This window comes from Cervus elaphus, chromosome 9, assembly GCF_910594005.1.
Source record: "Cervus elaphus chromosome 9, mCerEla1.1, whole genome shotgun sequence".
Taxonomy (NCBI): domain Eukaryota; kingdom Metazoa; phylum Chordata; class Mammalia; order Artiodactyla; family Cervidae; genus Cervus; species Cervus elaphus.
The window spans coordinates 101,630,212-101,918,569 of NC_057823.1; the positions used below are offsets into that span (position 1 = coordinate 101,630,212).

At 38.1% G+C, this 288,358-nt stretch overlaps 1 protein-coding gene, 1 long non-coding RNA gene and 1 other non-coding gene across 6 annotated transcripts; 1 reads left to right on the forward strand and 2 right to left on the reverse strand.

The window, feature by feature from the left end:
- Nucleotides 1-5,353: 5,353 nt before the first annotated feature.
- On the reverse strand, nt 5,354-20,270 carry NUDT12 (nudix hydrolase 12). Of its 4 annotated transcripts, none has more exons than XM_043913740.1 (7): nt 20,109-20,270; nt 17,201-17,412; nt 16,067-16,656; nt 12,077-12,244; nt 10,698-10,811; nt 8,369-8,568; nt 5,354-7,414 (listed from the first exon to the last, which is right to left on the reverse strand). In XM_043913740.1, the coding sequence occupies exons 2-7, from the start codon at nt 17,404-17,406 to the stop codon at nt 7,304-7,306; spliced, it is 1,389 nt and encodes a 462-aa protein (XP_043769675.1). In that variant the 5' UTR covers nt 17,407-17,412; nt 20,109-20,270; the 3' UTR covers nt 5,354-7,303. The 4 variants fall into 4 exon arrangements, with proteins under 4 accessions (XP_043769675.1, XP_043769676.1, XP_043769678.1 ...); XM_043913741.1 differs by having other exon boundaries at nt 20,160-20,268; XM_043913743.1 differs by having other exon boundaries at nt 20,027-20,237.
- Nucleotides 20,271-20,320: 50 nt separating this feature from the next.
- Nucleotides 20,321-138,694, forward strand: LOC122700670. Its single transcript, XR_006342859.1, has 3 exons — nt 20,321-20,408; nt 100,326-100,378; nt 138,634-138,694. It is a non-coding gene; the product is annotated as an uncharacterized LOC122700670 (long non-coding RNA).
- Nucleotides 138,695-262,826: 124,132 nt separating this feature from the next.
- On the reverse strand, nt 262,827-262,933 carry LOC122701142. The gene has a single exon (XR_006342987.1). It is a non-coding gene; the product is annotated as a U6 spliceosomal RNA (small nuclear RNA).
- Between the last annotated feature and the right edge of the window lie 25,425 nt (nt 262,934-288,358).

A 288,358-nucleotide genomic window follows, 5' to 3' on the forward strand; every position in this document is an offset into this window, starting at 1 on the left:
TTGAGTATACAATTAATTAGGAAAAATTCTTATAAGCAAACTGGATGAGAAAATCAAGTTTGGTGATTAGTAAACTTAATGCTGCAAATGAAACAAAGCAGAATATAGGAATTCAAAACAAGAACTGCTGCTTTGAAATTAAACTGACCCTCACTGAATTCAGAAAGAATTTCAACTATGTTGAGCAGCCTAGCTTCTCAATTACATTTTCCTTGCTTTCCAAATGTACAATTTATTTCAAATAACCAAATTAGGATATAGATGGTGGCTATTCAAATATACATGTGATATCTTTCTCTGCATAAATACAAGAAGCCTAAACAAATTGACTATTCAGAATTTTTTTTGGCGGGGGTGGGCTGGGATATATCCATCCTATTTGGTAACAAAGCAGGTTAAGAACAGCTGTTGGATTTTTTGTGACTGGCAAGAAATACATTGTTAAATTATCTTCATATATAACACTCAAACAATTTTCCTTTTGCTTTAACCTTTTGCTAAATAACTAATTTAGGACAGCAAGAATTAAAATAGGGTATAGTTCATTCAAAATGGCATAAAAAAAAAAGAAAAAGAAAAAAGTAAAGGAACATATAATCAGCTCACCTGGGTAAAGCCTTCATAAGTTCCTCAGCTTTAAAGGAGGCATGGATAAATGCAAATGTGTGTTTTCAAAGGCAAGAAAATGAAGCAAAGATTTGAGTACCTTGTCTTGTTCTACTTGGGATTTATCTGGGTTGTCTAAATCCAAAATCTGATTAGCATCTTAATCTTATGCAGTGTCAGGAATGATCTACCATCCTTTAATCATTCTATTATTATCTGTCTTAACCATTCCTAACAGTCTGTTTATTTTCAGATATGCTTTTAGTAAACAGTGCTGCACTGCATGCCTTTGTGGCTCAGGAGCTTGGATGGGGCGTGTATGGAACACAGTGTGATGTTATGTGGTGCAGATGAAGTGGCAGAAACCCAAACAAAAAAGAAAATTTAAATGCTCTAGTTGGGCTCTTGGATGGTGATTTATTTATCTTCATGTGGTAGATTCAGAAGCAGAAGCAGTATGGTGTATGGTATGGTGGAGGTTGTAGACTTTGATTGATAATATTTAAATTTGAGTCCCATTTTCATAACCTATGTTGACCTCGGGTAAGTATCTGACTTCTCCTGGACTCACTGCACTCATCTGTAAAACTAGGATAAATAATAGATAGACCCTGATTTAGAATTTCTGAAATCCTGTATCAATGAAAACATCTTTAAATAAATGAAATATATCTATTTAAGCTAGTGTTGTATGATATTGATCATAATTATTCAGGTGACCCTTAATGAATGTTGTTAATGCCTAATAAAAATTTAGAAGATGTGTCTTGTGGCTTTCGTAGGAACATGCATTATGGTATATGAGGGGTTGGAAGAAAGGGAAGTGATGAAAGTTTAAACTGCAGAGATTAATTATTATGCTAAGAAAATAGGACTTTATTCTTTGTCCAAAGGGAAATCGTTTCAAGAACTTTAAGTAAGGGGAAGACTAGAAAAGACAGCCCGTTATCAATATCTCCTTTGACTGTCATGTGAAGACTGGATTGGGAATAAAACCTGAAGTAGTGGGAGAAGTGAAAGGGATAGAATTTGGCGGCTGTTTGCTGTAGGAAAAGGGCAGGGCGAGGGATAAAGTAGGCAAATTAAGGATAACAATACCCCAAGTTCCATGTTGAGTCATTGCAAGACTATTAAAATAGGGCTATAGAAGCAGGGACATACTTGAGAGCAAAGATAATTTTAAAACATGTAATATTTAGGAGGCTCTGAGATATCCAAGCAGGTATGTCTGACAGACAGCTGGAGACAGAAATCTGGATGCCAAGAGGCAAAGATCTTGCAGAAATATGCAGAATAACAAGGGTAGAAGGCCTAACCTGAAAAATAACTGAACTTTAAAGGACTGAAAAAGGAAATCAAGACTGGATGTACTTTTGTGAAGGCAGCATTATTAAGAAAATTTTTTAAGATAGCTCTGGTAAGTGGAAAAATTTTGTAAGATAGCTCTGGTAGACTGGAATACTTGGATTCAAATGTGGGCTCTCCTATTTATTAACAGTGTGAATGAGAAATTTAATGCCTCTAAGCCAAATGTAAAATAGGGATAATGATATTAATATTCATTTGATAGGGTTAAGGATAAAATGAAATAATTGTTACTATTCTCTATGTAAAGCCTATGTAAACATTATTAGTATTAGGAGAAGCTAATTAGAGTTGTTTTCTTAGAAGCTTTTTCAAAAAAGGGGATCCATAGTAATTCTTAGAAATATACTAGAACAGGAAAAAATAACCTTTACAAAGTCCAGAAAACTGGATTTAAATTGAACTTATAATTTATTAATATTGATGTCAGATACACTGAACAAAGAGACTTATGTGCCCTTTTAATGATATGAAGTGAAGTGAAAGTCGCTCAGTCGTGTCCAACAGTCCATGGAATTCTCTAGGCCAGAATACTGGAGTGGGTAGCCTTTCCCTTCTCCAGGGTATCTTCCTAACCCAGGGATCGAACCCAGGTTTCCCACCTTGCAGGTGGATTCTTTACCAGCTGAGCCACGAGGGAAGCCCAAAAACAAAATAAAGCATTTATGTGATGAATATATCATCCTAACAGAATGAAAAATATGCGTATTACTCATAAGGAAGTATAAAATGGCTGGGAAAATAAAAAGGTCAGGATGACAAGCCTAGTAATTTGTACAACGTAAGAGTATTTTTCAAAAACAATAATAATTAGATACCTCTACACAGGTCTGTGTTTTCTCTTGTTACCCCAGAACACACAGTGTTCCGACTGGCTTCCCCCTCCTGGTGAGATTCCCACTGAAGCCCTCACTATGACAATGCAGAGCAGATGATGGTCTGGACCAGCACGGCTCCTGAGATTTGAGTTTGCACATTGTTGGGGCATCTTTTCTCTGGAGTTCCAAGTCCTCCAAACTATTTGGCACTGGAGTATTTAAGCTTGTTTTATAAACACAAGTAAACCAAGCAAAAAAGCAAAGTAACTCTTAGCAGCAAAGCTGTTGGATAAATGGCATTTTAAATCGTTTTTACCCCATTGATGGAGATGACTTCAGCTCACTGCTATCTGAAAGCAGTAATAAATATTTATAAGGTACTATACTGAGGTGTTCAAAACATCACACTGCTCTAAATAGAGTGTAATTTCAGGCTAGAGTAAAATGGGCAGGATAAAAAGTAAACAAAAATAAGCTTCAGACTGGATCACTTGTCTACTTCTCTGTTCTAAAATAGATATGAGTACTATTTTCCATTTCTACTGCTGGGTCTAATTTCCACATTACTAAAAATGAAACTACTTCCCGAATTAAGTGGTTAGGAGAATGTTCTTAATCCATCAGGGTTAAGACAAGGAGTTCCCATGAGCCCAGGAGTGAAAGTCAGGACACTCGTTTCATCCTCTCTGTGGTGGTTTGTCTCTTATCAGACTTCCTCAGAAAAGTGTATCCATTAGCAAAAACTTAAGATTTGTTTTAAAAGCATCATTATAATGGAAATCATGAAAAGGAGAAATATCTGTTGTCCAATGTATGATGTTATCTGCTTAGCAGTAAGTGACATGCATTCTTGAAGGAATAAAGACGAGTTACAACTGCTACTTCCACCAATGAGTACAATTATATTAATATGTGGGTATCTTTCAGTGAAAACAGTATTTGCCTGGTACGCCAACCAACATTACCAAGATTTTTACTTTATAGTTGAAAACGCTTTTCCCATATAAAAGAATTCAGGCTGCTGATGACCCGTTTTTCTCATGCTATCTCATTACTCACGTAACTTTCCTTGCGACCATTTCTACGTTGGGCAAATAAATGGAATTACTTGGAAACTCTGTTGGATAGAATATAAATTGCACACCGCGTTTCAGAAGCTGTTTTGAATTCTACCCAAGTGTCCGGGGAAGAAAAAGGACAAGGTATAGTGTAGGGAAAAAAAAAATCCTTTTCGGTACCGTTTATTTTCACAAGTAACTCCTTTACAGTTCTCTCCTGACTGAAGAGGTTCTCTTTAAAGATGCATGTTCTTAGCAACGTTATTATTCCGGTCTCCTCAAAGCGCACGGTGGCTCTGGGCCTCTCTTGGCCCCTGGGGTGTCAGCGCTCCCAAGCGCGTGGCCCCCTGACTGAGCGGCCCTCACCTCTGCACTGACGTCAGACTCTTCCGCCCTCCCTTTCCAACCGCTTTGCAAGGACTTCTGTTTTGCCTCGAGACTCAGATCTTTCACATCTGAAGACAGAAGCTCCTAATTTTGCCCTTTGGATTACTTTGTCCTAGATACTTTTTCTGCTAAGAGAAAACTGGCTGTTTTAAGCCCAGCACATAAATTTTACTCATCACCTCCAGCTTGCGAGCATCAGTGCAATTCAGTTCAGTTGCTCAGTTGTGTCTTGACTCTTTGCGACCCCATGGACTGCAGCACGCCAGGCCTCCCTGTCCATCACCAACTCCCGGAGTTTACTCAAACTCATGTCCATCATGTCAGTGATGCCATCCAACCATCTCACCCTCTTGAGAGCGTGAGCCTGCACAAACACACTGACACGCGCACACGCGTACACATTTAGAACCTAGTAACTGGTTCTCATCCCTAATTAAATTTGCATTGTGGGAATTTTATTGTAAATAATTAATAGATTTGCTTTATAGTACAGTCTCACCTAGTATTTTGCTATATACGCATTAGCAACACAGTTCTAGGATTAGCTGTCTACTGTTGTTTATAAGATTTTAATTGAATTTATTTTTCTTATTAAAACTTATACTTTCTCCTTCCATCTCATGGTCTCACCCTCTGTTGCTTCATTCTTTTCTATCTTAATCCATGTCCCTAACCTTATTTTTGAAAAAGTTACTTAATCATTTTTCCAACCAAATGAAAAATTAAAAATGCCAAGACTGGTAATGTTAGACGAGTAATATAAATAGACAGACTAGATATGTAACTTTAAATCTGAAGATAAAATTTACTGGATGTGTACATGTGTATATGTTAAGTTTCTGTGTGTGTGTATATATATATATACAATATATATATATAAAATGTATTATATATGTATACAAATACATGTGACAGTTGTAAGATTAAAAAGATTAAATACATTTAAATTATAAAAAATTAAGCCTTCCAAATATGGCAACTTTGTAAAAGGCTTTTGTACTTTTTGTTTACAAGCTACTAATTCTAAACAGAGGAAGGTGACTAAAATTTGGCTTTTTCCATTTTTCAAAAAACACTTATCAAAACATATTTAAAAAACCACACATGACACACAAAACAGAAAATAAACAAATATTTTAATGTATTGTTACCTTCCTTTTCATTAGGACACAATCACGGTACTTGAGTCTCTAGTATTTCTTTGCTAGTCCTTCTATTTATGTGTAACTATCCACCTCTCAGAGGTTAGCAATTTAAGAATAATTATTAAAACAATAATTTACTTAGATATTGATTCTCCCTGAGTATAGGATTAAATATCAAAAACTAAACTTATATTTTATTGATACTTTATATTTTACTTGGCTATCCTAACATTATGAAAATCTAGAATTTTATGATGTAATCTTAGAATCTATAAGTATTAAAATTACATTTGGGATAAAACAGAACTTGGAGTCATTATATTTCATAATAATCAAGGCACGTCATTTTCTATATACTTATGTAGTTCAAATCTTATTATGTATCTAAATGTCTTATATAAGTTTGAATTTTGTCTCAAGTCCTAATATCAATATCTTCATCAACTACTAAGAAAATCATTGTTCATTAGTAAAATGAAGTTTTGTTTAGAAAAGTTAACTTATTTAAATGAACTTTAGTGCCTAAAATTTTAATTAACAGTATTTGGTAAATTAAATTTAGTCTTATCATCCTCTATTTTATTACATATTTACTTTCAGTAATAGTTTTTGCTTCCTATTAGAGTGAGAATCCTGCATTGTGCAGTATAGACTGTTGTATCAATAATTAAGTTACTTAATTGTGATTATAATTAATTGTATTAACAATTAAAGCTAGTAATTGTGTAACTGTCATCAATTAATTAATCAATTCACCTTTAATGGATAAATTAATTAAGTTCACTTTTCAGGATTTCCTTATCTATAAAAAAAGGGCAGTGAACTACATATATCGTTTTTAAGTTCTCTTTCAGTTCTACCATAGAATAGTAAAGAGTCAAATTATATATACATTTATAAAAGACCTTTTAAAACAATTTCAAAATAGCCTTGTGAAATATAACAGTTCTATGTTACAAAACTGTGAACTACTACAATTTACTTTCTTTAAAATCTTACTGATTCAGTTCTAAAATATAGTTACTGTATATATAGTTACTGTATAAATGCTTCTTAGAATGTTGAAATAAGGCTAAAATCAAGATGCTGTATTTGAGTTTAATAAACATTATTAATAATTATTATATAATTTTCTCCTAGTGAAGATACATTCCCTTATCACAAAAGGACATAAGCCATTTTATTTAATATATAAATCTACCTGAGATATTATTTAATATCTGACTTTGGAAAGAATTCCTTTCAAATACGTTTAATTTTAGGGAGAAAAAAAAGAGACTCCTAATTTGTCTTAAAAAACAACTTTGAGTGTAGTTAACAAATAGATATGTTAATTAATTTTATGTTTAAGAAGGGGATCCCAGATACAATGATATCTCTTAAATTCTCCTTCCCTGAAGGTGTGGTATACTGATCACTAATAGAGTTGTTAAAATAGGGAATTCTTAACACTGATCAAAACAGACTAGTAGCAACACAGTAACAGTGTCACTGACAGAACAATAGAACCAGGAGAAAAAAGTAGGTCACAATGGTAAAGTGAGCAAAAATGAGCCAATGACAACCAAAAGGACCTTCATAATAATGAAAACATTAAAAATTAACCTTAAAATTCATTAAAAATATTTTGCCTCATTTTTCATAAAAGAACTTTAGTGAATAGTTAATGCTTATAAGAGGCAATGGAATTTAGGTTTATTTACATTTTAGAATCTACTTCTTTATAACATGATTTCTCTTATTAGAGATACAGTTTTGTGAGATAAAAACTGTTGAGCACAACCCCCTCAAAAAAGTTCAGAGAATGCTGACTCAGATTTAACAAAATCTGACATTCTAAAGAGCATTAAACATTTCTAATCTCACTTGAGGAATAAGTAGGATTAGAAATCAATTAGACATAGTCAAAGTTTAGTTGTTTGATTTAGAGATTGGGGTTCATTCCGATCCAGTGTTTGATTAACTGATGTGCAATAGCTCGGCTCGGTGGGACGAAGAATGCCTGCTGCTTGCCTTTGGTCAGAACATCCACAACCTAAAAATACACCACAATAACATTTATTAGGATTTCAAAACTATCACACTTAAATACTATTTCTATGCTTAAACAACTCAACTGAAATGTAGTGACTTTCACAGTGAATAACAAAAGGAGAAAGTAATAACATCCATATTCAACATGCAAAATTCAGTACAGTATTTTTAGCTGCTTCATTGAGTTAGTGATTCAATTTTAAAAATATTTCAGAAAGGCATTTTTCCTGATGAAAATAAGGTCACGAAAGAACAAAGTATATGCTACACACGTATTTTCAAAGTGAAAATGAACTTTTAGAAAAAAATTCCCTTTTATCAAATTCTGAAAAAAGTCTAATTTCTACTTTTTGAGGTTGAGCATAAAATAAAACTAATTTTGTGAAGGTAAAGTGACAAAGGATTTCAGGTTATCACCACTGTAGTGTACCCCTCTGTCTTCTATACAAAGACACTGAGTTATACAAGACATAGACAAGTAATTGATCTTTCACTGTATCACTTAAGGAGAGTTTTAAGAAGTCCTGAGTCTATCTTTGTTAAACAGTTGTATCAGTCTTGTCAAGTACATTTAAAAGGGTCAAGAAGTTTTCAAAACTTTTATGCAGTTTTACTGATATTTTTTGAGTTACTTGTTTCAACACTATAAACTATGTCTAATAATAATATTCCTGCTTCTCATTTGAAATAATGAGCACTCATTTTAAGGCCACTGAAAGGATCATTAATCTCAGGGAACAGCATCTGAAATAAGAAACTGGCACAGACTCATCATTACTAGGAGTGTCTCACAGCAGGAGTTACATAGGACACATCAATTACGGCGTAATCCATGAATGATGAGGGGGCCATAGCCACTCACTCAACTTGTTGAAAACATGTATCCTTGCTACATGCCCAAACCAATACAGTCAGAGAACAATCAATAGGAGAAGGAAATTAAATTGAACTTTACCTGTTCTCTAGTGAACCAGCGGGCATCCTCTATTTCATTCTTGTCAACTTTAATTTCTGTAGACACTGCCACAGCTAAGCAACCAATCATTAAGGAGGAGGGCATTGGCCACGGTTGACAAGAGACATACTGAACATGGCCCACCTTGACTCCACTTTCCTCTTCTACTTCTCTCCGGACAGCATCTTCTATTGTCTCCCCTAATCAAATGGGGCAAAAGAACAAGTAGCTGATGAACGTGCGCTGGACATTTTGTGCTCCAAATGGTTCAAACCTTTGAAAATCACTTTGGACAGAAACCCAATTCATAGAATCAGAAAGCAGAAGTCTAAAAGTAGATTGGAATTTAAGAAACATTACTTTTTAAATATATGACTACATATAGAATCAAAATGCCAGGAAACTTTTCATTTCTTAAAGGTCTAAATTTGTTACATTTAAAAAATTGTAACATCTACAAATATCTAGTACCTACTTATTATTGGCTAAACACTATGCAAACTTTTTATGTATTATCTGGTGTATCTGGCTAACATTTTCCTCACTAAAATCTTGAAACATTTTTCTTATGCTGTCAAACAACTACTACAGATAACACTTTTCCAAAGAGTTAAAAACCAAATAACACTAAAAGTTTAAAAACAGCATAAAATGAAACTCATTTTCTCTTTCCAAATAATTATTCTCTAGATAATTACTGACCCAGCTATGATAAAATAAAGTGATGCCTATAAATGAATTTATATTTCTGATTTATTGAAATTAAGAATTAGAATAAATGGAATAATTTGTAAGTTTATCTGAAAGTTTAGAAATATTCTGTTATTTAAATATAGCTTTCTATTTCAAACAGATTGGTAAATTTCCTATATAAAAATTAATTTATGTTTATAAAAAATATTGAAAAGATAACTCATAGATTAGCATATCTGCTAGACCAAACCTAAATAAATATTAGCATACAGTGCATATTAAAAAAACCCTAAAATCAATAAGAAAAAAAGATTAAACAACCAAAACAAAAACAAAGACTATAAAATATAAAATTCAGGGGAAAAGAAACTGCATGCCTAATATACATCTGAAAAAGATGCTTCATCAGCAGGGAAATAAAAGTTAAAACTACAATAACATACTACTTCATACCCATCAGAATAGCAAATAAAAATCCTGATATTTCTAACTCTGTAAAGATGAGGAATAACAGACATTTCATGTACTTCCAGAGGCAGTGTAAGCTGGCAGGAACGTTTCAGAAAACAACTTGGCAATATGTGGGAAAGATTAAGATGCTCATAGTCTACGAGCTGGCAGCCCTACTCTTGGATATACAACCTGTGGAGGCCAAATGTGCACAAGGAATAGGTCAAGAATATTCACTGCAGTGTTGCTGGTAACAGCAAAAGCTTATAGCAGAATGGATAAATGAATTGTGGAATACTCATAAATGGGATTCTACACAGCAGTTAAAAAAATGACCTAGAGCTACTAGAGGCAGCATAGTAATTAGGAGCACGGACCTAGAGCCAAACTGCCCAGGTTTGAATGCCTGTCCTATCACCTACTAGCTGCTTGTTCCTGGGCAAGTTATTCAGCCCCTATGGTGAAATAGTATCTACTACGTAAAGTTGTATGAGGATGATATGATTTAATATACAGAAAGCCTTTGCAAAAGTTCATATGTTTAGTACTGTAAGTGTAGATTGATACTGGAAATTGAGATTAAACATGTACTAATTAGATATATTCATTTATTCCACGAATATTTATTGAATATTTATTGAATTTCTACAACATATGAGGCGTATGCTCTAAGGGTTTGGGATACAGCAATAAATAAAACAAAGTCCTTGCCTTTACGGAACTGACTTTCTGGCACTAGCAAATAATAAATAAATAGAAAGAAAGGTAGATAAGTAAATACATACTTACACATATACCCTGTTAGGTGTGATGAGTGCTCTAGGGAAAAGCCAGACTGGATAACAGGGACTGTGAGTGTAGGATATGGGCTTAACTAATTTATACTTGGTGCCATCTGGGAAAGTCTCTCTGAAAAGGTGACAACTGAGTCTAGTACAGAAGGAAGTGATGCCTTCGGTAAGAGCAATATATGAAAAAGCAAAGAATTTTTTTAAAACAGATGTAACTATTCCACTAGTAACAACAAAAATTATATTATTTAAAACACAGAAAATACTTAAAAATACTCCAGTTTTATAACATGATAGTTTGTCAGAGATTACTTTTCAAATGCTGTCCAAAGTTTTTATTTAGAAATCATAAGTTAAATAGAAATAACTATAAAAATTATACAGAAAAGGCGCACCAGGTTCAATAAATCCAGCGAGGCAAGTAAACATGCCTGGAGGAAATCTCTTCTGCCTGCCTAAAAGACATTTGGTCCCATCAGGATGAATAACTTGCATGATTACCACTGGATCTGTTTAAAAAAATCAGATGTATGAATGACAGGAAAAAACAATTTAGACCCATTGTGTAAAGTCACTGTCTAATAGGATAATACAAATGTATATACCTCCTGTAAGAACAAGACTTTTGTCTAGTTACAAGAGGTGGTTTCTATCTGCCTAAAGACAGTATTTCAGGGAAATTGCATAGAATATTGTCAGAAAGCTAAAGAAAGGCCATTTTTGTCTTCTTTCTCATCTTAATAGCAACACTTATTGTATATTTACAGTATGCTAGGCTTATTTTTTTAATAATAAAGAAGTTCAAATAACTAATACATAGCATGGAGAAAATTCATATTTTACCATAGTAAATCTCTCCTTCCATTCCAATCCTTGTTGTTGTTTGTTGTTCAGTCACTAAGTCGTGTCTGACTCTTTGTGACCCCATGGACTGAAGCATGCCAGGCTTTCCTGTCCTTCACTGTCTCTCAGAGTTTGCTCAAACTCATGTCCACTGAGTTGGTGATGCTACCCAACCATCTCATTCTGTCGCCCCCTTCTCATCCTTAACAAAGCGTTTTTAAAAGCTAATATGGCTTGACGGTTAAGTTTAAGCCATTAAAAAATTAACTTATTTAAATAATATTCACTGCATTAGTGACTTCCGGAATGATTTGAGAAGTCACTAATTCAGTGAGTTCACCTCACTAGATTATGACTGAGGATCAGTAATCAAATGTGAAATGCTCTGAGCAGCAAACGCCTGTCACTAGGCCATGCGCTTTACTCCCAGGAGACCCCCTCAGATGTGGCTGGGTCTGTCCTTTTTTGCACAGTTTTAAAGGGCTAGGTTATCAGATTTCCAATTCCACAGCCAACTCAAAGCAGCGACTGGGAGAGAGAAGGCAGAGGCAGACACCAGCAGGAAGGAGAAGCTAGCTCCAGGCTGTTTTGGTGATGCCACAAGCAGGTACTGGGCTGTTAGGGTGTTTTTGTTTTTTTTTCCTCTGTTCACTAAATGGACCCAGATGGTGGGCTTTTGAAATCCTGTACCTCAACACATCAAATTCATGCTGATTAACCCAAGGTTAAGAAATGGCCAGTTATGTACAATGTCCTTTACTTAAAAGTCACCAAATTAGGTAATACTTTAGTACTTATAGTCTTAATGGTTAAATTAAATATGCTTTTAATAAAAAGGCAAAGCTCCTTAGCAACTCAAAATCTTATCTTTCCAGAATGTCTCATTCCCTAAGGTTTCCAGATGGCTAAGATTTCACTGTAAAAGGCTTACCAACTCTTGGGTATGATGTATTGTGAACACCATGGAGACTAGGACAGTCTTCTTTTAAGCATACTCTTTTATAGCCACCTTCTTCAATTTTAGTTGCATTTCCACAGGTTGGGCAGAACTTATACCGGCTGTGCCAGGCGAGAACAGATCTTGCTTGAGCTACAACTCCTATGACAGGAGCAAAAGAAGCTTTAATTCTATGACAAATGGTAAACACATTAATACATAAGGAAAGAACATTCTTAAGTCATAATAAAGACATGTACTGTATTGTAGGTGTGTGATCAAAGGTTTTAGTTTTCCTATTTTTTTAATCTGTATATGTCTTTTAAAAGATTTAGTTCTACAGATGATAAATGAAAATTAGATTTACCTTTCATTTGGACTAATGAAATAAAACTCTCATATAAGATGGATGTACAAACATCCATATACACTGTATAAGTTTAGGCTTTTACCATAGGTGATTTGTAAATTTTGGATATACACGATTCTAGTGTATACTGACTTTACAATAGTGAAGTCTCTCAGTTGTGTCCAACTCTTTGTGATCCCATGGACTGTAGCCCACCAGGATCCTCGGTTCATGGGATTTTCCAGGCAAGAATACTGGAGTGGGTTGCCATTTCCTTTTCCAGGAGATCTTCCTGACCCCGGGATTGAACCCGGGTCTCCCACATCATAGGCAGACACTTACTTTACCGTCTGAGCCACCAGGGAAGTCCAGGGAAGACTTTACGATAGTGACTTTCATAAAAATACACTATGAAGACAGTTCCTAAGTTAGATTTGGACCACAAATGAAGTATTACTAGGAAACGTAGGAATCTATATCTACTTTCCTTGGTGCCTAAGACAGTACTGGTGTGTGTCATTGTGGAACATATTCTGTTTATAACTGGGAAGTACATAGAATATTTTTAAAATATTGTGTTTACAACTCTTGTGATTAACTTTGTTTATGACAAAAATGCTTATTGGAATAAATCTTAAGACTATGTACACCCTGTCTACAACCTTTACCCTGATACTTCAAAAAATAATATGGCCTGACCAAAAATAACAAAACTGGGGCAATAAGAGTAGAAAAGCTACATTTCATTTGCCTGACAAAACTTCTCTCCCCTAAAATAGAGTATTTGGTCTAGGATTTTGAAATAAAATAACCATAAATAGCAATAATGTTTTAACTTGGGAAAAATGAATAAGCCATAAATTAAAACAAATGTAACAGTGACATTCAATGAACCTAGGCAACATTAAATATCTGCCTGCTCTGTTACTCTGTAATATGTAACTTACCTCAAAGTACCTCCATTATTTCACTCTCATTACAGTAAGAAAAGCTAACATTTATTGAGTACTTACTATGTGTCAAGCACTCAGCAAAGATCTTAACATACATCATTTATTTTATGTTTGGAGCAACACTATAATGTAGGTGGAGGAAGCACAAAACTGGAATCAAGATTGCCGAGAGAAATATCAGTAATCTCAGATATGCAGATGACACCACCCTTATGGCAGAAAGTGAAGAAGAACTAAAGAGCCTCTTGATGAAAGTGAAAGAGGAGAGTGAAAAAGTTGGCTTAAAGCTCAATATTCAGAAAACTAAGATCATGGCACCTGGTCCCATCACTTCATGGCAAATAGATGGGGAAATAGTGGAAACTGTGGCTGACTATTTTTTTGGGCTCCAAAATCACTGCAGATGGGGACTGCAGCCATGAAATTAAAAGACACTTACTCCTTGGAAGGAAAGTTATGACCAACCTAGACAGCATATGAAAAAGCAGAGACATTACTTTGTCAACAAAGGTCCGTCTAGTCAAGGCTATGGTTTTTCCAGTGGTCATATATGGATGTGAGAGTTGGACTATAAAGAAAGCTGAGTGCCGAAGAATTGATGCCTTTGAACTGTGGTGTTGGAGAAGACTCTTGAGAGTCCCTTGGACTGCAAGGAGATCCAACCAGTCCATCCTAAAGGAAACCAGTCCTGGGTATTCATTGGAAGGACTGATGCTGAAGCTGAAACTCTAATACTTTGGCCACCCGATGAGAAGAGCTGACTCATTGGAAAAGACCCTAATGCTGGGAAGGATTGGGGGCAGGAGGAGAAGGGGATGATAGAGGATGAGATGGCTGGATGACATCACCAACTCAATGGACATGGGTTTGGGCAGACTCCGGGAGTTGGTGATGGACAGGGAGGCCTGGTGTGCTGCGGTTCATGGGGTCACAAAGAGTTGGGACACGACTGAGCGACTGAACTGAATAATGTAGGTACCATTATTGTCCTCATTTTTGAGAGTAGGAAACTGAGGCACACAGAGGATCTATATAAGGTTACACAGCAGCTGAGTAAAAGAGCCTCAGTTTCCTTACTATTTTTTTTAAGAACTTGTAATTACATATACAGCTTCAAAGAGAAGAAATTTTAAACTCATAGTGTTTTTCCCACAGATCTACAGAATAAAACATAACACTCCAGATGTTGAGATGAGTGTCTAAGAGGTCTCTGGAAGAGCCTGCCAGGTTACCTAAGGCAAAGTGGACACTGACAAGTGACCTCTTTCTCACCTCCCATTAACTCTTCAGTCTACCGTAGTATACCTTCTACTCCTATTTCACTGACACTCCTCTCGTCAAATTACCAACAGCTTCATATTATCAAACTAAAGGCTCTTAAAAAAAATTCTTTATCTTCATCTTACTCACTCTCCGTGGCATTCAATATACTTGACTAGTAACTCCAAGAAACACTTTGTTCTCTTGTTTGCTATGAGCACATTCTTCTGTTACTTCTTACTTGTGGCCATACTATCAACATCATCTTTAATAGCTCCTCTCCTATCTGACCTCTGAAACTCAGGGGGATTCAGGTAATTCTCAGGTTCTCCTTCTTGCTTGCTCTCAACTTTTTATGTAATGTGAAAGTTTCCTGGGATTTAAACACCACCATTGTGTTGATGACTTTCATACAGATATATTCTAGTTCTTTCCTCTTTGTTCCAGATTCTGTTTCCCTTCAGTAAAACTTAACATGCTCAAAGATAAAATCTTCATTTATTTACTTCAAGTCTGTCCTGCTTCCCTTGCTCTACCCACGACTCTGTATTATTTTATCAATAAAGCTTATTAGTATCTACCAAGTGACTAAAGTTTCAAACTTAGCAGTCCTTCTTACTCTCTCACTTCATTATTATAACACACCCACTCCATTCACAAGTACTGCTGATTTTCTCTTCAAAATATACCTTGACTGTATCACTTTTCCTCCATCTCCCCTACTATCATCCTAACAACTCAGGCTGTAGTCTATGTTACTATTATCTCTCTTTCTCTCTCTCACTTATAAGTCTTAACCTACTGTTCAAGCCCTATCAGTTCTACCTCTGTAATATTTCAAAACTCTCCCTTTCTCTCTACTCCACTCACCCAAGTCACTGCATTCTCTTACCTGGGCTACTGTAATCTTCAACCTCCTCTTAACAGGATTCTGGACTTCCACACTTAACTATCTACAGTTCATGAGCTACAAAGCAGCTAGAGTGATTTTTTTTTTTTTAAACACAGGCCAAATTATAACATTTAAATGGAATTTAGGATAAAATCCCTCATTTCTTAGCATGATATATATGACCCCGTGTGAACTGGTATAAAAGGCAACGGAAAACAAAGCAAAATAGTCAAGGTCTTTGCCAGCATGTTTCAGGCACTCAATAATCATTCACTGAACAATGAAATGAAAACAGCATGCATTAGGGTTAATTCTGGGGAAACTAATCTTGGCTGATTAAAACTGCTGTTACCACCCAGAAGAGTAGTCCTCTAGGGTAAGAACTTCAGGAAGTTTCTACTGAAGACAGCCTAAGTTCATTGCTTCCTGGAAAAAGTGTGCTTCCTAGAAATTGCAGATACATGCAATTGCAATCCAGTACCCAAAACCAGATTATTACCAATACAAGTAAACAAGTGTTCACTTCCTACCAGCTTCTTTTTCTTTCAATTGCAGAAGAGCTGGCATTGGTGGATGAAGAAAATAACAATTTTCATGCCTTTGCTTAAATTCTTCAGCAGCAACAGTATCTATACCTAAAGCAAACCAGGCAACCAACCCATCTTCTTCTTCTTTTGAGAATTCCCCAGCATAATTAAAAAACTCTTTTTTCATTTCAAGTTCTACTCCAAGGAAAATCAAGGTGATCTTCTCAGGCTGAGCCAAATAATCCTTTATATCTGTGTAGTTCAGCTGACAAAGCCTGACTTCTGGCTGTTGAAAACTTTCTTTATTGCCACCTAGAGTAACCAAGGGATTTAAATCTGAGAAAAGGATATAAACTGTGGCTGGATGGCTTTCTTTTGCTAACAGCCAGTCAGAATTATTTCTTTTTTCACTTTTCCGGTCCAGTAGTGTCTTGCTAAAATAATTTTCACATTCTTCCACCTCATTGGTTAGGAACCAAGGCTTCTTCCCACCTTTAGCATTAGCTAATAAGTTAGCTATATGCTTATAACCCCAAAATTTAGCTATATCCAGTGCAGTCTGCCTTGATTTGTTGACAATGGATCTGTCGCACCTATGGATGGAAGCAAAAAATAAAATAGCAAACATTTTCTTCAGTATTTATTACGATAAAATTTTCTAGATGTACACAATAGTCCATTTAATAATTACATAATTTATTTTTGTTTTAGAACATAATATATTAATGGAAAGGTTAAAAACCAATCATAAATGATTAAAAGTTAGAGACAGTGGATGTTTAAAATTTCTGGAAGATTATTTATAAAATAAAAAGCATAGATTTTATGTGCTGTAAGGAGATATTAAATTTTTACAATGAGTTTTCAGTAGTCATAGTGGGCAGATTTACATTTTTATTTTGGAAAAAAATTAGATTAACTCATTAACTGCTTGGCTATTAAGTATGAAAAGTTAATTCCCCAATTAGAAAAGTTAAGTTTTAAATTAGAAATTATGCTATTATATAACAAGACTGTTCAGTGAGTTATTTACAAGCCCAATGTTATAAATATAGCTACATGAAAAATTTAAAAGAAAATACATAATCCAGAAATTAAACCAGACACTCTTCAGGTGGCACAGCCTAAAACGTTTACCCTTTTTCAAGTAGAAATTGGACAACATCTGGGTGCCCATTCCTTGCAGCATACATTAAAGCAGTCCAGCCATTTTCAGAAGTTTCATTGAGAAGAGATGGAGAATGACTGAGTATTGCTGTTAACTTGGCAATATCTCCTTCTGCAGCTGAATAGTGAAACTGGGATATTATTTCTTGATTCAGACTTCTTTTTACAGAAGACATCTCTTCCTTAAAAGAGGAAAATAGGAAAAAACTCATTTACAATTGCTTTCTTGTATCAGTGATTGAACATTATCAGAGTGCTGATAGAATCAGAACATTAGTTATGGTTTCTAAAACAATTTACTCTTAAAAAGGTAACTGTCAAGTGTCATCACAGGATACACTTAAAAACTGTCATCAGTTGAGAATGTTAAATGTAATTCAATATGAGGGATGTATAAAATAATGTATAAAGAACTTTGGCGGAAAACTGTTGAAGGGAGTGACATCAGTGGGAGGGAGGGTAAGGTAAAAGATATGACAAACAGGAAAGTGTATTGTAGGCAAACCAGAGGGACTTCAATACAGATCAGGGCATGAGAGGAGTTACAGTAGATAGAAATAAGGCAGGTGTTTTTAGCAGATGACAAGCAGTATTCTCTTAGATTAAATGATACTAGAAACAGATCTGTCCTCTCAGGGAAATAATGATCCTATTGAAAGAATTAGGTTTCATGTGAAAAAAACTTATTGCTTTACCTTTCACAGGGATTGATTTAATCCATCAGGGATTGATTTTTGCTCATGATGTGAGGTAGGGGTCACGATACATTTTTATCCCAATAGATAAAATCCATTTGAGTCAGGGTCATTCTCAAATTTATTGTCTTTGTCCCATTATATTGCAGTATTATACTTGTCATAAATGAGATGACCATATATTTTGGATCTATTATTAGACACTGTTCTATCAGTCACTTTGTCTATCCTTGAATCACAGAAGCTTTTAAAATCATTAACTTTGTCTGCTTTGTCACCCTGTTACTTCAGTAAGAAAGAATTGTTCTATGTGCGTGTGCATGTGTGCATGCCAAGTTGCTTGAGTCATGTGCAACTCTGTTGGACCCCATGGACTGCCTGCCGCCCACCAGGCTCCTCTCTCTATGGGATTCTCCAGGCAAGAATAATGGCGGGGGTTGCCATGCCCTTCTCCAGAGGATCTTCCTGACCCAGGGATCAAAACTAATTGTTCCATATCCTCTAATAAATGCTTCCTAATTGTGGGCTGAATGTGGTAGGGCATAATTTTGAAGGGAAATGGATCATATTTCAGTTGTCTATGAATTCCTCAAAGTACTTTTTTTTTAAGGTATGATTTTTTTTTTCTGTGAAATTCTATTAAGAAAAGATTTGGGATTCTAACTAGGTTTCTACCTTCTGAGAATAATCTACTGACACTATAAAGAAAGAAAGGTTACATAATCCATAATTTTTTACAGCAGTTGTCTTTAAGGTTCTGACTGCAATTTTGTTTATCAACTGTCAAGCAGTAACAGCATGACAATATTTAAAGGAAAAAATGGGCTGGAGATTAACTTTCTTATTTGTGTCTGTTCACTTTACCTGTTTATTATCTTTCTGCTACCTACAAATAGGCTAAAACTACTCACAGGACTAGAAACAAAATACTGAAATGCTCTATACAACTTAAATTAGGAGGGGTGACTTCTGGATTAGAAAACAATTCATTTCTTTTGATTTACCCTAGAATTTACTTCACTATTCTCTTCATATTAAGATTTCTAAATGCATTAAAAATATTATGAATAACAGAACCTACTTTTCAGGATTTTATTTTGTACTGCTGTATACTGACTCATGTATGGTTTTCCCTTTGAAATTGCTTTTTCCTTAAAATCATATCATCCAGGTTCTTCAGTATGGCTTCAGTTCAGTTCAGTCGCTCAGTCCTGTCCGACTCTTTGCGACCCCATGAATCGCAGCACACCAGGCCTCCCTGTCCAACACCAACTCCCGGAGTTTACTCAAACAGTATGGCTTACTATATGCAATATTTAAGTCATGGTCACTTTCTCACTTTCTCCACAGTCCACTCACTCCCGGTTGACTGCAAAATTGGCCTCCAAAAATACAGTACCATTCATTACCCACAGTGCAATGCTTATGCATACAGTATTTTCAGGAGAAAAGAGTAGAAAATATATACTTTCCCCTCTTATGCTTTCTCGCAAGAAAAGCCATCTAGAAACAGAACCATTACTCGTTCCAGAAGAGCACACAGAAGTCTAAAGTCCAGCTCTACTGTTCGATTTACTTTTTCATTTCTCCTCAGGTTCTTGTGAAGACAGGGTGTTTGAAGGCAGGATGAGGTGATTCACTTAGCTAAATGCTGCCCTTGCTTTCCAAGAATATGGACGATCCTCAGAGACGGTTTTATAGAATCTTTACTTTAAAGGATCTTACACTTTGAGCAAAACCATCACCCAGTTTTATGGATGTGTGGACTAGGGCCCCTGACTGGTCCAAGGCCACATGGCTCAAGAGACAGGGCAGACCTCACAAACAGCTTTGTCACTGCGGTCACCGACCCGAATTTCTGGGGCATTCCTGAGGGCCAGCTCACCTACCAAACGCACCCCTCCCCGCCCCATGCACGGTCTCTCCAGCGTCTCTAAGTTCCTTGAACGTCTGTTTCCGTGCCAGGACTGTGAGAGTTCTTTAAAGATAAGTGAAGTGAACCCACAGCGAATCCCCCCACCTCAGAGACTGTGCTGGGTCGGCTGCGCGCCCAGGCCCCTCCCGGAAGCCCAGGCTCTTAAGTCCACACCTGCGTCCGCACCCTAGCGCGAGGCTGCGCCACACCACCCAGCAGCGCAGGGCCCGTCAGCGCGGAGACGGAAAGAGCACAGAGAACTGGTTACCAGCTCCAGAAGGGGCCCTGGACCCGCCAACTCGCCGCTGCTGCTACTAACCCACAGGTGACCAGGGTAACAGACACCAGGGTTTGCAGTCCAAGAGCCGGGGAAACCCCACACTCCCTCTGCCCGCCGCCGGATGGAGCCTCGCCGACTTCCGGTGAAGGGCAGGTGTCTGCGCACGGCTTTATGGGACATGTAGTTCGAAGGTCACACACCGAAGATGCGAGAAGGCTGGGGCCTGGCGGGTGGAGGCGTTGGGAAGCCAGGGCTTGAAGTCCACCTGTGAGGACAGGCTTCCTAGCGGTGAGTGAAGGGTTGTTTTGTTTTGTTTTCCCCGGTGGGACCGAGGTGTGTAAAGCGACGAAAACCTGTAGGTCTGTGGGAACGGTTTTGAGTTCTCCAGAATTTCACACTCAGCTCCCACAAGCTTCTTTCATGTATAGTTCAGTGCGTTGGAGTGTTCAAAGCATTCTTTCGTGTTTAAACAAACGTGGAATATTGGCTGGACCAAGTCGTTCCAGTGTAGAACCTTAAACGAGTCGTTGGCCTCCGACCCTCAGTCTCCTCTTTTGAGAAATGGTCCCATGAATTGATGCCTACCTCATTCAGTACGCATCTAAAAAGTTAACGTCAGTCGCCCACACCATCACCTTGGGTTGCTGTGAAGTTTAAGGATAAAATATGCAAACACCTTAAGACAAGTGTGAGGTCTACAGCTAGTACATGCAATGCAATTATTATTGTTGCTGTTATTATTTAATTTGCTGTGTTGTCATGTTCCAGAACTTACGCAGGTTAAGTGATTTGTGATTTACAAAGCTCGGCATTGTTAGCCTTCTAATTCCCAGATTAGGTGTCTTTTTTTTTCCTTTACTAACTTGCACCCTTGGCATTCGGTAACAGATAAGGAGTCTCGAGGTAGAGCATTGCTTCCCGCCCCTATTGTAGACATTGGGAGTTACTTCTTTTTTCAGTGAAGTTTTTGCGTGCCCACTCACATTATACTTTCATAACTGCTTTTTTTTTCTCTAACTTTGTTCTATGTTTCTTTCTCTGAGTAGTTGTTTTCAGTCTTTAATGATTTTAACGATGAGGCAGGAGATCAGAAATACTAAATTTAATCAACTCACTTGGAATACCCAATCTCTGTATTCATACATATCTTAAGTAAGTTAACAAACACATCTGTATTAATCAACTAGTGTAAATAAGGGCTTCCCTGGTGCCTCAGACGGTGAATAATCTGTCCGCATTATGGGAGACACCGGTTTGGTCCCTGGGTCGGAAAGATCCCATGGAGAAGGGAATACCTACCCACAACAGTATTCTTGGGGCTTCCCTGGTGGCTCAGACCTTAAAGACTCTGCCTGCAGTGCCAAGAGACCAGGTTTCGATGTTTGGGTAAGGAAGATCCCCTGGTGATTAATACATAGTCTTCCTTCCAGTCCTTTGGATTCTTTTAAAGTGAATTCCAGACATCATATTATTTTATTGATAAGTATTTAAGGTTAAGCTTTCTGGAATTATGAATATATCTAAATTATAAAAGGGCTTTTAAAAAGAACATTATTGCAATATGATTAGTACTAAAATGTTAACAGTATTGTAATATCATAAAGGAGACATTCAATGTCAACTTTGTCTTAAATTTTATTCTATATTTTTACAATTGATTTGCTAAAATCAAGACCTAAAAAAGGTATCCACATTACATTTTGTGTTTTTCAATCTGTAGATTCCCCTTTCATTTTGCCATCACAGTCTATTTGTTAAAAAATAATGATTCTGTAGAATTTCACACATTCTGAATTTTGCAAATTGTATGGATACACATGATGTCCTTTCTCGCTCTCTCTCTGTTTTTTTTTGTAAACTGATAGTTAAATCTACAGGATTATTCAGTTTGCAGGATTTTTTTTTCCCCTGGAAAAGACTTCATAGGTGTTATTGTTTACTTCCCACTGCATAGCTTTAAGAAGCATTCACTATCTGGTTATCTTTCTGTCATGTTATGATTTGGTTATTGGGTTCAGATGTTGTCCACCTGATAAAGTTTATGATAAACAACATAAATTTTCTTGTCACCTCTTCAGCTATTAGTTTTAGCAGCCATTGATGTTTGCTGTCTATGTCCATTATTTCATTGCTGTTGTTGTTTAGTCACTAAGTTGTGTCCAACTCTTTGTGACCCCATGAACTGCAGCACACCAGCCTTCCCTGTCTTCACTATCTCCTGGAGTTCACACAAACTTAACGTCCTTTGAGTCAGTCATGCCATCCAACCATCTCATCCTCTGTCACTCCTTCTCCTCTTGCCCTCAATCTTTCCCAGCATCAGGGTCTTTTCTAATGAGTTGGCTCTTTGCAGCAGGTGGCCAAAATATTGGAGCTTCAGCATCAGTCCTTCCAATGAAAATATTCAGGGTTGATTTCCTTTAGGATTGATTAGGTTTGATCTCCTTGCTGTCCAAGGACTCTCAAGAGTCTTTTCCAGCATCACAGTCCAAAAGTATCAGTTCATTTCATTAAGAGTTACAAAATGGTAATCTTGTTTGATCATTAATTCTTCATTTACTAACAAATTCTTTTATAATAATGAACTTTACACCATTAAATATTTGTACAGTTTTTATAGGAAGAGTAAGGTAAATGGTGATTTTCTCCTGTATTTCCTAGTTTGCAGAATGTGTTAATTCTCTTGTCACCTTCTAGTTTTTAAGTATGTTTATGAACTCATGATGGAGAAGGAAATGGCAGCCCACTCCAGTGTTCTTTCTTGGAGAATCTCAGGGACAGAGGAGCCTGGTGTGCAACAGTTTATAGGATCGCAAGAGTCGGACATGACTTAAGGGCTAAACCACCACTGTATGAACTCTTGGATGTTAAAATTTTTAATATATTTCTAAAATGTTTATTATTTTTATGCTCAAATTCTTTCTTATTTGGACAGTGGGAACTGAGTGGGCTTATGAGTTCTTTTGACCAGGCAGCTATAGTGCTTGACAGTTTACTTACTTTCTGGTATAACAAAATGTTTTAGACTCTTCTTGTAGATACTCTTCACAGACCTGGAATCAGCCCTTTCTCCTAGGTACATTGGTTCCTTTTAGTAAAAAATGGTATTTAGATACCACAGCCCTCATACTTGAGGTGCTTGTTGCTAGTGGGGTACATTCTCTGCATGTAATGCTTTTTTAGGGAAGTTTACCGATCCTATCCTATAGGCATTTATATTCCAGGGCAATAATGGTACCAACACAGATTTTAATGCCATAATGTTTTCATTTGATTACTTTCCCATTTAGAAACTTTAAGGTTCCTCGATACCTCAGATAAAAAGTTGAAATTCTTTAGCCTAACATTAGAATACCTTCCTTAATATGGACCCAGTGTGTATATTTAGCTATATTTTCCTGAGAATATTCTGTATAAACCGTCTCTGATCCTGCCAAACTGACTTATAACTGACCTTGATACCTCTTACTCTTTCTTAGCTCAGTATTTTTGTTCATGCCACTTTTCCTAACTTAAATGTTTTCCCTTAACTAAATCCAACCCATTTCTCAAAGTCTGGCTCAAGTCCCTAATCTCTTGGTTTTTCTAGATCATTATTGACCATATTTTTATCAGTTCACCATCAACATTCCCTTCTCCTTGCCACTTCAACATTTGCTAGCCCTTATTCTAGTTTCCAGCAACTGTATTTTTTGTTGTTGTTGTTGTTTTTTGCCTGAGGTCTTTTTTCTTGTCACCACTTTGTCTTCCTACTCAGTAGGTCATCAGTGCCAGTTAATTAATATTGCCTGGGAGCAGCCTTAGCTAATTACTGACATGAGTGAGTGTATAAATTTCTCAGCCTTTCTTACTCTTTGACTACCCTGGTTACACTGTTCTAGACTTGCTACCAGATTCCTCCAGTAGGATTCAGTTCAGTCCAGTTCAGTCGCTCAGTCGTGTCCGACTCTTTGTGACCCTATGAATCACAGCACGCCAGGCCTCCCTGTCCATCACCAGCTCCCGGAGTCTACCCAAACCTATGTCCATTGAGTCAGTGATGCCATCCAGCCATCTCATCCTCTGTTGTCCTCTTCTCCTCCTGCCCCTAATCCCTCCCAGCATTAGAGTCTTTTCCAATGAGTCAACTCTTCGGATGAGGTGGCCAAAGTATTGGCGTTTCGGCTTCAACATCAGTCCTTCCAATGAACACTCAGGACTGATCTCCTTTAGGATGGACTGGTTGGATCTCCTTGCAGTCCAAGGGACTCTCAAAAGTCTCTCCAACACCACAGTTCAAAAGCATCAGTTCTTCGGCACTCAGCTTTCTTCATCGTCCAACTCTCACATTCATACACGACTACTGGAAAAACCATAGCCTTGACTAGACGGACCTTTGTTGACAAAGTTATGTCTCTGCTTTTAAATATGCTATCTAGGTTGGTCATAACTTTTCTTCCAAGGAGTAAGCGTCTTTTAATTTCATGGCTGCAATCACCATCTGCAGTGATTTTGGAGCCCCCCAAAATAAAGTCTGACAGTGTTTCCACTGTTTCCCCAACTATTTCCCATGAATTGATGGGACCAGATGCCATGATCTTAGTTTTCTGAATGTTGAGCTTTAAGCCAGCTTTTTCACTCTCCTCCTTCACTTTCATCAAGAGGCTTTTTAGTTCCTCTTCACTTTCTGCCATCTATAGTGGACACTTGATTAATAACCAGTTCTTTATTGCCCTGCTTTCCCTTCCCTGTCTCACTTTCTTGTTCTCTTACAGTTGTTTCCGCCTATATAACCAATTTCATGAATTGGTGACTCTTTGTCTCAGAATTTACTTCTGGGAAAAACTAAACTAGGACAAGGATTTTTCGTTTTTTGAATTCTTAGCCTCTATCATATAGTGGTTAGCTTTCTTTGCATAATTTGAGAGGATCATAAACCATCATTAAATAAATAAATCACTATTACCATTCATTCTGGATCACATTATTTTTTGTTGTATATATTAGAGTCAATGTTATTGCATATCCATGCATGAAATTTGGATTGATTGCCTTTGAGTCACATAATTTAGTGTTCAAATTTAAAATTACTGTTTTCTCTCTGTTCATCCGTTGTATTACTTTCCAAAATTGTTTATCCCTCACTATTACCAGACCTCCAAGACCTCATGGACACTTTGTTGCACTTTTAGCTGCAACAACCAGTTTTAGCTGCTCTGGAAAGTTACTCTCTACCTTTTTTTTTTTGGTACCCCACAAGTGAATGTTGTATGTCATATATAGACCATTTCTTAAGACAGAAATACATCAACTGGTTCCTGAAAATTTAGTGAAAATCTGTCTAATTTTCTTTCATCTAGATAGAAACTTATGAACAACATATAAATAGATGTTTATGTACATAATCTTACTTGGTGATTAATCTTCTATTGCCTGGAGATATGTCTCGTTCTTGCTACACATTGCTTTTAAAATTTTATATTAATACTTCATTATATTTGCCTTTTTCTGTAATAGGCTGTAATTTTTTAAGTGAAATCTGATTTTTAAAAAAATTTCTACAGTGAGGGCCACTTTTCTTTCACATGTAAGGGCACTTAATAAAAGTTGGTGGGTGATAGTGATGAGATATGCTGGGAACTGTGCTTTAACTCTACACAATTTAGAGGTGAATTCAGTAAAAGTGAAGGTATCTTGAACTCTTCATAAGGTCTTTGATATAAAATAATGTCATATCTAATTACAGATAGGGATTGATCACACGTCATATACATATTATACATTCTTGAATACAGCCAAGTTCGCTCTGGACTTTAGGCTAGCTATTCCCTCTTTTAAAATTACTCCTCTCATAGATTTTCTAATTGTGGCCTCCTCTTGCTATTCATGGATTGTTCAAAGGTCACCTTTGTAGAGGACTTCCCTGATGACCTAGTTTATAGTAGCTCTTCTAGTGATAAAATATTTTCTTGTTTCTGGTATTCTTGTTTTTGATATTTCTTGTTTCTATTTTTATTTATTGTATATCCTTATTAGAATGTAAGCTATTATATGAGAAGATCCTCATTTATCTCACTTATTTCTCTTTTCGCAGGACCTGAAGTTTCAATTGGCGTATAGAAGACATTCAGTTAATATTTTTTATGTTAAATAAATGGTTGCTTTCATATTAAGTCAAACGTGTTTTTGATGTTGCTACCATACCTTGGAAATTCAGTTCAGTTCACTTCAGTCTCTCGATTGTGTCTGACTCTTTGCGACCCCCTGGACGGCAGCACGCCAGGCCTCCCTGTCCATCATCAGCTCCTGAAGTTTACTCAAACTCATGTCCATTGAGTTGGCGATGCCATCCAACCATCTCATCCTCTGTCGTCCCCTTCTCCTCCCTCCTTCAATCTTTCTCAGCATCAGGGTCTGTCTTTTCCAATGAGTCAGTTCTTCCCATCAGTTGGCCGAATATTGGAGTTTCTGCTTCAGTATCAGTCCTTCCAGTTGTTGGGGGAGAGTGTAATTTCCTTGGTTCTGTTTTGTCACAACAAAACACAAACCAGCATTACAGTCCTCAGACAGACCATGTCACAGCTCTCGGACAGATCAGTGTTATAGCTCCTTGTTACAGCTCTGTTTTATTTAGAAAATAAAGGAAAATGCATCCTCGAGGTATGAGGGCATGCTGACCTAAAAGACATGAAGAGAAGAGAGGGAGCCGGAGAGACCCCCGGCCCTTTGGCTCCTCTTTTTATATGCTTTTTCTCCTCCTTCTGTGCCTGCCCTGTGTACATTGGGCTAGCCAGGTGTGCTGTTTGTTCCAGCTGAAGTCCTCACTCTGGTCCTCAGACCTTCCCCTGTTCTATTTTTGGGGGCTTTTCCCTTGTCTTTTAGCCACCGCCATTTTAGATCCCTTTTTCCCATTCTAACTACCTAACACAATGAACACCCAGGACTGATCTCCTTTAGGATGGACTGGTTGGATCTCCTTGCAGTCCAAGGGACTCAAGAGTCTTCTCCAAACTAGAACTTCTCAAATAACTTCTCAAATGGCATGTACCTGACTTTCTGTGGTTACGCTTGTGTGTTTATGGAACTTACCAGGAAGATAGTATATGGTTGTTCCCTTCACGGAGTTCATTGCCTGGTGAAGTAAAGCAGATGATAAACCTATTACATTTTCCATTATATGACAAAGTGAAGACAAAATAGAGAGCCTGTTGGGTGCCCAGTCTACACATACAGTGCATGGTTAGAAGGGGTACAGTGGACACCCAAAGTTCTTACCCGTGTCTCATTCTTCTTCCAGATCTGGGAAGAGGATATGGCCCACTTTCCTTAAAGCTCGGCGAGACTTCTGGTTAGTTATAGATGATGCATTTTGGACAGGACTGGTACTCTCCTGGGACAGAGTAGTTATGAGACATATGTTGTCTTCCAGATCTTTTTTACCCTACTCTGGTAATCTGGGTGTGGCATGTTAAGGAGATAGGACTGGCCTTTAGCCTAGGGAGGGCACTGCTTTGGAGAGCTACCAGACTTGCAGTGGACTTTGCATTCATAAATAAAAGGTGTGAACCCCTGCAACTTCAGTGTTAAGTTGCTTCCTTGCCATAACAAGTCTATTCTGAATAATACAGAAAACAGTGAGGAGGTGACCTCTGAACTCAGTTTTGAGGGGCCAGGAAAAATGAAAGTACAAATTGGAGTCTTCCTTTTCTCTTTGCCTGGATAGAAGCTGGAACCTTAAAAAACAGTGGGAGCAAAATTAATAGATATGAGTAGGTTAGTAGTCCAGATTTTAAGGAGTTACTAGAGTCCGCTAAGAGTCAGATATATCAGAAAAGCACCCCGTAAAATCCTGATATTCAAGGGCCCCGGTCGGCATGGTGTGGACAGCGCTCTGTCTGCAGTCCCCAGCTTGTCTGATTTAGGGCCTGTTGCGCTCACTCGGCTTCCACAAATGCATTTCCTCTTACTGAGAATGACAGCATGTAATAGCAGTTGGCAGAGATGACCGAAATGAAGCACTTTACCCTTTTGCGATGTGTACATCCAGAAATGCCTTTGATCTTAAAATGTGCTCATTTATGATTTTTATGGGTACCAAGTGACTCTTGTTGAGTTTAATGGTAATTTCATCTGTCTTATGATTTTCAAAAACAATTTTCAGAGTTTTTCACCGTTAGAAGTGTATGGAAATGACTATTTTTTTTTTTAGAAGTATATGGAAATGGCTTTTTTTTTTTTTTACACAAACATCAATTTTTGTATTTTATAGAGAATTCGCAAGGAGCAGTTTGTTCTTATTTACAAATTGTCTCTGCTTTTTTGCTGTGTACATTGAGTTTTATGAAGCGACAAGCATGACGTGAGGAGGAGTCTTGTCTGATCAGAGGAGAATTAACATTGCTTGAAAGAGCAGCCTTCTATCTGTGTACCCAAGTTAATTGATGCAGTAATTTAATCATTGAGCTGCTGCTCACATTTCATGTTTAAGTCTCTTACACTTGATTTTATTTTACTTTTTTGGAATGTCTAGGCTGATGAGGATTTAAATGGGTGTGTAGCATTTAAAAATGTCCTCGAAACTGATTGCAGCATGACATTCGTCAGATTCTGTATTCAGTTTTAGTTATTTTGAAGCTGTCAGATAAAAAAAAAATCTAAACTTAATATTCTGCAGCAAATTTTTTTCCATCATCATACTAAAGCTCAGAGGAGCACAATATATTTTGTCAGTTTTAGTCTTCTATTTTTCCTTAGGATATTTTTGACCCCAGATACTTTTTCCTTTAAATTTGACTGAGCTGTGATCATGGCTCTGACCTCTAGCCTTGAAAGAAGAGGAGTTATGTCTCTCAGGAGCGATGCCTCAGGCAGTTTGCAAATCGGCTGGCAGGGATTATTTCCCAGGCTGTGCAGAGATGACCTTCCGAGGAGAGTGAGTGTCTGCAGTGCACGTAAATTCCTTCAGCCATGATTGAGAGCCTTAGGTCTGTTACCTGCTCTATGAATCAGAGTCCATTCTGTCTCTATGGAAGATGGGTAATATAGTGCTATATTTAAAGCCACATGTTATGTGCTCACATGTCAGTTAATTTATTGCTGGAGGTGAATATTTTCTGTTTTCTTGAGTCCTGTGCAGGGTTAGTTCAGAAGTAAATCTGGAATTTTGGCATGAGAAACGGGGATGACTTTACTATGATTGGAGGGCACCTATCCTGTTATTTCTAAACAAAGTACCCCTGCTGGGCCCTGTCAGCGGTCTCCAGCTTGTCTGATTTCAGTCTCCCCAAGAGGATTTCTGTCGCCTCCTGAGCTACCGTTACAACAATAATACAATGCTGATTGCTTCAATATTCTCAGAATACATTAAAAAGAGGAATGAACTTTAAACTGATTAATAAATACTTTTTGAATCTGTGGGATGGCATTTTGTTTTTATTCTCTGATCTGAACTGTCGCTCTCAATCCAGTAAATTTCCAGAGTTTTTAATTCCAGAAAGTACTTAACATATTTTTAGGATGGAAAACCTACTTTCAGTATTAATGAGTGGCTTTGACATTAATGCTTCACACATTAATGTTAAAAACGGTTTCTAATATTTGAAGTTCTTGTGAAAAATCCTTGCAAATTCATCTATTGCCATTATACTGTCTAGTCTGTTCTGAAATAAATATGACCAATAGAATTGTGGGGAAACTATAGAGTACTTTGAGACGCTATGCCACTGAAGGCCATGTGAAATACTTACAATGCAGGATAAGAAATTATAAAATGTAACTAGGGATCGCTCTTATAATATCCCATATTGTCCTAGTTAAAAAGTTACATGCTGTGAGTGAAAACATCTTCAATTTATCACAGGGAACTTTACTGGCAACTGGATCATCAGCATGATATATTTTAGGTTAAGACCAGGCACTTTGATCTGCAATAAAATTTAAACATTCATTCATTCATCCAAAAAATAAGGAGTTCTTAGAATGTTGATGGAGTAAGTAATATTATACTTAAGTTATGCAAAATGTAGGTACTTTTTAAAAATCGAACTTTAGACCCCAATGGATAAAACTTAAACCTAAGTCATGGGGTTCCCTGGTGGCTTAGCAGTAAACCATCTACCTGCTAAGCAGGAGACGTGGGCTTGATCCCTGGGTCAGGAAGATGCTCTGGAGGAGGAAATGGCAACCCACTCTAGTATTCTTGCCTGGGAAATCCCGTGGACAGAGGTGGGCTACAGTCTGTGGGGTCACAGAGAGTCAGACACGACTTAGTGAGTGAACAACAATGACTGCCTAAGTTATAGGTCATCATTCATCCTCTTTTGTATGGTTTCTGTTTTACTCAGCTAACAAAGTCTGTGATATATTTGGAGGCAGATTCATTGAAAAGTCCCTGGCCTATGGAACCTGGTGAAGCAGAAAGAGAAAAACAGAAACACAATACTATCTTTGTTCCATCACTGATGGGAGGCCAGGGCATGATTGGATACTGGTCTTAGCATCTTACTTTAATATCAGCCAATATATTTCATCCTCACCTGTGCCAACCCTCTCCTTCCTTCTTTTTCTCCCATATTCAGTGATCAAGGTTTTAATTTACCATATATGAGAAAAACTGAAGTGAAATAGCTAGAACAGGGATCATATTGCTTTTCAAGGATTGGTCCTATTCCTGAAATCAGAACCTAGTTTCATCTTTGAGTTTTAATGACTGCAAATAGAATAATAGTAACTTATAACTTGATTTGTGAGCCTGCTTTTGGAAGAATGTATAAATTGTCTTTATGGAATTGTGTTGCACCAAAATCTAATGAATGACGTAAATCAGTCTGATTTATACTTGATAATCTTTTTTCCTTATAAGCAGTTCTGCCGCCTCTTTGGCTTTCCCACTGTGACACCATCATTGTTTAAGACCTTCTCGCTGGGATTACCGCAGAGGCTTCCCTGCCACTTTCTCGTCTCAGATCTCTTCTTCTAATTTATCTCCTAGGTTACAGCTAAAGAGTGATCTTTTAAAATCCAGTTGTTCATTTGCTTTAAGTACTTTATAACTATGCATCACTTTCAAGACTATGTAGAATATGAGTTCTTTCTTTTTATTTAATCGCAATACCATCAATTACATTTTGAAGGACATATATCTAGAATATATTTATTTATTTATAAATTATATACATGTACAACATTTAGCATTCTAAAGTATTGTATACAGTATATAGTATGTACAAAAAGATAACTTTGGAAAAGAAGGTGGTAAGAATAATTGTGAGAAAAGTTCTAGTGTTTTCTTCCTGTACCCTTGTATTTGTCTTATGTACCCAACTTTGGGGAGCTCCACTACTCTCATTGTCTACGTGTGTGTGTGTGTGTGTGTGTGTGTGTGTGTGTGTATTAAGTCACTTCAATCATGTGCCCTCCTCCAGGGGATCTTCCTGACGCAGGGATCAAACCTGTGGCTCTTGTCTCCTGCATCGGCAGGCGGGTTCTTTACCACGAGCGCCACCAGTTATTACAGACACTGTGGCATGTCAGCTCCTTCTATTTCTTCTCTTCTCTTAGAAACACCTTCCTCACTTGACCTCCTCACTCGTACAACCTGTTCTTGAGTAATTCCTACTTGATTTTCAGAACTAAGTTCATGTGTTACCATCCCATGGCAGTCAAATTATATTCGCTTGGCTGGTTCTAAAGCACTCTGAATAAACCTTTTTCATAATAATTTGTAGTATAGGTATTTCTCTTTTTCTGACACTCAAAAGATTAGGAGCTCCTTTGGGGAACAACTCTCCTGTCTATCTTTTCATCCTTTTCAACCATAATGCCTGGCATGTGTGATACTCTTGTGAGTGAAGTCGCTCAGTCTGGTCCGACTCTTTGCGACCCCAGGGACACCAGGCTCCTCAGTCCATGGGATTTTCTAGGCAAGAGTACTGGAGTGGGTTGCCATTTCCTTCTCCAGGGAATCTTCCCGATCCAAGGATGAAACCCAGATCTCCTGCATTGTAGAGAGACACGTTACCATCTCTCTACAGTAGAAGCCACCAGTAGAAGTTAAATAAATTCATGAATGCCCCAAGAAGGAAGAAAAGAAAGGAAGGACTCTTAGTAGAAGTGAAATATATTCATGAATGACCCAAGAAGGGAGAAAAGAAAGGAAGGAAGGAAGAGAGGGAGAGGGCAGGAGGGAGGGAAGGTGTGTTCAAGATAAAGCAATCTGTTACTGGTAAAAGAATTTTAACCTACTCTTTCATGGTTTCCTGGTGGTTAGTTGGTAAATATTCAAGTAATTTTCTATTATTTAAGTGAGAAATTCTTATTTATTATATGTTTTCAAATGTAAATATTGCTATATAAATGTTCTCGTTTTTCTCCAGGTCCACAATAGTCACCTGGTAACTTTTTTCTATAGCAAGCTTCATTTTTATCCTTTAGGGAAAAAAAAAAGTCCTGTTTTATATAATGCCATAGGACTAGTGCAGGTATGTAAAATATTGAAGTGCTTAAAGTTACTTTTGAAATGAGTGTGGAGATAGAGCGAATCATAGGAAGCAGGTTATGGATAAGGATAATGTATTTTGATGATATTCAAATTCATTCAGCAAAGCCCAAATTAGTCAGAGCAGATTTGCTGGCTCATCAGTTGTGCTGCTTCTGCATCCTTATTAGTAAACGGTAACACATTTTTACAAAGACCCATCATTCCCCACAGGGCGCAGCTCTAGGTTAAGCCTAAAAAGCAACTTTCATTATGGATAGTTCATTGAAGGCAGAGTGAAGCAATTACAGTATCTCTTTGAAGAGGTATACTGGCTGAAGACTGTTTCGGATAGTGCATTATCCTGAAATAGTTACTTAATACTTTGACTATTACTGAAACTTGGAAATGTGTATGGATACCCTCTTGGGCTTATTGCTATTATTAGAATAGCAAGAGATATATTCTGGAAAAAGAAAGTATGTGATCCTGATCAGCCTTCTTGAAAGCTAAGATATAGTGATATCTCAGTTGCTGTTTGTTTTATGTAGTTTACAGTACCAAGGAAAGTTGTTTTGAGAAATCATTTTCCTGTGATATATTGATAAAAACAAATTTCTGTTGACAATTTGAGCAAATTTAGATGTAAAAATATAGAGGTTCTTTTATATTTAATCTGTGTGAATTTTCTCATTTGAAAAATTGGACAAAATGCATAAGATCTTTTTCATAATGGACCAGTCATAAAAACCCTGGCTCAATTCTGGGAAATTAGTTCTTCTAAAGAGTCAAATAGTCTCCTTGGAAATGGTTGACTCTTTTCTCCTGAAAGTAATGGATTTTTGTCACCTTTCTCTGATATTGGGGACAGGGTTTTTTTTTTTTTTTTTTTTCTTTTGTGTGTGTTTCTTTAAATTTAAAAGTTCTGAGTTATTTGAATATATCAAGTGTAAGTTATTTAATTTAAACTGAATCTTGTGATTTTTTTCCTTGAAGGTTTTGCATATAATTTAAATTTGGAAAAATGTATTTTTTTGCAGCTAGTGAATGATTTCTCAAATCACAAGTTCAAATTTCTCTGTTTCAATGGGATAGCTTCTTGTATAAAGTAATAGCTGGCAATAAATTGTCATTAGCATTCAAATCTCAATCTAAGGTGTGTTTCTTTCACTGGTATTTGCAGAGTTGTTATACATTTACATAGATCATTCCATGGGATATTTGTTTTTTAAATTTGTTTATTTTTAATTGAAGAATAGTTGCTTTACAATTTTATATTGGTTTTCGCCATCACATCAGCATGGATCAGACATAGGTATACATATGTCCTCCCCCTCTTGAACCTCCCTCCTACCTCCCACCCCAAACCATCCCTCGAAGTTGTCACAGAGCCCCAGTTTGAGTTCCCTGAGTCATGCAGCAAATTCCCACTGGCTGTCTGTTTTATATGTGTTTCCATGTTATCTCTCCATTGGTCCCACCCTTTCCTTTCCACATCCCCACCATGTCCGCAAGTCTATTCTCTATGTATCTCCATTGCTGCCTGCGAATAGGATCATGAGTATCATCTCTCTAGATTCCATGTATATGCATTAAAATATAATATGTATTTTTCTCTTTCTGAATTACTTCACTCGGTATAATAGACTCTAGGTTCATCTGCCTCATTAGCACTGACTGAAATGCATTCCTTTTCATGGTTGAATAATACTCCGTTATTGTTTTCCACAGCTCCTTGATCCATTCATCTTTCAATGGACATCTAGGTTGCTTCCACAACAGAGCTGTTGTAAATAGTGCTGAAGTGAACACTGGGGTACAGGTGTCTTTTTCAGTTATGGTTTTCTCAGAGTATATGCCCAGTAGTGGGGTTGTTGCATCATATGGTAGTGTTATTCCTAGTTTTTTTAGGGAATCTCCCTGTTGTTCTCCATGGTGGCTGTATCACTTTACATTTCCAGCAACAGTACAAGAGGGTTCCCTTTTCTCCACACCCTCTCCAGCATTTACTGTTTGTAGATTTTTTGATGATGGTCATTCTCACTGGTGTGAGGTGATATCTCATTGTAGTTTTGATTTGATTTGTCATTTCTCTAATAATGAGTGATGTTTTCATGTGTGTGTTAGCCATCTGTATGTCTTTGGAGAAATGTCTCTTTAGGTCTTGCCCACCTTTTTTGTTGGGTTGTTTGTTTTTCTGACATTGAGTTGCATGAGCTGCTTGTATATCTTGAAAATTAACCCTTTGTCAGTTGTTTCATTTCCTAATATTTTTTTACCATTCTGTATGTTGTTTTTTCACCTTGATTTTAGTTTCCTTTGCTGCACATAACCTTTTAAGTTTAATTAGGTCCCACTTGTTTATTTTTGCTTTTATTTCCAATACTCTAGGAGGTGAGTCATGGATGATCTTGCTGTGATTTATGTTATAAAGAGTTCTGCCTGTGTTTTTCTCAAAGAGTTTTACAGTTTCTGGTCTTATATTTAAGTCTTTTGTCCATTTTGAGCTTATCTTTGTGTATGGTGTCAGGAAGTGTTCTAATTTCATTCTTTTATACATAGCTGTCTAGTGTTCCCAGCACCACTTATTGAAGAGACTGTCTTTTCCCCATTGTATATTCTTGCCTTGTTTGTCAAAGATTAGTTGCCCATAGGTGCGTTGGTTTATCTCTGGGCTTTTTAACTTGTTCCATTGATCTGTATTCCTGTTTTTGTGCCAGTACCATACGATCTTCATTGCTATAGCTTTGTAGTATAGTTTGAGTCAGGAAGGTGGATTCCTTCAGCTCCATTCTTCTTTCTCAGGATTGCTTTGACTGTTTGGGATCTTTTGTGTTGCCATATGAGTTGTGAAGTTTTTTGTTCTAGTTCTGTGAAAAATGCCATTGGTTATTTGATAGGGGTTGCATTCAATCTGTAGATTGCATTTGGTAGTATAGTCATTTTCACAGCATTGATACTTCTGGGGATTTTTGTTTACATTGTCATTTTTACAGATTGGTTCTCAAAAAGATACAATAGATATTTACTATATATACAATTTGGGGTATCTTCTTGCAGACTACTGTGTGGTATCACAGGTCTGTTCTAGGTGCAATAGCTGTTATTTTTAGTGTTACAATGACCATATGTTTTATTTGTTCTTGATCTTAACTTTTCCAACTTTACCTTTCTGTTACCAAGGACACAGTGTAGTTCACAGGTTAAAATTTCTCAGCCCCAGTAAAGAAACAAAATGGATTTTCCTAAGGCGATTCATCAGTAGTGATGAAAGAAATAAATTGCAGCAATGGAAGTTATACATTTAGGTGAATAACATTTGTATTAGTTGATGAATCACATGATTCTACCAATATGGAATTTCAATAATTCAAATGAATGGCATTAATCAAAAGACATTCTTAATGTGAACTAATGAAATAATAGCTTATTATTTTATTGGTACTACTACATTTCATTTATTTCCCAAATTCTCTTTACTTCACTTATAGAAGTATGTAATATCTGGTTGAAGTGGAGGTTAATCTAATACTGCCTGCCTTGGTTCAAAACCTGACTCTTGTTACTTTGAGCTGTGAGTTTAAGCCAGTAATTTAATCTGTGCCTCAGTTATTTTATCTGGATAATGGATTGATTAATAGTATCTTCCTCATAAAATTGTTGTACAGATTAGATGGGTAAAGGAGAAAAAGTTAAAGAAATACTGGCATATGTAACTTAAAACACTTTGGGGTTATTCCTTAATGTCTTTTTCTTTAAGACATTATTTGGTACTTGAAATGGAGAGTGTTTATCAAATTATCACCTAGAATAAAAAAAGTGAATTGTATGAGAAATTTCTCTCTTTAATCCAGTTAGTTTATTGTGGTTAAATGGCGGGGTTAGTGAAGTAGAAGGGTGGCCCACACTACTTGATTCTTCAACAATTTATTCTTCATACTAAGGTTTATGAAAACTATATGTAACTATTCTGCTTCTTTTGTTGTGACCATGCAGCCTTTCTTTTAGGTTGAGCAAGGATTTATAGTATCATTTGATTCATACTGTGTGCAGTTGGCAGAGATCATTCTCCTTGTTTTTCTAAGCCTTTCTGCTGGCTTGTATGCTTAGTTGCTTAGTCAGGTCCAACTAGAGAAGTTGAATGACTTCCCTAAGGCCACAGAACTAGTCTTAGTGGCAACATGTATAGAATTAGTTTCATATTTAATTTTATAATTATTTGATAACATTTTCCAGTTATCAAAGTATTAAATAAGGCATATTTTTTCAGAAAAAGATACTTAAAGCAGAATTAATGTCTGGATCATGTAAGACTTCAGGTATTATAAAATAACCAATAAAATAAGAGTGGTGTTAACAGTTGCTTTTGGTTTATACTATTTGGGAGAAATCCTTGGAATCAGATATTCATAATTGTAGAAGGAGAAAATAAAATTTTGTTAAAACATTTTCTCAACTGACACATTGTTTTAAAATGTCAAAATATTCAGTATTTAGTATACATGTTAAAATTAGAATATCTCTGAAATATATATTAAGAAAAAATATATTGATAAATCTGTTGGCAATTTTTAGAAACATGGATAACGTAATAACTCTATTCTTTGTTAAGTATTCTGCATATGTGTGTGTGCAGTTATTTCCAACTCGTTGTGACCTCATGGACTGTAGCCCGCTAGGCTCCCTGGGCTTTTCCAGGCAAGAATACCGGAGCAGGTTGCCATTTCCTACTCCAGGGGATCTTCCTGATCCAGGGATGTGAAACCGCATCTCTTGGGTCTCCTCCTGCATGGGCAGGCAGATTCCTTACCACTGTGCCACCTGGGAAGCCCCAAGTATTCTATACAAAGAGCCTTAAAATCATTCAGCACTGTGATAGCTTGAAAACTGAAAAGACATTTCAGATGTGACCTTTTAGCAATATTTAAATGAACTTCAGAATTAAATATTTGCTTTCTTAGCCACTGGCTTTATTTATAATGGGAATCTGTTTGAGACCTGCACTGGCAGCTTTGCCCAGGTTATACTGTGGTACCAATCAACTCCTGAATTTCTGTGACTTACAACAGTGTGGGTGTATTTCTTGTTTATGTTCCATGTCTATTGCAGGTTGACATGTAACACATCCTCACATTATTGTAATACAACCTCACGTTGTTGGTGTTTCCGGTCTGGTCAGAGAGAAAGGAAAGCTTGGTGAAACCACACCACGCCATTCAGGTTTCTGCTTGACAATGGCCCAAGTTCCTTGGGCTTACTTTGGATTGACCAAAGCAAGTTCCGTGGTCAAGCCTGAGATTGTGGTGGCAGGAATTGTATTTCTTATGTAAGTAGAGTCATTACAGAGGGAACGTATAAGGAGGAGTGAATGTTTTGAATAAATAATACCATCTACCACAGAAACCATTGAATTTCTGATGTGTGGACTCTCCTCTAGGTCAATACTACGATTTTTTTAATGGATAGTACTTGTCTCTAAAATTGTATTTCACGGACAACATCCATCCACATCTTTCAGTTTTTCAGTGTTCAAATTTTTCTCCTGTGTCAAAAATTTCCAAGAATTTTCTTTGGACTTGTTGGAGTCAAGGCTTTTGGCTTCAAGAAAGAGAATCACATAGCAAAGTAGTCAAAGGTCCCTTTGTGAAGGGGGTTGTATGGATATGGGAGAGGTCGTGGAAGGAAGTACTGCTGGGCTCATGGACTAGAAGGCTGCCAGGCTTCACTCCCTGTCTCTCCTTCTGTGTTTGCTTCTTTATTTTTTTTTTGAAAAAAAAAATTGTACTTGTCTTTTCTTGTTTTCTCTTTGCATGTGGGCATTTCTTTCTGCTTTTCAATGCATTTTGTTCCCAATGGCAGCCCATAACCGTTAAATTTGTATGTTGCCACTTTACAAAAATATCAGATACTGAACCATCCTTTCTTAACTTCAAGAAGAGAGAAGCACTGTCCTATAGACTATGACCTTCTGGGATCAAGGATTTTAAAATTCTATGGATGAGGGAGGGCTTCCCAGGTGACACAGTGTTGAAGAATCTACCTGCCACTGCAGGAAATGCAAGAGTTGCAGGTTCGATCCCTGGGTTGGGAAGATCCCTTGGAGGAGAAAATGGCAACCCACTCCAGTATTCTTGCCTGGAAAATTCCATGGATAAAGGAGCCTGGTGGGTTACAGTCCATGGGGTTGCAAAGAGTTGGACATGACTGAACACATACACACACAGACACACACACACAGACACACACACACATATGGATAAGGAAAGTGAGTGGGGAAATCCATAAAGAGTTCAGCAGACAATCCAAAGCTGTTTATTATGCAGATGTTAGATTTCTTGGTAAAATATAAGCAGCTTTAAAATGATTTTTTTGTAGTTTTAATAATAAAATTCTCATGCACATATTTTGAAAAAGGTCTTGGTTCTGTTTTTTTAATATTTGATAGATGTGGAAAATGGAAGGATACTGATAAAGCTTTAAGGTAACAGTTTTAAAGCTGTTAAATTTTGAAAGGAAAAAGTATTGAGTATACGCATGTTCTTTTATGCATTTTGCTCCTGTTTTACCCAAGAGGGAGGATTAGGTCACCGCTCCAACTGTGCAACTGGCCAGCTCCCATAAGACCAAGGTCGCTGTAAATCATGTTCCTCCAGAATGAGGAAAAACGAAAGCCTCAGTATTATTTCAGCCTTTCTCAGACTTTAAAATACATATTAAATTTGTCAAATACAAGCTCAGTGTTCTCTTAAATTCCTTGAAATTTAGCTGTACTGGTAAAACAGATCCAAAGTATCAATGCATTATATTTTTTCTCCAACTTTTTATTTAGAAACTTTATAAACATCAGAAAGAAAGGATAGAAAAATGATATTCTGTATATCCTTCAACTAGATTCACTGATTTTTGTGTATACCTTGTACATATATGCTTATTTCTCATTTTTTCGACTTGTTTGCTCAGTGAAAAGAAAATCACTTAATTCTTTCTGAAAAAGCTTTAATACTTTCAGTTTTTTGGTGCTGAATTCCCTCTTTTTTTGTCACATAATTAATGCTCTTGTGAAAATATACTGGCAAATGATTACTAGACTTATGGTGATTAGTTTGTGGTGTATATAAATGTCAAATCACTGTGTTGTAAACCTGAAACCGATATTATATTGTATGACAACTATACTTCAATAAAAAATTTAAAATCAAATATACCTCAATCAAATGCGACTAATGAAAAAGATTCAAGGGTCTTTTCAGTCATATACAATGCTGCTCTTTCATAGTAAGCGGCTTATTACAATGTAGATATAACTTTTGTTAGAAAAACTTTATCAGTGGCTTGCACACAAATTGTATTTAAAATCCTTCCATGTTTGCTTTCCAGACCAATTTGTCCATGCTATTCCATTTATTTTTATTTCAATTTATATTTGCTGGAAAATGATTTAGAATCAACAGCAGGTGGCAGTACTAGCAAAGGTTGTGACTTTTCATGTACGATCAGCTTGAACTGGAGTGTATGTACCTTTCAAATCTACATGAATAATACAATTAGTAAGGAATCTTTATGCAGAGACTTAAATTTATTGCCAATTTTTATTTCAAGTATTATTTTAAGCATCAGTTGAAAATTGTAAGATGAATATGTTTAAAAATACTCATTTAGAGACTAAATTTTGTTTTAATTGTGGAACGAAATAAGTCCAAAAAATGAGCTTATTTTTTACTTGATTTTTTGCTTATAGAACCAAGAGAAGAAAAAAAAAAAACAAACAGAATACTTACAATAGAAAGATTAGGTTGTTTGAATACTGTAAAGTTTTCAGGACAAATGTCACAACAACATCATTTATTTCCACTGAAGAAAAGGTAGTTATTTTGAAATTTTGTGGCAAACTTCAAGAAAGATTTTATAAAGCTGAAGTACTCTGGTTCAACAGGGTAACACATTTTAGAAAGCTCAAATTGCTTTGGGCATTTGTGGAAATAATTTAAAATATCCTCTTTAGTTACAGTTTGTTTCATAGACCATGATTTTGTTGCATTTCTCTTCTTTCATTTTAAAGAAAAGGAACCTGGAATAGAAAATAATTTTTGTTTTCATTGAGGTATTGTTTGGTTTTTCTCAGTTTTTGTGTCGTATTACCAGAACAACAAAGACTTTTAAGGGTGACATATCAAAAACTGTTAATTCTTTCTTAGATTTTAAAAGATTGATAACATGTGTTTGAGTAACTTACATATTGCTTATTTAAACATTCATATCTTTACATGTCTGTATGTCATCTAGACATTAACAGCAATTTAGTTAATTTCTATTGTTAATCTAATTTAATTTAGAACACTCAAAATTAGAATAGAATTGAGAAATCATACAGTTGAATGGGGTTATTGCTCAGATGAGGAAACCGATGCCCCAGAGGGATTTCGCTGGAGGAGACTTAATGGCGTGCAAAGAGCTGTTACGTGGTTCTTGCTTCTTAGGCAGATACAGAAATGACTCAGTTCAAACTATTAGGCTGGCTCTGCTTTTTCTGTAAACTGGCTCTAACAGTGCGTAGCTGTCTTTAACTTCGTTTGAAACAGTTTTGTTAGATTATAGTACGACAGCTGTCATATCAGTGTGCATTAAAAAATTCTATCAAAACTGATGGACTTTTCTGTAGCCATTTTTAATATTGAAGGTGGAAGGAAAAAAGCAACATTTTTGGCATATTATGCTTTCTTGTTTCAAGAAAGGTAAAAACGCAACTGAAACAAAAAAAGGATTAGTACAGTGTGTGGAGGTGTGCTGTGACCGATCGAAACTGTCAAAAATGGTTTTTGAAGTTTTGTACTAAAGATTTCTCTCTGGATGATGGTCCATGGTTGGGCAGACCTGTTGAAGTTGACAGAAATCATATTGCGACTTTGAGAAGAATCAGTGTCAATACCACATGAGAGAGAGTCGACACACATGAAATATCCACATCGAACGCTGAGTACCATTTGCACCAGCTTGGTTATGGTCGTCACTTGATGTTTGGGTTCCACACAAGTTAAGTGGAAAAACCTTCTGGACTATTTCCTCCTGTGGTTCTCTACTTCAGCATAACAGAAACATTCCATTTTTAATTGGTCAATTATTATTTTTTAAATTGGTTTATTAGTTTTTGGTTGCGCTGGGTCCTCCTTCCTGTGTGCGGGCTTTCTCTGCTTGCCCCGAGTGGGACCTCCCCTTCTTGCAGAGCTCAGGCTTCTCACTGAGGCGGCTTCTCCTCATGCAGAGCAGAGGCCCTAGGTGTCAGGCTTCAGAAGTTGCAGCTCCTTAGTAGTTGTGGCTCTCAGGCTCAGTAGTTGGGGGGCAGAGACTTAGTTGCTCCACGGCATGTAGGATCTTCCCGATCCAGGGATCGAATCCATGTCCCCTGCATGGGTAGGTGGATTCTTATCCATTGTATCACCAGGGAGGTTCAAAAACATCCCGTTTTAAAACAAAGTGAGATGGGTAATGAAAAGTGGATCCTGTACAATAGTGCAGAACAGAAGAGATCATGGGACCAGTGAAATGACCGCCACCAACCACACCAAAGGCCAGCCTGTGGTGGGATTGGAAGGGAGTTCTCTATTATGAGCTCCTTCTGAAAAATGGAATGGTTAATTCCAACAAGTACTGCTCCCAGTTAGACCAACTGAAGGCATTACTCAAAAAAGACATCTGGAAGTAGCCAGCAGAAAACACGTCATCTTCCATAAGGATAGTGCAGGACCATGTTTTCTTTGGTGACCAGGCGAAAACTCTTACAACTTGACTGGGAAGTTCTGATTTATGTGCCATATTCAGCAGACATTGCACCTTTAGATTTCCATTTGTTTCAGTCTTTATAAAATTCTCTTAATGAAAGAAAAACATTTCAATTCCTTGGAAGACTGTAAAAGGTACCTGGAACAGTTCTGTACTCAAGATAAAAAAGTTTGGGGCAGATGGAATTAACAGGTTGCCTGAAAAATGGCAGAAGGTAGTGGAACAAAACGTGAATACTTATAAAATCCTTGGTAAAAATGAAAAGTTGATCTTTTATTTGTACTTAAAAACCAAAGGAACTTTTTGGTCAACCCAGTATTATTTTGATCACTTACGTTCTCCAGATTCCTGTGTATCTCTTTTTTTGGAGGGTCGTGTGTGTGTGTGTATGAATGAGAGAGAAAGAGAGAGAGAGATTGATTCTCTAGGTTTATATTTTATTGTGATTCACTAGGTCTGTGTTGTTGTTGTGTTTTTTAGTTCTACCAGTTTACTGCTACCAACCCATCTCCCTCCACCTTCATGCATGTGTGCTCAGTCATGTAACCCAGGGACTTCAGCCTGCCAGGCTCCTCTGTCCATGGAATTTTCCAGGCAAGAATACTGGAGTGGGTTGCCATTTCCTTCTCCATTTTATCATGATTTTAACAGGTACCCTATCCCCTCCAGGAAGCACTTATTTTAGCCACTTAATTAACTGAGTAGTTGACTTCATGCCCCCATTTGCCTGATGTGTAATTAAAATTAAATGAGTCTTCCTGAACTTTAGTTTTGGTGCTTTTTGAGCTATGCCCTGTGTGGTGACAGCTATTATTATCATTACATTTTAAGAAAGATAAGGAGAAAAAAATAGCAAAATACTTAATTTGCATTAAGATAAAGAGTAAGTCTTCAGGAGATTTGAGTAGACAAATCTACAAAAAGAGTCAGGCATAATCACTTGTTTCTCAAGGAACAGCTTTTTTTCATGAAAAGAAAATAGAAACAAACTTAAAAATTTTCTTCTACCATTATATTAGGATTATGAAATGAGGTGGAAACATTCTAGACATTAAATGTGGGATAATTCATTTTGAAATGGAAACACATTGCCTGTTCTCAATAAAATATCAGTGATTTATTGAAGTTATTAATTCAAATATATAATTTTTTGTACTCTTGAAATTTCTTTATGATTATGTTCTTAAGCATTACTCCTTTAAAAGCTAGTGTTTACATACAATAGCTTTTTTTTTTTTAAGATTAGGCAGATCGTTGTTTCTTGAAAATTCTTAGGTCAAGTGAAAGTGCCTTAAAAATGAAAGTTTATCAAGTTTGGCCGGTGGTAATTTATATTTTAAATTACAGCACAGTTCATTCCAAATCAATTTAATGAATTGATTTGTAAGTGTTTCAGGCAGGTCTGCTTTCTTTGGATTTTTGTCTACTGAATGTGCACTGCAGTTAAAGCGTCTTTTTTATGCATAATTAGTCTGTGTTCTAGGCGTTTCATTGAGTTTAAACTGAGCTTAAAAGGCAGAAATGTATGTTAAGGGAAAATTATGCACATCCATTATTCTTAGTCTTATAAATATTGAAGCTTTTTCCCTCTGCCCTTTTGGTGGGAGGTAGAAGAGACAATAAAGCTGAATGCCTGGTACTTTAGTCCCCATTTCTTAGGATATTTTATTTCTGGATAAAACTTGAACTTAGTGCCCTCAGATGCCTATTTGTCTGAGTACACAGTAAAATCCTTTATTTTTATAGCTATAGTTTTATTTTAATTCTAGTATATAAAAAGAGTACCAAGTTTAAATTTTGAGAAGTCTGGAAATGTTTTGAATAAGTATATAAGTGGAAAGAGCTGTACGGAAAGATCAGTACTCATCAAACTAACATTTGATGAATACGTATTACAGCCTTCTGTGTGCCAAGCACTGGGTTAGTCACTTTATAGGCATCCTTTTCAGTTTCCCAGCAATCCTGCCAGGTGTTTTTGTCCTTATTTACATATAAGGAAACTGCAAAATTAGCTGATTGAGCCTAGGATTAAAACATAGTTCTCCATAATTATGTTTTAGACTCTAAAAGCATCATGTTGCTTTAGCACCTCCTAGTTTTTAGGGACTGAGGGTGTAAAAATGAGTCAAGTGAATTTTCTGGTGGTCCAGTGGTTGGGACTCTGTGCTTTTCACTGCTGAGGGCCCTAGTTCAGTCCCTGCTCAGGGAACTAGGATCCCACAAGCCACAGCCAAAAAAAAGAAAAAAAGTGAATGAAGTCAGTTCCTGTCTTCAAGGAATTCAAATGGTGGTCAGTTGGGAGAGAGTCAAATATTTTATATTGCTGCTGCTACTGCTAAGTCACTTTAGTCGTGTCCGACTCTGTGCGACCCCATAGACAGCAGCCCACCAGGCTCCCCCGTCCCTGGGATTCTCCAGGCAAGAACACTGGAGTGGGCTGCCATTTCCTTCTCCAATGCATGAAAGTGAAAGGTGAAAGTGAAGTCGCTCAGTCGTGTCCGACTCTTAGCGACCCCATGGACTGCAGCCCACCAGGCTCCTCTGTCCATGGGATTTTCCAGGCAAGAGTACTGGAGTGGGGTGCCATTGCTTTCTCCGATATTTTATATTATCATATGATAAATCCCAGTATATAATGATGTTCCACAATAAGATAATGAATTATTTCTTTTTTTTATTGAAGTATTCTTGACTTACTATGTTATTAGTTTCTGTTGTACAGCAAAGCGATTCACTTCCTCATATAGAGTTTCTTTTGTATTTTTCCATTATAGGTTATAATGAACAGGGAACCCATGTGTTATACAGTAGAACCTTATTATTTATCTATTTTGTATATAGTAGTTTTCTTTTTCATGTATATTGGAAAATACTTATTTTTAGTTGAACAACACTGACCACATTTTCTTTTCCTGAGTATCACTTTGTCCACTAATGTTGAGTGCCTCCACACAAAAGTTTAAGTTCAGCATGAACTTCTCCCCTGGTTTTTTTTTTTTTTTTGGTTTGTTTAGATACTCTTATTATTTTTAAAATTAATTTATTTTAATTGGAGGCTAATTAGTATATAGTAGTTTTTAATCTGTGAATTCCAAACTCCCAATTTATCCCTCCTCTCCTTTTCCCCTTTGGTAATCATGTTTGTTTTTTATGTCTGTGGGTCTGTTTCACTCTTGTAAACAATTAATTTATTTTAGATTTGATATATGAGTGATATTTGTCATCCTCTCTCTGGCTGACTTCATCTGATGTGATGATCTCTAGGTCCACCCATATAGCCGTAAATGGTGTTGTTTTATTCTTTTTTGTGGCTGAGTAATATTCTGTTGTGTATGTGTATCACATCTTCTTTATCCATTCATCAGATGCACATTTAGGTTGCTTTCCTGTCTTGGTCATTGTAAATAGTACTGGTATGAACATTGAGGTGTAGGTATCTTTTTGATTTAGAGCTTTAAGAAAGGAAATTATTTCCAATAAAGGGAGCTAAGTGTGTAATCACTGACATGTGAAAAGATTTAATGCTGAAGAAATGAAGAGTAGTATCCTGTGGCTGATATTGAAGGGCCTGGAATTTTATGTTAAGTAGTTTAGGACCTCTGGGTTACTCTACTTTCAAACAACCCTCATTATTGGTTTCCTGGGTGGTTGTTGATGCTCGTGGATTTAACTGTTTTGTATCTTTGAACATACAATTAAATTATCAGACTTTTGTTGGACACAAGTGCAATGCCCACTAATAAAGCATGTGCGGTTTTTAAAAAGATAGACATGCTTGTAAAGTAGATTCCAGTTGTCCATGATTGTTGCTGTGGAAGAGTGCATACAAGAGGAGGTATTAGTAGTATTCACTTGGAAATTTCATATTGTGTTTGTCAACATTTATGAAATATGAGCAGTGTATTTTAGACTATATACGAGATTGCATTACAAGAGTGATGACATGGGTTTTTATATTCTTTGAAAGTATATTTGTAAATAAAAAGTATTTTTACAACTGGTAATAAGTTTAATGTTCTGAAGTATGTGTTTGCTGTCAGCACACCTGATACAGTGAATTACACCTAGGAAACCTACAGATTAATATCTTGCAGGCATTGGTAATCTTTGTAAATGCTGTTACCTACTGTGAGCGATAGTTATATTTTTTGGATAGACCACCCAAAATTTATCTTAAACTTCATTTGCAGTTTGGGAACTGATAGAAGCTTTACATATTTGGAGCATCACTCTGTGTGACATCTGACTTTAGCGTCGTGAAATCGTGTTTTCTGCCTTCTTAACTGTTACTCAGTTACAGGATTTCTTGCCCAGTACTCTTTTGTGTCTTTTAATAACAGTCGTTGTAGTTTGAAACCCAAGATATCGATTTATAAATATATGTATAGGTTCTGATGTACTTCTCTGATAAAAATGTGAATGTAATATGTTTGGAATTTAAAACCCAGAGTTACTCAAGTTATTCTTCTCTTCAAATTGAAAACATCTTAACATCTGTAGCTGTTACCCTTTAATGAAAAAGGAGCTTGGCAGTGCAGCAGTTCTTCTTAGAAACACTTCACAAAGACTGGTTCCTCTGCTACATGTACAGTTTGAGCAGTTGTTTCTTTTTACCACAAAGCAGCTGTCCGTATCACTGGCAGCAGCATGAATTCAGAAATAAAAATTGCCATTAAAGGTTTACACATTTTCCCTAAATGTTTTCTAAACAGGAAACTGTAACTAGTAGCAAGAGGAGATTTTAAGTTAGGAAAGAATCAATCAGTCTTTGTTTTTATTATGGTTATCAAATTAAATATAATAGAAAGGTAACAACTGATCCTTAGGGTTTTTTTTTTTTTTTTTAATGAACTCTAAATTAGAGAAATTTAATGTTTCCAAGGTGACATGAGCCAATTGAGTTATAAAGTGTGTGTGTATGCTTAATTTTGCCATTGCAACTTCTTAATGAAGGGCAGCCACATATATACTGTTTTTTTTTAGGATATTGTGCTAAGTTAGAAACCATATACATGCTTTATATAAACAGGACCAAACAGATTGTAAGTCGATTTCCTCATGCCAGTATCAGAAAATAAATACTGTGATATCTAATGATGGCATTACTATTCAATTGCTTTGTGCTAGGAGGTAGAATCTTAAGTTCTTGTTAGCTTGTTAATATGTCAGACATACTTGGAAAATATGGCGTATTTCCTAATTATTATCCTAGTAACCTCGACTCTATATACTTCTGTTTTCTCAACAGTGTCAAGAAGTGTGAGCTTCAATTAATAGTTGGGATTATGAAATTACAGATTTAAAAGTGGAAATTGTGTAAATGTCATTATTCTAATAAAAATTCAAATTTGCAAGATGAAGAAACCATTGAATCGCCTTGAATAAATTGCTCCTAACAAAGCAGATCCTGAAGTGACCATCAGAGGGTGCAGAGGCATCACAGGATGAACAGACCCCGGGTCCAGAGTGAGGAGCCGCTGACCCTCAGAGGGCGCAGAGGCGTCACAGGGTGAACAGACCCAGGGTCCAGAGTGAAGAGCCGCTGACCCTCAGAGGGCGCAGAGGCGTCACAGGATGAGCAGACCCAGGGTCCAGAGCAAGGAGCCGCTGACCCTCAGAGGGCGCAGAGGCATCACAGGATGAGCAGACCCAGGATCCAGAGTGAGGAGCCTCTGAGAGACGGGTATCTCTGTGCCCACAAAATAGTTAACATTTCAGAAAACATACAAGGCTTTGAGAGCATTTTGGTGAATATGACATGAGTTTATGTTCATTCGAGTATAATCTTACTTTTCTTGATTTTTTTTTGAATGAACAAGTTGTTACTATGTTGGTTCTTAAAAAGTTTGAATAGGATCATATCAGTAAAGCAGTGTTAAAAGCGGGATGTAATTACGGTTGCTGCTGTTTAAACTGAATCTAGGGTTTTTAAGTCATAAATTAGTATTTTAGACAAATATAAATCCTAAGTTTTATATTTTATCTGTAAAGGTGGACTTTGGATTGGTGAGAAGAAATTGTTAGAATACAAGGCTTTGGAAAAATTTGAGAAAGAAAGACAAAAAATGCCATAAAACAGCGGTCTCCAACCTTTTCGGCACCAAGGACTGATCTTATGGAAGACAGTTTTTCCACGAACCAGGGTTGGGGATGGTTTCAGGACGATTCAGAAGCATTACATTTATTGTGCACTTTATTTCTATTATTATTACATCAGCTCCACCTCAGATCATGAGGGGTTAGATCCCAGAGGTTGGGGACCCCTGCCGTAAGATGTCTTCTAAATACAAAACACGGTTTCTATTTGTTATTTTGGGTCTTTGAATTATTTTCTATTTTAATGATGTAATTTCATGAAACATATTTGTAGGCAGATTCTAATGAATTATTTGGTCCTTTGCACATTTTAAGAAACAAACTCAACTAAACAAACAAGCAAGCAAAAAAACTTACCTAAAAGTAACTTTAAGTATTAATAGTTGACAGAAGCCACAAGTAAGCCGCCAGTTACAGAGCGGTTGTTTCCATCAAGTTTCATTTCCTGTTGTTAGTTGGACATTTAGATGAGGTAAAAATATTTTCAAAATAATATCTTTGGTTTATTTCATGACAATCTTAGAAGAAAGTGAGAACTGTATTTTCTATTAGTTGTAAGTGAGAGGAAATAAAAATTAATGATTTGTTGGGTATTTAGTTTTAAGGCTGTATATGAAAGAATTGCTCTAGAAGTAATGGTCTTTGGTGATTTTACGTTAGCTTTTCAAAATAAAATTGGCTTTTAAAATGAAATCTCACAAGAGGTGTTAAGTCATTGGAAATATTTTTTTGTTGTAGGCTGTCATTTACTAATAGATGCCCCAAATTTCACAGCATTCCTCATTTTTTCACCATCGGAATCTTAGAGACACAGGAAGTCCCTAAAATTTGCCCTCTTTCCATCTTTTCAGTGACCACCTTCCTCATTAACTGAATTAGGGGAATATCTAGTAATACTGTTCTTTACACTGCTCTGTATGTAGGAATCAGGCTCTTAGAACTTGCTTAAGAGGTAGATATTGAGATTATATCCCTACATATCTAATAGCAGGAATATCTCTGTTTATACCTTTTATTACATGTAGAGTGTTACAAGAATTCTTGGAGCGATAAAGTACCATTCATTGAATAGACTTATGTATGAAAACTTAGAAATTGTCACAGAGGTTCTGGAGCATTGAATAGACTTATGTATGAATGTTTAGAAATTGTCATTGAGATTCTGGGGCCAATCCAGCTTGTTCTGCAGGCTTGTAGTTTCTAGTTGAGATGGGGAAGATGGTAATCTAAGAGAAAAAAATTAATGCTCTTGCTGAATGCTAAAAACTGCATTTCAACAGTGATTGGGAAGGTCTATTAACATTTATACCAATCTCGTGAATTAGCAAAAGATAAATAAACTTTAGATGTATAAATTAAGCCAATAGGATGATAGACATAGGTAATTCTACTTTGAATAAAAAAGAAAACAAAGATATATTAAATCACATTTCATACCTGAAGGAGAGAGGGGTCTGAACATACTGTGTAGGGCAGGGACAAGTCATTTCAAAAAGACTGAAAATACAGAAAAACAAGGTTTTACCCTTAGTGCATTTATTCAACATTCTGTTACTATGTACCAGACATTGGTCATCTTGTTGCTATTTTAAGACCAATCAATTCTTAGTACTTGGAATTCTAAAGAGAGCATATCTTTCCCTTAGATCCTTTCTAGCTCAGAATATATCAGATATCCTAGTACTTTTAATAAACATTCTATTTACCCTGAATTAATTTCTGGACCCTACAAGCTTGGATATAACTCAGTTATGAAAGGCAGCTATGTCTTCTAATTTATTGTTGATGTGAGTCTTTTATGGTTCATTATACTAAATTGATATTGTTCATATTACTCAAGTAATTTTGTAGCCCAACTGGAGAGAACTGGGGCTACGTCGACTTTAAATGTCAGGGTGACAGAGGGTTATATTTCAAGAAGATAAATGACTGCATTGGAAATAAAGAGTTAGTGTTTAAAAGGAATTGTTTTATATTGTTAGTATTGCTACTCTTTTTGGGTCTTTATTCCTCACTCATAAGGCACTAGGGACAGCAAAAGTTTTTTAACTCATTCCTCAAGGTGTGGTCAGGACTTCATGCCATCCTTCAAAGACAGTTTGATATTTATCTTCTGTAAAGGTCTCCAGGGAAGGGAAATTTATATGCCACCTTGGTGACTTATCCTAGTGTGTAGAAGCCTTCGTACATTTGTACAAGAAAGAATGGAGAAAATTCCAGTTTGACGTAAAAGTCTTCATTTCCAGTGGGTTATCTGACAAGGAGGGGAGGCGCATCTCTTCTCTTTTCTTGTGGAGATGAGAGACCTCTCACAGCTCTAACTTTGCCCTGTATTCTAAAATCATCTTGATCCTGCGAATGTTTAAAGAATGGAGTTCGGGAACAGTTGTCAGGCAGTGTGTGCAATTTTGGGAAAAGGAGAGGTTGAGGGGAACTCCTGAATATCCTCTTCTTCTTAAAAAAAAAAAAATATATATATATATATATATAGTTTTCTTTTTTACTTTGCTCTAGTTACATCTATTTCTCCCAGCTCATGTTCTCACAAGCTCCTGTCAGTGAACACAAGCTTAGGCCATGACAAATCATGACATTCAGGTGCCAAACTCTCTGAGACTCTGTGACAGAAAGAGAAGGTTAAAAAAAAAAAAAGCAGACTTACAGTGAATGAGGCGGGTAGGCCTAACATGTGAAATGTTTATCTCCACCCTAACTGGGAAGCTGATGCCCTGGTGTTAGGGTGGACCAGGGAGTGGGCGAAGAGTTCCTGTTTTGGAGAAGTGTAGAAAATATACTCGTGGCCCTGTGTGTAACATTAAGGACCAGGCCTGCTCTATGTCAGGCATAATCTGTATTCCCCTGGCCATTTGACATAGTTTGGAACTTGAAAGAAAACAAGAAAAAGCAACCAAAGCAGAAGTTATATTTTAATAAGATGATAATTTTGGACTGTTCTCCCCAGAGATGGTCTGTTCAAAAGTTTTGTGGATATGATGCTATTTTAATGAAAGCAACATGAGAAATGCAGCATATTACTCCATAATCAAGCTGTGATAATGTTTCCATTGGATATTGCGTCAGTGTTCTGTAATCTGGTCTGGTTCCAGATGAAATTTAAGGTGTTGACTACAGACTATAAAGTCCAAAATTATCTGGATCTTGGTTACTTTATTCTCCTCTAATGTGATACATTAAAAATTTAAACTTCTGCATATTCTTGCTGAAAGTTTTCAGACTACACTGATGAGAATTGGAGAATAAAATGTGTTTTGGATGCATGACTCCTTGCTCAGGAGCTTACCTTTTTTGGTGGAGGAAGGGACAGGGTGAACTTACAAATATTGGAAACAGTATCTGTTGACATTGACATTCCTTTGACAAAGGAAGTTTTGTTTCAAAGTCTTGAATATTTAAATTATCTAAAATAACTAATTACTTTTAAATCCCAAATATTGTTTTCCATGTATATTCTTACAAATATGCAAGTATTACATGCACACGTAAGTTGTATGGAGTTAAATTTGTGTTATAGGATAATGCAATTCTGGCTTAGGGCTAGAGGTATGTTATAGACTAAATGTTTATCTCCCCTCAGAATTCATGTGTTGATGCCTTAGCCCTTAATATGATTGTATTTGGAGGTGGGGCCTTTGGGAAGTAATTATATTTAGATGAGGTCATGAGGGTGTGATCCTCACAAAGGCATTAGTGTCCTGAAGAGACCGGAACTCTGGAACTCTTTCCCCTCTTTGCCGTGTGAGAACTAAGTGAAAAGGCAACCTTCTACAAGCCAGAAAGAGAGTTCTCACCACGAATCAAATTTGTCAGCAACTTGATTTTTGATTTCTCAGCCTCCAAAACTTTAAGAAATAAATGTCTATTATTTAAGCTGCCCAGTTTATGGTGTTTTGTTAGAGCAACCTGAGTTGACTAAGACAGGACGGAAATATCAAATGGTTGTAAGATATAAAATATTACTCTATTGCTTTCTTTATGCAGTGGATTGTTGAACCATCTATGTTATCTTTAATAAATCTCTTCCTGCCATGGACCCATCCTGTTGGCTTCAAAAATTATCTGTTCCTCAAAATCTGTACTTTGGAATTTTACCTGTTTTCTATTAGCCCAAAACTTATAGGTTGCTTATTTGTATATCCCTTCCCTCTTTACATATATTCAAATCATCACCAATTCTCATACCACTCTTTAAATATATATTGATTCTGGCCTTTTAATTCGTATCCACCCTGGTCAAATCTGCCATCATTTCCTGACTTGATGATTGCAGAATTCTCTTAATTGGATTCCTACTTATAGTCTAGGTCTACTGCAAGTCATTTTATTCATAGTGGTCAGCATCATCTTTTTAAAAAATTAATGGTTTATTTTTTTGCAGTTTTAGGTTTATAAAAAAGATTGAGTAGAAAGTACAGAGAGTTTCCATACATGTCACCGGCCCAGTTTCCCCTGTTATTGACATCTTGCTTTTTTGTGCTATACTTGTTATAATTGATGAGCCATAGTTGATAACATTATTGGTAACGGAAATCTATAGTTCAGCACCTGTGAGAAATTCTTAAAGAGCTGGGAGTACCAGGCCACCTTACTCGCCTCCTAAGGAACCTGTGAGCAGGTCAAAAAGCAACAGTTAGAACTGGACATGGAACAACAGACTGGTTCCAAATAGGAAAAGGAGTACGTCAAGGCTGTATATTGTCACCCTACTTATTTAACTTATATGCAGAGTACATCATGGGAAATGCCAGGATGGATGAAGCACAAGCTGGAATCAAGATTGCTGGGAGAAATATCAACAGTCTCCAGTATGCAGATGACACCACACTTATGGCAGAAAGCAAAGAAGAACTAGATACTCTTGATGAAACTGAAACAGAGAGTGAAAAATTTGGCATAAAACTCAACATTCAGGAAACTAAGATCATGGTATCTGGTCCCATCACTTCATGGCAAATAGATGGGGAAACAATGCAAACAGTGACAACTTAATTTTCTTGGGCTCCAAAATCACTGCAGATGGTGACTGCAGCCATGAAATTAAAAGACACTTGCTCCTTGGAAGGAAACTTATGACCAACCTAGACAACATATTAAAAAGCATAGGCATTACTTTGCCAGTAAAGGTCTGTCTAGTCAAAGCAATGGTTTTTCCAGTGGTCATATACGGATATGAGAGACCATAAAGAAGGTTGAGCACCGAAGAATTGATACTTTTGAACTGTGGTGCTGAAGAACACTCCTGAGAGTCCCTTGGACTGCAAGGAGATCCAACCAGTCCATCCTAAAGGAAATCAACCTTGAATATTCATTGAATGGACTGATGCTGAAGCTGAAGCTCCAATACTTTGGCCACCTGATGTGAAGAGCTGACTCACTGGAAAAGACTCTGATGCTGGGAAAGATTGAAGGTGGAAGGAGAAGGGGACGACAGGATGAGATGGTTGGATGGCATCACTGACTCAATGGACATGATTTGAGTAAAATCCAGGAGACAGTGAAGGACAGGGAAGCCTGACGTGCTGCAGTCTTTGGGGTCACAAAGAGTCCGGCGTGACTTAGCAACTGAACAAAAACAACAATAGTTCATATTAGCATTCACTGTTTCATACTCCATTGGTTTTTACTAATGTACAGAGACATGTATCCACAATTCAAGTATCTTACAGAACAGTTTTATTGTCCTAAAATTTTTGTCTACTGTACTGATGCATTCCTCACTCCCCTTACCATCTAGCAACAACTGATTTCACATCCCTCTCTACATGCTAATTGGAAAATGAAAGTCTAATATTTTAGCATACTGTTTTATAATTTATATTATTGATATCAGAATTAATTTGTTTTTATAATAAGCTCCTAGAGATGTGCTGTTTTTCTTCTTTTTTAAAAGATGAAACCATTTTGAGGATTGAAGGAAACTAAGGACCCTCACCTTATTTTTACTGACATCCACCCTATTACATAAATAAAACTTCATTGGTTTTAGGGCACTCTGAAGCCATGCAAAGCACTGCTATCCTAAAGAGATTTCTGTGTAGATTTCTTCTACAATTTCTGTGTAGTTGTTTCTATCACATAGAAAAAAGTACTAACTACATTTCTTCAACATTAACTAAAATTAATGTATAAATATGAAAAATTTACACCAGCTTCCTGTCTGGGGAAAAGAGGTGCAAAGAGACAGAATTCACTTTTAGAACAAGTTAATGAATATAGTTTTTCTGCAACATGTTGGGATTTTTCTACTAGAGGTTGGAGATTTTAAGATTGCCCAAACACTCAAACGTTGTAGAAAAACTGGTTCTCATTCTGTTTGTGAAAGACATTTCAATCTGCGCCATTTCTCATTCACAACGTGCTTTGTCCTTTTCAGTCTCACCGTCCTAATTCTGTTCAGCTTTTCTTATACATTATTTTTCTCCAAATATGAGATTATGTTTCTAAAAAGAGTAACATTTATCACTAAGATACCTGAATTCATGGAAATAATAGGACTGTAGACCAAGGAAAACCCTTCTGAGATAATGCTAATTTTTCCCCTTGCTTGCCCTTCTCTTCACCATAGCTCCACAGCAGATTGGTGAGAGGTCTGCTGCCCCTCCCATAGCCATGGTGAACTTTCTGGAATTTGCAAAGGAGGCTTGAGGGCTCTCCATGGGCTTAAATGATTTTAGCAAAGCCTTCTCATTCTTTGTGTTGCTGAGTCAAACCTCCCTGCCCGCTCCCCCCGCCCCCACCCCCTGCCAAATAGGCTTATGAGGAATCCTGAAGAGCTCAGGTTCCTTGTTGGTAAGACAGTTACTCCTGGATTCACCTCGTCACTTCAAACACCTAAGACAATAATCTCCCCCAGATGCTGTGTTTTGAACTGCTTACCCTTCTAAGAAAAGCATCAGGACAAATTCCATCATGCCTTACACTTCTGTTTATCAAAGTCACCTTCAGAAGCCTGAAATCTTAGTTCATAGGTTATTACTGGACTCATGCCCCATAAACCCAAAAAATTCTCTTAATTCGACCAGATAATTTGCTTCCATCCTTTATTTTACACTTTTTCACTGTGCCCTTACAGTTTGTCATCAAAATCTAAAATCCTTGGTATTTTCAGCTCTCTCTTCATTACCTTCACTTCAGTTTTTTTCTTTAACTGCATCCTGGTCATCTTTGAGGATATTGATTCTCTTCTATCAATAGCTCTCTTTACTGGTGACTATTTTTATATCTCATATTTCACATGTAATGGAGCTTGGGGAGGGGATAGTTGTCCTTATTCTGTTCCATTGTCCCTTCTAGACCACTCCGTCTCCTTCCTCCCTCTAAAAGACAAGACCCTCTGAAATACATTTCTTTTTGGTGATGTGCAAACCTCCCCGCTCCTTCGTTGGAGATATGAGCATCCAGATAACTTTCTTCATTCTTGTTGACTTCAGCATTGACGGTGCTCATGCCCAACACACCTGAGCTCCTTGACCTCATTTTTGCGGACACACTATAGTCCATGTCCTCTCCTAGTGTGTGTCATTACCCGTGACTTCATGTCTTCCACTCTTTGAGCAACTGTGTCAGTTTTAAATTGCCGCCATAAGGACCTTAGTAGTTTAAACAACACATTTGTTTTATACTGTATTTCTAGAGGTGAGAGGTCTAAAGTGAATCTTTAGGGGAGAATATGTTTTCTCAGCTCTTTCCACTTCTAGAGGCTATTGGCTTTCCTACCTTCCTCTTCAGAGTCAGAAGAATAGCATCTTCAAAACTCATTCTGACCTTGACCCTCTGTTTCTATCGTCACATTTCTGTCCTCTGTCTCAAATTCTTGACTTCCCCGTAAAAGGGCCCTTGTGGTCCCCACTTTAAGATCTTTAACTTAATCACATCCACAAGGTCCCTTTTGCCTTAAGAGATAACATATTCAGAGGTTCAGGGGATTAGTGTGTGGACATCTTTAATGGGCCATTGTTCCCGACTAAATCCACTGTCTGTAGGTTTCTAAGTCACTTACTGATTCCCTGCCTCAAACATTGTTTGATTGCATTTGGATCTAATCCATTTACTGTACTACTTATTCATTGTCTGCTCCTGTCTTAATGGGTTCACTTTTCTCCTTATCCAATTTATATTCTATGATCTTTTTCTACAATTAATTTCTTCCAGACACTCTCAGTGATCCTCCTCCCATCCTCCTCCCCACCCCTGCTTTCTGTAAACATCAGGATGTGTTTCCAGTTAAACCAAACCAACTCTCTTCCCATCTACTTTGCACGTGCACCTAAGCAGCAGGATGTGGTTAGAGAGAAATGTATGTTCAGGGAGATCTTTCTTGTTCTTACCATTCTGTTTCCCTCCACGTGTAGTATAGGGGCTTCAGGAGCGTGCCTGTCCTGTCTCTACCCTCTCATTCACTCTGCCCTGAAGGAGGTGATTGAAACGGGCAATTAGGAGCATTTGCCTTGTCCTCCTTGGGATCTGGCTGCCTGCAGGAAGTATGAGTTCCCTCTGCTGTCTGCTGTGCTGCTGGGAGATGGGTCTGACCCTGAGGGGGTCTTGTAGTTTCTTAACGCCGACTATAACTGGGTTGGCAGGTCTATGAAACTGTAGGTTTTAATATTATGTAGTCCTGTTTCCCATAGATATCAGAGGCATTTTCCAAATTCAAAAAACTGTTAACAAATTCATCTGCTATCAACAAAAACAGATGACATTTGGTTTCTTATTTGCCTCTTCCTTATTTTTTTTTTCTCAAGTGAAATAGAACTGAGTGTGTTATTTATTGAGTGTCCCCAGACTCTGACCACTCTACCCAGAGCAGCCCCCGTGCACTCTCTGTTTCTTTGCCCGGCTTTGGTTTCTTCCTGATCGTCACCAATACCTGATAGAATCTACTTATTTTATTTGCTTTCTGTTTCCTCTTTTAAGTGAGGGTAAGCTGTTTGTTTCAGCCGTGTTCTCAGTGCTGGGAACAGTGCATGGCTCACAGTGTATATTTACTGAATGATTATTGAAGGAAAGCATATAAGAACATTTTCAGTATCACATGAAGATTCAGTTTGGAAAAAAGAAAGTGTGAGTCGCTCAGCCGTGTCCGACTCTTTGCCTCCCCATGGACTGTAGCCCACCAGGTTCTTCTGTCTGTGGGATTCTCCAGGCAAGAATACTGGAGTGAATTGCCATTTCCTTCTCCAGGGGAATCTTTCTGACCCAGGGATTAAACCTGGGTCTCCTGCATTGCAGGCAGATTCTTTGCCATTTGAGCTACCAGGAAGATTCAATTTAGACACTTGTATTGATACTTTGATTTTGCTTTATTACAAAAATGCCAGCTCTCAGTCATCCAGGGTGGGGCTAATTGATTTAGAGATTAAACATGATAGAAAGTAATAATAGTTCAAATTAAAAAAATTAACATAATTAAAAATTCTGGTATATAGCAAAAAACTTCTGTATATCAGAAAGACTGTTTTCAGTGAAGTTAAGTAATAACTAATATCTATCATATATCAAACATGCATCAAATTATATCTACTTGAACTTGGAAACATTCTTCCTTATCATTAGAAGTGTAGTAATAATAGTAGTTTGAGAGTTGGAATCCAAGCAAAACAACAGAGTGGTTAAAGAAATCATATAACATTTCTTCTTTACAGCTTGTAATTGGGGAACAAACACATTTTTGTTTTTGAAGAAAAAATTTTCATTTGCTTTCTGAGTTCAAGTGGGTTGAACAAGTGAAAGCATGTTAAGATACCCTCTTTTGAAAGCCATGATTAAACTTGGCTCCATTAGCAACGGTTAGAGAAAAGCTGCTAAACGAGAAAAAGTTTATTTGAAGTCTCATAATGAAATATGTACCAAGTGTCTCTATCCCTTTTACCTGATAATAGCTTCCAGTTTTCCTTTTGAGAGTTTTCCTCTCCTACTTGCAGAACACGTGATTCAGATCAGCCTGACTATTGTTCTAGCTCAGAGGGTGTCACAAGAATCAGGCTTGAGGGATCGCTGTGTTCCATACTCCTGGCCATGGTCACTGGTACCGGGGTGAGCTCATGACTCAAACTGTCTTGGCCAATATTAATGCTAGGACTTCAGTTGGAAGTCTTGGAACAAAGTGTACATTTTACCTGGCGTTGGCCAGTGGCTTTCTTGCTAGAGGCAATGAAAATCAATTCTACAAAAACTAATTTTCTGAAATTAAATTTCCCAAATGAAACTTCACTGTATGCCGCATCTACCAATTTATCAAAATCTTATGTCTTTTAACTACTTACAAAGATTACCACAATTTGCACTTGGGGATGCTTTTCAAAGCTCTTGGAGATTCTTGGTTTTTACTTTTCTTTATATGGACACTTTAAATAAGTTATAGTTGGTGAATTCTGAGGCTTATAGGGTGATTTATTTTTGCAATACTTATATTTCATGTTTGGGAAGCAATATTTTATCATCAAAAACCAATATCATTTTGTGTGAATTTTTCGATTTCTGTTTACGTCACATATTTTTTTAAAGTTAGTTTTTGTATCAACAACATTTAGCACTAAGGTTTTTCTGCCAGTTTTCCATGTGGTATTTTAACTGTAGATTATTTCTAAAAAACGGTGGTAAAATTTAATATTTGGTGTGATTTTCCTCTTGCTTTCTAGTTAATTTTATGTTTTATTTGTATCATTTTTTTTATTTTTAGCCAATTTCTATTTTAAAAGTTTTTTTAATTGAAATATAGTTAATTTTACAATGTGTTAGTTTTAGCTATATATCAAAGTGATTCAGTTACACATATACTGTATATATAGAAATATACACATATGCATATTCTTTTTTACATTCTCTTCCTTTACAGGTTATTGCAAGATACTGAGTATAGTTCCCTGTGCTATGCAGTAGGTGCTTGCTGGTTATCTCTTATCTGTATACTTTAGTAATGTCTGTGTTTTATTCTCTAACTTCTAGTTTATTTCTCCTCTTCTCCTTCCCCTTTGGGAACCATAAGTTTGTTTTCTATGCCTATGAATCTATTTCTCTTTTGTAAATAATTCATTAGTATCTTTTTCTTTAGATTCCATGTGTATAAACAATGTCATATAATGTTTGTCTCTGTCTGGCTTACTTTATTTAATATGGTAATCTCTAGGTCTATCCATGTTGCTGCAAATAACATTATTTCCTTCTTTTCTGTGGCTGATTAATATTCCATTCTGTATATATACCACATCTTCTTTACCCATTCATCTGGACATTTAAGTTGCTTCCATTTCTTGGCTCTTGTAAGTTGTGCTGTTATGAACACTGGGGTGCATGTATCTTTTAAAATTATGGTTTTCTCCAGGTATAAGCCAAGGAGTGGGATTGCTGGATCAGATGGTACCTCTGTGTTTAGTTTTTTAAGGGACCCTCCAAACTGTTCTCCATAGTGGTCGTACCAGTTTATACACCCACCAGAAGTGTAGGAGAGCTCCTTTTTCCCCACACCTTCTCCAGGGTTTATTATTTGTAGACTTTTTGATGATGGTCATTCTGACCAGTCTGAGGTAATCCCTTACTGTAGTTTTGATTTGCATTTCTCTAATAATTGGCAATGTTGAGCATCCTTTCATGTACCTTTTGGCCATCTGTATGTCCTCTCTGGAGAAATGTCTATTTAGACTTTCTGCCCATTTTTTTAAATTGGGTTATTTGCTTTTTTGATATCCAATTTCTGTGTTGACCCTTCAAATTTTTCTACTTTTGTCTCATTTTCAATAAATGACATAGTAATCATTTAGTGTATTATAGTAACAATATGAATTGCTTATAGTCATCCTAATTTTGCTGACATTGCTTTGAATAATTTTATTGTTCTAAGTCAAATCTCTTAGCATCTTATTTCTAGGTTCATATATCTAATAGTTTACTGTGAGAAACAAAAATAACTTTTCATTTCTTTTGGGTGATTTTTTTTTTTTATGTCACATTCTCTCTAGGTCTTCCCTGGTGGCTCAGATGGTAAAGAATCTGACATTCTCTCTAATTTTAGGCATTTTCAGCTTTGTTGTACCAACTCCTTGGATGACAAATCGCTTACTTTTCTTCTTGCGGTTGTTTATATAATTTTCATTAGATAAATTTATTATTACAGAACTGATTTTGGAAAAAAAATAACTTTGGTGAAGTGACATTAAAACCTCTATCACAGAGGAGTAGTTTGTTAAAAATGAATTTAATGCGGATCTGAGAGAGAGACAGATTGCTGACAACATCAATCATGAAAACACCTGGTTTCTACCGCGCTTAAAGATAGAGATTGGAGGCTAGGTTTTCAGGGATGTTGAACTGTGAGCTAGAGATTAGGCTATAAGAATTAAAGTGTATTTGGATCAACACCTGGGGAAGAGCAGTGAAGGACACTGACTGGACATGGGGAGAAGCTAGACTGTAATTCAGTCTCAGCAAGGACTTCCGACAATCCCACCCTTTCTGGTGACTAGATTGCTTGTTCTGGCTTGGCTATTTTTCTACACCAGGAAAACTGTATTGTACTTAGAAAGTTGTGTGGGAAATATGGAATGAAAACAAGGAGAAGGGGGAGACTTTATTCAGCCTGTGAGAAAGCCGTAGGAATATCTCATACAGGGGAGGACATCCCTCTGGTTACTGTCCATGTCTCTTAAGTGTAGTTCTCTTTCCCATGGACACTTCATAGAGCCAGTTTTAGCTCTGAAACTTCCACATTTCCAGTTCTATTATTTATCACAATTTTTTCACAGTAAAATTTAATTTCTCTTATTATCTAGTTTTTCTAGAGGGTCCTTATCACAACCCTCCATGACTTATAGTTTCCATGTAGCTCTTACTGCCTTTGACTGTTACATGTAAACTGATACTACCTCATAAAGACAGAGGAGTATATAAATGCCTTCATTGCCCAGGAAGTAACTATTTGGGGGCAGTATGTCTTCACATAGGCTTATACTTGTATCCCACATAAAGTGAGGCTTATTTTCACTTGCCTTGAAGCCCAAGTCTGCATGTTATTAGATATCAAGACAATTCTATTTGCCTCTTAAAACTTTGAAGAATATAACTTTTATAATAGATTTCTGAAAGAGATCTTCCAGATGTTCAAGCTGGATTTAGAAAAGGCAGAGGAATCAAATTGTCAACATCTGTTGGATCATAGACGAAACAAGAGAATTCCAGAAAAACATCTACTTCTGCTTCATTGACTGTGCTAAAGTCTTTGACATGTAGATCACAACAAACTGTGGAAAATTCTTAGAGAGAGAGGAATACCAGACCATCTTACCTGACTCCTGAGAAACCTGTATGTAGGTCAAGAAGCAACAGTTAGAACTAGACATGGAACAATGGACTGCTTCAAAATTGGGAAAGGAGTACATCAAGGCTGTATATTGACACCCTGTTTATTTAACTTATATGCAGGATACATCTTGCAAAATGCTGGGCTGGATGAAGCACAAGCTGGAATCAAGATTGCAGGGAGAAATATCAATAATCTCAGATATGCAGATGACACTATCCTTATGCCAGAAAGTGAAGAAGAACTAAAGAGCCTCTTGATGAAAGTGAAAGAAGAGAGTGAAAAAGCTGACTTAAAACTCAGCATTCAAAAAATGAAGATCATGGCATCTTATCCCATCTCTTGATGGCAAATCAATGGGGAAACAATGGAGACAGTGACAGACTTTATTTTGGGGGGCTCCAAAATCACTGCAGATGGTGACTGCAGCCATGAAATTGAAAGATGATTGTTCCTTGAAAGAAAAGTGGTGATAAACCTAGACAGAGTATTAAAAAGCAGAAACATTACTTTGCCAACAAAGGTCCATCTAGTCAAAGCTATGGTTTTTCCAGTAGTCATGTATGGATGTGAGAATTGGACCATAAAGAGGGCTGAGCACTGAAAAAGTGATGCTTTTGAACTGTGGTGTTGGAGAAGACTCTTGATGATCAAAGGAGATCCAACCAGTCCATCCTAAAGGAGATCAGTCCTGGGTGTTCATTGGAAGGACTGATGCTGAAGCCGAAGCTCCAATACTTTGGCCACCTGATGCGAAGAACTGACTCATTGGAAAAGACCCTGATGCTGGGGAAGATTGAAGGCAGGAGGAGAAGGGGATGACAGAGGATGAGATGGTTGGATGGCATCACCAACTTGATGGACATGAGTCTGAGCAAGCTCTGGGAGATGGTAAAGGACAGGGAAGCCTGCAGTCCATGGGGTTGCAAAGAGTCAGATATGACTTAGCAACTGAGCAACAACAAGCCTTCCTTTGCTTCCTCTGTGTCTGCCCCCTGTCATGTTTAGTAATGGGACCCTCTTCCGGGTGCTTTTTTGGCAGAGACACTCTCTAGAAAGAAAAATCCATCTTTTTCTCTGACTGTCTTGATTATGAGACACAACGTCTATTAGAATTTTGAAAAGGATCATTTATGTTTCCATTTTGGAAGAAATGTTATACTTACCTGCCTTTGTTTTTGCTGTTACCCCTTCTTATAGACTGAATGTGTGCTGCCTGTGTGCTAAGTCACTTCAGTCGTGTCCAACTCTTAGCTATCCTATGGACTATTGTTCCCTTGGCCCCTCTGTCCATGGGATTCTCCAGGCAAGAATACTGGAGCAGGTTGCCACGACCTCGTTCAGGGGGTATCTTCCTGACCCAGGGGTTGAACTCGCGTCTCATATGTCTCCTGCGTTGGCAGGTGGGTTGCGTGCAGCGCAGAGACTGAATATTGAATATGTCCACCCAAACTTTGTATGTGGAGTCCTAACTACCACTGTGATGGTATTTAAAATTATTTTTTGTTTTTTTATTGGCTGTGCTTGGTCTTCCTTGCTGAGAGCAGGCTTTTTCTAGTTGTGGCCAGCGGGGTCTCCTCTCTAGTGGTGGCTCGTGGGATTCTCATTATTGTGGCTCTTTTTTGTTGCAGAGCCCAAGCTCTCAGGCATGTCCCACCTTCATACTCCACAGCATGTGGGATCTTCCCAGGCCAGGGATCAAACCCATGTCTCCTGCATTGGAAGGCGGATTCTCAACTGCTGGACCACCAGGAAAGTCCCTGGAGATCGTATTTGGAGATGAGACCTTTGAGAAGTGGTTAGGTTATGAAAGCTGCACCCTCATGCATGGGATTGTGCTATGATAAGTCTCTTCAGTCATGTCAGACTCTTTGCCACCCCGTGAACTGTGGCCCACCAGGCTCCTCTGTCCATGGGATTCTCCAGGCAAGAGTACTGGAGTGGGTTGCCATGCCCTCTTCCAGGGGATCTTCCCCCATGAATGATATTAGTACCCTTATGAAAGAGAGATTCTGGACCCTTCTGCCATTGGAGGATGCAGCAATTTAGGTGGTCGTCTATGAACCAGGGAGCATGTTCTCACCAAACACAAAATCTGTGGCATCTTGATCTGGGACTTCTCAGCCTCCACACTAGAGAGGGGTAATATTTGTTGCTGGGCCTCTGCAGTCATGGGTATACCACTGTGCGTGTTGTTGCTCAGTCGTGTCTGACTCTTTGTGACCCCATGGACTGTGACCCGCCAGCCTCCTCTGTCCACGGGATTCTCCAGGCAAGAATACTGGAAGGGGTTGCCATGTCCAGATACTGCTTTAAATTATTCCACCTGTCTTTCTGGCCTCCCCCAACCCTCTGCAAACTCTAGAATGACAGTTTCACCCTTCAAATACTAACTCCTCTCTCACTTTCCCCACTGAAAATAATGGAATTAATCACTCCATGCTTCTATTTCTTTTCGTACCTGTCTCTAGTATTTTATTAGAGCACCTTCCACATTTCATTTTCATTGTTTCAAGTTTTGCCTTTCCTGATAGAATGTGAGCTCTTCAAAGACAAAAAAAAGTGTCTTTTTTTCATCCTTGTATTCCTAGCACAAAACCTGGCACATTATAGGTTCTAATTAAATGTTTGATCAAGTGAAAGCACTGAATTTCTTCTTGTTCTGTTTCAATTAATTTTACTTGTAATCACTTACTGAAATAATAAAAAATAGTATTGAGTAGCACTTCACTACTTTTTCTTACTAGAACAGTTATATTACGTGTTTAATGTTTATTTAAAGAGATATTTAAAAATTTGCATTCTATACTTCTGGTCTCTAAATATTTTTGCTCAGTTAGATCTAAAAGATGACTCAGAAAGTTAAGCTTTGCTACTGTGGGGAAAATGGGTAACTATTGTTGACTTCTAGTCTTTTTTTGAAGTCCTACTAATATCAGTTCTTAAATCCTTCAGCCATATGCTGTTGACTGGAAACTTATCAATAGTCCACTGCAGAGTTGCCACATGAACGTTCCTTAGGGATGGAAGACTGTGGAATAGCCAGACTTTTCTGAGGAGCATCTTGCTTCTAAAAAAGCAGTGGTCCTCTGTTGCCTTAAGTCTGCAGGTAGAGACGTGGATGGTGAAAGTGATATCTTGTTTGAAGGGGGATCTGAGATTATAGATTTAGACTCATCTCCTATACATATACACTGTGCATATTTCTTCTGATTTTGGAGGATACATCTTTTCTTGCTTCTAAGCAAAAGAACTGGAGGAGAGAAACAATTTGATGTTTCAGATTAAAGAGAAAAACACTAGTGTGTATCATATTTTGGCAGGAAAGGAAAGATGGATAAGTATACACCATCCACAATTTTCCCAACATGGTAGTTATGCTAACTTTAAGTTGAATTGTGAGATGGCGTTAGTTGATAGAATATGTTTAAAAAGTACTAAATTGTTAGTGGAGCCAAATAAGCATATTTCTATGTTAATCATAGAAGGAAAACCAAAATAATTATATTTTTGAACAAATTAGAACTGAACATTGTGACACTATTAGTAGCACCTGAAGATGTGGAAATTAGAGTATGTCTGCAATTATATTTAAATTTCAAGCATCTTACCACTGATATGTATTGGAAACAACATGGTCTTAGCTCGTTTTAAAATAGAAAGATGTCTCTTAAGAGAATTCGTCTCCAACCTGTTTTCTTTGTTTCTCTTTGCGGAAAAAGTCCTTAAAAGAGTTACTCGCACCTCCAGTCCCTGAGTCCTCTCTTCGTTTCTCTCTCACACTCACTTTTCTCAGGCTTTTGACACACTACGGCCCACTAAAATTGCTCTCACCAAGGTCAGTAAAGACTCTCAGGTTGCTAAATGCGGTTCTCAGTTCTCGTCTAACTTGACCTATTAGCTGCATTTACGCAGCTGATAATTCCTTTTTTCCTGAAAACTCTTTCTTCACTTAGCTCCCAGGATACCACACTCTCCTGGATTACTTTCCACAGTTCTACCGTGCCTTTTCTAGCTCCTTTTTCTGTGTCTTATTTATCTTGACCTTTTAGATGTGGCTTTGGCTCAGGGCTCAGACCTTACACCTCTTCTCTTTTTCTCCTTGTTAAGTTGGTGATCTCATCTGCTTCATGGCTTAGATCTCATCCATGAGTTGACAGTTGCCAAATTTATATCTTTGGCCCAGACTGCTCCCCGATTCCAGAATCGTATATCGAGAGGACTACTTGACAGCTCCATTTAGATGTTGAATAGCTGTTTCAAAATTAGCATGCCCAAAAAAGGATTCTTGCTTTTGTCCTCCTCCACATTTGCTTCATTCACTGTCTCCCCCATATCAGTCACTGACAACTCCCACTTTCTGATTGCTCAGTCCCCAAAACTTTCAATCATCTTTGCCTCTTTTATGCATTCATAAAATATAGCCAATCTGTCAGCGCATGTATTGACTCTACCTGAAATCCAGAATATTGCTACTGCTCGCAATCTTCTTTGCTACTAACTGGGACCAACCTACCAGCTTCCCTCACTGGAACTGTTGTATGTGATAGTTTCCTAACTGATCTCTACTATCCTATATCTGCCCCACTTCAATGTGTGTTCTCAAATAAGATTCTGAATGGTCTTGTTAAAATGTAACTCAGATCCTATCATCCTTCAACTCAAAATCTACCAACGGGGCCTTTCTGTTCTTTTGAGTAAAGCAAAAAGACTTACAATGTAATGTGTATTAGTTTGGCTCAGTTCAGTTCAGTTCAGTCGCTCAGTCGTGTCTGACTTTTTGTGACCCCATGGACTGCAGCACACCAGGCTTCCTTGTCCATCACCACCTCCTGGAGCTTGCTCAAACTCATGTCCATTGATCAGTGATGCCATCCAACCATCTCATCCTCCATCATCCCCTTCTCCTCCTGCCCTCAATCTTTCCCAGCATCAGGGTCTTTTCCAAGGAGTCAGTTCTTCACATCAGGTGGCCCAAGTACTGGAGTTTTACCTTCAGCATCAGTCCTTCCAATGAATATTCAGGACTGATCTTTAGGATGGACTGATTGGATCTCCTTGCAGTCCAAGGGACTCTCAAGAGTCTTCTCCAACACCACAGTTCAAAAGCATCAGTTCTTTAGTGCTCAGCTTTCTTTCTTTGGCTACTATATACCATAGGCTGAGTAGATTAAACAATAGACGTTTATTTATCACAGTTCTGCAAGCTGAGAAGTCTCAGACTGAGATGTTGGCAGGTTCAATCACTGATGAAGGCCACCTTCCCAGCTCACAGACAGCCAGCTTCCTGCTGTACCTTCTCATGGCAGAGGCAAGCAGCTGTGCTCATCAGGGCACTGGGCTTCCCAGGCGGTGCTCATGGTAATGAACCCACCTGCCAATGCAGGAGACGTAAGAGATGTGAGTTTGACCCCTGGGTCGGGAAGATACCCTGCAGGAGGGCATGGCAACCCACTCCAGTATTCTTGCCTGGAGAATCCCATGGACAGAGGAGCCTGGTGGGCTGCAGTCCTTAGGGTCACAGAGAGTCGAACATGACTGAATTGACTTAGCACACGAAAATTCTGTTATGGGTGCTCTACCTTCATGACTTCATCTAAACCTAATTACCTCCCAAAGGCCCCAACTCCAAATATCATCTGATTGGAGATAGCTTCAATGTATGAATTTAGAAGGAACACAAATGTTCAGTCTAGAATAGCTTGTAAAAACTACTGGCTCCTTTTAGTTCTCAGATCTCTCCTGCAGTACTCTGCTGAAACCATAACCTTCTTACCTTTTCTTGAGCCTTCCAGGCACCATCCTACATCATGCCCTTTGAACTGACTGTTCACTCTTACTGAAATGCTCTTCTCTCAAGAGCATTTATATACACACATACATACACACACACACACACACACACATATATATATATATATATACACATATATGGATCTACTCATATTCCTGCCTGAGAATCCCCACGGACAGAGGAGCCTTGAAGGCTACAGTCCATAGAGTTGCAAAGAGTCGGATACATCTGAGTGACATTCACACACACACACACACACACACACACACACACACACACTTCCTCTCAAGCCTTTGCTCCGTTGTTATCTGTTCAGTGATGCCTTCTCTGGAATTAAGCTGTTTAAATTGGTGACCTATCTCCCAGCACTCCAAATAACCATGCTTTTTTTCTTTTATCTTCTAGTATATTTTATATATGAGGAGACAGTGTTTGTACTGACTGAATATATTCCTAGGCTATACTGCTTAGGCTTCTCGGGTTTTGGTAGGATAAATAACTTATTCTTGCTAATGAAATGTGTGTGTGGAAGTAATGGGTATCCCTTCCAGGGCAAGGTGGTTAAGAGCAGGCATTGCTTTCTTTTCTCCTAGATGCTCACAGACGATTAAGATGAGGCACTGAAAGGAAAGAGCTTCCTGAATCACAGTGTAGAAGGATGTCCATAGAACACTAGGATTGTGGGTGAGAAGGAAAGCAATTTCTGTTGTATCTCTAAGTTATGTACAGCCTCTGTTCTAATTTCTTAGTGCATGTGTTGTTTTAAAACATTTTGAATCATTGTAGGAACTTAAATGGATCAGATGAACTTAAAGGGATCAGCATATCACTTGAAACTAAGTGGGATTGATGACTATTAATGCAAGGAAATGTTAACAAATAAATACTATGGATTCTACAGGTGTCAGGAGCAGTTTTGGCAGTTTCCTTAGATGAATTAAATAAAGATCATATGCATTCAAGATCATTAAGAACTGACTATAATTTGGGCTGGTCTATGTGACAGTTTATATATTAACTTGAATATTTGAGAAAATTCGAAGACATTTTTATTCTTTCAATATTATGGATGTTTATAAGCAAGCATTTTACTTCAACATTTATTCCTGACAAATGTAAGTATAAGCAGACCCCTAATTAATACAAGCCTTGTTTTCCTGGCAATGGAAATTTGCATAGCTGTGACTTACGCTAACATCTGACCTGTATCTAGGAGCTTGATAGAAATGATGCTTAGAGGGGAACAGAATTTGTCAAATATAGGAAATTCCTCTTCCAATAACCCAAGAGATGTCTCTGCACATAGACATCAGCAGATGGTCAATACCAAAGACTGATTATGTTCTTTGTAGACAAAGATGGAGAAACTCTATATAATCAGAAAAAACAAGACCTGGAGCTGACTGTGGCTCAGATCATGAGCTTGTTATTGCAAAGTAAAGGCTTAAATTGAAGAAAGTAGGGGAAAACCACTAGGCCATTCAGGTATGACCTAAATCAAACCCTTTGTGATTATGCAGTAGAGGTGATGCATAGATTCAAGGGATTAAATCTGGTAGACAGAGTGCCTGAAGAACTATGGACGGAGGTTCAAAAGATTGTAAGGAGGCAGTGATCAAAACCATCACCAACAAAAAGGAATGCAAGAAGCCATAGTGTTTGCCTGATGAGGCTTTACAGATAGCTGAGGAAAGATGAGAAGCAAAAGATAAGGGAGAAAGGAAAAGATATAGCTAGCTGAATGCAGAGTTCCAGAGAGATAAGAACATTCATTCTTAAATGAACAATGCAAAGAAATGGGAAAACAATAGAATGGGAAAGACTAGAGCTCTCTTCAAGAAAATTGGAGATATCAAGGGAATATTCCATGTAAGGATGGACATGATAAAGGACAGAAATGGTAAGAATCTAACAGCAGCAGGAGAGATTAAGTAGAGATGACAAGAATACACAGAAGAAAAGGTCTACAAAAAAGGTCTTTATGACCTGGATAACCACAATGGTGTGATCACTCAGCTAGAACCAGACATCCTGGAATGTGAAGTCAAATGAGCCTTAGGAAGCATCACTATGAACAAAGCTAGTGGAGGTGATGGAATTCCAGCTGAGCTGTTTCACATCCTAAAAGATGATGCTGTGAAAGTGCTGCACTTAATATGCCAGCAAATTTGGAAAACTCAACAGTTGCCACGGAACTAGAAAAGGTCATTTTTCATTCCAATATCAAAAAAGGGCAATGTGAAAAAATATTCAAACTATTGTACAATTACACTCGTTTCACACACTAGCAAGGTGGTGCTGAGAATCCTTCAATCTAGACTTCAACAGTATGTGAACCGAAAACTTCCAGATGTGGTAGTTGTATTTCCAAGAGGCCGAGGAAGCAGAGATCAAATTGCCAGCATTTGTTGGATCATGAAAAAGCAAAGAAGTTCCAGAAAAATATCTAATGCTGCCTCATTGACTACACTGAAGCCTTTGACTGTGTGGATCACAACAAACTATGGAAAATTCTTAAAGAAATGGGAATACCAGACCACCTTATGTGCCTCCTGAGAAACCTGTGTGTAGGTCAAGAAGCAGCAGTTAGAATTGGACATGGAACAACTGAATGGTTCAAAATTGGGAAAGGAGAATGTGAAGGCTGTATATTGTCACCCTGCTTATTTAACTTCTGTGCAGAGAACATCATGCGAAATGCCAGGCTGGATGAATCACAAGCTGGAATCAAGATTGCCAGGAGAAATATCAATAGCCTCTGATATCCAGGCTTGAAATTCAACATTCAAGAAACAAAAATCGTGGCATCTAGTTCTATCACTTCATGGCATATAGGGGAAAAATTGGAAACAGTGACAGATTTTAATTTTGGGGGCTTCAAAATCACTGCTGATGGTCACAGCAGGCATGACATTCAAAGCTCCTTAGAAGGAAAGCTATGACAAACTTAGTGTATTAAAAAGCAGAGACATCACTTAGCTGACAAAGGTCCATCTAGTCAAAGCTATTGTTTTTCCAGTAAAAATATATGGATGTGAGAATTGGACCATACAGAAAACTGAGTTCCAGAGAGTTGATGCTATGTAATTGTGGTACTGGAGAAGATTCTTGAGAGTACCTTGGACAGCAAGGAGATCAAACCAATCAATCCTAAAGGAAGTCAACCTTGAATATTCATTGGAAGGACTGATACTGAAGTTCCAATACTTGGGCCACCTGATGTGAAGAGCAGATTCATTGGAAAAGAACCTGATGCTGGGAAAGATTGAAGGCAAGAGGAGAAGAGGGTGGCAGAGGGTGAGATGGTTAGATAGCATCACCTACTCAGTGGACATGAATTTAAACAAACTCCGAGAGGTAGTGGAGGACCACGTGACAGGAGAAAAGGGTTCCTGGGAGAGACTGAAGACCTTTTAGGTATCCGAGCCACAGGTAAACAACCAGCTATTATATTTGGGACTCAATGAACCGATTACTGTAGATATTCAGGTAAGAGGAGAAGAGTCTCAGTGCTACTCTGTATCACCACCTCTAGGCTGACTTGATGATAAACTTAGGGTCTGTGAGTTTATGGTACAAAATTTATTCATGTGTATGATGTAAGACAGCTTACAGTTGAAAATTTAATACTCCAAATACTGAAAAATTAGCAGTGCTGGCAAGGGAGAGAATAGATACTTTCACCATTGTTACCCAGTAAGTGTCCTCAAAATGTTTTTTTTAAATAAGGGAATGAATAGGTAGAAAGTTTTAATTTGGGTATTTAAAAGATGATTAAAACAATCTTGTGTTATTTAGGGTATATATGTATAATACATATTTGGTTATATCTTGGTAATAAGCTGATCATGAATTTTATTTTCATAGTTTCTACTTGCTCTTAAGTTTATGTAGGCCAGGTTTTGAATATGAATTGTACACCTAAAAACATCTTGGGGTGCAAAGTAAGTGTTTTATTGTATGTTAGTTGTAATTCAAAGCATGTACTTAATAGTTACTTGAATTTTAAAAAATAAGAAAGTGAAAGTGAAAGTCGCTCAGTTTGTCTGACTCTTTGTGACCCCATGGACTATAGAGTCCATGGAATTCTCCAGGCCAGAATACTCCAGTGGGTAACCTTTCCCTTCTCCAGGGGATCTTCCCAACCAGGGCTCAAACCCAGGTCTCCCGCATTGCAGACGGAGTCTTTACCAGCTGAGCCACAAGAGTAGGCACCCCCCCAAAAACAATTAAGATAGTGTTAATTTAAGATCCATAATAAATATTGCCTTGTGCCCAGCGCTGCCAGCCCTGAGTGTGCGTTAAGTGACTCGAGTGTCATCGTTTTCAAAGTCCACATGATAAGTTTCTTCAACATGCCGAGAGTAAGAATTTTCATATGAAGCCCTGTATACTTGTTTCCTATGTTAGGAAAGTAGGATTTGCTCAATTTGATCACATAGGAAGTTTTCATATGACGCTTCCCTGGTGGCTCAGACGGTGCTGCTTTTGTGCTGGAATAGACGTTTGCTCCGTGGAGGAGTTGTTACCCACAGCCTGTTTGGGGTTCAGCGCCCAGCTGTATTGACGATTAGCTGGAGTGGGTGACGCTCCAAGTTACAGTCACTCGCCTTTGCTCTGCTGTATCCAACTGTATTCTGGTGGCGAACTGAAACGGTGTACTGCTTCTCAGCCTGTTCCCTAAAGATGTTGCGGCTGGTATTACTCTTTGTTATCTAGTTTCTCCATATTTTCTCCATATTGCCCTCTCTCAATCCATGGGCACATATGAGAGTTGTGATGAACTGCTTAGAGATGGTGTGTTTTTGATCTTATATTAAGAGTCAAAACGAGTATCTTAAGGAGATCACGTTCTAGTTCCTATCCCAGTCAGTGGCATGTTGGGGCAACTCTGTGTGGCGGGATAATCTTTTGGGCTTTTAACATATTTCTTTCTTGTATTTTTTCCTTTTTCTTGAGTGTAGTCAAAAGAGTAGATGATTCCTTTGCTCAGAGAAAGCTTATGGAATGGCAGAAATATAAAAATAATAGCTTAAATTATTAAGTATCTCATGTGTGTGAGAGACTTCCCTGAGCAGTTTATAGATGGAACTCCTTTAATTCTCTCAGAACCTGTGGATTGCCTCTTTTTGTTTTGTAATGCACTTTATTTTTCAGAGCAGTGTTAGGTCCGTAACAGGATTAAATACAAGGCATGGAGGTTTTCTGTTTAGCTCCTTCTCCACTGATACACAGTCCCTTCCCTCACCAACGTCCCCCACCAGAGATATACATTTGTTACAATCAGTGAGCCTACACTGACATGTATCGACCGGAACTCATAGTTTACATTAGGGTTCATTCTTGGCGTCCCACACTCTGTGAGGTTTGTCAAATGCATAATGACAGACGTCTACCACTGTGGTTTCATACAACGGCCTGAAAATCTCTTGTGCTCTGCCTGTTTGTCCGTCTACCCCACGGCCCTCGTCAACCAGGGATCTTCTCACTGTCTCTGTGGAAAGCGAAAGGGTTATCGCTCGGTTGTGAAACTCGCTTCTCTCCCTTGGGCATACGCATGTGAGGTGCCCTGAGTCTTTTCGTGGTTTGACAGCTCATTTCTTTCCAGCGCTGAGTACTACTCCATCATCTAGATGGACCACCGTTCGTTCATCCACTCACTGCCGAGGATCATCTTACTGCTTCGAAATTCTGACCGTTATGAATGAATCCTGTAAACGTCCATGTGCGCGTATTTATGGAGACGTAAATTATCAGCAAACTCAGATCATGGCATCTGGTCCCATCACTTCATGGCAAATAGATGGGGAAACAGTGGAAACAGTGTCAGACTTTATTTTTTGGGGCTCCAAAATCACTGCAGATGGTGATTGCAGCCGTGAAATTAAAAGACACTTACTTCTTGGAAGGAAAGTTATGACCACCTAGACAGCATATTAAAAAACAGAGACATTACTTTGCCAACAACAGTTCATCTAGTCAAGGCTACGGTTTTTCCAGTGGTCATGTATGCATATGAGAGTTGGACTATAAAGAAAGCTGAGCGCCGAAGAACTGATGCTTTTGAACTGTGGTGTTGGAGAAGACTTTTGAGAGTCCCTTGGACTGCAAGGAGATCCAACCAGTCCATCCTAAAGGAGATCAGTCCTGGGTGTTCATTGGAAGGACTGATGTTGAAGCTGAAACTCCAATACTTTGGCCACCTCATGCGAAGAGTTGACTCCTTAGAAAAGACCCTGATGCTGGGAGGGATTGTGGGCAGGAGGAGAAGGGGACGACAGAGGATGAGATGGCTAGATGGCATCACCAACTCGATGGGCATGAGTTTGAGTAAACTCCGGGAGTTGGTGATGGACAGGGAGGCCTGGCGTGCTGCGATTCATGGGGTCGCAAAGAGTCTGACACAACTGAGCGACTGAACTGAACTGAAGTTTTCAGCTCCTTTGGGTAGATACCAAGAAGCATGATTGCTGGATTGTATGGTGAGAATATGGTGAGGTTTTTAAGAACCTGCCAGATGGCCATAGTGGCCGTATCACGGTAATGTTTTATATTCCCACCAGCAATGAACGAGAGCTCTTGTTTCACATCCTCACCAGCACTGGGTGCTGTCAGTGCTCTGGACATTGGCCATTCTAATAGACTGCTTGTCTTTGGAAGTAAATTTAATTGGAATGCAACCTTACCCAGTTGTTTACATATTGTCTATGGCTGCTTTTCACTACCAGTGGCAGAATTAAGTTGTTGTGATGGACTTTATGGCCTCCAAATCTTAAAATATTTGCTGTGTGCATAGTAAGTTGCTTCAGTCATGGCTAACTCTTTGCGACCCATGGACTGTAGCCCACCAGGCTCCTCTGTCTGTGGAATTCTCCAGGCAGGAATATTGGACTGGATGGCCATGCCCTCCTCCAGGGAAAATATTTGCAATCCTGCCCTTTATAACATGTGTTTGCTGGCTCCTGTATGCTGAGTTGCTGTCACGATATACCACAGTATCTCCTTTAGATATGACTAGTTTACGTCAAGCTGACAGAACGTATCTTCCTGTTTCCTATGAGTTTATTAAAACTCTTGCAGTATCTTGAGTTGAGGATTAAGCTAACTCTCGAATGTACTCCTGAGGTTTAACAGTACTTTTAAAAAGCATGCTTTGTTTTTATTTCTAGGCACATATTTTGATTCTTAGATGTAACTTTTTCTAAATGAAGTTATTTCCTTAAGTATTTGAAGTTACTATGGGTTTATTTTTAATAGGTATTTTCTGGTAATTTTCTTTAGCACTCTCTATTGCCCTCTTCTTCCTTTCTAAGAAGCACCTGTTTTTTCCCCCCACTGACCCTAGTTTCACTGATTCACCCTCCCATGTAGCAGCTTAAAATAGCGCCACAGAAAGATGCTTCTCTCCGTCTTGAATCTGTCAAGCTGCTAACTTGTTTCTTCTCAGGTCTTTGCTGAAGATGAAGCAGATTTTCAACATACGTGTTTCAGGTACTATTTGACTAGTTTTTCATTGTCATTTTTAGCTACAAGAGGGTCGTGATCAAGAGTAGTAATAATTTTGCCCTTTGTGCTCTAAATATTATTTTGCCAAATTGCTGTCTTTACACACACATTATATCATGTTTGTTTGGCATGGGCACCAGGGCCCAGAGAGTAATTTATGATCTAAATGCAGCTCATAATAGTAGAATTGCTATTGGTGCTTAGAAATTAATTCAGAAATCACTGTCTGTAAGGTAATGATTTACCATTGTTTTTGAACCATGTTGTGGAATCTCAGAGTATTAATTAAGAATTATGGCACAAGTCCAAATAGAATCTGGTGAAGTTTCATATTGAAACAAAATTACCAATTTTCAAACTGTTTTGAATATACTAAACATTTTCATATTTCCAGATCAAGTTGTGAGTGATACTATTTAATGTGCTACAGGGCTTTTAATCACACAAAGACTACATATTAGTGTACAGTTTGGATATTCTAATAGGCAAATATGTCCCTTTTTCATGAATTTTTAAGAATTAACAAGGATAATTCACCGAGTTAGAAATAAATAATTGGATGTATCTAAAATTGTAGTAAGATTTAAAGATGAAAAGTTTATAAATCAGTTCAAGAGTGGTGATTTTTAAAAGTTGAGTTGAAAAAAAATCAGTATACAATTGAAAATAGATGAGAGTGAGGAAGCAGACTCATGGAATATATATATTTTTTAATATGGTCTGTCTTATATACAGTGCATTTTTGAAAGCTGAGCTCGGAAACTTTCTCCCCAAGTAGCTACCAAAAAATTTCTTTTGGAAGTCATGATGCTGATGCTGGTCACTAGTATTTTACAGCACTTTCCACTTACCACTTTACAGTGATACCCTCTCTGTAACACAGTTCATTTAACTTTCACAGTGTCTCTGTAAAGTATCTTCATTTCCTGAACAACTTTGTAATTGCCTGCACCTCTATCAGTGATTCTTTATGGGGATATGTGTCTGAGACAGTTGGGATTCTAACTCAGGAAGTAGGTCTGGCATTAGGCCCTATCTCCTTTTCTAATCTTCCTGATGCTAACATGCACCACCAGGATCAACTTGGATGAAACATTTTTTATGCTGTTTTGTGTACATTTGTATTCAAGTTTGGTTTTCCCAGGTAAGCAGCAACTATTATATGAATTATAAAGCTAACCAAAACAAAATATCTATAAAATAGGAGTCTTAGAAATTAAAACTGGACATTAAAGTTTTATGGAAAATTTCCATTTGTTCAGGGTTTAATTCAGTTCAGTTAATTTAACAGTTTTTAAAAAGTACTATGTGTTTTTTTTTTTAATTTATTTTTTAACTGGAGAAAAATTGCTTTACAATGTTGTGTTGGTTTCTGCCATACAGAAATGCAAATAAGCCATAATTATACATATATCCCCTCCCTCTGAAGCTTCCCACCCCTCTAGGTCATCTACAGATAAGTGAATAAAGAACATGTGGTATGTATATACAATGGAATAGGACTCAGCCATAAAAAAGAATGAATTGAAGTCAATTCTAGTGAGATGGATGAACCTAGGGCCTGTTATACAGAGTGAGGTAAATCAGAGAAGGAAAAACAAATGTATATTAGCACAGATATATGGAAGCTAGAAAAACGGTATTGATGAGTCTATTTGCAGGGGAGGAATGGAGATGCAGATGTAGATGGACATGTGGATACAGTGGGAGGAGAGAGTGGGATGAATATACATGCCGTCATGTGTGAGACAGGTGACTGGCGAGAAGCTGCCATTTAACACAGCACTCTGGAAGTTCTTTGTGTTAAGTGCTGTGAAGGCTTTCACACTGAGTAAAACATGGCCCTTGTCCTCAGAGAGCTTGTCACATGGAAAGGGGGACAAAGCAAAGTAGAATGCCATCATAAAAGGAGATTTTGAAGTTAAGTAAAAATTAATAATAATCATTGTGTGTGCTGAATCACTTCAGTTGTGTCCTACCCTTTGGGACCCTATGGACTATAGTCCACCAAGCTCTTCTGTCCATGAAATTCTCCAGGCAAGAATACTGGAGTGGACTGCCATGCCCTCCTGCAGGGGATCTTCCCAACCCAGGGATCAAACCCACATCTCTTATGACTCCTGCATTGGCAGGTGGGTTCTTTACCACTAGCACCACCTGGGAAGCCCCAATAATACTTTATTAGTATTATTTTTGCCATAAAAAGGCCATCAATGACCAAAGAATAAAGAACCCAGTATAACATACCTGATACCCAAATACCACTGTATGATTTACAATATTCTTTGGATGCCTATGGAAGAAGTGTGAGCTCTCCTTCTCTTCCAGTGTGTTAAAAACCAGAAGAGTCTGTTTTTGAGGGAAGGAACCACGCATACTAAAAATGGAAAATTGAAATGGTTTTCAAAAAAAGTACTCATTGCGAATGAAGGGAAGACCTGAAGTAGAGTTTAAAAACTAGAGAAATAAGATGGTAGAAAAGAGGAGAAAACTGGAGGTTAATCCTGGGTGTCAGAATTTTATGGCTTTGCTCAGATTAGTACTTCTAGGAAATATTCACAGGCAATATTCTAGGTGCATATAAAGAGGCTGTGACCGAGGGACAACTTAGAAATAACTAAAAAAATATTGGAGGATGTTATATATATATACATACACACATATATATACATATATATATTATATTAAAAAAAAGCAGTCCTAAAGTCCAAACTATCATTCAGTGTCAAAATTCTTTCTCTTTTTAGTAATTAATTCAGGAGGGATAGATATTATACAGCTGTGCATCATGGTGGGTCACTAAGAACTACACAGTCAGTTCAGTTCAGTCGCTCAGTCGTGTCCGACTCTTTGCGACCCCATGAATCACAGCACACCAGGCCTCCCTGTCCATCACCAACTCCCGGAGTTTACTCAAACTCATGTCGATCGAGTCAGTGATGCCATCCAGCCATCTCATCCTCTGTCATCCCTTTCTCCTCCTGCTCCCAATCCTTCCCAGCATCAGGGTCTTTTCCAAGGAGTCAACTCTTCGCATGAGGTGGCCAAAGTATTGGAGTTTCAGCTTTTGCATCAGTCCTTCCAATGAACACCCAGGACTGATCTCCTTTAGGATGGACTGGTGGTTGGATATCCTTGCAGTCCAAGGGACTGTCAAAAGTCTCTCCAACACCACAGTTCAAAAGCATCAATTCTTTGGCACTCAGCTTTCTTCACCGTCCAACTCTCATACCCATACATGACTATTGGAAAAGCCATAGCCTTGACTAGTTGGACCTTTGTTGGCAAAGTAATGTCTCTGTTTTTAAATATGCTATCTAGGTTGGTCATAACTTTCCATTCAAGGTGTAAGCATCTTTTAATATCATGGCTGCAATCACCATCTGCAGTGATTTTGGAGCCCCCCAAAATAAAGTCTGACATTGTATCCACTGTCTTCCCATCTATTTCCCATGAAGTGATGGGACCAGATGCCATGATCTTAGTTTTCTGAATGTTGAGCTTTAAGCTGACTTTTCACTCTCCTCCTTCACTTTCACCAAGAGGCTTTTTAGTTCCTCCTCACTTTCTGCCATAAGGGTGGTGTCACCTGCATATCTGAGGTTATTGATATTTCTCCCGGCAATCTTGATTCCAGCTTGTGCTTCTTCCAGCCCAGCGTTTCTCATGATGTACTCTGCATATAAGTTAAATAAGCAGGGTGACAATATACAGCCTTGACGTACTCCTTTTCCTGTTTGGAACCAGTCTGTTGTTCCATGTCCAGTTCTAACTGTTGCTTCCTGACCTGCATACAGGTTTCTCAAGAGGCAGGTCAGATGGTCTGGTGTTCCCAGCTCTTTCAGAATTTTCCACGGTTTATTGTGATCCACACAGTCAAAGGCTTTGGCATAGTCTATAAAGCAGAAATAGGTGTTTTTCTGGAACTTTCTTGCTTTTTCAATGATCCAGTGGATGTTGGCAATTTGATCTCTGGTTCCTCTGCCTTTTCTAAAACCAGCTTGAACATCTGGAAGTTCACGGTTCATGTATTGCTGAAGCCTGGCTTGCAGAATTTTGAGCATTACTTTACTAGCATGTGAGATGAGTGCAATTGTGCAGTAGTTCAAACGTTCTTTGGCATTGCTTTTTTTTGGGGATTGGAATGAAAACTGACCTTTTCCAGTCCTGTGGCCACTGCTGAGTTTTCCAAATTTGCTGGCATATTGAGTGCAGCACTTTCACAGCATCATCTTTCAGAATTTGAAATAGCTCAACTGGAATTCCATCACCTCCACTAACTTTGTTCATTGTGATGCTTCCTAAGGCCCACTTGACTTCACATTCCAGGATGTCTGGCTCTAGGTGAGTGATCACAGCATCGTGATTACCTGGGTCATGAAGATCTTTTTTTTTTTTTTTTTTAAATTTATTATTTAAAAAAACTTTTTTTTTGTTAGTTGGAGGCTAATTACTTCACAACATTTCAGTGGGTTTTGTCATACATTGATATGAATCAGCCATAGATTTACACGTATTCCCCATCCCAATCCCCCCTCCCACCTCCCTCTCCACCCGATTCCTCTGGGTCTTCCCAGTGCACCAGGCCCGAGCACTTGTCTCATGCATCCAACCTGGGCTGGTGATCTGTTTCACCATAGATAGTATACATGCTGTTCTTTTGAAACATCTCACCCTCACCTTCTCCCACAGAGTTCAAAAGTCTGTTCTGTACTTCTGTGTCTCTTTTTCTGTTTTGCATATAGGGTTATCATTACCATCTTTCTAAATTCCATATATATGTGTTAGTATGCTGTAATGTTCTTTATCTTTCTGGCTTACTTCACTCTGTATAATGGGCTCCAGTTTCATCCATCTCATTAGAACTGATTCAAATGAATTCTTTTTAACGGCTGAGTAATATTCCATGGTGTATATGTACCACAGCTTCCTTATCCATTCATCTGCTGATGGGCATCTAGGTTGCTTCCATGTCCTGGCTATTATAAACAGTGCTGCGATGAACATTGGGGTGCATGTGTCTCTTTCAGATCTGGTTTCCTCAGTGTGTATGCCCAGAAGTGGGATTGCTGGGTCATATGGCAGTTCTATTTCCAGTTTTTTAAGAAATCTCCACACTGTTCTCCATAGTGGCTGTACTAGTTTGCATTCCCACCAACAGTGTAAGAGGGTTCCCTTTTCTCCACACCCTCTCCAGCATTTATCGCTTGTAGACTTTTGGATAGCAGCCATCCTGACTGGCGTGTAATGGTACCTCATTGTGGTTTTGATTTGCATTTCTCTGATAATGAGTGATGTTGAGCATCTTTTCATGTGTTAGCCATCTGTATGTCTTCTTTGGAGAAATGTCTGTTTAGTTCTTTGGCCCATTTTTTGATTGGGTCATTTATTTTTCTGGAATTGAGCTGCAGGAGCTGCTTGTATATTTTTGAGATTAATCCTTTGTTTGTTTCTTCATTTGCTATTATTTTCTCCCAATCTGAGGGCTGTCTTTTCACCTTACTTATAGTTTCCTTTGTAGTGCAAAAGCTTTTAAGTTTCATTAGGTCCCATTTGTTTATTTTTGCTTTTATTTCCAATATTCTGAGAGGTGGGTCATAGAGGATCTTGCTGTGATTTATGTCGGAGAGTGTTTTGCCTATGTTCTCCTCTAGGAGTTTTATAGTTTCTGGTCTTACATTTAGATCTTTAATCCATTTTGAGTTTATTTTTGTGTATGATGTTAGAAAGTGTTCTAGTTTCATTCTTTTACAAGTGGTTGACCAGTTTTCCCAGCACCACTTGTTAAAGAGGTTGTCTTTTTTCCATTGTATATCCTTGCCTCCTTTGTCAAAGATAAGGTGTCCATAGGTTCGTGGATTTATCTCTGGGCTTTCTATTCTGTTCCATTGATCTATATTTCTGTCTTTGTGCCAGTACCATACTGTCTTGATGACTGTGGCTTTGTAGTAGAGTCTGAAGTCAGGCAGATTGATTCCTCCAGTTCCATTCTTCTTTCTCAAGATTACTTTGGCTATTCGAGGTTTTTTGTATTTCCATACAAATTGTGAAATTATTTGTTCTAGTTCTGTGAAAAATACAGTTGGTAGCTTGATAGGGATTGCATTGAATCTATAGATTGCTTTGGGTAGAATAGCCATTTTGACAATATTGATTCTTCCAATCCATGAACACGGTATGTTTCTCCATCTGTTTGTGTCCTCTTTGATTTCTTTCATCAGTGTTTTATAGTTTTCTATGTATAGGTCTTTTGTTTCTTTAGGTAGATATACTCCTAAGTATTTTATTCTTTTTGTTGCAATGGTGAATGGTATTGTTTCCTTAATTTCTCTTTCTGTTTTTTCATTGTTAGTATATAGGAATGCAAGGGATTTCTGTGTGTTAATTTTATATCCTGCAACTTTACTATATTCATTGATTAGCTCTAGTAATTTTCTGGTAGAGTCTTTAGGGTTTTCTATGTAGAGGATCATGTCATCTGCAAACAGTGAGAGTTTCACTTCTTCTTTTCCTATCTGGATTCCTTTTACTTCTTTTTCTGCTCTGATTGCTGTGGCCAAAACTTCCAACACTATGTTGAATAGTAGTGGTGAGAGTGGGCACCCTTGTCTTGTTCCTGATTTCAGGGGAAATGCCTTCAATTTTTCACCATTGAGGGTGATGCTTGCTGTGGGTTTGTCATATATAGCTTTTATTATGTTGAGGTATGTTCCTTCTATTCCTGCTTTCTGGAGAGTTTTAATCATAAATGAGTGTTGAATTTTGTCAAAGGCTTTCTCTGCATCTATTGAGATAATCATATGGTTTTTATCTTTCAATTTGTTAATGTGGTGTATTACATTGATTGATTTGAGGATATTAAAGAATCCTTGCATTCCTTGGATAAAGCCCACTTGGTCATGGTGTATGATTTTTTTAATATGTTGTTGGATTCTGTTTGCTAGAATTTTGTTAAGGATTTTTGCATCTATGTTCATCAGTGATATTGGCCTGTAGTTTTCTTTTTTTGTGGCATCTTTGTCTGGTTTTGGAATTAGGGTGATGGTGGCCTCATAGAATGAGTTTGGAAGTTTACCTTCATCTGCAATTTTCTGGAAGAGTTTGAGTAAAATAGGTGTTAGTTCCTCTCTAAATTTTTGGTAGAATTCAGCTGTGAAGCCATCTGGTCCTGGGCTTTTGTTTGCTGGAAGATTTTTGATTACAGTTTTGATTTCCTTGCTTGTGATGGGTCTGTTAAGATCTTCTATTTCTTCCTGGTTCAGATTTGGAAAGTTATACTTTTCTAAGAATTTGTCCATTTCATCCAAGTTGTCCATTTTATTGGCATAGAGCTGCTGGTAGTAGTCTCTTATGATCCTTTTGAAGATCTTTTTTGTACAGTTCTTCTGTGTATTCCTGCCACCCCTGCCACCCCTTCTTAATATCTTCTGCTTCTGTTAGGTCCATACCATTTCTGTCCTTTATCGAGCCCATCTTTGCATGAAATGTTCCCTTGGTATCTCTAATTTTCTTGAAGAGATCTCTAGTTTCACCATTCTCTTGTTTTCCTCTATTTCTTTGCATTGATCACTGAGGAAGGCTTTTTAATCTCTCCTTGCTATTCTTTGGTACTCTGCATTCAGATGGGAATATCTTTCCTTTTCTTCTTTGCTTTTTGCATCGCTTCTTTTCACAGCTATTTGTAAGGCCTCCTCAGACAGCCATTTTGCTTTTTTGCATTTCTTTTCCATGGGGATGGTCTTGATCCCTGTCTCCTGTACAAACCTCTGCCCATAGTTCACCAGGCACTCTGTCTATCAGATCTAGTCCTTTAAATCTGTTTTCACTTCCACTGTATAGTCATAAGGGATTTGATTTAGGTCATACCTGAATGGTCTAGTGGTTTTCCCTACTTTCTTCAATTTAAGTCTGAATTTGGCAATAAGGAGTTCATGATCTGAGCCACAGTCAGCTCCTGGTCTTGTTTTTGCTGACTGTATAGAGCTTCCAGTTTTCTTTCTTTTTTTTTTTTTTCCCTAGTGAAGAAATCTCAACTTTGCTAAAACCTAGATTTACTGACTGGCATTGTTCTTTCAGACTTTCACTTTATGAGGCTCCATGTGTTTTCGATCCTAACAGGAACCTGCTTTTGTTATTTTTTTTTTTTTTTAATTTTTTTATTAGTTGGAGGCTAATTACTTCACAACATTTCAGTGGGTTTTGTCATACATTGATATGAATCAGCCATAGATTTACACTTATTCCCCATCCCGATCCCCCCTCCCATCTCCCTCTCCACCCGATTCCTCTGGGTCTTCCCAGTGCACCAGGCCGGAGCACTTGTCTCATGCATCCCACCTGGGCTGGTGATCTGTTTCACCATAGATAGTATACATGCTGTTCTTTTGAAACATCTCACCCTCACCTTCTCCCACAGAGTTCAAAAGTCTGTTCTGTATTTCTGTGTCTCTTTTTCTGTTTTGCATATAGGGTTATCGTTACCATCTTTCTAAATTCCATATATATGTGTTAGTATGCTGTAATGTTCTTTATCTTTCTGGCTTACTTCACTCTGTATAAGGGGCTCCAGTTTCATCCATCTCATTAGGACTGAAAACCTGCTTTTGTTATTATCTTTCTGGATAAGTGATTCCTTTTCCTCAATTATGCCCTGAGGTGGATTAGGCCAAAGATAGTTCCACATTGGACGTGTGTATTTAGGGGAAAGTACAGTTTGTAAAGAAGGTGGAATTACGCCTTGATAAAGAATGTCTCGGCAGGCAATTTCTTTTCGAAAATGCTTGTCTTTTCTACTGCATGTAATAGACACCAGGACTCATCCTTTCAGTTCATAATTAGTGAGTGTTTGTTATAGGCCAAGTCGTAGTTTCAATGTTAACTGCTCAGTGGTAAAGAAGCTTCCAAGCCAAGTTAAATGTTTATTAAACAAGTGAATCAGTACATAAATAAGATAACCGCTAAAAGAAAACAAGACAAGTGATGGCATAAAAGTGATGTGGTTGGTCAGAGTCAGGTGGAGACTTAGGTGGATTGGTCAGGTAAGGCCTCTCTGAGGAGGGGACATTTAAAAAGGAAATGACAAGGAGAGCGGCCTGTGAAGATCTGGTGGGGATCCGAATGTTGCAGGCACGGGGAGCCAGGACAGCAAATCCGCTGCTGGGCAGCAGAACAAGGCTCTGCGTGGGAAGAAACCTGCTGGCCACTTCCCCGAGTGACTGTAGAGAAGTCCGTGTAAACCGTCTTTAGCAAAGACCCACGAGCCATTAAACACGTCTCCTTACTTGGCAGTCCTACAGCTATCTTTCTAAAATTTGACCTTTAATTCTGAAAACCGAGACAATTCCTCAACTGTAAAGAGACAAATGATTAATATTGTTCTTACATTTATGCCCTTTTTATTTGCTAGAAGAAAAAAATTCAGTGTCAAGCAAGGGCACTGTTTAGAAAATCTAAAGCTCTAGTCTACATGATAACCCAAGGAAGTGATATAAGACCACTGCTAATTTGATACTTCCTACTAGTCAGATTTGGCAGTTAGGGGAGGAGCAGAAATATCTTATCCCATGCAGATTCTGAACATATCCTTTTAGGTACAGAAGACCAGATCTAGGTATTGTGGTCTATATCAATGAATTAAAGCATGAGTGTGGACCAGGAATTAAAGTGGAATATAGAAATATTTATTAATCAAGTCTTCATTAATCACAAACTCTTAATTTAAAAATTAAGGCAATTATCTGTAAAATAGCTGGTATGATTTACATATTTTTAAAAAATTTAAATATATAAAATTACACACACATAGACACACAGGTAAGATTTTTATTTAGTTCTTTTCACTTGGCAGAGCAGTATCACTCCAGTTTGACAGATGAGAAAACTGAAGTTTAAACCTCTTAAGTGACTTAAACATGTTTATAGTGTAAAAACATGTAAAACTAGGACTTCAGCACAGCTATTTCTAATTCTGAAGTCCATCCTTTTTTGCCAGGACATACTGAATTTTCAAATTTTGGTAAAACTGAAGACTTTCATTTATTTGTTTTGTTTGTGGTTCTGCTAACTAAACGAAAAGTATAAATAAGTTACCAGAGGGAAAATTTTACTTGGCCTTCTTAAACCATATGCAGTTTGCTAGACCTCTGGAAGTGTTTAGTCACATAGAACTGATACCCCCAAAGCAAAACAACTTTGTGTTACGTAAAATTATGTTTTATGTTATTGAGGCAGAATTGCCAAATAGTTACTGGGAATATTTTGTTATTCTTGTATGATTACTATGGGGTGTAAAGTTAATGTTTATGAGCACCCACAATGTTTCAGAACGCAGTGGGCAGAGTTCTTTGTAACAGTGGTCTCCTTTAACCTGTCCCAGTTTATAGCCAAGGAACCTGAGGTACTGTGAATATAAGGAACCGATGTACATGAGAGAGCTGGGGTTGCATGCTTCCTGAGTGCCAACCTGTCATGTTGCTATCGTCTCTACAACCTTTGGAGTTTGAAAGCATTAACCTTTCTTTATAGATGGACAGAATACTTATGGTCTTTCAGTCTTTCAGATGGCACTTCTTTTTACCTGGCTTTAAAGTGAAATTTATCCTGTTTATAATAAAATCTAGATTCTTCTTTTACATATGTAAACTTTATATATCCTTTTTACTCTTTTTCCCAGGAAACTTTGGCAGATTTCAGGCCATTAGTGTCATTTATAGTTAATTGAAGTTTATTAAGTGGGAGCCTTAAAGATTAAATACCTTTCTTATTATTTATCATCAAACCTACTATTGTAGTGGAGCAAGGTATTAGCACCTGGGGAAAATAGAACCACTGGTTGTTTGACAGAGATAAATCCCTATAAAGGCCTTGAAGTTCAGTATGAACTTCATCTCTAGTACTGCTTTTGATTGATTTATAAGTGGATCGGGCTTCCCATTCATAATGCAACAAAGTAAATCCTCTGGTGGGTATATTGGTAGCCACAGTTTTGAAAGTTTGTGATAATTCATCACGATGATTTATACTTTCAAAATTATTCATTTCCGTTTCTACTACTGGAAATGTTTTACTTTAATTAAAAACTTTTCAGCTCACAGCAGGAGTCATATGCATGGCATTATTAATCTATATTTTCAGTTCATGGCTTTAAACTGTGTCCACAATTGCAACTTGCATTCTCAGCAACTAGATCTGTGGTTACCCAGAAAGCTAGCCACTAAACGTGACTGCCCTGATAGGACTCAAACAGCATGCTGTAACAATGGGAGGTCAGCATATCCCTTTCAGATGCAGGTAGCATGTTCAAAAAAATTTCCCTATCAAGTCCTATGAGCTAAGAAATCAATGTTTTTTTATGAGGAAAGATTTGGAGAAAGAAACGAAGCCACTGAGATCAATCCTAGTTTTATTTAAGTAAAATGAATGCCCCTATATAGAAGGAATATTTTCAATCTTGTTGAAGAGGTAAATAAGAAACAGTGTTTCACTGTCAAGATGCATCTTGCACATGTGATGGAAAATTACTGAAGAGAAGCAGTCACATTTCAGAGTCTCAAACCTGTTAGAAAGTGAGAGCAGTTTCTCTCCATGGAATTGTTACTGTGAAAAAACAGGCTCGCTTGTAACACTGGGGTGCTTGATTTCAAGTCCAAGTTTATATTGGGCCTTCAACAAGGTGTGGAACTGTAATAGGATGTGGTGGTTTGATATAAGGTAGTTTATAAGTCTAACCTTTAAAAGCCCATAGCATTCTCCTGAGAGTTCTCCCTTCTGATTTTTCTCTGGCAAGAAACACATGGGGGTCATTGTTAGATATTCTGAGTTGTTAAATAAATATGCAACAATCACTATTGTATGAGAACATTTCCTTATCATCTCGACTGTGGTATATCTTTGGCATGGTTAAATTGTTGGCAAAAAAAGAAACAAACAAACATATCATAGACACCTTGATATTCCTAACTTTGGGACAGTGTGAACTGCATTTAATTATCTTAGAATATAGCTGTTCACCTCATACTGTTTTCAGAAATGAGATAAGAATAAGACCAATTATAATAAGAAGACTCAAGCCTCCTGGGATTTGGTCTTCACTGGGTAAGATTTTAGGGAAATCCCTATTAATCTGATTTAATGTCTATGAGAAAGTAATTTCTAGACAATTCTAATACAGGTTTTTCATTGCTTTATGAAATTCTCAGTGTTCCAGTCTGTAATTACTGCCTTGCTGACATGTGAATGAAGATCTACCATGATCACAGTATGTCCCAGGCATGCTTACTTTGGTAGACGCCACTCCTTATTATATCAAATTCTAGTCCTAATGCACTTACTAGAATGTGTCTCATTAAATTGATTTTAATATATATAATTATATATATAATAATATATATTATATAATAAATAATATTATATAATATAGATAAATATTATATATAATATAATACTATATTATATATAAAAATAATATAATAATATAATATAATATTTATATTAATAAATAAATATATATAATAATATAATTTTATTTTAGAAGGATAAATTAATTTTTGTGGGCATTCTTTGAATATATATATATTTAAAATTTTTGAAGACAGTGGTATATAATTTGGTGAGGAGGCTTGGAAAGCTAACAGATCTTAGGTTTTGTGTTTGCAATGGCTAATGCAAAAAAATGTCCCTGATTATGAAAAGCTGGTCTAAACTGTTGCAGTTCTATACGGAGGTCTAAGATAGCCATTGCAAAGCTAGTTTCATGGTTCTTATGGCAATGTTGATAAGTGTTTCCTCCCACTTTTGTCAGAAGTAATGCTGAAATGCTTGGGCTTCTTGAGACAAAATGCTGTTACCTTAAGGATAGTGTAACTGACAGAATCAGTGTTGTAAATCCCAGGTGAAACTGGTCCTTGATATGGAACAAGTATGACTCAGAGGCTAGTTTTTCAGCGTAACAAATAAAATGATCCTTGGTTAATCTCACAGGTGCACACACATGTATGTATGTATGTATAACCTTTTTAACATGACCATATTAAATATTCTTTATAGAAAGCAGATGGAAGCCCTCCCATCCCCCACCTACACTATATACACTGAAGATTTTTTTTAAAAAAAGGTTGAAACTTGTGGATCAAAGATGAGGCAGGAGATATAAGATGGATTAAAGTTAAAATGAAGATAAATTCCTGAAGGCAAACAAAGGCATGAGAAAATGCAGAGAGCTTTCAAGGTTAAATAGAGTGATAATCTCAAAAGCCAAATGAATTTAGAGTTCTATTCCACTTTATCACAACCTTTCACAAATAAGACCCTAAAGAGATACCTGGGTAAATATGATGAGCTGCTGCAGTAGCTTACCACAGAAATGCCGTATCTATCATCTAATTGCCTCTTTCTTACAATTTTTCTCTTATGTTAAAAAAAAGACTCATTTTGAGATTATTTTAATGAATTATTGATATTTGGATCATCCCAATACAATGTGTATATTATTTTTCAGCTCACTTTGTTGGCTCTTAATTGTAGGTACCATTTTTTAATTAGAGAAAGAATGTTTAAGTTGTCTGAAAGTGGTTAATGCCCTGATAGAGAGTTCTGTGCCAAAGTAGCTGGATTTTGTGTTTAAAATCTCTGTGGAACAGCTAGTTTTACTGTGGTGTTAGCTGAAGATTTTCCTCCTCTTTCATTAATCTTTCCCTGTATACTTGCTGAATGCCTTTAGATCACTCATGACCTGGTCACTGAGGAACTTGCCAGCTAGCGGTTGACCAGTATGTGTCCTTTGTTTTGTATTCTGTATGATCTGATGGGTCATCAGGTCAGTGCCCAACTGTATTAGAAATAATAGCTGTAAGTGAAATCATAGTGAGCCCTTAAAAGCCCATAAAATGGGTGAAAAGCCATTTGATCAGGAAATACCCTAGGAGAAGTTTGGTTGTGTGAAACATAACAAGTGCATATACTTTAACTCATCCTGGCCACTGACTTATATTTTATATCAGTGCTGAGTGTTCAACATTGTTGAATTTGATTTTTAAAGCTAGAATAATTGGGAAGAAGATTCTTACAGTAAAGTCAGTGTACAACATCTTCATTTGACTGCTAATATTTATCAGGTCACCACAGCTCTACCTGTAGTTTCAAAAAGAAAGTATGTATTGTGTTGGCATTATTTGACTATCTTCTAGTAGAAAATACATCATGTGGGAAATTTATATTTTAAGAATGTTATGGGTAAGAAAAATCTCGTGTCCAAAGTTAGAGTTTGTAAAAATTAGAATGAGTAAGACAGTTATTCCAGAACTGAGAATATGAACTTTGTTTCCAAGTGGAACATATAGTTAACAAGGAGAATAAAAGAAAACGGTTTGTGTTAAGGAAGACAGACTTTTTAGGTGTCTCATTATTTATGACAAGTGTCTACACCTTTGAAAGTACAGCATTGGCCTGAAAAATAAATCTAGAGACAGTATGAACAGATAGATATGGGATCCACCTTTATTGTTTTGAAATTGGAACTGAGCTAGCAGCTTGCTAGGTAATCGTGCCTGCTTGCTGGCAGCGGGAATCGTCCACAACCAGACTGATCCTGCTCTGATAACAGCACAGTTGAGTCTGAGAGGGCGGGGAGAGGGAACGGAGAGCCTGGATAAGTCTGTAGAAGACAACCGTGCTACTGAATTAGGAACCAGTTAGAAGTGGAGGGGTTTGGGCTTATGAAATTCTGCGTCATTGACAGTAGTGTTCTGAGAGCACCACTGGGCTTCTTGGAGGAACTTGGGATGATTTTAGAAGGTACATGGGCACAACATTTAAAAACACCAAGCCACATTTTAGAAAGAGAAGCACCTTAAAACAACAACAACAATATTTTCCTAATGAGAATAGGGAGAGAGGCAACAACCAAACCAAACCCCGGTGTGGTGCTAATGTGTCCTCACCAGTCCCTGGCACTTGCTGTCTCTCTGTTGAATAATCTGGAGGCTGACCTGGGCAAACAGCTGCATTAGTGAGATGTTTATGGCCATTTTAAATGACACATGGTATTGGCTTTTCATTTAAAATAAAGGTAGAAAGTTTTTTAAAGTGAATTTATTTAAGTAAAAATAATATTTAAAATACCAAGTATATGAGACTAGGTGTTATAGAGATAAGATACAAGTCGAGACAGCAGAATGTAAAAGAGGGTAGTTTAGCCAACACTGGTGTAGAGAGGTGCTTCAAGCCCTCTCGTATTTATGAGAGATTTTGGAGATGTCTGGCCAAACAGCACATGCTAAAGCTTTCCTTTGTAATTCCACCTTCTAAGGGTCAGAACTCTGTACCCTGGGAGGGAGGCGGACCTCTGCTTGTTCAACACTAGGGGAAACAAGTAGTTGCAATGGAAGCTTGGATAGACCATTCTTGAAGTAAAAAGGAAACATAATACTGTTTTCACCTCCATACATTCACACTTGGTATGAATTTGCTTGCAACAGTCATGTTTATAGTCAGAAAATGGAAAAAAAAAAACAATGGCTTTTCTGTTGACCTTTCTTGAACATATGAAGTTTATTTTATACATTTGTATTTAAAAAGAAAACATATTTGGTAACAGTTGAAGAAAATATATCTAAAATTTAGCTATATTTTAAAAGAAAAATTATAAGTATATTCTCTCATCTTTAATATATCATAATATAAGCATTTGTCAAAAAATTCCATTGAGGACACTGATTTTTGAGTGGTCTGGGTTCATATCTGAGAGTCCAGAAATAGGATGGATTCGTTTCTTTACTCTGACTCCTGCTTGCCCTTTTCTTACAGGGCTAGGGTCATCTAAGAAAGTAACACTCAGCAAGTTATATGATATTTCAGCAAGTAGCTAACTCATAAATTAAGAGATTGCCACTTAAGTGGACAGTGAATGTAAATGGATTATTTTATGGAGACTTTGAGGCCTCTAACAACTTTCTGTAAAGATTGCTTGATATATGAAGGGAGCTTTTGCACAGCTGATTTATTTGCTGTATGCTTTTTACCCTTAGCACATGGGCATTAAAATAAATGCCTTGAGTGCTAACTAAATCTAGAAGTGGCTGTGTTAAGTATGGTTTGGAAAAAAAGTTGAATTAGATGACAAGCTTATTAAAATATTAAAAGGAAATATTTTTATATCCATTGGGCTCTACTGGGAGCAGACTGGCTCAAAGCAGATCTCAACAGTTTATACTTTCACGTTCACCCCCCATCCTGAAATTGCTGTCTCTTCTATGAAAGCTGAGCGCTGAGGAATTGATGCTTTTCAACTGTGGTGTTGGAGAAGACTCTTGAGTGTCCCTTGGAGATCCAACCAGTCCATCCTAAAGCAAATCAGTCCTGAATATTCATTGGAAGGACTGATGCTGAAGCTGAAACTCCAGTACTTTGGCCACCTGATGCGAAGAACTGACTCACTGGAAGAGACCCTGATGCTGTGAAAGACTGAAGGCAAGAGGAGAAGGGGACGACAGAGGATGAGATGGTTGGACTCAGTGGACATGAGTTTGAGTAAACTCTGGGAGTTGGTGATGGACAGGGAGGCCTGGCGTGCTGCAGTCCATGGGGTCGCAAAGAGTCGGACGTGACTGAGAAACTTAACTGAACTGAACTATGCACTTTGCTTTTTTATTTTTTGTTTCCTCCCTAAATACCCTTTGGCTTCCCAGGTGGCACAGTGGTAAAGAATCCTCCGCCTGCCCATGTAGGAGGTGCAAGAAATGCGGGTTTGATCCTTGGGTTGGGAAGATCCCTTGAAGTATGAAATGGCAACCCACTCCAATATTCTTGCCTGGGGAATTCCATGGACAAAGGAGCCTGGAAAGCTACAGTCCATGAGGTCACAAAAAGCCAGACATAACTGAGCACACACACAAATACCCTTTACCTATTTTACTATGTATTACAGGTACTGGTGTATGTCTTGGTTTTTAAGCTCTATATCTTACATATCTTATGCAACTCCCAAGATAGTGTCTTACTGTTAGCAGCCTTTCAATTAATGCTTTCTAAATTATTATAAGTTTTGAAAGCTGCTTAGCTTGAATCCTTTTTACCACTTGCAATCGGAGTGGCTTTGGAAAAGTTGCTCGCTTAGTTTCTCCACCTGTAAATTGGATAATAATAGTACCTGTCTCTTAGAGTTACTATGAACAATCCCTACAGCCAAATATAGGAAGGGAGTCTAAACTATATGTTTAGATTTTTAATTTTGGTGATGATATCCCAGTTCTTGTTTCAGAGGTGACTTAAAGGAAATACAGATTGTAGTAGTGGGAAGAAAACTGGACTGAAATCCAGGAATCTATATTTTCATATTGTTTCTATTGGTATTTATATAACCTGAGCCTTAGGAAGAATATTTCCTAAGTTTGTTTCCTCATTTATAAATGTGAAGGCGTTTGGATATGTTGTCTCTACAACTCTTTCCATTTAAAAACTTTTATGACTATTATTCTGTTTGTTCTTAGTGGAAGAACATTGTAAAACTACAAGTTGTATATGAACATTTAGGGGGTATTGCATAATCTATCTATGATAGATTGTACTTGATTAAAAGTTGAATAATATTAAGGTCTTATTGAGACTGCTGTAATTAAAGAATCATTTAATCTGTCAGTCTCATTTATATAAGTGAAAGTAAGATGCATAATTATTTTGTGGGACTTAACATTTTTATCTGCTTACCAGAAGCCAAAGCTGAACAGATGGTTTATCAGGTGAAGTTACTAAACCAGGTATTAGTACAACTGAATAAAAGGTCATACAAAGTTAATGGGTGTGTCATTTTCCCAAAAGACAGTTAAGGTAACTCTTTGGTGACTTCTTTGGATGCATTATGCTTCTGTTTGGATAATTGATGGAGTTGAGTTGTTCTTCTGAGGTTCTCTCTTTGACTTAGGTTTCAAGGAAAATTGACATTTAAATCTTTATGACTGGAAAGAGGAAATGACCCATTTTACTGGGTTGTCTTTGAAGCCTTAGTTTAAAAGAGATACCCTGGATTTTTTCTGGTTCTAAATCGTATCCCATGACTGATTACATCTTTTACCCCAAATATCCAACCCTCTTCTCTGCTCTCTGCTGAGTTTTGAAATGGTAACATTTATGCTATTTCTCATTCCTTGAGCCCTATTCATCCTCCAACCCATTGCAAGCTGATTTCTTCCTTGCCACTCCAGTGAAATTTCTTTGGCAAAGAATAACAACTTCAAAATCATTAAGTCCAACAGAAATTTTTATCCTTTCTTTCTTCTGCTGTTTTAGGAAATATTGTTATATTCTTTTTCTCTAAACTGTCTTTAAGCAAATATACTTCCTTTGCTCTGTGCCATGATTCTTTTCTATTTATCCTTTTTAAAGTTTTACTTTAATTAATAGATGCAACAGAGAAGAAAAAGAAAGTGATGTGAATGGAAACATTCCACAGGCTTAGAAAATCTTCCAGCTTTACTAGAATTAGCTTTGATATATAAGGATACTGGTTGTATATATTTACCTCTGCATCTTTCCTACGCCTTGTAGTCTTTTTCTTTAGTGGAAGATCTTCCTACCACCTAAGTCTGAGAGAAAAATGTCTGCAGTCATGTACTAACGTCTGTTTTGCCCTGTGTTGTTTGGGGATGGTACTGTTTAACTACTTCATGTGGTGCAGAGAGTCAGTTTGATTCCTGAATGCAAGCTTCTTCCTTCATTCTTTCCTTATATTTCTGTTCCTTCCTTGGTTTTAAACTTCAGTAGGTACTTACTATGTATTTTTGTCACTGACTAATGCCTATATTCTATAGGGTTTTCCCCTCAACTGTTTAGTATTCGCATTGTTTTGCATATATATTTACAAATATATGCAAGCTTGAAAATGTAAAGAACGTTGTAAAGACACATGCAGTTGGATAGTTTGACCTTGGACAATCTTTGAAATCACTCATTCTATGACCCTCAGTTTTATAATTATTAAAATTCAACTTGAACAGGTCACTTAATTAATATGAAGTGGCTATACAGTGGAATATTTTATGTGAAAATGTTTGAAAACTTTAAAGTACTAGAAAAATGGGAAATATTAAATTATTTTATTCACTAGTTTCTCAATAGCAAGGGTTAGATCCAGTATCACTATAATCTTTCCTCTTAGGACTGCTGTATCATCATTCTTACCCAGTTTTCCTTTGTCACTGACTGTTCTTTCTTGTTGGAGACTTTGCATTATGTTTTGCCTTAATTTTATCCTTTCTCACATATTCAAACTCAGAAGATCCTGAGAACTCTATTTTCAAAAGGTACCCAGAATCCTACAATTTCCTACTACCATTCTAAACTACTGTCATTCTTTCATGAATTAATGGTACAGCCTCCTAAAAAAAAAAAACAGAGGAAACCACAACCTCTACTTTTGCCCCTTGCCCCATAGTAGATTCCACAGACAACAGCCAGAGTAAGTTTGTTAAAATAGCGATCATTTTACTTTTCTAGTCCAAACTGCTGGCTATCAATAGTGTTCAGAGTAAAATTCCATACAACGAAGTCTGTGTAATGGCCATTAAGCTTCTTTTTGATCTAACCCCTTGTTCTTCAGATAATCCAAAGTGAAAGTGTTAGTCGCTCAGGTGTGTCCAATTCTTTGTGACCCCATGGACTGTAGCCCACCAGGCTCCTCTGTCCATGGGCTTTTCCAAGCATACCCTTAACTCATGGCCTTTGCAGTTTCTTTTTCTTAATCATGGAAAGGGCTTCTCTGGCAGCTTAGTGGTTAAGAACCCACCTGCCAATGCAGGAGACCCAGGTTTGATCCCTGGGTCAGAAAGATCCCCTGGAGAAGGACGTGGCCACCCACTCCAGTATCCCTGCCTGGGAAATCCCGTGGACAGAGGAGCCTGCTGGGCTACAGACCATGGGGTGCAAAAGAGTTGGACATGACTTAACAACTAAACAACAACAAAAACAATAATCATGGAAAGCTCTATCCCAAGATGTTCATATAACTCACCTTCTCACTTTACATCTCTGCTCAAAAATCATGTGAAATAGAAGCACTTCCTGACCATGCTACAGAAGATAGCAATGCTCACTCTCCTCCTTACCTTGTTTGATTTTTCTTCATTGTGCTTAGTTTCATCTTGATATACTATTGGTAGCCAAATACTTAGTCTTGACTTTTCTGCTAAACTTTCCAAGAAACATGTCTATTTAATCATCCCATAGGCACCTTGAAGGCACATGTCCAAAAGTCAAGCACATTTTATGTTCCAGAAATACTCAACTGCTTGTAACCTGAACAAAACCTTTGGGCATCTTGCTTTCTATGAAATTACTCATGTTATTTTCATACCTGTAATACTCTTCTTCAGCTGTTAATTCTGACTTGTGCTGCAAGAGCAGATTTCATTTCTCCTGTAGCCTTTTTTAACGGGATTCCTACTCTTAGAGTGGTTAATTATTATTCTTCTCTGTTTCTGTGAAACCTTGAGCATATCTTTAACCACTGTACATATTGAATTATAGCAATGAAAGTGAAAGTGAAAGTCAATCAGTCGTCTCTGCCTCTGAGACTCCGCTGACTATACAGTCCATGGAATTCTCCAGACCAGAATACTGGAGTGGGTATCCTTTTCCTTCTCCAGGGGATCTTCCCAACCCAGGGATCAAACTCAGGTCTCCCACATTGCAGGCAGATTCTTTACCAGCTGAGCCCCAAGGGAAGCCCAAGAATACTGGAGTGGGTAGCCTCACTTCTCCAGCAGATCTTTCCAACCCAGGAATCAAACTGGGGTCTCCTGCATTGCAGGCAGATTCTTTACCAACTGAACTATCAGGAAATAATAGAATGTTAAAGAACCTACTAACCCAAAAGGGCAGTAGAGAGGAAAAATAGAGACAAGCATTTGGGACCTCGCTGGTCCTTTACCAAGGTTAATTTTTATACAACTGCAAAGCATTGGAGGCTTTGGCACTGGAAGTAGGGCATATGGGTGGAATAAGATGGACTTGAAATTTCTGTCATTAGCCACATGCACTTGAAAGGAGGAAAGGTAAGAGAACAATGGAGTTGAACTTTCCTAGCAGTTTCAGAGTACAGAGACAGGTGACTGGCCCAGCTTCAGCAGTCCGGGTGGGTGGCGACAGAGGGATAAATTATACAACAGTGAATTCTTAGAGTCATCTTGCTAACAGAAGGAAAATAGAGGACAATGTCATGTCCCAGAGAAACCCCCGTGAATCAACAATATAAATAACAAACCTTAGTATATTTTCAGTATATAGATAATTGGATAATAGATTTCCTTTGGTGCACGACTGTTTCCTTATCCTTTTCTGCATAATAACAAACAAAAAGATGTTGAATTAAGACTTAGAGTAGGTGATTCATTGGTTGATGTTTCCACAGATAGTAATTAGAGTCAGAGTAGAAATCTACTTCTGATTCTGAATATTTGCTTTTCATTTAATTTCTTGTTTCTTCAGAAAAGAAATGAGTCCAAAAACATGTATTCAGATACTACTAGTCACCTAATTTTTCTAGGATTTTGCTTCCTGATCCTTGAAATGAGTGTAATATTTATTCTAATTAACTCTTAGGGTTGTAATGAGGCTCCAGTGAAAACTACCAAGTGCTACAAGGAGGTACTGCTTTTAAGATTGCCATAAAAATAGGAGACTATCTTGTTAGTATTTATTAATTCAAATTCATTTAGAATTGTATAGTTTAGTGTATTAAAAATATAAGCAATATTTAATTTTCCAAGTTAATGTTATTTTGTTGTTATTTCTTCCAGAACAACTAATATGATTGATAATTTGATTATGACTAAGCTGGAGTCTTTCTCTAAGACAGTGTCCTCATGGTCCACACTCCAAAGCCAATTACAGATGAGCACATATTTTCTTGTTTCCACTGGTCTTACACTTCCTGAACAGAGTTCAAGAGGGAATCTTGTTGCATTGCTTTCCTGTTTGTAGCAGGCTTGACTGTGTATATGATTGTAGGAATTAACAATATCTTTGTGCTGTCTTCTGCTCAATCATGTTTGACTCTGAGATCCCATGGACTGCAGTCCACCAGGCTCCTCTGTCCATGGAATTTTCCAGGAAAGAATACTGCAGTGGGTTGCCATTTCCTCCTCCAGATCTTATGACCCAGGGATCAAACCTGAGTTTTCCGTGTCTCCTGCATTGGAAGGCGGATACTTTACCACTGAGACACTTTTAGCTGTTTCTCAGTTGCTCAGTCGTGTCCGACTCTTTGTGACCCCATGAACTGCAGCATTCCAGGCTTCCCTGTCCTTCACCATCTCCCAAAGCTTGCTCAAACTCATGTCCATTGAGTCGATGATGCCATCCAACCACCTCATCCTCTGTGGTCCCCTTCTCCTCCTGCCTTCAATCTTTCCCAGCATTAGGGTCTCTTCCAGTGAGTTGGCTCTTTGCATCAGGTGGCCAAAGTGTTGGAGCTTCAGCCTCAACATCAGGGTCTTTTCCAATGAATTGGCTCTTTGCATTGGGTGGCCAAAATGTTGGAGCTTCAGCCTCAGCATCAGTCCCTTCAATGAATATTCAGGATTGATCTCCTTTAGGATGGACTGGTTGGATCTCCTTGCAGTCCAAGGGACTCTCAAGAGTCTTCTCCAACACCACAGTTCTTCTCCAACACCATCAATTCTTTGGCGCTCAGCCTTCTTTATGGTCCAACTCTCACATCCATACATTACTGGAAAAACCATAGCTTTGACTATACGGACCTTTGTCAGCAAAGTAATGTCTCTGCTTTTTAATATGCTGTCTAGATTGGTCATAACTTTTCTTTCAAGGAGCAAGCGCCTTTTAATTTCATGGCTGCAGTCACCATCCGCAGTGATTTTGACGCCCAAGAAAATAAATTCTAACTGTTTCCATTGTTTCCCCATCTATTTGCCATGAAGTTATGGGACTGGATACTAAAACTGGATCTTAGTTTTCTGAATGTTGAGCTTTAAGCCAACTTTTTCACTCTCCTTTTTCACTTTCATCAAGAGGCTTTTTAGTTCCTCTTCACTTTCTGCCATAAGGGTGGTGTTATCTGCATATCTGAGGTTATTGATATTTCTCCCGGCAATCTTGATTCCAGCTTGTGCTTCTTCCAGCCCAGCGTTTCTCATGATGTACTCTGCATAGAAGTTAAATAAGCAGGTGACAATATACAGCTTTGGTGTACTTCTTTCCCAATTTTGAACCAGTCTGTTGTTCCATGTCCCTTTGTAACTGTTGCTTTTGGACCTGAATACAGGTTTCGCAGACACTTCTGAGACACTTGGGAGCCCAGTAATATTTGTTAGAGGAAGCATATATATTTTTACAATAAGTACTTTGCAAAATGTTTTTTGAGGAAAATATTTTAAAGTTCTAACTAGTATATTCAATGAGTATTTCACACAGTCATTCATTCATTTCACAATTATATACTGAGTGCCTTTTAAGCACCAATATCTAGGCACTAGGAAATATCAATGAACAAAATAGAGGTTCCAGTTCCTGTTTCATCATAGGAAGATGGATATTAAATAGTAAAAATAATAAATGAGTATTTTACTTAGTAAGTTATGAGGTAAAAATTGCTTTGAGGAAAAAATTGGAGCATAACAGGGATCCAGAGGCTGAACATATTCATTCACCTAATTAATGAATATCTTTTAAGTGGAACAACAAAGAAGATAATATTTAATTTATACTGTACCAGCAGTACTTAAAGAAATCCAAAATCTCACTTGAAGAAGTCAGCAAATGTGGTGGTCGTATGGTGAAATAAGTCTAGCTAACTGATTTTTAGTAGGCATGGGATTTATTCCAACTTGCAAGTAACATAATCTGACTTTGTCTATTAAATTCCAAATGCAAATATTTCACCCACTTCTATGAGTCCATCCTTCAAAAGGGAAAGTATCAGAATATAATGATGTTTGAGAGTGTTTATTTTGTCATTGTTGGTTCTTGTGAAAGAAGAGAAGGAAAGGAGGTGATTGGACAGGAGAAGCCTCACACTAGCATAGCTGGAGCAGAAGATGAACAACCAGCTGAGTATCACCAAACGTCTACGGATAACCAAATTCATGAGGTTCCATGAATAGTACTAGAAAAAACAGAATTAAAGAACAAGTAGGACTTTAAGGAAGTGCACTATCCTTAAAGAAATAAAATGAGTTAATGTAACCATGAAGCAGTCACAGGCTGTTAGAGTGAAAAAGTTAATCATTTAGAGATCATCAAAATAAAAAGAAGCTCAATAAATGGGCCGAATAGTAGGATAAACATAGAGAAGTTTAATTAGCTCTTAAGAAGACTGAACGAAAGATTTCATCTAGAATTAGCACAAAGACAAAAAGATGAAAAGCACAAAATAAATGATTCTTGTGGGTTTAAAAATTGCCATATCCACTTGAAAGTTTTCTAAGAGAAAAATTTCTGTGACAGTGTCCGTATACCTGAATACAAACAAATGAATAAATTCAAAAATAATAAGATTATTATTTTTAAATTTATTTATTTATTCTCTGCTTCTCTTCATTTGACTGTAACTCGTCTTCTTTTATAGCTACATAGTTGGCAAAGACCCAGTAAATTTAGTTGGAAAGGATTCAAGGTTGCTTATCTTGTGCTTTTTTTAAATTTATTTTTAATTGGAGGATATTACTTTACAGTGTTATTTCTGCCATACAACAATGTGAATCAGTCATAATTATATACATATATATATATATATCCCCTCTCTCTTCAGCTCCCCTCTCACGCCCGCATCTCACCCCTCTAGGGGTCACAGAGCACTGAGTGGGGCGCCCTGTGTCACCCAGCTTCTCCCCCTAGCTATCTGTTTCACTCAGGGTAGTGTATATGAGTCAATGGAGAGGGTGGGGCAAGTCGACAAGGTTATTATTGATTAATTTTTCTTGCAAATCCAATAGTTTAAAATATGTGAATGGTATTGAAGTTGCATTTATATGACTAGTGAGGTTGAGCATTTCCTATATAAGATAGACACATACACACATATATATGTCATTTTCCTATTACCTATTCATGATCTTTGGCTTTCTTCTATTAAATGATTGCTTTGTTGTTGATATATAAACATTCTTTATATGCAAGGGCTAATGATACTTTGCCAGTCATTTAAGCTGTAAATATATTATCTTGATCTGCTATAAAAAATTAGTTATATCTTGTCCTTAAGATAAATTTTTTCCCATTTATTCAGAAGGCCAATATTTTCTTTTTCTTTTTGTTTTCTAGATCTTATGACTATCTTAAGAAGAATATTTTTTTGGCTAATCCCTCAACCTAAGGTATATTTTATATAACTCCTTTATTGTTTTCTTTTTAAGTTTTAGATCTTACATCAATTTGAAATTTGTTTAGTTACCGTATAATCATATACATTAGATGGCCAGTTCTTTTCTCATATTAGACATGTGTGTGTTTAATATGAGTGTGAATGTGTGAATTTTCTATTTGGTTCCTTGGATGTCTTTATTTCTCTCCTAATACCAGACTACTTTAAACTACCAAACATTTATATTTATAATTGGTAGAAAGTAATCTTGTATTGTTCTTTTTTCTCAAACTTATCTTTGCTATTCTTCTATATTTACTCTCTATAAAGAAAGCTTTTGAATCTATTTTTCAACCTTCTATATGAATTGTGCTTTTTTGTTTTAAAATAAAATACCTAGATATAAAACCACAAGAAAATCACATATGTGCCTTTGTGAATTAATATAATGTGAATACTTTTCTAGCTACTATCTGAGTTAGGAAACAGAGTTTTGCCCACCATCCTAGAATTCATCCATTTGCCTTATTCTAATCCTAATCACCTCACTGAGCCTAGTCATTCATCTAATTAATGACAATTTATTAAGTACAACTATAAACAGAGTAATATCTAATTCATACTGTACCAGCAGTATGTAAAGAGATCCAAAATACAACTTGGAAAAGTTAGTAAAGATAAGTTTGGAAAAGAAGAGTAATATACGGTCACTTTTACTCCCTTGATTTTTGTGTTAATCACTCCCTTGAGCTTCTTTACCAATTTATTACCTAAGTGTGATAAATCCTATAGTCTATAGTCTATATAGTCTATATATAGTCTAACACCTTGTTTACATATTTGCTGTGCCTTTCATATCTTTTGTTGTTGTTTAGTTCCTAAGTTGTATCTGGCACTTTTGCGACCCCATGGATTGTAGCCACCAGGCCCTTTATCTATGGGATTTTCTAGGCAAGAATACTGGAGTGGGTTACATTTCCTTCTCCAGGAGATCTTCCCAAGCCAGTAATTGAACCCATGTCTCCTGCACTGGCAGGCCAATGATTTTCCACTGAGCCACCAAGGAAGCCCTTTATAACTTTTAGCATATAATTTCTCTCTATATCTGTTTCTTCTTTGAAATTCATTTGTTGAAGAACTTAGTTCATTTCACCTTCAGGATTTTCCACGCTGGATTGGTAATTTCATACTTAGTGCTACGCTATTCCTCACATTTCTCTCCCCTCTGACTTCTTCCATATTGGCAGCTGGTTCCAAAGACTTGATGGGTTAGATCCCTTGGCAGACCTATTAGTTGTCTTGGTTTTTCATTAAGAATACACATACTGTCTGGTTTTATCTCAGTCCTCTCCATCCCAGCCAGAATTTCTCCCTCTCTGTGACTCTTTTATTATAATGTTAGCAACCATTCATGATAATTGGGAAATGGTGATATTTGTAAGTTTAGCATTTTGTTATCATTTATCAGGTGGATTAATTTTATGAAATGTTGCTGTTCCCCATCTTTTATGGTATTTACCCAATGATAGAATTCATATAAGGAAGGCAGCATAGATGCTTAATTAGTTTTCTTAATTTACCAGTTTCCAGGAGAGTGAATTGATTTCCAGTCATCTTCTAGAGACCCATTGGCTTTTTCCCTCTGTCTTTATAAAAGACTCATAGTTTTAAATATATTTTGATATGTTTCAATCTGTTGGCATTATTGTCTTATTGAATATCAGCTGTCTCAATTTTGGCCAATGGAAGCCTCTTCCATTTGACTTTTGAGTGTTTTGGCAGGACCCTACTAGTTCTTGATTGCTTACTTTGTATTTACTATCTAATTTGACAAGATTTTTTGCATTTATCTTATATATTTCCTGTCTCAGTCCTAAAATCACACTTTTTCTAAGAAATCAGGCTGGATTGTTTAGTGGAAAATTGAATTTCAGGATTAAAGTCTGGATGTTAGGATTGTTTATTTATCTTGGAGTGGTCATTGTTCCGAGGCATTTTAATAAAATTAATTGTGTTGGCAGAGATGAAACATACAGAAATATATACATTTAAATGTATACATATCCAAAGATAATTATCTTGGGGATTTATACTGATATTTTCAAATCAATTTAAGTATGACAGGGTTTTACTTAACCTTTCCTAACAAACAGGGAATTGCAGAATTAGATTTATGCTATAATTTCTTATTTTCTTTATTAAGAAAATTACTCTTTCTTAGAGTAACAGTCCTAGTATAATGACTACCAATATGCTTATGGGTCACATTTATGTGTGATTTTTGCACACGCCATCCTCATTCCTTGCTCAGTTTCTCATAGTTGAACTACCAGGTCTGAGTATATAACAATTACATACTATATTTTCCTTTTAACTTAGTAACTCATTTACTTTTGGTTCTAAATGTAATTATAAATTTAATGCTCACTGCCAGTGCTTATGTTGCTATTTCTCATTTTGGTTGTCAGTTTTCTTTGCCTGGTAAATTCTTAAGGAAGTGCTCATGAGAACATTCCTGAATTCTTTAATGTTGATAATAGTTTGTCTTACACTGTTTATGTTTGAAAGTCAGTTTTGCTGGATATGAAATCCTTGATTCACATATTCTGTCACTAAGATTCTCAAATATATTATTCCATTTTATTCTGGCATAAAGTATTGCCATCAAAGTCTGATGATAATCTAATTTTATTTTTCATATAAAATGAATGCTTTCCTTTTTTAAAAAAATACACAAAGATTTTTTTTCCTTTAAAGTTTGGTAATTTTACTAGAGTTTACTTTAGATAGTAGTTCTTAGTTTAAATTGTTAAGTATATGTGTGCTCTTTTAAATGCAGTTTCAAATCTGTAATTCAAGAAATTTTCTTGAATATTAGTTTTTAGATTTGTTCCATTCTCTTGGTTTATTTTTTTATTTTAGGGACTCGTGTGATCTGTATCTTGGATTGGCTTTTTAGGACAACATCATCAGTATTTTTATCTATTCAATATTTTTATCTTTCATTTTTTCTGAGCCATATTTATCTTTTATTTTTCAAAAATTTCTTAGATATAATTTACATAGAAAAAATTTACCCATTTTAGGGTAAAGTCCTTTGGATTTTAAGAAATGCATAAATCTTGTAAATGTCACCACAGTCAAGGTATGGAAATAGTTCCAGCACTCTCATCCCTTAAATTCCTCTATCTCCTTTGTAATTGAAAATTTACCCCAACCCAGTCCCTGGCAACCACTGATTTATTTTCTGTCTCTATAGTTTTGTATTTACAAAAATACCATATAAAAGGAATTGTATAGTATATCTTTTGTTTCTGAGTTCTTTCATTAATGAAATACATTTAAAATGCATACGTGTTGTTGCATTTATCATAGTTTATTCCTTAATTGCCAATTACTGAGTAATGTTCCAGCATGTGGGTGTCCCAGTAGCATGGTCTGCATCTTCAGTCTTCGGTTGAAGACATTGTATTGTTTCTGATTTTTAGTAATTGTGTATAAGCCTGCTGTAATATTTTGTGGGTGAGGTTTCTGTGTGATCTAAGTCTTTATGTCACTTGAGTAAATATGCAGAAGTGGAATTTCTGGTTGATATGGTAGTGTATGTTGAGAAAGGTATGTGTGACCAGAAAGAATGAAACTAGTGTGAGAAGAGAGAGGAAGCACTGACTAATGACACGGTGTTAAGTTCTTGATCTCATTTCCCCGCCCAAATCCAGATGCTTGTCTGTTTTTCCCATAACTTGGTTGTCCAGTTATTCTTTGGATTTCATAAAACAAACTAATGTCCTTTGGAAAATCTATTTTTTGTCCCTTTAGGCTGTTCTAAGTGGATTTCTGACATGTGCAACCAAAGTAAGATTTGTATTAGGGCAATATTTTTTTGAGCCCTTAGAGGGAGCTAGCTACTGTGCTAAACTCTTAACATGCATTTTATAATTAATTCACTGGGGTTATCCAACCTTGTACATTGGTTGCAATGAAAATTTAACTCATTGTTTTGAAAAAGAGAGAGCAAATGAAAATAAATAACCTTACGTGGAACTAATGTGTTTACTAAAGTGTTATAAACATTCTGTCAAGCATTGCCAATACATTTTTGCTTTTGGAGAAGTACACTTTTCATTACAAATGACTTTATTGTTTAGTACGGGCATTTTAATGTTGACAAGTAAAGTATAAGTCTACTTTGCACAACACAACAAGCCACATTGTTATGAATTCACACATGCATATGTAGATTACTTCTTTGTTGTATATATTAATAAATAAAATATTCATGAACCGAAGCCTTAAAATGAGGGATTTGAAACCATGATGGCTAAAGCACTTTGTTATTTCCATTAGTTCTAACAATATTCAGCTTTCTGGTTTCCTTTGGAAGAGGTTTTTAAAATACAAATGACATAAAAGATCTCTAAATATGGGCCATGACCTTTACAGAATAAGATAATTTGGTATCCTTCTACTTGGAGATTAATGCTCTTTTTTTCTTGAGTCATTTTTGCAAGGACACATACAGGTTCCACTAGTGGTTCAGATGCTATGTGTTGCTGGGGTTGAGAAGAGGGAGAGGTCAGCTGCTGAGCTGGAGGGTCAGGGAAGGCTTTGTGGAGAAGATGGTACTGGGTTGGGGCCTTGTAAGTTGTTTAAGTTATTTTTGTCCAGAGACCATTGACACTAATAGGAATACCTTTATTAAATTAATATGCTTGTAAGGTACTAAACTTAAGACTCAGGTAAAAAATTCCCCTTCAGAAAAGTAATTAAATTTCTTTTTCACAGTGTTTTGAACATCCATAGTTAAAACCAATAAATCCATATGGCTGGATTCTTGACCAAGTATCACAGGAAAATCACACCCTCTTTGATACTATCTCCTGCCATTGCACATGGAAAAAGCAACATCTAAAAGAAAATTATTCTATTATCTAAATCATTATGGAATATTGTTCTTATGTTTAGCCAAAAATTCTATGTTGTATGTTTATTTGTAGTTGATTGACCTGATTTCCAGCAAGAGAATTATTTTAAAATTTTCATTATCTCCTAGAGAAATAGTAGATCATTAAAAATGAACATTATTTATTCAGTAGAGATCAAAAGCATCAATGTGGTTACTCAGTAAAATATACTTTTAGATTTAAGAATAACTCATATGGCTTTTTAGAATTATAAAAGCACACTTTGAAACAGGAAAAATCATGGCATTTAGAAGCAATAGAAACAATAATACATAACCTCTTTGTAATTGATTACAACAGGACATTTCTGTGTACCTGTTCAGGGGCTTGTCCATGGAGTCATTGCTAAGCAGGGAAGTATTGCTGGTTATTTATGAAACAGGCAAGAAATAATGGTTCATAGTTGGCATAAATCCTGAATTAATCTCTTGAGGACTTGCCCGCTATACGGCATCATCGCCCTGATGTGCTGACACACACGGATCACGGTAGACGCTTGTGAGCAGAAGCTTTCCAGATGTTTACAAGGTGTTGAAGGATTTGATTGCACAGACATTTATTAACAGTGTTTGTGTGTGAATACTGTAACCACTTTAGTAAATGTGGCATTATATATATTTATGGAACCATGTTAAATATCACACAGGCGTGTTTAATCCACTATGCAAATTGTATTTAGTAATGCAATAGACCATATGCTTTGACATGACTGTCCGTGCACTCATTGATTGAGTCCCTCAGCCTTCAGATACATCAGTGGGGCGTGTGGTGACCCCAGACTTTTTTGGGCAGGTCAGCCTCTTCCACTTTACTGAGTACGCAATATAAATCTGTTGTTGTTAAGTCACCAAGTTGTGTCCAATTCTCTTGTGACTCCATGGACTGTAGCCCATCAGGCTCCTCTGTCCAGGTTTCCCAGGCTACTGGAGTGGGCTGCCATTTCCTTTTCCAAGGGATCTTCCTGACCTAGGGATTGGACCTACATCTCCTGCATTGGCAGGTGGATTCTTTACATTGAGGCCACCAGGGAAGCCCAACACAATATACGTATCAATTTTGATACACGCTATGTCAATAAAATGGCTCGGAAACCCTGAAAGCAGCATTTTTGAGCAGAAGTTATGTGAAAGTTACTGGCCTAACCACTAAAAGTGTTAGTTGTTTAGGCATGTCCAATTCTTTGGGACCCCATGGACTTCATCCTGCCAGTCTCCTCTGCCCATGGAATTCTCCAGACAAGAATGAAAGCACTGAACAGCAATTCTGTGGAAGATATTGGCCTAAGAAATAAAAGTTGTTTAAAAACAAACAACAAGATATTTTATGCTTTTAGGTGCTCAGTTGCTCAGTCGTGTCTGACTCTTTTGCAACCCTGTGGACTGTAGCCCACCAGGCTCCTTTGGCCATGGATTTTTCCAGGCAAGAATACTGGAGTGGGGTTCCATTTCCTACTCCAGGGGATCTTCCCGACCCAGGGAAAAAACCCATGTCTCCTGCATTGGCAGGTAGATTCTTTACCACTAGCACCTCCTGGGAAGCCCTTTTATGGTTTAAAAAATATTTAAGATCTAACATAAGAGGGATATGCAATGAATCAAGTGTTACAAACTCAGATTTGTTATTTCTGTTTAAATGAACTTAACATGCATTCCAAGCCCTCATTTCCATCATAATGGAAAACATTCTTGCCAAATCAAGACAGTGTCCAGTTTAAATCATGTCTTCTGAACCAATTCTGACAACTTCAAGGCTTCATTCCTACTCCCCTTTCTAGGATGATCTAGGTTCTTGAGTGCTTCCATATCTTCCTGATCCTGGGGGAAGAGAATATGGTCTGAGGTGCCTAACTTTTGTGTTCAGTGCTGTTTAATAACTTTTCCACTGTTCTTTCAGTGTCAGCAAATTGCAGTAATTATTCTGAAAAGCTTACTCTGTACTCTAAGTCTCCCCCACCACCCTCAAACATTCCCTATCATCTTAACCTTCAGGGCTGCCATATCTCAATTTTTACCTTATCTCTGTGCTGTACTTGGGCAGGAGACTGTTCTTAGATTCTGTTTGTATTCCAAAGAATTCAGGAAAGGGTGATGGAGTGGACATGAATTTCAACGTATTTCTATGTCTAGACATGCCCTGTTGTCCAAAGCAGCAGCTCCCTTTTAAGCATCACACTGCTAGGCTTCCTCTCTCTGACATCCTGCTGAGAGGTGGAGCTTTTCCTGCCACATATTCTCCTGAAAGTTTGGTGGCCTCTGAAGTCTCCGTTTACCTGGGTTTCAAGCCTTCAGTGAGAAAAGGAGGCGCCAGGGGCAACAGTTTAACAGTTGCACGTTGCTGCCATCCCCCAGCTTCTCCAAGCTCTCTTTCCCATGCCACAGTTGTTCCTTTTGTTGTTCAGCTGCCGAGTCATGTCCAGCTCTTTGCAGCCCCATGGACTATAGCACGCCAGGCCTCCCTGTCCCTCCACTCTCTCCCAGAGTTTGCCCAAGTTCATGTCCATTGCATCGGTGATGCCATCCAACCATCTCATCCTCTGTCGCCCACCTCTTCGCTGCCCTCGATCGTTCCCGGCATCAGGATCTTTTCCAATAGGCACATACAAAGGTTCCGCCCAATACATAAGCATGTTGCTCTTCCCACTCCAATGTAGTTTGTAATTTAAAATGATATTTTTCAAAAGTTTTTGATAGAATCTCTTTGTGAGTAACACATTTCCTTATCAACACCAGATACCACATGTTTACCTTACTCTTACGAATTGCGGAGTGTTATATTCTATTTCATTAAGGGGAAAAAACAAAAACAAAAACTCAATGCTAGTGTACACTCAGGACAATGATTTCATGACCTTCTTGGGCCTTGACCAGCAGTTTGAAAAGCAGTGCTCTAAGACTTTGTTCTGAGTCATTCTTTTTTCCTTTTAAGCAAAGCCCCTCCAGATTTTTAGATTCTAGTAGACATTATCCCTTTTCAAGTGGTTGGATCTTGCAAATGGAAAGAGCTTTGACCTTCAGACCAATACCTATGCAATGTGCTTAGAAAATTCATTTGAATTATTTGTTTTGGCCTGTATCCCATTCTCCACCTTTGGCCATGAATATCTCTGAGTATACCGGCAGAAAATAGTATGAAAAATGAGAGCAAAAAATCTACAGATTTTATCCTGATATGTATAAATCAGAACAGAGAACCGCAGAATTTAAAAACACCACAGAAAGGCAGGGGCATTCATCTTCCCAGCCAAGCGGGTCAATGAGACATAGTCATCTGGCTTGTCCAAGGTCACAGAACTCGTTAGAGCCAAAACGCAAACCCCTGGCTCTCGACTGTCATGTCACCAGTTTTCCTACTTAACACTATTCAGTCTCTTCTTAAGGTTGGAGTATTGGTCAAATGAGAGCACCTATGGAGCGCTAGCATGGAATGGAAACTCAGTCTCACCACGTACTTAACGGTCGTTAGCTCTTTTTTTCTCTTCCTTCATGAATCTGAGGTTGAAATATTCTTTGTGTCTGATGGCAGTTCCTGGCTTTCTACATTCTCTCTTTTCTTTCTTTTCTTTCATACTTGGGAGAAGAGCAGAGAATACTGCCTATACTTGTGTGGGGTCACTGTTAAACTGTGGTATTAGGGAGCCTAAAACTCATGTGCCACAAGACATAGATTTGGAGGGAGTAGACTGATAGTCACTTTGCTCTTTGGCTTTAGTCAGTAATATATCAATAGAACCATCCTTCATTTCAACTTATCATAGGGAAAACATATTTCATGTGCTGACCTAAAGATATCTGGACAGTTCTGATGATGTACATCATGGATCTGCAAAAAGCAGTATTTAAAAAGATGTATCTAAAATATGTAGGCTACAATCCATGGGGTTGCAAAGAGTCTGACATGACTGAGCAGCTAACACACACACATTCATTGGAAGGTCTGATGCTGAAGCTGAAGCTCCAAGACTTTGGCCGCCTGGTGGGAAGAGCTGAATCATTGGGAGAGATCCTGTTGCTAGAAAGACTGAAGGCAAAAAGAGAAGTTTACAAAAGAGGATGAGATGGTTTGATAGCATCACTGACTCAGTGGACCTGAATTTGAGCAAACTCCGGAATTGTGGAGTGCTGAGGAGCCTGGTGTGCTGCAGTCCATGTGGTCCTAAAGAGTCAGACACGACTTAGCAACTGAACAACAATCGTCAATAAGATGATTAAGTAAATTATAATAAATCCATTTTAAAATAAAATTATTATACAAAATGTTGTGGAAAATAAATTGTTCTCCAGTCCTGGAATATGATATTGATGATGTGTCCATGATTATGAGGAAACTTTGTGTTTTGAAAGATTGTATAAAAAGATTTAAGATTGTATCCTCAATATGAGACTAACAAAAATTGTATAGAAAAAGATTAGAAGGAAATAAATCAAAATATAATAATGATTGTCTCTGGGAGATGGTTTCCACTGATCCATTTTTCTTTTTCCCTTCTGAGTCTTAATTTTTTCTTCAATTACTATGTATTGCACATCAGGAAAAATTTAAAAAATTAGAAGTGTTTAACAAATACGTAATATTTTTAGAAAGCACTGGAAGCAGGAAAAATCTCAGGTTTTAAGCTTTTAAGGTTTTTAGTTTGTATTTGGTTACAGTTTTTAAAGGAAACTTCATGAGTTGGGATGTTAACACAGTTTTTTGGATGGCATATCCTAAGGTGTAACATCAGTGACTTACAGCCACTGTCAGTAATGTGCAATATGAAAAAATCAGGTGTTAAATGGAAAGGGTGTTGATCTTTAAGCAGTAGGTGGGGTTATTATTTAGCATTGTGAGTGGGCCAGGGTGCTTGTTTATCTCCTGATGCTGTTTATAACCTAGGACTGTTATTCAATCCAGAATAAGTAAGAGGAGTAAGTTGAAAAAAAAACAAGAAATGAATAGCTCCTCCAGCACCTCTTTGAGGAAGTTACCTGCAGTCAGTCCTGCTAGAGTGAGCAGCAGATACAAATGGGTCTGCTTTCTTGAATTCACTGCCTGTACCAACAGTCCGTGCTGCAGTAGTTGAAGCAATCTTCCTTTCGAGATATTGATTTCCTATGGAATTGTCATTTGAAATGATGGATTTACAGTTGGGTTGGGACCTGGAGGGGAGATGGTTGTGTTTGTGTTGCAGACATGAATCTTGACAGGCTTTGTCCTCTACACAAAGGACAAAAGGAAAGGAAAGAAATTGTTAGAGATGGGGAAAAGATTAAAGAAAACACTTGAATCATCTTCCAGTTTCACCGGCCAACTTCTAATATTTATGCAAGGTTATTTATTTATGAGTCCATCATTTCACAGTAGTTGAATTTTTTTATTGTTCCTAAAGCCAAAGTAGTAACACTTAACGGTTATGTATTTTGCAATAGAAATGCAATTTTTTTTTTTTTTGCCAGAGTATCCATTGGTAGTTATTTTCTTTTTCTCAGAGGAGATCTGAAGGCTGATCTTTAGGTCACCATGATCACAGTCTTTTTTTCTATAGATCAGATTTCCTAGCTCCATTTAAGAAGGGCATGATTCTGGATTATTTTCTTCTGTCCTAAGATAACTGGTCTTCCTCCTTTCTTCCTATTCTTCCTTCTTTTATCCTCTTTTATGTAATATGAATTTCATGTAATGCGTATCTTCTTTGAATGCAATATGTTATTACTCTTTTTTTGGCCACACTTGGAGGTAAATTATTCCACTCTTTTTCCTTTTTTTTTTGTTTTTCCTTTATGCACTTATTTTTTATTTCAGAAACAATGCAACTTCATTGGTTTGGGGCTCATTAATCAGACTGATTGTTTGCTTGACATGAATTAATTTCTTATTTTTCTAGATAGGTTCAAATGTATTAGTGTATCCTTTTGTTTTCTCAGTTTTCACAGCATAGTCCATGATGCAAAGTAGGTACACGAGGCTGTATATGCTTGTGTAATGAAGTATGCAATATTAAAAACATTCAGTTGATGTAGCAATTAATGAATACTTATCACCAATGAAGATAATATTCTTCATAAACAAATTTTATAACAACAAAAATTGGCTTTATTGTCAGAATATATTTTTTAAGCCATTTTCTACATAAAATTTTCACCAGAAATCCCTGACTTATCTACTTACAGCAAGTATAATGAACCAAATTAAATCACTTGTAGGTGATGAAGCATCACCCATATATACTATATAATAGGTCCTGTTACTAGTTTGGGGGGCCGCTGAGTCATTATCTCCTCAAATTTAATGACCACTGAGATTCTTTGTTGTTTCACTATATATACACATATATACATAGTAATTTTTTATATCCTATTATATATATATATATATATTTGTCTTTAATCAGCTGACTTTTCTGTGTCTTACACACATTTTTCCTCTTCTCTAATTTTCTGCTTTTAATCTATTGTGAACTAGAAAAATGGAATCTATTCTTAACAGAATTCTACCTGAAGCTGGAATAAGTAGTCACTGAATGATATTTAAAAATACAGAGTTTGTACACAGCTTTTGACCTCTAGTTTTGCTTCCTTGAGCGCTTTAATAAAATACTTTATTTCCTGATTCTTAATAGGATTACAGAGATTTAATGTTGTTGGCCAAGTGTGATGTTGAAATATTTGACTATTTCTATGTGATGCTTGTGTGAATAGGAAGTCAAATATCAATATATTGTGGGGATTGAATGTATCCTATATTCAAGCATTTGATACATGATAGTCACATTGTGTGTGCCTGTGAGAGAGTGAGAGAGAAAGAGAGAAAGAGAGAAGCTCTCTTCCTAGGAAAGAAGCGGCCAAAACAGATAGCTTAAATCTTGTTTGGTACCCATTTCTAGCACATTTCACTAATCTGAATCACAATTTTCAGCACTACTGTCAGCCAAACAGCAATCTCACCTTCATCTTTGTTTTGTTGAGGACACATTCCCTACCTTTCTTTTATTTAGACAATATATTTAGTTTGGAAGAGGCACTAGGATGTGTGTATGTGGATGAATGTAAAGTGAGATAAAGCATAAAAACATCCATTTGGAGCTATGACTTTTGGAGCTATGACTCTTCTGATTCTAGTATTCAGTTAAATTTCTAGAACACTGAAAAAATTATTTCTCAGATACTTGCTGATGATAACCTGTTATCATAGCAATATCTTATTATTGAATGATTAAAACCACACTTTCAAACTAGAGTAACCCTTCCAATTGGGGCATAAATGCATACTGTGATTCAAGGGCCCACTTTAGATCTCAGTCAGTAAAACCTTAATTAATTAGAAATCAATACATTAGGGACATAAATCAGATAGATTTCAACAGTACAATAATTTTTACTCTATAAAAATAACCTAATGTTTAAAAAAATATTGTTCAGTAATAAGTCAATATTTAAAAAGTGGCTTTCTAGGAAACTCTCAGATAGCCAGGATTTATCATTCCATTTCTAATACAGTATTGTTAGTTGAATTCTTATTGTAACAGTAATTTTAAGGTAAAAAATCTTTCCCCTTTCAGGACAGTAGGCGATTGTGTATTCTTCAAATTCTTAAAAATCAGAGTCTGATTAGATGCTTACAAAAATGTGTTTGATATGCATTTTTATAAAAATGGAAAGATCTTCATATCAGTCTTTTTCATGAATGTGCATTATTAATGGGAAATCAGTATCATTTGAAAAATCGCTTTGCATTGATTGTCACATTTGTTTTAACAAAGTGAGTAGATTCTGTTTGATGTTAAGTGAAACAGGCTGTTTTGTTTCTGGATATTTATGATAAATACATGCCATTTCACACTCATCTTTGTTTAGACAAACATGCATTTCTGACATTTATCTATTTTATTTACCTGTCGCTGCTATTTATATTGGTAGGCAATGCAGTTTCCATGTTTAACTTTGGTATGAACACTATGCAAGTATAATTTTGAGCTCAGCCACCTGTTTACATATTTTGTCTTGTGTCCAACAAAATCTCTTCTAGAATAAATATTTCAAGGAAGTGAGACCTTTGGCTCTCCGAACTCTAAAGCAGACTTAAATTTGATTTTTAAAAACCGTTAGCCTGCATAAATTCTTAAGGACACCTCTTGGTATGCAGTATAATTGAGATGCTTGGGAGTATGAAGGGAGTAGCTGGACCATTATTGACAACACAAGCCCTTAGCTTATGAATATTGAAAGTGTGTTAACCTGTATTCATGTTTGGTTGTGAACCCAGAGACAGTGAGATACATAAAGGCACTGAATACATAACATGTGAAGGAGCCACAGCTCTAATGTTCTATGATGATGTACTTTCATATAGATTTATTTTTACGTGAGCAGTATTCTTTCTAGTCAAATTTTGGAAAGGAACTGTGAAATCTAGGGCACAGCTTTGTCAAACTTCAAGTTTACTGAAAAATCTTACTGCATGCTTCTTAGTGCGGGTGGTGGACTCGGGTTTCTAGAGATCAAAGTTTAGTCCTGTTACCTCTGTTGTTTCCCAGCTTAACACTAGGAATTCATTTTGGACATTGATTTTTTTTTTTATTTTCAGTGAACTATTAGATGAATGTCATTTCAATGAGTGATCTAAAACTGGATGAAGTATGCCCCCCCTAAATGCTAGGTCTTATACACAGCAGTAAAAGATGTATGAAAAGAATAATTTACTTTGAGAAGTGGAAATCTTTGAAGTGGTAGGCTTTGATATAAAATAAGGAGTTATCTTTCTTTGAATTAGGGGTAATATGAAAGTTATAAAGGAAGTGAAATTCTAGTGAGCAAATATGATTAAGAATATATATTTGCCAATGAAAAACTTACATTTATTTCTGATACCTTTTTTTCTGTTGTTGGCCAAGGGAAAAACTATTAGATCAAGCTTTTGATGATGGAATAAAGAGTTTTGACTAAGGTTCTGTCTTCCTGTCATGGAAAAAGAGTTCTCTGAGTATGAGTTTCTAACAATATGAGCAATCAGAAATTTGGAAAAGAAAAGAAAAGACTAGTCTTGCAGGATGTCAGGAAAGGGCATGAGCAAGCATTAAACAAAAAGAATACACACAGAAAAGACCCCTAATGGGATGAATACCCAGCTTGTCACAAAAATGCTTAATGATGGAGTGAAGATAAATTTGTCAGTTTCTCATATGTTGAATATTCATCATATAGTCTATGCAGCTGTATCTTAGAATGCCATTTTTCTTTTTTTTTTTTTTAAGCATAAAACAGATTTTATTCTACTAGTTTATTCTTAGGAACTGCATTGTGCACCTTACGTGCTTAAGTGAACTATTGTAAGACAGTACTTTAAATGATATTTTGTTATTCTTAGTCCTTATTTTCTTACTGTGTGATCACATTTGTGGTACATAGATATTTTTCTTTGAAAAAGGGAAAAGGTTCTTTGCAAATGGGTATTTCCTTGTTTTGTACACAGGCATTCTGATTGATGTTTCAGTTCAGTTCAGTCACTCAGTCGTGTCTGACTGTTTGCAACCCCATGAATCACAGCACGCCAGGCCTCCCTGTCCATCACCAACTCCCACAGTTCACTCAAACTCATGCCCATCGAGTCGGTGATGCCATCCAGCCATCTCATCCTCTGTCGTCCCCTCCTCCTCCTGCCCCCAATCTCTCCCAGCATCAGGGTCTTTTCCAATGAGTCAACTCTTCGCGTGAGGTAGCCAAAGTATTGGAGTTTCAGCTTCAGCATCAGCCCTTCCAATGAACACCCAGGACTTATCTCCTTTAGGATGGACTGGTTGGATCTCCTTGCAGTCCAAGGGACTCTCAAGAATCTTCTCCAACACCACAGTTCAAAAGCATCAATTCTTCTGTGCTCAGCTTTTTTCACATTCCAACTCTCACATGCATACATGACCACTGGAAAAACCATAGCCTTGACCAGACGGACCTTTGTTGGTCAAGTAATGTCTCTGCTTTTTAATATGCTATCTAGGTTGGTCATAACTTTCCTTCCAAGGAGTAAGCATCTTTTAATTTCATGGCTGATTGATGTTTATTAGGGGTTAAATAAAACTAGTGCTGTATTTAAAGCATATATGCAAATTCCTATATGTTGTGGTATAAACTTTGCCCTTGGTTATTTATTAGTAAGGGAAGTGATCTTAATTATTTCTGTAGTAGATTTCACCAACTAATGCCAAATCTAATCCTATCTTCTTGGACTGAATGCATGTGATTCAAATTTTACAAAGCCCTAACTTGGAAATAATATTTATCATGTCTGACTTGTAATCCTATATCTCAAACTAATTTAAGCAACCATATAACTTTTAAAGTAATTCTTAAAATATATGTAGTACTTGATTTAAAAAGTGAATTTAAAATGAAACCCACAAAGCTTAAGTTTCAGGGCCCTCACTTGCATAGATTCTTTTCAATCTCAGCATCTACTTTAGGGATGTAGAGAGGAAGCCCAGATCATGCTGTAGGTGGTGGTCCTGGGCCTGTGGTGGTTCTGGCTCATCATCACTCCATGTCTACCCACTTCCCTGATGAAAACCTGACTTTGGTAGATATCATTGTTCATCTGGATCCTGTTTTTGATTTCAAAGGAGAAAATCTGAACAAATGCTGTTCCTTCTCTCAGAGAGAATTAACACCAAAATATAGGGAAAAGGTATATAGAAGAGGTAATTAATAATGCAAAAAGTGCTATGTTGTTTTCTGGATTTTATTATGTTCTTGGTATTTTTCAGCTTTAAAAACTTTGTAATTTGTTATGAACCCTTTCCTTATTCTAAATATGTACTTATTTTCACGTCTACTTTTGTATTCATAATTTTATATTATTTTCTTAAAAAATAGATCCTCCGGCTATAGAAAACCTGGATTCACCCTTTATCTGGTACATAGTAGCTCTTTAGTACATGTTTATTTTTATTCTCTAGACTCATCAAATTTCCATTGATTATATAAGTAACAATGACTTTAATAATGTTTGTCACATGCAAATCCATCATTTCTATCAATTATTTTCACTTCCTTATTCTGACATTGGTAGTGGATTGAATGATGACCTCCGAAAAGGCAAGTCCACACATCCTGAAATTGTTGTAGTTTCCAAATCTTATGTGGAAAATGAGTTTTGATGACTATAAATAAATTGGGCATCTTGAGGTAAGGAGATCATCCTCGGTTTTCCGGGTAGACCCTAAATCCAATGACACCAGGAAGACAGGCAGAAGAAAGAGGCCCTGCGACACCGGAGATGGCCCGTGGGGGGCAGACGACGGAGGAGGGGTGATGGATACTCACATCAAGGAGTTCCCGGAGCCCCCCAGAGTTGGAAGAGACAAAGTGTGTGGTCCGTCCTGGGGCCTGGAGGAGGAGAGTGGTTGTGCGGGAGCTTTTGATTCTGCGCTTCTCCTACTCAGAACTGTCAGAGAGCAGATTTCTGGTGTTTTCAAATTATCCAGTTTGTGGTCATTTGTCATGGCAGCCAACAGAAAACTAACACACTCTCATTTTATCACCACCATTTTCTAACGTTTCAGCAACGCACATTCTATTGTAGCAAAAACAAATGACCAGAAATTGGGTGAAAGAGGTGGAAACAGGCAGGGGTTGAGAGGGAGAAACTGAAGAAAAAATTTAAAGACAGGGCAAAATCAAAAATTCATGAAGCTGTCTCTCAGTATTCAAGAATGGTTCTGCAACCTCTGGGTTACTGAAGTCTGCAGATACTCAAGTTCCTCATATAAAATAGTGACACTTTTTAGCTTGAGTTTTCTAGAGATGATTTAAATTATCTCTGGACAACTTAATATAATGCAAATACTATGTAAATAAGCTGTTTCTTATGGATAAACAGTTGTGGGGAATGTGGCAAATTCATCTTGCTGTTTGGAACTTTCTGAATTTTTTTGTGTAATATTTTTGATCTGCCGTTGGTTGAATCTGCAGGTGGTTGGATCCAAGGATGTGGAATCCAAGGATTTGGAGGGTGGACTGTATCAATGAAATAGACAATTCAGGCACATGTTTTCTTCCTCTTCCTATAAAATTCTTTCTGATAAAGCCATTTTTTTCTCTATCTGTTTGGGGGGGATGATTAAAGGATAGAATTTATTAACCCTTTGGTTGTAGAATAGAAAACAGGCAAGGATCACAATTCAGTTCCAGGACCATAGTCACCTGAGAAGTTAGGAAGAGGTAGTTACAAATCTTTTGAAACTTTTCAGCTCCATAAGTAGGTAAGCTTATGTTTTTGCCTTATGAATAATTATCTCAAATTCATAGTTTTCTTACATATAGGCTCAGAAGTATATCTTTACAACAAGAGATTGTGAATTTTCTTTTATATCCTGTGTGCAATCTATTGCACTGCACCTGAGTAAATGAAGATCTCTTTTATTCCTTAACAATGTATATTTTAAAAATATTCATTTAAACCAACTAGAGTATGTTTTTGCTTCTTTAGTTGTCCAAATGTTTAAATACACATAAGATGAATGAAGTTTTTCATTAAATAGGGACAGTGATCTACACTTAAGAATTAAAGTGAAAAAAAAAAAGAATTAAAGTGACATGACTATTGGAAAAAAGGTATCAGTTATATAAATGAATCTTAGAAAATACCCTGAACTGACATATATAGAAAGATTATTTCAGTTTCATCCCAGAAAGAATTCATCCATTTACATTTAACAACAGCTTCCTATTTTGATGTTTTTGTATATTGAATTCTCATATATCATCTTTAGAAGGTATAGTCATTTTTCTTACAAATTGATGAGAAAGTCATGAATTGCATCCATTGAAAATCAAACTCATTGTTCTTTGCCAGAATAGAGATTATGTTCAATGTTATGTTTTAAAAATCAGATTAAGTGAAAAGGATGACTTTCTCTATCTTGTTTTGTGTTAGAGGACATTTTTTCTAAAAGGAATTTAATGTGTTTTGTCAATATTAGCCTAGATTCTGTTGATAGTCTCTGTCCTTTAGAAAGACAGGTGAGAGATAAGGGATTCTCTGCTTTTAGATTCATCTGCCCTTATTCCTCATCCCAGTCTATCCTCTGAATTAATCTATTTATAAATAACACAAATGGCTTCCTATTTATATTATTTATAAATAATAAATAACTGTGTTGTAGAACTCATAAACAAGTCCTTTTTAGTTAAATGACTTTATCTCTTTCCTCTTCCTCTCTTCTCTATCCTCTCTCATGTTATATTCAAATTATATTGAACTACTAAGCCATACTATTCTCCATCGGTGTACATTTTTACAAGTATGGAGGGGTTCTAGGTAAAATGCAAATGTAATGTAATTGGTCTGGAAAACTATTAGGGTGGGCATTTTTTCTGTGCATTGAGAACAGTTTTAGAAGAAGTTGTTCTGAGGGGAAAATAAGGATGAATCTGTTGTAAAAAGTGAAACTTGGCTACAGAGGAATCAAGCCAGCCTCAAGTTCAACATGTTGTCCATCACTCACTAGTTTTCCTGTTGCACACGTGTCTAAATCCCATGGAGACTGAGTAGGAGAGGGATGAAAACAAAAGAAGCCATCATAAAGCACAATCTCCCTAAAATCTGTGTAAAACATTAGGACTCCAGCATCATTGCTTTGTGAGTCTTTTCCTTGATGGGACAAGGCAGAACTCCTTCTGTGCTTTGCCGTAGAATTCTCCAGAGCTTCGATTATACGCAGGTCCAGTGGCAGTCCCCAGGGGAGTGTGGTTCCCCGTTGTTTGATACTCCCTGCATCGGTTAATGCCAAAGAGGTGTCACCGGGAGTATTCTTTTTGGTGAGTCTGTATAAGACACTTTATGGATCTCAGAAATATCTAGCTGTGGTGGTGCTAGTTTTGGACATTGTAGGAATTGGACATTCTGAATTAATAGGTGGAGAAAAGCTACTAGGAAATTGGGGTTCTTGACTATTAAGTGTGACCTTGTATCAGTCAGGTCCAGCCAGAAGACAAAAATCTACAGTAATATGAAAAGACAGCCCTCAGAATGGGAGAAAATAATAGCAAATGAAGCAACAGACAAAGGATTAATCTCAAAAATATACAAGCAGCTCTTGCAGCTCAATTCCAGAAAAATGAATGACCCAGTCAAAAAATGGGCCAAAGAACTAAACAGACATTTCTCCAAAGAAGACATACAGATGGCTAACAAACACATGAAAAGATGTTCAACATCACTCATTATCAGAGAAATGCAAATCAAAACCACAACGAGGTACCATTACATGCCAGTCAGGATGGCTGCTATCCAAAAGTCTACAAGCAATAAATGCTGGAGAGGGCGTGGAGAAAAGGGAACCCTCTTACACTGTTGGTGGGAATGCAAACTAGTACAGCCACTATGGAGAACAGTGTGGAGATTCCTTAAAAAACTGGAAATAGAACTGCCATATGACCCAGCAATCCCACTTCTGGGCATACACACTGAGGAAACCAGATCTGAAAGAGACACGTGCACCCCAATGTTCATCGCAGCACTGTTGATAATAGCCAGGACATGGAAGCAACCTAGATGCCCATCAGCAGATGAATGGATAAGGAAGCTGTGGTACATATACACCGTGGAATATTACTCAGCCATTAAAAAGAATTCATTTGAATCAGTTCTAATGAGATGGATGAAACTGGAGCCCATTATACAGAGTGAAGTAAGCCAGAAAGATAAAGAACATTACAGTATACTAACGCATATATATGGAATTTTAAAAGATGGTAATGATAACCCTATATGCAAAACAGAAAAAGAGACACAGATGTACAGAACAGATTTTTGGACTCTGTGGGAGAAGGCGAGGGTGGGATGATCTGAGAGAATAGCATTGAACAAGTATACTATCAAGGGTGAAACAGACTACCAGCCCAGGTTGGATGCATGAGACAAGTGCTCGGGGCTGGTGCACTGGGAAGACCCAGAGGGATATGGTGGGGAGGGAGGCGGGAGGGGGGATCGGGATGGGGAACCCATGTAAATCCATGGCTGATTCATGTCAGTGTATGGCAAAAACCACTACAATATTGTAATTAGCCTCAAACTAATAAAAATAAATGAAAAAAATAAATTTAAAAAATTCTACAGTAATATTTTGAGCAGGGAAAATATAATCATTATTAATTCGATAAAAAAGGTAAAGAAAATTTGAAGGAATAACAGAGTTAGCAATTGCAGAAGCTAGCTACCATCTCTGTGGTTGTAGAGTTAGTGAATCAGGAAGGATTTAGGGGGAGATCCCCATAAGGCTGAGGTGGTGACCTCAAATGGGAGAGCATGATTGCCCACAATACACTGTATTCTACTGGGGTCTCCTCACAGAAACCCGAGGCTGGCCTGGGGGTGGGCAGTGCTTCAGAGAATGCTGTGGGGGGCACTGTGTGTCCACATTATCTTGGTCTTCTCTTTGCCACACGGAAACAGAGAACAAATGTGCAGAAGAATGTCAACTACTGCTTCTTATTCCAGAGCTGCAGGTCTCTCCGTGCCCCGTTTTGACCAGCTGGCAAAAGCGAACCATTGTAAAGTGTGGATTCAGTACCTTAAGGAGGAAGGCTGGGTTTCTAGCCGAGAGGTGATAGGTTAATAATTGGCACACACCCATTTGTCCACCCCACACATTCTACTCAAGTCAATCCCAAATTGTGCAGTTTTATAGGTTCACCTTCCTTTTAATAGCTGAACCCATATTTCACCTCCCAGTTTCCTCCCCAGGTACTTCAATTTTTTTTTAAGAGTTTACTATCGATATTTTCCCTGTTTTCTTTGTTGAACTGTTGCTTTGGTTATCGGCAGGTCCCTAGGTGGTCCTATATCCTTTGTCTGTGCTTCTGTAGCTTTCTCTGGACCACTTTTCCTCCAAAACAGAGACGTTTCCTTCCTAAAGTTTCTTTTTGACAGAGGCCTGGCATTTAAGGGCTAGGAGATTCACGTGCAAAATAAACTAATCATTTCAAATCACATCACTAGCCAAATCATTCTATAATAAATAGAAAAAAGCATTTGTGCCTAAATTCGGGCTGCTATATTATTAAAATGTTGCTTTTATGTTATTTATAAATTAGGGTCCACAGCCATCATCTGGCTTAGAGGAATCTGTCTTGAAAAATGAAAAAGAGGTAAACGTTTGGAGACTTTGGATTCAGAGGTACATTTTTTCAGGGAACACTTCCAAATACTCTAAGGAAGAACTTACTTCATTATCATACTATTATATATGTCTTCATCCTTATAAAGTTGGACATTCCAGAATATAGTTTTGCTCAACTTTATACAACCGAAAGCCTGTAAAACTGAAGAATGTTATCCTCAAAGATAACATTAGGATACTGGTAACTTTGGAATCATAAAACGTCATTGGATTTTGTTTTAACTTACTTTCTTTTTCTTTTAAAGCCCTCAGAGATCTCATATTCTCTCAAGATTCTAGTGTCTTTCTTGTCCACACACCATCACTCTCATCGCTGTAGATGGTAGGCTTCTGAGAGACACACGTGTGGAGGTCAGTGAAAGATCAGTTCCAATCCAGTCTTCATTGAGAGACAATGCTGGAGGGTTCTTATACGTGGGTGTGGTTTTGTGTTATTTCTAATTATTTCGATAGATGTCACTTCTTTCAAAAAGACTTTCCCTGCCATCTCACCCAAGCTTGTGTAGCTTTGGCCATTATGTCCTCTGGATATTTTTCATGTGCTTCTGTTCCTGCAGTTGCGGGCTGCCTCCCTATTAAGAGATTCTTGTGAATGCTGATATTCTAAGTACCTAGAACAGTGCCTGGAGCATGTTAGTACTTAATAAATTGTTGAATGAATGAATGCATTGAACGTTGCTTCAAGGCCAAGGCTGTTTCTTCAAACATTACCAAAATTAGGAAGTAGACATTTCCCCTTATCAGTGCTCATTACCTGCACTAACTCTTACCATCTTTCAGGTATTCCTACCTTGATTTTGTCTTTGGAATAGGCAACTCTATCCTGGAGCTATTTTCCCTTCTTCTTTCCATCTCCCTATCATTCTAAATTGTATTATTTGGTGCCCTAATCAATAGAATCTTGCTAAAGGAATGACTCATTTGATATACTCATTTCTGTTATTATATTTATGACTGGAAACGGCTAAAATATTTTCCACTACTATTTAAATGTTATCAGACTTTGAAATTTCACTATAAATTAAGTCGTTAAACTCAAAGATCTGACCCTATGGTGAGATTTTAGTCCCTGTGGCAGGCTTGAAGATCAGATTTTTGATGAGGGGATATTATTCAGATGTTCCCCATGTCACTTCCCCTAATTCCTATGGTTTCATTCCTTCCAGAATTGCCTCCAAATAAGTAACTTTCTTTGGACTCTGCGGGCACTCCAGCTTCACTGATGGTTCTCTGAGGAGAGGGCCAGCTGGTCCATTGTTGTCTCCTAACTCACATCGTTACCCCCATCTATACATGAGAATCCTCACATTTATCATGGAATATCACTGAACAGGAAAAGATACGTGTTAGTAGTTGCTGGGAAAACTAGTCCAAAGCAATCATCAAGAAAAAATCTGTTCTTTATGTTCCTTTCTGTTTTGCATGATAATAACCCATCAAAAAAAAAAAAAAAAAAACCTAGCTAAAATGAGGAAAGAATCTTGGCATAATAATATTATAAGCTAAGATCATGCAGATGTGGTTTCATGCAGAATTCAGCTTTGTGCACTGAAAGAAGTAGTAATCTGTCCAGCAGAGCTCTCGGGGCCTGAAGCAGTAACTGCTGCCCGTTACCCAATAGTACTGTGAACTACCTTATTAATTAGTGTGCATGTGTGTTTCTAGAGTCCAGATTTGTATCTATTAAACCAGATTAGAATGAACAAATCAGACATTCTTTTAACACTAGACCTGAGTGGATGAATGAGAACTTAGGCGGTATCAGACAAATCGGGGATGGGATTGACCACCCAGGGGTGTAAGTATCCCGGTGTGCAGACCTCATCACTGGATTGCCCGCCGCTCACTGCACTGCCCTGCTGAGGACCCAAGTGAGCTTCCACCTCCTGTTCTGCTGGAGGGCCCACTGCTCAGACCTCTTCCTCCTTGGTATGTTGTTTCATCCTCAGTTTCCTTGGTTTTAAACCAGATTCCAAAAACCAGTTTCTTGACAAGTTTTTGCGTAGTTGACTGTATTCTTTCTGTTTTAATTTCATGTAAATGTTTCCCTTTTAGAAACTGCCTGAGCCAGTCTTATCATTCTATGACACGTGAGACAGTTGGAGAAGTTCAGTGACTTTCTGTTTACATAGTTTGCTAAGACGAGAAAGACAAGCCAGGCCTTTTTTCTGCCTCCTGGCCATTCATCCCTCCTCTACATCATGCATTTTCTGACTAAAACCTGGAGTAAGTGTCTCCCTTGGTATCTGAGAATGCAAAAATGGCTGAAGTGCCCTTGAAAGTCCTTTGAGCTTATTTCCTGGCAAAGAAAAATGAAGCTAAGTCTGATTGTTTATTTTTAAGTATTTACTAAAAGGATTCTTGGTTGTTGGCGTTGAAAAATATAAAACCATAATGGAGACTATACCATACAATATGGCATATTATATATTTATTTGAAAAAGCAAACAATGAAGTTATTTACAAAGCACATAATAACTGTATTTGCTTAGAGGCAATTTGGAAGTGATGTTAAAATTTGAGAGCATTTACAATTTTTCAGCAAATATTAAACAGGAACCTACAGAGTATCAGACACATGCTAAGTGCTTAGGATGCAGTGATAATAGTATGCACACAACTCCTGCTTTCCTTGAGCTTTCTGTCTAGTTGGGGATACAGATAAATAAGGGGTAAGATATAGTGTGAAGGTGCACATCTGAGGTGAAGTACAGGGCATGTGAGTCCTTAGCAAGGGGAGTTCATCTTCACATGGGCTGTCTGAGAAGTTTTGCCAGTAGAAAAGACATGTCAACTGAGAAGTCAAGAATAAAGAGAAGTTAACCCAGTAAAAATAGGAGTTGGTTGCGGATGGACAAATATTGCAGGTAGAGGGAGCAGCAAGTGGAAAAGTTCCAAATTAAAAAGAGTAAATAATTTTTCAGGGACTGAAAGCAGTTCTGAATTATTGAAATATGCCTCCTACAGACTTTTCTATGACTATTTTAGTGATAAACATACACGGTGTTTTTTTCTCAAATATGTACTTTTTCTGGACTTGAACATTTATGAAACAGTGTTTGTTTCTTTTAATTTTTGGAAGAAGGGGCAGGACTCTAATCTCCATGCATACTGGTTGTTTATTATCTCCACCCCACGTGTGTTAATGTATGTGGGAGTAATGTCCCTGGGAGGAGATACCGTGTTTTCACATAAATCTATAAATCATGAAAAGTGGATGCCATATTTTGCCTGCATTATGACTATTGTCACTTATAACTTAGAATGTAGGCATTCTGCTCAAAAGACTTGTGTGCCTTGTCATATATAATTGTTAATGTGTTTCCAACTTCTAACTAACTTAAACTTTATTTTATATACTTATACCTTTATTTACCTATTTTAGATATCTTCTTATACCTTTTTTTGTGGTAGAGCACCTCAAAATCCTACTTAGAGCTTGGAAGTTTCCAAGAATTCTGCCACACTGGATGATTTAATTGACAACTGAGAGAGAGAAAAAAGACTCTTAGGAATTTATTGTAACTAACTTATGCCTATTCAAAGCAAACCAGTGGCGAGAAACTGTCCTGTTTATGTTTCCCTGCACTGAAACCTCTTGCTCCCTTCCAGAACCGCACATGCTTATATACTAGGTTGTTCAGTATTAAAGTGATTATGAAGATTCCTAATGTACAGATATGTTCTAATAATACATCATAAATATTAGCCATTATAATGACCATTGGGGCGTCCCTGGTGGCTCAGTGGTAAAGAATCCGCCTGCAATGCTGGAGACGTGGGTTCAAACCCTGGGTTGGGAAGACGTCCTGGAGGAAAGAATGCAGCCCACTCCAGTATTCATGCCTGAAAAGCCCCATGGGCAGAGGAGCCTGGAGGACTCCAGTCCATAGGGTCGCAAAGCATCGGATACGACGGAGTGACTGAGCAGCGGCAGCATGGTAATCATCACTAACAGTGTTGATAACTAGCGTTTTTGTCATGGTACTGTACCTCAGATACTGTGCTACGCGTTTCATCTTCACGATTTCATTTAATCTGCATTTATTATGCAGCAGGCATTGACCTTTTCTATCTTACAGTTAAAGAAATTGAGGCATGGAGAGGCTATGTACTTTGCCCAAAGTCACAGAAGAAATATGTGGGGAGAAGGGCTTTGAATCTAGGCTGTCTTACTTCAAAGCTCACTTGTGTACTAGATAGACTCTATTGCTGAAGATAGTGGCATCAAAAAACAGTGAAAAGGGTAAACTAGCTGCCTGCCCAAGAAACCAGTAGAGTATGACATTAAAAGAGACTTTTTTTTTTTTACATGATGAGCTATTTTCTTATGGATATTTTCAGGATATTTATTAGGTTCAAATTACTTGCAGTTCTTGTGGATGCTAATAAGCCACCCTATTTACCTTTATGCTGAACTTTACAAGTGGTATTTGTACCTTTATAACCTTGACATTTATTAGGGTTTGAAAAGTGCTGTTTACTCCTTGAGAAAAGAGTACATCTACTCCTGGTTTGTTGAAAAAAAAAAAATCAGCATTACATGTACAGTTGTTTTAGTGGTTCTTTATCATAGACCAAGCTCTTTTGCATTGTTTTATTCTTAAAGCTTTTCTAGAGACAGAGGGTGAATATCATTGCCTCCATTGCATGGCTAAGGAAACCGATTCTCAGTGAATGATGGTTGAACCAGAATTAGAACATGGAACTCTATATGCTTCCCTATATGCTGCTTCCCTACGTATAATTTAGAAGAATAAGTTGAAGGAATTTCACAAGGAATGATAATATAAGGAGATAAAAACAGCTCCCTATAGGGAAGCTAGAATGTGACACTGTCTCCTGATTGCTTAACATTACCAAACACGACTTGGTTGATAACTGCACTGCGGACAATGAAATTCCTGATTATTGCAATTCATGAGTATAGTGCATGGCGCTTTTGCTGGCCCCTACTTGTGTGTCTGTGTGTGTGAGAAGGCAGCTTCTTGGACATCAGGCCTCCCCTCAGTCTATACTGATGGCAATGGGGAGGGAAGGCAGGTGTTAGTAGAGAGGGACTTTATAAACTCTCAGGAAAACCGGGGAAACGACTCCATTTTTCAATAGATGAAGCCCATTGACTGTCTTAGCAAGGATTTGAAAGAATTTGTCCTTTTAGCAAATAAAGCTAAAGTAATTTTGAAAATCCATTGTAGTTAGGAGAAAAATACATTCCATCAGCTTGTCAGCATACTCAAATTCTTGCTACAATTTGTATTCAAATAATCTGTTGTCTTAGAAAATTTAGCTCTTAGCCAAGATTTTCCATATTTAATTAAAGAAAGAAGTGACAAGATGAGTTGGAAAGTGTAGATTTTTGTAAATAATGGACAAAAACCAGAATAAAAAACGTGTTGAAAGAGATCTTGGCAATAGCTCCAAGTCATCAAAATCGTTAGCCAAAGACAAATATCGGAAGTGGAAAGTATGCATACAGATATGAGGGCAGGTAGGATCAAATTAAAAAGGCAAAAATATTAGCCAATCAGATGTGAACTTGATAGTATCTTTTTTATTAAAATAGTCTTTAACAGTAATTTTACAGTGATCACACATTAAGGGAACTTTGTGATCTTCAAATATTGTGATAAAAAAAGTTTCCTTCAGTTGAAGAATTACTTTACTGTCAGGCAAGTCCTTGTAGTCACACTCCTGGGGAGCAAAATTGCCCGTTGTCTTGGCCAAAGCATCTAGCCTGACGCAGACCAGAAAGGCACCGCAGCCCTAACAACCTGAAGAAAGTAAAATGACAGAGGCTGACGGGCTGATTTAAGGTTCTTTAGAGAGAGACTGAGGTTCGCCCAGGGCAAAGATTTCATGACTCTGCTGAGGAGGTCCAGTTCCTGTGTTGTGCAGATGTGGGCCTTCATCAGCTCTGTTATAACTGGGTTCAGCTCAACGCTGGTTTATGTAGTTGCCTTTAGAGATGTCTATCAGGGGTCTGCCACAGACCTGGGCTAGTACTTAACCTCGGTGGGTCTTTTTCTGTACAGCACAATCAATACACTCTGGTTCATTTCCAGTCCTCACAGGGACGCCTGTGAGCAGGAACATAGTAAATGTGAGGTTCTTTAGAGTTTCTCAGAGCAAAGACACATTGTGTACTGTGAATTATTGCTATTATTTATGTAGTTATTGTTAGTAGTACGTTAGAGTAAACAGCACTGTCAGTCAAGATTTGAGTATTTTTTAGCTAAAAATCAACAAAGTTCAGCTTAAATAATTTGAGTTCTACTGGAATGGATAACAAAGTTCAGGTATAATAATTTCTTTTCTTGGAAGGGCACTGAACAATATATTTATTTAGGATCCACAGAAACATTTTCTTTGTGTTTGTTGTTGTTGAAATTGGAAGGTGTCCTAGTACCAGATAGAATCAGTTCTGTTAGATAAAATTTCCTCAACTGAGCGACGGCTGACCGGCTTCAGTTTTTTATTCTGTTCCCTTCATATACCCTCTCTCCTAGGCTCCTTCACATAAGACAGTCAAATAATTATAAAAGCCATACCTTGAATACTTTCAAATCAGAAACATACAAACAGGTTTTTTCCCCTAATATCTTGCTAACATTATTTTCTGTTCCACCACCCACGGGTAAGGCTGAGGAATGAAGCTTGATCTTTACAGTAAAAATATCTCAATTTATGCAGAGAGTTTTTTTTCAGGACACATTCAGTATTTATTGTGATCAGTGCCTTTCAGTGGAGGGGTAGTGTTCTGCACCCGCGCTCACCTGTGTTCGCTGAGGCCTGGGGTTTAGGCGAGGGCCGACGGCTCACTTGAAGGACAGGGTGCTCCTTGTGAGGATTTGGGGCACCTCTGTGACCGGCCATCGCCTCCTGTCCGTCTAACAAGGACGCCTGGTGACATTTGGTGCTGCGGGTCTCTGACGCTGGCTCTCCGGTGTAACACTTGAGATGGGCTTTGGTTCCTAGGGCACATTCTCTGTGCAGCCCCCTAACTTCAGAGATTTCTGTGGAAAACAGTGGCACCTCTTTTTCCTCAAAACCCCTTAATGGATGTCCCTGGGTGGGTCCCCTCAGTGACCCCTTCGCCTTGCCTGAGATGATTTCTGCAGGCTCCTCTAAGCCCTTACAAAGCCTCAGAGGCCCTGCCAAGGAGCCTTCACTCAGGGGGAAACTGAAAAGGGCGGTCTTTGCCTTGTTCCCAAATGTTTGCTGGTCCTGGTGATCAGCAAACGTAGTCGGCTGAATAAAGAGCTGCTTTGCGATGTCTGCTTGCTCACACAGAGGCAAGAAGGGAGAGGAGAAACTGCCAGCACTGCAAAGCCTCCCCTTCTGCTTTCTTCAGGAATGTTCTTTTCTTCCCCATCTAGGCTTTTGTTCCTTCTTTGTTTTTTTTTTGTTTTTTTTTTTGGGGGCAAGATTTTGGTTTCATTGAAAACTCATAATGCCGGGTAATCAGCATAGACACCCCTCTACTTCACATCTTCACACAGTTCTTGAGTGTATCTGAATCTTTTAGGAATGAATTTTACATGTTTTTTGTTCGTTCTCTTTAGGCCAAATAATACGTAAATATTTCGTGGTAAATGAAATGTCTCTCCTATTTTAAAAGATACCAAGAAAGAAAAAGCCCTGGCAAAGCAAGATTGTTGGGAGAAATACCAACAACCTCAGATACACATATGATGTCATCCTAATGGCAGAAAGTGAAGAGGAACTCAAGAGCCTCTTGATTAAGGTGAAAGAGGAGGGTGAAAAAGCTGGCTTTATTTTCTTAGGCTCCAAAATCACTGCAGATGGTGACTGCAGCCATGAAATTAAAAGACGGCTTGCTCCTTGGAAGAAAAGCTATGACCAACCTAGACAGTGTATTAAAAAGCAGAGGCATCACTGCTGACAGAGGTCCATCTAGTCACAGCTATGGTTTTTCCAGTAGTCTTGTATGGATGTGAGAGTTGGACTATAAAGAAGGCTGAGCACTGAAGAATTGACGCTTTTGAACTGTGGTGTTGGAGAAGACTCTTGAGAGTCCCTTGGACTGCAAGGAGATCCAACCAGTCCATCCTAAAGCAAATCAACCCTGAATATTCATTGGAAGGACTGATGCTGAAGCTGAAACTCCAAGACTTTGGCCACATGATGTGAAGAGCTGACTCATTAGAAACAAGCCTGATGCTGGGAAAGATTGAGGGCGGGAGGAGAAGGGGACGACAGAGGATGAGATGGTTGGATGGTATCACTGACTCAATGGACATGAGTTTGAGTGAGCTCCAGGAGTTGGTAAAGGACAGGGAGGCCTGGCGTGCTGCAGTCTATGGGGTCGCAAAGAGTCAGACACGACTGATTGACTGAACAACAATCCATTCCAAAGTGTGTATGTGTGTGTGTGTGTTTTCCTTACCACAAATAAGAAATGTAGGCAGTGTTTTCCTGAGGAGGAAATGAGTCTCAGAGAAGTTGTCACATACCTAATAAAAGGCAGAGGATTATTCAAGTTTGGCTAACATCGAGTTTGGCTAACTTTTCTGCTACAGAAAAGTACCTTCTATCTTCCTGTTCCTCTTGGTTGGCCAGCGTTTGAACCGTATTCCCAAATATGGGAGTTGCCTTTTCATTATGAGTCTCTGCAGGGGCATATCCTCCTCCCATTATAGACAGTGACGATATTACTTCCCTAGCACGTCCCCTCTTACAGCCAGGGCAAGGATATGTGATCTAGGTGCCATGAAGTGAGATGTGCCCAGCCCGGAATAGTGGGCACTTTGGGGAGTTTTCTCTCGTTGGCAGTGGAAGATGCAATGCTGGGTTGAAGCTCACTGGTCAGAACAGTGCTTTCAGGGCCTGAGTCTGGTGTCACAGACCAGCGATGCCGACAGAGCGAGCTGCCGAGTCCAGCGCCGTGAGATGGCAGCCGTGGTGTTCCAGTTCATCAAGTCATTAGGATAATTTTAGGGATTATTCTTGGCTGCGTATCCACATCTCTGCTTCTCCGACTTTTCCCCTGAGTCTGATATCAATCTAATATCCTTTCAATAAATCTCTTTCAATTTAAATCATCTAGGGTTAGTTTCTTTTCTTGTAGTTTCCAGTCTACAGCCTTTTGAATCATTTTAGGCCTATTTTCTTCTGTGTTTGACTTCTGTTTTCTGTGTTTGGGGTCTATAGAGTTTATCAGAGAGCTGAATAGTATGACTCGGGGATATATTTTTCATAGTACTGTCTGCCATTTCCTTACAAACTAAGAGTGACTTTTTAGGACATTAAGGATATGGTTGCTGTCAAGTACCTGGCAGTATGCAAGACCGTAAGTGAGTTGTTTTCCCATAAATTAACAGGCATGGGCTCTGGAACTTATGAAAAGAAGCAAAATACGCATTTCAAGAGGTTAATTTTGTGAAGTGATACCCTTCAGTTACCATCTGTCTAGCAATGCCTGGTCAGTTAGAGCTAAGTTAAGTCACATAAAGTCTTTCTGCTCTCTGTTTTTCTGTTTCCTAACTGACCGATGTCTCCTTTGACTTTACCTATACATTCTTCTTTCTCACCCTTTCTTCATCCCTCTCTTCTTCTCTCCCTCCCTCCCACCCTGCCTCCATTTTTGGGTAAGCTTACTCCCAACACACAGGTACAAACACTGGAATCAGTGGCTCTTCAAGGGCAGATACTGTGTCTCATTTGCATTGTTGTCTCCAAAATCAAGTCCAATGCCTGGAACAGACTAAACAGTCAGTGAATATTTATTTGAAGAAACTGTTGAGTACTGAAAATTCTGATATGGTTAATTTCCTTCAGATTTCACCTTTGTTTAAGCCAAGTTTTCAAGAGATGTTTATCTACGTAGTTTATGTAATTCTTCATTAAGCTTTCATGATTCATTTGGCTTCTTCCAAAACCTTATCTTTTCCACATTCTCTCTCTCTCCCCTCTCCTTTCACATAAACCCACATGTAGCCTGTGAGCACTTATGCAGCAAGGTGGCCCAAGGCTGATGACTATTGTTTTAACAATAAAAGTTTCCTCTGAAAAACCTTAGTATTAATATCAGTATATTTTAAGCCCTCTCACATTTTCACTTTCTCTGGCCCCATTCCATTGTATTACTTTCAATCCACTAAGTCTTAGGAGAAGGTTTTTGATTGCTTAGTGACACATGATTTGTGATGGTTGTATTCAACATTTTAAAATATCATTCGGGGAGGAGAGAAGTTTAGATTGGACCAGGACATGCCTTTAACTTTATGTGTTAGCGCCTGTCTCCCAAAGTTCTGAGGTTCAGTCATTATCGTAGTCTGTCGTGTAAAGCTCTATTTGTGTTACCGGTCTCAGAATTCTGAATCTCATGCTGCGAAATATGGGGGTTCCGTTTTGTAACACTCCCTTTCTGGAACCTACTCTTTATTTTCAAAGGGAACAAGGATTATCGTGGAAGAAAAGAATGAGGATAATAATGGCTCCATTTTTACAAGCCCCCTGTCAGGTTTTTGTGATGTAACCTCTGCCAATTTAAGTAAAGGCAGGTGAGAAAGACCCAGGGGCTCCAGTCACACACGTCTGCCCTGCGTGTACCTACTGTTCTATCTAACCCTAACTCTCTCCCAGTCTTTTCAAAAGGAGAAAAGAAAAGGACATGAAATAGTGCCTGTCTGTCGTACTGCAGACTGGATAGAATATATCAAAGAGGAAATTATATGTCTGTGACTTGGAAAACATTCATTATAACTGATCATAGAACAAATTGACATGGACTCATGCAATGTGCTGGCCTCACAGTAGATTTAAATACGTAGAACAAAGGCAAGGACAGGGAGTATCATGACCTTATTTCCAGTCAGTCTCTTAAAATGTCTTTTTAAGATTTCTGCTACATTTGGGGCTTAAAGAATACTAAGGTCCTTCTAGAAAAAGAAGCTATGTTAAGTGTCACATTGTATAAAATGATACTTTCAAGACATTTACAGTTTAGTGAGGGAGAAGTTATCAAAGAAATACCATAAGTTATAATTCAATATGAAATTTAATAACAGCCATCTTATAGTGAATAATCACCCTGTGATTTAAGCTATTCTAATTTCTGAACATCCTGTCTCCCCCTTCTCCTCCTGCCCTGAATCTTTCCCAGCATCAGGGTCTTTTCCAAAGAGTTGGCTCTTCATATCAGGTGGCCAAAGTATTAGAGCTTCAGCTTCATCATCAGTCCTTCCAATGAATATACAGGGTTGATTTCCTTTAGGATTGATTGGATTCATCTCCCTGCTGTCTGTTATAGCATTGTTTGAATTTTAAACCACAAAGCAGTAATTGATCTTTAGTTTCAAAAGCAGGCAGTCTTAAGCAACATGACACATAATGGAATCTGAAATATTTCAAATTTGTATATAAGGCACTGCAGTTTTGCTTTTGTTTATGAAAATCAGTAGTCCATGGTGTTGCAAAGAGTCAGACACGACTGAGCGACTGAACTGAACTGAATTTCTGTACTAATAGGGCTTCATTTAGTCTTTTTAAAAATCCTGTTTTTATCTGCATTTTATAAAGGAGGAAACTGAGGCACAGAGAGGTTAGGTCATTTGACCAAATTATCCCGCAAGTTAATGGAGGAACAGAATTTAAACCCAGACAGCTAGGCATTGGAGTGTGTATGCTACACAGTCCTAACTGTTTTAGATAGTAATAGGAGATGCCCTAAAGCTGTATGTATTATGAATGTCTATTTCAGAGGCGGCAAATGATGACTTGGGCTAAACTTGGCCCTTAGATGTTTGGACCATACTCTTGCCTGCATGTTGTTTAGAAAAGTTTTTGTGTATTTACAAGAATTTTTAATTAATTGCCAGTATTCAAAGACAGATATTTTATATAAATATTCAGAGTTTCTCTTCTCTTGATAATTCGGAAGAGTTGTATATCCTCAACCTATGATCTTATGAGGGGGCAGTGTCTGCAGCTGAGTAGCTCCTGTTTACTTTGGAAGTGGCATCGTTCTTCAATTTGCCACAGTCCCCACCACTCCCGTTTATCGCCCACATGAATGTTGTGTGCCAGTATATCCTTCTGCTTCTAGAGGTTTTTTCCCTTTCGGTAGAGTTAGGAGGAAGATTATTTCTCATATTCATGACTGTATTGGGTGTGAGGAAAACGAGAAACATACACAGATACCACGTATTTACACTTATTCACTCACATTGCCTGCCAACTTGTTTACTTGAGATTATAGATTATGTAGACTATAACACAGGGCTCACTTGAGTAGGAAAACTCTGATAAAAATTAAAAAAGGATTTTACCTGGGTCTTAGTATTTAGGGTTGTTATAGTAGATCAAAGTATGTTAGGAAAGTAGGGAGGTTAAGTGGATAAAAATTAAACTAATTTTATAAAAATAGATTCAGTAGCCAAACAAGCTACTGAATTTTTGACCAGAGTAATTTGTGGTGGGTTTGGTGGTTTTCTGAGGTTGAAATGAATGAGTTGCATAAACAAATCTGAGAATGTTTTAATGGAAATATTTTTTTTTCTTTTTCTGTTTTTCCCTTGTCTCTAAGACACACAGTCACGTGCACACACATATACTCAGATATACCCACACACATGCAAATATGTATACATACATACATACACATACATACACATGTATATATACTATTTTTCCCTTCAAATTGTTCAATGGCTTTAAATGATGGGATCAGACATAATATTGATAAAACTGCCAAAATAAATCAATTAGCAGGCCATAATTATATCAAAAGATTCAGGTAACAGAAAAGGAGAGATACTTTCCTTCAAGCAGGCACTTCTGGAATCCACAGGGTCACGGAATCAGTAGGGACTCAGCCATGAACTGTGAGTGCCTCACAGATGGACCTGAGAGATGATTGTGTCCGTGTGATTGCCACCTAGCCAAGGTCTGGCTTTCCAAATCACCTGGGAAGGTCTTCTGTTGTCTCCTCTAGCTGTGCTGCCTCCTTCAACCCTTGTTGCTGATGGAAAAAATAAAGAATAAAAGATATGGTTTTAAATAGGTTATTAGCCAGCTTCTTTTCAAATAATGAAGAACCATTCTAAAACTGTGCCTGAGTGCATCTGACTGAAACATCTTCGTATACAATGAGCCTCACTGAACATCACTTTGTTAGGGCAAGCACACTGACTGAAACCGCCCTCCCTGGCCAGGCAGCATAGTAACCATTTGCATGAGTTGTTTTACCACAGGAGGTCCTGGTAAGGAACATGGAACTAATAAGCCACCGCCCACCGGAAGCATTCGGGAAAGGTCAAAAGGAGACACCACCTGTCCGACCACCTCCCAGAATCCTCCTCTCTGGCGTCCATCTTGGCTGAACGAGGTGGGCACCACCAGGAAGGACCCTGAGTCAGAATGATTGGCCAAAGACAACCCGGAAACTAACCCCTTCACCATAAAACCCAAGACTGCAAGCCATGTGGCAGAGCTGTTCTTCTGGGTTCCCTTACCCTCCTGCTCTCCACCCGGGTGCCCTTTCCCATTAAAATCTCTTGCTTTCTCAGCACACGTGTCTCCTCAGAAAATTCATTTCCGAGTATTAGACAAGAGCCCAGTTTGGGGGCCTGGAATGGGTCCCCCTTCCTGCAACAACTTTGCTATACTTCACTGTACTAGCGATAGTTCTCACTGCAGTGGTTCATTCCCATTTATCTTATGCCAAGAAAGCGAGTATTTCCTAAATTCCAGAGGTACAATTTCCTTTCTCATATTTTCTGTTATGAAAGAAAATGTCATTTCCAAATAAAAAGAAAATCTTTAAAAATCTCCCCCTCATACCTTCTCACCTCTGTGTTTATTTGTAGTTTCATTTTTGGCGGTGCTGGGTCTTCTCTGCTGCACACAGGCTTTCTCTGGCTGTGGAAAGTGGGGCTCCTCTTCATTGCTGTGTGTGGGCTGCTCACTGTGGTGGCCTTTCTTGTTCTGGAACATGGGCTCTGGGGCGTGCCCGCTTTGGTGGTTGGGACTCCTGGGCTCTCGAGCACAGGCTCAACAGTTGTGGCAGCTGAGCTTAGTAGCTCTGCAGGCATGTGGGATCTTTCCGGATCAGGGATCGAACCCATGACTCCTGCATTGGCAGGCTGATCCTTTACCCCTGAGGCACCAGGAAAGCCCCTTATTTTAAAAAGATTAGATATCAGAGTAGAATAATCTATGGTAGCTGTGCAAATTCTTAAGGTGTAGCCCGGCTAACCGACTTCTTTTCAAAACATAAAATATTTCTTAATAAACTGCTAGAAGCAAAATAGGAATTTCACAGGTGTTAGTTTACTTTTCTCTCTTTAAATGTAACTACTGGTTTTAGACATGTCGATTTGGGCCCCATGAATGATGAAATTACCATCCTCCGAGCGCTGAATGGTAAATAAACATAAAAGGTTGAAAGTTTTTGCAAGGCAGATGCGAACCAAGTGCCTTCCAGGTTCTGGAACTGAAATGTGTCACAGCATTCGCTGCAGTGAAAAAGGACTAGACCTTCTGAATTTGGGTCTTGTGGACACGAATTTCCATCTGTAAGAAACCTCTTCCTTTTATCCTCCTTCCTGTTTCCTTTCTTACTTCATCTACCCCTTCTTTCTTTCTAAGTTGAACACTTACTCTGTGCTAGCTACTGCACCAGTTGCTGGCACATAGCTCCCTGTGTTAGCCTGCTAGGGCTGTCATAACAAAATACCACAGATTGGGTTGTTTACAGGCAAAAATTTATTTTCTCATAGTTCTGGGGTTCAAGGTGTTGGCTGGTTTGGTTTCTACTGAGGTCTTTCTCACTGGTTGTCTTTTTACTGTGTCCTCACTTGGTCTCCCTCCGTGAACGTTCATCCCTGGGGTCTTCCTCTTCCTACAGGGATATCATTCATAATGAACTAGGTCCCCAAACTTACCATTTCATTTAATCTTTTTTTCTGAGCTAAATTTAAAAAAAAAAGTATTTTATATTGAGGCAGAGTTGATTAACAATGTTCCTGACAGAACTCCCCAAACATGTACCACCCCTTCTATAAAATAACTTGCCCTCATACACCACAACATCAAATGCATACCAAGGAAATCCTTCATGTTCCATATCTAGTGCCATGTGTAAGGCTTGTTTTCATCCATTGTGATTCTTCTTTCTGAAAATGAATTTCCCTTTTTCATTTTACCTTTTATCCAGTGTGAAGTAATTTAAAAATCCATTAACACATATTGCCACGTTAATTAGATGATACTCTTCAAGGTCAAGAAACTATCAATAGATATTGAATAGTGACTATAAATAAACTCATCACAGTAATTAGATTTGTCAATTAAAATTGGGAACTGCAACTCTTTATGGCTGGATTAAAGGTGGATCACTCTGGGAAAATAATTTTGCTCAACATAATAGAGGAAGATTGGATGATGATCTCATATGCAAGTTGACTCCATGAGTGAAGTAAGTTTCTGATATTTTTTCTATCAACAGTTTCAGAAACTCCTAGAAGTATGGATGCTGCTGAATCTTCTCTAAAAATATTTAAAAAAATTAAAATGTGAAATATCTATCATAATATTTGTCAAGAAGGCACTCTAATAATAAGATCTAACATTTATTGAGAATTTATCTATCTTTTGCCAGCCTGTGTACTAGAACTTTAATGCATTATCTCTTTTATTCTTCATAAAAACCACATGAGGTATATAATTATCTTCTTTTTGCAGGCAAAACTTTTCCACAGTCATTCATACTATCAATAAATGCCAGAGCTGGGTTAAAATTTCAGTTCAGTTCAGTTGCTCTGTCATGTCCGACTCTTTGTGACCCCATGGACTGCAGCACGCCAGGCCTCCCTGTCCATCACCAACTCCAGGAGTCCACTCAAACCCATGTCCATTGAGTCGGTGATGCCTTCCAACCATCTCATCCGCTGTCATCCCCTTCTCCTCCTGCCTTCGATCTTTCCCAGCATCAGGGTCTTTTTCAAATGAGTCAGTTCTTCACATCAGGTGGCCAAAGTATTGGAGTTTCAGCTTCAGCATCGGTCCTTCCAATGAATATTCAGGACTGATTTCCTTTAGAATGGACTGGTTTGATCTCCTTGCTGTCAAAGGGACTCTCGAGAGTATTCTCCAATACCACAGTTCAAAAGCATCAATTCTTCGGCACTCAGCTTTCTTTATAGTCCAACTCTCACATCCATACATGACTACTGGAAAAACTAGGACTTTGGCTAGACGGACCTTTGTCAGCAAAGTAGCGTCTCTGCTTTTTAATATGCTGTCTAGGTTGTCTAGGATTAAAATTTAGGTCCATCTGACTCCAAGCCCAACACTCTTGTCATCTCTCTGCATATTCATTACTAGATAAATATTTTAATTAGTTTCACTTTGTTTTTCTCTCCAACGGAGAAGGTTTCTGGTAAAAAAAAAAAAAAAAAAGTAATCTCTTTTGTTTTTGGATTTAGTAAATTTGGAATGGTTATTCTGAAAACCAGATCACATAATTTACTGCATACTTCTTCATTTTTTAATCAGGGACTTGTACAGTGTATAGAAGTTTGTGGTCAGTGTTTGCATTCTATTTTGTTGGTGACACAGAGCTATATTTTTTCACATGTTCTCTCTTCATAAGGAGTCTGAATTGCATAGCAACTTCAGCATCACTGGTTTGGGGATGTCAAATGCTCTGTGCCCAGTTTTTGATGCTGCCGATCTTACCTATTCACTCAGCCAGTAATCTTTAAGTGCCAGTCATATGTCACAGTCTAGCCTAGGTCCTGACAATAGAGCAATGAATTGCAAGACCAAAATTGCTGAAGTCGAAGAACTTATATTCTGAGAGTAGAAGGTAGAACCAGTAGGTGATCTCAGATTTGTCTGACCCAAAAGTGCACACTTTGTAAGTAGGCTATTCCATCTTTTATCTGCTGAGTCACATTTTTTTTTTTTAACATAAAGCCAATGTATTTGGTGTTTATGTGTGTTTGTGTGTGTGTGTGTGTAGTGGCGTGGGTGAGGTGAAGGTTTGGGAGTGTGCAGAATATGTGAATATTGACCAGAAAGTAACATACCCAGCTGTGTTCATCTTAGTTTTAAACTGTCATGCTAACTGCTGACCTCTGAGCATGTGATGCCCCATAGGGCATGGTTTATACTTTCTGTTTGTTGCAGAAAATTGTCTGGAGTTTGTGGTATGCCAGATCCCCAAGGAGAGTGACCTCCAGAAACTTCCGTGATGAGTAAGGGATCATTATACGGAGTATCCATCAATGCTGAACATCAACTTGAATGCCATCTTTTTATTATTTTACTGAATATTGAGTATTCATTAGGTCTTAGGTTCTAGATAATGGAGATAAGTAGAAATTTGGGGCAGTGAGGCAGTGGTAAATAGCAAATATTTGATATGGATGGACTACTACCTGTAACTGTATCTGATAATAAAGCTGAAGAGAGTTGAATGTGTGCTTTGCCAAATGGCTTTTGATCTCGTGGCAAAGAATGGGAACTTCTTTCCATGGTCTTCAAAATGGAGAACAGATATCTTGGAATATGTGATTGTTTCCAAGTGGTACAGAGGCCAATATATAAGTCTGTCCTCTCTGTAATATCAACTTTTTCTGACTTGCCAGAAGAAAGTGAAAGTGTTAGTCATTCACTCATGTCCAACTCTTTCCGACCGCTTGGACTGTATCCCTCCAGGCTCCTCTGTCCATGGAATTCTTCAGGCAAGAATACAGGAGTGGGTTGCCACTCCCTTCTCCAGGGATCTTTCTCACCCAGGGATTCAACCCAAGTCTCCTGCATTGCAGGAAGATTTTGTTTTACCATCTGAGCCACCAGGGAAGCCCACCCAGAAGAAAAAAAACCCTAAATTTAAAAATAATAAATGTAGATAAATTACAAAGAAGCATGAAAAGTGTACTTTCACTTTTAAAATTTGGTAATTATTTATTGAAATATACATAGAAAAAAGTGAACATAATTATGGAGATGATAAACTTTCACTGATAACTAATAGCATACCAAGAAATAGAGCATTAGCCCTCAAACCACAGTTACACTTTTCCACGTCTACCTCCTTCCACCAAGAGTAAGCCCTCCTGACTTCTAACAGCACAGATTAGTTTCACCTGTTTCTGAACTTTATCGACATGGAACCATAGCGTAGCACAAAAGTCTTGCTTTTTTCACTCAACATTGAGTTTGGAAGAGTCCGCAGTATTCTCTGTGAGTAGTTGCAGACTCTTCATTCTTCTTGTATTGTGTTCATTATGTGAATATGCTACATTTTTGTTTATACTTTCTCCTCTTTATGGGCATTTGGGCAATTTACAGATTTTGACTACTACAAAGAGCTTCGATATAAAACTTTTTTCATCAACATATGTATGCATTACTAAGAGCCGGGTTGCAGGGTCATAGTTTTATATATGTTTTGCTTTAAAATATATAATTTTCCAAAGTGGTGTTGCACATTATACTCACACTAGCAGTATATTAGAGTTTTAGTTACTTCAGGTTCTTGACATAATTTTTCCATCTTTTTAATTTTAGTCATCCTAATGAGTATGCAGTGATATTTGATTATAATTTTAATTGTATCTCTTAAATATGGTATTTTCATAATTTTAAATATTTTCTTTTTAATTTAGATACTCACTTTGGTTAAATGTTCATTTTTTGTGCACCTTTTTACTGAGTTTTCTGTTTTTGTGTTTTTCTTATCGATTTGTAGAAGTTCATTGTATATCCTGGGTACTGGCCCTTTACCAAGTATCTCTATTGCAAATATCTTTTCTTATACCTTTTGTTGAATACACATTTTCAGCTAATGCATAAGCTTAAGACTTGGTTGCAGTTTGGCTTGCAAGAGGTCACTTTGGGTTATGCCCTGAAGGATGAAAGTTTACTTATGTATTTGCTCCACTATTCCTAAAGGTTGTAGGTACCATATTCCTCAGCCCTGTCCTGGCCTCAAGCGCCCTATCCTTGAAATGAAAACCAGGAGGATTCAAGAAACAATGAACAAGGCAAAATCCTTCAAGTCTGCTAATGCACTTCATAGTCTCAGGAATATTATAGAATTTAGGATAAAAAGTTACATTTAAGAAATATCAAAAAATTAATTAGTGTTTGTAAGAGATGAGTGGCATGTGAAATTGAACTAAATGCCATACTTTAGGAGACAAGGAGTTCTCAATCCAAGGAAGAAGAGGTTTTAGAAAACTCTCCCGTGTTTGGTTGTAGGTACATGGCATGTTTGTAATCCTGGAATGACAATATCAGTATTGTTATTCTGAGCCCAGCCATGAAGATCACGTGATACCTTTGCCCATGCCTTCTGTTTGTACCCAGCGTAAGTACTTTTCTCTTTTTGTTATTCTCCTTCCCTCTCTATTTAAATATATGTATCATTAGGGATGCGTTCTGCTGTGGATAGCAGTTGAAACTCATGAATCTTGCCGGTTTTATGAAATGAGAAATTGACGAGTGAGGAGTCTGGAGCTGTCACAGAAGCTCAGGGAGGTGGTCTCTCCTTCTTCCCGCTCCGTTCTCTTTGGTGTCTAGGCCTCTGTCCCCATGCGCCTTGATTCAGGGTCTCGAGATGCCTGCCTAACCGCTGGAAGAACATGCGTCTTCCCGGTGGGAAGAAGCAGGAGAGCAAAAGAGCTAGCAGGCTAGTTCCTGATAGGTTTGATTCACACACACATTCTCTAGGGACTTCCTCCTCTTTGTTATAGCCTGAGCCCTGATATTTGTCCACACCTGGCTCCAGAGAAAGCTGGAAAATAGGACTTTGTTTGTTTGTGTGTTTGTTTTCTAGCTGTGACTGTAGGGAAGGCAAGAACAAGGAGGCCTGTGAAAGGGACGTGGTCCATGAGAGCCACAGAGCCTTCGTCTCCCTCCTTTCTCTCTTACGTATTTTCTTTATTTGTCATGATGAAAGTGTGAGGCTTGTTAAAGAGAGCAAAGAACAAGAGCAACGAACGAAGTGTCCGTCATTTTAACATCCCTAACAGTCACTGCAGATGTTTTCGGTTCAGTTTGCATCTTTTAGTCGCTTCGGAAAACAAGACCGGGGTGCCCAGTGTCCTGTACTTACGGGTGTTGCTGGTGGTATTGCCCTCAGGCATTCTCAGCCTACAGAGAGGTGAATAATCCACACCCACATTACATTGACATTTATTTCTCCAAGCATCTGTGTATTGTGCAATCAGTAAGTTCACGCTGAGGTGTTTGATTCCAGTGCCCTGTCGAGTTTCATTCCACTCCTGCTTTGTCCTTTGTCCGTTAGCGCTTTCTCCAGACTGACAAACCTGGGTCCTTTTATCCTCCACGCATTGACTTACTTGATCCATCTCTCCATAGCTTGGACTTCCCTGGTGGCTCAGACAGTAAAGCGTCTGCCTACAATGCGGGAGACCTGGGTTCAATCCCTGAGTCGGGAAGATCTCCTGGAGAAGGAAATGGCAACACACTCCAATACTCTTGCTCCTGTCCGTGGGGTCGCAAAGAGTTGGACATGACTGAGCGACTTTCTTTCTTTCTCTATAACTTACCTCCCATCTTACCTCCCTCCCTTCCCGCTCCTCTGGACGGCTTCCTAATCCTCCTTCGCTTCAGCACCACCTTCAGCTGCTCCCCACTCGGACGCGGCCTCTCCCCTCTGAGCTCAGGTGGACTTGCTGGCTCTCCATCAGCCGGGGTTCCCTCCCCGCTTCCTAGAGCAAGCCCTTCTCCCCACAGATGCTCCGGCTTCTCGCGGGCTCAGCAGCACTCCTGCACCGGATTCTGACACTCCCTTGCTTGGCCCTCTCTGTCAGCTTGAGACAGAATTTTGTAGGAAAGGAAGGGAGGAGGAGAAGGATGTAGGGGAAAAAAAATTGTCTTTTTAGTTTATGGTGTGTCCTGATGTTATAAATTTTAGATTTTCTTTAAGTAAATTGGTCCATCTTTTGGAGTGATTTCTTACCCTTTTACATTTAAAATGTGATGCCCCATTGAGATATTTAAAAAATACATTATTTTTTCTAAGCTTTTTGGCATTTAATTATTGAATCAGTTAGACATTTTACCTTTTAATGTGAGGGCAAGAGATCTAAGCTTTTTATTTTTTTCCTGTTATTTAAATTCCACTTTCCTTTTTTCCCTTTTCTCATCTTCTCTTCTTGTAGCTTCCCTTTTCTTTCTGTTTCCTTCTGCTTGTTTTTGACTTTTTCAGTCTGGGTCTCTGTATTTCCCTCACATTCTGCCACCAGACGTCACAACGCCTCCAACTCTGCCCTGCGGCGTCCTTTGCTTTCCACCCTGCCGTCCTTTGAATGTTCTCTTCCACCCTTTGCATAATCGTCAGTTAGATTTTAGGAAATCAGGTTGAGTCATTCACAGTAATGAATGCCAAAAAAATCAGAGGTATTTTAGGCTCTTCCCAAGAAAGGCCAGGGAAAGAGAACCCTCTGATTGTCTTAAGATCTTCCAGCTCTAGCTGTCAGTGTGCAGATGAAGTCAGCAGAGTTGTTTTTATATTCTTCCCTGGAAGGGGACTGTTCTGCCCTAAACAAAGTGTGGCTTGCTACTACCACAGATTTCTGCCCCAGGGATACACTGGTCAGAATACTTAGGCCATATGTTTTGCGTGTTGGAGGAGGTGAGTCTAAAGATTCCAGAAGCATCCCCGGAGAGGTCTCTCAATCCTGCTAGCTCTCTCTCACTCCTCTTCCCCAGATAAACAGAAACATGCTTAGTTTGTGTGTTACAAAAAAAAAAATCACAGGTGTGAATTGCTTTATATTTATGTCTCAATATGATACTTAACTCATTTCAGTATAGCAGATTTTATGTTATGGTATAATTTACATTTTCTGAGGTATTTCCAGTCTTTAAAGTTCTGTGGCATAGTTATCAGACTGCAACTTAAAATAAGTAAGGATTAAGGGACTAAAGAGATAAAGATGAGGTTTAAAGAAAATTGGCTGGAAGGACTAAAGGACAGTGAGTAATTTTCCACTCTTTTGATTCCCCAGTGAATGCATTTGTGAAGATCTTTGTTTTAGAAAGCTGCTTATATCCTGAGTGAAGTCAGAGAAAACATTAAAATGATGAGATTATGATTAGGAAATGGTTGGGGATGGGCGGAGAGCCTATATAACATATTTGTGAGCTAAGTGACTTTTGAAAACTGTCTTCAAGGTGAAAGTAATAAGCCAACCATTTGCCAGTGTCTCTGGAACATACTGTCAACCCTTGATTATGTAAGGGGGCAGTGGTGTGGATAATTAGCAAAGAGTCAATAGTTCCCCATACTTTTCTATTAACGTGGGCAGGGGAGTGGTTGGTTCAGATTGTTCAGCAGATAGAGGAGAAAGGAAGTCTTTCTCCTCAAACCTTCAACACTTCTTTCTTCTCATTTTAAGCAATAACTTTGTTTCTTATCTCACAGCAGAAAAGTATTATTTCACAGAAGCAATATGGAGAGAATTTCTCTATCTTCCTCTCTTCATATTCTTCAACCCTTCTGTCTGTCTGTACACACAAATCCTCCATTTCATCCTTCACTGCGGATGCAGTGTGTTTCTCTCTATGGTGACTGTCCCTTTCTTCTCCCCACCACACTCCTGCCATTTGCTCTCAAGGCCCTGTCCTCTGGTCTAATCAAGGACATTGCTCTAGCAAATCTTTTTTTCTCTCTTCCTTTATGATTTGCTGTTGTTGTTGCTTTTTATCAAATAATTCCAATGAGCAACACATAAGTTATTTTTTTCCTTTCTTAGAAACAGATAACTACAATACTAAAACTCCAAAAAAATCCCTTCCCTCCATTTTTTGCTCTTCTTTAGAGCAAAAGCCCTAGAAAGAGCTATTTTATACACTCTGTGTATCGTTTGTTCCCATTTGTCTTTGAGCTCACTTGATGACCTTGAAACAGCTCTCATGAAGGCTATCTGACTTGTATGTGGCTAAATGGGTTTTCCATAAAGTCTTCCTTGACCTGCCTGTATATAGGAGCCTCCTCCATCACTCTGGATACCCCTGGGCTCCCTTTATTTTATTTTTTTTTCCTCAGCCCCTCATCAGCGCCTGACATGCTGTATATTCACTGAGTCAGGATTTTTACTTTGTTGACTGCTGAGTCCTAGTACCTAGAACAGCATCTGTCTCGTAATAGGTACTGAGTAAATATTTACTGAATGGGCAGATAGCAGGATGGTAAGGGAGGCGAGCGTTTCTTATTTGTTTTTAAAGTTCTAAGGACTGAGTTTGGGTTCTGTTTGGATGGCATCATGGGGAAGGAGAAAAGGATGTATGTGTGGAAGGAGAATGGGGTCAGAGCCCAGATGTTGCCCATTTGGCACCAAATCACAATCCTTGGAAGGGGATTCTCCCTGTTTGAGTGAGGATGGAGTGGTGCATGTGGCATAAAGATGGATGATGAGCTTTGTTAGGCCTCAGAGGAGCCAGGTGAGATATCCTCATGTGAATCTGGACAACCCCAGAATTTCTTGCCCAGTCATAAAGCAAACGTGAGATACGCTAGGTAGGAGGAACTGTTCCCAGCACTGACTGGTCTTATGAATTCTTGAAGAAAATCTGTCACAAACTGTAACTTCAATTGTTTTTTTTTTCTTTTTTAAGATGGAGACTAATAGCCTTTTCTTAAGAAGTGTTTTTGGCTTACAAAGAGAGACAGCATAAAAAATAACAGTTATGTATATGAAAATCAGCAGCTGCAGTGCCGTGAAAATAAGCCAATGAGATTTTTAAATTAAAAATATTCTACTTTCAAACCTCCTGTCTCTTACTATTAAAAAGTTCTCCAAGGCAACGAGCTAGCACTATAAAAGCTTGAAATCTGTTTTAATCTCAGATCTGTTGCAGAACTAATGCAACAGCAAAATGGGGGTTTCTTCAGTTTCCTTTCTGTATGTTGAGGATTCTGGACTGGAGTTGAGTTAGCAAACACAGTTCATCTTCTGTGCCAGCTGTGATCGATTGGTAAGGGCAGCCTAGACTGCTGTGTGGATAAGCATTGGCGGCCACACCTAGGTGCAGCAAAAATGAAACCTGAGATTGATTGGTGCTGTCTGCCTTGGGTTTAGGAAAGATGAATGGCAGCTTGCCTGTGTTGTGTCTTTGCTATCTTGGACTTTATAGCCTCTAAGATATTTTTTAGTTCTAAAATTCTATGATTGGGAATGCCTAGTATATTATATACTGACTTTGCAGTAAAGACAATGATAAGATTTTATATGTAAGGTTGTAAAAATATGTTTTAGTGAATGCTTTTAGAAAACCTGATTAACTTTCATAATCATTTCTTCTAAAGGTTCTGGGATTTATATATTACTCAAAATATTTTTACATTGTATGCTACATGCAACATGATAGGTGTGTACAAGCAGCACATGAAAGTACTAGCTAAATTTTGCCACAGAAAATTCAAGTTAGCATCAGTTAATATAATTCATCCATATCAGGTTTTAGTTTAATTTAAAATCATCTTGCAGGTGGTGGTGTTTCTTGATAAGCCCATAGGAGGTACTATTTTAGTGTCCAGTAAACAAAGCATTTCAACTGCAACCTTTTAAAATTACTACAGAAACTTCTAGAATTCAGTTATGCAGTCTTAGTTAAGATAAATATAAGGGTGAGATGAAAGGGAACATATCTAAAGATATTTAGAGTTAGTTCAGCTTTAAACATGGAACTGTAATTATAATACAAACTGATCTGCTTCAATTTGTGTTTCTTAGAGCAGTTCTTACTTGCCCCACCACCTGCAACATGCCATATAAAATAAGTTGGAAACGTTCGAGGATCTAATTTCATCTGTTTCTCAGGAAAAGTATCAAAATATGATACAATTATGTAACTGGATGAAAAGCACCATTATGTTTGAAATATTTTTAGTGCAAAAACCCAAGTGATCACAAGAAAGAAATGTCAATTTATGGAAGTAAGCATGTGTTCGTCATGTAACTGTTAAATGTGTCTTACTCATCTTCAAACTTGGCACTGAATTTGGCACTTAAGTTCTTAGAATTTTTGAATAGAAATAATTAAAATAGAACTTTGGAGAAATGTACTTTGAAATACATTATTTCATATATATATATATGAAATATTATATATGAAATATTATATATATATATAATCCTGGAGTTATTTGTGATATTTGAATCATCTAACCAATTTTTTTCTAATTTCTGATATTTGAAATAATCAAAGGGATTTTTTTAAGAACTGGAAAGGACATTTAGATATCTAACTCAGCTCTCTCACTTTCCTTTCCTCACTTTGCTTTATATTTTATGTGATTTCTGGGTTCATTCTGGTCATTTGGTTTTATTTTTGTGTTCCCGTTTGTCTGGCCTTGGTCATGTTATTTTAGAAGAAGTGAAATAAATCCGGTCCCACTTTCTAGATGAATCTTAGTGTCAGTCAGACAGCTGGTTCAGTGACATGTCTGTTAAACTAGGCAAACAGTGGTCTGCTTTCACACCCTGACCATGCCGTCTGAGTTTCGTCTGGACTGGGTTGATGGTTTTGTACTCATACTATCTGATTTTGCCCTTTTGGTAAGCTGATTTCCTTAACTGAGTCTATTCTGCCTCCTTCACTGTAGTGTCTAACTAGTTGCCTCAGGGCGTCTGTGTTGAGCAAGCAATTCAAGGACTGGAGGTTGTGTGTTTTTATTTTTTGCTGTTTTTACAAAGTAGTCATGTCCCGCTGGCAGGGTCCACATTGTGTTTGTTTTTCTTCGAGCAGTTGGATGGTGCTTTCTACCCAGTAGGCTCTCAATATTTGTTTTTTAAATCTCCATGTATTTTATTTAAGATATAGGTTAAGAGGTTATACCATGAATTAGGACTCCACCTATGTGGTTCTCATGTTAATTCCTCTGGAATCTTAGTTTAGTAACTTTGGATGTTCTCAGCTCTTTCAAAGTCTCCCCAAACCATTTTTGAAGACCTCGTTATGAGATCTCCTTCTGGGATCTGAGATATTTTTGGCAATTTCAGATATCCTATTGCTTTTCTTTCCGTTTTTCTAGATTTATTGAAACTCCAAAGTTATTTTTTCATTGAATACCACTCATAAGCTTTTAGATGAAAATTTCTGAATAAAGGGTACAAAGGAAGATGTAGGTAGTTAAATTTCTTCTTGTCATTTTGATGAACCATGAAAGAGGAAAGAAGAGAATTCCAATATTTAAGAACATTGAAGGAAATGTAGAAGTGAGAATCTTGTAACACCGTAGTGATTCAAAACTGGATGTAGACGTGTCTCTTCATATTACATATGAGGAAATGAAATTAAAGAAAGACTGAGCTGTCCAAGAAGCACGCCTATTAGTAACTGACGGGTCCTCAGACAACTCTTCCAGTGCTCTTTCAACTTAACTGTCCTGAAGGTAAATCATAAATTGCTCAGATATCCACACCTCTCCATCTCAGTCCCTGCTTTCTTTGGTCTAGAGTAAATCAAAAGTGACCAGGTACCTCTAAACCTTTTTCTGAAATCGTGAAAATAGAAACAGTGAAAGATGTGCTGAGCTAGGGTTGAGAGACTGGGTAAGGGTGAGTGGTGAGTGATTAAACATGGAATATTTCATGCATCATGCCTATCTATTATTTGCAGAGTTTTTTTTTTTTTTTTTTTAAACTTCACCAAATTGCATGGGCTTTTACAGCAAAGACTAACCATCTCATGACCATCAACACTCCTTCGAAATTGTTTTCTTCCTTTTTCTGTTATATATGAATGCATTCCAATTTAGGGTACTTTAACTGTCAGAAATATCAGAAAGAGCTTTTGCACTTTATGCAATCTTCCCCAACCCCTCTCCTGTAGACACGGAGTAAGAGCAATTTTGAAGCAATCCTTGGTGTGCCTTCCCATTGCCCTTTCACCCCGGAGGAGGCTTTCAGCTAATTAGCTCTTCCTGACACCTCAATGAGAGTTTTACTCTGCTCTACCTAGTAAGGTGGATTGGGGGAGGTCACACAACTCTAGCCTTGCTGGGATTTATTTGTAAAAACCATATTTTGTTTAGCTGCTTGACACCTAACATTTCGGTGGCCCGAGCGCTCACAATTTCAAGGATTCAATGAACTGAAACCATTTTAACTTTAGGTCAGCTCCTTTACTCTGCTTCTGCCTCTTTTCTTTAGATATTACAAGTCCCAGGTCATAGTGAAGTCATTTTTATTTTGCTTTTTGAAAAATGTGAAGAAATACTGAATGTCAGGGTAGGATCACTGGGTTAATTTCTATAGGCACATTGCTTAAAGATTAAAAGGCAATGAAAAAACAGGAAGCTCTCAATATTTTTAGCAGACAGTGTGCTTTGGAAAGGCCACAAATCAGAGGGTCGTCCATGCTGTGGCAGACCTTCACAGAGGCATGAAGCCAGTTAATGTGCAATTACCGGCATCGGTGCTTCATCTGAGGGGTCTTTTACAATGAAACTTTTAAACAGGATAATTGTAGACATCTGCTTCACGTTACCTTAGCAGCGACACAGCCATTATTTGCTGAGATCTCCTTAGCTTTTACAACTTCACACAAAAGGACATATTGGCAATTCCGTTTTCTATATAATAGGAATACTATGCAAAGTACTGAGCTAGAATTCCGCATTGTGGTAGAAATGCTCAATGTCACCAGAGCGATTGACTTGTTCCACCTGGCTTTCAGACATTTGGAGAAGCAAAACATATGTACCTTAATTGCAAAATGTGGGCTTAATGAACACGCAGCCGTTATGTTATACCAAATGCAACAATCGACATGATGGCAAGCTACTTAAGAACATGTCACAATGTTTGGGTTTTAGGAGGTTTGCCTTTGGCAGTGTTTCAGAGAAGAATGTGTTTCTTACATTTGCAGTCCTGTGAGCCAATAATAAAGTGTTCAGCATATGAAGCTGGTATTTATTTTAAATTGCTATGTCAATATTTTTGTTTGAAAGCAGGTTTGATTCCCTGTGTGGACTTTGTTGAAGCCTTCTATCACTGCTTTTTATTTGAGTTTGATTTAGCTTCCTTTCCCCCTGATTTTGTGTTTTGCAGAATGGCTTGCATGAAAGCCTTCTGATTGGGCTGGGGGGAGAAAGTTGCTGTGTGAATTTCAAAGCCCAGACAATGTAAAAAAGAAGCAAACACTTGCTGAAGGCATCAGAGAAGTGACTGCAATCAAGCAGTGTTGGTTTTGTGACCTTGAAGCTTCCCAGAATAGCTCCCACATTGGGAATAATGGAAGCCCTGGATTCAGATGCCTCAGGATGACCTCATCACCGACAGTCCCCTTCCTCCTACTGACATGTCTCCAGGCTCCATGCCAATGTTTAGACGTTAGCAGGAATCCAGAAAATCAGGCTTTTGTTTTCGAAAATACAAAATAAAGGCAGCCATTATGGAATATTGCATAACTGATTTAATCCTAATGTGATGTCAAAACAAATTTCCCCAGTAGTTGAGAGAATGCTTTATCTACCACAGATACAATTGCTTTGCTGATGCTGGGTGCTCTTCCAATAAATGGCTGGGCACTTCTCTTCATGAATTCTCACAATTCTCCATCCCGGGCACATTTCTGTGGGTAATTAAAACGGTCTTTTTATAACAGCAGTATGAAACAGTATGCATCATCTAAACACGCTGAGCTGAAAAAATATTGTATTCATAAATTAAATTGGACATTTTGAAAGGTTAACGCAAATAGCGACTTTGCTCTCGGTGATCAATAAGGAAAAAAGGATTTCAGGTAATTAAAATCTGTGAAGTGAACATTTCTCATTTGGAACCTATTAAAAAGAATATAAGCAGACAGAAGCAAGAGATAAATATAGAAAACAAGGGCTTCAAAATGTTTGTTATATGTTGGCAAGGGGAATGTAACAACATATATTCTGAGCTCTGAAATAATATAACATGTTATTATAGATATAACAAATTATACAGTCTATAAATTATGTATGTATATTACTTAATTTAAGCATTAAGTTGCAATTTAAAAATATGCCTACACTGTATTTTGGACTCTGATTTAGTTATTGTTTAGGTTTTTCTTACTCAAGAGTTTGAACTTGATACTGGTGTACGGCATGGGTAGAATTTCAGGTCCATTCCTGGTTTACAGAATCACAATCTGCAATTTAAGGCATTCCCTATTTGTGATTTATTTCATATCAAAGTTTGAGAACAGGGCTTTCGGTGGTTGTCCCACTAAGGTGTGTTGTCCTTTAAAAATTCATGCTCATTTTTTTAGGCCCAAATTAATCGAGTTACCTGGGCTAACTATGAGGATAATAGTGAACTCTGCATGGGTTGTTTTAGAGCACGTGACTGCTCACAGTGTGGCAGCTAAGGGAATTGAGCGCTAGCGGAGCCAGACTCCAAACATCACTTCTGGGCACATGTGTGGGTGTGCTTCTGGGAGAGACACATCTGAGTCAGAGCACTGACTAAAGCAGACGGCCCTCCCCAAGGTGGGCAGGCGTCGTCTAGTCTGTCGAGGGCCCCAAGAGAACAGAAGGGCAGAGGAAGCGTGAGTTCGCTTCCTGTCTTTCAGCTGAGACATCCGTCCTCTCCTGCTCTTGGACATGAGAACTCAGCTCCTGGTTCCTGGCCTTTTGGATTCAGATTGGGTTTTATACTCTTAGAACTGCCCGCTTCCCTCCCACCTCAGGTGGGTCAGCTCTTTGATTACCTGCCTAAATTTTTGCCAGATATATGATGCTAGACTATAAAATTATTTTGCTTTCTCTTCAGTTTTCATATAGCTTTGATAACACTGAAGTAGGACATGTTCATTTTAGATTAAAAAAAATTTTTTTTCCCATTTATTTTTATTCATTGGATGCTAATTACTTTACAATATTGGAGTGGTTTTTGCCATACATTGACATGAATCAGTCATGGATTTACATGTCTTCCCCATCTGGATCCCCCCCTCCCACCTCCCTCCCCATCCCATCCCTCTGGGTCTTCCCAGTGCACCAGCCCTGAGCACTTGTCTCATGCATCCAACCTGGGCTGGTGATCTGTTTCACCCTTGATAGTATACTTGTTTCAGTGCTGTTCTCTCAGATCATCCCACCCTCGCCTTCTCCCACAGAGTCTAAAAGTCTGTTCTGTACATCTGTGTCTCTTTTTCTGTTTTGCATATAGGGTTATCACTACCATCTTTTTAAATTCCATATATATGCATTAGTATACTGTATTGGTCTTTATCTTTCTGGCTTACTTCACTCTGTATAATGGGCTCCAGTTTCATCCATCTCATTAGAACTGATTCAAATGAATTCTTTTTAACAGCTGAGTAATATTCCATGGTGTATATGTACCACAGCTTCCTTATCCATTCGTCTGCTGATGGGCATCTAGGTTGCTTCCATGTCCTGGCTATTATAAACAGTGCTGTGATGAACATTGGGGTGCATGTGTCTTTTTCAGATCTGGTTTCTTCGGTGTGTATGCCTAGGAGTGGGATTGCTGGGTCATATGTGGAGGTTCCTTAAAAATCTGGAAATAGAACTGCCACATATTCATTTTAGTTTTGACGTCGAATTGCAAAGATGAATTGTTTGTATGGGCTTCCCTGATAGCTCAGCTGGTAAAGAATCAGCCTGCAATGCAGGAGACCCCGGTTTGATTCCTGGGTTGGGAAGATCTGCTGGAGAAGGGTTAGTCTACCCACTCCAGTATTGCTGGGCTTTCCTTGTGGCTCAGCTGGTAAAGAATCTGCCACAATGCAGGAGACCCAGGTTCTATTCCTGGGTGGGGAAGATCCCCTGGAGAAGGGAAAGGCTACCCACTCCAGTATCCTGGCCTGGAGAATTCCATGGACTGTATAGTCCATGGGGTCGCAAGGAGTCAGACATGACTGAGTGACTTTCAGTTTCATTGTTTGTATGCTAAAAGAGACTATTTTGTACAGGGGATTAAAATATATGGCTATCACTTTTGGATAACAAATATTCTGTGTGTATATATATGTGTAATTTTTTTTTTCCGATGACGAGGAAGGAAGGACCTGTGCTGTGTGCCATGCGTATAAGGATGAACTATAAAATACATGGTTTAGAGCTCCTAATGCACATACTGTAATTCAGGTAGGCCAGTGTAGAAGTGCTACGGAAGTAGAAGTGACAAGAAGGGCATTAGTTGCTCAGAGGTGAGAGAAGTCACATCTGGCTGAAGAGTCAGGAAAAGGCTCAAAGAAGAGGTAGTATCTGAACAGGACCTAAATGGGATAGGGAAATGATATTCCCAGCCCAGAACACAGCAAGGGCACAGATGCTAAAACAGATTTATTTATGACGTACCCAGAATTATAATGGACGTTCAGGTGAAGCTGAATATATGTGAAGGCAAATGGTGGGAGACAGAGGAATCTGATCACAGTGTGCTAAGCACGTGAACTGGATTTCTGGAAGGAGCGTAATCGTTTGTGACAAAAATGGGAGCAAAGGAGTGCTGTAAGGAGGAGTGCAATAGGAAGCAAGGCAACTCTGAGCCTGAATGCCTGACCACTGAAGGCTGGCCACGAACAGGTCACACTCAGCAATGAAGAAATGCACGTGAAGTCATTCTTTGTCAGTCTGAGCAAGGTTTCTCATCCCGAGGGAAACAGGATATACGTATCAGAAATCAGAGGCCCCATCAAGTGATCGGCAGCCGCATAGCTCATAGTCTAAAGAATATATTGGTCATTTGTTTGGCCAAATGGATCGAATAAACTGGGAATCCAGAAAACCCATGATTGGGGGTTTTGATCCATCAAGCTATGATTGATCACACTTTTCAGTTCAGGACAGATGAAACAAGTAAAGTGATTGGTTCTCATGAACTAGGAGAGGGCAGGTGAGGTAGGGGAAAGTGGAGACTGGTCTCGTGTAGGGAGCACCGACTCAGGACTTCAGACAGGGACAGCTATTCAGGTTCGGTCCTAATTCACTGGGTGACTCTCAGCGTCTCTGCAACCGCATGGGCTTCAGCGTCCTCAGCTGTGAAATGAGGACAGTCTCTATTCCTGGCCGACGTGGATACACTTCACCAAGCTTTATAGGTCTTTGAAGATCACAGTGAACAAACAAATTTCAGGTGGGGAGACTGTGCCAACCAATATGATGAGGTGGGAAGTTTACATTGCTTTCTGAGTATCAGGACAGTAAATTTTGTTGACTCGACAGTCCACAAGTTGATGCAAGTGGAAGCATTGCTGGACGCTCAAGCAGTAGTGGTAGAGTTGCAGAGTTCACTGCCTTTTTGACCAGTGGACGGCTGGACGGGTCAGAGAAGGGTGGGAGTTAGAAGCTGTGACTGGGCACGTCCAAAGGTGACTTTGCAGAACAGGGCATGATGTTGGTCCTGCAACAGAGATGTTCTGCCGCTGGCTTGTGCCCATGTCTGTGAGTCTCCGACGCTTAAACTTCAAGTGTATCTTTTTGGTATTCATCACTGTGAATGCTGTTTAAGACTTTGGCTTCCAAGTGTCACATAGTTTATGCACTACAGGGAATGTCTGCCAATCAAGTAGTATATCTCAGTGGGATGTATTTTTAAATTCTTGTGACCGTAATCACCTCTCATTACAATTTTCTGCAATGTCTACTCTGGAAAGAATACTACAAAAATAGAAAAAAAGGTTGTATTTTCAGAAAATTATTCGCAATAGTGCCAAATGAGTAAAATTCCTAAGTGTTTAAATGTCAGATAAAAGACAATGCTAACCTGACCTTCTTCAATTTTCATATGGAGCCTTATGAAGTTTGGGTAGGATAAAGAGAAAGGTACCTTTTATTCCCAAAGGTTTTTAAAACCTGCCTTTAGTAGGCACTCTGTGTCTTCTCTTTGTAATCTCAGGTTTCATAGTCTCCTTTATCAATTGTGAGAGGTGTGGAATGCTAGTTTATATCTTTCAGAAGGGACACCTGGGTCAACAGGTTGAAAGAACTTTGAAAGTTATTTGTATCTTTGCCAGTCACTGCATTGTGTGAGAATCACTGTAGCTAGTGTGTAAACTACCTTTGAATAAGAGGCAGAAAATGGAATTTATCAGGGGACAATGCCCTTTGTTTAGAAGGAGCAACAAAAGATGAATAAAAGGACACAGCCAGGCTTCTGCGCTTAGTGTCCCATTTTTCCAGATAAAAAAGGGGATAATATTCAATCTTGCTTGTGCGCTGAGGCCTTTGGTACTTTAAGGAGATGGAGGAAGAAGGGAAATGAAAAAGAATAAAGCAACCAATATGTTCTTGAACTGTGACTTCTAGCAGCTGCATGTAAAAAAACAACCATTACGTTTTTTTTTGAGTGTACTGTGAGGCTTATCCATTATGTGTGCAAACACAATCTGATTAGTATTTGTTATAAGCTCGTCTTGTCTGCTTTTATTATAGACATCACCTTCAGATGTGGGGCCACTGCAGCTATTAAATCAGGAATATTTAGCTATTATTTGTAATAAATGTCAGCAGGGCTGAACTGAAGCCAGCAGGAAATGTTCAGGGCAGAAAACGCACTGACATTCATTCATGCAAATTTGCACCAGTGGTAGAATTAATCATAAAGAGGGAGGGGAGAACATACAATGCATTTATATGACTGGTTTGGCCAGTTCTCCTCCTTCCCGAATATGAGAGTTATAATGAACAGAAAGCAATCTGCTGACAAACAGTCCCCTGTGAAGTACAGGCAGCAAGATTAACTTTCCAAAGCAGGCATGTCTGTGTCTATAGCGAACCACTTTCCTTCCCTCCACTCTGCCCCAGCCATCTGAGGCAGCTTTGTGGTGTCCCCTTTCCTCTTTAACAGACGTGGAGATGTACCATGCACGTAGCTCCTACCTCTTCAAGTCACAGGGGCACTCCGAAGAACATTCCGTGAACTTTGCTGAGTGCTGGACCAGACTTAGCCTGCTGTGACCCGGGATGCTTACTGCACACTGGGAAGCTTCGGCGATAGGAACTTCACTCTGATGACTAAGCAAGTGTATTTTACCAAAAAAGAGAACATTCAGATCCTTTGTAATCTGCTTCTGTGTAAAGTGAGGTGAAACGGCTCCTACAACCAAATAATCTCCTCAGAGAAGACTGTAATCACCATTATTAAACATAGCTATTGCTTGAACCGGAGAAGGCAATGGCACCCCACTTCAGGACTCTTGCCTGGAAAATCCCAGGGACGGAGGAGCCTGGTGGGCTGCAGTCCATGGGGTAGTGAAGAGTCAGACACGACTGAGCGACTTCCCTTTCACTTTTCACTTTCACGCATTGGAGAAGGAAATGGCAACCCACTCCAGTGTTCTTGCCTGGAGAATCCCAGGGACGGGGGAGCCTGGTGGGCTGCCGTCTACGGGGTCACACAGAGTCGGACACGACTGAAGTGACTTAGCAGCAGCAGCAGCATTGCTTGAACCAAGCATCAAGAAGTATCATTTAATTCTCTGAGTGAGTAAAGTTATAAACTTCTGGTTATAAACCAGAAAAGCATTAGAGCACTTATTTTTGTAGAAAGGTGAGAAAAATACAAGATGAAAACATACTTTAAAATTTTTCTCATTTGCTTATTGTGTGACATTATTATTCATCAGGAAACAAAAATTGCTGAAAGGAGCTGACAGAAAATGTAGGTGACTTCAACGATATTAATTCTTCTTAGGGTGTTTTAGCCCTATCATTCAAATAAAAAACATGAAGAACATGAGATAAAAATATGCTTGATAAAGTTAACACAGAATGCTCTTACAAGTTGTATACTAGTATTAATCAAATTTAAGGTAAAGTCTTCTAAAATATTTCATTCATGGAACTCAAAGTAATGCTTGTCTAAAACAGTGTCCGTCTACCCCCATCCCCTCTGTGATCATTTGTACACATGTTTATAGAATGTGTATCATAAACTGAAACAGTTCTCTTACTAATTCTAATCCTTGATGTGATTATGTTTCTTGCATTATTTTTCTTTGTGTGGTTTTTAGGAGAGAGCTTACAGAAGTCAAATGGAAAAGGACGTTTCTGTTAATTAAGTGACGGTTGTACTAAATATAGCAACTGAATAGAATGACTTATGCTATAATTAGGGAAATCAGTGGTGGCATCAAGGGAGGTGTTGAACATGGTTTCGCCTGTGGGATGTTTGCAGTAACAATGGAGAAAACTAGAGAAGCTGATGCAACATTGTGGCTTCCAACTTTCCAAAGCTGAGCTACTCTTTTTAACGATGTCCTTACGGTATAATTATTGATTCTGTGTCTCATTCTACAGAGGATTTGCTGCAGTTATCAGAACATATTAAAAAAATAAGGGGGTGAAGTATAAATTAACACTTCAACAACAGTTACAGTAAACATTTCTTTACAGGGAAGGTCAGTATTAGGCGGGTAGATAATTACACTGCAGATACATAGACTGTTTGGCCTTACAAAGATACTAAAACTGAGTCAAAATTTTGGCTTTGGGTCTCCTAGTGGCCAAAAAGAAAGAACAATATGATTCTTATGTGATTAGAATTGTTGCAAAGAAGAAAGTGTATTAGTAATTTGCAGACAGACTCTACGGTGGCCCACGTGATTCCTGCTCCTGGTATTCCTGTCCAAGCTCAGCCTTTCCCCCTTGAGTATGATCAGGATCTGTGACTTCTGACTAGGAAGAGTCTGGCAAAGGTGACAGGCCATGCATGACTATGAGTGAGTGATTACCTTAGAGGAAGTTCTACCGCCCGTCTTCCTAGGACTCTCAGATTCTGTCCTTCGCTGACTTTGAAGAAGCAGCATGCCATATTGGAGCCGCCATGAGGAGAAAGCCATTGAAGGAGAAGAGGAGCGCCCAGCAAACTGCCTGCAGGAAACTAAGCCCCCAAATCTAGCCTCGCAAGGAATTGAATGCTGCCAACAAGGGCATGAGTGGTTATTTTCCACTTACGCCTCAGGTAAGACCGCAGCCATGGCTGAAGCCGTATGGAAGTTCTATGGGCCCCTGAGACAGAAGAGTTGCCCAACTTGTTCCTGGACTTCTGACCCACAGAAACTGTGAGATAATAAATGTGTCTTGTCAACAGCGCTGCATTTGTAGTAATATTGTTTTGCAGCAATAGATAACCAATGGGTAAAAGGAAGAAGAAATCTTCTCCAGTTTCTCTGCTCTTTGGATCCTGAAACTGTTCTTTATTTTTCATTTATTTTTGGAACCCCCGATTTTTTTTCTCCCAAATCAGATTGCCTCTGCCACTTGCAAACATGTTTCCTTTGGTCTAAAAGACAGTTATTTCATATCCCTATGTCCTCTTCCTTTTCCCTCTTAAAATGGTTCTATTCTCTACACCCAGGAAAAGTGAGCATTTAATCTCTGGAGAGACTACATATTGTTTTTCTCTTTCTAGAAGATTTTGATGCTTCTTTAAAAAATAAACATAGCACAATTCACAAAGTATAAGTATTACAAAAATTTTTATACGGGAGCTAAAATAAAAAACTCAGATTACATTCATGTGTCAGGTTCTGTTCTAAGTGTTCACATGTTAAGTTTTACATTAGTATAAACTTTTTCATGAAGAAATGGAAACAGGTTAAATAACTCTCAAAGTCACACGTTTAAGTGCAAACTGGAATCTAATTCCAAGTATTCTGGTTTCAGAATCCATACTTCTAACTACTATGCTTTCCTGCCTCTTAAATGCTATTAGTAGGAGAAGACAGCTATTAGAGTGGATGAAATTGTGTATAAAGTATTCCCTGGTGGTACTTGCAGAGGATGAAACATGCTACTTATTTAATCTTAATTGTGTTAAGAATACATTTATGAAGTGGCTGTGTATCAGCCTCCATATAGTAAGAGGAGATTCACAGAATTGTTTTTGAAGCCATCTTCAGAACAGCTGGGCAAGTAGCTTGTATCACGTCCTCATCAGAAGGTACATTTTAGCTCCAGTTTTGATTAATCTGAATTTTATTTAAAAGACAGCATTTGCATCTCTTCCCAGTTTGATTATTCTCTTTGAAACCTCTAATTTAAGCAATGCAACCAACTGTATACCTGTCTTTCAGGATGACTCACGTGGCCTCCTGTAGCCATTCCTCCATCTATGCATCCCTTTTTTGTTTGTTGAAGTTTTGTAGAGTGTGATGCTTAATTTTATGTGTCATCTTGGCTGGGCTGTGGTGCCCAGATATGTTATCAAACATTATTCTGGATATTTCTGTAAGTTTTTTTTTTTTTTTTTAACATGAGATTAACATTGTTCTTGAAAAGAACAAAAAAGAAAATATTTACCTCACTCCATCAGAATTCTGCCCACTGACTGCCTTTGACTTGAACTTTAGCATTGGCTCTTCCTGGGTCTCTGGATTGCCATCCTACTCTGCAGATTTTGGAATTGCCAGCCTCCATAATCATGTGATCCAATTCCTTAAAATAAATCTCTGTTTTAATGGTACTGTTTCTCTGGAGAACCCAAGTGCTTCAGGAGAGGTTGGTCTTCCTTTTAGTCAAGAGATGAAAATGAGAGGTTAGAGGCATCCTACTGAGAACACTTTGAGAAATATTTCCTCAATGGTAAAGGGAGATAGAAGAGAGATGGTTCGTTTTTTTCTCACCCTGGACTTCACCCGCCGGTGTGACACCAGAATCAGTGCTGGTGAGCTTGGAAGGAGAGAAGAAGAGCCACAGAAACCAAGGCTGTGTACTCAGGACTGCGGAGCAGGAAGCGGAGACATTCCAGTTGCTTGAGATCCTGCGGAGCTGCCGAACTAGCCACTGTAAGAACACTGAGTTTAAAACTTCTTTACATCCAAGATGCTATTAATAAATGTCTATAATGCTTAATCCTCATTGGATATTAATTTTGCTTGCTGCTGAAAATATGCTAATGGATGTTGTTAACCACAGCATACGTTTCTAAGGATTTGAACAAAGTGACCTGACGTGTAATTATTAGATATTGTTTGAAAACCAGGTTACAACCTCTTAAGAATACAAGGGCCACACAGTTAATATGTTGGAATGAAGAATAAGGAGTAATAGGGCCTTAGGGTACCTGAAGAGGGTAGAATCTGCTTTATGGGGCGGCTACTCAGCTCCTGTAAATTGTTACCATTTGAAAATGCAACCCAAGTACGGTCAGTTTTTTTGAATTTGAAAAATCTGTGTTTTTCTTTGACATCTCCCATTTTTTAAATGCTTGTAATTAATTCAGTTAATAAGAAAGAAAACACGAGTGTGTCAGACAATCAAGGTTGAAAGTCTGAGAGTCCACTTGTGAGGCTGTGGTTTGTAATTTTGGACATGAAACATGGTGAATTTATGCCAGATATAATTTCTTGTTTCATTTTATGTTATATTAAGTATTGATTACCTCTTTTCCCTTGTACTACATAGGTAGCAAGACTAATGATCTCTTTAGGCTGTTTCTGGACAGTGGTAATAATGCCACATTACTCGAGTACAGAATGCTTATCTTTCCATTTGCTTTAAAGCGTTATGAGACAGTTATGGTATAAAGTTTATAAGACAGAAGAGTGTAGAACTTGTTTTTTTTTTCACCATCACTTAAAATGATATCTACCCATCAAGATACCATTTCCTCTATCGAAATTTTCTAGGATTTCTTATTTTCATTTTGCTTTGAAACATGCTTACTGAATTAGCAACACAGTCCCTCTAGATTTTAAATTCCAATCAGAGGGTTACTCACAAATTTCTAGGCAGACTCTACCACCATTTATCAGACACTGAGAAGATTATTTAAGCTTTTAAAAGCTATTTGTTCCCAGTCAGTGAAATATGAGAATTAAGAATGAAAATCAGTAACATTCTTCTCATGATATAATGATTCTTGGTTTATAGCAATAGCACACAAACGACATTTTGGGAAGAGCTGATGATACTGTACTGTCTTTATATTATTCTCTAGCTCAAGAATATTATCTTTTAAATAGCTTGTAATGGGGTCAATCTGTGTGAATCCACCTAAACTCAGACTTTTTCAGAGTTCCAATTTGAATAATACTTTGAGGATAATGAGTTCCATGTGTTATGTAATCAACAAGTAATGAAGTACTTCTTTTATTTTTTTTTGCCAAGATGGATTTTTAAAAGGAACAACAAACATAAAAATATTTACATAACTTATCCTCATGGGTGAGACTATGACATCCATTCATAATTTCTTTGCATAATTAAAAAACCTCATTATAGCAGTAAAGGTATAATGAAATGGAGGTAGCGATATTGCTGTTACACGCCGAATTGATGGAAAAAATAGCAGTAACAACATCACATCAGCATGATGGTATTTATCAAAAGATGACTTATGCTTTCTTGAGGTAATAGGTTCCCCAAGCACACTCCAAACACATTCTGATTTTTCTTTTTGATTTACTTGTTTCTCTTTTCAGCCTCTTAGCTAATTATGCCAAACGTTCTATACCAATCTTCTATGTGAACAGAACAAATATATGTTAAACAGAAGTTTCTTATTGAATGTACAAAATTCAATGACTGACAAATATGGCCTACTTTTTAGGAAAGGAGAATGAAATGGAAATGCTTCCAAGACAGAGTCTCAGTGTTCGTAATGAATTGAAATATAATCTGGTTTTTATCAGACATAGAATTCTCACCTGCTTGAGAAGACTTTTTGTTATCTGGAACCTTTGATGTCCTCCACTGTACATTCTACATGTTTAATGACCATGCTTCTAAAGTAGAATTTTTATAGAAACCCTGCCCAAATCGGTTTATTGTGAGATTGAAATATTTAAGAAACATTTATCAAATCAAATCAAATAAAAAACATTTATCCTTTTCTGGAGTTACTTTTTCTATATAAAGGATTAGGAGATTTTTAGAGTTCCTAGGAGCAGTGGGGAAGGAAGTTTTGTGTTTATTAAATCTAAGTTTGAAACTCCCACACTTGATTCCTCAGCTGGCATTTCTAAACTAGAGCACTTATGTTTGTTAAAAATTGATTTTTACCATGGCCAAAATGTTGATTTATTTTTGTTTGTATTCAGCCATTCTTATGAAAAGAAATGAATTTAAAGTGTTTTTGAGAAATTCATATAGTACATTCACTTATTTTTTTGGCAGCTATGATTTCTCTGGTTATTTGAATATGACTTAGTGATCCCACATGACTGTGATCTGAAAAGGTCCTTAAATCTTCTTAAATTGAGGTAGGAAATACATCAGGCCTTATTAAGAAGTCACCTGTATGCTATATTGTTTTATATAAATTGCTTCTCAAATTATGAGAGGCATAATACACACAAATGTCACTGAGATCGGATTATATTTGGATGAAATTGATGCATTTTGCTAGTAGTTATTGTCACAGCTATTTTCTTATACTGTGCCACAAGTTTGGTAGGTTATTGAAAATGCAAACTTTGGTCTTCATGCTTATTGCAGGTATACGTTGAGTGAATTGTGCTTGTTGTCACGTTACAGATGTCTATCTTTGGTGTGTAACAAACTAGGAGTCTCTCCTGGGTCAGTCTTCCTGTCCACAGCCATTACTAGAGAATATGACTTGTGCAGATAATGGATTCCTGCCCTCTTGATTTGGATGATTGGGATAGAGGAATAATTAATGATTAATAAGGGGAGCAAAAATTGAAAGATGTCATGGGATGAGTGATGATCACAAGCCAGAGGTCTGAGGAGGCAGAATTATGAGCAAACAAAGTTACAAAGTTACAAAGAAGAGAAGTTACAAAGAAGTTACAAAGAAGAGAAAGATTAGTCTTTAGTTGTATGAATGGAGATAGGTAGCCTAGCTGAGCTAAAGCCAGAGCACTGGTGTAAAGATTTTACCACATTGCAGGGTTTTTATCCTCTGGGCTCCAGACTGTCCTGGGTTTCTGTAGCCATGGTCATGTATCCTCACAGCACACTTCTTGCTATAAAGTTTATCTCTATTTCTTTTGTTGTAATAATTAAATGTATTTATTTTTAATTGAAGAATAATTGCTTTACAATATTGTGTTGGTTTCTACCAAACGTCAACATGAATCAGCCAAGGTATATTGTTTCCCTGTTACTTTCTCCATACATCCCACCCTCTCCTTGACATACAATGATAACTATTTTTTTTTTCTAACAGCAGAACCAATTTCTTAAGTGAACTAGTTTTTAGCTCCCTAGTATTTTCAAGCAAGCCCTGTACACTTGGGGCAATGGTAGGGGGGTAAATTGTCTGTCACTCTTCCCTTTGTTCTCCCAACTCCCCATCGTCCCCAGCTGAGACAGTTCTTTAGAATCTAGTTTCCTCTTCTTGTAGTTTAAGTTTTCCTTATCTGAAATAAAGATACAGGTAAACGCATAAACAAATGGTGAAAGGAACAGGGGGACCTAGACACACAGAGGCATTTATTTCTCTTGAATTTGAATCATTATTTCATTATGATTTGTATCATGATTATTTGACCATGAGACCTCTTCTTGAGACCTCTTCCCAAAGTACTTCCATTCTTCCCATGATCTCATAACATCTGTATTTAACTATAAACTTGACATATCCAGCCCAAACCACTTCCTTGAACCCTGTACTCCTCTGGCCAGTTGTCTTCTGATCACACCCTCTGTGTGGCTAGTAGGCATCTCAGAAAGTAGTGGGGAAATGAAGTCACTGCACAAATCAGTTGTGTAGTTACCCTGAATGCAAGAGGAACTAAGTCTGGCAGCCAGTAATGTTGGATCTGGTAATTTGACTAAAGCATAGCATCATCAGACATACATTAATATTGAGTTTAATTTTTTGCTTTTATAGCTTTGATCATATTTGATTCATGTGTTTTTAATTTTACCTGATGTGAAGAGCTGACTCATTTGAAAAGACCCTGATGCTGGAAATGATTGAGGGCAGGAGGAGAAGGGGACAACAGAGGATGAGATGGTGGGATGGCATCACCGACTCGATGGACATGGGTTTGGGTGGACTCCGGGAGTTGGTGATGGACAGGGAGGCCTGGTGTGCTGCGGTTCATGAGGTTGCAAAGAGTCGGACACGACTGAGCGACTGAACTGAACTGAAGGAGTTTATATTTGGATTTATGTTTTAAATATTTAAATTACCAAAAACATAGTTGAAATTATTACAGGTGGTTTATGATGGTTTCTGTTCCTCTAAAATAAAAAGTTTGTCCCCGAGAACCATTGACTGACAGCATCATTACATGTCGTTAACCCTGTTTTATCTGAGCCGGTAGGTGGCTCAGAGGGTAAAGTGTCTGCCTGCAATTCAGGAGACCAGGGTTCGATCCCTGGGTTGGGAAGATCCCCTGGAGAGGAAATGGCAACCCACTCCAGTAGTCTTGCATGGAGAATCCGATGGACAGAGGAGCCTGGTGGGCTAGAGTCCATGGTGTTGTAAAGAGTCAGACCCGACTGAGCGGCTAACACCTTAACTTCACTTTCAACTCTGTTGTTGTTGTTGTTCAGAGTGGTCTTTTATTTGTTAGCATCCTAGTAGCAAAACTTTTTTTTAAAAATCAGACACTTTTAGAAGGGGAGCTGTATGTTTTTGCTAAATAAAGCACGATAAATTAATGAGGCTTTTTTGATGTGTAAAAGAAAAGTGCTATTTAAAACTGAATACAAATATATTTCTTACATTCATTTTATTTTTTACTGTCACTATGTTTTAGAAGATAACGGTTATGATGATAGTGTTTGTTGGATGTCATTTAGTACTACAATTAGAAAGTTAAAAGGTTAATTTTTGAGATGTCATTAAATGCCACAGCTTCAAAATATACTGATTTGCTGAAAGTATTTGGTTTAACTTACAGCTGGATATTCTTTTAGGAGTGCATGCTTTTGTTGATACCAAAAGACACATTAGTTTACCTTTCTTTCTACCTCTCCCTCATTAATAATTGTGTTATGGCAAAAGGATAGAGATTATGTATAATTGGAGGACTAAAATTGAAGTAGAGAGGAACCAAGGAAATTATAACATAAAACAGAATTTCATTGATAGTGGTAATAAAAAATAAAACTTCCTCTTGCCACTAGTATTGCCTTCATCACTAGTGATATTAGTAAAATAATCTCCAGAATTAAACTTAGAAATGATTCAGCTGTTGCATTTTATGTAATTGTGGAGAAGTTGTTTATGGACAAATATTTCTTAAGCAGCAACTGTGTTTAAGAGACTGTGAATAGTTCTTTATACCTAAATTTTACCCTCACAAAAGCCTTCAAGGTCTGTGTTTTTACCTTTGTTGTGCATACTGTGATTCAGAGAAGCCAAGTAGTTAGGTAATGTAACCTGAGTCAGACAAGGTGTAGTGAACTTAGGTATTTCAAAAGCCAGATTTGTCTGCCTTCCAAATTCATACTGTTGCTGTTACATCTCTTTAACAAAAATGAGAAACATGACCATGGAATCCCAGTAAAATAGAAGACCTGTGTTCTTGTAAAATAGTTGTAATGGTAATTCCTATTAATACTCTATTAATATTTGGAGCCCTGTTCACATTATTGAACCGGGTAAGATAATTAAAGAGAACAACAGCATTTATATGTTTGTGACTTCTAGAGTATCAAAAATGATACAAATAGTTATTTTTTAGTTGCACTTCTTAGTGTATATACTATAAGAAAAGTTATGGCAACTGAAGTATCTGCCTGTCATCTTGAGGTGGTTGTCTTTCAGAATCCTTAATTGTGTATTTAATGTTCTTAAAATATGTAGACCAATGCACTAGGTACTTGTTATTTCTAACATTACTGATATTATTGTCTCTACTAGTTTCTAAGATTAGAGACTTTTCGGACCAGTAAATAGGACTATTGGACTCCTTACTTCATTTCTTGAATGCTAAAGCATTTGATCCTGTTAGGTCATGATTATGAACGTCAAACAATTCCGATATTCAATGTAACTGTGCAGCTATCAAGAAAAAGATGATGGTGTGTGTCTCATAAATGATTAAGTAAGAATTAGAAAACACTATAGTTCCCCCTGATGGTCCCTTACCACTGGCTTTCTAGAAATCAAGGGTAAATTTAGTACACATTTCTAACAACTAATCCATATTCTTGGCGGAGGGGTTGCTTTTATATCTTAAATTTTTTAAAAAATTTCTTTCTGAAATTTTTATTATTTTGTACTCACCTATACATTATTTTGGTAAGCTTGTTATTTAAACTCTCTCCAGTTCTCTTTAAAAAGCATATATATTCTCTTTCCACTGAAAATATTGAACTATCTTGCATTAAATAAAAATAAAGGATAATTTAGTTGTTGAATCTATAAGGCCAAAGAAAATTATAATTGGAGAAAAAGATTGTTGAGTGTATTGGTGAGATTTATCATTGTCTAACCACGTAGAAATACTATCTTTCAAAGAGTTACCTAAAAGAAATTGTCTTGGTAAATTTTCTTCAGAATATTACTTGCTAAATGCTTGAAAACTGGGAAAAGGAAAATCACCAAATGTGCATGTGTTTATAAGTTGATCTTTACAGCTAAGAGGAAACAGTGGCTTTTGACTTAGTTATTCATTCCACACAGCAGTGGGTGGGTTGTTATTGTACAACACCAAACAATCTGGGGTGAGATTTGCTGTAATAACATAAACCAACAGGTTTAAATCTCAGAAATGACCTTTTAAAGGGCAGACATTCAATTTTGACAAAAGTGATCAGCGGCAGGCTTGAGGGTAAAATATAAAAATTTAAAATCCTACAATTAGGCAGCTTATTTAAAAACACAGGGTGAGAGACACAGATGGTTCATATTAACAAAAGCAAATAAACAAAAGACAGGACTATAAAATCAGCAATGGTAAAATTTTAACAGATTGGCTCTGAAAAATGTATCTCTTTATCAATCAGCATTTATTGGGAATTGGAGGTAAAATCCTAAGGGAAATCAGTCGTTGAGTATTCACTGGAAGGACTGATGCTAAAGTTGAAGCTCCAATCCTTTGGCCACCTGATGCAAAGAGCTGACTGATTAGAAAAGACCCTGATGCTTGGAAAGATTGAAGGCAGGAGGAGAAGGGGACGACAGAGGATGAGATGGTTGGATGGCATCACTGACTCAATGGACATGAGTTTGAGTAAACTCCTGGAGTTGGTGATGGACAGGGAGGCCTGGCGTGCTGTGGTCCATGGGGTTGCAAAGAGCCGGATGTGACTGAGTGACTGAACTGATAGTGAAGTGAAGTCGCTTAGTTGTGTCTGGCTCTTTGCAATCCCATGGACTGTAGCCTACCAGGTTCCTCTGTCCATGGAATTCTCCAGGCAAGAATACTGGAGTGGGTTGCCATTTCCTTCTCCAGGGGATCTTCCTGACCCAGGGATCGAACCCAGGTCTCCTGCATTGCAGGCAGACGCTTTACTGCCTGAGCTATAGTAGTTTGAGGTAATAGATATTACTGAGGGTGAGGGGAAAGAAATTACAGTGAATATTTGTGTTCCATAAACTATTTATTCTTCATTCATTTTTCTACCGTTTCTTCTTGTGTTTGTTTCTCCTTTCTTTTTTAATCTTCTTCTTCTTTTTTTTTAATATTTCCCAGATGCTTACGCACTGAGCCCCAAGTGGTTTGAGTGGAGGAAGTATATGGTTGAATTGCGTATGGGGCAGTATTTTAGTGTTTCTTTTCCACTGGTCTCAATTCTTCATCATGGTGTATCCATCCACCTTTGTGCATGTGTGTGGAAAGGAGAATTTGATGCTTTTGCTAATTGAAGGGTTTAGAACCCTTGATTTTTTCTCATTTGAGGGCCTGAGCAAAGGAAAAGAAGCAGCCTCCTCAAATTCCAACTAATTGTAAATTTTGGTTTTATGAATGTGCTTGGCATTTGACTGTTGTCCTTCATGGATACTTTCTGTGATAGCATGCAAGGCTGTCAATAGGAAGCTAATCTATTTGATCTCTTAAATAAAGTGAATGGTTTCAAGGACACCTGCTTATATGGAACACTATTCTATATCAAATTGCTTTTATTAGCTTATTTTATAGATTGAAAAACTGACTAGCATGGAAGGTTTAGTGACTATCCAGCACAGCCCAGAAAGTCACTATCAAGATAATGCGGACTTCTGTAACTGAATGTAAAGCCTCACAATCAGGCAATTGTGTATGTGCATTTTTTTTTTTTTTTGCTGAGGCCTCTTATGGGCTCCATTTTATTTTCTGTGGTTGCTTGTTTCTTTCAGCTGGGCTTACTTCAAAAGCACCAGCTCTCAGAAGCAGCAAGCCACTAGTGGCACTGTTGGCAGCATCGGGCTCATCATTGACCTGGCTACCCCGGCTCTAGATAGCAGCCCATCCGCACAGACATGCCTGCGATCGACCCACAAAATGCACTCATTCTGCGAGGGGCAGTTTTTACCCAACTGAATGCCTTGAGTGGGCCAGGGGTAACTAATGTGTACACACAGATCTACGCCCTCTTTTTCTTTTTGGAAAGTGTGAACTCCACTAGTCAGGATAAAGAATATGAATATATATATATATATATATATATATATATATTTTTTTTTTTTTTTTCCATTTACAAGGCTTCTCTCCCTGTCTCTGATGTCTCCACATTTCCTCTCTGCTCCATTAGCCCTGAATGAACCGTAAATGGGATGATGTAGACCTTGGGAAGGGCAGGACATTCAAGGGGGACCTGGCAGGCAGAGGAGGGGTGTCCTTTTCCCCACTGATCATCTAATGGTTTGTTCGGTCTGCCAGACGGCTGGTGCGGTGATCAGTTCTAGCACTTGAGACAGTACCAGCCCAGCTGCCAGTACCTCTGTCATACCTACGGTTGCTTTCAGTACCAGTTTGACAGGGCATTGTTGGCAGAATTTTTCTAACCTTGGGTACAAAGGCAAAGCAGAACAGTTTGTGATAAATGGATCGGAACCATTTCCTGTCTCCCTTTGGAAAGAATATTTTTTTCCCCCTCTTTTCCTCAGACAAATGAGGGTGAAATAATGCAGGTTTGTTGTGGGGAAGGAGTTGAATCAAAGAATTTCCTTCTGTTTCAATCAATCCTAAGTGCTCTGACATCTGTTTTCCACTGGGAGGGCGGAACTGGGGTTGTCATAGAATAATTAGAGCCTGGTGCCCTGAGCGTTGTGTACACTGTTCAACCAGATACCACAGGTAGTTACGCCTGTTTTTGTGTCTCTGGGGCAGGGATCCCCCTTCCTGGCGGTCATGGAGATGTGTCTACAGATGTTTTCTGCAGATGTCTCCCAGCAGGAACTCCTTTTACTGACTGCTTGCTCGGATCGCTTGCTTCCTTTCCTCATTCTGTGTCTGTCAGTTTCCTTCCAGTGAACTTTTTGCTGCTTTTCTCTTTCTCTCTCGCATCTGCCTCCTGGTTCCCTTGACTCTAACTTAACTTTGTCCCTCCTTCCTTGCACCTGCAATCTGGCGAGAAGGCCACCTGTTCTCTTCCAAATCTCTTGTCAAAACTCAACTTTTGGGAAATGTTTTCAGTATATTACCATAATAGGCACATTTCAGAAAGGTTAACAGCTGAACATCAAAAGAAGAAAAAAATGCACAAGTAATAAAAATAGTACCTTATCTCTAATTTGTCATCCATTAAATGAGAACTATAGGATACATTTAATGCATTCATTTATTTCATAAAATTTTAGTGACTAAAATGGCCCAGATATCTAGATTTAGGAATAAATTCTTCTGACCTGAAATGAAGCAGTATATGAAAAAGTAAATAAATAACTTTACTAAAAATCAAAAGTTAGCCCATCACTGTTGAAGCTGTATATTGTCCTACTAATATGATTACCGTGAGGCACTACTGTTATGCTAGGGAGAATAAGAAAATCTAATAAAAACTATTGGACCAAAGAAGATATCTTGCCAACAGTTAGTTGTTTTTTTTTTAAAGTTAAAAAAGATAATATATACAATATGTGCAAAGATAATATATACAATATTTTAAATTTGTTTAAATACCCTGGAAAATTATTTTTCCTTTGCTTTATGTACTTCTACTATTTCCCTGGTGGCTCAGACAGTAAAGTGTCTGTCTACAATGTGGGAGATCCGGGTTCAATCCCTGGGTCAGGAAGATTTCCTGGAGAAGTAAATGGCAACCCACTCCAGGACTCTTGCCTGGAAAATCCCATGGACGGAAGACCTGGTAGGCTACAGTCCATGGGGTCGCAAAGAGTTGGACACGACTGAGCGACTTCATTTTCACTTTCACTATTTACGCTTTAGATTTTTCTACAAAAATTCTTGTTCTGCTGTTCATTATTCTCATACTATAGCTAGATTCCATTCCTTGTACTACTGTATCCTCAAATTATACTAGCATGGAGTTTGAAACAAATGTTTTTAAAATTGTAATTTATGTTAGGTTTTATAGTCAAAGATAATCTGCATAAGCAGCAAAGATTTAGTATATATTGCTTTTAATTCTTTTAGCAGATGACATCAAGTTAAGACGGATAAAGCATGCTTGGGATGCATTTACCTTTAACTGTTTGCAAATCCTGTCTAAAGACAAGAGACACACACAGAAGTTTCGCACAGACGTGGAGAAAGTGCTCCAGCTAACTCGGGCTCGTAATTGAGAACCAGATCTTTAAAAACAGCAACAAAAAAAGATGGTCCAAAAGTGTGTCCTCAGCTTCTTAGAGGTCATTTAAAGTAGAAGCGGAGAGAGATAAATGGGGGGAATACAGAGAGGCATTAAATTTTTCTTTCAGTTAATTCTTATTTTTGTGAAGAGATGCCTTTGTAATAGCAAAAAATTGATTGATCCCCATTGCTTTAATTTCTGTCCTGGATGAAATTCATGACCATGAATGAAAATCAGAATTATTTAGAAAACATTCCATGTGTGGAAGAGTTCTTTTGGTACTTGTATTTTTGTGTTGGAATATGTTTGGAGAGTGCTTGGATTTGCAAACTCTGTGGATATCTAACCATTTCCTGTGCCATAGTATCTGACAATATGTTGCAGACAACGTCTGTGATTTAGTGACTATTCCCCCATTTGCAGTTTTGATGCTTGAGGATAGAAGAAAAGCTAAAATGATTTATAATAATTTTATGTACCAATGATTTTTTTTGGGTGGAGGGCAAATGCTTAACTACATAAATGGGTGACTTCATTAGGGAAGAGAAATTCGCACACTTCATAAAAGAAAAGACTATTTCACGGGCAAGCAAACCTTTAATGAAAATTCATTGAAACTTTTTAGAAAGTACTTTAAAAAGTATTTTTTTAAAAAGGTACTTTAAAAACCCTTGGGTGGAAATGTGCTCATTTTCAGACATAGGCTCCTCTCTGGCATCATTATATGAACACTAAAGGACCATCAGAGCCACTCCAAGGGGAACAGACTTGAGCTGAATAAAGTGAACAAGTATCTCTACTCTAGGGAAAATTTTGTTTAAAATCAGATATTTTTATGCTTTACTGGCATAAAACAAAATTTCAAAGTTTGTGTCTCCCATGAGTCTCTTTGCATGGTTTCCCCCCACACTTTCTGCACTTTGATTTTTTTCACTGTAAGTAGTAACTGTGTATTTTCATAAATTAGTACTTGTCTGCATTTATTCTGCAAACCCAGATTTAGATATGACACAGTAAAGGCATGAATATTGATTAATATACATTAGCTGCTCAGATGGAGAATCATCGTGTGTGTGTGTGTGTGTGTGTGTGCGCGTGTGCATGTGCTCATGACCGCTGTATTTTCCTAAACGTATTTACAGAGAAAACAATCCCAAATGTGTGTAATAATTCACATAAAAGAAAGGAGAGAAGGGCTCCAGGTATGAAGAAGTGTTCATTTGCAGTAAATAGTCGGGGACTCTCGTCACAGATTACTTTATGATGGCATTAAGTTTGAACATTAATTCAATATCGATTCAGTAATGATTGAACAAGATAGTACAAAATGGAAGAATTAAAACAAGTGGGCTGCAACCCATTTCTCTTCTGATAAATAACTACCAGAGTACCAGATTGGCTGATTCTCTTGCAGTGAGAGGAAGCAGGGGACCAACTCCAGTATCATCATAGACATGCCGAGAACCCTCCTGCCCACATTCCTAGCAGGAGAGTCCTTGTCTTTGGAATGCTAGGAAGCTTGATGTCCTTGTTTTAGGATTACTGAAGGCATACAGATGCAGAGTCTGTAGGTTTACGGGGCATCCTCTCTGGGTTCTCAGCTTACCGCGAGCCAGAAAGTTCCTGGGATTTAGAAAGAAAGGGCTTGTAGAGCTGCCTGGGGTATCCCACAGATCTCCCTGCTTCGCCTTTGCCTCTTGAGTCTGGGGGAGATCTCTAATTTGTTTAAGGCTGATTTGACAACCTAGACTTTTGTGTCAGTTCAAAAATAGTTTTCGTTTGTTAAATAGCTAGACTGGACGGCACGTGGTAGATTTATACACATACATTATCTCCCGGGACTACCACAAGGGTCGGTTCATTGCCCTCATTTTACAGAGGAAGTAACTGAAGCTCAGAGAGGTTACTAATTTGTCTTAAATTACATGGTTAGTGAGTGGTAGAGAACTGGCACCATGCTAGGTCCCTTGAGGGCAAATGAAAATATAAAACCCAGGCTCTGTTTTCTGCAGGAATCCCCCACGCTCCCTACAATTGGTGTTCCTGGTCCCTGCCGATGACAGATCAGACTTTTCATGAAAAAGAAACATGAGTATAACGTGACAGCAGTAGTAGCAAAAAGGCTATTTAGATCCGTATATTAAAAAAGTCTTGTTGAGAAGAAGGTTTAAGTGGAGAGGAGACTGAGAATACTGTGTAATTTCAGGGAAATTGAGAAAATCTGAACTTTGAGTAGTTAGGTTAAAGACTAAAGAGTGGCCAACCTCACTTATATTCTGAGGTGTGTGAGAGGTTAGAAGTGTTTCAATGAAGGTTTGAAATCATTTTATGCCATCTACTTGGCAGAGATGTAAATCTCAGTTTACAAAACCAGGTGTGCTGGAAATGTAACTGCATCTTATTACTTTTTTTAACCTACTCCAAGCCTCCCTTTTTCACTGGATAATAGAAAATCTAAGTCAGTGCAGTTTTCATCTCTCCCTGGCGTGAGTCTGAGAGCTAGGGGACTTTGAAGAGTCCAGGCAACGTGTTAAGATTGGAGCCTTTTGGTGCTTGATACCTGCTGATCGTTACCTCATCTCATTGGGTCCCTGATCTTTGCATTTCCCCCCAGATCATTGCTCTGCCTGTGCCACGTCTTGGTTTTGGCTAAGAGGTCTCTTCGGGCTTAGCTGAGTCCCCATCTGAGTCTCCATCTTTTCCCTTCCTGAATCATTCTGGTGGACAGCAGAAACTACAAGAGGATCTGAGGTTGAAGCTGGTGGGTTCAGGCAGCCTCTGCTCTTGTGCGGTGCCTCGTAAGCAGGGAAATTCTGAGGTCTTTCCACCTCCCTGGGGTCTACTGGGAAGTGAGATAGCTCTCTGTAATCTGGACTTCCTCGCAGGTCTTTGGAATTGTTTTTTCCCCTTCTGTCTATCTGATCCAAATTAAAGGGCGTGGTTAGTGTGCCAGTAACTAATTTAGGGACACATCAATGTCTCAGCTATCTTTGCTTCTCTTTCTCATGGAGATAGAAAGCTTTACTCTTATCTTCTATATTCTTTATATCCTTGAAGCAGCCTGCACCTTAGATTTTTGACACTTCAAAACTTATTCTATGTTCTTCTGCTCTCCCAAACTTTGCATGTTTGCCAAGTGTTTAGCTGCCCAAATGGGAAAAGTTTTAAGAAGTAACATGAAGTAGAAGAAATATCACAATTAGTATTATTTTGCCACCGCTCACGTAAGATGAGAAATGAGAGCTGTGAGATGAAAGAAGGGAGTGAAGTCAAGAAGCAGAGCCAAGACTAGTAGGTGGAGAGTTCAACTTTCCTTTCTTCCATGGTGACATTGCCCCATTCAGACTCCAAGGATAAGACAGAAATGTTTTATCAACAGTAGTAATAATGGCCAAGTTTTTTTTTTTTTCATTTATTTTTATTAGTTGGAGGCTAATCACTTTACAATACCGCAGTGGTTTGTCATACATTGACATGAATCAGCCATGGATTTACATGTATTCCCCATCCTGATCCCCCCTCCCACCTCCCTATCTACCCAATCCCTCTGGGTCTTCCCAGTGCACCAGGCCCAAGCACTTGTCTCATGAATCCAACCTGGGCTGGTGATCTGTTTCACCCTAGATAATATATATGTTTCGATGCTGTTCTCTCAAAACACCCCACCCTCACCTTCTCCCACAGAGTCCAAAAGTCTGTTCTGTACATCTGTGTCTCTTTTTCTGTTTTGCATATAGGGTTATCATTACTATCTTTTTAAATTCCATATATATGTGTTAGCATGCTGTAATATTCTTTATCTTTCTGGCTTATAATATAAGCCAGTTTAATATAAGCCCAGTATAATGGGCTCCAGTTTCATCCATCTCATTAGAACTGATTCAAATGAATTCTTTTTAATGGCTGAGTAATATTCCATGGTGTATATGTACCACAGCTTCCTTATCCATTCGTCTGCTGATGGGCATCTAGGTTGCTTCCATGTCCTGGCTATTATCAACAGTGCTGCGATGAACATTGTTTTGTTCATCGCTTCCTCATAAGGCTTCCTCTGTTGGGAACTCCTCTAACAAGTATTGCGAACTGTCCACTGAATACTCACAACAACTCTAGGAGATATGTGTATATTCTTCGTTTTATAGATAAGGGAACTTATCTATAAGTGAGGCACAATGAGGAATACTGAGGTATCCAAAGAGGGACAGCAGCCTCCTCCTGTGATACGATACTAAGCTGATTGTGGAGACAATATTATTGTCCTGGTTATGTGTTATTTCATAACAAGCTTAGCAGCTAAAATCAGGAAAACATCCTACAGAGTTTCTATTGGTCAGAGATTTGGGAGCATCTTAGCTAGGGATCCTGACTAAAGGCTTTTCAGCAAATTGCAGTTATGGAGTAGGCTCGGTCTGCAATCGCCTGGGACTGGAGAATTTGCATCCAGAGTGGGTTACTCACATGGCTGGCCGGGCTGTTCAGGCTCCTGGCAGGAGACCTCAGTTCTTTGCCTTCTGGACCTTTCGCCAGAGCTGCCTGAGTTGTTTCCTCCTTGCATGGTGGTCGGCTTCCAGAGAGAGTGATTGGAAAGGGAGAGGGAGCAGGAGAAAGAGAGAGAGAGAGAGAGAGAGACCTTCTATGCCCTAGGCTTGAACGTCATACTCTGCTACTTCTGCCATGTTTATTTGTTAATATGTTAGTTTCACTTCTCTTGTTAGAAGGCAGTCACTAAGTCCAACTCATATTCTTGAGCAAAACAATTAGTCTCTACCGATTCTTTTTTTTTTAAACTGAAGTATGACTGATTTATAATATTGTGTCAGTTGAAGATGCCCAGCAAAGTGATTTGGGGATATATATTATATTTTCAGATTATTTTCTATTATAGGTTATTATGAAATACTGAATACAAATCTTCACCTTTTAAAAGGAGGCATGTTGATGTGGAGGCATGTTTCAAAATCACCACAAGGGTATTCCACACTCATGAATGTTATAATTTAGTCCAGTTTGACTTTTAACTTGCTCTTTACACTTATGTGTGATAAAATAGTCTCCTCATTAACAAACACATCCAAGGCAGAATTGAATCTGCCTACACCTTGTGCCAGAATTATGCATATAAAACAATCGTAGATTTGATGTTTACCTCATTGTACTTGGGAAGATAATTTTTAATTTATAAAAATGACACATTTTTATAAATTGTGCTTTTGTTTGTGTCTCTTCGTGATATGTTTTCAATTTTTCCCTCATTTTTTTGAAGCCAGTCTCAGTGACACATTGCCTGGATTCAAATCCCAGCCTTGCCAGTTACTAGTTTTGTGATCTTGGACACATTTGATAGTCTTAAGTCTCAATTTCCTCCTCTGTAAAATGGAGCTAATACTAGGTAGAGCACAGGTAATATGATTGTGATGATTATGTGATATAATTTCATGTAAATTATTTATCACAGTGCTTATAAAGAAAGCTGAGCGCCAAAGAATTGTTGCTTTTGAACTGTGGTGTTGGAGAAGACTCTTGAGAGTCCCTTGGACTGCAAGGAGATCCAACCACTCCATCCTAAAGGAGATCAGTCCTGGGTGTTCATTGGAAGGACTGATGCTGAAGCTGAAACTCCAATACTTTGGCCACCTGATGCGAAGAACTGACTCACTGGAAAAGACCCTCATGCTGGGAGGGATTGAAGGTGGGAGGAGAAGGGGACAACAGAGGATGAGATGGTTGGATGGTGTCACTGACTCAATGGACATGGGTTTGGGTGGGCTCCGGGAGTTGGTGATGGACAGGGAGGCCTGGCGTGCTGCAGTCCATGGGGTCACAAAGAGTCGGACACAACTGAGCAACTGAACTGAACTGAGCTTGATATATAATTGATCAGTGTGGTTTATTGTATTTTTTAGTTGAAGCATAGTTCATTTACAACATTGTGTTAGTTTCAGGCATACAGCAGAGAGTGACTCAGTTATACGTGTGAGTGTGTATTGTTTTTGAGATTCTTTTACATTATTGGTTATTATAAGATATTGAATATGGTTTCCTGTGCAATACAGTAGGTCCTTGTTGTTTTTATTTATTTTACATAGAGTAGTACATATCTGTGGATCCAAAACTCTTCATTTGTCCCCTCCCAACCCCACTGTTGTTTTTCTAATCGTCTCACAACACAACTGTCATAAAGTCTGCCAAAAGATACATTCACTTATCCTGCCTTTTAAAAAAATATTTGACTGACATATAATATGATAGCGCCAACCTTTTTATTATGGGTGTTACAATAATTTAACAGTGCCCCCGTTTTATGAATGAAGCTTTAGATCAATCAGTTATCAGACGCCTGACGTTCAAGCACCTGATTTTCAGATAATTTATCCATATTCTCATAGAGTCAGACCAAATGATTTAATTGACTTCACTATGCCCCTTTAAGGTCAGTTGGTTAATGACAATAAAACACTGCAAATTGTGGTAGAGTCACAGGCCAGACTTCCCAGATCACTCCAGCGTTATTGAGAGTTTGCCTTTTGTTCTCTCTTCTCAGCCTTGTTCTCCATTAAGTGGATCTCAGATGACTGTGTTATCAATCACTGGCTGCAATTGTTCTGTGTGCCCAATAATATGCTCAGAAAATCGTCTATTTTCCTTCATGATGCCATTCTGTAGCTGTTTTCATTGTACATGATAAGCAGAGCAATATGCAAGTTTTTATGCTGAGAAGTGGAATGTACCAAGGCATGGAACTGAGTCTCTTTTATAAATTCAGGAATTTTTCAAAGTGGTTAGTTCTCGGACTTTTTAAGATGATGATTCTTGAATTAACTCTTAGGAGAAGTAAATAATTTAATTATCTGAATTCATGTGTGTGGGCTAGTCTTTCTTATTACAAACATCACTATCTGATGATAGCATTGGAATATTCTGTTGTATGGGATGTAATCAATCATCCAGCTGTCTTTGGAGGCAGGGTATGATGGATGTCACAGTCTACAGAAGATTCTGTCAGGTAATTTGGCTTCAGTTTACCTCTACCAGCCTAATTCAGTGCATAAAACTATGTACCTCTTTAGTATATAAATGGGTATTACTGTCCAAGATGGGCTGTGCTGCTTTTTCCATACCAGCTATTTTTCCAGGGAAAGTAGTGGGAGGGAAGAAGCCTTTTGAAAACTTTTTCCCTTGGCTGTCGTATAGAGATTCTTAATTCCGGATGTGCGTCACAATCACCTACTGGGCTTCAAAACATCCAGACGCCAAGACTCCATCCTAGACTTAGTAAGTTATTGATAGAAAACCTAGAGGTAGGGGACAGAGATATATAAATTTAGAGATCTCCATGATTCATTTTTATGTACTTTTAAATTTAACAGTAATCACATATGCTGAAGTTTTATTGGGAAAAAAATACCAGCAGTCACTTTGCAATTTTCTTTTAGTGAAAGCAAAGAAAGACTAGGAATTAATGTAGTATCCAGTAAATAGCAACAAACTCTGACATGGGTGGGAATTTTGCAGAGATTCAAAGCCAAGTTGAGGGAAATAAGGAACCTCTCTATTCCCATAGCTTGGGTTAGAGTAATTCCTTGGAGAAGCCCAGCTCTTACAGGAAATCTAGTAAATCAATTCTGAGCCGCATTTCACTTTTAATTTTGACAAACAGATTAACATTCCAATGTTTTTGTCCTCATGTTTGATTTCATAGACTTCTTGATTCAAAATAAGGTTGTAAATGATCGTATTTTTGTAATAATTTAAGTATTTTGTTTAGAATCTATTGGATTTTATAATCTTGCATGGGTTATTTGGTAATCTCAAGATTTAAAGACTCAGAATGAATTCTCTGTTACAGTAGTCTTACTTTCAATTGTAATCCCTGAGGATAGTTACCGTGTTTTGCTCGTAACTCTGAATCTGGTCACGTTTATTTAGCTCACTATTCTGTCTCTACCTCCCGGGTCTTAGCACAGTGGCTGGCACATGTTTGGATGTTAATATCTATCGAATGATTAAATCTTCCAAAGTACTCAGTTTTTACTGTTATTCTACTTCTTCTTTGTTGCTGTTTAGCCACTAAGTCATGTCTGACTCTTTGCGACCCCATGGACTGCAGCACGGTAGGCTTCCCTTTCTTCACTGTCTACCGGCGTTTGCTCAAACTCATGCTTATTGAGTTGGTGATGATGCTGTCCAACGATCTCATCCTCTGTCGTCCCCTTTTCCTCCCGCCTTCAGTCTTTCCCAGCAGCAGAGTGTTTTCCAGTGAGTTGGCTCTTCGCAACAGGTGGCCAAAGTATTGGAGCTTCAGCTTCAGCATCAGTCCTTCCAATGAATATTCAGGGTTGATTTCCTGAATATTCTGATTGACTGATTTGATCTCCTTGCAGTCCAAGAATCTCTCAAGTCTTCTCCAACACCACAGTTTGAAAGCATCTGTTCTTCGGCGCTCAGCTTTCTTTATGGTCCAACTCTCACATCTATACATGACTACTGGAAAAGCCATAGCTTTGACTAGACAGACCTTTGTCAGCCAAGTGATGTCTTTTTAATAAGCTGTCTAGGTTTGTAATAGTGTTCCTTCCAGTTAGCAAGCATCTTTTAATTTCATGGCTGCAGTCCCCATCTGCAGTGATTTTGGAGCCCAAGAAAATAAAGTCTGTCACTGTTTCCACATTTTCCTCATCTATCTGCCATGAAGTGATGGGACTGGATGCCATGCTCTTTGTATATTGAATGTTGAGTTTTAAGCCAGCTTTTTCACTCTCCTCTTTCACCTTCATTAAGAGGCTCTTTAGTTCCTAGTTCTTCTGGCCTGATAGAAATGCATGGCATGCTTTATTATAGCAGGTTTTTTTTTTTTTTTTCTTTTCATACCTGCTGTGACTATCTAGTACTTTTGGGAGCATGAAGAAACATACCCACTGAGAATTGAGTCCCTCACTCTGTTCCCTTTGCTGTTTCACATGACAACACCTTTCAGAGATGTAGTTTTAAGCATTGAACTTGATATGTTAATTGGTGTATATTTATGAACTGCACAAATTCCTTAAAATCATCACCATCCTGCTCCTTAAAATACAATGAGTCATTTTGCCCTTAACTTTTCTGGTGCCAGAATGCATTTATGTTACTCTGGAAAAACATTTTGCCTTTTGTGAAAGATGGTTTGGGAGAATTAAATGTGTGCAAGGTGAAGGAAAGTGACAATAAAATTTATTTTTGGAATGCTTGTCTTTAAAAACTAGTTTTTCAACAGAAAATGAGACATTTTATATTACTTAATGATAGAATATGTGTAGTTTTTTTATAATTTTTAAATGATTTTTCATATATTGTCATGTTTAATATCTTTAATGTTTAATATGTTTAGTATCATTTAATCTTAAAATAACCAGGGATAAACTTAAAACCTTACATTCAAAAGATGAACCAATGGAGAAAGCATTGTGACTTCATTACAGCAGTTCATTGTTTTAATAATATCTGTTGTTTAATAAAAATTATAATGCATCAGGAACTCAGGAACTCTGCTGATTGCTTCATATATTTTCTCATTGACTTTCACAAACCCTCAAAAGTAGGTGTTATGAATGGGGAAAGTGAGGCTTAGAGCAATTACCTTAGTAATTGATTGAAAACCATATCGCTCAGTTGTGTCCAATTCTTTGTTATCCCACGGACAGTGTCCCACCAGGCTCCTATGTCCATGGGATTCTCCAGATAAGAATGCTAGACTGGGTTGCCATTCCCTTCTCCAGGGGATCTTCCTGACCCAGGGATTGAACCCAACTCTCCTGCATTGCGGGCAGATTCTTTACCCACTGAGCCACCAGGGAAGCCCAAATGGCACAGTAAGTGTGTGAAATTAGCCTCAAATCCATTGGAGCTGAAAGTTCTTGTTCCTAAGCACACTACCATGCTTTGAAGCTTGAATGAAACTTTCCTAGTGATGAATTAATTTCCTCCGTTATATGTAATATCATACTTTCCTTTTATCACAGCTACTATAGATCCCAAATCAATGAAGACAATGTAGATGTGCTGGCCACATTTATAAACTGCAGATTTGTTTTAAACTAAATAAAGCAGTTTAAAATTTATACAATAGTGTATAATGAATTTTATTTGTGATACTAAAATAATTATTATTTGATTTGATTTTACAGCTTTACTGCTCTCTAGTTTGCAAAAACAGTAGTTTGATGGTTATTTACAGTGAGATTTATTGTTTTATAAACTACAGTACTCAGAGAACAAATATTCAAGTATCCCATGCATACCATTATTCACAGATGTACTCTAAAGAAACCCTTTCGGATTATGGTGATTTAAATAGTGCATTAGAAAATTCACAGAAAAGCGTAGCCACGGAAAGGCCAAATAGGCTGGTTTTGAGAAAAATCCATCTTTTTTTTTTAAACAGATCCTCACAGTCACCCCTTACCCATTGCATGGCTGAATTTGCAGTGCTTCTGTAAATGTGCTGTTTCTCTTTGTCCAATTTACTGGCCAGATGACTGTGTCATAAAACCAACATCACCACCTCCACTCCTGGTACTAATTAGCACCCTGTTTGTCAGCTTCAGTCCAGCGGCGAGGACTTGAGTGGCTATAAATACTGTAATACTTGTTCACCTGTGAAAGTAGCTCTTCCAAAGACAAAGAAGAAAGCACGGCAGGTGAGAAGCCTGCATTATTGCCACCCGAGCTGTTCTTTTCTCTGGACGATTTCAAGCTTTAACATCTGTTCTAAATGCTGCATTTATTAAACTAAATAACAAAATACATTCATCTGTATATAATAGTCCTCCCAAGGGAAAAAGATGGGATTTCCCTCTTTTTTTTAATCTTTAAAAAGTGAAACAGTTGAGAGAGTCTCATGTCTGTTTAACATCAAGAAAAGCAGCCTGGGGAATAGGAAAGGAACGTATTAGGAAAGATTTTTCCCCCCTTTGACCATGGTCAGAGGATATGCCGAGGATATGCTTATGTGTATTCTCCTACAATTTTTAATTACTGGCTTTAATTGTTGGCAGGTGGATAGGAGTTCTGTTACATGTTATGTTTAATTGTTTATCCTTTGCTCTTTGTTAGAAATTGAATGCATTAGTTTGAAAATGATACTCAAGAGGTCTGTTGTGGTAATGTGTTCTTTTTCCTGCTAGAGGACAAAATAAATTCAGGTTATAAAGTTCCAATTCTTACAAGGTCAAAACTTTCCTCACAAATAGAAATCACACGGCTACCAAGGCATATGTAGGTCCCACACTTAACATTCTTAATGAATGTTAAAAATGGGAGGAAAATATAGCCATTTTTAGATGGATAGAAAAGTCTTTTTCTGAAACCAATATATAGAGAGCATCAGTAAATATTCCAGCTTTTCTCTCTCTATTATCTTAGTGATAACTTAGACCTACTTTCTCTTACATTCCCCTCTTCCCCCCAGCCTCCTGAAGACTTTATCTAGATTAAAGTCTATTAATTAACACTTCCTTGTCCTAAAGCCTCAATTATCTGTAGACTCTAACCTCTAGGAGGCTGTGGAGCTCAAAGCAGGTGCTTGACTTTTAGAAAAGGGACTGAAAAAGTGAAAAAGGCTGAAGGGTTTCCGAGAAGCAAAAACAGGCTGGTTATAGATGTATCAAGGAAGTCTCATGAAAGATGTGATTCTAGATTATGAATGATCATGAAGTGTTCGAGGTAGTGGAAGGTAACACTTAAATAGGATCAGAAGGCTAGGGGGTAAGAGTGGGGAATAGGACTTATGGAAGATGAGAAGTAATTTGGTGAACCCTGGAAGAAAATATGCTCTGAGGAGGTCGGTGAAGCATTCAAAAAATGAGGGAAAGAGTGTTCAGTCAGTACTTACTGGTCTTGTATCTACTTGAATGCCCAGGGTGAATATCACATGATCCATAGCTACATTATTTTTTATATGACTCATATGATTGTACGTTTATGATCCATGCATGACTCCTGGCTCACCTGTCCAGTATCTGTCTAAGTGATAAATGAGAGCTTAACCCTTTGTGAAATTGCACCTGTGGCGTGAAATGCAACAAAACTACTGAGTGGTTTGAATTACTGCTTTGACAAAAAATGCCTTTTATATAGCTGAGCTGAGCGAGAAGTGCTGTTATTTCACTTGCAAAGAACTTCTAACTCTGGGTTTTATGAACCCAATGGAAACGTTTAGTTTGCCCACAAAACACTTATTTGTGTCAGTGATTTGGATTGCTAACCTATTGTGAAGCATCTTCTCTTTGTTTTTTATAAGAAAAAAACTTAGATCATTTAACTCGATTTTTCTCTGTCCAGCCAACACTGATCATTAATTCACATTCTCACATATTTCATCTTATTCAGTTTGAAATGACTCAAACTGATTCCTTTGGTGTCTGCCTCCATTATCTTTAAAGAACGTCTGTATATTGTGCTTCATTTTAAGACATTGTTTATTGACTTTTCATGAGTAAAGTTAAGGATTTAGTTTATTTTATCTATCACACATGCTTGTTATCATTCCTCCATGTTCCCCAAATATTATAGTATAAATTTAGGTATTCTCTCTCATTTTTTTCCTTTTTTTCAATTTATTATTCCTAGAATAATAATATAAACATTCTTGCACTGAACAATAAGGGAAAAAAAATCTCAGAACATTTACAAATGCAGCTGCCCCTCTATATAACTCTGGTTGTTTAATATTCACCTAACCTTAAATTTTTACACTGGATGTATATATTTTACATGTTTGGATCTACTCTATTTTTGGAGTAGCATTAAAATGAAAGGTGAATTGGTTTCAAGGTAGCTCAGACAAAGCTAAGGAATCTAGTACAATTCTTCTAGCATAAACAAACAAGTTGTGGAAATGATAATTGCCAACAACTCAAGAGGAAAAAAATAGTTTAGATCTTAAACATAGCACCAGTAGTATGCAGAAATCAGTAATATTATTTTTGAAATGAGATTTTACTTAATGGATGTCAACAAGAATTTAATCCCTATATTTCACTGAAAATTTTTTCATCCATTTGAATACATAAGTATGTTTTTTTCTTAATTTGTGGCTTTAAGAATATTTTGCAGGCATTAGAACAGCCGCCAGTGTTTTAAATTATGACGTACACTAAGTAGAATTGCAGTGAGTATTTAAAAGGAAGAAAAAGAGAAATACACCTTTAAAGTATTAAACTGTTCAGAAAAAAGCATTCTTCTTGTTATCCCCAAATACATGTAAAATTTCATAAATGCTGCCTAAAGTTATTGTTAATTTGGTTTCCTTGGAGGGAAGCTTGAAAGTAGTTAAGACAAGGCATTTTCTGTCTTATTTGCAAGATGCTTCTCTGTCATGCCTGCTCTTATTAAATAGCTAGTTTTTGTATGTGATGTGTATGTGAATTAGTGATACTTGAAAGATTAGAGCTTGTGCAAAGACATAAAAGGAAAAAACTTTCAGGAACTGATGTTGAAATAGCCTGAAAACTCCTGATACTGATGTTTTTCAAGAATTTCTTTCATCATTTTAGAATTCTGAGCCAGTATATCTACACAGAAAATAAATCACTCTCTACATTTGATACTCCATGGCTTTATCCTCTATCTCCTTGGTGCTGCTGCTGGTAAGTCGCTTCGTCGTGTCCAACTCTGTGCGACCCCATAGACGGCAGCCCACCAAGCTCCTCTGGTCACAGGATTCTCCAGGCAAGAACACTGGAGTGAGTTGCCATTTCCTTCTCCATCTCCTTGGTTCAAGGGAACAAAATACTTCTTTGTCGATGCAAATGGATTATTATGAATTAACTAGAGCAACTGTTCTGCTTAAGACAATCCTGATATGGAAAGGGCTAGATTTCACTTTTTAAAGAAGTTTTTCTATTTAGTAATGCCATTTTGTGCATGGGTGTAATTCATTTACAACTACAGAAAAGGCTTGATATACAATATCTGGAGCCTAGTGGGGACCAAAGCAACAAGCAATTATTCCCTCACTTATCAAGGAGGTAAAGTTGAAAAAATAAGGCTTGTATGTTGCCAACATATATGCTCATTTACTAAAGCTCATGAAGTGTATTCATGGGAAGGCTTCTTAGATTCTCTCATAGCTTTCATTGTTTAAGTTTCTATTATGGATTATTAACAGTCCAATATGTTATTTTCTGATTACCCCACTCGTACTATTTCAAAGACATTTTAGAAGAAGAGGAAGAACAGATAGAGAGCTGGAAGGACACTGACAGCTTGCAGGTGAGGAAAGACACAGGCTGAAAAACCTCTGTGATCTGTGAGGTTAGCCCTGCACAACTCAGAATAATGATGCTGATGATGCTAGCAGTAAAAATGGTGGTAATGATAAAATAGTGATGGTGATGATGAAAATGGTAGTCATTGTAGTGGCTTTAATTTCCTGAGAAGTTTCTGTGAATCAGGATATGCTTTTTGTGAACTTTCCTATCTGATCTTTCTGAAATCTGTGGAACACATACTGCTGTTTACTCCATTTTATCAATGATGTAACAGAGGCACAGAGAAGTTAAGTCATTTGCATGAGGTCACACAGGTAAATGAGGCAGAGGTAGAATACACACTCCTACAGCTGGTAAAGAGTCCACCGGCGATGTGGGAGACCTGGGTTCCATTGCTGGTTGGGAAGATCCCCTGGAGAAGGGAAAGGCTGCCCACTACAGTATTCTGACCTGGAGAATCCCATGGATGGTATAGTCCATGGGGTCACAAAGAGTAGGACACGACTGAGTGACTTTCACTTTCTTTCCCAGATCTATTATGCTCTACTGAATAGCTTTCATTTGACGACTGGGTCACCAAGAAAATGTTAAATTGTATTCAGCAATTTTGTTTAAGATAGAAAATACTGTAGCTTGATTACAGGTGTCTAAGTGTCAGTGGTAAAGAACCTGCCTGCCAATGCAGGAGATGTGAGTTCAATTGGGAAGATTCCCTAGAGAAGAAAATGGCAACTCCACTCCAGTATTCTCGCCTGGGAAATCCCATGGATGGAGGAGCCTGGTGGGCTATAGTCCATGGGCTTGCAAAAGAGTTGGGCACTACTTAGCAACTAAACAACAAAGTGTATGTGAGAGATGACTAAACAAGTCTTGGCAACAAAATTCCAGAGGACAGGGAAGGACTGGGTGATGTGCACCCATTATGGGGCTCAGTCATAGCAGAGGGGTCTGACGAAGGACACTTGGGAAGCCTGAGACAGGGTAGACATGACTGCAAACGCATTAGGGTTTGCTAGTGAAGATTTATTTGAGGATGTTGCGTGCTGTGCTAAGGCGCTTCAGTCTGACTCTTTGCAGCCCCATAGACTGTAGCCCTAGTGAAGCCTTTCAGAATTGTCCAAGGGAAAGTTTGTTTGTAAATGGAAAAACAATCTTGTAAGCATACATGAGTTAGAGTAAAATTCAAATGTAGGAGAAGTACTTGAACGTTTAAAGGTATTCCTACCACTGGGTACAACAGTGGCACCGTTTTTTCCTCCTGTGAATGCGTGCTGTCTTGGATAATTAAAGAAAAAACATAGTCAGTGTACCCGATCACGTGTCAGTCTTATAGTGTGGTGGGTCTGCTTAGGACAAGAAAAAACACATGAACAGGTTGTGCTATCTCAACCTCAAAAGTAGGGCCGATTTTCTTTGACATAGTTGATTTTTATCAGTTAAAAAAAATTCAGTAACTTACTAGACGATATTTGGTGCATGTGAATCAAGATGTACATGATTGTTAAGTAGGATGGCAAATGTGTTAAATCGAACAGATCATAAAAAATGAGGAAGATGGCCAGCAAAACTAAAATTAAGTCAACAGGAAGTGGCTACTTGCAAATATATTAATAACCAAAGTTTAACAATATGTGTATGATTAGAAAAAACCTGGCTTGAAAGAAATGTGGCTGACAGAGGACTGTAAAGCGAAATAAGGATCCCAAAACTAAACCTTAAATATGTACATGGATTTATAACTTTCAAGCTTATTAAAAGTTAATTTAGTTCTATTTCTGATAGTTTCTTTGATTAAGTTCATCCAGAAGTGAAAAAAGTCCCAGTCAAATGTTCAAATAGATGTCAAAATAGTAGCTGAATTAGAACACAAAAGAATAGTGTTAAAATTCCCAAGTATTCACACTTTCTCAAACATTTTTTGAAAATTTTTTATTATGCATCTTTTTCATGACCGTAATTTAAACCATGATTTTTAAAAATGACCTAGTGTTCCTGAATGGAACATGGAAAACTTAAAGTCAGCTTTTTGAGGTAATTACATGTTCAATCCATATTATGGATGAATTTATACAACATTTCTTTCATATTTTATACCTTTTCCTCATTTTCACTTTATATGCAATGTTGTGATAGACACTATATTTTTTAATGTTCTCAAGTTGAATTGTAGTGATTTATCTTCATAAATAGGCCAAAGTCACAAGGCAGGATTTAATACATTTTCTAAATAACATATGACATTATATATTATATAACATGTATTATATAATATATTATATATCTTAAGTAAGTTAATGCATAAATAATGTGATTCTTATGTGTTATAATCTTTTATGTAAAACAATGCAATAAAGACTTATTAAAATCTATATAGTTTAGTTTGGTTCCAAATGTCTTAAGCCCCAAATTTATTTTATGGTAAATATACTTGAGATAGTACTTTTGAAAGAAATTTAGACATACTTAATGATATTCCAAATAGTATCCAGAGTTGGAAAACTGGTATTTGAAGTTTGGGGATTGTCGAAGTCTTGAAACAAGACTTAACACACACTTGGGTACACAAATCACACTGTCTCATGCTCCTTATTTTATGACAGATGATTTATTTGTACTGGGCATGTTTATCATGTGCAGCTCTAATAAAAGTTAGACAGTATAGGGAATAATTAGAGGGAATACTTTTCTCATGGAAAGGAATTTTTAGGGGGGAAGTATGTTGATAGTATATCAAAAGGTTCCTATTATTTTTGGTGAAGTTAGATGTGAAAATAATATATATATCTTGGATTTAGAGCATACCTTGCATGTTTAGATTTACAAATAAAATAGATTACATCCTCATCATAGACAACAATATGTTTAGAGTTGTGGTCCTCAGTTTCATTCAATCCATGCTTCCCCTTATTGTCTGTATTCCCTATTTATGATCATATAATTCTGATCCACCAGATTCTGCTACACCTGTCCAACCTATCTTGTGAAATACTAATTTAGAATGTGACTCTGAAAACAGTGACTCAGTCTTTTTCTTGGGAACCACCTTCCGTTTTTTTTACTTTATGCAGTTTAGCTGATTTGAATCTAACCTAGCGAGTCAGGAGTGGCTCATGTGGGTTTTTTTATTCCTCGTTGCAGTTCAGAGATTGGTACGTGAAGAAGGTGGATGCACACAATTCAGTTCCAGGAAGAACTCTGCCATGAACTAGAATGAAGAAGCTGTTTTATTTGTTTATTTGTTTTTGTGGGATTGCTTTTCACAGGGATAATGCAAGACTAGAAGTGTCAGTACTCAGACAATATAGAGAGGTCAGGCTTAAATTACAGCCACCTCAGAGCAAAACCGAGCCGAGAGAGGGAAATGATGAACTGCTGATCATATTGTTTGAGCCTCTGGGTCCAACCATGCCTGCAGCTAACATCTACTCTGAAATTTTCAGTCACAGAAAATTGCAAATTAGTGCCTCCTCCATTTTTTCCCTAGGTTTCATGAACTGAGTTGACTTTCTTTCCATGGCAAGCAAAAACATCCTAATACAGAAATGACTTGTGGGAATATGCACATTTTACTAATTAATTATTTACTTATCATGTGGGTATCAAATGCAATATAATTTTCCTCCAGCTCGTTACCCCTCTTATCCACAAACTCCCTAGCACCATGAATACTGATTACATATTCAGTAACCATAATATAAATTATACTTGGGGTACAAACAATCCCTTTCTTCAGGTTGGATGCTAACAGTCACGAACTCTTCAACCAGTGTAGTTAGCTTATTACCCTGTTCACCAGCAGCCTCTTTATCATTGAAGCTGGCACTGTTTTTTGTGCTCATTTTGTTTGTCCTTTTAATTAATGGTGTAACTGTGGCTTGACTATTTTATTCCTTATTCTTTCTCTCTCTTTTTACAACTGGGTTTCTGGTTTTGATGTGTGGGGGTTTTTTTTGGCTTATAGCTCCCTTTCTTATATCCACTGTATCCCTCACCGAACAAAGTGGAAGAAAATGTCACAGCTGCACTTTGCTGTTCTCCTTCCTCCTTTTTCCTTTCTTTTTCCCTCAATGGGTCTTGGAGCATCTATAAGGAGATACATGTATAGAAGGAGTTTTGTGCATTAGGCATGTTTGAATTTCCTAGTATGGTCAGTGCACAGTAGACATGCAATGAATGTCACTGAATCGATATAAACTTACCTTATTAAAATCACATTGTAGACTTCTACAACAGTTGAAGCTGTGTCACAGCTGCCTGATTCATGCCCAGAGGCAGATTAGACAAGAAGAGAATTGAGTTAATAACCTTACCTTCGGCGTACTGTGAGTTTTGATGCCCGTTAATTACTCACTACTGTTTGGAAGGTAGCAGACACGTCTCTTTTTTAGTGAGGTTAGATCTTCTAACGAATGTTCCACGAGCTAAACAGTGAGACTCCAAATGGTGGTAAGCAGTTGTTTATCTTTCAGTACAAGTTCCAGTATTATTTCATTCATTTTTTAGAGTTTACGTGACTCTGGGGAGATTATTAAGAAGAAAAGGCAGCCAGCCCTTCGGATCGTAAGATGGCTGCGCTCCCTGTTTCAGATCCTCTCCCACACCCGTTGACCGGGTTCTGTCCTGTAGACACCTCTGATGGCCCAGCTTCTCATTTCCCTTGCTCATGATTCATTCTGCCTGCATTTCAGTCCTGGCTCAGGTGAGAATTTTCATCAGTCACCTTTATACAGTCCTAACACCCTAGCTTACATTGTACGTTAAAACCTATAGCCAGATCTGCTGTGTCTCGATCAACCCCCTGGCCGATCTATTATGTTTTATGCTCCCAGGCTAGCAAATAGCTGTGTAGATTTGACTTGCCGCGACCTCTAATTTACCTTTAAACTCACGGTGAATACCAAGACTTTTTATTCAGTTATCCCTTTCCTAACCAGAGTTTTCAGCAGTTTCTGTTGCTTCAGTCCTTGAATCTCATTTCACCAGACCCAATCCTGTCAGATAATCTTACCCGCAAGTTTCACAAGAAGGATAGAGGTCACCACTTTAGTTATGACTTTGCCTGTCTACCCTCCTTCCTACTCATCTTTCTTCCTTGCATCCTCCCTTGTCTGTTTGAGGAAGATGTGCCCTATCTTCTTTTTTTAGGACTAGTGGCAATCCATTTGCTCCACAAAGACCCTGCTGACTCCTGATCTATAGCAGCAGTCCCCAACCTTTTTGACACCCAGGACCAATTTTGTGGAAGACAGCTTTTCCACGGACCGGGGGCTGGGGGAGTGGTTTCGAAATGATTCAAGTACAGTACATTTAATGTGTACTTTAATCTGCTGCTGCTGAGCCGACAGGAGGTTCCTAGCAGTCTGTGGTCTGGAGGCTGGGGACACCTAACCTATAGCATCTTCAATCTTTCTACCTCCGAACTTTTCTTCCCTATAGCCACAAATGTACAAAGGCCTCACCTCCCTTTCACCATTGCCAAAATTTGGGATTCAGAATTAACAACCACTGTCTCTTCATACTTATACTTCATACTCCAAGCCCCTGTTTGTTTAACTTCACTGTATGGGCCTACTGAAACCCTTTCCTTAATTCACTGAGGAAATCCTGCGCTCCTTCAACTAGTTTGCTCACGTTGCTAAGGTAATTCCCATGGTTAGTATTCCTTTTCATCACCTAAAATTTCTGTGACTGGCTAAAGATACCTGAAAGCTTCTGCTAAAATTTCCAAGCATCTGTGAGGAACAGAAATACTAACTCACTCCTGCTTGCTTTGAAAGATTTCCTGCCTTTGAAGGGGTAAAGGTGATATTCGTTAACTTCTAGATGAGATATAACCAGGATCTTGGTCTGTGCTATTGAATATCTAATTTGTGTCAGAACTGAGCTAGGCTGAGGCATTGCCTTAATGAAAAGACTGTGTCTGTTCAGAAGGGTCTCACAACTAGCTGTGCATTAGGGCATGAAACTGAGCTTCAGCTCATATCTGAAAACTTTAGTTTGAATTTGGTTACTTTTTAAAAAAAATTAAAATTCTCCTACTCATGAAAGTTAAGTAGTTGTTTTATTAATATTTTAGTATTTTTAAAATCATGGCAAGCTTTTTTTTTTTTTAACCAAAATCACTGACTTGTGATTCAGCATGTGAAATTTAAATATTTCCCAAGATGTGTTGTTCCTTGTCCCATTCTAGAATATGGAAAAATTCACGTTAGTGAGGTTATAATTACTGTATGACTTACTAACACACTCAATCAAAATTATATGCATTCCTATTTGAAGGTTTTCAGTAAAAGAATCATGTATGTGGTAAGGAAAATATGTTATATATTTATTTACCCTATTGCCTGATGAAAGTACAAGCAAATGTTGGATCCTTCAACTGAAGTGTGTTTATCCAAATGTACGGCTATCCTGTTTCTATATCTTTAATAGATTATTGTTGGTTACAAGGATTATAGTTGGTTAAATATGTAATAATATCATATTCAGGGCATCATATTCATGGAAAAACAGGAACATTAACTATGCGTGCACCAGACGCTGGACCTTTGTTATAAATGCCATGTCTTGTATACAAGTTTAAAATATGTATGTACTGTCATTTATGAGTTCTCCGTACATGGTAGTTTGCAACCAGCACTAAAGTAAATACAGTGAATAGAGAGACAAATTTAATTCTTCCCCTTGTAATTCGGCTACACTTAATTTTGTGAAGAATTACTGGTAATTTATCTGATGACTTCAGTTGATTTAAAAAGCTGTTTTTGATATAATCATATTTTATACACAACAAACTAGCTGTCCTAAATTTTCCTGCATTCAAGCAGGGATATGAAAAAAACTGTTTTTATATATTATATATTTAAATATATATATGTCTATATAATTTGCTTTCTCTTATATTACTCTTTAAAGTTATGACCAACCTTGACAGCATATTAAAAAGCAGAGACATTACTTTGCCAACAAAGGTCCGTCTAGTCAAGGCTATGGTTTTTCCAGTGGTCATGTATGGATGTGAGAGTTGGACTATAAAGAAAGCTGAGCACTGAAGAATTGATGCTTTTGAACTGTGGTGTTGGAGAAGACTCCTGAGAGTCCCTTGGACTGCAAGGAGATCCAACCTGTCCATCCTAAAGGAGATCAGTCCTGGGTGTTCATTGGAAGGACTGATGCTGAAGCTGAAACTCCAATACTTTGGCCACCTGATGCGAAGAGCTGACTCATTGGAAAAGACCCTGATGCTGGGAGGGATTGGGGGCAGGAGGAGAAGGGGACGACAGAGGATGAGATGGTTGGATGGCATCACTGACTCGATGGACATGGGTTTGGGTGGACTCTGGGAGTTGGTGATGAACAGGGAGGCCTGGTGTGCTGCGGTCCATAGGGTCGCAAAGAGTTGGACACGACTGAGCAACTGAACTGAACTGAAAAATTGTCAGTTAGTTTTTATTTTTTAAAGTGTTCATATATTTATTAGCTGTGTTGGTCTTAGTTGCAAGTCCTGTGGCTCATGAGGGCTTCTCTCTGGTTGTGGCTTTCGAGATCTGTGGTTGAGACACACAGGCTTAGCTGTCCTGTGATGTGTGGGATCCTAGTTCGCTGACAAGGGATGGAAGCTGTGTTCCCTGTATTGGGAGGAGGATTCTTAATCACTGGACCACTGGGGAAGTCCCTCCAGGTTAGTTTTAAACGAACTATGTCCTCCCATAGGAGAGTTGAAGAATATTAGTCTGTTTTATAACTCAACTGAAACACTTTCCTTAATAACTCAAAAAAGAACAAAACTCGAAGAGTTACAATATTATGGATTCTAAAGAATCTGAAATATGGGTTCTTCTTATTTCATGCTCTTAACGTACAAGTCACAAAGCTTCTCCATGGTTAGGATTCTTTACTCCCACCTCATGAGAATGTTTGTGGGGATAATGAAGTCATATCTTCCACTGGTGTTCATTTTAAGATTGTGAGGTGTTGTTGTTGTGGTTGGGTTTGGACTTGGAACACATGTGAACTTTGTGGCCTTTATCAAGTCTAAGGTTTCAGCTCTTAAGCCTTCTTTATCAGTCTGCGGTCCTCTGGGGTATAAACCTGACTCCAGAGATAGTTTGGCACAGGAGTGAGGCAAAGTCTTCATGTGCTGCAACAGTGACTCTTGGCCTGGAAGTCTCTGCCTCACTAGAAATCTGATTACCTGCCTTGAATACTGCAGAAATGCTTTTTAACCATTTTTAACTGAGTCGCTTTCCCTTGAGCTCCTTTGGACAGCAAGTCCTCTGAACTAAACCCTAATGTCATGTTTTGTATGTTTAGGGGTCTAATGAGGCATTTCCAGGATGTCTGAAAAATCCCTAACACACAGCATCTTTGAAATTAAAGTTTCTCCTAATGTAAATATACAATTGAAAAGACTGGTCCAGTCTTTGAGATATCTAAATGTACATGGAGGGTCGGTAAGAAAATGGTTTTCAAGGCAAATTCTGTATTCTTCGTTGTGCGCTTAACCAATTCACAAGGATAACAAGCACTCACCATTCTGTTCACAACCTGCCACCCTCTGCCCAGGCCCTCAGAACGCGGAGGGCTAACAGTCTGCTGACCTGCTCGGCTTGTCTGGTGTGTGAGCCATTCCTGTATCAGTTGGCTTATATGCTTACCACAGTGTATTCCCAAACCAGTTGTGTCAATGATTATTATAATTACATAATTTGCTTGATAATCCGTGAATTAATGCAGTCAGGGTGTGAAAAGAGGTGTTTCCATGATAACTAATTAGAATGCTCCGGGAAAGGCTTGATAGAGGTAAATTGCTAAAAATACTGTGTCTGCTGTCAAATTAGGTGTGAGCAAACCAAATATAAACAATTGGAGTAAAGTTATTAAAATGTAGACTTTTCTGATGGCATTAAAAATTCTTGTTTGAGAGACACTAAGGCATCACATATTATGGTTTATATGCATGAGTAGTGAAAGAAGGAAGATGGGGGATTAGAATCAGGCCCATACTTTATTAAGAAAAGACCTTGTCCTATATCAAAAGTAGTAGATAATGATTGTGTCTTATGTGACATAAAGTGAAATATTTAAGGTATTACATGAGTTTTCCTTACTTTTTCAGTTATCTGACTGATCACTGTTGTAGATAACTAACGTAAGACCCTGTCTCCTATAACTGCTTTGGTCTGAACACCTGTTTTTTGCTGCTTACTTAACCTTGGAATCCCCAAATCCCCACAGTAGGAAGTAGATTTTTTGCTCAGTCAAGTGGAATTTCCTTAGTGTACTAAACCCTTCCAAGTGGAGCTCTACTATCTTCGCAGCATCCGTCTTTTCTCCATACATCTGAAGCTGCAGCCACATCTGACTGTTTGCTAATCATGTCATGGACTTTTTGTCTCTGAACACACTGTTTGGGATTCCATCAGGCTCTTCACTCACCTCATTCGTCTGCTTTGTCCACTAGCAAAGTCCTTCTCAAATACTCCAGCTCCTATAATCACATCTGTGTAATCAGCCCCACAGACAGCTCCCTGAATTCTACTCCTCTAAGGGTGAGTACTTTGCTTCAGCACTTACCGCTCCCACTGCAAGATGATTTTTTATGCAGCATGTGTCTCAGCCAGAGTCTAAGCTCCTTAAAGGGGAAAAGAAACCATGTATTGATTGCTTCTGTATCCCCAAATCCTAGCAAATACTAGGTATTTGGTAATGTGTGTAGAATGAAGTAACAAAGAGATCGAATTTGTATCAAATTGAACTAACACCTAGAAGCTTCTGAGAATAAGGCCTCCCTCAGAAACTAGTCAACTCCTTGGTCTTTCTACCTTAAATTATCTTTTTTTTTTTTTCTTTTTACCATAGAATTTATTGTCTCAACTTCTATACCTCTCATTAATCTTAAAACTGCTGTATTTCAATTTCAGTCCCTACAAATTTATGGGCGATTTTTAGGAAAATAGTAAACAACTACTGACAGGGAATTCCAGAAGGAATTAAACTATCAGATGGTGAGCTTGACCAGATTAAATTTAAGGTTCCCTCTTGCCCTGATATTCTGTGAGTTATCTTTCAGCAGGTATTCGTTCCCTCACAAATAACAGTGCCCTTCACATTCCACCATATGGGCTGTCGTCTCTTCTGCTCGGTAACCAGGAGCCTCTTTTGAAGCCTCTCTTTCATCATCTCATTAGTGCTGAACAAGGGCAAATGGTGAAGTGTCCACTTACCATACTACCTAGCTCTTAAATCCGCAGCCATTGGGACTGGCTCTGCAGCACTGAAAGCTGACTGAGCTGAGGGCTGGGCTTGCATATATATATGCACGTAGTGCTCTGGTTGTCTGAGATTAGCAGAATGATAAAATCGTGTGTTTGTGTGTGTGCGCGCATGTGTGCATTTCCTCCTCGCAGCCATATATATATACACTTCTCTATGTACAAAGGAAATAGCAGGAAGGAAGATTCTAGAGACAGATTCAAACACTAGGTCACGTCGTACTGTCAAATGTGTTCAGATGGACTGGGCTGAAGATGGTCCAATGCATCAATCCCAGTTATTCCTGAGCACACAAATTGGCCGCACAGGTCTGATAGGGTGTGCCGTCTCTGGGCTTCCCAGGTGACGCAGTGGTAAAGAATCCCCCTGCCATCGCAGGAAACGCAGGTTTGATCCCTGGGTTGGGAAGATCCCCTGGAGAAGGAAATGACTGCCCACTCCAGTATTCTTGCCTGGAAAATTGCATGGACAGAGGAGCCTGGTGGGCTACAGTCCATGGGGTAGCAAATAGTCCGACATGACTAAGCACACACGCGCACCCACATGAGCAGTTCTCTTGGACTAGGTAAGAATGGGAACTGTAGAATATTAAGAACTAGAAAATTTTTAAGTTAGTCAGTCATTGCTGTCTGACTCTGCAAATCCATGGACTGTAGACCACCAGACTCTTTTGCCCATGGAATTCTGCAGGCAAGAATACTGGATTGGGTAGCCATTCCCTTCTCCAGAGGATCTTCCTGACCCAGGGTTCCAACATGGGTCTCCCGCATTGCTGGCAGATTCTTTATCATCTGAGCCACCAGGGAAGCCCTAAGAACTCAAGGAGAATGTCAATTTCTGTCACAAGTACTGTCACGAACTCAGAGATTTCCTTATTAGCAAAGAGTAGCAACTTTTTTCGAGGGGTGGGTGGTGATTTAATAGGACTACTGAAATCATAGAAATTACCTATGTCCCAGTATTTTTAACAACAGTGCTCAGTGTCATGATGCCCCATAGAGAATTCTGCTAGTTCTGGTCAATGGGTGATCATTTCGTTTCTTTGTCGATTATTTCCTGAGGACACACCATATAATAATATTGTACCACAAATGGTTAAAAACTCTGCATTCTTATTTTTGTGTGTGTGATTATATGTAGCTGACAAGTTTATTCCTCTAAAGTTATTTCAATTAAATGGGAGTGATTTGGTTTAAGATTTTAGGGCAAAAGTGGGAATTTAGCCATATGACTTTCTATTTTATTTTCAGAAACAAAGTTACTAAATCAGTTTATGCCGGGCTCTGAAATTTTACTCTTAGTGGGACTGTTGCCCAAATCTTGGCTCCCTGATTCTTTTAGACCCATTTATGTTTCTTCTCTCACCTGTTCACTGCTCTCTTTACTTTCTTTGTTCGTAGTAGAGGAAAAACCCAATTTCAATTTTTGCTGCAATAGGGCTAGAAAATAAACATTTTGAAGTAGTTTTCTGGAAATCTGTTTAATGCTATCATCACAAATTGTGTGTGTGTGTGTGTGTATGTGAAGGGGGAGATATAAAAAGAAACAAAATGTAGTAGATGAACCATCTGCAAAGTGAAACAGGAGCACTTTCAAAACTTAATAAAAGACCCAACTGAGTGTATGTGGGCTAGAGGCACAGTTATATCTTTTAACCCTGTGAAACTGCATTTCATTTCAAGTTCTTGTCTAACAAGGCTACATATCTCAGACACTTGAAACGAAAAATGACGCCAGCAGCGGCTGTTGGGTGAAGGTATGGAACCATCCTTCTTGTTAAGTTTAGCTGTTAGCAATGTCTGTAACCTGCAGTTAACTGTGAGTGATTCAGTGTCCTTGAGTTAAGAGACTGAAATACTCTGGTAGATAAAATTATTTGATTAAATTTAGGTACATGATTTAATGCACCAAAAAATAAGTCATATGGAAGATAGAAATTAATGTACATTTATAATGAAATTACCCCTTGGCTCATTGACGGCAGGGAGCAAAATAATTCTGGGATCAAGGGGAATTCAGGTTAGAGCTGAGGGAATTTGCCAGCTACACAATTACCTTGTGGCCTCGAGGGGCCCATGTCTTGCCCTAGGCAATACTATCACTCTCAAGTATTCCAAGGCCCTAAACAGTTCCTTCACTCAGTTCTCTTCTGAAATTGTATGCATGGATGATAATCCAGGGGAATTGGAGATCTCCAGATGCCCTATGATTAATTTCTGGCATGCAATATTTCATTCATAAAGTAATGACTTGGGTTCCTTAGACCCTCAGCAAGAAACTAAAACAAATGTGACTACATTTTATAATAAGTGACAAATGTCTCTGTGTTCCGTTTTGGTATTCACTGTGATATCATTAATCAGTGCTGAACTCCTGATAATAAATCTTGATGTTCCAAGAATGCATAAGTGCTTATACCTCTGTTGTCCAGTATTCTTTGTTAAAATCAACTAGCAGGTTCTAGGAAAAACATTTAGTAAAAACTCAGCTATCCAACTATTTCGCTTTTGACACCATCATGATTACCTCGGGATCTCAGTAAGAACTATTAAGAACTGTTTGTCCCTGGAAGGAAAACAAAATTCTTTCTTTTAGATTTTGAATCTGTAGTCTAGAAATATTTACTTTTTCAACCTATGTGTTATGACTATACATATTTGCCCATTCTAGTATCTATTGCAGATAATGAACATGAAAAGGGAGAAAAAATTATGTCCATTTGATCCACTTCCTAATGGAAACATTATCCATCTGTTCTTAACAAACTGTAATCAGCTTTGCTTATTTTTGATTTTTTCCCTAAAGGAAAATGACAAAGACAAAATAAAAGATACATTTAGGATTTGAGAAAAATAGCTTCCTCGTTATGAATCTCTACTAGATCAAATTTGTACCATGTCACAGATCGCATCATGAAAGCAGTATCAACAGATTAAAATAATACTTGCACAATCTGCAATCAAAGCAGGAACACTTAGCATTTAATGTCTAACACTCATATTTTCCAAGTGTATTTTTAAATCTAAATAATAGTAACATCTACTTGCTAAAAAAGTTAAGTGGGTTTATAAAATACAGTCTAGAATGAGTTGTCTCCTGTACCACACCCCAGATCTTGTTTTAAGAGAAACTACATTCAGTTCTTCCAGCTGGTTTTATTCTTAAGAGTCACCCCATATTACTTAATTAAATGGATGTATACATATATGTTCTTTTTCTTTTAATATTGTCCCAACAAAACTATGCATGATTTTTGATGTAACTAATATTCAGTCTTCACACTAATGATGACATAAATACTGTTAACTGACGTGCTGAGTAACACAGTTTACTTTACACTGTTGTTCAGTTACTCTGTCGTCCGACTCTTTGTGACCCCATGGACTGCGGCATGTCAGGCCTCCCTGTCCTTCACCATCTCCCGGAGTATACCCAAACCCACGTCCATCGAGTCGGTGATGCCATCCACCCATCTCATCCTCTGTCTTCCCCTTCTCCTCCTGCCCTCAATCTTTCCCAGCATCAGGGTCTTTTCCAGTGAGTCAGCTCTTCGCATCAGGTGGCCAAAGTATTGGAGTTTCAGCTTCACCACCAGTCCTTCCAATGAATACCCAGGACTGATGTCCTTTAGGATGGACTGGTTGGATCTCCTTGCAGTCCAAGGGACTCTCCAGAGTCTTCTCCAACACCACAGTTCAAAAGCATCAATTCTTTGGTGCTCAGCCTTCTTTATAGCCCAACTCTCATATCCATACACGACTACTGGAAAAGTCATAGCTTTGACTATACGGACCTTTGTCAGAAAAAATAATGTCTTTGCTTTTTAATATGCCATCTAGGTTTATCATAGCTGTTCTTCCAAGGAGCACATGTCTTTTAATTGTACATGGTGCTCACCTTTCCAGCAATACAGATATTCTTGGTTTTCCTAGGGTTGAAAATTGCCTCACTTTGAAAGCTTTCTTTCTAAAGATCACTAATTCCTTACAGACTCTTTCATGGAACTGCGAAACACCATTGGGTACTTTTTTCTTTATGGTAAAACATATCATAATTTTATCAGTCTCTTTCTTTTTTCTTTCGAACAGGAGGCATCTTATTTAGAGCCCCTCCAAGCTTACTGATGCCCAAGGTGACCTGTATTGCATACCTCCAGGTTTGCATTTATACTGACTATGATGTAAATGGTATCCCTTGCCCCCACTCCAACCAAAGTGGACAGTGCAGTAGCTCTCAGTTCTCTCGTCTACTTTATTATTGTTCCAAATTGCAATAGCTGTTCTTTAGGCCTGAAGCACGACTTGCCCGGCCTTCTCTTTGTCTTTATTGTGAACATTCCCTGTATCTCTCAGTAGGTGTCCTATTTCCTGCATTTTAGGCTTTCCTCATTCTTGATTATCTGCCTCATTTTAGTGGACATTTTAGGAATCATACAGAGAATGTAAAGCATGCATGTTTAACAATACTTTAATTCTGCTCCCAGACTTGCTTGATCGTGTGGTTGGTTGTGTAATTATAATTTGTATTGTTTTCTTCAGAATTTGATGGCATTTCTCCCTATTGTTGCTGAGAATTGCTATGTCATATTGTACATTGTGTCATCCTCTGGGTATATTCCTTTAATTTTTTCTATAGAAGCCTATTATACCCAATATTTTAGAACTTTATGGTAATATAACTTAGTTGGGCCCTTTTTCAATTCATTGCACTTGGTATTCAGTGGTCCCTTAACGTCCAGTTGTTGGAAGTATTATTTCTTGTTGTTGTTTTTAACTTAGAACATTGATTAGATAAGTATTTCACTTCCTGCTCTGATCTTCTAATTTTCTTATCCTTTCTTCTTATTTTCCCACTCTCTTTTCGTCATTTTTTTTTTTTAAATTATCTTCCTACAAGGTAGACAGGGCTTCCCTGGTGGTTCAGGTAGTAAAGAATCTGCCTGCATTGCGGGAGACCTGAGTTCAATCCCTGGTTCGGGAAGATCTCCTGGAGAAGGAAGCAGCAGCCCACTCCAGTATTATTGCCTGGAGAATCCCATGGACAGAGGCCTGTGGAGGGCTATAGTCTATGGGGTGGCAAAGGGTCGGACAAGACTGAGTGATTAACTCTTTCATTTTCTTTCACAAGGTAGACTATTAAGACTTACATTTCAGTTATTCTAACATTTCCATGTTCTCTTCCTATTCTGTATACCCCATTCAAAAAAAAAAAAAAGCAAAGTGTACCTTGTTTTTTTCTTTTGAGGATAAAATAACTTCTTTTATATCTCAGAAAATATTTTTTCTCTATTTTGTGAACTTTCTTTAATCCGTCTCTTTTGCATGCTGAAGGCCTTTTAAAAAAAAAATCTCTTTTGGTTCTTGGCAACCATTCAAGTTTAGAAGTGAGGACAAAAGACTGATGGGGAACTTTATGGTGTGTGTGTGTGGAGTAGGTTTTATTTATACAAAGTGAGTCTAACAGACATTCAGAAGATTCATTCTGGGACCCCTGAATGTCTTGTTGGCTTTTTCTCTGATCTTTTTCTCCAGAGATTAATTTACTCTATTGTTAGAATATGTGACTTCTAGCATAATGAGAATTTAGGTGGGAGAGAAGGCTGGAAACTCATTCTTCAATACATAGAATTTAACTTTATTATCCTCTACACTGCCTCCCCGTGTTTTTATCCTGTCTAGTTAATTTCTTTAAAGGCTAAAGCTCTCCATCTCTTTCCAAAGGGAGTTGTTCCTTGTTTATTTGTAGTAGGGGTCTGGGCCTGAGGAGAAGGTTTGTCTGAGGGGAGGTTTGTTCTGATGGATACTTCCGCTTCTAGCCTATCATTCACCAGGTTCTCCTCTTGCAGAGGTGTTTATGAGGCTATCCTGCCTTCACCTCACAGGTGTGCCCCACTGCACATGCTGACATTTTAGTTTTCTCCGCACATTTAAGTATGTTACCACTTATTCACTTCCTTTCCATATCCTGACATCTGTTGACATAGATTGCCCACTTTTGTTTCCTCATTTTCCTTGTGGTTTAAAACTCTATTATCTTGTTATCATTTTTATAAGGAGGTAAAACATAAATACATATATATGGAAAATGTGTCATTTTGAGTGGAAGATTCTCTAATAGAATGCAATGTATCAAAGAAATCACCCTATTGAAAATATCTATCTGTTTATGAAAGTGCAGAAGTGTTAGTTGCTCAGTCGTGTCCGACTCCTTGCGACCCCATGGACTGCAGCCCGTCAGGCTTCTTCATCCGTGGGATTCTCCAGGCAAGAATACTGGAGTGGGTAGCCTTTTCCTTCTCCAGGGGATCTTCCCAACCCAGGGATCGAACCCTGGTCTCCTGCATTGCAGGCGGATTCTTTACCATTTGAGCCACTAGGGAAGTCCATCTGTTTATATACAGAGTACTTTTATTGCCCTAAAAACCCTCTGTGCTCCATCTATTCATCCCTCCCCATCCAAACTCCTGGAAACCATTGATCTTTTCACTGTCTCCTTTTCTGTGTCATAGGACCCAGTATTGCAAAAGGAAAGCAGTTTTGACGAAGAGTGGCCCAGAACTGGGTGATTAGAGCATACTCAGTTCTTTCTAAATGTATCAGGTTATAAAGTAGTGACAATTAGTCTCATAGTGTTGTAAACTTAAAGTCTATGGAAATATGAGGCGTGAGAGATAGTTATCCCTTAGTAGTTTTTATTGAAGCAGGAATAAAACAGTTATTCCCACTTTACACTCACTATTCAATATTGTATTGGAGAATCTGGACAATGCACTAAGTCATCAAAAATAGATGAGGTTTAGTTTAAAGAATTGAAAAAAAAAGTGACAAAGAATTTTTCTTATTTTCAGATAATAAAATTATCTAAATGCAAAATCAAGAAAAGTGTGTAAGGTGTCAGAAGTTTTAAGAGAACTTCACAAAGTTGCTGGATATAATACTGACATTTGAAAAAAAATGGAAGAAATTTATAAAAAGGCATGAAAGAAAACTTGAAAAATAGAGAAATAGATTATGTTTATTAATGAGATTGTGAATTTTCCAGGATGGGTGTGTTTTCTGGGTTAATGAAAAATATAAATAGTATACTGACTTGAAGTGAATTCTAGGAATTGTCATTTTATAGTTCAAAGAATACTTATAAAGATAGATGTTGTGGTAAGCAGAATAATGGCTTCCCAATGATGCAAATGGCCGATTACAGGGAATCTATACATATGTACTATGTTACATGGTAAATGGGGATTAAGAATACAGATGGAATGACGTTGCTCATCAGTTAAAGAGATTACCTTGGATTATCTTATCCAGCAGGCTCACGGTAATCCCAGGAGTCCTGAAAACTTCCGGAGGGAAGCAGAAGGGGAGTCTGAGTCAGAGAGAGATCTGAAGATGCTCTGGTGCTGGTCTTAAAGATGGAGGCGGGCTGCAGTCAAGGGCTGATGGCAGCCTGTCAAAGCTAGAAAAGGAGAAGAAATGGTTCTCCCCTGGAGCCTCCCGAAGGAATGTGGCTCTGTCAGGATCCCGAGATTAACCCCGGAGACCCTTTTCAGACTTCTCACCTTCAGGACTTAAAGATAATAAATTTGTACAGTCTTAAACCATTGTGTTTCCGGTAAGTTTCTAAAGCAATAATAGGAAACCAATGCAGACATATAATTCATGTAACACGAAAGATTTTTAATTCTTAGGCTAAAGTTTCTGTCTTCTGAGATAGTGTATTGGCTTGGTAGTTTACCTTTGAGCCATTTTGCTGGGGTTTATTATATGTGAGTACTTTGTTAGTAAGTGCTTTACATATTTCAGTCTTATTTCTTCCCCAACCAACTAGGTCAGTTATTATTATACTTCTTCATGTAAAAGAGACTGCACATCAGAGAAATGAATCCATTAGCCCATTTTTGAAAAGCAAAATAGATCTATCTGAATTGAAATGTTCTTAAGTATCATATTATACTTTATTTTCATTAATGCAAATAGCTGATGTGTGAAATACGCACATAGTTAAAACAAGTAAGTATGTTTTCAGCGAGGAGGAATAAACGGTTCTTAAGGTTCGGCAGGTTAAAGAAACTAAAGGGAGAACCCTGGGTTAGGAAAAATTTGCTTGTATCATTCATAATATTAAAGCCTGGGTAGACATTTTAAAGAAGTATTTTACATATTTTCTGATATGCTAGTGCTAAAAGAGAGATATTTTACATGGACTCAAAGTTGTGACTTTTCTTCATGCTGATGTTGGCATTTTGTTACACATTAAAAATTTTTTTTTTTATATTAATTCAAGTTGTGACCTTAACTTATGTTGGTTGTACTTTGGGGCCTGATAAAAGTGTGAATCATGAACATGACTCTAGATGTAATATTGTTAGAAGAGACATTGATAAGTGCTTTAAACAGTTCATAGAAGTACCCATCATATTGTCCCAAATGAAGTAAAAGTTACATTTGGCCAACCTTAATTGTGTTATCAGGGCTTGCTAATGGAACAAAAAATGTGGTAGAATCTGCTTTACTAGTTAATCCTAAAAGTCTCTGATAGTATATTTTTACTTTGTGTTATTCCATTCAAGTTTATTTTGAAACAATCAGGAACCACAAATAGGATGTCTCCTGTGTTATTTTTTGCCTTATCTCCTATTTGAGGATAATCCCTTTGAGTCCTGGGAATATGTCCCATCAGCTCTGTCAGGAAAGAAGACAAGCCTCTCTCCCTCCTTTAGAATCTGCTCTTGTTGCAGGGCATGAGAACTCTCTCTTTTGGTCTCCTGACTCCCTTGAGCTAAGGTTTATATATTTGTGTGTGTGTATATATATGTGTTATGTCAATGATCATGTAAGGACATCATATCACAGGAAGCAGGGATAGATACTTGGCTACAAAGCCAACAAATAATAACAGATCTTAGTTTTCTCAACCTTGCTTTACACCCTAAATGTCTAAGTGAGAGAAAACAGTCATATTTCATTATTTTGGCACCTGGCACTGCACGCTCTCTTTGTATGGTTAAACTAAGTTGAGTTTAGTGTTTCCTTTGAGGATTATCCAAGTGGCTTGACCTTCCCAAGAATAAAAGTAACACTACTGACATCAGCTCAAATGAAACTAGTTCTCTATGATTAAGTGCGAAGTTGCTGAACCGTGTCCATTCCAAAAGCAGATTGTACTGAAAGATGACACGCAGAAGAATTAAAGTAGATCTAGAGTGAAACAGATCACCAGCCCAGGCTGGATGCATGAGACAAGTGCTCGGGCCTGGTGCACTGGGAAGACCCAGAGGGATTGGGTGGAGAGGGAGGCGGGAGGGGGGATCGGGATGGGGAACACATGTAAATCCATGGCTGATTCATGTCAATGTATGGCAAAAACCACTACAATATTGTAAAGTAATTAGCCTCCAACTAATAAAAATAAATGAAAAAAAAAGAAAAAATTAAAAAAAAATAAAAAAATTTTAGATTCTAGTTTTAGTTATAAGAAAGAACTTAACTAACTTCAGTTTAGGTAGATAGCAGAAGAGAACATCCACTTTCTTGACCTACAGGGAGTTAAAATTCAAAGTTTTGAGCTGTTAAAATAGAAGGGCTGGGAATCCTGACTGAACGTTATAGCAGAGGAACAAATGTAAGAGTATTACTTTTCCAGAGCTACGGAGGTGACTAGCTTGAGTTTTTTTGGACTGGCTCAATGGCAGAGTGGGTTGGTTATTAACCAAGTAAAACCCTAAACATGTTCAGTTTTATGTATAAGTGCCGTGGCATTTAAAATTATGAGTGACCGTCTTAGAAAAAGATGTGAGGGGATCAAGTTTAGTCACTTAGGTGACCAAGTTTGTTTACTCACTAAAGTGAACTTTTAATCAATTTTTTTTTTTAATGACAATGACATTGGAATCCAAGGAAATGAATCTCGCTTACCACTCATCCTACTAATGAATGAGTAAGCTTTTGGTGCTCTGGTGTGCATAGCTCTCTGGTCTGATTTCTAATCCAGAGAACTCATTGATGTGGCAACGCAAGCTAAGAGAAAAATGATACACAATGTATAAGACACTCCTCTGAAATCCAGTTCAATGAAAAATAGCATCTGAGCCTGCCTGAGTGAATTACAGCGGGGAAGATACTGCTATAAAAGCAGCAAAACCATTAGCATAGACAGTAGAGATGCTAGGTTGGAATGCTTTTATATGCCAATTTAATGTTTGTGATTATGCTACAGAGATTCAGTCCTTCATAAACCCATTTCTATGGCAACAGGGAAATGTTGAAAGCCCATAGTGTATAACTAAGATTTTGAAAATTCTGACTAGTCTAAAGAATACATTATCTTCTTTTAATGCACAAATTTTGAGAAATTGAGAATTACTGAATAACACATGAAGCAGAAGATCTGACATCTTATAGTTAAGCCTGCTGAAAGCCTTATTTGATAGCTTATTAAATGCAGCTGGTATGTTTAAAAGTATGACTAGAGGGGGGAAAAAAGAGATGAGTCTGTAAAATGCTTTAGTCCAAATAGGCCTTCAACACTTTGGTGATAGTAAAGAAATGCAACCAATCTTTCTGCTGGAGTTTACTTTCAGGATTCCCTTACTGGTTTTGAATGGAATATTGTGAGATGTAACACAGAGATTTCAATAGCAAATAGAAGATAACCCATGGAAACTTTTAATAATGTGATAGCCTTGTAAATGCTTTCTTCAGAAATTAACTTTGGGGACTTTGACATTTATTTTCTTATAACAAGGGTGAATCGATTATTGAATGGTTGAAAGCACACAATGCATATTGATTTGTTCACGCGTAGCCACTCTCTCCCAGCAGGCACCTTGCTGCCTGAAACATATTTTTAAAGAGGATTGCTGCTCATTAAATTACAATGACCTGAAGCAATGGTCAACAAAATGAGATTGCCTCGGTTCATCATGGTTTGGAGCATTACCATGGACTCTCTGTGGCTTGCCTTTCCTCGTGGAGCTTGACCTGAAGAATGTACACGGATCACTGCTTCGATGTCTAGAATTTAGTGACTCAAAACCCCAAATATATGCCAATGACTGCAACTTAAGTATGGCCAAAGTTTTATATCATTATGATAAGTAGTTTTATGGAATCTTTATTAAACATGATACGTTAATCAAATTGCTGATGTTTTGTATAGCAATCTATGGGATACTGATGCAAGAGATGGGAGTTTAATTTAAGGAAAACTTTTCCCTTTTGTTTTTTGCTTCTTTGAAATGGTGGTGGTTGTTCATTCAGTTGCCAAGTTGTGTCTGATTCTTTGTGACCCCATGGACTGTAGCACACCCAGCCTCACTGTCCCGCCATTAAAATGTTCCTGCCAAAATGGCAAAGTGTAATATATTATCACTTTAAAAGGATGTTAATGGAAGTGTCCAGATTAGATGATCATAGGAGGATGGGAAGAGATATGATGTGAACATATAAACATTTTCCCAAAGTTGAGTATTATAAGTCATTCTTGATCATTAGAAAGAAGATAAGTGCCTCATTATTCTCTTCCTGTCTGTATATTATCATTCCATGCTTAACCTATATTTATACTTTATAATCTAGCTCATAATTTCTACCTTCTCAATTCATTTTCTGATACATAGGCACTTGGTATATGTATCAAATCCTTCTTAGGGCCCAGGAGATGACAAAAAATTTGGGGAGTCGAGTCCAAGGCTTGCTTTTAACTATCTTGTAACTCCATATCTACCAGGCCTCCCCCATTATATACATTTAGGCATTGAGGGTTTGCTGTTGGTAGAAAAATCGTGTAATCTCTTCCTTTTCTCTGAGAAACTGGGGCCAAGTCACCAGACCTCCTACAGTAAAGTGTCAGGATCTTAAGGTCAATCAGAAGCACTGAATTTGCTTTCCTCATAGGCAACGTGTGTATAACTGCTGTTTACACTTCCACATTTAGTTGTAGGTCTTCTGTCTCTCTTAAGTTCCATTTCTTGCCAAATGTCTTTATTCTGGCCTGGCTCTGACGGTTTTAGATCTTCTTCAACTATGGTGACTCTGGCAACTCAGCGATGTCTTCACAATTTAGTTAATCCCTTGGGGCTCTAGGCTTGGATGGTTAGAAGCTTAGAGTTCCTTGATGCCACACTAGTGACCTTACTTTCCAGGCGTGGTCTTAGCGTTTGCATCTTGTCTCTGTATCCAAACTATTGCTTTACACTCACTTCCTCTGGGGTTCCGAAATACTACCCCAAGGATCATCCTGTGTAGACTGGCCACTTCTCACTCCACTGCCTCCAGCATCCCCTACTGTGTTACAGCGCTTTGATTTCCTCCACAGGACTTCTCACCTCACACACTGTGCATCCGATTGTGTATTTGTCTGTGTTGGTTTCCTTTCACTTGAGATCCTGTAGAGCAGAGATTCTGTTTTCTGCAGCTTCTTCTGTGTCTAGTACACCATTTGATTATGAGTGCTAAGTCCATGCTGGTTGAGTGACTGACTAAATGTCTAAAGGGCAGAGCTTTGAGGGTGAAGAGCCTCACCACAGCCTTATCTTAGGAATACTCATTGACAGTGAGTTCACCTTCAACTGCGATTCATGGATCTTTGAGGCAGATGAAAATGGGAGATCAAACTGCATTCTTGAGATTTATAAAAACTTACCTTATAATTATTTCCTCTCTCTCTTCTCTTTAGTCACTAAGTCATGTCTGACTCTTTGACCCCCATGGACTGTAGCCTGCCAGGCTCCTCTTCCATGGGATTGTCCAGGCAAGAATACTGGAGTGGGTTGCCATTTCCTTCTCCAGGGGATCTTCCTGACCCAGGAATCGAACCTGAGTCTCCTGGATTGCAGGCAGATTCTTTACCGATGAGGCTATAATTATTTTAGCTGAACAGTTTCACATTCGTACCAATTCTCCCGTTCTGAAAATTTAGCTCTGCATAAACAGATAATGTTTTCCTTCCAAAGAAACAGGAATAAGTGGAAGATGAAAACTTGTTTCTAAAGAGAAAGATGTCCTTTTGGAGAGTTGTGTTAGCTAACACAAGTGAGTAGGAATAATAGCTTTGCCTTATTCCTGTTGCTGAATTTGTGTCTCTTCTCCAATGGTGTAAGTATTGTTTAGGTACAAAATATCAAGACCTTGATAATGTAATATTTAGAAAACCTAGCAGTTTTTTTTTTTTTTTTTAACCATAAATCCCAGGAGGAACTAACTCCTGGGTAAGTCCCATAATAACTTATCAGAAAGAACTGTCACCACAAAAGGGAGATCATTGCTCAGTCAGGGTGAATTTAAGGACTGGAATTTAAAATGCAACAAATAACGTCAGCTGTTTAGAAATAATTGGTCAAATGGAACATTCAGTCTCACAGGAACGATTTTAGATTATGAGACACGATTTTATCTCAAAAGTATTGCAAATCTCTGTGAATTTTAAAGTCTAGTAAATAAACCTAAAAAAAAGGAAAACTAAGCTGGTTAGAGTATAAAAAGATGTAAAAAATGAAAGTTCACTTAAGGATATGAGCAGATGTAACATTCCAGAAAATATCTGGACTTGATTTTTCATTCCTCTATGCTGCTCATCATTTCCTTCTAGGAATTGTGTTGTTCTTCTGCTTGGAATTTGTCCCTCCCAGATTTTCTTATTCAAGTCATACCCATACTGAGGGTCTGGTCTAGGACACCTTCTGTGTCAGAATTTATATTGAGAAATCTCTTCTATAAAATCTGGGAAACTTATTTACATATCAGATCTCTAAGACTGTAGTTATTTCATTCCTAAATAAGTTTTTAAAGTAACTTGGGGTTGCCTTTTCTTTCTCCTTCCTTGTTTTTTCTTCCTCCTCCTCTATTTTATTATTTTTATTGAAATACAGTTGATTTATGCTTCCTTCGCCTCTTTTTCTTTTGTTTTCTTCTTCTTTTATTTCGTGTAACTGTTGACCCAGATAGAGTTCAATATGGTTTGGCGTCAGACAGACTTGGCTCTTAATTTTCTGCCATCTACTAGTTTCTTGACCTTTGGCTAGTTTCTTCTCTTTGTTTTTCAGTGACCTCTTTAAAATGATATACCTTTTAGTGCCATTGTGAAAATTAAACTTGATAATATATGCAACCTGTCTGTCATATAGAATGTGCTCAACCACATACTATCTCTTCTTCTTGTCGTTAACTTTACTCATTTGACCTTGAAATGACCCTAATTATTTGTTTGGGTCATGTAAACATCTACAGAGATTCTAAATGAGAATTTTCTGTCTGATCAGTGTGGCGCTTTCTAAAGGTGTTTGGGGAAATGGAAGATAAAAAAAATGTCATCAAATAAATGGTTATCTGGAGGATATGAAATGTTTTTATTTATTTTTAGTTTCATTTTTTCACCTCCCTTCTTTATTTTTTTCCTTCTTTCCTCATTTTTTCTTGCCTTCCTTTCAAAAGTACAACATTTATAATTCAGGGTTAAAAATAATGTAAAGTCTTTAATATAGTAGTTTGTAAAGGTGATATAATTATACAAATGTAATATAATTTTATGATGTCTCATCCCAATAAAGTGATGCTATTTCACCACTTCAATCCCTTCCTTTAGTGTGGCAAAGAGTAGTTGGTATACACATAATAAATTACTTTGACTGAAAAAGTATATTTCCTAGAAACTCAGGTTTGTGAATTTGAAACTGTACTTGGTTCTTATTATGTGTATCTTGCTATCATCTCAAATTTTTATCTAGTTCTAGTGCTTCAACTTGGCGTTTATTTCTTACATTTCCTGCTGATTGTTTATATTTCTGATAAAGTGCAATATTAAATTTCATTTTTCTGGACTGAATATAATTTTATTTCTGCCCATATTTTTTTTCACTTAGGTCCATTTGTCTAGTTTCTCTCTCCTTACTAAATTTTGCAACACCATCAAATTTATCATGAACTGAAAGTTTAATAATCTTTCTTCCAAATGATTATTTATAGTGTTAAATGAGACAGATTAATTTTCAGTCTTTTAATTGCTTCCTCAGTAGGCTCTGTATAGAGCTTCTCCATCTTTGGCTGCAAAGAATATAATCAATCTGATTTTGGTACTGACCATCTGGTGATGTCCATGTGTAGAGTCGTCTCTTGTGTTGTTGCAAGATGGTGTTTGCTATGACCAGTGTGTTCTCTTGGGAAAACTCTGTTAGCAAATGCCCTGGTTTATTTTGTACTCCAAGGCCAAACTTGCCTGTTACTTCAGGTATCTCTTGACTTCCTACTCTTGCATTCCAGTTTCCCTTGATAAAAAGGACATCTTTTTTTGGTGTTAGTTCTAGGAGGTCTTGTAGGTCATCATAGAACCATTCAACATCAGCTGCTTCAGCATTACTGGTTGGGGCGTAGACTTGGATTACTGTGATGTTGAATGGTTTGCCTTGGAAACAAACCGAGATCATTCTGTCATTTTTGAGATTGCAACCAAGTACTCTGTTTCAGACTCTTTTGTTGATTATGATGGCTACTGCATTCCTTCTGAGAGATTCTTGCCCATAGTAGTAGATATAATGATCATCTGAATTAAATTCACTCATTCCAGTCCACTTTAGTTCACCAATTCCTAAAATGTCAATGTTCACTCTTGCCATCTCCTGTTTGAACACTTCCAATTTACCTTAATTCATGGACCTAACATTCCAGATTCTTATGCAACATTGCTCTTTACAGCATCGGACCTTGCTTCCATCACCAGACATGTCCACAATTGGGCGTTGTTTCTGCTTTGGCTCTGTCACTTCATTCTTTCTGTAGCTATCTCTCGGCTGTACTCCAGTAGAATATTGGCCACCTACCAACCTTGGGAGTTCACCTTTCACTGTCATATCTTTCTGCCTTTTCATACAGTTAATGAGATTCTCAAGGCAAGACTACTGAAGCTGTTTTGCCATTCTCTTGTCCAGTTGACCATGTTTTGTCAGGTCCTAACTCGGTGGGACATGCCTTTCAGCCACTCAGCATAGTTGGATGACACGCCTGCTGCCCTGGCTGTCCCATTGCTGGTCCTCATTGAGCATTTAAACCTTCACTGGCCGTCAGGTGTTGGTCAACCTGTGTCCAGGGGCCGAGGCAAAGGCCCTGCTGGGGTGGCTGGGAAGGGGACCTCGGGAAGGCTGGGACTGATGTTGGATGACGCCCAGGAGCGGAGGGCACTGCAGTCTCTTATTTTTATTATTATTTCTTTTTTTTAGTAGTCCTCAAAATGTATTTTATTATGTATTATAATACTTTTTGGAGGCCAATTTAATTTATTATTAAATTTCATGATACACAAATAAAATGTTACCAGAATTGGAATGTGCTATGATATTTCCCTTAATCATTTTTTAAAACAAAATTAAAATATGAAGAAATTGCGGATTTCTTTTATAATGGATCAATGTTGCTTTGTCTTTTTATAAAAATAATTAATATTTTTCATTTTTTCTTTTGCTTTTCATTTGATCACTCCAGAAATGAAATGTTTTGTACACCAGAAAGTATGGATAGGATTAACCTGGCTTTATTTCAGTCTTCAACAATATGTTTAAAACTATGTTTCTTGAGAAAAATTTAGTTGGTTGACTTTAATAATAACTACTTGAGTATAAGAGAGAAAGCCCTGTACTTCTGGGACCCTAAAATAACCTTGGATAATTTAGAAACAGTGTTTCTAATTACTGAACTTTTGTAACTTTGACCATAATACTTATATTTCTAAACTTTTTCCATATTCATATGAACAGATTTGTGTATATTATTGATCCCATGACCTAATTTTTCTCTCTGGGCCATTTTTTTTTTTCCATTAGAAGATGCATTTTCAAAATACCTAATGACCAGATTAAATTAAAAAAATATTTCCAGCATTAAAATTTTAGTTGCAGCTGCAGTCACCTTTTTTTGGGGCAAATGTTTGGAATAGTTTTTCCTAAAGCAAACTCTTTTTTATTGCTTTCTTACTCGGTACTTAAAAAAATATTGCCATCTGAAACTGGCATCCTTCCTTCAGACTTAATGTATCTGCTAAAGAGTCACTGTAAAATCTCAGTTTAAAGTAATTGGGTATCTGCTTCCTATACCAACAAGCTCTAATGGAAATGAAAACATTTGAAGGGGGGCATATCCAAGAATGATTTAAATATAAAGATTTATAGTTTATATGAGATACTCTGTATTTATCATTTTAATTGCTGTATGGTAGATTTCAGTTACTCTTTGCCAATATTGATTATTTTTTCACTTGGCTTCTTTTGGTACCAATTTAAGGAATGTTTTCTAAGAAGTAAATCACTTTTAGGATATTGTGATTTTTAATGCTAGGGACAACAAGTATTCAATCAGAGACCTATAGTCAGAGATTACTTTTAATTTTTTTAGTGCCTTGCTGTAAATGGGTACTTGCTTTTATTTAATAAAGCTTCTATTTCCATTGCTGAGAGCTAGTCTTTTCAGAATTTAAAATTAAACCGTTTTCTTTAAGATGTCTATCCTCTATTTAAATCATTCCTTTTGGATATTTAAAAACATAGTAACCAGCTACTAGGAGCGTTCATTTCTTGTATTCAGTAAATCTGGGAAAGATTCTAGATTGTTTCAGAATTTTCCTTTGTGTTATCTTCCTTTGGTTACCTGAACTCCTGCTAGAGTAGGATGTGTTAAATTATGTGACCTGATTTATGCTAATGTGTTAGCTAGCCAATATATTGTAAATTTCTAAAGAGTTCTTCCTGAGTCTTACCAATAGGGAGAATTTCAGAAAATGTGATTTAATGGCAAAAGAGGTAAATTTGGCCATATTTATACATATCACATCTCCCACATCATAATGTCTTTATCTGCTATTTTTCCCACAAGTAAAACCAGTTCTGTTGAGTAGATTTCTGTGTTAGGGGCTCATCTGGGTTAACTCAACCTGATCATGTTTATCTCATGAGATTTTAATTGGTTTTATGTAAGTATGATGCATTATGCATTCAGTCCAAAGTTAGTGATAATCTGTCTATGGAGTACAGTATAGTTATTGATTGACTTTATCTTGTTTTATATCAGAAACTCAATAACTATTTCTAAAATTTTAAAATTTAAAATTTAATATAGTTTGAATAGGGAGTCATTTACATGGCTCAGACATTCAAAAACTATAAAATAAAAGCAGTGAAAGTTGTCTTTAAACCAGTGTTTCTTAGCCATCTGATTTTTCTCCATATAGGCAACTGGAGTTATCGCTTTGTTCATATCTATACAGAAATATTATATGCATATATAGACAAGCATATAAATATACACACTTCCTTGTTTATCTTTTTAAAACAAAGGGCATTAAGAGAATAATAGAGTCATTTGTATCAGAGATCGTTATTTCATATTAGTATGAAAAGATCTTGGTTATCTTTCTACTATGGATGTAATGTTTAAATGTACCACAGTTTATTTAATTAGTCCCCTATTAATGAATATTTAAGATTTTTTTCTAAACATGCTAATACAAATAATCCTTTGTTGGATAACCCTGTATGTAAGTTATTTTTACCCATCTGAGTTAAAATAAGAGGCTGTTGAATAAATGGTATTCTGTTTGATGTCTTGCCTTATTTAGTTTAGATAAGTTGTTTCCTCTTTACTGAGTCAGATTTTTAAGTATTTCCAGTTAAAACAACTTTTTGTCACGAAAAACAATGGGAAGTTATACTTTTTATGAACTGCCTTTTAGAAAATGAAGTGTTAAGTGGTTGATTTAGTTAAACTGAAGGATAAGGAAAACTCATTTGATGTTGATTTTACCGATTAAACAAGTGTAGCATGAAAACATTAAAACACAAGAGATTTCCAGGGCAGTTTTCTGTAGTAAACCAGAGAATCAATGAACGGGGAATAAAAACTTCGCTTCTTCGTTCTGAATCCAGTTATAGTAGTTGTGAATCTGAATGTGGTGAAGTTTCTGGTCTTCTTGCTTCCCGGACTCGGTGTGTATTGTAAGGAGTAGGAGGAGCCCGTTTGGGGTTGATCACTTTACGGGTGCAGGGGCAGAGTCACAGCGTTTCTCCTCCTGTGATCACATTTTCACCCCCTCATGCGGCGCACACCTGTGCCTTGCTGGCAATTGTGCTCAATGGGAAGTCACACATCACCTACTTTCAGTAAGGGAGGAAATTAGTTTTTTGCAATATGTGTCCTTTCAGATGACACTGGGTGTTTCTTACTGAAGATTTGCAAAGTAAATAAATAAAAAGTCAGAAGAGAGGCTTTGAACAGATTTCAGTGCAAAGAGTGTCTGGCATGATGGGTACAGATTTGCATGCTGTGGATGATGGAGTCATAATGACTTTAGTAAATGCTCATGTCTCAGTTTATTTAAAATTTAATAGCAGTTCAAGGAAGAAAGCGTTAGAATAAAATTATGTGTACTCACTCTGCACTTTACACAAATTTTGAGGCTGGCTCAGCTGAACAATAGGCTGTGGCCGTGCATTCATTTGCCACATGAGTTCAACATTGCCTTCCCCCACCCCACCCCCTGCCCAGCCTGCTGTGAAAATGTTTTGCAGCTGTGTGACTTTTCCATTGTTGGACTCTGTCTGAATTCCTCCTCTGCCGGTTTTATCTTGGATTCTTGAAACTCTTCCCTGACATATTTCAGCTTCCTTGGTATTTCATATTTTTTTTCCACTTTGTCTTAACAATTGTTATTAGCTATATTCCATATATAGCTATACCACTATAGCTATATACCACTATATATAGTGGAATATATATATTTATATATATTCGTGGAATACCACTGAGCAATAAAAAGGAGCAAATGTGATTCATGCAAAATTTGGATGAATTTCTAGAAAATTGGGCTGAATAAAAAGAGCTAATGCCAAAAGTCATATGATTCCATTTGTATAACATTTGTGAAAGGGTAAAATAATAGAAATGGAAAATAAATTAGTGGTTGCTTTGAGTTGAGAATGGGAGTGTATGTGAAAAGTGAGTGTGGCTGTAACAGGACAGGAGGAGGGGTCTTTGCAGTGACGGAGATGCTCTGCATCTTGACTGTGTTAATATCAATGTCCTGGATGTTGTATTATCCTGGAGTTTCATAACATGTAACTATTAGGGAAATAGGGCAAAGGGTATATGGTACCTCTTAATTACTTACAACTTCAGTAAATCTACAGTTATCTCAAAACTAAAAAAAAGAAATATAGGAAATTAATTTCTGTGTCCATAAATAATGGGCAGTACCTTGTTTAGGATTTGTTTTTTCTTCCAACAAATACTTATTAAACGACTACTATGCCAGGCCCTAGAAATTCAGGATCAACAAGGTGGACAATTTTAATACTCTTATTACTCAAATTCTAGGGGAAGAAATAGTCAACATACAAAGCAAACAAATAAACAAGATAATTTCAAATAATAAAAATTGTTGTGAAGAAAACAAAAACCGGTGTGAGAAGTTAGGGCGGGATAGTATGGGTGGCTGGACTCAGGCTAGTCAGACAGATATTCTGTCTGTGGAAGGGACTGCTTTGCTGACCCGCCTACGGGAGGGTAGGAGAAAATCCTGGGGAAATGCGTTTCAAGCCTTTTTTCTAACAATTACTGAAGGCCCGAGTTACACTTTGCTTATAGAGTTTAGCTTGATTGAACCCAGGAACGTGGCCGGTGTGCCTGGTGTATGAGATGAGATTAAAGAGGTTGCAGAGTCTAGGTCAAATGGGGCCTCATGGGCCCTGATGCAGTTGAGTTTAGATTTCACCATAAATGCAGATAAACCACTGGAAGGCTTTAAGCAGAGGAACAGCATGAACTCATTTACGTTTTTAAAAGATCATGTAGACTGCTTTATGGAGAAATGGAAAATTTAAAGCCAAGAAATTAGCAAAGTCACTCTTGAATAATTTGAGCAAGAGATGGTGATGTCTACCCATACCTCTTCAAACTGAATTAATTAAAAGTGCATGTTAAATGAATAAAGGGAAGGATAGAATATTGAAAGTAAGTGTTGGAAGTGGTGGCTTATTTCAGAAATTCTCCGTGGAAATTGGAACTTAAGTCACGGGGTCTTAGCTCTTAGTCGTTTCATCTGTTGAGGTCTGAGTATCCTGGGAAATTAAAAGGAGAGAAAGGTTCACGCTAGCATCGAATATCAAGGTTTGCTTCCAAAGTAGTGTGGTGTGTAGGGTGTAGTATACTTACCAGTCAGGGTTCTCTAGAGAAACAGAGTCAATAGGATGTATATTCATATTCATATTTATATTCATAGTCATCTTCATACCTAGAGAGATATGGAGGGAAGGAGATTGATTTATTTTAAGAAATTGGTTTACAGAATTGTGGAGGCTGGCAGGTTCAACTCTGCAGGGTGAGCGGGCTTCAGGCTGTAAACTCAGGGAAGAGTTGTTGCCGTAGCTGAAGTCTAAAGGCAAATGGCAAGCCCCTTCCTTCTTACTCAGGAAAGAAAGGCCAGTCTTTGTTTTATGGCCTTCAACTGATTGGATGAAGCCCACCCACATTATAATGCTGATTTTAAATGCTTATCTCATTTAGAAAAGTACCTCCACAGAGACATCCAGATGTATTTGACCAAATATCTGTGTTCTCTGGCCCAGTCAAGTTGACACATAAAAGTAAGCATCATACTTAGACAAGTTGGATTCTACATAACACAGCCTTGAAAAGAACATGTATGCCATGAATAAGAACCTCAGCAGTAATCAGTTCAGTTCAGTTGCTCAGTCGTGTCCAACTCTTTGTGACCCCATTGGCTGCAGCATGCCAGGCCTCCCTGTCCCTCACCAACTCCCAGAGCCTACTCAAACTCATGTCCACTGAGTCGGTGATGCCATCCACCATCTCATCCTCTGTCGTCCCCTTCTCCTCCTGCCTTCAGTCTTTCCCAGCATCAGAATCTTCTCTAATGAGTCAGCTCTTCGCAGCATGTGACCAAAGTATTGGAGTTTCAGCTTCAGCATCAGTTCTTGCAATGAATATTCAGGACTGATCTCCTTTAGGATGGACTGGTTGGATCTCCTTGCAGTCCAAGGGACTCTCGAGCATCTCCTCCAACACCACAGGGATGGAACCCAGGTCTCCCGCACTGCAGGTGATTCTTTACCAGCTGAGCCACAAGGGAAGCCCTCAGCAGTAATAGGCAGAGACAAATAAAAATGATCAGAGTAACTCAGCTTGTCTCTGGGGCTCTACAAGTCTTGTCACAGCTCTTCTTCAGGTTATGGATAGAGCCTTGGAAATAACTAAGATTGGATTTATCAACTGCCTGGAAAGATGAAGGCTTATAATTGGCTTTAAGTTGATTGACAGCAAATAAGGAAATGTGATTCATTTTCCATACTCAACTTTGTGGACTAAGTTTTAAACATTATGCACAATGCCAAAGAGGGTAAGACTAGTTCACAAGTTAGGTTTTAATTTTATGAGAAAATGCCCATTTACAAGGCACAAGTGATACCTCTATTACTTGTCCTGACAGAACGAGGGTGTGTGCAGGCCTCTTGCTGCTAATTCTAGTTAACTTGGTTCCCATCTCTCCTCTGAGACTTAGGGCCCTGGAGAACCAGAAAATAAAGAAAATGATTCTGAGAGTTTTTTATGATTGTCAGAGTTCTCACTGGAACAAGTATGCATTGATCTTTACCTATTCATAAAACACTGGGCTAAGAAAGTGCTCAGGGCAACACAGAGAGATAATTTCTGCTCTGAAGGAATTAACACCGTAGGTGGGAGGTGAAAAAGCAGGCAGTGTACCTCTTCACCACTTTGACTTTTAGGTCAGACCAATAGGGGTTACAATTCCCCTCTTTAGCTAATTGCTAGCTATATGTCCTTGGGCAGATAATTTATTCTCTTTGAGACCATTTTCTGACCTGTAAAATGGTAATAATACAGTGGATCCACATGTTACACTGAATTACTTTCTAAAGTAAAAGGTAGGATGATAACCCCATATATAATCAACATTATGCTTGAAAATAGCCTATTGCTTATGAAATACTACACCCACAATTTTAAATGTATATATATATATATATATATGGCTGTACAGTACCTCTTATACACTAAAATTTGACAGTTATTAAACTGGAGTAAATGAAGAATTAAAAGAAGGTCTGTAAGTAAATGTTTGGGCATTCAATCATTTATTTTTTTTTTTTAAATGACTATCAATTCAGTTCAGTTCAGTTGCTCAGTTGTGTCTGACTCTTTGTGACCTCATGAACCGCAGCACGCCAGGCCTCCCTGTCCATCACCAACTCCCAGAGTTACTCAAACTCATGTCCATCGAGTCGGTGATGCCATCCAACAATCTCGTCCTCTGTCGTCCCCTTCTCCTCCTGCCCTCAATCTTTCCCAGCATCAGGGTCTTTTCAAATGAGTCAGCTCTTTGCATCAGGTGGCCAAAGTATTGGAGTTTCAGCTTCAGCATCAGTCCTTCCAATGAACACTCAGGACTGATCTCCTTTAGGATGGACTGGTTGGATCTCCTTGCAGTCCAAGGGACTCTCATGAGTCTTCTCCAACATCACAGTTCAAAAGCATCAATTCTTTGGTGCTCAGCTTTCTTTATAGTCCAACTCTCACATCCATACATGACCACTGGAAAAACCATAGCCTTGACTAGACAGACCTTTGTTGGCAAAGTAATGTCTCTGCTTTTTTTAATATGCTATCTAGGTTGGTCATAACTTTCCTTCCAAGGAGTAAGCGTCTTTTAATTTCATGGCTGCAATCACCATCTGCAGTGATTTTGAAGCCCAGAAGAATAAAGTCAGCCACTGTTTCTACTGTTTCCCCTCTATTTGCCATGAAGTGATGGGACCAGATGCCATGATCTTAGTTTTCTGAATGTTGAGCTTTAAGCCAACTTTTTCACTCTCTTCTTTCACTTTCATCAGGAGGCTCTTTAGTTCTTCTTCACTTTCTGCCATAAGGGTGGTGTCATCTGCATATCTGAGGTTATTGATATTTCTCCCGGCAATCTTGATTCCAGCTTGTGCTTTATCCAGCCCAGCATTTCTTATGATGTACTCTGCATATAAGTCAAATAAGCAGGGTGACAATATCCAACCTTTCCATATTTGGAACCAGTCTGTTGTTCCATGTCCCGTTCTAACTGTTGCTTCCTGACCTGCATACAGGTTTCTCAAGAGGCAGGTCAGATGGTCTGGTATTCTCATCTCTTTAAGAATTTTCCACAGTTTATTGTGATCCACACAGTCAAAGGCTTTGGCATAGTAAATAAAGCAGAAATAGATGTTTTTCTGGAACTCTCTTGCTTTTCAATGATCCAGCGGATGTTGGCAATTTGATCTCTAGTTCCTCTGCCTTTTCTAAAACCAGCTTGAACATCTGGAAGTTCACAGTTCATGTATTGCTGAAGCCTGGCTTGCAGAATTTTGAGCATTACTTTACTAGCATGTGAGATGAGTGCAATTGTGTGGTGGTTTGAGCATTCTTTGGGATTGCCTTTCTTTGGGATTGGAATGAAAACTGACCTTTTCGAGTCCTGTGGCCACTGCTGTTTTCCAAATTTGCTGGCATATTGAGTGCAGCACTGTCACAGTGTCATCTTTCAGGATTTGAAATAGCTCAACTGGAATTCCATCATCTCACTAGCTTTGTTCGTAGTGATGCTTCCTAAGGCCCACTTGACTTCACATTCAAGGATGTCTGGCTCTAGGTGAGTGATCACACCATCATGGTTATCTGGGTCGTGAAGGTCTTTTTTTGTACAGTTCTTCTGTGTATTCTTGCCACCTCTTCTTAATATCTTCTGCTTCTGTTAGGTCCATTCCATTTCTGTCCTTTATTGAGCCCATCTTTGCATGAAATGTTCCCTTGGTATCTCTACTTTTCTTGAAGAGATCTCTAGTCTTTCCCATTCTATTGTTTTCCTCTATTTCTTTGCATTGACTGCTGAGGAAGGCTTTCTCATCTCTCCTTGCTATTCTTTGGAGCTCTGCATTCAAATGGGTATATCTTTCCTTTTCTCCTTTTCTTTTTGCTTCTCTTCTTTTCACAGCTATTTGTAAGGCCTCCTCAGCCAGCCATTTTGCTTTTTTGCATTTCTTCTTCTTGGGGATGGTCTTGATCCCTGTCTCCTGTACAATGTCATGAACCTCCATCCATAGTTCATCAGCCACTCTGTCTATCAGATCTAGTCCGTTAAATCTATATCTCACTTCCACTGTGTGATCATAAGGGATTTGATTTAGGATGACTATCAATCCCAAGTAAAAAAGGGAAAGTTAGAGAATTATTAACGCTGCTGTTGATTCAAGTATTTCCTCCATATTAAGTCTTTTTACTTATATATTTATACTTATAGATTCATTTTTATTGTGAGAATTAAATGAATAGTGGAATAGCTACATTTATTAAGGGGTCGAAGGAAAAGAGGTTTGTGAGGAATATGTCCCAAACCAAGGTAAATTGCATTGTCAGTATTGTATGACTGCTATACAGAGTAAATAAAATACTTGGATTAATCACCTATTACCACATCTGACACAGGATGAACACTGAGATGGTAACTTTTTTATTATTTTAATTAATATTCTGTTGTAGAAGTAATTTGATCATCCCAAGGCTAGTTTTTTTGTCAGTTTCTACAGTTTTATAGAGTATTCTGAAAAAGGAAAAAATAATTCCTGGTTTCGAAGTCAGGAAAGACCTCGTGGAAGAGGGAGTGTTTGACACAGACCCTTGCAGAGCTAGTGATTTTTTGATCGATACAGAGAATGATTTTGGGAGCCAGCTTTTGTGGCATAGTTCCTCCTCTCCTCAACCTAGCACTTCCCCACTTCTGTGAGTCAGAAGCAGAAACCTGACTCCCAGATCAGGAGCCCACTTCCCCAACTTTCCCTGCAGCTCGGCGTAACGTGTGATACAGTCCTGGCCAGTGAATGGCTGAGTGACTTCTAGGAGTGCTTTCCTTCCAGATTATAAGAGAGGAAGTGGAAGAGGGAGAGGGGGAGGAGAGAGAAAGGAAGAAACTAACTTTCCCCATAAGCACAAAAATTATAGAAAGTATTTATGTAATGCTATTTGCTAGGTCCTATATTAAGATTTTTGCAATTTTTCATATTAAAATAGTAAATCTTCACTTTGTATATATTAAGTCATTAAATCCTATATACTATTTTTACCTACATGTTACAGATGAAAAAACTAAAGCTCAGAGAAATTATGTACATTCTGAGGGTCATAAAACAAGTAGATTTTGAAATCAGTCTAATCACAGTAGCTGTGTTCTTGACTATTACACTACGTAATGAACCCCATTGGTGATGATGTAACTGAAAGAAGTAAAACTCTAGCTCATTGAAAATTTTTGTGTCAGAAAATTAACCAAAATGTGAAGCTGAGTTCCTCTGCATTTATAGAATTTTGGAGTGTTTAAGGTCTTTATTGTTTAGCTCACTGTTAGGTGGATTTTCTATTAAGTGCAAGTGATGGAAGATTACTTCAGGACTGAGAAAGGAGTATGTCAGGGCTGTCTGCTGTCACCCTGTTTGTTTAATCTATGTGCTTAGCACATCATGAGAAATGCTGGGCTGGATGAGCTAGAAGCTAGAATCAAGACAGCAGGAGAAACATCGACAACCTCAGATATGTAAGTGATACCACTCTAATTACAGAAAGTAGAGAGGAACTAAAGAGCCTCTTTTTTTGGTTGTTTGATTATCTAGTTATGTTTATTTATTTATTTTTTACTGAAGGATAATTACTTTAGAATTTTGTTGTTTTCTGTCAAAACTCAACTTGAATCAGCCATCGGTATACATATATTCCCTCCCTTTTGAATCTCCCTCCCCATCCCACCCCTCTAGGTTGCTAAGAGCCTCTTGATGAGGGTGAAGGAGAGTGAAAAAGCCAGCTTAAAACTAAATATTAAAAAATCTAAGATCATGGCATCTAGGCCCACTTTTCATGGCAAATAGAGGAAAGGTGAAAGTAGTGACAGATTTCCTTTTAATGGGCTCTAAAACCACTGCAGATGGTGACTGCAGTCATGAAATCAGAAGATGTTTGCTTCTTGGCAGGAAAGCTACGACAAACCTAGATAGTGTTCCGAAAAGCAGAGACGTTACTCTGCTGACAAATATCCGTATAGTCAAGGCTGTGGTCTTCCCAGTGGTCACGTACAGTTGTGGACTGTAAAGAAGGCAGAACGCCAAGGAATTGACGCCTTTGAACTGTGGTGCTGGAGAAGACTCCCGAGAGTCACCTGGACTGCAAGGAGATGCAACCAGTCAATGTTAAGGGAAATCAACCCTGAGTACTCGTTGGGAAGATTGATGCTGAAGTTGAAACTCCGGTATTTTGGTCATCGGATGCGAATAGCTGATTCATTGGAAAAGTCCCTGATGCTGGGAAAGATTGAGGACGGAAGAAGAGGGTATCAGAGGATGAGATGGCTGGATGGCATCACCGATGCAATGGACATGAACTTGGGCAAACATTGGGAGATGGTGAGGGACAGGGAGGCCTGGTGTGCTATAGTCCATGGAGTCACAGAGTTGGACATGGCTGGGTGATTGAACAACAATAGCAATAGATTATAATCTTGGGATTCCTTAATCACTCTTGGTGGTTTTATAGTTAGAAATGAACATTTCAGTCAGGGAGAACAGCGTGAACAAATTCAAGGATGGATTGTGTTTAGAGGATAGCTATTAACCTCTTTGCTAGACCAGCATCCATGTGATAGAGTTGTAGGCTTTGAGTCCTGAAATACAGAAAGAGCCCTAAGGTAACCACCTCTCATCCCAGTTTTCACTAATTTTAGGCAGAATTTCTCTTTAAGATCATTGATCTTGAGAAAAATAAACTTAGAACATTGCTTTAAGAAAAGCAACCAGTTAATACAGAAGGTCCATCCTCCTAGGGGTATGGACAATGTGAAAATTACATTTCATAAATGTGGCCAGAAAGAAATTTGTATGACATCTGTAATTGAAGAATTATCTCTGGCCTTGATTTCTAGTTACAGCTTTGCAAATCTCTAAGAAAAAAAAAAAAAGTATATTAGGAATATGTGGTATCCATTATGTTTAGATGGAGATGTTTGATTTCTCACTATTATCTCTTTAATCTATTGCAAAATATTTTACAGCAAAATTGCTTCCGTTATCAAGTTCTCAAATCCTTTTTTCTGAGAAACCATGTAAAGTACTGCTTCATAGGCCCCGTCTAACGAAACACGACAGCAAAGACTAAATCGAACCTGTGCTTTACTTCCGTCCTCCTTTTTAGGGAGGACTAAAGACAGAGCACATGTACCATCAAAAGCGGCTGTTTTCTCTTTTTAACATTGCTTCTCTTCTCCTGAACATTCTTTTAATGCCAGAGGTAGTGTAGTGCGAGGATAAAAGTAGAGGATTTGATTTAAACAGAACTCATTTCTAATCCAGCTCTAACTTTTCTAGTGTATGTCCTTGGATAAATTCTATTTAGGCACTCCAACCTTCAGTTTTCTTATTTATAAAATGCAAATAACAACCCTCCCCTTGTGGAGCTTGTTGTGAGGAACAAATCAAATGATGCCTACGTTCAGTAAACGCTGGACTCCTTTCCCTGTTTTCTGAGTCCTAGTGAAAAAGCAGAGGTGATCAGTAGGGTATTTTGGAAAATATCCTTGTAATCTAAAACAGGATTATTTAGAAAAAAAGGAACTGAGTCATTTTGAGACTCTTTAAATGTTATTTTTGACTATGGTTCAGCATCAAGTGTTTGCTTCTTTTGAAAATCTTTGTATCTTTAAAATTCTTATATTATGTTGATTAAAAAAAAGCTTAACCCACAGTTTTTATTTCTGAAAAAATAACTGTTTCTGCTATACTCTTCTGCTGCCAAGACAGTCACCATCAAATGGTAGCAAAATGGAAAACCACATGAAACATGGGAGGCTTTCATTGTGTTCCATCAGTACTTATTCGTTCTTTGAAAATCAAAGAAGATTTCATCATGGGTTCTCAAGCAAAATCTTACTAAATTTGAATTTATGTCTACAGATTGATAATATCAAATTTCTACCTTATTTTGACATAAAGCAACCACGACATTCAACAGTGATCCATCTGAGGGAGGATCACACAGAAATGAAGCAATTGATGAGATGAAAATCAGTCATTGAGTCAAATATAAATCAGATTTACTGTAATACTCACCTTTCATTTAATCTCATGAGTATCTCTATGTCTGGAAATTCCAAATGTATCTCCTGAAAGCATATGCTTTAATGGTTCTGAATTTAGGGATATTCTGAGCATGAAAGTTTGGGAACTAGGGAGAGCCATAGGGAAAGATATGAGATAAATAAATGTACCTAAGAATGTACTCTCTAATGTACTATTTTCATAGGACTGATAACTTCTAAAAAGAGGAGCAAAACTAAAATTAATCTTTGAAAATTTAAAGCTGTGTCATAATTTCCTGGTAAATAGATGTTGATATAATTTGACATTGGGTGTCTAAAATTGGTTTCACCATGTGTCATTCACTACCGAACTCAATACCAAAATCAGATTGATTATATTCATTGCAGTCAAAGATGGAGAAGCTCTATACAGTCAGCAAAAACAAGACCAGGAGCTGACTGTGGCTCAGATCATGAGCTCCTTATTGCAAAATTCAGACTTAAATTGAAGAAAGTAGAGAAAACCTCTAAGACAATCAGATATGACCTATATCAAATTCCTTATATATATATATATAAATACAGTGGAAGGGACACATAGATAGATTCAAGGGATTAGATCTGATAGAGTGACTGAAGAACTATGGATAGAGGTTTTAATATTCTACAGGAGGTGGTGACCAAAAGATTCTGAAAGAAAAAGAAATGCAATAAAGCAAAGTGGTTATCTGAGGACACGTTACTGAGAGAAAAAGAAGCAAAAGCCAAAGGAGAGAGGGAAAGATATACCCGACTGAATGCAGAGTTCCAGAGAATAGAAAGGAGACATAAGAAAGCATTTTTAAGTGAACAGTGCAAAGAAATAGAGGAAAACAATAGAATGGGAAAGAAGAGAAATCTCTTCAAGAAAATTAGAGATACCAAGGGAGCATTTCATGAAAAGATGGACACAATAAAGGAAAGAAACAGCAAGCACCTAACAGAAGTGGAAGATAGTAAGAAGAGGTGGCAAGAATACACAGAAGAACTATATGAAAAAGCTCTTAATGACCCAGATAACCACGATGGTGTGGTCACTCACTTAGAGCCAACATCCTGGAATATGAAGTCAAGTGGGCCTTAGGAAGCATTACCATGAATAAAGCTAGTGGAGGTGATGAAATTCCTTCTGAGGCATTTCAAATCCTGAAAGACGATGCTTTAAAGTGCTTCACCTCATGTGCCAGCAAATTTGGAAAACTCAGCAGTGGCCACAAAACTGGAAAAAGGTCAGTTTTCATTTCAGTCCTAAAGAAGGGCAATGCCAAAGAATTTTCAAACTACTGCACAATTGTATTCATTTCACATGCTAATAAAGTAATGCTCAAATTCTCCATGCTAGGCTTCAATAGAACCAAGAACTTCCATACGTACAAGCTGGATTTAGAAAAGGCAGAGGAACCAGAGATCAAATTGCCAACATCTGTTGGATCATCAAAAAAGCAAGAGAGTTCCAGAAAAACGTCTACTTCTGTCTTATTGACTATGCCAAAGCCTTTGACTGTGTGGATCACAACAAACTGTGGTATATCTCTTAAAAAGATAGGAAACCAGACCACCTGACCTGCCTCCTGAGAAATCTGTATGCAGGTCAGGAAGCAACAGTTAGGACTGGACATGGAACAACAGACTGGTTCAAAATTGGGAAAGGAGTGTGACAAGCCTATATATTGTCACCCGTTTATTTAACTTATATGCGGGGTGCATCATGTGAAATGCTGGGCTGTATGAATCACGAGCTGGTTCATGATTGCCAGGAGAAATATCAACGATCTCAGATAGGCAGATATGTGCTTAGTCGCTCAGTTGTGTCCGACTCTTTGTGACCCCATGGACTGAGGCCTGCCAAGTTCCTCTGACCATGGGGGTTCTCCAGGCAAGAGTACTGGAGTGGGTTGCCATTTCCTCTTCCAGCGGATCTTCCCAATCCAGGGACTGAACCCAGATCTCCCACATTTTTGGGATTTTTTTACTGATTGAGCCACCAGGGAAGCCCCAGATATGCAGATACTACCAGTCTAATGGCAGAAAGTGAAGAGGAACTAAAGGACCTCATGACGAATCTCTGGGATAAATCCCCACTTGATCATGGTGTATGATTCTTTTAATGCATTGTTGCATTTGGTACTAGTGTTTTGCTGAAGTCTTTTGCTTGTGTTCATCAGTGATATTGGCGTATAATTCTCTTGTTTTGTGCTGTCTTTGCCTAATTTTGGTATCAGGATTATGGTGGTCTTATAGAATGAGTGTTTAAGTGTTCCGTCCTTTGCAGTTTTTTGGAGTAGTTTTGGAAAGATAGACATTAACCCTTCTCTAGGTGTTCTGTGGAATTCATCTGTGAAGCCGTCTTGTCCTGGACTTTTGTTTGTTGGGATTTTTTAAATTACTGTTTCAATGACATTAATTGTGATTGTTCTGTTCATATTTTCTGTTTCTTTCTGGTTCAGTCTTGGGAGAGCGTACCTTTCTGAAAATTTGTCTATTTATTCTAGGTTGTCAATTTTATTGGTGTACAGTTGCTTGCAGTAGGCTCTTATGATCTATTTCTCTGTGTGTTGGTTGTACCTTCTCCTTAATTTCTGATTTTATTCAGTTGAGCCCTCTCCTTTTTTTTCTCAATGAGTCTGTTTAAAGGTTTATTAATTTTGCTGATCTTTTCAAATGACCAACTTTTACTTCCATTGATCTTTTCTATTGTTTTTATTCATTTCTATTTCATTTTATTTTGGCTTCAATCTTCATGATTTCTTTTATTTTACCAACTTTGGGTTTTCTTTGTTCTTTTTTCTCTAATTGCTTTAGGTATAAGGTTAGGTCGTTTGAGATTTTTCTTGTTTCCTGAGGTAAGTTTGTATTGCTATAAACTTCCCTCTTATAACTACTTTAGCTGCATCCCATAGGTTTGGGATTGTCGTGTTTTCATTTTCATTTTTCTTGAGGTTTTTCTTTTTAAGTTCCTCTTTGGTGAAAAGCATTTTAGAGTAAGCAAATAACAGAGTGTGAAAGGGACTGACTTATCCTACTCATTTCACAGAAGCAGAGGCTGAGTTCACAACAATACCAAGTATTATCAAGGTGGTCCAAGTTAGGTGAGCAATCACTACCATCAAATTAGTTACATATGAACATCGGTTATAGGGAGAAACTTGATGATAATGCTTTTTTCAAATAGTTAACACAGAAAAGACAAGAAATCAGAATGTAAAGAGAGAAGGATGGTTGGCAAATAAGCATGTGAAATGATGCCACACATCATATATCATCAGAAAATGTAAAATAAAACAGCAGTGAGATACCACCACACACCTATTAGAAGGCCCACAATTCTGACCACTGACGACACCAAATGCTGGAGAGGATATGGGGCAACAGAACTGTCATCTGTTGCTGATGAGAATACACAGTGGCACCACCATTTTGAAGACAGGTTGGCAGCTTAGAAAACTAATCATATACTTACTGTGTGATTCAGCAGTTGCACTCTTTGGCATTTCCCCCAAAGAGCTGAAAACTTACGTTTCCACTAAAACGTGCACACAGATATTTTTTAGCAGTTTTATCCATAATTGCCAAAACATGCAAGCACCATGAGCCTTTCAGTAGGTGAATGGATAAACAAACTAGGATCCATTCAGACAATGGAAAATTATTCAGCGCTAAAAAGAGGTGAGCTATCAGACTGTGAAAAGACATGGAAAAATCTTAAATGAATATTACTAAGTGAAAGAAGCCAATCTGAAGAGCCTCCGTGCTATATAATTCCAATTATATGACATTCCAGAAAAGGCAAATCTATGGAGACAGTAAAACCTGGATTGCCAGAGGTCTGTGGGTAGGGTGGCATGGAGGATGGGAGGGTGACGAGGCTGAGCACAGAGATACTTTAAGGCACTGATAGTACTGTGTATGTATGATACTGTAATAATGGATATATGTCATTATGCATTTCTCCAAACTCATAAAATGTACAATACCAAGAGTAAACCCCAAAGTAAACTATGGACTTTGGGTTATTATTTGTCAGTGTAAGTTCATCAATTGTTAACAAATATACCTCTCTGCTGGGGGATGTTGATAACAGGGGAGGCTATACAGGTGTAGGGGCAGGGAGTATATGGAAAATCAGGAAACTGCCCTTCACTTCCATTTTTGTTGTGGACCTAAGCCTGCTGTAGGGCTTCCCTGATAGCTCAGCTGGTAAAGAATCCGCCTGCAATGCAGGAGACCCCGGTTCGATTCCTGGGTCGGGAAGATCCTCTGGGGAAGGGATAGGCTACCCACTCCAGTATTCTTGGACTTCCTTTGGGGCTTAGCTGGTAAAGAATCTGCCCACAATGTGGGAGACCTGGGTTTGATCCCTGGGTTGGGAAGATGCCCTGGAGAAGGGAAAGGCTACCCATTCCAGTATTCTGGCATGGAGAATTCCTGGAAGACTCTTGGGTTTCAGCACAGAGAGGATTTAGTTTCCAAATGGGTGGAGAAAAAGTTTACTACTGAAACTTCTCTAAAGTAAACAGTAAGAAAAGGGAAATCGGGCATATAGTCAGGAAGACCCCTGGCTGCTCATGCTGAGGAGAAAGTTAAGGCTGTCTTGACCTGTTTCTGTGACTTTGGACCTAACTTTTTATCTGTATTCCCACATAAGTTTTACAGTTGTTTAGATGAGTTATGTGATCCTTACAAGGGCTTCCTTGAAAGCTCAGTTGGTAAAGAATCTGCCTGCAATGCAGATGACCCTGGTTCGATTCCTGGGTCGGAAAGATGGAGAAGGGATAGGCTTGTCACCATCATTTTGCCGTGGAGAATGGGATACTCAGGGAAGTAAGTGTTCACCCAGATTCTGAAATAAGGACTTGAAGGGAGTTATGTTTAAGTTTTTGGCTCTTAGACAGCTAGACTCATTCTCCCATTTAGTTATTTCTTTTAATATTTGGGTAATATTTACAGTTTCATGTAGATTATGCAGTTTGCATTTCACACCATGGAAGAAGTAGAAAGACTATTTTCAGTTTTAAATGAGGTAATTGAAACTCTGAGAAATTAAATGACTTTCCAAATAATGAGATTGAATCTCAAATCTCATTTCAAATAATAAGATCCAATCTCCTGGTCACAGTAACTAATTAATTAAACACATATTTAGACAAATACACAATATATATTCAGATTCTATATCAAGAGCTTAGGGATTCCAAAGCAAGCAAGGTCTCTGCCCTCATGGAGCTTGCAGCCTAATGACAAAAAGAATGAAAAGAGAGAAACATAAGAATGAGATAACATGGGAGCAGTGATGACACTGAGAAATTGCAGCCTGTCCAAGTGGGTGGTTGTTGCTTTGGATGAGGGATTTGGGAAAGGCTGCTCTTAGCAGTAGACATTTGAGCTCAGTACTGGCAGAATATGGCTTCTCAGGTGGTGCTAGTGGCAAAGCGTCTGCCCACCAGTACAGGAGATGTAAGAGATGTGGATTCCATCGCTGGGCTGGAAAGATCCCCTGGAGAAGGGAAAGGCTATCCACTCTAGTGTTCTGGCCTGGAGAATTCCATGGACTGTATAGAGTCTGACATGATTGAGCAACTTTCACTTTCATATGCATATATATATATATATATATGGTTCATTAGTTTTTACCGTTTCAGACATCCACTGGGGATCTCAGAGTATACCCTCTATGGATAAGGGGGGACTTCTCTATAGATAAAGCTGATGTTGAAGAGGGTCTTTGGAGTCAGACACCTCAAGGTTTCTGAGCCATTAGAGGGAGCTGAGATTTTACTCTACAATCTATGAGAATTCACTATAGTATTTTCAGCTGGAAGCCATAAGATGTGACTTACCTACACCTTCTGGCCTTTTTCCTCCTAATGTTTGATATTCATAATTAGGAATTGCTTCTGCGGCCTGCTACCGTCAACCTTCTACCTATGAAAATAGGTGAAGGGAGAGAGGAGATGGGCATGGTTAGGAAATCTGGAACTGAAGCTATCCCAATCACTGTTACGTGGAAACACTCCTTCAGAATGCCGGGGGATGTGTTACAGCATCAGTATTGACAGATGTCCGTGTCCTGCCAACAGGGGAGAACTGCATGGGATATAAACACTACTGGTACCTTGCTATTCAAAGTTGTTGGCATGTTGCCCTGCAAATTTATTTCTTTTTGAAGAGATCATGTTTGTTATTAATGTGTCAAGGTAGTATATCAAGACCAAATTACAAGTGAAAACAGCCAACATCCTGCACAGGAGATTCAGGAGGAAAGTGGCAATTCTTTCTTAAGTCTGAGCACATGGAGCCTCAGATTTAAATTTAATATGCACTTGGGGAAAAATGTGATGAATATATCGAAAGTTAATGGGAATAAAAAAATAAAAGGTGTATGACCCACAGTATTAAAAATGGATTTTTAAGACATTTTTTCAGCAATTTGTATCATGGATTTTATAATCCCTTTAGCATATTGAAAATAGAACTTTCACAGAGAATGAGTGACTTTCAAGTCAAGCAAATTAGTCGATGAAAGGCGATCACACAAGAATATTTTTCCTGATGCAAAAGGCTGAGATGAATAAAGACCCTTAAGATCAAAACGCTAACAAGATTAAGCCAATTGAGTTGCAATCAGCATACTTTTCTGTAGACAGAAGAGTATTTTCAGCAGTGTTCAATGAGATTAAAAAAAAAAAAAAGCTATCTGAATGATGAAGTGACTATGCAACTATTACAATATGGGAAGGAGCTGATGGCACGTCTCTCCCTCGTGATTTGCAGCACTTCCTTCTGTACAGTTGGTGGTCTTGTTACAGGCAGAAGGGCCCACTCGGCATCTCCAGTGTTAGACACTTCCTACTTATAAAGTAACATCTGGGAAAGATCGGCAGTGAACGCATTGAGAGCTCCGAGTGTCACAGGGTGAGGCTCGCGTGAGTACAAGTGCGAACACGTTTTTTTTTTTTTCCTGGGAGTAAACAGTCTTTTCCCTTTCTCCCTAGACTTTGGTAGAGTATATTCTCACGAACATCTAGATGAGTTCTGTCCTTGCGTCACAAACCCTGCTTCCGGGTTGTCTGTTTGGTAGATACTTGCAGAGTCTTCATCCTGCCAGACACACGCAGCTGATTTTGTTTGATTGTCAACTGTAAAATGCACCTCCTGACCCTTGCCTGTGAGGGTAGCTTTGGCAGAATTTTTAAGGAGAGAATGTGATTCTGTGATGTAGCCACATTTTAATTGATACAGTTCATTTCCTGCTCATGTAGGTCTTGAAGATTTGCCGGTGAGTCTTCCCTATGGAAGTCTTGGGTATTTATTCCCCAGAAGTTCTTGGTGATCTGGTGTATTCATTTGATGCTGTTTCTCTTTGGTGTGATTTTATGTTTATAAATTACCAGTTTTTTTCCTTTTGTAATGAGGCACAGGACCTGTTACTAGGGAAGAAAGGAGAATAATTCGTGGGGAAAGAGAAATACGACCAAACTTTCTTGTTTCCTTGGAGCACTGGGATCCACTGCCATGATGTGGAAGCATTTTGTGAATTTGCAAAGATCTTTAAGACTAACTGTAGTTTACCATGTTTGTTTCTTAATGGTTTTCAGCAATTTCAAATGCTTGAGGCATAGCTTAGCATGCACTTCTGGATTTTTAAAATTAGGTCTGTATATATCAGTCTAATGGATTGATGGAACTTTTATGACTTGTTTTAAGATTTAGGAGAAGAAAAAAGTACTTCATCCTTTTATTTGGTAGTCATTTTCTTGATGGAGACTGAGGTGGATACAAGGGAAATGTTTACTGCTAGGGTATTTTGAGTAATTTTGAACTTCTTTGTAATACTGGGCTTTGAAGAGTTAGATTCCACTGTAAGAGTTAGATCTTGACATTTTTGTTATCCAGTGTAAAAATAAACTTCATGAAATAAGGAAAAGTTAAGATTTTATGTTGCTTTAGAGGGAATGTATGCATTTTTCACTTAATTTTATCTGCTGATAATTTGGTTACTAAGAGGTCCATAAATTCTCCTTTTATAAACTGGAAAATTATATTGCTGGTGAGTCTTCTCTGTGGAAGTCTTGGGCATTTATTCTCTAGAAGTTCTTGGTGATCTGGTATATTCATTTGAATATATGAATACATATTTCATATATATATATGAAATATATGAAAATTATAGGATGGTTTACTGAAGGCAATGCGTGTGGAACAACTTCCAAAGGTTTTACAATCTCTACTTCTTCAGGGAGAAATATGGTTTAACATCCCCCACCTGGATAATTTTGTTTCCTGTATCAATCAGACATGTCTCATCTTGTTTCCACTCTCATTGTTTTCCTCTGGGATTCATTTAGAACCTCCCTGACTTGTCTCTTCATCTCTGTTCTCAAATACCACCACCCAGCTCACTGTGCATTTCAGGAGAAAGCCTGCTGCACTTTGGTAAAGACTTGGCACTGAGTCTGGTTTTTGCAAATAAACATTGTGATTATGGTGAATTACTTTGCTAATAATCTTTCCTCTACATGTCTCAGAGAGTTTTGTGATGGGGACAGGAGATAAAATACCCTGAGGTGCTTTTAAGGATAAAGTACCATGTAAAAGTAAAAGCATTATTATTTTTGAAGGACAGAATGTATTATGTCATCCCCCTCCCTTTTTTTTTTTGGCTGTGCCACAAGGCACGCAGGATTTTAGTTCCCCAACCAGGGATCGAACATGTGACCTCTGCAATGGAGGCACAGAGTCTTAACCACTGGACCACCAGGGAAGCCCCATGTCATTCCCTTACTCAAAAAAAATATTCATTCATTCCCGATTACTTAAATGATCAATTTAAAGTTTCCTGTAATTCAGGGACTCCAATCTCCCACCAAATATCGTCTTCATTTACCTTTCTGATCCTGTTTCCCCCTCTCTCTTTCTCATGCTCTCTTGATTCTAGTGATGTTTTCCAGATTCTAAGGTTTATGCGTGTCCCTCCCCAGATATTCAAATGAACTGTTTCACTTACAAAGTCTTTCATGGCACCATTCTTCTACATATGAAAGCAATCTCTCATATTTTTGAAAAACAATATCCGTTTTTCTTTATTTCTTCCCTTTCTACCTTGTTTATAGACAGGCCCTATCTCCTGTACTATACATTCCTGAGGAGAAGCCAATGGCACCCCACTCCAGTACTTCTGCCTGAAAATCCCATGCACAGAGGAGCCTGGTGGGCTGCAGTCCATGGGATCGCGAAGAGTCGGACAGACTGAGCGACTTCACTCTCACTTTTCACTTTCCTGCATTGGAGAAGGAAATGGCAGCCCACGCCAGAGTCCTTGCCTGGAGAATCCCAGGGACGGCGGAGCCCGGTGGGCTGCCGTCTATGGGGCCGCACAGAGTCGGACACGGCTGAAGTGACTCAGCAGCAGCAGCAGCGTACATTCCTGAGTGGGTTCTACTTATCCCCAAATGCCTAGAACTTCCCATTGCACATTCTAGCTGCTCTATAAATACTGGAATAACTATATAAAATATTGTTTTTCATTAAAAAAAACCTTTTCTAACGTCACTGAGGTATAACTGACAAAACTTGAAGATACCTACTATTGACATGGCTTCCCAGGGGGCGCAGTGGTAGCGAATCTGCCTGCCAGAGCAGGAGACTCAGGGGATGGGGGTTCGATCCCCGGGTCGGGGAGATCCCCTGGAGCAGGAAATGGCAACCCACTCCAGTGTTCTTGCCTAAAAAATGCCATGGACGGAGGAGCCTAGCGGGCTACCGTCCATAGCTCTGGGGTCAGCCATGACCGAGCGACTGAGCGGGCAGCAGGATTTGATGTACTTACCCTCTTTGTGAAGATTCCTACTGTTGAATTAACATGTTTTCCACCTGACACACCTTTTGTGTGTATGTGTGAGAAATCTTAAGTTCTGTTATGAAATTTCAGATACGTAATACAGTACTGTCAACTATAGTCATCATGCTGTACATTAGATCCTTGGATCTTTGGTTACAGTTGAAAGTTTGTACCTTTTTAGCAACATCCCCCTGTTTCCCCATCCTCAACCCCTGACCCTGTCATCTTTTAACTGCAGGTTGGTTCCCCTGTAGCAGCACTCTTCTAGAAATCTTCTCCCATTGCCCCCCTTCCCCAGCCCCTCACAATTACTTTTTACTCTCTTTCTGGGAGTTTGACTGTTGTTTTTTAAGATTCTACATACAAGTGATAACGGCAGTAGTTGTCTTGGTCTGGCTTATTTCACCTAGCATAATGCCCTCCATTTTTATCTATAATGCCATAAATGGTAGGATTTCCTTTTTTAAAGGTTGGATAATATTCTTGTCTGTGTGTGTGTGTGTGTGTGTGTGCATGTGTGTTTGTGTTTAAAAACATTTTCTTGATCCATTCATCTGTTGACAAAATCTTAGCCAGTGTCCATACCTTGACTATTTGAGTAAGACTGCAGTGAGCATGGAAATACAGATATCTCTGCAAGATAATTTTTTCATTTGCTTTCAGTATATACCCAGAAGTGATATTGCTGGATCTTGTTGTAGTTCTATTTTAAATTTTTTGAGGAAGCTTCTTACTATTTTCCAGAGTGATTGTACTAATAGTTTGCATTCTGTTGGCCATGTACCAGAGTTCCCTTTTCTTTACATGCTTGCCAGCATCATCTCTCATCTTTTTTTATATTAGCTATCCCAACAGGTATCAGGTTATATCTCATTGTGGTTTTAACTTCTGTTTCCGGGATGATAACTGATGTTGAGCACCCTTTCATGTACCTATTGTCATTTGTATGTCTTCTTTGGAAAAATGTTTATTCAGTTTCTTTGTCCACTTATTGTTAATAATTTGGTTATTTGCTTCTTTTGCTGTTGGGTTGAGTGAATTACTTCCGTGCTTTGTGTATTAACCTCTTACCGGATACATGGTTTGCAAATAATTCTACTGTTTCATAGGTTGCCTTTTCATTTTGTTAATGTCTTCCTTTGCCGAGCAGAGCTTTTTAGTTGGATTGAGTCCAGCTTTTTTATTTTTGCTTTTGTTTCCTTTGTTTTTAGTGTCAAAAAAAAAAAAAAAAAATCTTGTCAAGACCAGTGTCCAAGGAACTAACCCATATGTTTTGTTTTAGGAGTTTCATGGTTTCATGTCTTACATTCAGATCTTTAATCTACTTGGAGTTGATTTTTATGTGTGGTGTAAAGATAGGGGTTCAGTTTCATTCTTTTGTACGTGGCAACCCAGTTTTCCCATCATCATGTATTTCAGAGACTATCTTCTTCCCACTGTATATTTTGGGCTTTGTCATAAATTAATTGACCATAAATGTGTGGGTTTGTTTCTAGGCTCTGTATTCTGTTCCTTTGATTTACATGTCTGTTTTTTATGCCAGTACCATAGTTTTGATTATAGTAGTTTTGTAATATAGTTTGAAGTCAAGCAGTGTGATGTCTCCAATTTTTTTTTTTCCTGTCTCAAGATTGCTTTGACTCTTAGGGTCCTTTTGATTTCTTACAGATTTTAGGATCGTTTTCTCTATTTCTGTGAAAAATGTCATTATAATTTTGATAGGGCTTTCTTTGACTATGTGGGACACTTTGGATAATATAGGCATTTTAACAATATTGATTCTTTTAATCCATGAGCGTGGGATGTCTTTCCATTTATTTGTATCTTCTTCAATTTGTTTCATCAGTGTCTTTCACTTTTCAGTGTGTAAATCTTTTCACTTTCTTAGTTAAATTTATTCCTACATATTTTACTCTTTTTGATGCTATAGTAAATTGGATTGTTTTCTTAATTTCTCTTTGTGAAAGAGAAATTTATTTTCTCATCCCCTGAGTTCTTTTTAAGAGGTTTTTGTGCTTTATAGGTCCTAAAAAATATTTTTGTTACTATGATAACAGTGACAAGTGTGTACAGCTAATGAAAATATGCACATTTAATTAGATGTCAACCTTCTTTTTTTTAATTGAAAGTTAAATACTGAGTAAATCCTTCATTTACAACTATTCTTTCTTTCTGTGAGGAGATTTTCCAGTGAAGGTTATCAATTTCCTCTGACAATCCCCTCAAGTTAGTAATTTGTCTTGCTTAGACTTTGTCAGGGACAAGGTGCTGGAATGTTGAGATGAGAGGTGAAGAATAAGAGAGGCGTATCTTGCTTGTTATTTGTTTTATCCCTTGGCCATAATGTGTGTGTGTTTGTAGGGGTGGAGATGAAACTGTTCCAGGAAAAGTGGGCAAAGGACAGATCTTTAGAACTTAACTGGGAAAAATTTGCACTTCATTTGATCTTTCTGACAGTTCAGAGTATTTAATAGCCATCGTATCATTTGTGTTTTTGTGGGACATGATATTCTCTTATTTCATTAAAAGAGTCTAATCAGATACAGAAGTATTCCACCATTCCTATAAGATGATAAAGATGGAGGGAAGATTCCGATTCATTAAATGGAACATTTCCTACAAGTTCAGTCTATGTTTCCTGTATGTGGGTTTTTCAGTTCCCGTAGTTGTGTGATAAAACATCCTGAAACTTACTAGCGCAAAACATCATTTATTACATTCACAGTTTTCTGGGCTCGTCTCTGCTCCACAGTGTCCATGGCCTCCGCTAGAAAGCTTGAAGGCTGGGGCTGGAGTATTTGAAGGGTTCTTTGGGCGCCTCTCTCTGCCTCTGTGGTCTCCCTGTGTGAACTTGCCAAATCTGGGGCAAGACCCCAGGGTAACTGATGTCTTATTAATCGGCAGGGTGCCGCTCCCAAGGCTCACGCCCAGGAACAGAGGGAAAGCCAGTGAAAGCCAAGTTGCCTGCTTTGACTAGTCTTAGAAGTCACACAGCATCTCTTCTCGAGTTGTTCGTCAAGGTGGTCTCAGGGTCCTACTCAGGCTCAGTAGGAGGGAAAATAGACCACACCTTTTGGTGGGAGAGAGGCAAGGATCTGGGAAGCTAAGTGGGACCAGAAATTGTATCATGACCATTTTTGGAAAATCCTGCCAGTGCCTGTCCTAAAATTTCAACTTAAACTCTGGCTTAGGAATAAAATTTAACATAAATTACAGTGCTAAGTCATGGGTTGGGAATCTAAGTCTATTTCAGATACTACTATTCTAGCTTTATTGTCACTTTTTGAAGGAACTGGAATTAAATTTTTTTTTTTCTTGGTGAGTTGCCCCAGGATTGCTCATATGCCTGAGAGCAAAAAACAAAATTAAACGGACATACTTAAACAAGTATATGCTCCTGGGATAATTTCCCCAGAAGTAATGACCATTTTGAAATAATTAGAATTTCAAATTGTGTTAAAATGGATTTCATTTTGCTGAACTGCTTCAGCAGATGCTAACCAAGCTTAGGAGGACTGTTCTAATTTCAGCATATGATATCCAGAAATGTGAGCATGGAAGACATCATGACCTTGAGGGATGGAATCATGCCCTTTCTAGCAGAGCCTTTTATTTCTAAAATGTGTTCTACTTCCAGCAGACCTGACTCATTACTGCCTGTCCCGTTTCCATGTTGTTCTGGACGGCCAAAGCATCATTACTGAGAACCTCTCCTCTGTGCAGGGCACACTTTTCCCCTAATTGCTTTGCGTAGAAATGAGTGCTTTTTTAAGGTTGAAGGCTTTGGATCAGAAAAAGACTGCTATTGAGCTAATCAGAGCATGTGTGGGACGGTAAAGGGGTCAATGTTTGTCTCAGAACAGAACCTCTTCTCTTTTCAAATACAGATCTCTTCTACAAACCTGAACGTTTGCTTGTTGTTATCTTGTTTTATTCCCTTCTGTGTATTTACTTCCTCTTTCACATGAATACTTCTTAAACACACAATGTGTGCATGTGTGCACACTCACACACATTAATTTTAAGAAATAATAAATCAGTATCTTTATGATATGTGCTCTCTTTTAGAAAATGATTTATTTTGCATTGTTATGAATACTGTAATCATTTGGTATATTTCTGTTAACCCACTCTCAATTTATACTTTACAGAGCTGAAAGCAGAGAATACATACTTGGTCGTGCACCTTTATGTTTCTGGAATAGTCATGCTTCTAAAGTATATCATGATTTATTTAAGCATGATGATAGGCCCCCTTTTTAATAGACTTTACTGATAGGTTGATAGCCTAAGCTTTTACTTTAAGTGCCATTTTATTATCCACTACAGTTGTTTTTGTGATTTTGATTTAATCTGTTATATTTTTGCCCTGAGATAATTCATGCAAAAACTGCCATGCAGGAAAGCGGACAACAAAACTGTATGATTCTTTATGTGCTTCTTTTTATACAGATGAAGAGAATGAAAGTGCCAATGAGTCAATACTATAAATTTAATTTTTTTTTTGCAATCTTCTCTTTCTCTTAATGTTTATTTCCTTTCAGAATCTAAGGTTCTGAAGACACAGGCATATTTTCTCTGAGTGTTTTGAATTTTCTTCTGAAGTCTAGGCTATATCAAACATTTAGTTGTTTGCTATGAAATTTAGGTGACTTAATAATTTTTTATATTCAACAGTAATATCAACAAAATGTTAACTATCTACTCTGAACCTAAAATGCTACCATATATATGAAAAACAGGTAATTTCTACTTTACTATGTATATAGTAAAACTTTGCTTCAAAAAATAATTTTTAACTGGCAGACTCCAAACCACATCTTCTTCATTAAAAGTCTGGTTTTTTTTTTTCCATACTGTCCTGTCAGTTCTGTTGGTCAGAATTAAGTCATAAAATTTAGAATAATAATATTTTTATTGTGACTTCTGCTTAGTTCAGTTCAGTTCAGTCACTCAGTCATGTCTGACTCTTTGCGACCCCATGGACTGGAGCATGCTAGGCCTCCCTCTCCATCACCAACTTCTGGAGCTTACTCAAACTCATGTCCATAAAGTCATGAGGCCATCCAACCATCTCATCCTCTGTCATCCGCTTCTCCTCCCACCTTCAATCTTTCCCAGCATCAGTGTCTTTTCAAATGAGTCAGCTCTTTGTATCAGGTGGCCAAAATATTGGAGTTTCAGCTTTAGCATTAGTCCTTCTAATGAACACCCAGGACTGATCTCCTTTAAGATGGACTGGTTGGATCTCCTTGCAGTCCAAGGGACTCTCAAGAGTCTTCACCAACTCCACAGCTCAAAAGCATCAATTATTCACTGCTTGGCTTTCTTTATAGTGAAACTCTCACATCCATACATGACAACTGGAAAAACCATAGCCTTGACTAGATGGACCTTTGTTGGCAAAGTAATGTCTCTGCTTTTTAATATGCTGTCTAGATTGGTCATAGCTTTTCTTCCAAGGAACAAGCGTTTTCTAATTTCATGGCTGCAGTCACCACGTGCAGTGATTTTTGGAGCCCCCCAAAATAAAGTCTGTGATTGTTATCATTGTTCCCCCATCTATTTGCCATGAAGTGATGGGACCAGATGCCATGATCTTAGTTTTCTGACTGTTGAGTTTTAAGCCAACCTTTTCACTCCTCTCTTTCACTTTCATCAAGAGACTTTTTAGTTCTTCGCTTTCTGCCATAAAGGTAGTGTTGCTTTCTGCCATAAGGGTGGTGTCAAGACTTCTGCTTAACAAGAGATAATACTACATGTAAGTCTGGACAGACTTTAAGAAGACATGCCCTTGTAAGTTGAGAAAGGCTTGAACTTGTGTTCAGATGGTTGTTCGGTGCTGTCATGGTTTTCATTTGGCTCAGTTTTGTCATCTCTGATAGAAACTAGCATCTGCACCCTTTGCCTCACTGATCACGCCGCAGTGAAAACGGCCTTTGGAAAGAGTAAGTCACAGATCAGAAGTTTATGACGTAAGCAAAATCAAGGAGGAATTTAATGGTTGCTTTCACGTTGATAGAAAACAGGTTGTAACCCATGTGTTTCCTGCTTCTTCCATCCTTCCCCTTTAGTAATCTGTTTGCATTTCCCACTTTCACTGCTCAGTTGTCAAAATCCCACTCAAAGCTGAAGACCTAATTCAGATGCAGCTTTGTTTCCAAAGTTCTCCCTAATACTTCTCCTGCTTTTCCAAATAAAGCAACAATCTTCTATTTTCTGTTTCCCTGTAACACTTTGCTTGACTCTTATAGCACAATTGTAAGTTATAGTTGATTACTTGTTTGTTACTTACAAAGTGTCTTATCTGTCTTTTAAGAATAACCCTAGTATCCTCTATGGTGACTGTAGACATGAAATCAAAAGACACTCCTTGGAAGGAAAGTTATGACCAACCTAGACAGCATATTAAAAAGCAGAGATGTTACTTTGCCAACAAAGGTCTGTCTTGTCAAGGCTATGGTTTTTGCAGTGTTCATGTATGGATATGAGGGTTGGACTGTGAAGAAAGCTGAGTGCCAAAAAATTGATGCTTTTGAACTGTGGTGTTGGAGAACACTCTTGAGAGTCCCTTGGACTGCAAGGAGATCCAACCAGTCCATCCTGAAGGAGATAAGTCCTGGGTGTTCATTGGAAGGACTGATGCTGAAGCTGAAACTCCAATACTTTGGCCGCCTCGTGCAAAGAGCTGACTCATTTGAAAAGACCCTGATGCTGGGAAAGATTGAAGGCAGGAGAAGGGGACGACAGAGGATGAGATGGTTGCATGGCATCACCGACTCAATGGACATGAGTCTGAGTAAACTCCGGGAGTTGGTGATGGACAGGGAGGCCTGGCGTGCTGTGGTTCATGGGGTCACAAAGAGTTGGACACGACTGAGTGACTGAACTGAACTGAAGTATCCTCCTTAGGTGGGGCAGGGAGGAGGGGACTTGCTTTCTTCTTGATCCTTACCACCATTTCAAAAAGAAAAAATGCTGGAGAACCTAAATAAACATTGCCAGTTCTATGTGGCTTCCTTCTCATCCTCACATATCATTTAATTATGTTTTATTGGTGTGGAAATAGCAAACAGCTGATTGGCATTTTTAGCATGTGCTTTGTACATCAGCAGAAGAATATTTTAGAGTAAAGTTATTGATGGAAAGTTTGAAAAATAGACAAGTAGTCATTATGGGAAAAAATCTATCTCTAGAATAATTCTTCATATCAAATTGATAATTATTTGTGAATAGCATATGTATGAGAGTGAGGGTGAAAGTGAGGGTTGGGAATGAGACCTTTTATGTTTCTGAAAATACTAACTCCTCCCTGATTTCCGTTCACGGATCCACAGATGTCCATTTAGTTTATCTCACAGTCAGACCACTCACTTGCTCTCCTGTTAGATTTTCAGTGTGGGTTTCCTCCCTCTGCACCATGAACAAAATAAATGACTTTATTCAGTGAGTCCTTGTCCTGTGACGTGGTATTTATTTCCATATGTTAATGTTTACAGCTGGCTTTGTCCAATGCCAGGATGCAAGGCAGTTAGATGTGGTTTGGTTCTCTAGCACAGAACTGAAGTGGCCTGGTGGCCGAGGCAGATACATGGAATGAGCTGGTACATAGCTCGTGGGTGTTCTCGCAGGGCGGTGGCTCCTTCAGGGGTGTACCATCTTCTCTCTAGTATAGGCACTGGGCTTGCCATTTGAATCTTGCCACACAGAGGTTATTCTTTTAAAAGTGTTGATATTTACTATAACTCTTGTTTCTCTTCTGAGAAAGACTGACAAATATTTCCGTCTTCTATAATATTAGTTCTATATTATCTTCTATATACTATTCTATATAATACTATCTTCTATAATATTAGTTCAATTGCAATTTTAATAGGGAAATACCTTAAAAAATTTAATTTGGGATACACAAAAATGAAATGAGTAGGAACAGAGTTTGAAAGGAAAGTGGAGAGCTGCTATATGGGGTCTTTATTCTTTAGGAAGTTGACTGTTTACGTGTGTGTGAGAGAAAATGTGTTAGGATCCCATGGTGCCTATTAAGGGCTTTCTAAGTGACAACCTGACTTCATTGGTCGCTGAGTGCTTAGGGTGGATAGATGGCTAAAGCTCAGATTCAAATGCTACTCCTGCCCGAAGGCCCTGGATTTTTGAAATACTGAGATAGCTTGTAAATTCACTGGATGCAAGGGGGGAGAAAGTGACTGCTATTCACCACTTAAATTCTTTCCTCCCAGTGCAGAAATCAATCCTGTACTTTAGTCAGTGGGGGCAGTCACACTCTAGGACAGCAACCAGCCCTGGTGGCCAAAGGAAAGGCAATGGGAGTTTAGAGGCAGGAGCCACGCTTGGCCGAAACAGGGGAGGAAAATGGGCTCAAATTGGCATTGGGTGTTTGCTCAAGGCCGTGTGTACTCCATCCTTGGCATAAACGGATGGAATCGAGATAGACGACATGGGGCAAGGAGCTGACTTGAAAAATCAGTTCAGACAGACGGGTTGTCCCCTAGAGATGTGAAGGAGCATTCCGTGGTCACATCCCAAGGGCGGCCAGAATGCAAGTCAGTCCCCATGTTGCTGGCAGTGACTGATAAAGAAAAGTCTAGCAGATGACTGTTGGAGTAATGAAACCGGCATATTATGGGTGAGTGGTGGCCAGCAGGCTGCGAGCATTGTGAACTGAATGCAAAGTGCAATAGAATGAATAACCAAGGCAGTGATGATAACTGAGTGAGATGAAATTGGAGAGTTTTCAGAAACAGTGACTAAGGCATCCCATTGCCCACCAGCTAGAAGAGAGCACACGTGTAAATTCATTGAGCAAATGTAGGCTAGAACATCTTTGATCAGAACATCTATATTTCAGAAATGGTCTTTATGGACAATTCCATCTTTTATGGGTGCTTATCCATTATTGGTGGCAGAAAGAATTCTTTCCCTGTTCATTAGTGGAAAAAAAAGCAACCCAGGAGTATTGCAATAGTGAATTGAGTCTGGAATTTTCCCCATGTCCAGTTCCCCTTTTCTGCTGGAACTCTGCCTTGTGGAAATAGGAGCCGTGATTTATCCCTGCCGTGGAACATGGTGGCTCTGGGTCCTCCACGGGAACTGAGCAATCTCTGATGGTCTTGTCAGAGTCTCAGTCTGCTTGCCCATGGATTGATAGGTCTTTCTGGGTCAGCAGTAGGAAAAAAGCAATCCCAGAAATTCCTCCCTTTAAAATGGTATTCTTAGGAAAATCCAATGTTTTCAGTATTTTACATCAAAGGCCAGTGCAAGAATAGCTCACAGGATTGCAGCCTTGAAGAAGCATGGGGCTGAAGCTTCAGAGGCCCTGGGCTTACTTTGAGTTCTTTTTTGTAAGGCTCTGAATAAGCCATACACAGGGAACATCACAGTGGTAACTGTGGCTTAGTGATCACAATTTCCTACTTTGTATTTTTGAAAAGTTTTACTTCTCAAAGGACCTAGATCAGTAAGGCCTTTAGATCAGACTTGAGCAGAGTTTTTGAAACTTCATTTAACCACAGAAATTTAAAGTTGTCAATGACAGTGGTATATGCATTACCTCAAAGTGAATGATTTCACCTGTTGCACATTGGAGGGGAAAAATAATTTTCTCTATACCCATTTAGGTTCTTGAGTGAGACACACCCTCCCTATGTAAGACAGAATAAAAGAAATGCTTTAGGAGGCTAAAGATTAGTGATCACCAGTTGCTTTTCCCTCAGGTATATGGAACAGAAGTGAATTACTGCCCTTCCCTGGATCTGAGTGCTGAAAATTTATCAGACCAAGGACACATTCCAGGAATCCCGGACAGAGGGTAAAGCTTTAGGTTTATGGAGCGAGATGTTTACTGAAAACAAGACCAAAGTCTCAGAGTCCTACACTGACTGCCTAGCAATTTCTACCTCAATGCCTTAGACTGTAGCCCACCAGGCTCCTATGTCCATGGGATTTCTCAGGCAAGAATACTGGAGTGGGTAGCCATTTCTTTCTCTAGGAGGTCTTCCAGACCCAGGGATTGAACCTGTTTCTCCTGCGTTGCAGGCAGGTTCTTTACCACTGAGCTACTGGGAAAGCCAGTACTTTATACATATTTATTAAAAAAAATCCATGTGTAAATAGACTCACACAGATCATCCACATCATCTATCTCTAATTATTAGGGAGCAGAATTTGCCTTCCCATAATAGGTCTGTTTGGAATAAGAATTATCTTGAGCTCATTATTTTTAGGAAACTGCAGACCCAGGGGAATTCTGGAAGCTGAGGGGAAGTTACCTTTTTGTAAGAGAAATTCACCTTTATAAGGAATCTCTATTTGTCAGGGTGTTTCCCTTGCAGTCCCAGGAAGAGGCAGATAGCCAAACCTCTAGAAACTGGAGCAAGCAACTGGCTTAAATCCGTGTAACAACCACACCCTTGTTTGCTGTGCTTTTCTTCATAGCCTCTTGTAATGGGCTCCCCACCTCACAATGTCTCTTTTGTCTTTAACTGGAGATGGTATGTACGGTGGTGGCTTGGGCCTTTTGGAAGAGTTACTCACTTTTCCTGGGTATATCCCATGTACATCGGAGATATGCATGCTATTAAGTGTCTGTTAGTTTTTCTCCTTTTATTTCAAGGGGTTTCTCAACTGAGACTCTAGAAGGGTAGAGGAAAAATTATTTTTTCTTTTCCTGCGTATAATCTTTCATTCATTCCATTCAAAATTCAAAGTCCAGCTCTCCTTCCCATCTTCCTTCCTTCCCTCTCTCTTCTCCTTCCTTCCTTCCTTTCTTTTATCACCCCCGTTGCCTTGCTTTCCTTACTTAGGTTGAAAATAGAATAATAATGAAAATAACCTTATCAATAAAAATAATCCCCCCCCCCTTTTTTTACTGCCCTTCATTTTGCTTGTTTCTTCTTTAAGTGAACCTCTGCAAACAGGCCTGTGCTCAGGAGGCAGGTAACTATGAAACTGGTTGCATCCAGAGTCACATGGTTGACTATGATCATCTCTTTCTTCTTACTTATTTCTTAGGCTTCTAAGCATCATGGTCTTACCCGAAAACTGGGTTTGCCTCTTCATGGGTGTGGAGCCAAAAGATACAGTCAAGTTAAAGAGCCAGAGAAGGAACGATTTATTACTTGCAGCAAGTAAGGTGAACACCGTGGATAGATCTTTCCTAAAGCAATGTCTCCCCAAACAGCAAAACTGCTAAGTTTTAAGCTAAGGGTATATGCATATTCATTAAGTGGCTTAAGCAGAGGAGCCTTCAGCAGTAGAACTGGGGCAGAGGTTGACAGGGTTCAGACTCTAGTTAAAGTCATAAGGATTAGAAAAGGTCGACAGTAAACAGTCTACAGTCTTAGGTTCCAGTTCATCTGGTGGTTGAGTATTCCAAGAGTCTGAATTCTGTGAAATAGCTCAAGAATGTCCTTCAGGCTGATCTTTACTATAGAAACAGAACTGGGAGTCTTTATAACTAATTTATTATCTTTGTTATTATTAAGTTCTCTCCTTAGCCTGATAATAACTGTTTTTACCTTCCTTTGTTTCCTTCAGATCATAAACCACGGGGACCTATTCTTCTGCAAGGGCAAGCATTGTGGCCAGGTTTAATTATCTCTTTACTTACTGGCCGTGCTGTGTGGCATGTGAGCCCTTAGTTCCCTGACCAGGGATCAAACCTGTGCCCCTTGCAGTGGAAGCTCGGGGTCCTAATCTCTGGGCTGCCAGAGAATTACTTGTGGCCAGATTTAGATCACAGAATGGCTTAGACCTAAAACGGCTCCTTTTGTGTTAAAAAAGTTATGTCTGGTCCTCTTCTTCTGGGGACTCCTTACCTATCTGCTTATAATGACCAAAAAAAAAAAAAAAACAACAACAAACTGACATGTGATTTTATTCCCTTCCTTGGACATAAAGACCCTATTGCAGTAACACAGATTTGATTGTCTCTAAATCATTCAAGATTACTAAATGTGAAAATTTTTTTCCAAATTTTATTTTGCTTTTTAATTTCCTTTTATTTTTTGACATGCATGCTGTTAAAAAATTTTGTACAACTGCACAAATACATACACATAAATGTTTATTTTCCTTTCTTATTTACTTAAGTTCTTGCCCTTTCTGAAATCAATTATATAAGTCCTTATTTTTCTGATAGTGCTTTTTATTCCCTTCAACTCAGATTCATCTGAGATTTGTGTTGCAGTGTGCTATATAGTGGGGCTTCCCCGGTGGCTCAGGGGTAAAAAATACACCTGCAATGCAGAAGACACAGGAGACCGCGGGTTCCATCTCTGGGTTGGGAAGAACCCCTGGAGGAGGCCATGGCAACCCACTCCAGTGTTCTTGCCTGGAGAATCCCATGGACAGAGGAGCCTGGCGGCCTACATTCCATAGAGTTGCAAAGAGTCGGATACAACTGAAGCGACTTAGCACGCACACACGCATGCTATATAGTGAGGCTTACCGGGGGGCACAGTGGTAAGCAAAGAATCCACTTGTCAGTGTAGGAGATGCGAGACATGGATTCCATCCCTGGGTCGGGGAGATGCCCTGGAGTAGGAAATGGCAACCCACTCCAGTATTCTTGCCTGGGAAATCCCATGGACTGTGGAGCCTCATGGGCCATGGTGTTGCTGAGTCAGACCCCACTGAGTACACACACAGACTGCAGATGCTATATTCTGTAAACAAGATTTTTTTACATATATAATTAAATTTTCCCACCTTATCTTGAATAATTTATCACGTTATTATTGGTCTCCATGGTCCTTTGTTTCACATATTAAATTCTTTTTTATACAAAGGTCTGTTTCAGGAATATCTTTTTTTTATGTATGTAAATTTTCCTGCCAATATAACATTTTCTTATAATTGTAGATTTGTAATTGTAAGGGAGGATAATTTATACCCTTAAAATGCGTCTCTGGCATATTAATTGTTTTAAGCTGGTTATTTTTCTAAGAAATAGCAGGTAAGGGGAAACTCTGAAAACCAAGTCAGGAAGTTATCCTTTTTTAAGAGACATTTATCTTTATAAGGGAAATTTCCACTTGTTAAGGTGTCAACTTCCCTGGTGGCTCAGACTAAAGAATTTGCCTACAGTGCAGAAGTCCTGGGTCCCCTGGAGAAGAATGGTTACCCACTCCAGCATTCTTGCCTAGAGAATTTCATGGACAGAGGAGCCTGGCTACAGTCCAGGGGGTTGCAAAGACTCTGACACGACTGAGCAACTAATGCACACCACTTTGAATAGAAAAAGATGACCAAATCTCTAGAAGCTCTTAACAATGGAGAAGACAATGGCTTAATTATGCATAACAATCTTATCCTTGTTCATTGTGCTTTTCCTAGTAACCTCGCATAACTGACTTTTGTTTTTAGCTGTGGATGATATTAAAAGTGAGGGCTTCTGTCATTTGAGTGAGTCACTTGGTTTTCCTGGTTCTTTCCTGTATATGTGTATTATCATAATTTTGTTTGATTTTCTTCTGTTAGTTTTTCTCAAATCAGTTTAATCCTTAGACTAACCAGATGAACCTAGAAGGGTAGAGGACCTTTTCTTCTTGCCTGACATAATATATGTCATAGTATTTAACACAACAAATTTTTCTCTATTATTTTTCTTTATCAAAAATATCTGTTAGATATGTTAACTCTTGAAAACTTGAGAGTCATTCTGCTAATTTCAGAAATTACCCATCTGACTTTTGTTGGCAGTGGCATTAAATCTAGATATTAGTTGGGAAAAGTCTACACTTTTATATAAATCATCTTTACGATTTATAAAAATGGAATGGCTCATGATTTACTCAAATCTTAATATTTTATATGTTTTTCATAAATATATGAAACTCTTAAATTGTGTTTCCTATATAATTGCATTTTTTAAGTTATAGTTTATAGTTTAGTGGAGCAGAATTTGCCACCATGCAATATGTCGCTTTGGGATATTGTTTTTTTTTTAATTAAATTTATTTATTTTTAATTGAAGTATAATTGCTTTACAGGATTTGGCATATTATTTTAAGCTGCTATTGAGAAATAGCAGATGTGGAAGGGCTCTAAAAACCATATAGGAGTTGCCCTTTTGTAAGAGACATTTGTAAGGGGAATCTCTATTTGTAAGGTGTTTCCTTCTCTATACGTGGAAGTGGAGGATGACCAAAACTCTAGAAACATCCATGGAGAAGGTAGTGACTTAAACCTGCGTGCCTCACGCTCACCTTGTTCTGCTCTTCCCGGCATCCTCCCATAACCGACTCTCTCCACCCTCAACGTCCTCTTCTGTCTCTAGCTGAGTGTGGTATCTAAGATGAGGTCCTTTTGATGAGTTCCTTAGTTTTCTTGTGTCTCTCCTGGGTGTTCATGCAAGTTCGTGTGCCTGACACACAGTGAGGCCCAACAAATGAAACGGAGTTTGGAGCAGAGAAAGGTTTATTGCAAGGCCATGCAAGGAGATGAGGTGACACATTGTCCTCAAAAGCTCACGGCCCCACAAAGGGTTACAGCAAAGCATTTTAAAAAAAGCCAGAAGGAGGGGGCCCACAGGGTATGTGGGGAGCTCTCTGATTGGCTGATGATGAAGGAAGAGGATGGTGTCACAAGGGATAGCTACATTGGTCCTTAGACTCCAGGAGGCCTGGGGCTATGTTCTCATGGTCATCAAGTAGGTAACTTCTTCTATTTGGTGGAGGGGAGGTTTATATTTGCAAAACAACTCAGGAAATTTGTATCAAATACTGTTATCTAGGGGCTTCCCAGGTGGTGCTAGTGATGAAAAGAAACCCGCCTACCAATGCAGAAAGCATGAGGGACGTGGGTTTGATCCTTGGGCTGGGAAGATCCCCTGGAGGAGGGCATGGCAACCAACTTCAGTATTCTTGCCTGGGGAACCTCATGGACAGAGGAGCCTGGCGGGCTACAATCCACATGGGTGCAAAGAGTTGGACATGACTGAAGTGACTTAGCCCCCACACACTGTTATCAAGGTACTTCAGAGGGAAGGTAAAGCCGAGGATATGGGGGGACCTGTCCAAGGAAGGCCCCGTAGGTCCTGCTGGGTTACATATGTATGCTTCTTATTCAGTTTTTATTTGATTTTCTTCTGTTAATTTGCCTTACATCAGTTTAATTCTTAGACCAACCAGGAAAACCTAGATAGGAAGAGGAATATTGTTTTCCTCTGACAGTGATAACTAATTATAATCATTTGCTTTTACTACTTTTCTTATAAGGCTACCCTACTTAACTTAATTATTGATTATAGTTAATTTAGGCTTTCCTGGTGGCTCAGCAGTAAAGAATCACCTGCAGAAAACGTGGGTTCGATCCTTGGGTTGGGAAGATCCCCTGTAGGAGGACACGGCAACCCGCTCCAGTATTCTTGCCTGGAGAGTCCCTGGGACAGAGGAGCCTGGTCACAAAAAGTTGGCCACAACTGAAGTGATTTAACATGCACACATAATTAATTTTCTGCTACATTTTAAGGATGTTACCAATAAAGAATGATGCCAATGAGAATATTTGTTTCCTCCTTTCTACTTGCTCTATTTTTCTTCCTCTGTCACAGATTTATGTATAACATTCAGAAAAATGTTAAATAGTATTGGGAAAGCAGTATTCTAGTCTCCTTAATAAAACCTTTAGAATTTAATCGCCAAAAATACTGTTTTTTGATACATAATGGTGAATTGCTCATTTCTTAAAATGTGTATAAGAAATAAGTATTGATTATTACACGTGCTTTTGAAGATTATTGAGATTGCCAAAAGCATCCTCTTATTTGAACACATATCTGTTAAAAGAGATTTCCTAGGATTATAAAATCTTTGTATTCCTAAGTTAAAACCAACTTGATCATGAGAGATGCACTGTTGAGTTTAATTTGCTTATGTCTTACTTACAAATATTCGTGTCTCCATTCATAAGTGGATTTCCTCTAAGCCTATTTTTACGTGTCAATATGTAATAGTAATCAAACTGAGGGTAAATTTAAAACTGAATCATAAGTGAGTATAGAACAGTGGAGCATTTCAAACTTCTTGTGCCTTTCTCTGCTAGGCTTCTGGCCATGCTTTTCTCAAGGCAGAACAGCTTTGAACAGTCACACATTTGCATAATGTCTTTCCTGTCGTTCCTTTGTTCTTTCAGTTGTACCAAACTAACTGCCTTACAAGGTTTTTTCCCCCAATTCCTCCCACTGGTAACATTAAGGTAAATCAGGCTCTTCAGAGTTAGAATCAGGGACTTGATAGTACTGGTATACATCCTGGAACATCAAAGAGCAAGGCCAACGACTGCTAAGAAACACAACATCAAAACCTTCCCTCCCACCACCCCTTTGGTTAATGTCTGTTCTGATTAGAAGGGAATTGAGAGGGATGATGGAACTTTGACGCCTGTATCCTGGTGCTGAATTGGATCTCAGAGACAGAATTTTGGGTGAAAGGAACAGCTTTATTGCTTTGCCAGGCAAAGGGGGACACGGTGGGCTTGTGCCCTCGAGAACTCTGTGTCCCGACCCACGGACTTTGTGTGGAGTTCTGTAACAGTGGTTCAAGGGCAGGGGTGCTGATGAGGGTCGGGACGTGGGCAGGGCCTTCACTGCTTCATCTGTGGTCTCTGGGTGAGCTCCTCTGGTCCTCAAGATTATCAGATTGTGACCCTCTCTGAAACGAAGAATGCTTCATCAAGTAGTTACCATCCTCCATTTGTGGGGGGTTTAGTACTATAGAAGAGCTCAAAGATGTTCTGTATATCCCTTGAGGGGCAGCCAGGACCTTGCCCCAAGGCTGCACTGTTATTTTTTGACTGCTCCATCCTTTTCCCTATATTACCTCTTTTCCCCGATCAACAACTATTTGAACTTGCCCTTTGGAACCTAGGAAAGGTCATGAAGGCTGAAGTCTATTTGCTAAAAACTAGAAACAGGGGACAGAGAAAAGCTTCTGTGCTCAAGAGCCCCACAAGGTCCTACTTGGTTTCAGGAGGGAACCAGGAAAAAGGCAATATTGCTGCTAGCAAAGTCTTAAGGGAAGGTGTTCCTTTGCGAATGGGTTTGGATGAGGACACTAACTTTTATAAGGAAGTGACATCAGACCATCAACAAGCTCTCTTAAGATTCTTCCATCCAAAGTGGCTCTTTCCTGTTTTCTTTAATGTGTTTATACCAGTTATCTGTTCCTGGAGAATGTGGAAGAAGTTTCTGATAAAATTTTCTTTTGAGACTGATGGAGAGTTCAGGGCAAGCTGCTCTGAGATGTGCCCCTCTGGCATGTGGATTATTTAGAGCTGAAAAGATGTAGGACCTCAAAGACTCAGGGAGAACCTTTGAACTTCACCCTCACTGCCTAAAAATAAATTAGCGTAGAAAACCTGCTCCAGGAAGGAGTTATCACCATGGATAACCATATTAAAGTACTGAACTAAGTGTGTTAAACAGGGAAGGACCTAGCAACACCCATTTGATCAAAGTCCTCTCTGTGTTCTAGTCTCCAGGTGGCCCAGCAAACATCTGTTTACAAAGCGTTAGTTATTTTCATCTTCCTGTGGATTACCGTATTTCCCTTTCAAGTCCCAGGTTCCTACCTTCTTCTTCTTAGTCCAAAATAGTGTATATAACCTCATCTTGTCATACTATTTTTGAGATTCTTCATGCTTATGTAGATTCCCCAAATGTACAAAATAAATTCATTTTTCTCTTGCTAATCCACTTTGTATCATTTTAATTGCCAGCCAAAGAGCTAAGAGGGGGAAATTGCCCCTATCCTACTAGACATTTGTGATTTTTTTTTTCCACAATTCCTTTTTTTTCCCCTATAAGTTTTGGTTTCTTCAGGTATTCTCCTTCTCTTTGAACTAGACATAACTGTTCCCTCTTTTTTTTTTTTTTTTCCTGTCATAACGTTGGTGTCATCTGAATATCTGAGGTTATTGATATTTCTCCCAGCAATCCTGATTCCAGCTTGGGCTTCATCCAGCCTGGCGTTTTGCATGATATACTCGGCATATAAATTAAATAAGCAGGGTGACAATATACAGCTTTGACGTACTCCTTTCCCTATTTGGAACCAGTCTGTTCTTCCAGGTCCAGTTTAACTGTTGCTTCTTGACCTGCATACAGGTTTCTCAGGAGACAGGTCAGGTGGTCTGGTATTCCCATCTCTTTAAGAGTTTTCCAGTTTGTTGTGATCCACACAGTCAAAGGCTTTGGAGTAGTTAATAAAGTAGAAGTAGATGGTTTTCTGGAACTCTCTTGCATTTCTATGATCCAAAAATAGAGCCTCTTGATGAAAGTGAAAGAGGAGAGTGAAAAAGTTGGCTTAAAACTCAACATTCAGAAAACTAAGATCATGGCATCCGGTCCTACCACTTCATGGCAAATAGATGGGGAAACAATGGAAACAGTGAGACACTTTATTTTCTTGGGCTCCAAAGTCACTGCAGATGGTGACTGCAGCCATGAAATTAAAAGATGTGTGGTCCTTGGAAGAAAAGATATGACCAACCTAGATAGCATATTAAAAAGCAGAGACATACTCTGTCAGCAAAGGTCCGTCTAATCAAAGCTGTGGGTTTTCCAGTAGTCATGTATGGATGTGAGAGTTGGACTATAAAGAAAGCTGAGTGCAGAAGAATTGATGCTTTTGAACTGTAGTGTTGGAGAAGACTCTTGAGAGTCCCTTGGACAGCAAGGAGATCAAGCCAGTCAATCCTAAAGGAAATCATTTGAATATTCATTGGAAGGATTGATGCTGAAGCTGAAACTCCAATATTTTGGCCACCTGATGTGAAGAACTGACTCATTGGAAAAGACCCTGATGCTGGGAAAGATGAAGGCAGGAGGAGAAGGGGATGACAGAGGATGAGATGCTTGGATGGCATCACTGACTATGGACCTGAGTTTGAGCAACTTCCGGGAGCTGGTGATGGACAGGGAAGCCTGGCCTGCTGCAGTCCATGGGATGGCAAAGAATCAGATACAACTGAGCAATCGCATTGAAATGAACCGAACTATTTCCCCAGAAAGGAGTGCATCTCATTGATGCTTTCACATTTATCATCGTAGAATTGTTCATACATAATTAAAAAATCTTCTCTGTTTTTGCTTGCACAGGTCCTTTGACAATTAATCATTAATTTGGTAAATCATTTCAGGTGGCTCCCTTTGGGCTATTTTTCTACTCTGAAGGTTTTGTTGAGATTTTTCCCATTAATTTCTAATTATAACATTGAAATTAAGTTCTTTTTATTATTTTCTTGTGCTATATATGGCAGTTATAACTTGATACCCTTTTTATCTCACTTGGATTTCTGTGTCTGGCTGCTATGTGGGTACATAGCTTTTCTTCATTCTGAGTTCTAAATTTGCCCTTGGCAGTGAGCTGTCTCTGTTTTATGACATGCTGATCTATGAGCTATGTCTCTCCTTTGTCTGTTGTTATAAACAAACCTGAACTGACTAGAAGTATTTCTCTAGTGAATCGGTAGTCTGCTTAACATTCTACAGTTTCCAGCATGACAGAATAAGAGACTCATAAATACCCTGGTTGTCTCGCCTCATCCCTGACTTTCAGAAAATCATATTTAATTTCATATCTTTACTTGGGAATGAAACTTTGGAGGTCTTCTGAGAAGGCTGAAAACAATTTCACTGAAAAATGGTGAGATTCTGTGTATTAGCCAGTAATGGAAGTGAAACATGTCTGTTTTCTACTTTTTTATTTTCTTAATGTGTACCTTTATTGGATATGAGATTTAATTCCCTCTGTCTCCCTGTTGCAAACAGTAAATGATTAAGAATCAGTGATTTCCATGAATTTTGGAAAATGAGAGGACAAACATATCATCTGGAAATGAGAACTATTTTTTTCTTTAAGGTAATGATTGTCTTAAGCTGCCTTTTCCCCTTATTATCAAAGGCATGGATCCACCAAGAGGCTCATATCTCTCTTCCAAAAGAGTTTTTTCTCTCCCAACTGGTGATTAAAACCTGATTGATTGCTTCCTCTTGAATGGTTCTTTAGTATACATGCATAGTCATTTCATCTCTCAGTTTAATCTATTTAAAATAACCCTACTCATTGTTAAACTTTTATTTTTTTAATATCCTTCTTCAGTGACTGGAATAATATTTATTCATATTTAAATTTATGAATTCTACCAAGATATAAGCTATGTGACACCAGGGACTTGTTTATCTTTGTTGATATTCAATTGCTAAGTCAGTTATGTCTGATTCTTTGCAACCCCATGAACTGCAGCACACCAGGCTTCCCTGTCCTTCACTCTCTCCTTGAGTTTGCTCAAACTGATGTCCATTGAATCAGTGATGCCATCCAATCATCTCATCCTCTGCTGCCTCCTTCTCCTCTTGCCCTCAATCTTTCTCAGCATCAGGGTCTTTTCTATGAGTCAGCTCCTCACATCAGGTGGCCGAAGTATTCGAGCTTCAGCTTCAGCACCAGTCCTTCCAATGACTATTCAGTGTTGATCTCCTTTAGGATGGACTGGTTTGATCTCCTTGCAGTCCAAGGGACTCTCAAGAGTCTTCTCCAACACCACAGTTCAAAGGCATCAATTCTTTGGTGCTCAGCCTTCTTTTTGGTTCAGCTCTCACATCCATACATGACTACTGGAAAAACCATAGCTTTGACTACACAGACTTTTGTCAGCAAAGTGATGTCTCTGCTTTTTAATATGCTATTTAGGTTTGTTATAGCTATTCTTCCAAGGAGTAAGCATTATCTAATTTTGTGGCTGCAGTCACCATCCGCATTGATTTTGGAGCCCGAGAAAATGAAATCTGTCACTGTTTACATTATTTCCCCATGTATTTACCATGAAGTGATGGGACTGGATGCCATGATCTTTGTCTTTTGAATGTTGAGTTTTAAGTCAGCTTTTTCACTCTCCTCTTTCACCTTCATCTAGAGGCTCTTTAGTTCCCCTTAGCATTCTGCCATTAAAGTGGTATCATCTGCATATCTGAGGTTGTGGACCCGATCCACCAGCCAGAAGTCACTGTCTGCCCTGGGGCCTGTCCGCTGCCATCTCCACACTGGGAACTGGGGCCTCTGGGCACTACCCTGCTCCACCTGTGTCTCCGGGGAGATCCTTGCAAAGCTGCTTCCCAGGCCACCAATGCCTCTTCAGGCTGCCGTGGCCCAGTATTATTTATCTTACTCTTTACCATATCTCTGTTGCCTAGACATGCCCAGCAATCAGGAGTAAATCTTTCCAAATTTTCTGATGTACTTGCCCTTCTTTTTATTGGTATGTGTTACTATTTATATTGAAAATTGAACAGTCACTCTTATATGTATGTAAAGTTATAAGCTACCTTAAATGTTTTAAAAAACATACTAGAGTACCAATAAATAATAAATAAAAAGTCAACCAACATAATGTACTTGCAGATAAGGTTTGAATTTTCTTTCCTTAAATTGTTGTTACTTTAAATCATGTCAAGAGAGAGGGGAGATAGATGCTCACATGAGCATGTGAGTTGGTGCAATTTTTTAAAGGGAGATTTGGCAGTATATATAGCACAGTATATCAAACTTTCCTGGTAGCTCAGCTGGTAAATAATCTGCCTGCAGTGCAGGAGACCCGGGTTCAATTTCTGGGTCAGGAAGATCCCCTGGAGAAGGGATAGGCTACCCACTCCAGTGTTCATGGACTTCCTGCTGGCTCAGATGGTAAAGAATTTGCCTTCCCGTCTCTGGGTTCAGAAGATGCCCTGGAGGAGGGCATGGCAACCCACTCCAGTATTCTTGCCTAGCGAATCCCCATGGACAGAGGAGTCTGGCTGGTTACAGTCCATGGGGTCACTAAGAGTCGGACATGACTGAGCAACAAAGCAAAGCGCAGTATACAACAGTGATATCAATGTCATCCATTGTACATTCCAGCATACAAAGCCATTCCAGTGTACAAAGATTTCTATAAATGAATATTATTTCAGTTTGATTTTAGTAACAAACAAATTAAAGCAAAACAACCCCCCTCAACCCCATGGACTATACAGTCTGTGAAATTCTCCAGGCCAGAATACTTGAGTGGGTAGCTGTTCCCTTTTCTGGCAGATCTTCCCGACCCAGGAATCAAACCGGGGTCTCCTGCATTGCAGGCATTCTTTACCAGCTGAGCTACCAGGGAAGCCCTTAGTAACAAACAGAATAAAGCAAAACAGTCCCCCTCCCAAAAGTCTGGAGAAAAAATCTGATGATTAAGATCCAGTGAAAATGATTGTGGGATATCATATGATATAATACTATACACTTGTTTAAAAGGTTTTTGTTTTCATATGTATGTAAGAATAGTTTACTAATAGCAGTACCAAAATATCTAGATTCTGCATTTTAAAATGATTAAGAATCAGTTTGTCAGAAACATAAGCCCATTAAAAATACATGAACAGTGTGATGACTTAACTCTGGATGAGTGTTATCACAGAATTGTGGATGATCTGCAGGTGAGGATCTCAGAGATCATCCAGTGTGGTGGCGGGGAGCTTGACTCCGGGACTGTAGACAGGGTTGATGTTTAGCTCTGACCTTTGCTCGCTATTGACTTAGGGTTGTTACTCACTTTCTTTGAGCCCCACTTTTCCCACCTATAAATTAAATCTAACAAGAATAGTCCATGTGCATTAGGTATTTATTGTGTGATTGGATACCTTTTCTGATTTAAACCCCACACCGCTAAGCCCATAAGGAAAGTAATATTATTTCTGTCATACAGGTGAAGAAACCAAAGACACTGATGAATTAACTTGCTCAAATGATATGATTGAGGAAGTACTAGCCTTGACGTTCCAAACCCAGCAGACTGACTCTGCATCCTAGCCACTAACCCAGCACTCCACACTGCTTCTTGCCCGAGTTAATAGCTTGGTTTTCTAGAAAAATGAATAGTGTACACGACTATCACAGCAGAAGATCTGAAGTGCTGACTGTTAGTCACCCAGTCGTGTCTGACTCTGTGACCCCGTGGTCTGTAGCCCACCAGGCTCCTCTGTCCATGGAATTCTCCAGGCAAGAATACTGGAGTGGGTAGCATTTGTTCTCCAAGGGATCCTCCTGACCCAGGGATCAAATCCTGGTCTCCCACATTGCAGGCAGATTCTTTACCAGGGAAGGCCAGTGAGGTCTCATTAAATGTAGTTATTATTTTCTTATCCCAGCAATTATCATACTATATTTCACTGCCAGAGAGCAGTCAACAGCCAGGCTTTTGTTTAAAATATTTGACCTGGCCTTGGATTCCTTTAAATGTATGGTTGAAAATAAAATTGTACAAAACAAGTAGGTTGTGAAAGTAAAATTGTTCAAAACAAGGATTTACATGTTATGACTGAAGAAAAAATTTGACACCCAGGCAGGTAAGCTTTCTCCCATAATCAACCAGGTAAAGGTAGAATTTTTCCTTCCTTCCTTCCTACCCTCCTTCCTTCTTTCTTTCCCTCTCTCTCCCCTTCCCTCCTTCCTTCCATTCCTTTTTTCTTTCCTCCCTATCCTTTTCCCTTCCTTCCTTCTTTCTTTCTTTCAGCATATGGGGATGTTAGGATGGTATATACCCGCAGCAAGGGTATATGTTAAAGTTAAAACACCTAAGTTTATGAACTGTTATTGAAGCTGCTGCAAGTCTGGTGAACCAGCAAAAACAACAACATGATTTTGATTTTGAGCTTGGTCATAGATAGCTGGAGGGGTTTCCTGGTGACTCAGATGATAAAGAATCTGCCTCCAAAGCAGGAGACCTGGGTTAGATCCCAAGGTGGGGAAGATCCCCTGGAGAAGTCAATGGCAATCCACTCCAGTATTCTTGCCTGGAGAGTTCCATGGACAGAGGAGCCTGGCTGGCTACAGTCCTTGGGGTCACAAAGAGTCAGAGATGACTGAGTGACTAACACTTATAGACAGCTGGGGGTGAAGATCTGAGTGTAGAGAAACGTCACTATATGCCTGCCAACTAGATAACTGTACATCTGCGATGACGATGAGTGCCCAGTAAGCTAAGATGGAATCCTGGTAGTCAGGGGTGGGAGACAGAACAAATCCCAAACTAGAAATGCAGAGTTTAGAGACGGTTACATACTAATGGTAAACTTAAAGTTGATGGTGGCATGTGAGACGGCAGGGTGTCATGGTTATCGTACCTCACGTCTGAGGGAGGTTAGCAAAGCTGTCTTGCACTTGTTTAAGGATGGAACATCGTAACTACTGGGATATAGTTTAACAGTCCTATGCTAACAAAAGCTATTATGTAATAAAAAGCAACTCTGGGCACCCATGCTCATTCTTAAACTTTGCCCAGAGACAGAGGTGAATGGCTTCCTGGAGTGCTTCAAGAATGCCTTAAGAATTCTCCAGCCTGCGGGAGAGTGGTCAGACCAGAAGGTGGGGCAGTGAACGCGGGGACTCTCACTGGTCAGTGCTGGACCGGAGGAATCAGACTTTATATCCTGATTCTTATGAACCGGATGGATGATTGTGCACAGCGTTCGTGTGATGGAGCAGTAAGCCTAAATGATGTTTTATTTCAATTTGGTCCTCTCAGTCTTCAAAACCTTGACATAGAATTATTCCTTTGCGTACTGTTTTCCATTATTTTACTTTTTTGTAATTAATACTACTTATGCTTAGAAGTGTATTTTCAGCAAAATTGTTAACTGGAAATTATATATTTTCCTTTGAATCTTTGCAGGATACATTTTGAGTTTTTAAGGTATATTTTGGTTTTCATTAAATCATTGTCAAAAGCATTACCAAACTGTCAAACCAATTTGTAGTTAAAAAATCCCAACAAAAAATAAAAAACACAGAAAAACCGAAGTAGTAACAGTTCCAAGTTTTTAGTAGAAAAAGTTTAAAAATACCTGATTTGTAATTGAATATTTAAATACAGTTTAGAACACTAATTAGCTTAGTCTGTGGGCTGTTGCTCGGGTATTGAGAGTAAACGTTTCCAAACACCAGGATAAAATAAAATGTTGCATATTTGCATTAGAATTTCTTGTGTTATAAGCTTAATTTCTGTGCAACTTCTTTTAATTCAAAAGGCACAATAATTTGCTTAGCCGATGCTGTAAGTTTGCTATGCTTATTTTCCTTATGTGACTTAATTTTTGAGTTGTGTAAGAATACAGTAAAGCTTTAATATATCTATTTCAGTTTTTTAAAATTGAAATAACATAGTTTCCTAAATGTTACAAGATTCAATCTCTTCCAACCACAGGTGGCTTATCAGAATTTTACAGTAGATTCTTCTGTTGCTGAGGGTTTCTAGTGAAGACTGTGACAAAGTCTCCTTTACCCAGGTGAGACCGAATACTATTTCTAAATAAAACATCTGCCTTCTAGTGCCTAAGGGTCCAAAGGTCTAAAGGTGTCGTTTTAACTGATGAAAAGTATAGAAGAATGAAAGCTAAAAGCTATGCAATTGCAGCAGGATGCCTTTTGTTGAAAATAAAACTAATATACTAAACAATTAGCAAACATGAATAGAATCCTCTCCCAAATTAAATGTTTACCTAAATTTTAGTATCAGCCATGTTGACATCATGAAGAGCTGTCAAGAGAGCTGACATTCTCAGAAGACAGAACTTCACCTGTAACCTTTAAGGAAAGCGGCTTTGTGAAAGCCCTAAAGGCAAAGTGGTCAGATTGGCATTTGTTCTGTGTGGTGGGAGGTGTTAAAATAGCGACACACAGAACCCTTTCAAGCAATTTTTATGTCAGGGAGAGACTTTTGGAAAGAAATCTATAAGTAGCGATTTGTCACTGCGTATGTAAAGTGGAATAATTTCAGACACTTTTTTTTTTTCACCCTAGATCAGAAAGTGTTATACCCAAAGTGAATGATAAATCAAATTGAATCTTTTCGTCTTGATATATACATCTCTGAGGATATTATTTTCAGAGCTAACATTTATTTCTTCATTCTCTGTAGAACTGAAGTCCAATTTTATAACTTTGCAAATTTTTTTCAATCACTTTCTTTGGTGTAACAATTACAAGTGCAACATATTTGTAATAAAACTGTCAACCATGGTTCAATTCAAAATGTATCATGGGGAAGTCAGACTTCTGAAGGGGGGAATGTGTCTGGTACTTTTCTTTGAGAAACAGTGAAGGTGGACTCTCAGGATACTTAAGAATCAAATAGCAATTTCCCCCATATCAAGGAAGTTTGGAATCCAACTTTTTATAATTCTTAAACAAAATCTGAGCGTACTTCTAAACTGTTGTTTCCCTCATTTAGAGCCAATGTTAGTAGGCAACTTCTTTTCCTCAACTATTGTCTACCCTGAAAAAAAAGTTAGTTACATGTTGGAGAAAGAAGTATTTAACCCTAAATCACTTGTGGTTTTCTCATCAGTGGGCCTTTTGCGATCATTGTGATTCTTATGGTTATTTTTATATGTGTGTTTGTGAAATCTAAAAATGAGCCTATCTATCTTCCCACCATCCAAAATATGTAAGTCCTCTATTCTTTATACACTTAATTCTGAATACACACTATAATTATTTAATGAAACTGCCCTCAAGTTTATACATCAGAGATTTAACCTTGTTGGGGTCCTGGATAGGCCAACCCAAAGTATTTCTCGATGGCATGTTGATTATTGCAAATTAAAATTACTTAAGAAACAGTGGGTCAAGAGGAACACTTTTGATTCTTCTCTATGTCTTCCTGAAAGCAGCAAATAAATCCCTCATATTAAAAGTTTCCTCCCACACGAGGTGCAAGGGTGCCATTATGGCCAGAGAGTGGGAATTCGGGCTGAGAAATCTGTACACTCAAAATAGCCTTGTTACTTCCGTAATTTACTGCCCAAAACCCAAGCTCTGTTTCGCTTCTTCAGTAATTATTAATTAATTAATTATTTTCACTTGAAGCCCAAGTTCTTTTGTCCTGTTAATTGTTCACAGATTTATTCTTTGTCCAGAAGTGTAAATGCTGCCTGCTCCGGCCGTGTCTTCTGTTCTATTTCTATGCGATCTTTGTGTGCATGCATTAAACTTTGTTTCTTTATCTCCTATTAATCTTTGCGGTGTCAGTTTTATTATTATTCCAGCCACAAGATCTCTGGGTAGGTAGAGGGAAATTTTCCCCACCCTGACAATCTCATTGCCCAAGTTTTCGATTTTGTTTACAGGAGCCAAGGTTTCAGTTATTCAGAAGTAAATGTTTCATGATCTGTAGTGTTCATCTTGTTCAATGCTTTCATCGCAGCAACACTTTATAATGTAATTTGAGGAGATACTGTCTCTGAGATTTCCGTTTTCTTAGAGTCAACATTTTATAAGAGGAAAGCAGTCTGAAATTACTGATGATCCTTTTCTACATAAGCCAGCAAAATATTGTACTTGTATACCCTTAAGGTTAAACAAATCATGAAGAATTTTGAATACAGTAATTTAATAATACATTTTTGGCTAGGGTTGCAACCATTGTTTACTTAATACATGGATAAAGGTTTACTGTTTGAATGCTGTCTCTTAAAACAAGTTTATGTTTATAATTTTCACATTTATGTCTTCTCTTAATTACATTTTAATTCCTAGAAGGATAGAGGTCTTATTTTCTGCATGCTCTTAAAACAGGTTTTTTTTTTTTTTTTTTTTTTTTTTTGTAGTAGGCATTCAATTGCCAAAGTAAAGCTCCACTTTTCTTGTGATTCTGAGGGTTAACTAAATCATAGTGTGGGTATTTTGGTAGGGTATTTGGGATTCCAGAGTTTAAATGTCAGGATATTATGAGATTAATTGTAATGTCCTCATGCCTTCTGAAGCAGCCAGGTGGTGGTGACCCTATGTAGAGATTTCCCTAGGTGAAAAATCTGTCCGTGGAGTAGAAGTTTAATTAGTGATTCTTCCTCTTTACCACTTTGATCAGTCTAAACCTCTGAGTTATATGTAATTTATTACAAAGATATATTACCTAGGAAGTTTCACAGATTCATCTTTAAAGAACTGAACTTCTCAATATGTGATTCTGTCCATTATCTCCATAATGTTGGAAATCAGCAGTATATTCGTGCTAAAAAATAGCATGAAAATTCTTTCATATTGAAATCCTTTAAGAATCATATTGTAATTTCTTTTAAGTGAAAGGTATGAAAAAGACTGTGTTTTCTATTTCTGACTAACGTTTTAGTAAAGGAAATTTATTTATCGCTCTTAAGTCTTTAGTTCTGATAAGGGATTCTCTTTACTAATAGGAACATAATGTTTTGAAACATACATTAAATCAGCTTATATATTTCCACAAGTAGCTTGTTCAACATAAAAAATAAATCATTACATATTAGAAAATTCTTTATCCTCCGAGGTTGGAATAATGGAGAATGTCATCTCATTCTGAGATAATGGTGACACAAATCTGATCCTCTTAGCTTTCTTGGCAGAAGAAAAAAATCTATTCTGGAGTTTACACATTAGTGAAGTTACTTTTCTGAGATATGATTATGTAACAAAGAGCAGGCTTTATTTGAGATATTTTAGACAATACCTTCTTCTTACAAGTAAGAAATAGACACATGCATGTGTGTGTGCATGGGCGTTGCTTTAGAAAGTATGTATGGAAACTGTGGCAAACTTTTAATTCACTGAGTTACTTGATTTGTGAAGTTCATTGTGACCATCCTGTGTAAGAGAGAGTGATAGTTCATAACTGACTTTGAGATGGCCATATCCTTTTGGGGGCATGGGAATAAAATATAAAACTTAGTGAGAACCAACTGGTCTGATATGCTTTGATGTTTTCTATTCTCGATCTCAGTCTTTCAAACCATAAACCTTTGATCTGATCACTATTTCTGGTATATCTGGACATACTTCAGGCATCTAGTTGCATTTCAATAATTCTAATTATTACAAACAGTGCTGTTTTCCTCCAAAAGAGGGGTACTTAGCCAAGAGCAATTTGTTTGGTCAACATAACGCTTTGTTAGAAAATAAATATTCCTAGTTCCAGGGTTTTTTCAAACTTAAAAAAAATTTTTTTTTGTATAATCTTCCTTTAATCAATCACTTTTACCTTGTGCCCTTTTTAATACTGAAATGTTGTGGTTCTGAAATATATCATACAAGTGGACTAATTGGAAAAGTTTATTGGAAAAACAGTAGATGCAAATATTTCATGTTAAGAAAAATATCCTGAAGAACGTGACTTGTGTGTCTGTATGTGCATAGAAGGTGGAAACAAAAATTGCCTCTGGATAAGTTAGAGGAGTTATTGTTGTTAGTTGTAGACTTTCGTATTTCTTGCGCAGGGGCCACGCTAATTTTCTCTGTATCATCCCAATTTTAGCATAGGTGCTGCTGAAGTGAGGGCTGCTTATGTGTAATTCTTGATTTCTCTTGAAGGAGCCTATCTTGTTTTTGTAAAGTGAACTCTGCTTCCATTTCTATGTCTCAAGAAAAAGAGGGTCTAGTTCTAAACTTTGTAAGATACATAAAATGAGAGTTGAAAGACAAAACTGGGCCTAAGAAGGAGACTGAAAAACACCAGGAAAAATGCCAGTGGGCAGGTTACACAGATGTGAGCACATGTACGTGTATGCCCATGTACACAAACATACACACAGAGATTTCTTTTCTCAGTTACTATTCTGATCACATATTAAACAAAAGAGTGCTTTGAGAAAAAGACTTGACTAATAATACTCACATGCCCTATAAATATTCACAATGGGCTGCAAGCTGGAAGCTGGTCCATTCTGCCTAGTGTTTTATTCCCCCGTGACTCCTTTCAGTGCAAGGAAAAAGATACTTGACGGAACAGACAGGATCAGCATGATACAGCTTCTGGTAAGAGATGCATAAAAGAGTGTTGCCTTGAGAACAAAGTCATGCCTCACTGCAATTTCAAAATATTTTTAAGCATTTTGTAATTTTGGTCAGTGTGTGGTCTCATATTTGCAGTTATAAAGCATTATATTTATGCATAATTTGCAGACTCAACACTTGGTGAGATTGTGGCTTCTCTTAAGACATCGACAGCATTTTAGAAACCTTATGTGTGTGTATGGAGCAATCACATTAAGGGATGGGTTTCTGAAGACCTAGTATAGTTTAAAATTATCATAATTCAAGAGAATTTCTTAGAAGAATAGATATAGGCAGTGGATGCCTCCTTCAAATGCACAAATATTCACGTTTCTAGCATATTTTAAAAATCATTTTTTCTTTTCTCAGAATTTTCTCTAAGTTATTTGCTGTGATCTAATATTATTAACATTATGGACAAGCAGAATGGTTCTCTCATAGTTTGTATCAGTTAGAGTCCATTTGGAAGTCAGAATCCACTGAGTGATTTGAACAAGGAAATCTATGCTAAAGAATTATTAGCCACCGCAAGGGACTGTAGTCACTAAGAGTTGGCTAATAATAGAAAATTCTAAAGAATATAGGATCAGATGATGCAAAGAGGAACCCCTATCCCTAGGGGTGAGATAAAGCACCCAAGGAGGAACTGCCTCTTCAAAGCTGAGATGCAGATCTGAAAAGTCATGGCCCAGCTGTGGCTTGCTGAATGACAGATAAATCATTGTGTTGAGGCTGTGGAGGAATCTGCTGGAACTCTGACCCTTGGAACTTGTCAGGAATCTCCCTCCAAGGGGGCTGGGGAGCGCTCTCGCCATGATGTCTCCAGCTACAGGCTGCCTCAGGCAGATGACCGCGGGAGCTTCTGAACTCGGGGTGTGGCCCCTACCGCACATGCATGTGATGGAGCCCGGGGTTCTGGAAGCTTCTGTGGTGCCCGTGCAAGTCCGTGCCCCGGGAGAAGCTGCCTGTGCTGCAGGAGCCCGCCTGGGGGCTCCCCAGAACCGAGAAGGAAAGGCCTATTCCCATGCCATGTCCTTCCTGTAGTCTCCCGACAAAGGTTCGCGTCCTGCCAGCTCGCAAAGGAAGGAGTGCTTGGAGGGTCCTTCTGTTTTTCACGGCGCAGGTGATGCAGGAGGCATCTGAATCCAGCAGACAGTAAAGTTGGTAACAGGCACAGCCTTTGTCTCAGTATTTTATTGCCTTAGAATTTTACGACCAAATTATTGATTCCAGGGTTTTGTTTTTTTTTTTTTAAACCCCTAGTACTAAGCACCATTATGGCCACTTAATCATTTGAAAAATAAAGACCATAAAAAGATTTTAAATCATGCTGATGGTAAACATTAAAATGATGACATAACATGCACCCTGAATTGTCTACAAAACATAAACATGTGTTTCTCACATAGTAAGAGTATTTACTGATTCAGGGAGGTGGGAGGGAGGTAAGAGGGAGAGGACATAGGTATACCTATGACTGATTCATGTCGATGTATGGAAGAAACCAGAACAATATTGTAAAGCAATTGCCCTTCAATTAAAAATAAATTTAAAAAAGGAGTAGTTAATGATTCAAATGAATTTAAAATTCAGCCAGCTCATCATCTTAGAAATTAAGCAATTTGTGAGGTGTTTAATTTTTTATATTCATATTATTTTCTACTTTGTATAAAATGACTTATAAATATATTTTTAATCACATTATTTCAAATTTCCTAAGTCAAGTTCATGTAAACTGTGCTTGGTTAAACCATTATCTTACTTTTTGCTGTAAGGAGAACAGACAGTGTAGAATGATCACTCTAAAGCTGTCACCAGTATAAGGGAAAAAATTTGCTCATTCTTCCAGTGATGATTCAGTCATTTTCCAACATCCTAAAATTGTTCATTCAACCTATGCTTGACTCATTCTCAATGCATAGTTAAAATTATATTTTGGGGGGAATTTCCTCAACATCTTAGCCATTTCACTGTTCAGAGTTTTACATTATTTTTAGAGAACAGTAATTTGGTGTTCTGGTCTCAGAGCCCAGCATCTATATCCAAACCTCTAATTTGAATTAGTCACTCTGTAAAATTCTGCATGCCATTTAAGTCTTCTCTTTATCGTCTCAACCTCTGAATAAGAGGCACCATTTTCACTGATCAGGCGGAAACCAATATCCCTATTTTTTAAAAACGTCTTCACAGTTAGGAAAAATAGGCTTAAGTTGTATTTTATGAGCATTTCTCTTCAAGTTGAGTTTTCCTTCCGTAAAACCAGTGCTAATCCTACAGGGAGAAAAGCATTTTCCACGATGGGTACTCAGTCGACATTCCTGGCTTGCGAAAGACAATGATTTCATGTAAGAGGCTGCCAGGTATGCCACGGGGCTTTATATTAATTTGTGAAACATTCCTTTCATTATGTTTCCTGTTCAAAAATTATACACATTTGAATCAAAGCCCAATGACAGTGTCTAGTAACTGGAAAATATTTATTTCTCCTTGGAAATCTTACCTGCTTAATTACCCAATCTTTTGGGAACACAGCCAAAGCCTGGAGTGAGTCTTTTGTTGTAGGAAGAAAAGAGAAAAATAATTTGGTGCTGAGGGGAAGCAGGTCCCTTACAGCTCTCGTGGGCCGTCTTGTCATCTTTGGAATTACCTTGCAAGGCTGCCGTTGGTCACGTGGTTTTGTGTCGTTAGAGTTCACATCATAGGATAACCCCAAGATAAAGAACTGTGTTCCTGCCCTACCCTACTTTTTTCTTCTGCTCTCCGATATTCATGTCCAACTTGTTCTGACTTGTTCATATTCTGGGAGTAATGGGGTGAAGTTAATATAAGACAGTTAACTCTCAATTACTCAGAGGCTAATTATCCAGGCTATTGATTACACAGTCCGGCCTCTGCTTTTCCTGCCTTTTAAAGGGTGGTTGACTGCCCCTTAGCACTTAAACCAGACAAGAGTAGGGGGTGGAGAGGTAAAGTCATAAAATTCAAATCTATCTATTTTGCAGCTTATTAGCACTAGCTAAGAGCTTAGGTGGCTGGCAAAAGTGTGGTTTGGGGACACCTGTATATTTAATTTAGCCATGCTTTTCCTTGTCATCTCTTACCGTGGATAATTGAGTTGGCCGCATTACCTTATGTTCATATGGTTAATTCTCAGAAGTTGGGTTTTTATTGCTTTGGAGCAGTGACTTAATTGGTACTTAAGGCATTTGAAGAAGGTAGGGTGAGCTATACAAATTTCATTTTTTTTTTTAAATAAAGAGTCTGAGACTAAGTATTCAAACTGAAAAATGGCACTTGGTGGGATTGTGGGCTAGAGTGTTTTTCACTCTTTGGTCTGCGTTCACGGATACACAGATATGGAAGGACGACCTCATGATAATTCTTACCCCATGGCCCCCAGCGGTAGTTTGTGGGTCTAGTATAATACAGCCACGCTGCTGCTGCTAAGTCGCTTCAGTCGTGGAGTCATGGTTTCAGAGCTGGCCTGGGACATCTCTCAGTTGTGCCACTTATGGCTGGTAGAGCTTGATATATATTTCATTTAGCCAAATGTATGGAATATAGTAATGCTCAGTAGAGAGCCTTGGACTCCAAAGAGCGCTGAGTACTGAATAACTGATGCTTTGAAACTTTGGTGCTGGAAAAGACTCTTGAGAGTCCCTTGGTCAGCAAAGAGATCACACCAGTCATTCCTAAAGGAAATCAGTCCTGAATGTTCATTGGAAGGACAGACATCCAACAGTCACGGGCTGCTGAAGCTCCAGTACTTTGGCCACCTGATGAAAAGAGCCAACTCATTGGAAGAGACTCAGATGCTGGGAAAAATTGAAGGCAAAAGGGGAAGGAGGCACCAGAGGATGAGATGGTTGGATGGCATCACCGATTCAATGGACATGAGTTTGAGCAAACTCTGGAAGATAGTGAAGGACAGGGAAGCCTGGCATTTTGTAGTCCATGGCGTTGCAAGGGGTTGGACACAATTTAGCAACTGAACAACAAGAATATAGATTATCTGTCTGTTCATGCTGCTCAACAACAATAAAGAGCCATTTTAATTCAATTTGTAGTAAATAGTTTTAGTGGGAGGAGTACAAATAATAAAGTCTCTGAGTTATTTTTAATATTCAAGAATAAGTGAAATCATACATTTACCATTGGCAAGACTGTGAGGTTATTAATTAATGCAGGCTTACATAGTAATTTAATCACAAATTATGGCTTATGAGGTTGCCCCTAGTACAGTTCCCTTACTTTATAACTGCAAAAACATAGGCTCAAAGAGCACAACTGTTTTTTCGAGTTTACCCAACAGTTAAGGGAAGAGATGCCTGTGGGATAAAGACATAGGACCAGAGGCTCCCAGCACAACCCTTTCCCCAGAATTGTACTGATTTTAGATCATTGATGACTTGATTCCTAGGATCGGGAAGTGACCTCCACTTACCTTTCCCTCACCGTCCTACTCAGTCCTCGGTGCCTGTGTTCTTAATTTCTGAGTAGAAAATGGGACAAAAGAGTAACTTTTGTGAACTTTATGAACTAAGAGAGCTGGGAGGAGAAATGATGGCAGCAAATCCTTAGGTGGTAGTCAAACAAAATGCAGGGGAATGGAGCGGAAATAATGTGAGGCAAGCCTTTTAAAAATAGATAGACCCTTTCCATATTCTTTTTCTACTGGCTGGGTGCAGAGAATCACAAAGCCCTGCGGGGTAGAAGACCTACAAAGTAGGTGGATCCTGAATCCCTGAATCACTGCGTGGAAGAAAGCAGTTCTCTGCACAGGATTATCAGCATTGAACTGCAAGTGAATGAGAACCTTCTGTCATCATAAGCTAATGGCATTTGGGAGTATACTAGTATAACTCCAAATAATATTTGCACTATTTTTCACAATAAATATAATAAACTGTCAATCTCTGAACCATAATAAATATGTACATAGGTATTTTATTTTCTTACAGAAAAGAAAACTCGGCTTGGCACAAATATTTATTTTGAAGGGGCTTCTTATAGTTGTTTGATAAACAACTCACATTAATACTATCAGTAGTATTGAAATATACATTTTCATTCTCCCAGAGGGATGGGATGGGGAGGGAGGCGGGAGGGGGGATCGGGATGGGGAACACATGTAAATCCATGGCTGATTCATGTCAATGTACGACAAAAACCACTACAATATTGTAAAGTAATTAGCCTCCAACTAATAAAAATAAATGAAAAAAATAACATCTTGTAATGGCAAACAAAACAAATTATATTTCAATTATTTGGGCTAAAAACAATAGTGAGCAGAGCATGCCGAAACGCTCATACTGACGCAAGAATGCATAAAGTCAAACAAGGCAGCAGTAATCTAGTATACTTTTAATACGTATAATAGCTTTTATTCAACACAGCAGAAGGCCAGCAGTGCTATGAAATTTATGTGGATTTCTGTAACTAATATTTCTTTTTCACAGTGAAATCAAATTTGTGATTTCCTCTTCTGTCTATCACTTGATCAGTGTTTTAAAACTGTGTTAATGTTTGCAGTTCCTCCTATTACCAGTCACGATGTAATCACCATGTATTCACACTCGGGGATGTGAACATACTTTAAAAGAAAAAGTTCTTCATTTGACCGTCCGCATACTCCGGATCGCCATGCATTTGTCTTCAGTGCTTTAGCTGAAACCTAATGCCAGCACTTTATGACTCTTTCTTCCTGCCATCTTATTTATTTCCTGCCATGCTGCTTTTCATTTCAGAGATTCTTTACGATCATCGCCAACCAGGGGCTCCTTTCCCAGAAGTTCCAGTCTTAAGGGACTGAGGTGTAGAGCTGACTTAAGCTAGGAGTCTCTGTGTCAAGAACTGATGGGTGCTCCTGTTAGATCCTTCTGCCAGATTGAGACTGACTAACCGACTCTTAGCAGGGCGGCTTTCGGATTCCTTGGCCCTAAGTGAACAGTTGTGTCCGTCACTCTGCCCAGTGATGTTGCATGCAGCATAGCCTGAGAAATTCCGCTTTCACTCAGAGTCAGTGGCAGCTGGCCTCGTGTAGTGGGCAGGAATCCGCCTGCACAACCGGAGGGAACAAAACAACTCTGGATCTGTGTTGAATTTAGTGAATTGACATCAATGAGCAAAATTCTTGATGGTAGCTTTTATGTGATTTTCAGCATATACGCCGACTTGAGAGCCTAAATTCTGAGTAAGATATGGGCGTTAGAGCCCGCTAGGATGGGAATAAACAGATGGTGTCCGCACATGCTCTCTTAGGTACATAGCCCCTTGTGAGGGACACTTTCTTTCCCTCCCGCCTGCCTTCACTCTTTCTCTCCATTCCTCCCTTCCTTTTCTTTTTAAATGGGAGCAGCTGAATAAGGCTTGTGGAATTGTGAGAATACGTGGGTGGACCTTTCTCATGTTGATTCTTTCTATACACAGTTTCCTTCCATTTCTCCGACACAACAGAACATGCTCGCCTTCAAAACCGATTCTGAGAGGTGGCCAGTACAATTTTTTGGAGAAATAAAAGTTCCCACTTGAGCTTCTTCCCAAATATATCTTGTTCGACCTCTCAGTTTTATCTTTTGTCATTGAACACTATCTTTTACCTCCCCCCCTTCTCTAACTGGAGATGGTTTTTTAGATCTCACAAACAGAAGTTTAGATTAAAATGCAAATATCTCAGGGAGAGTCATTTCAACTTAGAATCATTTGTGTTGGGAATCAGAAATTGCTGTCAGCCTTTGACCTGAAGCAAAGTGCAAGGTGAGTTTGAGGTATGTGCATATGTTTTAATGTGTGTGGCGATTAGGTGGGGTTGTGGAGTCTGGGGGTAATTCATAATTTAGGAGGATTAGACACCACAGAAAGAAGCTGGGCTTAGATTTCCAGCTTCATCTTTTTGCCCAAGGTCAGCTCTGTTCCTCAACTATGTGGAGGCAAATAAAAAAGAGAGGCATTGAAAAGAAGCTATTGGTGCAATTTACTTTTCCATATGCCTGTGTAATGTGGTTCTCTATCAAGTTACAGGTCTAATGAGAAATTGCCTCTGCAACTATGGAGTGTGTACCAGTGTTTTGGAATAATCCTGCTGAGAATGCAGGAAAATACAAGCGATGGACAGAGTGTTGCAAATCAACTCATCTGAGGTTTTTGTTGTGGGTGGGGGGAGGCAATCCTACTCCATTCCTGCTGACAGGACGCTGGCTTAGAAATAATTATTGACAACATCCCTTTTGTATCAAATACAATGAATAATTTTTTTTCGGTATAAATGCCATAATAAACTTGCTCTGTGAAGAAAGAACAGAGATGAATAAAGCTTGGCGTTCCCTGGTTTATACTCAGAGAACAGCTATTCATTGTGTTTTCATTCTCTTGCTGCAAAGTAAAATATGCAAGTTTATCTTTTAAAATTACTCAGGAAATGGCAGTGAATTGCAAAAGATAGCACAAAAACATGGAGGGGAGAAAACAGAGGAAATACTATTTTCTACGAATCAACCGAAATGTCTTCTTTCCCCCCATAGGAAACAAACTAAAAGATATAAAATTTTCCTTGACATAAAACTTTATTAATGATCAATAATTTGATGTCTTCTCTGTTTGTGTTTTTAATACTCAATTCAATTTCTGGTAGTTTTGCCATCCTAAGTCCGAGCCTGTTGTCGTTCAACTAAGGTGGTGGAAGATAGAGTTGTGTTTTGCCCACGAGTCTAACAAACCTTCCTTCCCTAGTTTTGTATCAAAAGACTAAAGACAATCAGTGGCTTGTTTGTTTGTTTGTTATTGAGAAAAATTTGTAATGGGAAAAGTGACAATTCTGGAAAGAACAATTAATCTATTTACTACTTTATTCAATTAAACCTACTGTTTCCTGATGGGCACCCATGGTGTGTATTAACGCTCTCCAATTAACATCAAAGACACACAAGACCCCCAAGAAATAGTTTCTGCAACAAGAGAAGCAAGAAAAAAATGAGCAAAGAAGCAAAATGTGACCTGAGGAGACCCCTCACTTTGAGACTAGTATGTTAGGAGTATGAAAGTGAAAGTGAAGTCGCTCAGTCGCGTCCGACTCTTTGCAATCAGGTGGACTGTAGCCCAGCAGGCTCCTCTGTCGATGGGATTCTCCAGGCAAGAGTACTGGAGTGGGGTGCCATTTCCTTCTCCAGGGGATCTTCCCGACCCAGGGATCGAACCCAGGTCTCCCGCATTGGAGGCAGACGCTTTAACCTCTGAGCCACCAGGGAAGCCCTATGTTAGGAGTACGTCCAGTTTCAAATCATACCGGGTAGGATATGTACAGAATTCCACTGGTGGAACATCATCCAGACTGAACGTTAGCACTCTGCTTGTTCTTTCTCTCTGGAATGCTGTACGAGTGGACTCATCTTTGTTATAGTCTTTAAATAATTATTAGGCTTAATTGCCACAGTTCATAGAAATTTTAAAATTAGCAAGTGGCGCTTATCTCTCTGCTGGGCTCAGTGTTAATAAAACATGCTGCTCCATAAACACATTTCACATCATATTTGTCCATGATTATTTCATTGTTTTTCCAAGTACAGATGCCAAGAGACAAAGTGTTGCCGAATTCCTGTAATTACCAGCATTTCCCTCCATTTGGGGCCTCAAAGTATGTAGTCAATCTCTATTGTCTTCTGTCTTCGTTTTGAATCTGTCCCCAGTGCAGGAATGTCAAAAACACCATTTAGCTACACAGCCTGCTCAATTTAAAAAAGGGAAAATCACACTCAAGCTACTAATTAAGAAAAGAAGAGAAGTGAGCTATGAATAAAAAGAACTGCCTTCTAAAAAGGCTTTAAAAGGGAACTTGCAACTATGCTGAATTCAGAAAAGGAATGGTTCTTAGTTATCAAAGCTAAATTCTAATATAGCAGTTAGAGGCACGATTTTACTAACCCCTTAATATTTTAAAAGCATCCAAGTGAATGAGAATTCAGGTAATGTTCATTCCTTTTCTACCTTTAAAGGGGAGCTTAATTATTTTTTTTTTTCAATTATCAGACACTTCTTTTCTAGAAGCTGCTTCTAGCCCTTTAAGATCATTTTGACAATTTTAAAAAATGTGCATTCTTTTGAAAAAAGTATACCAGTGTCCTTTTCTGCACAGATGTTTGGCAATATTGTTAATAGAATTGTCTCTGTGATATAATAATTCTTCCAAATGATTTAATAGAGCGGCTGCTTAGAACTCTTTAGAATAAACTGTGGTTGAGTACCATAGACGTAGGGTGGCTGGATAAGTGGCAGGCAGTGAAAAAGCCTCCCTTCATTTAATGTTATTCTACAGAACTGTTCCTACAAGCAGGTGATTAAAAAAGGCAGGTGTAAACACAGAAATAGAGTCTAAGGAGGCTCAACAACTGCATCTACCTCGAGAGCCGACAATGCGTCATATGTTATTCCCTCACAATGCTTCATTACTCTAATACTCTATATATTGATTGATGAAGAATATGAAAAGGTCAATATGTTCAGCCATACTTTACTGATTTTTGTCTGACTGTGCAGGAAGAAATACAATTCTACTAAACTCTTTGGCCAGCTTACGCCTCTTTGTGTCCCCACGGTGCTTTGAACATGGCGGTCTAGACAGCTGCCCTCTTTCCTCTCTTATTCTCCCCGAAATAAGACACCCATTAAAGTCCATCAGTAGTTCACCATGTTTGTTCAGGATCTCACTTTTTCTGCCTCAGGACCTAGGTCTGGGGGCACTTACATAGACAGACCACTAGATGCTGCTAGTATTCTTTTTACTGTTCAGCATTCTGCAGAGAAGTCTTCCTTCCCCCGTGAGTCATCAGGCATTGAAGTCTGTCTTCTCAAATTGGAGCCATTTGGCTTCCAGCCTGAGGAGGAGCTTCAGACTATTTCTTATCTTGGGTGGAGAAATTTGAGAAGGTTCAGCTTTTGAGACCATCAAATGATCTTGTAGGGTATTATCCCAAGACTTCGTCCTTACCCTAATTCTGTGTTTCCCTCGTGCCTGCATTTCTGCCTTGGGCCTAATGCAGCGTCCCTGAAGACCTGGATTCTGGGCGCTTTTCACTCTCCCTTTTTCCTTTGCCCCTTGAAAGACAGGAGTTTTACTTCTCAGCTTGATTTTGACCACTGGGTCCCTGCCACCTTTTGAGAAATCGCTCTGCCTTCCAGTTGCTGAGAAGTATTTGGATTCCTGGTGGTTAAATTACATGTTCTATGCACACATTCAAAGTTAGTTCAGATGGAAAGGCTTTATGGCTTCTTTTTGGTGTCCAAAGCAATACATGAGTTTCAAGTGTTAATCTGGTTACCTGGGAGAGTGTCCTTTTCTTTCCTGTGACCACAGCTTACCCTGTTCCCTCTACCAACCTATTTAATAGAAAAAATAGAATGAGGCAATGTTCTTAGATACAGGAGATTGTTCTTTGCTCAAGGTTATATGAGAAGTATCCCCCTTTCTTATAAGAAAATTAAAACTTTTATTTCGGATCTTACTTGAGTGAGTCATGTTTCCTAAAAATTAAAACTTTAGTGTGTTTCTTATAATGAGATATTACCTTCTAAAATAGTGACATTTTCCACCTGGCAAGAAAATGTTCATAAATAAACGATATCTTTTTATTTCCAGGAAAAAAAAAAAAAGTAACATTTTGAGGTTATTTTAGTTAATGTATTTTTGTTTTTGAAACTTAAAAAAGAAATTGAAATAAAGATAACTTCAAAACTTCAATTATCTATGTTATTGCTTGACACTTTTATTTTGAAAATATCTAGACCTTTTAATTATGTACCTGTACTGTACTAAACCATTTATAAGCAGTATTTCTTTTAAACTGCATAACCTTATTGGGTAGGAACAATGATTTACTTCACCTTCCAGTTGAGAAAATATAGTGGAGAGAGGCTGCCTATCTTGCCCAGTGTCTTGCAGTTGTTAAGTAGTGGGTCCTGAATTCAAATACAGGTTTGATATCGGAGTTCAGTCTGTTAATGTGATATATATATATATACCCCTTATTCTACTTTACTGATCAAATTTGTTTGGAAGAATTAGAATAGGTAATAACCCTTTATTTAAGTATATTTCTGTGAAAAATTATGAAAAATGAGCTTTGTTGAATTATATTCTTTAAACATAAGCTTATTCTTTCTATGTGGGGTCAGGCCATTACACAGTCTCCTCTCATACATTTTTCATTGGCACTACTTGCTATGAAATGTCTGTGAAGTTCCTAAAGCAAAAATCCATCTTTAAAGAAATGTTAGTATTGTGTTGGCGAAGTTGTTTTTTCACATTGGATTTCTGACTTCCTCGGGGATCTGAATTTGTTTATAGATGAGTGGTAGAGCTTCAGTCAGGCAGATTGATCACCTTTCACGTGTGACGCTTGCCGTCTGTCATTTGGGGGAAACACACAGATCCATTTTGTTCAACGTGGTCTCTAAAGGACAAGTGCGATATGGAAAACATTGAAAAATAATTGGGTGCAGTAATATTTATGGACTTTAAAAACACATTCTCTGTAATAGTTGGGTTTGATCTATAGAGTACATAGAGAGGGTTTTCCCCCTCATTCTGATGATAATGATTATTTTTATAATTGTTTAGTTAAGAGGGAAGATAAATCAAGTTCTTATAGCTCAAAAAAATAATGATAGCTTTGAAACATATTTTGTATCTGTGCAGCAGCTCCATGGGCTGTGAAGAACATATCCTCCTGCAGCAAATGCTGAGCTTTATTGGGTGAAAAGGAATTGCCTTATAGCACAGGTTGGAGAAAGATGACAGATGTGGAGGCTACTCTTAAGAATTTTTTTTTTTCTTTTTTGAGTAAAAGAGGCAAGCCATACATAGAATTTGAGGCAGAAAAATGCTAGATTCCATGATACTTTACATACTATGGTGTCAGAACAAAAGGACACATTTCCTACCTGAGATGATTTTGCAAAATGTACCTGTGTTTGTTGACAAGGCTTTAATAAATATGTAAAATGCAAGCATCCTTGTTGCAAATAACGTAGAGAAAAAAGTATTGTACATAGCATGCACTATTGTGATAGATTTTAAAGACCGATGATGTATTTCAGTATTTCTGTCTTATTTGGTGAAATCTGACCCTGATTTCTTAAATTTGTATTGGGCCTTCCCTGGTGGCTCAGACGGTAAAGCGTCTGCCTGCATTGCGGGAGGCCCAGGTTTGATCCTTGGGTCGGAAAGATCCCTGGAGAAGGAAATGGCAACCCACTCCGGTACTCTTGTCTGGAAAATCCCATGCATGGAGAAGCCTGTAAGCTACAGTCTATGGTACGTTACAGTCTATGGGGTCGCAAAGAGATGGACATGACTGAGCAACTTCACTTTCACTTTCTTCCTTAGACTCAGGGCAGGACACGCTCCTGCCATCTGTACATGGCAGACGGTAGTCCCCATGCTCATGAAGTCACAAGAGGAAGGAGCAAATGGGATCATGTATGGGAAGACAATATTTGAAAGTTTAAGAAAAATTTGTATTAATCAATGTAACTTGGATGTCCACAGTAGATATCAAGAACCGGGCTCTGTGTTTAGACTTAGCATTAATGTATTATAATGTTGTTAATGATCTTTGTGTCTCAGTTATTTTATTTCTAGATGTGGGATACAGTTATTCCTCAATATTTCAGAGAGAAAATTGTGACACTTTCTAGGCAAAAGCTAAGGTGAGTTGTTCACATGGGGAGAAAGTCTACCAGGGGAGATTGTTTAGGAAGTGGGTGGAAGGGCAATAAGAGAAGGAAGGTGATTAAAACAAGCAGTTGGAACAGACAGAGAAAGAGGGCAGAATAAAAGTTGTTCCCAGAAGAATTAAAGAGGAAAGGGAAAAGTTAGAATGTCTTAGGGGTGGAGGACAGATCCCATCTTTCAAAGGACAATCAGTTAGGATATGACCAATAAAATATCTGCAGTTCCTACTTGAGTATCATGTTTTAGAGTCCTTGATTATGAAGTCAAGAGGATGACCCTGGAGTTTTCAGTGATTCAAATACCAAATGTAAAAACCATAACTTTAGTCAAAATGATATGAATTATTATTTTCAAATTGATGCCTGGAAAAAGAATTAAAGCACCATTTATTTAAGGGACTGCTTTTAAGCAGACAAAGAAAGAAATAAAAAAATACATATGTTTATAAATTATATCATTTCTAGACATCTTTCAATTGTTATAAAGGTAGTAAATATTTTAAAGTTTTCTAACTTTAAAAGTGGTTGATTTCAATATTGATTCTTCCAATCCATGAACACGGTATGTTTCTCCATCTGTTTGTGTCCTCTTTGATTTCTTTCATCAGTGTTTTATAGTTTTCTATGTATAGGTCTTTTGTTTCTTTAGGTAGATATACTCCTAAGTATTTTATTCTTTTTGTTGCAATGGTGAATGGTATTGTTTCCTTAATTTCTCTTTCTGTTTTTTCATTGTTAGTATATAGGAATGCAAGGGATTTCTGTGTGTTAATTTTATATCCTGCAACTTTACTATATTCATTGATTAGTTCTAGTAATTTTCTGGTAGAGTCTTTAGGGTTTTCTATGTAGAGGATCATGTCATCTGCAAACAGTGAGAGTTTCACTTCTTCTTTTCCTATCTGGATTCCTTTTACTTCTTTTTCTGCTCTGATTGCTGTGGCCAAAACTTCCAACACTATGTTGAACAGTAGTGATTTCAAACGTGCAAGACCTAGCTACCACATAAATAGTCAGGCTCTTCCATTTAAAAAGAAAGAGAGCAAAGAAGATAGTCAGTTTACATATTGAGATAAAGCATTTGAAAAATAAGTAATACATACTTTAGAAAGAAGCTGGTCACAGTATAACAAAAGGATTGTCAGAGAATACTTAGGATAGGTCAAATCCATTTCATAAGAAGCAAATAAGAAACTTTCCTGATACTGACAAAAGCCTGGTAAGAAGAAAGAATCCTTGGTTTCTAACTGTGGCCACCTAGCTGAATCATGACAAGCATTCCCTTCATCCCTCTGAGTCATCTCTAAGGGGGAAGGGCAAGAGGACATTAACCTCAAATCTTTGGTTAGAAAGCTTCCTCTTCAAAGATGTCCTCTAAACGAAAGGAAGGCAGTCTGTAGATATAGCAACAATACTGCTGAAATTTGCCATTACTTTTCAAAAACATCTTTGTTAAAATATAATTCATATGTCATACAGTTGACCAACTTATACATTGTTTTTAGTGTAGTCACAGACTTAGGCAACCATCTCCATCATCGCTTTGGGAACACTCCCAATTTTCCAGCCACCCTCGCCTTCAATGCCGTACCTGGGTGGCCGCTATTATCTTTCTGTTGGTTTGCTTATTTTGAACATTTTATATAAATGGAATCCTGCAAAATTTGGTCTTCTGTGACTGGCTTCTTTAACCTGGCAAAATGTTTTCAGTGTTCATCTCTGTTGTAGCATGTAGCAGTAGGTTTTCCTTTATGTACAGATAGGCCGCGTTTTGTTCCTTCATCCGTTGATGGCTAGTCAATTAGTTTCTACTTCTTGGCTATTATGAATAATGCTTCTGTGAACATTCCTGTCCAAATTTGTTGCATGTAAATATGCTTTTATTTTCATAATTACTTTTTATATTAGAATTTTTAAAGTTATCTGGCTAGCTTAAGTTAGATAGACAGATTAAAAAGTAGGACAGACAAAGAAAGGTGATAAACAGTATATATTTACATTTAAGAGTTATCTGTTTCCTACATTGTCCTTAAGAAAAATAGTTTCTCCAGAGTAAAATTTACAAAGACATGAGATAGTTATAAACGTAGGCATTTTTTTGAACTACTTAAAAGCTAGGTATTACTCTCAGATTTTGGTATTTGTTATTGTGACTCTGGACTGGAAAATGATGTCGAGGTTGAATTCTATCATGGAGGGGACAGGTAGTGTAATTAAAAAGTGTTTTGCCAGTAAAGTAAAACTTCTATGATTCGAGAGCATTTGAATTTGTTACACTTGATAGTTTATGTTGTAGAGATCTTGTAGAGATCATCTGGCATTGTGTCCTTTTAGGGAAATTTAGTCTCCCCAACACCAGGTGAATTTTCAACATATGGTACCTCCTTTTGGAGCAAATTAACTGGGAGTAGAAAGCTGTGGGTATGTATTTTCTTATTACTGAGTGATTAGTGAACATATACATGGTAGTGATTACTATAAATAAAAATAATCAATAAAAATAAATATCTATATTATGTTTAGATGTGGAAGACATTGAGAAAAAGGTTAAAAAGATGATTTTATGACTAAGGATATACTTAATAAATGGGTTACTAAATTTATGACTTTTAAAGTCAAGGAAACAACTGAATGTTCTAATTTCAACATGATTCCAGTTTGAATTTAAAGCTAAATGTTGTGATGTTTGGAAAATCTCTGAAATTTGTTGTTTTTTTTATCCCTCATTTAGGAAAAAAATATTGGTCTTACCTTTTCATGCTTCTTGCAGACCTAGGCTTTGTTTCCAAATAATTATAATCACACAAAATTCACAAGCATGCTGAGAAGAACTTCCTGGAGAAATCCTAAAAAACCAATAAGCACATTAGAATGTAAAGCAAAACTATGAAAGGCAACTGAAGTCAAATTTGGAAGATCTAAATATGCTCTTTATGGAACTGGGTTTAAAGTAGGTTAATTTACTGTAACTTTTGTAATTCTAAGCATGAGGTAATTTAATTGTGTTTGGTCTTCATTTGTTAACTGTTCTCAGACATAGAAACTATTTAGATAAAAAGGATTGTTTCTTAGCAATTCATTTTTACTTAAATTTTTTTTTTTTGGGGGGGGAAGTATGGAGCTGTTTGCAACAAATCAGTAAGGAATGAATGGAATTACACAATTTGTTGTATTTTAGAGCTTTGATAGAATATGTAATATACATCTAATAAAAATAATAAATAGTAGTTTGCATACTGGTTTCTTTTATCAAGTAAGTTCAGTTCAGTTCAGTCACTCAGTTGTGTCCAACTCTTTGAGACCCCATGAATCGCAGCACACCAGGCTTCCCTGTCCATCACCAACTCCCGGAGCTTGCTCAAACTCATGTCCATCGAGTTGGTGACGTCATCCAGCCATCTCATCCTCTGTCGTCCCCTTCTCCTCTTGCCTTTAATCTTTCCCACCATCAGGGTCTTTTCAAATGAGTCAGTTCCTTGCATCAGGTGGCAAAAGTATTGGCGTTTCAGCTTTAGCATCAGTCCTTCCAATGACTATTCAGGACTGATTTCCTTTAGGATGGACTGGTTGGATCTCCTTGCAGTCCAAGGGACTCTCAAGAGTCTTCTCCAACACCACAGTTCGAAAGCATCAATTCTTCAGCTCTCAGACTTCTTTATGGTCCAATTCTCACATCCATACATGACTACTGGAAAAACCATAGCTTTGACTAGATGGACCTTTGTTGTCAAAGTAATGTCTCTGCTTTTTCATATGATGTCTAGAATGGTCATAGCTTTGCTTCCAAGGAGCAGGCGTCTTTTAATTTCATGGCTGCCATCACCATCTGCAGTGATTTTGGAGCCCCCAAAAATAAAGTCTTCACTATTTCCATTGTTTACCCATTTATTTGCCCTGTAGTGATGGGACCTGATGCCATGATGTTACTTTTTGAATGTTGAGTTTTAAGCCAACTTTTTCACTCTCCTCTTTCACTTTCCTCAAAGAGGCTCTTTAGTTCCTCTTCATATTCTGCCATAAGGGTGGTGTCATCTGCATATGAGCATAAAATAAGCATAAAATCTTATTTTTTTCACTTTTTAAATTTTCACTTTTTATTTTGATTGCCTGATTTTATGGATTTATATTCTAGTGATATATCTAACTTGTTCCATATGCATTAGTATAATGATAATCATAGCGGGAATTTCTACCTCGTGTTTACTACAAGGTTGGCACTAAGTACTTTCAAATATTTTATAACAATGCTTATCATCAAAACAAGCTATAAGGGAGATTGGTTTTACTCACATAAGGAACTGAAGGCAGAGAAAAGTTAATCATCATAGAATATTGTCAGAATATTGAACTCAGGTAGTGTGATTTCAGAGTTAATATGTTAAAAATTTGTATATGCATCTGGTTTTGTGTATGTTAATATAATAAGCAGTCTCGATTTTTTTGTGGATGAAGGTGGTGATGTAAAAATTAACCTTAAATATAGATTCACTTATTTGTCACATTTGCATGTTTGTGTATGTAACGCACCCTTTCCTTAAAATTATTTGCCCATTTGAAAACTAACAAGCTTTAAGGTCACCTGTAAAGTACATGGTTATTCTGATTTTACCTGAGACGGAGGAAACCACTAAAGGAAGATGCGCTATTCCATACCAGCCTTGCCAGCACCGAAGTTGGATCTGGGAGTGAATTTAATACTCCCAGTCCTGTTCAAAACATGGCACTTCCTTCTAGGAATTAAATCAGCATCCTTTAAATTAGTCAAATCTATAGTTATATTGTCCATATCTTCTAGGAAAATAATAACCTTCATGGGGCAGAGAAAACAAAGATGTGTCATTTAAAAGAATAGGTATTATGGTATTTTAAATACAACATAAATATCATGTCAACACTTTTGAAGGAATAAGGAAAAAATAAGTTGAGTTAATTAGCTAAATTCTCCATAGTGCTTCAGCATCAATGTCCTTTACATACATTTTTTATTAAAAGCTCTTCTGAAGAAAATGTCTTTCATCACTTGAGTGTGTAGCTTAAAATTAAACATTATCCCTCCTAATATGAATTTGCTTTTAAAATAATATCAGGAATTCAGATTTCATTTTGTTTTCTTTTATTCCATGTCAGGATGTAGTGCCTTTAGCAATGACAAGAAGAACATGGCAAGAGGCTAAGTTAAATTGTTCGCTACTGTCTTTGCTGGTCTGATCACACAGGGTAAGCAGGCCCCTTTAGGTAACCAGGACTCCTAACAATAAGGTTTGGTGATCATATGAACTCAGCAGAATCAGTGTCAAGTCATAATTATAATATGGTGCTATTTTTAACTCTTCAAGGCATTTTCCTCCCTATTTTAGGGGAAAAAAGTGACTTTGATGTGTTGTGATAGACTGTTGGGTATTGATTCAGTTTTAAAAGAAGCAAGCCTACTTTAACGTAGAAAGATACCCAGATGTAACAAAGCAACAATGAAGAGAAAATGAGAAAGCAGGCTAATTTGGTCACTCGTCTATATCTACTTAGGAACATGTCAAGGTGACTTTTTAAAATTCAGTAATTAGGAATAAATCCTCTATCTCTATAAAGTACCCAATGAGTAAATCCACTTAGAGCAGTGAATGTAGTACACCCAGAACCCTGAGAATAGTTTTCTCAGTTGTGATTTGGGATTTAGCGATGATGCTGTAGGAAATATTTTCTTGTGGGACTGAGTGTACCAGTGTGGGGTTTCTCAAGGAATCTTGGTCAAGGAGTTTAACTATGCCATCTGAGACTTCACCCATGTGTTGAGAATATGCAGCCATCTTGCTATACATTGAAATGTTGCTATTAAGGTGGATGATCATGGTTCTTAGCATAGCCATACCATGGAACCAGTATGTGTTTTACCAAAAAATAATAATAACAATAATAAAAGTAGAAAATTAAAAACATGGTATTTTTATTAAAAACGACTGGAATATAAGGTCTCAAGACGAAAGGGATTATGACTTGAAATGGTGTTTTGTATAGTTTTGAAAAAAATGTAACTACTCAAATGCAAATATGTGATTGATGTGGTAATCCTTTTATCTGTATTTATTCTCTCTCTCTCTCTCATAGTGCTTTTAATATTCTGCTCTTTGACACAACAGGCAGCTGAATTGCAAGAACTTTGTCAAAAGCACTTTGAATATATATCTTGGTGGCCAGATTTTTTTTCTTTTCTTTTGGCGTTTTAAGGAGACAGGTGAATAACCTAGAGAGTTAAGGGGGAAAGAAACCCTTTTAGGCAACGGAAGCTACAAGTTGCCAGTCACAAATACCACAATACATACAAGCATTACTTACCAAGAGTAACTAAGAAAGGAAGAAAGAGAGAAAGAGAGAAAGGGAGAGAAAATATTTGAATTTGATTCTAATCTCCTACAAACTAGATGACATGCTTTTTAAGGACGGTGAGATCCACAGCTTTGCAGTTCATCTGAATAACAAATATCAATTAGGAGTACTTCATGAATGATACATTTGCGTATTTAAGGTATACAGTGTTAGGAAGCAAGATGTCTGTAGAGGTAGCTGGCATGTGTTTCTGGTATGTGTGAAGTTACATAAAATTGGGCTGTTGAAAAACATTATTCTTTTGTAACTATTGATACATCTTTATTAGGAATTCAGAAAGTACTTACAATGTTGTCTGAACAACTTCCCAACGTGTAAGTTATGTGGCAAAGCTTAGATGTGATAAAAGATATGATGGATTTGAAAGAGACTATATCTTTAAAAGAGAAAGCTGTTCAATTGTATTGTCAAAGGAGCTATACTTATTTGAATTAACGGCTGCTGACTTTTTGCCTGGGGTTTTTTCCCAGATGCCAACTGGAAGGATAAACATAATCCTCAATTATTCTCCTTGCATCTGCCAAGCACCCAGGCCAAGTTCAGGTGAATAGCACACGAGGCTGAGGCGAAAGGAATCCTGCAGTCCCTTCACCATTCCTGGAAGCACAATTGGAGTGAAGTGCCTCAGCCGCTTCTCACTCTTTGCAGCCCCGTGAACTGCAGTCTGCCTGGCTCCTCTGTCCACGGGATTTCCCAGGCAGGAGTACTGGAGTGGGTTTCCATTTCCTTCTCCAGGAAAGCACAGTTCGTGTCACACTAATTGAAATGGTTTCATTTTGTTGAGTGTTTCTTGAAAATTCTGGCACTAGGAAATATCTATTGTTATGCTTTAGTTGAAAATGGATTTTAAAAAGTATTTTAAATAGTGTTGTATTGATCTTTTTAAAATAACAGCTGAGTACACGGCCCTAAATAACAAACGTAACAAAACTCTGTTTTTTATCCTTCAATAGAACCTGGTAGGGATGAAGCATCAGGATTCTTTGGTCACTCTTTTGAGAGTGCACTGGGAAGCCAACGTCAGGAGGAAGAGTAATACCTTTCTAACAGTGTGGTACCTGATACTAGCGTGATAATGGGATAACACTGGCCAAGCATCGGGCTTTCACCGGCGTCAGTGTCCATTTGTGATGCAGAGAGGTGTTAAGGTCCTTCCAGGTCCTTTCTGGCAGGCATCTTCACCCCCTGAGAGGGTCACATCTCTGCAGGTTCAGTCCTACTCTAAATCTGGGTGATATTTGTGGATTTTGCAAGAAAATGGTTGGATAAACTCCCTTCCCAAGTGAAAGAAGAAACTCTTCCGGTTCATTTTTCCTTTTTCCTGCTCTTACTGAAGTGTGTTCTCCTTTCCCCTGCCTCCCTGTCTTCATCCTTCCAGGTCCTTCCCTAAACTCTTCCTTTCGTTTCTCTCTGCTCCCTCATTTCCTTTCCTGTATTTCACCTTTATTTCTCTCTTTGGTCTCAGATGCTTATTAAAATCAATAAAAACTACCAACACATCTGTTTGAGTTAAGATGCTTATTGGTTTACTTAAAAGTTCAGGTGTATTCTGGGTTCAGCTGATAGTTGATCAAAGACACCCTGAGTTGCTAGCTTCTTTCCAGTTCTCTACTTTACCTTCTGTGAGGTCATTTCTGAATCCAGACCTGTCTTTAAAGATTATCTTTTTGAGAGCTTTCATGGGAAATTAGGAAAAGCTTTTGCTCCAGAATTCACCTTTTTTCAAAGCCAGAACGGAACCTGACACAAATCTGAAATCATTGTTATCCAAGGAAATGGAATTTCTGATTCGCTTAAGCCAAGGAATTTCAGTTTGGGCTCAGTACCAACCCCATTTTAGGCATGGCCTAAAATGAGGGAGATGTGATTCACTAGAACAAATATGCCTGCTAAATTTATTCTCCAGCGAATTTCACTTAGTCTTGAGACTTTAAATTTAGTAAAACACTAGTGACTATATTTTATATTACATAATATATAATAACCAGTAAAATATATATGTATCTCCTGTTGTGTGTATGCATATGTGTATGCATAATATGTATGTATGCATGTGTATGTATATATATGTGTGTATGCATGCATATTTGTATATATGTGTGTGTGTATGTGTGTGTGTATATATATATACACACACATATATATATATGGGCAGGCATGTATGTGTGTGTATATGTATGTATGTGTGTATATATGTGTCTGTGTCTATGTATGTGTGTGTGTATGTGTGTTTGTATATATGGGCGTGTATATGTGTGTGTATATATATATATATATATATACGGGTAGGTATGTATGTGTCTGTATATGTATGTATGTGTGTATATATATATGTGTGTGTGTATGTATGTGTGTGTATGTATGTGTGTGTATCTCCTGTTGTGTTTGCTTATGAGTATGCATAAATTGTGTATGTATGCATGCTTATGTGTATGTATGTGTGTGTGTATATGTGTGTATATATGTGTATATATATGTGTGTGTGTATGTATGTTTGTGTATATATATATATGGGTAGGTATGCATGTGTATGTATATGTATGTGCGTGTGTATATATATGTGTCTGTGTGTATATATGTGTGTGTGTCTCCTGTTGTGTGTATGCTTATGTGTATTCATATATGTGTGTATGTATGCATGCATATGTATATATATATGTATGTATGCATGTTTGTGTATATATATATGTGTGTATGTATGTATATATATGGGTAGGTATGCATGTGTGTGTGTGTATGTGTATATATATATGTAGGTTATGTGTGTGTGTGTATGTATGTGTATATATATATGTATGTGTGTGTGTGTGTTTGCATATATGTGTGTATGTGTGTATATGTATATATGGGTAGGTATGTATGTGCCTGTATATGTATGTATGTGTGTATATGTATATGTGTCTGTGTGTATGTCTGTGCAAGTATAAGTGTGTGCATTTCTCCTGTTGTGTGCATGCATGTGTGTATGCATATATGTGTGTGCATATGTATATATGTATGTATGTATGTATGTGTATATATGGATAGGTGTGTGTGTGTGTGTGTGAATATATATATATGTAGGTTATGTGTGTGTGTATGTATGTATGTGTATATATATGTGTGTATGTGTGTATGTTTGTGTATATATATATGGGTAGATATGTATGTGTATGTATATGTATGTGTGTGTATATCTATATATATTTATCTCCAGTGCGGGACGCTCCTCTTCCTTTTTTTTTTTTGTGCATCCAGTTTCCTATTCAGCACTTCTACTTTGACGTCTAATTGGTGTCCTTGTTCAGTCACTAAGTTGTGTCCAACTCTTTGTGACCTCATGGACTCCAGAACACCAAGCTCCTCTGTCCTCCACTGTCTCCTGGAGTTTGCTCAAGTTCATGTCCATTGGTTTGGTGATGCCATCCAACCATCTCATCCTCTGCTGCCCTCTTATCCTTTTGTCTTCAATCTTCCTTAGCATCAAGGACTTTTCTAGCGAGTCAGCTCTTCGCATCAGGTGGCCAAAATACTGGAGCTTCAGCTTCAGCATCAGTCCTTCCAGTGACTATTCAGGGTTGATATCCTTCAGGATGGACTGGTTGGATCTCCTTGCAGTCCAAGGGACTCTCAAGTCTTCTCCGGCACCACAGTTTAAAAGCATCAGCGCTTTGGTGCTCAACCTTCTTTATGGTCCAACTCTCATCCATACGTGAAAACCATATAGCTTTGACTATATGGACCTTTGACATCTAACAGAGCCTTACAGTTTAGCATGTCTCAAACTAAACTCCTGAATTCCATCCCCTGCACACGACTTTCCCCTTCTATTCTTTCCCATCAGTAAAATCTTGCCCGGTTGCTCAGTGCCAGCAGTGCGGACTCATTTCCTTTTCCTCCTGCTTCGGGTCTCTGGCTCCACGCTCACTGTGTATCCTGACTTTCCCCCACCTGCTGCTCTCGTGAAGCTGCCACCATTTATTTCTGTAACGACCTGGTGATTCTTCTTGGAGCCTCAGCTCTCACCCCCTCACTCTATTCTATTCTATCTATAAACAGTGATGTTTTAAAAGCATTGCTCAGATTTTCTGAGACTCCCTACTGACATCCTATCACACTGAGAATAATTTCCAAATTTCTCAGTAGGACATAAAAGGTCCTTCGTAATCTGACCCGTGGATATCTCACTGCCTTCATGGTTTTCCCACTGATAATCTGCTCCAGACACATGCCTTTCTGGCAGCTCCTCACGCGCATTAAGCACTTTTACTATTCTGAGCTTCTTCACTTGCTCTGCCTCAAATGCTCTTCTCTGAAGTTGTGTCATAATTCAGCCTAGTTCCTCATTTCTTTTTCTTGGTTTGCAACTCAGATTTTACTGTTGGAAAGAAAACTTTTCTGACACTCCCCTGCCACCTAAAATTGCGTACGCTCTCAGTATCTTTAAGTATCCCCTTCCCCTTCTTTTGTTTATAAAAATAATTTTTCAACTTTTTTCCAAGTTCTACCTACTTTTATGCGTATGTATATATATCTTATATCCTGTCCCACCCCATCTTACTCCATTGTATCATCATTTATCACGCTTGCATGCCACCTCCATGAATGCAGAAACTTCATTTTGGTCACTTCTGTCTCCACAGTACATGGAACACTGGAGCCTAATGCTCAGTAAACATATAATGAATAAAAGTCTGTAATGTCAGTTTTCAAACTAAGTTCTCATTTGAACTGCAGTTTGAAAGATCAGTGCCTGAAAATTATTTTCTAACATTTCCCACCCTGCCCCGGTATAATAGCTAAAATGCTTGTTACCCATTCTGGGCACTGCAATTCATTCTTCTTTTTCTCTTCTTTTCTTTGAGTGTGTGTATGTGTGTGTGTGTGTGTGTGTGTGTGTGTGTATGTGTGTATATGTTTGTGTGTATATGTGTGTTGTATGTGTGTGTTTGTGTATGTTTGAGTGTGTATATGTGTGTATGTTTATGTGTGTGTATATTTGTGTGTGTTTATGTGTGTATGTGTGTTTGTGTGGTGTATGTTTGTGTGTGTGTATGTTTGTGTGTGTATATGTGTGTATGTGTGTATCTATGTTTGTGTATGTGTGTATGTGTGTGTATGTGTGTGTATTTGTGTGTGTGTGTATGTGTGCATGTGTGTATGTATGTGTAGATGTTTGTGTGTGTGTGTTTGTGTATGTGTGTGTGTATGTTTGTGTGTGTGTGTGTGTGTATGTGTGTATATGTTTGTGTGTATATGTGTGTTGTATGTGTGTGTGTTTGTGTGTGTATGTTTGAGTGTGTATATGTGTGTATGTTTATGTGTGTCTATATTTGTGTGTGTGTTTATGTGTGTATGTGTGTTTGTGTGGTGTATGTTTGTGTGTGTGTATGTTTGTGTGTGCATATGTGTGTATGTGTGTATCTATGTTTGTGTGTGTGTGTATGTGTGTGTATTTGTGTGTGTGTGTATGTGTGCATGTGTGTATGTATGTGTAGATGTTTGTGTGTGTGTGTTTGTATATGTGTGTGTGTGTATGTTTGTGTGTGTGTGTGTATGTGTGTGTGTGTGTGTGTATGGCTTGGCTTTAGATCTTTAGCGAGTGCACAAGAAAAACAATGATTAGAAGAAAATAAGAAATTATGTGTTTGGGAGACTGTAATGATTAAGCACCCATTCTTCTGTTAAATTCTTTTTCTTCTCTGGGTGAAGTGATATTTTCTGAACAGAAATAAGAGTCTGCCTAAGTCATAGGTGTTCACATTCATGTTAATACATCGCTTTTGCTGGATACCTGTGTTTTATGTAAGAAGTAGTGGGCCAATACATTTTGTACTTCAGCAAT

Excerpts from the sequence above, each read along its gene's own strand:
- NUDT12 (XM_043913740.1), bottom strand. The coding sequence starts at position 17,406 with ATGTCTTCTGTAAAAAGAAGTCTGAATCAAGAAATAATATCCCAGTTT. Across the intron at positions 16,657-17,200 it reads CAATTTCTACTTGAAAAAGG|GTGCGACAGATCCATTGTCA; the intron begins GTAAACGTTTTA and ends TTCCATCCATAG. Across the intron at positions 10,812-12,076 it reads TACATCATACCCAAGAGTTG|ATCCAGTGGTAATCATGCAA; the intron begins GTAAGCCTTTTA and ends TTTTTTAAACAG.